The sequence below is a fragment of the Perissodus microlepis genome, chromosome 3 (genome assembly GCF_051167445.1).
Source record: "Perissodus microlepis isolate ML-2025 ecotype Zambia chromosome 3, ASM5116744v1, whole genome shotgun sequence".
Classification (NCBI taxonomy): Eukaryota; Metazoa; Chordata; class Actinopteri; order Cichliformes; family Cichlidae; genus Perissodus; species Perissodus microlepis.
Genome location: NC_140463.1, coordinates 20,452,372 through 20,696,898, shown reverse-complemented (window position 1 = coordinate 20,696,898; position 244,527 = coordinate 20,452,372). Strand labels below are relative to the sequence as shown.

At 41.2% G+C, this 244,527-nt stretch overlaps 2 protein-coding genes across 2 annotated transcripts; one reads left to right on the top strand and one right to left on the bottom strand.

Annotated features, from left to right (window-relative positions):
- Positions 1 to 1,294: 1,294 nt before the first annotated feature.
- trpc5a (transient receptor potential cation channel, subfamily C, member 5a) lies at positions 1,295 to 212,866 on the bottom strand. Its single transcript, XM_084923523.1, has 18 exons — positions 212,249 to 212,866; positions 112,771 to 112,812; positions 110,110 to 110,212; positions 108,201 to 108,451; positions 98,899 to 99,015; positions 98,699 to 98,761; positions 97,469 to 97,606; positions 96,695 to 96,901; positions 58,741 to 58,878; positions 55,885 to 56,083; positions 48,100 to 48,239; positions 40,572 to 40,772; positions 36,235 to 36,356; positions 20,372 to 20,567; positions 19,857 to 20,066; positions 12,303 to 12,344; positions 9,216 to 9,305; positions 1,295 to 6,415 (listed from the first exon to the last, which is right to left on the bottom strand). Exons 2-18 carry the CDS (start codon positions 112,801 to 112,803, stop codon positions 5,387 to 5,389), a joined length of 3,279 nt encoding a protein of 1,092 aa, XP_084779649.1. The 5' UTR covers positions 112,804 to 112,812; positions 212,249 to 212,866; the 3' UTR covers positions 1,295 to 5,386.
- LOC146390477 (uncharacterized) lies at positions 177,149 to 178,252 on the top strand. The gene has a single exon (XM_084923522.1). The coding sequence runs from the start codon at positions 177,268 to 177,270 to the stop codon at positions 177,874 to 177,876; it is 609 nt and encodes a 202-aa protein (XP_084779648.1). The 5' UTR covers positions 177,149 to 177,267; the 3' UTR covers positions 177,877 to 178,252.
- Positions 212,867 to 244,527: the final 31,661 nt, after the last annotated feature.

Genomic DNA, 244,527 nt, shown 5'->3' with positions numbered 1-244,527 from the left:
TCGGGTAAACAACAAATTCTAAATTAGAAGTTGTACTTATTTTATCAGTGGTGTTTCTACGATACTCCCCCTTTCAGTTCACATCACTGAGGGTCTTTTAAAGTAGTTTAATCCAGCCTCTCAAGTGACCACACAGTTAAATCAAGACATTTACTGGTGTATATTTTGCTCAGTCTCACCACCCTGGTGTTTGCTTTGGGCTTTGCTGGTCCCTTGTATATTTTTAACTGGCCTGAGACAAAGCTCAAAGCAGTCTACATCTGCACAAATAATTATGATTAGTAACTAAAGTTTAAAATTAAATTGTGTGGTAAAGTAGAGAAGGCTGCTGTCAGCTTGTAGCAAAGATGAAAGACTTAAAGATCGCTATATCCCTGTTTGTCTGCAGTGCTGGAATCAGTTTTACAAACCACTTTTGGAAGTGAGCAGGAAAAATGTTGCTCTTCTTCATGTTTAAGGTGTCATGTGGAAGGACTCCTTGAAAAGCTTCTGATTATGATTACATGATTACAGTAAGTATCACTGCTGTTGTCAGCCTTATAAAAGATAAAAAATGCTGTCGCTCCCCCTGGGTTCACGGTGTCTGTGCTGCCTCTCTGTTGCTTGCTTTGAGTTTATCAGAGAGGAGAGTTCTGCCATAAATTACAGCCCTGCGTGGCAACTTCACTGTTCTTCTTCACTGACATTCATCTTCACTTGCTGTGTTTACAAGCTTTTCATTGAGAAAAATAACGGCGATCTGGGCTGAATCCTAAAATACGAATCCACTAAGAATTATGTCTCTTTGATGGGCTTCATGCACTTTCTTTAATGTGCAGATTTAAAGCCTAACTGTTAGTGAGGTGAGGCTGGAACTGACGGGTGGAAACTCATTCACCTGCCCTACTACTGAATCAGCTTCCAAAACACTTCTATTTTTTTAAAGAGGCTTTGTGATATATGTATATATCACATATATACTGTAAAATAGTGTAAAAAACAGCATAGTTGGCAAACATAGGAACTACTACAACTCATAGTGGGGCTGCTAACTTGTGCTGCTTTCTGGTGAAGCAGCGGAAACACTGATGTTGGTGGCGATACTCAACATGAATATTACGTTAGTGTGATTAAAAACATGGATGCATCATTTCCATGTATATCACTAGTCTGCATTCAGCCCAGTGTGTGTGAATGTTAGATAGAAAGCACTTGCATAGAAAAACCATAAAAAAGCGCTTGTATGAATGGGTGAATGAAGCATGTTATGTAAAGCGCACTGAGTGCAATTACTAAAACTAAATTTCTGCCATGCTTTAAAGTGGCAACAGACAAATCCTCTTTTTTTATTTATTATTACAAGCTGACATTTTCATCTATAGGGCAGTAAAACATGACAGTGAAACACCATGGGTCCATTTTGCAACACTACAGTCTGAAGATTGGATTTCCATCTGCAGTCATTTGTATTTGTATTTGCTCTGTTCTCAGACCAGCACAGAACAGAGCAGGTATCAGTAACAAACAATATGACATTGATTACATCAGACACATCAATTTAAGGAGGGGTTATGAGTGGACAGGGTTGCAAAGCAGCTTGCAGATGTGCAGCAACTGTAGCCAAGCTAAAGCAGCTTAAATAGCACACACTATATAAGATCTGCCAATGGCATGCATAGCAAGGTATCAGCTGAACCACCAGCTGATGTGGCCGGACATTAAGACCAGCTGGTCTGCTGGGGTTGTGGTTGAGCCTGACTTCATGTTGTGCCTGAGTTTACTCTACTAAACAAAAAAATTAGTCTCCTTCAAAAACAACCGAAAAAGGGAAAGAGTGAGAGTGATTAAAAAACAAAACTGACAAAACTAAACAAACAAAAATATCCATCAAATAATGGATTTAGCATAATAGAAGGTGCTGCAGCAGTCTAAAAGACAAACAAAGGCAATGCAAAGCAGAGGAGGATTTAGACTTCTGCGGGGAATCTATGTAGGACCTACGATGTAACCATGGCTGACGTGCTTGTGTGCTGCTGCATTATGTGTTGATTACAGCGTGGCCGTGTCCAGATGTTTCAGTGCCAGCAGATAGAAAAAAGGAACATTTTCCCTCCTCGGTGTGCCCTCTTTGTCGCACTTTTTTTTTTATTCGTTCGGAGGGAAATCATTTTTGTCCCACTCCTTTGTACATTCCCTCACGTCTATTCTGATTGTTGAAACAATCTACCTCCAGGAATCTGCTGTCATTTGTGAATCCTTATATTGATGCTATGTTCATTATTCCTTATACTAAGAGGATGATTGCTATTCTCTCACTGACAAATTCAAAAACTGCCGTGAAAAAGTAGCCGGAAATGCACGGGAGGAATCGACGGTACTGAACAGGCCAATCACAATAGGAGCTTCAGAGGTTACTCCTAGCAGACCTTGAAGGGCTAAAGAGTTAATGTGAAACCAAAGACATATCCAAATCCCAAATTGTGAAATGTTTGCTAATTCAAATGAAAAATAAAACATCCTTGTACTTTTAAGATCTAAGTTTATGAACGACCAACTGTGTCTTAATTTCTCACAAGTACTAAAATCAAACAGTATTAAAGCAGTTGTCACGTCATCCTCTGTTACTGGAATGTAAAGTAAGAAGACATTGATTTTTAAATACTAAATTGATGGGCTGGCACTGCTAAGCACTTAACTGCGCACCTGCTGTCCGAGCTCTGGCCGTGACATTATGATTACAGGATGCACAGCGGTTGACGTCGTGACATTTTGGAATGCTGATTTATTGCTGCTCTGAGGCTTTCTACTGCCAGGACAGCTGCCTAACCAGAGGGCTTTTTTATGAAAAAAGAGGACAAGGACGGACAAAATGAATAAAACAGTCAAATAAGAAATAAGAGGAGGTGATGTCATCCTGCTGAGAGACCAACAAAAACAAGACCAATACTTTTAGCTGGCAGCTATTCATCACACAAGCTGAATTTTAAGTGCGTGAATGTGTGTGTGCTTGCATGTGTGTGTTGCAGGTAACGGTGTTTTTTCTTTTTTTCTTTTTTGATCAAACATGCATAATTTCTCTACTTCACCGCTGACAGTCGTATATTAACCAGAGTAAAATTCAACAGCCTCTGCTCATGCCAACCCTTTGAAGTCGCCTCACCAAGCGACTTCAAGAGAAAAAAAAATCATGATGAAATTCTGGTGAAATTTCCCTTTTAAATAGATTTCCCAGATAGATAGAAAGGGAAACTCATCCCCATTTTAGTCCATCTGTTCCTCATTCAAGCATATCTATGTGCCTTCTCTTATTTGCCTTATTTCCTCTCCCTCCATTCTCCAATCATTCCTCCTGCCTTTATTTCCCCTCACCTTGTTCTTCCTTCATTAAAACGTCCCGCGTTTCTTAAGCTCTCTCTCCCACCCCCCATTTATCCATCCCTCCTCCCTCTTCCACACAATAAATATCTTATTATTCACCAGGTTAAAGTGTACTTATTAAGGAAGAGCTGAACGAGAAGCCAGGATATCGTAGGCAACTCAAATAGAAGCAAAGACAGTGTATAGAAACCAGAATAGTCCTCATTATTATTAATAGAAGTCTCTTATTATTATTACCGTTATTATTATTACTAGTATAATTGTTATTAGGATAAAATAAAGTTCCTTGGCCCTTGTTGATGCAGAGAGAGAGGGTGCAGGCTATTGACAGCAGAGCAAAGGTTCCATGCTGCTTCTGTTCATCCCAGTGATTCGGTCAAATTTAAATCCATTGTTCCATGGTTAAAGGGGACGTTATTCCGTGTGCCATCTCCTTCCATTCAGCTGAATGTAAAAGCATAGTTCAATTCGAATTCCACTGGTTTTAAGATGATTTAATTCCATTTTTATTCCGATACAGATTCGAAGTTTGGTTAAAGGGAAAGAAACCATCATGTGAAACTTTCCAAACAGGGATATTTCCTTTTTGAAAAGTCACTTTGAATCCTTGTAATCCCATAATAACGATGTGTGTTTTAATCTTTCGGAAAAAAAAGTATGCTCCTTTTTAAATGAACTCCTTTGGTCTCATGGTGGCATTTGTGGAAAATGGCAGATGTATATAAAGACAGTTTGGCTTTGTGAAGGCTGTGAAGATCAGACAAAAAGACGGGGACTGCCATCGAGAGGGAGAAATAACTCCTAACAGACCTTCATCGCAAAACAAGAAATCAATGTAATTTGTCCAAGAGCTTACACTTAGTATTTTAGAAGCTCAGGTATACTTTGCTCCATTTGGCAAAGTACTTATTTGGGATGACTGTAACCATCATCTTCCCCGACCCCTTTAATGCGGACCCCAGCATGTCAAAGCACCACAAAATTTTCAATGCAAAACCTGCCTCAAACTTTTCCTGTAATTTACTTTGTCCTCATTTACATCCTCATATTTTTAATTAGATACTTTTACCCCAATATGAAATTCATATTTCCTTCTCTTGTGTTTTATTCACAATTATTCATGAATATATATATATATATATATTTTGCCAATTTTAAATATGACATTGTGATATAATTTGGAAACTGTAATAGCGACAGTAAGAAAATGCTATGATCTTACATAGTTTATATTTTGGCAGTTAAACATCTGCTGAATTGGATTCTAGCAATGAATGTTTCTTATGTATCCATGGATGAACGGACATGGATTTCTGTGACACTGAAGACAACTTGATGATAAATGACATTTATCTGTGTTTAGCTAGCTAGCTAGGCTCTCTTGGAAATTCACTCAATGGTGAACTTGCGTGTGTTGTGTTTCCATCTTAAAAAATCCCAGACAATGTCAAACTGGTGATACTTCAAATTACTGGAATGTTCTCCAAACAGGTTTTATTGAGTTCTCGCAAGCAAGGTAAGTCAGCTCAATTAATAGCGACTTAACTCCAAAACTTTTAAGCAATGAGGTTCATGCGATAGCGAAAGGTGTGTGTCTGAACCCTGAAAAATCCCAGACAACGTCAAACTTGAGATACTTTGATTGTCTGGAATAAGTTTTCCAAATAGATATTTATGGACTTTTAACTGAGTTCTAGCGATTTATCTCCAGAACCTTCCAACAATAAAGTTCACATAATAGTGAAAGTGTCTGTTTAAACCCTGAAATATACCAGACAAACTGTCTCTATGAACATCTGCCACTTTAGGATGCCCTCTGTGGTGTTACCATGACGATCAAGTCAATCCTTAGAACCTGCTCCATTCTCGGGTGTGCTGCATTCTAGAATTCCAGAATCCCAAATCCATCCAGGTAAGTTCTAGAACAGATTCCACCAAATTCTCCGCCCTCTCTCTCTGTCTCTCTCCATCTCTGTATATATTCAGCCATTTTGCAAACAAACAAAAACAGTTTGGTAGTCCCTTTCTCCTATAGCTGTGTAGTGACGGAGTCCTCTATGACCTCGCAGCTGTCCTCGATGACATCATCGCAAGGTCCCACCCAACCGCCCATCATCATCACCCCTCCTCCTCCCCCTCCTCCATCCACGCTGCCATCACCCGATCCTCCCATGCCTCCACCCTGGAAAACGTCCTCACTGGAGTCCAGGAGGCGCGAGCTGGACTCAGACATGTTGGAAGCACAGTGCAGGGATTGGCAGGGGCAGGGGGGCGGGAGGGGCAGTGTCAAAAGCGAGTCTCGCCCATTCGTTCTCCGAGGAGAGAACGACGGGTTACTGATGTCAACAGAATGGCCCATCTCGTTCAGGTGAGTCTCGCTTCTGGTCACGTTGCTGAGTCCGAAGTCGGAGTGGCTGTGGCTCCCCAAGGGGCGGAGCAACCCGTCAGAGATGGTGTAGGAGACTGGGGACTGAACAGGGACAGGCATGGGTGGGGCTTTGCGTTTGGAGCGGGAGAACAGGTAGGAGAGGCGTTTGAAAGAGTCCGTCTTTGCACTCGGACCTGATAGGCGCTGCAGACGGCTCCTTGTACGAGCGAGTGATGATGAGAGCGCTGAAGAGAATGATGAAGAAGACGACGGGACAACAGAGGTGGAGGATGGAGAGATGACGGTCGTCTTCAGCCCATTGCTCTTTGGTTTTCCCTCCTCTTCCTCCTCCTCTGTCCCCCATTCAATACCTTCCTCCAGCTCCTCCCCACCTACCCCCCTTTCTACTTGGGTCATTCCAGAAATAGAACGCACCAGTGCAGACACGCCGAGCGTTGGTGTCGGCTTTGTGTCGTCCTCTGCTGGAGTCATGAAGGTCACGCTCTTTGATCTCTGGACTCCCAAGCCTCCTCCGGTGCCTTCACCTGACTCGCTGTCGTCCTCAGATGCCATGGCACCATCATCTTTCGTTGTCTCACTGGAGGAGGAGTAGTTACGCCGAGGAGGACGCCGGTTCCCAAGGAGGTCTAGGACCTCGTAGCGGAAACTGGAGATGTCTTGCTTCAGCTCCTAAAGATAGACATGAATTCATAATGTAAATCCTAAGGATATAACATTTCTTGCTATGAGAAGCTAAAATTGAGGTTTTAAAAAAGTAGCACTTCTACTTTTCATTCGGAGGGATGTACTGTTAATTCTAAATCCCTATATCAAAAAATATCTAATATCCAAAGGAAAACCAAGAAGGAAAAACCACAGAAAGGGAAGGCGAGAGTGAGGAGGGTAAGTGGGAGAGATGAGGCTGATGACTGGCTGAGAGAGGGGAGGTGAACCATTAGTTTGTAGAAGCAGAGGGTGAAGAGGAGGGTGATGAAGAGAGGAAGAGCAAGGTCAAGAGACATGCAAAAAGAGAGGAAAACAGAGTGGATAAATCCTGAAAGTGAGTGTAAAGAGACTGGGGTCGGTGGAGGGGAAATGACGAGAAGCAAACATTTATTCTCAGTTTAGTTGGCATCAATGAAACTTGTAGGTTTCGTCTCAACTGCTTAACATAAAAGAACAGAAAATAAAGGTTTAACATGGACAAAATGAGTAAGTCTGTTAACCCAACAGTATTAAAATATCAGAAGCTTCAGGGTTTACTCAAAGTTTCTTAAACTGTATAGCCACACATCTGACACCAGATGTACTGTACTGTACTAATGATATAGCTTCCTCCTGCTGATGGAAAATTTGTTGGTAAAACTGATGGTAATCATAGCCGAGAAGTGACCAGCGTTCCAAACTCAACTTTTTTGACTGTTAATACATCATCTTGGGCAGTAAGATTGCAAGTCAGCAACAACATAGTACGACTCAACTTTGGGAGACACGAGTGGCAAGAAAGGGGTGAGATAAACTCACTGATGTCTCACACCCTGTACCCGGTATCACCTTTGCAAATATCCTATGACCAGAGGTGTGTTATATCTTGCAATACAACTGTAAAGAACAATTCCAGGTGGTAAGGTCCAAAGTGCCACTTAGCACTGAGTTGTATTTGATTTTGGGGAATGATACTAGAGCACTTTCTTGTGGTTTTTGTCTTTAATGTCTGTAATTGCCATTGTGTGGCATTGTCAGCAAAATATAACGCTAAATCAATGGAGCAGCTAACTTTCTCTGAGTAAAGAAAGAAAGAAGAAAGAAGTGGAAACGTTATTCTTCACGGTCTGTAATGGGTCAAACCCTTAAAACCCTGGTTCTTCCACTTCCTACAAGGTACTCAGTAACATGAGACCATGAAATCATGATTTATTCTCCACACTTCCAATTTCCAAAGGACCTTGAGAGCCCTAGGACATACCCTCGTGTTTATTTGAACTGTCATTTCTTTTAAAATTGGTTTACAGTACAATCTAAATCTGTATAGCGACCCAGACATTATGCGATATCTATATTTCTGTGTATTTTCATGGAACAGAGACAAATTAGATCAGTTTCTTCTGACTGAGAGTTCCCATTAGAGTTCCATCATGTTGTTTGTTTGTATTTTTTTGCTTCAGGCCATCTTTACTTTAAAACAACTGTTAACAGTTTCCATTTGTTTATACTCCAAATCTTTTGCTTATTTGTGTTACAAACAATCTGCATTCGAATTGCTTTGAATTTCTCTTCATCATCCGTATGATGTGGGTCTTCGTACCCAGTTTTCTTACATAATAGCTAGAGGCTGTGGATGGGCGGGGCCGAGCAATTATTTGTAGCTGTTTATTTAGTGTGTATATTATGTAATGTTGCTTTGTTCTTTTTAAATTGAGACCTTTAGGACATTTTTGGAAAATGGGATTCTACATCTCCAAAGATTAGCCTTTTAATCATTTCATCACAGATTAAATGAATTATATTCCTTAAATCAGTTGGTTTCTAGAAATGGATAAGCATTGAAGGGAAGGAATTTCCTCTCCCTTTCCCCCCCAAGAAGAAAGTAAAACAACTATTGGAAGATTTTCACTGTGTTGCTTAGCTCTGAAGCATCCACCAGGGAGGAGGGCTGATGTTTATTCCCATTCAGATCACGTGCATCGTGAATTTAGCCTGTAGCTTTAATACAGAAAATTACCATAAATGCCTGCATAAACATGCACTCTGTTTACTGTAACTCGCTGCTTGCTGCATTTTTCTCCTGCAAAACTGAGAGCAACGAGACCCAAATAACTCTGCTAAAAAAAAAATCCTTTTTGTCTGTCTCACCATATGGGATCCAAATGCTTCACTGGGGAGAGTAAAAACTGACTTCAGCATGCACCTGATCTGTTTTTAAGCACACAAACGCACACTTTCTGCACAATTACAACTCCCGTATTCTATATTAGTACACACAGAAGTACACGAGCACACTCGGGGTGTGAACACTGATTGAGTATGATGTGCACCTGATGTTGTTTTTGCATTGAAAAACCCAGAGGAACTTTCCACTTCAAAGCCCAGGCTGGGCTCCAAGGGCTTCATGAGAAACAGACTCGGGAGGTAAAAGCAGCTCAGAATAATTTATGGCCCAGAATATTTTGGAAAGGCAAAGAAGCTAATCAAGGGTTATTGACTTAATGGCTGGTATTGATGAGAGCTGTAGATTTGGGGCAGGAGGTGGTTATTAAAAATCTTTTGATAAATCTCAGTAGAGACGAAAAGCAGCTCTGCATCTGGTATCAGTGAAACCTGCACTATTATCACAGCACAAACATACATAAACAGTTGCTGTGCTGTGTTTCTGCAGACTGGCCTGTGAAGCTTTTAATTACAGATTTGCTGCAAACCTGAAGCAAGATGGATTTTACACTCATTACTTACAGCATGTGAGAGGTGTTCTGTCTTTATTATGATCACCCACCTTAAAGTTTTCCTCTGTCAGTCCCTCGTCTGTCTTGGCACTGCGTATCATTGCTGCCACGTACCTCTTCACCAGGTTCCGGATCACTTCCTGTTGGAGACAGTTGCCATAATTTCATTGCTAGCATGTGTCTGTGTTTTTGTGATGGACCTGTCCAGTCTATGCTAACACCTGCTGATAGTTTCACACTCCACCCTCTCTGTACTCTCAACTGCTCTTTCATTGGTTACAGCCAGTTCACAGGTCATTGTTGTTAATATCAAATCAACCAATCACATGAATTTAGGGCATGTAGAGATTGTCAAAAACCTGCTGAATTTCACATTAAACATCAGAATGAAGAAGAAAGGTGATTTAAGTTTTAAATATAAGTCACATTATTGTGGCATGGTTGCTGGTTCCAGATGGGCTCTATTTCAGAAACTGTTGCTCTACCAGGATTTCCCACACAACCATCTCTAGGGTTTACAAAGAGTGATCCATAAAAGAGGAACTATCCAATGAGCAGACTTTCTCTGGAATAAAATGCCTTTTTGATGTCTGAGGTTAATGGCCAGACTGCTTTGAGTTGATAAAAAGTCAAAATCATAGAAGAGCATCTCTGAAAGCACAACACATTGAACGTTGAATCAGCTACAGCAGCAAAAGACTACATTGAGTACCACTCCTGTGAGCTAAGAACAGAAAACCGAAGAAAAGAAAGAAAAGAAAAGCTCAGAAAAATTGTTGCCAGGTCTGATGACTCTCAATTTCTGCTGCAACATTCAGATGGTAGGGTCAGTATTTGGTATAAATAACATTAAAGCATCCAACCTTCCTTATACCAAAAGTTTTTAGCCTGCCTCAGACCCCTTTGAGCTTTGGTTAAACACCACCTGAGTATTGTTGCTTTATAACCACATTGTACCCACCCTATAAAACTGAAATCATCTCAAACTGGTTTCTTGATCATGGCGACGTGTTCATTGAACTCAAATGGCCTCCACAGTCACCAGTCACCTTTGGGGTGTGGTGGAATGGGAGATTCACTTTATGGATGGGAGCCAACAAATCTGCAGCAACTGTGTGATGCCATCATGTCAACGTGAACACAAATCTCTGAGGAATGTTTTGTTGAGAATAGATTCCTTAACATAGATCAGAGTTAAAGAGAATATAGTTTGTGATTGCTTGCAACATTATAATATTGCGGTTAATGAGTGTAAGAATACAAAATAGAAAATAGGCCTGGGATGGCAACAAAGAACTGGGGTGCAAGGCAGGAGGACAATCAACCCCCACCCCTGGGGGAGGAAGCAAGAGTTACTGAGAGTGAGGGGCAAACAAAGGGCAAACGCACACTACCTTCAAAGGAGGTGGGGGTCAGGGTGTCAGCACCCTTGGCCACTGTACTAGTGTATTTCCATTGTGGGGGTGTTTACTGTAGGGGGGAGGAGACCAGAGGTTATAACTGTAACTGTTGTGTGGAGTTCTTTAGATCAGCCTTTAGCATAGGACTGCATAGGATGCAGTGTGCTGATCTCCAGATGCATCTGTAAGAATAATGGGTAATAAAAGGATTGTGTAAAACATGGAAACATCTCAGCGTGATCTCTACCAGGACCAAAAGAATCGCAGAGACCGGCGTTGTCTCAACAGTTTCCAGCAGCTTGTTGAATCTGTGCCATGAAGAATTAAGTTAAAATGCTAAATTGGGGTTTTTAAAAAAGCCTTGAGAGTGTCTTGTAGTTCTTGGACGTTTAAGCTTGTATTTATCTTCTCTGAAGATCCCTCCAAACAAATCGCCTCCAAATCAAGGATGTGCTCCTACTGAAAAAATAATCCCTACAAAGAGAAACTTCACAAACTTACAAAGTACTTACTATACTGGCTAAATCCATCTCCACGATACACCGACTTTTACTGATTTCTAATGTACTGAATACCCACTGAATCTTTATTCATTCAGATATTATATCGTTGTGCTCTGTGTCTGTCTGAGCTGTGTGAACATTGCAATGCAGCACAATTCAACCCTGTGTAGGAATTTAAATGTTATTGTCTCATTAAATAATCAGCCAATGAGGCGGGTCACCCTCATTGATTTACAGACCAAAGACAAATTTCACAAGCATTTGGTGCTCAGTGGGTGGCAATTCAAACCCTGACACACTGCAACAGTGCGCACACACACTAACACACTGCATCCTCCCACAGTCAACACCTGTGCCTGCCAAACAGGACGGTCTGGCATGCTGTCACTCTCCGCCTCTGCCAAGACACACCACACACTCTTGTTAAAATGCAGGACAGATTCCTGCAGCAAACCTTAAAAAACATGGACAGATATCAAAGTAACAATCAGCACTGCCAAATACAAAGTACTGGCGTTCCTGCGTTTGTAGTCCCTGCCAGTGCTGAGGTGTCAAAATACAAGAGCTCAGTTTTGGTTGATTTGCTCTACTAATACTGAAAAAATCCCCTTAAAGCTGGACATCAAACGGAGGGTTACAGCTGCCAAAAACAATACACGGTTTCGTTTACTGAAAAAGGTGCTCGCTGTCTTTGTAACTCAAAGTAGAGCAAAACTCTCAAAACACAAATTCACTTGGATTCACAGTAATCAGATCTTTTGCTATTCACGGGGTGAAAAGCACACAAGCGTTTCTCTAGTGATTTTTAAGGCCAAGGGGGTTAAAAAATTCTCAGGTGATATCAGTTACCTGACGTACAAGAGAAACAGTGAAGATGTTTCACAGCATCTGGATTACATTGACCTTATCAGCAAGCCTTTACTGAACCCTACAGCACCCTTGAATCATACACTTTAGAATCACAGATTCACTGGTTTTCAATGTTGAAACCTCAACATTTGCATTATGGCAGCCAGATGGAACTACTGGCTTTTTGAAGCCACATGTGGCCATCTTTGGACAAGAGTCAAACAAATGGAAGCGAGACCGAGTAGTAATACAAAGTGGGGACTTTACATATAACTCAGTGACTATAAACCTGAAGATACTGAGTTTGCTGGCAAAGCAGTGTGGGGAAAAGTAGTAAGGACACTCCTACTGTATGTCAGTAAAGATGAAGACAGGAACTACACACCTGGTAGTGCTGATTCTGCCTCAGACTGTCGGCATGACGCTCCTGCAAAGAGAAGAAAAGTTGTGTTAATACATGGTTTTCCACATTTAGCAAAAAGTTCTTTTATCCTGTATCTCCAAAAATGTGCACTCCCTTACAACTAAACTGTACCCTCACTTATGACAGCAGGGAACGCCCTCTCTCTACCGAAGACCAACAAAGCCTACATAAGGAGGCAACAATGACACTTTCATCTGGTATATTTCGGGGTCAACTCCTCTATGGGACCATTTTTATTAAGGTTTGGCTCTTCTTCTTCTTGCTGCTGTACCCTTTTAAGGGTTACTGCAGCAGATCACCTGCCTTCATCTTACCCTATTCCCTAGCATCCTCTGTCACTTAACCCTTTGCATGTCCTCCTTCACTACACCCATGAATCTTCTCTGTGGTTTGATAGATTGTGTTAAACAGTCTGGTCTAAAAGTCCACTTCCCTCTCTAATTGACTCCATACCTCCACAGGATTGTCATGAAGCATAGAAAGTTGTACACAATGCTTTGAGTGCCCAGGTAGAGTAGAGAGGCACTATATAAGACCCAGTCCTTTTACCAACTACTCTTCAACCTCTTCAAAGCTGCCCTCACTTCCTCCTTACTAATCCTCTGCACCTTTTTATTCACCAACTTTCCTCTTTTCTCCCTCTCATTTTCTTATTTTTCATAAAAAAACACTTTGCAAGGTTTTGTTTAGAGTGTACCCTTTAACTAGATTATCCTTCTTAGAAGTTTCACATCCAATTTTTTGGGTTGTCAAAGCAGTTTGGGGAAGCTCTGGCTACAATATATCGACTTAGCTTCTGACGACAAAACCCAATTTGGAGCGGGTGGGCAAACGTTTCTGCCTGTCACTGTTACAAATACAGGTAAACTGAAAGAAAAAAAAACTTTGCTGAATCAAAGGATGACAGCTGGTGAACTGAGGCCGGAAATTTGTTAATATGTCCCCTCTTTGCTCTCCACATAGACTGTTTACCTTTGAGCTAGTCGAGCCTGTTCAAACGCGATTGTGCCACAGAAACGAGACTACAAACAGAAACCACAAATATGCATATTCATATCGGTTTATAGAGATCATCATCAGGATGATAAATCTGACATTTTTATAGAGAGTTTATCTGTCTTCTAGTGCCAAACTGAACCAAAAGCAGCCAGGTAACAAATTGATTTTGGGAATTTCATAAGAAAATTAAGCTTTTACAATCCTTCATACTAGAGAGGTGCCGAATAATGAATTTCACTTAATCATTTTTTTCCACTCAAAACGATTATATATGTAACAGTTTAAAGGGCCAAGTTATGCCCTTCATTCACATTTCAGTGCTGTCATCCAGAATCACAATCATTACAGTGGCAGAAACGAGCAGAAATGTGAATCTCTCCTCTATAAAAGGCTTTTCTCACCTTATCCAATGACAAATTAAATCGAGGTGAGCATGCTGGGAGCATGAAGGTTATTTTTATCGGGCTACAGCAAACCAAACCTAAGACACAGGACTTGTCACTATGCTGCAGACTTTGCTGAACTCAAGAGGACAAACAGACATGAATACGTGCAGATTTCGCAATACGATATCACATATAGAATAATAGATAAATCGAGGTGAAACCGTTAAAGGAGTTCAGAAAAAAGTAGAGAAAACATCTGTTTTCACATCAAACCCATACAAGTAACCACTGCGCTAAAGTGACAACAGGTTTAAAAAAAAGCTCAGAAAACAATAAAATATATGATTGAATTTTTCCTTTTTATTATGAGTCATTTTACTTCATGTGTATTCTGTGCTGATGTTCTTGTAGCTAAAGATTTTAAATGCAGGATCTAAACAGTTATCTGATCACAACAAATTAAATAATATTAATAAAAAACAATAAATCTGCAGTTAGCAAAACACCTCCCACCTCCACCACGACAGCTCCTCACTTTCCTGCTGTGTGACTTCATGTAATATCTACTGTCACATATGTCTGCGCTGCTGTTCTTCCTGCCTCTGGCTTTCCACGTTTGCCTGCTCGGTCTCACAGCAAAACATGAAATAGTCATAAAAAACAATCTGTGTTTGTGATTCAGATGACTTTGAAAAGAATGCATTTCAAATGGAAATATATTCGTTATCTGCAGCACGTGCACTCAGTGGCCCTTTTTTGGGTACAACTGTTCAATGCAAAACAGCATGGTCATCACATTGAGGAGGAAAGGTGATTAATTAATTAATTCTCTGCTTGGATTTTCCCACACAACCATCTTTAGAGTTTAATGAGAAACTATCCAGTGAGCAGCAGTTCTCTGGGAAAACAGAGCAGAACGGCCAGACTGCTTTGAGCTGATAAGAGGATAACAGAAACTCAAACAACCACTTGCTACAACCAAGGTATGTAGAAAAGCATCTCTGAATGCATAGCATGTCAGACCTTGAACCAGATGAGCTATAACAGCAGAAGACCGGACGCCACTCCTGTCAGCTAAAAACAGGAAACTTAGTCTATTACTGTTATTTGCACCACCTCAATGAAACTGGACAGAAGCCTGGATAATAGCTTCCTGTCTGGTGAGTCTTGATTTCTGCTGAAACGCTGAGATTGTAGCGTCAGAAGTTGGTTTAAACAACATGAAAGCAGTGGATCCATCATGGTTCAGGCGGCTAATACTGTGATAGCATTGGGAATATTTTCTTGGCACGCTTTAGGTCCGTTAGAGCTTTGTTTAACCAATTAAAACCGCTGTGAGCACAAACTACTGTGACTCCTGAACCAATTGAAAAATTTCAGCAGTTCCTGAAAGCAGCTAGTCTGTGCTTTTCAGTGATATGAGAGTCAGGTAAACCCATGCAAGGTGCCACCTTCCAAATCTCGGCAAATAACACAGGACACAGTAAAAATAATGGTACATAGAACCCAAACTCTGTCTCATCTGTCAACAAACCTTTGTCTTCTTGGGGCTGCTGTGACGCCATGACTGGGATTACTGTATTCACCCTAATATCATTGAAAAGTGCAGGGTTGCTGCTTTCAGGAAGCATTGGAATTATTTTAATTGTGCAAACGGTTCAGGAGTTCTGGGAGTTTCGGATGTTTAAAAAAATGTTGCAAAAACCTCTCTGACGCCAGCAACAGGTTAGCCTTTAGAGGGTTAAATGCCACAGTTTGCATGAGTATTGTTGCTGATCATTTCCATCCCTTTATGACCACAGTGTACCAGGCCTCTGATGGCAGTTACCAGCAGGATAAAATCAAATCCACAAATCTGGTTTCTTGAACATGACAATGAGTTCACTGAACTCAAATGGCCTCCACAGTCACCAGATCTCAATGTGATGCAGCACCAAACAGTTTAACCCAAACTACGACTTTCCAAAACATGTAGTTTTAATGCTTAAATCATTTTAAATAAAAAAAAAAAAAAGTAAAGTGTTTCACATCCAAATGTAGACTTTTTCTCCTTTTTAAAAGTGGAAAACACTGATTTCACGTAAATGCACACAAATCAGTATCTGACATACGAGACCGACACGACAAAAGCTGAAAAACTGTGTTCAGAAACATAACTCAACTGGTCATAGGTTGGGAGGATTTTGAACATGGAGGAGCTGTGGTGAGATCCACAAGTTCATTTTACATGGTAATGTAAAGGCTTTATGGGGCAAAGTATCATTTTTTTAACCTCACACATCAACTTTATCACAATTCTAGACACATGAGAAACAGAGAGCTCATTCAAACCAATTTGCTCCTTTTAAAATCTCAACAATATCAGTAAACAGACGAATATTTGGCCAGATATTTGTCAGCCGCAGATGCACGTCAGCTGTAACTCGATGTTTCAATGGCGTCGAGACGACTAAAGACTCGTCTTCATTTCTGCATCTGTCACACAAACATCCATCATCTCTCTCCTGTTTCGTATCTCGCATTTTTTCATTTTGTTTTCATCTCGACCCAATCACGGCCGTTTCACCTCTCCGTCTCCGCTTCATCTTCATCATGTTTTACACTCGTCTAACTCGACCCCCTTCGAAACTGTCTCCCTCTCTTTCTCTCACTGCTTGCTGCTAATGCAAAAAACCCCGACACACAAAAAACTTCACTCAACCCCGTCCCTTTCTTCAGAGCAATCATTATTTTTCATATCTCACGCTGTTTTTGTGTTTACTCTTAATACACACACACGCGTGCACACACACACACACACACACACACACACACACACACACAGGCTCTCTCCCTCGATCAGATCTCTGCAGTGCTGTGTGTGTCTCTGTGAACCTATGTGGGCTGGTTGGCTTATATAACTCAGCTGACTTCAGTTGGGGTGAACATGCCAGCTGCAGTGTGTGTGTGTGTGTGTGAGAATTATCGCTCTGCGCCGCGTGCTCGCCGGCTCTCTCCAGCTGACTGGGCTGTTAAATGTGTTTATCTGCCGATGTTCCTTCTGTGATTATAGAAACGCAGCTGATGTTCGTCCATGTGCGGTGCGATTGTATTTGTTAGGTTTTTTCTGTTCTGCTCTTTCTTTGCCTCTTTAATCCACTCTCACTGCGAGCAGACCGAGTCCTTCTGCTTTGATCAGGTGGGCGACTGCTCAGAGGTCATAAAAGCCACATTCACTGCAGATCATTTGGATCTGCATGATTTTATTAATCACAAAAAGAACATCAGCTGACAAGTCCTTCCTCCGCCTCCCCACTCACTTATTGTACTAACTCTGCTGCTTTATGCTGCTTCTATTTCAGTCGGTACTTCACAGCAAACCAAACCATCAACCCGAAATGTTCAGTAATAAGAAGAAAAAGCCTGGATTTCTGTCAGGTTTCACAAATCTCTGTTACTCTAGTGTATGTAGGCTGATCACAGTTTTCTGTGTAATAAACCCCCAAAATTCAGAGTCAGTAGAAGACAAATACAGTATGTCAAAGTTTAAAAAAGAAATACTGTTGTAAATATTGTGGCTTTTATATTGGGACTACTGTCAAATCAATTTTGGCTAAAAAAAAAAACCAAACCAAACCCAAATACATCATTTTAATGAGAGCTTTTTAAATACATGAGGCATAAACTCCTCACAAGCAGCTGTTCAGCTTTTCTCAGCTAATGGAAATGGACTGTTATTATCATTATTATTATTATTTAAATTAGTTTTGTTTCTTCTGTGATTCAGTCACACTTGAGCTGGGATGTCAAACTAATTTTACACCGTGGGCCGGACCAGTGAAGCTAATTAATCCCTGACATATCCTAATATAAGAAAAACAAGTGCAATCTCAAGAATAAGTCCCTGATTTCTAAATGGCAAATGTGCAAAATAAAAATTCCTGGTAGCTTACTGCCCAGACTGTCCTGTATTTATAGTGGAAAATTCCTATGTTTGACACCCCACTAGAGAACCTAAAAATAGGTTAGTGACCTGATCGCGACTAGGAAAAATTGGTTGTCACGCAATGATTGCACTGAATTTGCTTTTAGAGGCAGATTAGTTGACTAAGTAGTTGACTGATCAAGCATTTTCAATTATAAGGCGATTACACATGAAGACACGGCGCTGTCCGACTCGGGCTGACTGCATTTACTCTCAGACAGACTGGCAAAGTCAGTCTGGCGCAGACAGATTGTCAACACATAGCAATCAATGGGAGTCAGTCTGTGCAGGTTAGCAAAACGTACACACAGTGTGCCTTTTTGCAATAGTGAAGATGACTCAGCTGGTTTCAATCTGGTTATATTCCTATATAAATCAAGCACCAATTTCTGTCTCGGACGTAAGAGGCAGATGTAAGATGGCCTATGCATGCAGCTGGCGACAGATCTGCAAGTTCCCATTTCAACTCTAACAGACAGAGTTGAAATCAGTCTCATTTTGCTCCTGCACAAAAGTAATTTCAAAGGGAACAATCACAAGTTTATTGGACAAGGTTACAATAATTTCTCAAACCTCTGTCCCCTAAGGAGCCTTTCTGAAGATTTTAGTTGCATCAATGACCTTTGTAGTACAGTTTGGCTTTTAAGCTTTTCATTCTGATTTACAAGCTAAAGAAGATCCATCTTTTAATTTTCAGAGTCACGGGGGTGTATTCCACCCATCACAGGGCAAGAGATGAGGTCCACCAGTCATTCAGCCATCCACTCTCACATTCACACATATGGCCAATTTAGAGTCATCGGTCAACCTATCAGACATGTCTCTGGATGTCAGAAAGAAGGGAATACACACACGGACAGGTAGAACGTGCAAACTCCACACAGAAAAGCCCAAGATTCACTCCATAGCAGTCTGTTGACGTTTACCACAGTCATTCTTCAGGTCTTTGCCCCTGAAACCGTTGTTTCTCTTTTCTGAACTCAGTGGTTTCTGTCACATTTCAGAGCTGCTTACACAATAAATTACTAGGTTTGCAGCTAGTGAGAGTGGTCTCTGCCTCTACAGCTACCTGTAGAAAAACCCAGGAATGATTCCAATGGTCATCAAACCACGACTTTACTGACATACACTGAGGTGTCAAAACTTGTCATTAAGGGTACAGAGAAGATCATCGAATGTAGTCTTTATGAGGGAAGAGTTCAAACCTCCAAGTTTCCATTTATAGCCTGTAAATTCTTCAGTCTTCAGCCCAGGACAGTTTGTAGGCTTTGCGCACACATAGCATATTAGTTCACACATTAGCAGTGACTCCAGTTTATTCTCAACGTTGTGAACTTTAAAAGTTTCGTCTGCTGCTGTTCTGAGTGTCCCATAACTGCAGTGTTCAGAGTTTTGATCCTGGCAGCTGCATCTCGTTCTGTCACCATCAGTCAGTTTCAAAATTCATCTTCATCTTTCCAAATACAAACAGACTAAATCACATTCCTGTCTGGGACTGGAGTGCAGAAGGCAACAAGGATGACACAAAGAATGAAGGAAATAAAACAATACACACGCCTCAGTACAAATATCCCATCCTTCCCATCAAATACTTTGTACTTCACTTTTGCAAGAAAACAGGGAAATAGTTATAATTTCCATCTTCCCGTTCATATCCTCAACAAAACGTAATGCAGAGAGCGACGTGTCCAGGGTGGATGTCTCTCACCCAGTGTCAGAGTTATAATCTATAACTACCGCTTGTCCTCGACATCGTCAGCAAGATTATGAAACAACTTCCAGGTTGAATTTAATTAAACAATGTGTAATATTTCTATCTCTATATTTCTATAAATACATCACATTTTTGGTTTTGAAATTGTGTCTAGAGAGCAGATGTTGTAGGTTTTTTGGGCTCTTGTTTTATCTGTCTTTTATAGTGTCCTTTTCAATTTAAAATGGAAAGCTTGCACCACCACAAGGTTGTGAAACCCTGCCCGAGAGTTGAACTCAGAAGAAGCAAATTAGAAAGATGCTGTGCAAACATCTGAACAGACTGTTGATGCTTTCAGTGATAAAATAATAATTTAAGAGGGAACCATTATGGTTAAGCTCAACAAGAATGTTGCAAACAGAATCCAGATGTGTGTATACTGTGAGCCTCTATCTTGTTCTGCCTCCACTTACCGTGAACTCCCGCAGGTTTTCACATTTGTGCGTCTCCTCCCCGGGCGGCTGCCCTGTCCTGCACAGCTTGTTGTGGAGCCACATGAGCAGGTACCAGAAGGACTTGGGGCTTGGAATGATGTTGAACGGAGGCGGCAGCGTGCCGCCCTCGTCAAAGTAACTCATCCACAGCTTGGTGCGTGCAAACTTCCACTCAATGTCAGCATGGTCCTGCAGCAGGAGAAGGAGGCACCTGAATTTACAAGCTCAAGAGACAAGGACAGACATCTGAAATCTCTGAATTCCTCTTCATTAATGGTTGATAACGTCCACTGAACTTAAATATTTGACTTCAATATTTAACATATCAAATTCTCTTTGTGATGGTCACATCCTGATTAAAACAGAAAGCACACTAACCCTAAAAGAACAAACTTCTCACGGTATAGAAACTGAGAGTGTTCACTGGACAAATGACAACAAACAAGCTTCCCCTGACTCACTAATCCTTTCAGCACACTCATTCTTTCACTCACAGCAATGAGTTGGTAGGAGTTGTTCATCATAGCGATCAGCATGTTGAGCAGAACCACCAGTGAGATAACGTTGTACGTCCCGAACATGGTTGCCCCGACAAACTCCGTAAACTCGTGGCGAGCCTTCACGTTGGTGACGTACAGATTTAACAGCCCAAATATGGACCAGAAGAGAGACTGGAGAGTCTCAAATAACCTGAGGACAGAGTGAGAGGAAACTTCATAAGGTTCGTCAAAAGATCACAACAACAAACTGCTTTTAAACAAAAAGGATAATGCAACAAACCAGAGAGACAACGCATAAATAGCTTTTATCTATATAAACCTGTCTCTAACTCCAAGCTTTAATTTGCACATTATTTAGACACTTGCTCAGCTTAAACCACTCGTCTCCCAGTTTTGTGTGTTTTCAAATGCAGCCGACAAGCAAAACAAATTTAGACTGATTTGCAATTTAATAGAAATTCAAATCCAAACTGAACACTCAGCTAATGTTGTCAGCATGATTGATATGAGATTTAAACCACCCACAGGAAATGTCTTTTTGGGTAGAAGCAAATGTTATAAGCTGACAGATGTAAGTTCATTATGACTGGGCTAAGTAAAACTGCTCTCAGATGCTCCTGTTCACTCCCCACATCGCTAAAGCTGCAGTGAGTGGAGACTAAAACTTTACCTGCATATGAGTTTAACATTTAAATGCACAAATCTGCTCAAGAAGACGCGCTGCAATTGTTATCAGAAAATGGCCACAGATCAGAGTTAGTAATATCAGTGCTGAGTTAAACCGAGTCGGCATTTGTTGGCACAGAACCTGCATCCAGATGGCAACGCATTACATGCTGCAGCAGGAGAAAGATGAGCATCAAATACACAGTGATGCAGTTTTTTCCTGCACTGAGACAATACAGCGATGTGTCCTTCCTAAGGGTAGATTACTGACTCGCCGTCACTCCAATGACCCTGAAAATGATGTCTTCACACATTTCATTTTTGGGTAATTAGACATTTGTTCGAAATCTGTTTGCTTAATTACAAAATACACAACCACATTTCCATCTTGGCTCTGAATAAAAACATGAACAGAGAAAGATATCACTTCAGTCCTAGAGAACTGGTTCAACGAACATTTACAGGTCAATCCTTTTCTTGGATAATTGACTGACTTTGTACCAGACCCCTTCCTGATGCAACCTTCCCATTAATCTAGGCTTGTGACAGCCTGAGGCTTGTTCTGTTTACCCTAAAGCTACTACCTAAAATGTTTTAGCATCCACAGGCCAGACCAGAGCGAATTTCTAAAATGATGAAATTGCTGTGTAAAATCGAGGTTATCAGGTGCACAGCTGTTCCCTGCCTCGGGCTCCCTGGGAGGTTTGTCCAGCTACATCTCACCCATCTACACCTTCACAAAGCTGTGTTATGACGTGCCGGTGATGTGGTTAAGGCTTGGCTTTCAAAAATTATTCTCATTTTACAAAGTTCATTCACCTCAGGTTGCGTCCGTGCAGCTCACGCCCGCAAACTGAGCTCTTGCATTTGTCTTGTGACCTTTTAAGCACAAATGTCACTGTAGTAAAAAAGCTTGCAGTGGCGTGTGCGTTCAATAAATGCTCAGTTTGTCCATGATTAAAGCAGACCACCTGTGTTTCTGCTGAACACTCGTCATAAAGGCAGAAAGAGGCCTGCAAAAAATATGGTTCAAAAAACCAAAAAAAGCCTCTGTACTTCACCTCGCTTCTCTGCTTTCTCCTCAAATATGACCCACAACCAGTGTTGGTCAAGTTACTTGAAAAAAGTAATCAGTAACTAATTACTGATTACTTCCCCAAAAAAGTAATCCCGTTACTTTACTGATTACTTATTTTCAAAAGTAATTAATTACTTAGTTACTTTTCAAAAACACGATTTACAACCTGAATAGGTGATAAAGCGATAGATCTTTCAGGCCAATTCTACTTTTTCTACATAATCCATCATAAAATATGTAATCAAATGGAAAAGTATCTTTTTTTAACTTGTTTTATCAGTTTTAATCTTTTAACTTTATGCATCAAGCAAAAATTTAATTATATGCACCATTCTCTGACTTGAATACATTAGTTTAACATTTAAACCTATTTTCTGCACATTCCAGCACATAAAATAAAATATTTTTTGTGTTTACACTCAGTCTTTCAAATAGATGCAAGTAAAACACAGCAGAAAATAAATAAAGTCAAAGACTAGCGGTCCTGTTGCTCTATTTTCACCTGTAAAACAGGAGTGGGGTAGGCGGAGGTTTACCCTGGTGCAGGTGTGCCGCAGCGGTCAGTGGAAGAATCCGCGAGTTTCTCTGTGAATTTCCCATTATGTCATTGCGCACTCGGTGCTTGTTTAGGGGTTTTTTTTTCCGCTGTAAAAAGAAGTTTTCTTCCCACGCACAAGGGACACTAATGTTTTTGTCACTTTTTATGGAATCAAACTCAAAGTAAGGTCAGTACTTCCACGCTTTAAACGCTGCACGCTCATACTCTCTCCTGCAGTCGATATGTGATCCATTGTTGATCTGCACACAGCTGTTGTCACAAACGGTGCACTTGCTTACGTCACTGTCATGAGACATTCTTGCAAAAAAATCACCGTTTTAGTAACGCAGTAGCGTTCCTACGGGAAAGTAACGGTAATCTAATTACCGTTTTTGCAATAGTAATCCCTTACTTTACTCGTTACTTGAAAAAAGTAATCAGATTACAGTAACGCGTTACTTGCGTTACTGCCCATCTCTGCCCACAACTGTTAATCTTGAACCCGGAAGCAGCGCCTGGATGTAGGTGTGATGTGTGCATGTCACTGCAGATAAACAGCGAACCAAACCTGCTTCACTCGGGTTTGGTTCCAAACTTTGGGTTCAGACCTAAAAACAACTCCAGAAGTTTCACTTCTGTAATCTTCACTTATTACCACCCCAGGTTTCCTCTCCGTTTCCATCTGCATTGATTTTTTTCCCCACCCTCCCTCTTTTCTCCCCTCCTTCCACCAACTCTTATCATCTCCCTGTGTCACTTCATTCCTCTGTTTACCTCCTTATTTTATTTCCCTTCCCTGCTCGGTCTGTCTCGGTCGCTCAGTCTTTTTTTTCCCTCTGTTTGTGTGACAGTCCCAGTTACAGGGGAGGTTATTGAATTTTTGATGAAATTGGTAGCGGCCGACACTACATCATGAGAATGAAAGAGCGAAAAAGAGCGAGAGAGAGAGAGGTTTTGTCTGCGGGGTGTTATATTTGTGCTGCATAAAATATTTAAGACTCCAGCATTTATTCTCATCGCAGCAGGACTGTGTGTTGTCACCGGCGTGTGTGAGTGATCGCTGTATCAATCGGCGTACAGGCTGCGTGTGAGCGATGGTTTTAATGTTTGTGTGTGCGCTCGCTCGGCGCAGAGAGAGACAGAGAGGGCGAGAAACTTCGGAGATTGTGTAAATGAAGAGAGGCGGGGTGAGGGAGGTTGGAGGGTGGGATTGAATCCACGATGAATGAAGCAACCAAGCGTGATATTGCGCCGCAGTTATGAAACGAGGGGGGGGAGGAACGTGTTTCGGAGGGGAATGAACAATGAGCGGGAGGAGGGAGAAACGAGAGGCGGTGAACTTTCAACCGAAGTGAGGAGGGACAAACTTCCTCGTCTTCTCCCTCGAAATTCTCGCCAAGCAACATTTGATGCAATCTCTAGTATCCAGTAATTCATTAGTCCTCCCCTTCTCCACCTTTCTGCTGTTTCCTGTTATCCAAGCTTGGTTTTTCATGTCTCTGCTTTGGCTTCACCCACTTGTCCTCGTCCCCTTCGTTTTGCACGCTTGTACCTTTTATTTGATCTTCTCTCTTTCTTTTCTTTGCTTATTTCTTCTCCTCTCCTCGTTTGCATCCTCTCCCGTCTCATTGACTGTCCTCGTCTTTCACCTCACCTTATCTATTCTTTGCTCCTTGTTCTCGCTCATCTATTTTTGTTTCCTTCTCTCCGATATCCTCCTTTCTCCATTCCTCCTTTATTCTCATGTTCAGTTCTTGTTTTCTTCCCTCTTTACTTTAACTTTTCCATTTCCTTTGTTCACCTTTCCCATTCCCTGCTTTTTTCATTTCCTTCCCTAACTTTTCCTTTCCTATTACTCTGCCTCACTCTCACCATTTCCACTCCTATCCTCACTACCATCAGTCCTTGTTTATTCTCCCCATCTTGCCTCCTTTATGCTTCTGTTCTTTGACCCTTGTCTCCTTATTTGTCTCATTTCTTTTTCACTGTTTTCTACTCTCTCATCATTTCTTCTTCTTTCCACTTTTTGTTTCAACTCCTTGCTTTCTCTCTCTGTCCTCCTGCTCTCCTCACCTCACCTTCAGTCCTTTCCCCCTTCTCTTCTTTCCATTCTCGCTCCAAATCTCTCCTCTCCACACCATATTTCTTCCTCTTTCCACCTGCTCCTTCTCTCACCCATAACTTCAGCACTATCAGCCCACTGAATGCCCGTTATCAGTTGTTATCACTCCCATAGGTACCACCAGCAGGCGGCCTGCTCCGGCAGCTAAGTTAGTAAATAACAGTGACGAGGCCTTTGCCATTACAGCTCCAAATCTGTGGGACAGTCAGCCAACTGGGATCAGTGCTAACATCACCAGTGCCCTTTAAATCTTTTCTGTTATTCAAAGGATTTCATAAATGCTTTATTCTCTTCTTGTCTTTGGTATTTTTTAGCTTTAATCTATAATGTTTTGTTTTAATGATTTCCATTTTCAGTTTGTTTTTTTTATTGAATCTTTTAATCTTTTTCTAAAACACATTTTATGGAAAAAACATGTTATATAAATTTAGTTTATTTTCATTCTGTTGCTCAAAAACAATCTTATGTCTTTCTGCTGAAAGGGCATAAGAAAGGTGAGTGTTTCCTCCATGACAGATCAAAAGTAGTCACACGGACATTGAAAAGAATCCACTGCATAGAGTACTGTGCATAAATCTTGTGCCACTCCTTATTTCTCTATTGTTTGCTATCAAAACGGGAAATAGTTGGAGTTTATTCAAACATATGTAAACACAGAATTACAGTATATGAGGCAAAAACAGAGTTTATACAATTCTAATAATCTTAATAGTCAATATTTGGTGAGCCCACCTTTGTTCTTCAACACACGCTCTCTAGGGGTGCAACAATACTTTGGTGTCACGGTTCGATATTTTTTCGATACAAAAAAAAATGTTCATGCCTTTTTAATTTGTCATTTATTAAAATTATAAATATATATTTTAACTCAAAAGTACAGTTTTTAAATTTAATGTTGCTGAAACAACAAAGTAATAAAAATATATATATATATATCTGCAGGGCTCGCAAAATTTCAAAATCCCTGGTAGCCCTTCGGGCAGGGACTCTTCAGTTTTTGGTAGCCCAAAATAAATTTAAGTAGCCCGAATAAAAAAGAGAGCAATTTTATGATTGATGTTTTGTTTCCTGTTTTGTTTCCTTTACAATATTATACATTAAAGTATAATATTGTAATGGAAACAAAACATTAATCAAAAAATTGTTGAAAAACAAATTACAACATTGTATAAAAATTACAATCATCAACTCAAATACTAATTGAACAGAAATTTCTATGAACTTGTAAGAACTGTGTAGGACATGAATCAGTCTGTGTCAGATCCTGAATTTGAAATTTCCACTGAAGTCACGGGTAAGAGGCAAGTGGGACCAAGATCTAGGACATTTGCTTTTTGAAGTTTGCAAAGACTGCTAAATTTTGCCAATGGTAGTCCACTCTTTGCAACATAGTACGCTGTTTTAAACTGATTTTTCAGGTTTATTTTTAGTATGTTATTTGCAATTGGTGTTTGTTCTGGGAAATATTTGCAGACTGAGCAATAATGCATTTCTTGCATTTCTCATGGGTTCTAATGGGGGCCTTTCTTAAAATGACTGGTCCCAGTAACAAAGGCGCTTGTCGACTCAGAAATCGAGGGAAAACCAACAACACACCCGGCAGAACATTGTGTTATTTACACGGGTGGACACAAGTGGTCCGCATTCGCTGTCAAAATAAAAGACGCGCACCAGATAAGAAGTTGCAGCGCGCGTTTGCGTCCATATAAAAGGCACTGTTTTTGTCCGCTAGAGTGGGATTTTCACGGCACATTCTGCACCACATCTCTGTGCGTTCATCATTTGTTTGAAGCCAGCTCACCTCCTGCAACCACTTTTCTGAGAATACGCGCTTCTTTTGTGGTTCGGACTCCTTCTGACATTTCTTTGGAGGTGGAGGAAAACCAAAGTAACTGCTTAAAGGAGCTTCTTCGACATCTTTAAGAGTTCTAAACAAATGTCTGTCCTCCTCCAGAAAATCTTATGTACGCAAACACGCGTTGCAACTTCTTATCTTGTGCGCGTTTTTTATTTTGACAGCGAATGCGCACCTGCGGACCACTTATGTGCAGCCCTGGTTATTTAGCTCGTCATATTGCAGCCACAGAAATTCTTTTGTCCATGAAACCATAAAGCTGCACTTTCTTTTTGCCTTATAGTCTGATTTGTCATAACTTTTCCGTTTTGTGGTAAGCTTTTCTTTGGCTGTCACTTCTTCACCCTGACCTGTCTTATTTGGCTCAGCAGAACTAAAATATATATCCTGCTGCTTTTACATGCGCACTCACATAACGCTCAGCGATTCTCTGCGCGATCAACCTCTCACATGTTTAAGCTTGCTGCGGGAGATTTCATTTGTCATGTTTGCGTAGTAAGCTAACGATTGATAAGACGATGTCAGAGGAATTGGTGCGCAAATTATCATCACTCACCAATCAGTGCTGTCGCTCTCTATACACAGTTCGCACGATTGCAAAGTGAAAGCAAAAAACAAGCGCAAATTCAAACGCGATTTCAATGTGTCACATATTGACAGTGGCTCACCGATGCCAATGACATAATTACCCAGCTACATTTCCGAAAGAATGCAAAAGCATTGACATATATTTTTCCTTCCTACGATAGGCCGACGGGCAGGGCAGAGATAGATTTTGGTAGCCCGACTGGAAAAATCGCTAGCCCCGGGACGTTGGGCTAGCGATTTTGCGAGCCCTGTATCTGATTGAGAAATCACTCATCTTTGGAAAAGAGAGTTTATTACAGAGAAATGTCTCTTTCCAAAATAAAAGCTATACTATACGCTTCTTCTGGGCTATATTCTCAGCAGCATATTAAACATATCAGGTCCGCATAAGGAGAATCATGTGCTAACGGCTGTCTAAATGACTCGGGTAAAGTTTGTAGCATGCGTGCTTGTTGTTTTTGTCTGCTTCCACTTGTCTTTGCACTAGGATGATGTCGGAGTAAATGTGCAGTCATATTCATTGTGTTCCCACTAGTGCTGTCAGCTTTAATCTCGTTGAAATGACGTTAACGCCACAACACGGCAAATCTCCGTTAACGAGCCACCGCAGATCGCCCTGTGCGTGGGGCTGGACGGCCAACACGTTAACGAGCTAACTGCGCTAACGCACTAGTTCCCACCCATGTAATTGAGCATTGCGTGGCACATCCAACATACTGTTTCACTTTAGTCCATGACGCGCTTACCTTCAGAGTCATACGTCACATGAAAATCAAAATAGTTCCAAAGCCAAATCTGAATGAGGGTGGGGGAGGTTCGATTTGCCATGTTGCAAGGAGAGCTTAACTTCTGTCTGCTAGCTTGCCCTGCGCTCAGTGAATCTTCGACTACTCCGCCTAGGCTGCACTGTCGAGCGCAGATCCACTGAGCGCTCAACACAGACAGCATCGTCAGAAGGAAAGTTGATAAAATAAATTAAAAATTTTGTATTGTTCATACATATGCGTACCGAACCGAAAGCACTGTATCGAACGGTTCAATATCGATACGAGTATCGTTGCACCCCTAACGCTCTCTTAGGCAGCTTTCTTATCATTTCTTTAAGTAGTCTTCAGGAATAGTTCTCTAGGTTTCGTGAAGGACATTGAAAGCTGTCGAGATGATCCCCACACTGCTTCAATAATTTTGAGGTCCGGGCTCTGGGGAGGCCGACCCATGACTGAAAGTGTTCCACTGTGTGCCTTTCTATCCAGGTGTGCTTTTACTGAACTACCAGTGTTTGGCGTCATTGTCATGCTGAAAAGTGAAACTGTCCACCAATCAGATTCTTTCCAGACTGCACGGTGGATCAAAGTCTGATGGTACTTTTATGGCCTCACAATTTAATCAGTTTTAGGATCTCCAACGCACCTCCCTCCTGACCTCTTCAGTCGTCCTCGATCTACACAATTGTACAAGCAAACAACCGAGGACTCGCTTGATTTATGACCTCAGGAAACACTTTTCCACTTAATTTATGGCCTGAATTGCTGGTTTGATTCTTAATGTATACAAGAGGATGTTTATGGCGTTATTTTTGTGCCACTGTTCTGAGCGCACGGAAAAAAAATTTGAGCGCACGTGAAAAAAAATTGAAGGTGCAAGTGTTGCATTTTGAGGAGAAGTTGATTTTGAACGAAGAAAAACTAAATTTGAGTGAACAAAATTCATTGCTGCGTGCAAAAAATGTTTTTCAGTGTTTGCTATTATCCATACACACACAACAGCAGCCCCTCTCACTCAGTTTTTGCATTTGCGCTCGCTCGCAATGTGTTGCTCGCGCTCTCAACATTTCTGCCCGTGCGTGCTCAACTCTTTCTCTACACCCTTATATTTGTGCCACAAAACCAGCCAATCACAGACTTGGATGCAAAAAAATCTGATTGGCTGTTCTGGTGTCCAATCAGTTCGAAATGACGAAATGCAATATCCCAGAATGCATTTTGTCCAAAACTCAAACGAGGCAGTGGCGGAGGAACACAGAGTGGCAGAGTTTGAAATATTACTCTTTCTGGGTCACAAAATAAACTTTTAAGATATTTTCATGCGAGAATGGTGCTGTGTAAACTTCAAATATCTGCTCGATTTATCAAGACATCACATATAAGTGCTCTAACGTTTTCGGAGAGTTAGATGTTCAGTTTTGAAAAATTTGGTCAATCCAGAATAAAACAGGGTGGCAAATTGAGTATGTCTGCAGTTTTCACCCTTTTAAATCTGCCCTAGAAAAGAAAAAAAGAAAAGAAAACGAAGATCTGACTGCTACACCTGAAGATTAAAAGCAGTAATTCACAAAGTACTGTTGTCATATCATGGTGCTTACAGAGCCTAGAGTTAAATATACTCTGTACATCAAAACGATCACGTGTTGGAAAGCTCCATTTTCAGTGGGAGATTTTATTATTCAAGATAATCCTCGATAATCTGGCTGACTTTATGTTTATCAGTGATGACAATAAATGATAACACACCTTTTAGCTACAGGAGGGTGTCTGCATGTCAGATGTATGAGAGTGATACCAACTGATAACCACTATTTACTGGGCACGTGCGTCTGTCCCTCTCACATGCGTCTAATTTTGTATTTTGTATCCCAATATCATCTGCCTTTCTCCTCCCTGCTCTCCATCCTCTCTCATCTTTCTGTCCACTAAGCCGAGCAGTAAATTGCTACAGCTGAGTCTCGCAGCCACGCAGTCATTTGACTGTTATAGTTCTACAGCTGTGTGGGAGGCGAGCCGAGAAAGCGACTGCGTGCGAATGTGTTGTGCATTGTGACACAGAAACGCTGTATGAAGCGAATCTGTGAGAGAAAACAAAGTGTGTTTAGATTCAGCAGCCAGACAGTGTGCAATTAATCAGCGCAGCCTATAGCGCCGCTCTTTCTAGTAAATATGAACCATTTTTAGGGTGTGAGAAATCAAGCAGCCTGCTGGGATTATGAGCTGCCTGATGCTGTGGCACAGGTTATGCGTTCTTTGTTACATGTAGCGCTGTTAGACATGCACTCCTGTTCACTGATCTGATATGTTTGCACAATCAAGTTTGGTCAGCAGATTAGACCTGATCCTTCCATCTCTGCACAGTTGACAATGAGCCGGCTAAACAACTGCAGCTGGTTATAAGCCAACTTTATGCCCGCTAGTTTTAAGCGCGTCTTCTAAAAAAAAAAATCCCACTTTCCCTCTCATAAACAATTTGATTACAGAGTTTATTCGTTAAATATCCGATTCTAATAATGCTAGATCCATTCCATTTTCACTAATGCTACCTAACAACAGCTAACAGGAGGTAACTGGAGCTAAAAGCGCCTAACAGTAGCAGTGTTTAATGCCAGAAAAGTTCAGGACATCCTAAACAAATCAACTCAGCGTCGTTGTCATCACTGAGTCATCGACTTGTACCAGATTCCTTTCACAAAGTTTTACAGCCTCCTCCAGAGTAAACAGACGTGGACACGCATTGATTTCACACATTGTAACTTTAACTCTTCTCAAATTAAAGAAAAGTGACTGAAGTGAGATCAAAAGACACCGGTGACAGACTGTTACCTAGGCAACCGAAGCTGGAATATGGGCTAGTGACCAAAGGCCTACAAAGAAACCACTTCCTGTGCAGACACCACCTTAGGTCCACTAATTACAGTCAGCTAAACCATTCGCCACTCCCTCGTTCTCTCTCCCCTCACACAGACAGCGGTGCGTCTGAGGTCTGAAACAGTGAGAGCCTCACCTAAGCCTTCACCACATAGATGTCCTGACTTTGACAGTCACAGCATGTGGTATTGAACAGCGCTCTAATAAACCCTCAGCCTGCTGTGCCTAAGGACTTTTCTGCCGCAAATCCAGTTTCTCATTCTGTGCACTTGGAAGATAAAGGGTGGCGGCAGCGCTGATTTTTTAATACATTACCATAAAAGTGACTCTAAATTTAGGAAATTCACATGCTCAATGTGGCAATCTGAAGAAAAACTATTGTGTTTGTTTGGTTTGTCCTGGATAGAGCTCGGCACAAGTCACCGACTTTTGGTCTGACTGTGCTCGACCCAGAAACGCAGATATGGATATGGGCGATCGTGGCTCAAAGAGTTGGCAGTTTGTCTTGTAACCGGAAGGTTGCAGGTTCGAGCCCCGCCTCGGACAGTCTCGGTCGTTGTGTCCCTGGGCAAGACACTTCACCTACCGCCTACTGGTGTTGGACAGAGGGGCCGATGGCGCAATATGGCAGCCTCGCTTCTGTCAGTCTGCCCCAGGGCAGCTGTGGCTACAACTGTAGCTTACCTCCTCCAGTGTGTGAATGTGAGAGTGAATGAATAGTGGAATTGTACAGCGCTTTGAGGGCCCCGAAAAGCGCTATATAAATGCAATCCATTATTATATATTTTATATATCCTTTTACCTGTACACAAAGGCATTTTTTCACTCACACAAAACAGTCATTAGATCCTCCATAACCAGTTTTTTCCACTGATGGCACAACATCAGTTTGCAGAATCATGTTTTTAAAATCCAACATTTTTTAATCAATTACTGAACCAAGTGGAAAACAATCTAAAAGTACTCAGAGTTCCTCATTTGAATCAGGTGAATCAGAAACCCCGCAGCTTCCCATGCTGCTGCCGCTCCTGCTGTGGAAAAGAGAGAGACGCAAAGAAAGTGTGTAAATCCGAGAGAGCGCCAGAGTTGTGTGTGAAAGAAAATAGATGGGGGTGCGCAGACTGTGAAAGGAAATTAGGGATTATTTACAACATTTGTGTGAAGGCAAAGAAAAGAGAAGGAGAGGCAGAGACAAACACAGTGAGAGACGCACACACAGTGCACAGTGTAAATCACGCTGACACATTAAAGGTGATAAGTGTGTGTGAAGTACAGATGAGCGAGAACAGGAGGAGGGGGGGGGACACCTGAGCAGAAACAGGAAGTGATCGTGTGAAATAACTCAGAAATGCTGATAAGTGTGTGTGAATTACAGAGCAAGGGAGCAGAACACACACGCAGGAATGCACACAGACACACACACACACGCTCTTGAATGTTGATGCAGGCTGCGTTGCCCGCAGGGCTGCGATCGCATAATGCGTCACTCTCAGCCGTCATCGCTGTGATCTGCTCGCTAGTTTAGCTCCAGTGTGAGGCTGATTTCTTTCCCCCCAGACTCTGGATCCACCACGTCAGCGCTGATGTACAGATGAGAAGCTTTGATCAGCGTGACATGTTTGTCACTTTGACTCAAGGTTTGCTGAGCGCGTTTATTCTTTTTAGCGACACAGAGAAGAAGAGTTACCGGTAAAGAAACCCTCGTGACTTTTGCACTTTGACCATCAAATAGCCGCATTAAAAAAACGAGCCCCCCCCCAACTTTGCATACCGGTTTCAAATGTTTGCAAATCAATAAAATGATGTTCATTTATATGCACAAAGATAAAATAATATATATTTTTAAGCCATGTCTGAAAAAGGTGTAAAGATTGAGCCAAACACTGTAATTAATTATGACTTCAACTCCTACAGAAAGGTGTTTTGTGCTTTATTTTGCAGCAATTTTTAGGTGTTTATTGTTCCTGGACTATGATGGGATTTACTCCCCCAGAAGAAAATGCACTCCTAATGAGCAGGAAACATTTTCCAGTGATTCCAAAGCAGGGATAGACCAGTGAAAGTAATTCTGACGGCCTGCGATTCATAGACTGCATAGAAAAGATGGATGCAGCCACCATAACATCGTGCCACTGGCTGCTACATCCCCCCTTTGAAGCCACAAATTTGCCATTTGGGCTGACATCTTACGTTATTAAAACTACATGTGCGAGATGATGACGGGTGGCTTTAATCTGATGGAGAGACACTACACACTCTTATAATAGCGATTTGTCAAGCATAAGCTAGGCCTGCCCTAAAGCATACCCTGCTTTATCCTCGTTTTGGACTAATGAAAATCATAAAGTACATGTTGAACATCATGTTGTATCATGATAAAGTCTAAAACTTGTGACTGAGACCATCAACTCACCAGGAAAGTAATCACTGAGCTCATAAATCAAGTGAGACTTTATGCACCTGATATGATTTAAGAAAAGATTGTAGTTTAGGTTAAAAAACAAAACAAACACCTTTTATAATCATAAACCCATGACAGCAACCTCCTCACTGCTTTATCAAAGCTGCCTCCTTACTTGGGTGAATGATGAAAGAGGCCACACAAAGCACATCCAGTAGTAAGAAAGTGTCAGAGAGAAGCCCTGTTGTGTGCTACAGCAGAGAAAATAAAAAGTGACTCCTGACTTTCAAACATGTGAGCCTGCTCTGCTTGAGTGTCTATGAGTGTCCTGTGTTAAAGGTTTTGGTTAATAATTTGCTCTGCTGACAATTTAAACCAGATACAACCAGAAGAATTCTAAAAATCCCTGAAGATTATACTAGAAATGGCCACCTGCTGTGGTCTTCTGAATGCTCTTCTACAGTTCTTAGCTGTGAGGAGTTAATATTACAACCAAGGCTGAGTTGAGTACATCTTCAAATAAACACTGGTAAGTAAGAAGCCATCTATGTCAACTGTGAATGAACATCTTTGAACAGAGGCGGTGGTTTACAACACCAACTATCTGCCGTCTATTATCCAGTTTTGAGATACCCACTCACATCTTGGGCCATTTGACCTCAGGAAATCACATGATAGTGTGGGGCTTGGTCTTACAATGGGTTCACCAGAAACGTTGGCTGATTGTGACCCACACCCATTTTCACACCTTGGCTCATATGATTAGGTAGAGGATCCATAGTGGGTCCATGACCCTCTTGGGGGGACACTCCCATAGGGCTCAAAATCTCCATTAATTGCGCTTAGAACCGAAGAAGCTTCTCAGATGAGAGGTGAAACATCTTCAAGGAAACTAAAAGAAATGCAGATGTTTTTTTTCTCCAAGCTCCTTAGACTGGAAATGACATGTTCAGATTTATTTGACTTGAAAGTCTTGGTTAAAATGTAATCTGTAAAAAATGTTTTTGTTAATTCAGGAATTCTGAGCAACTCCAGTCAGTTTCATTTCAGGCCACTGCAGTATTTCTTTAAAAGACCCACTCTCTTTGCCCAACAAGACAGACACCCTAAAAACAAACTTAGCTAAGGTCACAGTTTGACTTTTCAGCAGAAATAAAATCATTAGCAGCGTCCTGGGTCAAACTTTACTTGCATCATAATCTGTGGTTGAATACATGGATATCAAACATACCTCTCTTTTTACCTTTAATAAAAGCAGACAAAGTTTAGAGTGGGAGCTGGTGTTTTAGCATGGTCCTCACGGCCCTATCATTGTACCGAGGACTTTACTGTAATGGAATTGATCGCGAATCAATACAGCTATTATCTAAAACAAACCACTGCCTTGATCAATATTCAGACCACTGACTCATCTTGGCTTTCACTCTGTCTCACTCAGCACTGAGACTCTGGATCTCTGCTGAGCCTTTGAAAAGCTGCTGTATGAACAGTAACTCAAACTTGGCCTCTCCGTGAGCGAAACCTTGACTTGTCTCCACATTTACCAACCTCACATGCAAAGAGAACACCGTATTAATATTCCCCAAGTTCACTGAACAAGCCTGAGCTTCTACTCGACACCAAAAAATCATTTCCATATCATTATCTGGTGCAACGATGCATAAGACGAAGGTCTGCGCGAATAAAACTTTGAATTGAGATCAATGTAGTACTTCTACACATTTGATGTGTGCAATAAAATATTCACACATACATCTAGTGCAACTTAAATGGATGTGTACATCACTGTAACCTGATAGTTTCACAGTTCATTTTTATCAAACACTGAAGAGCAGGTTTAAATAAAGGTTTGTTTACAGAAAAATGACTAAAGAAATATATCATTTATATTCAACTAAACACAGACAGGCAGGGCAATGGGTTTGTTTCTTTGCTTTAATTCGAAAAAAGAAAAGAAAAGTAAACCGGGTCTAGAAATGTACGACCATCGATGGAATTACAGAACACTACAAAATACAGTAGGTACTTATGTTTTAATCCAAATTTCAAATAAGTTTCATTTTATTTATAAAACAATGCATTTGTTTTCAATTCTAACAGAGAAAATATCAGCTGGAATCAGATTTTTAACTCCCTGGGGTCAATCACATGACCGATTTAAGACGACACAGCAACAAGATGCAGCGACCCATTTCAACTTGGGTCGAAAGTGCGGACTTCAAACTATATACCGGTTTTTAAATTGTGTTGATAGGCCACGTAAAAACAGAGTCATGATAAAAATACACGCAATGTTTTTTTCGGAATAAAACAGTGTTGTTTACAGCAGGAAGAAACGGTAAAAACAGTGCGGACTTCAAACTATATACCAGTTTAGGCCTGTGGTGTACTTTGTTGTTTGCAAAACTTGTGTATAATTTTTTAAAAATGTACCATTTCTATTTGCATTTCAAGTTATGAAGATGATTTGTTAAACATGTTGTTGTTTTTACAGTAAAAAAATAACTTTTTCTACTCAGATTTGATGTTTTTTGTATATCAAAGGGTTAAAACACTGGAAACTAGTCTTAAAAATCCCATACTGGTCAGACTCATCAGCTTTCTGACATGCCATGTTCACCATCTTAGTTTGCAGTGCAAGCATACTAACTTTGATAATTAGCATTAAAGACAATTACCAAATGACAAGTGTACCTAAGGGGGTATAAATAGATCACCAAATTTAATTCAGAACATCAAACTTTAAATTCCTGGTATTGTTAGCATGACTAAAACAATAAAATGTGACAAGAAAAGTATGGAAAGGCAGGAAAATTTAAAGCGCACTTAAAAGGAAAAAACAAAAAACAAAACAGTTTTGCAAAACCAAAAACCAGTATTTATGCCAAACTGGTGCAGTTTCAACCTTTTTCACTTCCTAACAGACTCTACACGTACTCAAGTACATGCAGATGTAGTTGGAAATGGTACTCACGTTGAGAAGGCGTTGTTCTGCCTCTCACAGCGGATGCCCTTGCAGTTGTTGGGTTCCTCTGATGCCTTTGTTTCATAGTAGAAATACAGCTGGTTCAAACCATTAGCAAATGCTAACAGGACCTACACATAATGAAAAACACAAGACAAAACACATCAGCGGTGCACTTAAACACCTGATCTAACACATACTCTTAGCAATCACAACACTCCACCCAATGATTTTGCGCCGTCACCTCGAGACTCCACACATTAACCACCAACATATAATGAAATATAATACTGATTTCTCAATATCTGAAAGAAAAAACCCTCAATACTTTTTCATTTTGAAGTGAAGCTCTGCACATATAACATTTCACTTTTATTACAGGGATTGACCTTTAGTGCCTCCAGGCCATTTTAAAACGCAGCTTTCATCTCAAACAGGAGAGAGCTAACATGAGTAGTGTTACATAAAGCTGCTACTGTGTGAACATGAAGTATTATGGCGTAGGTGCCTGGGGGTTGCTGGGATTGGTTTTAAGACTGTCAGGAGCAAAGCAATTCACATGTGGATTGTGTTGTAGGTTAGGAGTTCCTTTGGGGAGGAATTAATGAGTTTCAGATGTAATGAAATGGGCTTGTAATGTCCTTCTACCGCCAATCAAGGATGCAGCATGCTGAGAAATTTGCTTGCTTTCATCATCATCAAAGATGCAGACAGTACTGGATAAAATGGAAACTTCAAAGCTGCTTAACAAGAAACAAAAGAGGGGTGGCCTGAATTCAATTCCTACTGACAACCCAATTGTTGGATGTCTTCCTATCTTTAGGAACGTGTAATAGGCTTGACAATGTTCAAGGTAAACCTGGATGTTTAGCACATGTAAAAAGCGAGTAAGACATCATACTGCCTGTGTAGAAAGCCGGATTGACTGAAATGTTGCATGTCTGTTTCATCAGATGTGTGTGTGTCTGTGTAGACACAGAACCACTTAAACATTCAGACCACACACGAGAGTATCATATTTATATCACGGGAGAAAGGGGAGCAATACAAGCACCACACCAAGAGATCCACCAAGGTTATTTCCCCCCACCCGAGACTGAAGAGCATTGATCTTGGCAGGAAGCTACAGTAGTGAGGTCAGCAACACATAGTGATGTGGTGGTGCAGAGACTGTTCTGCTAATCAAGCTAACCGTGCCATAAAAGAAAAAGAAATTAAATCTGCTTTTGAGAGAAGAAGGCTGAAGGGTTCAAAATTCACTGATGAATTCAAAGAGCCTGGTTCAAGAATTTTCAGCTACCTGCTAGCTGCAGCTTTGTCCTTACTTCTACTCTGCATGGTAGTAAGGGTGGGAAGGTGTGCTGTAAAACTGACAGATGGGTTCAAGGTGGAGGTAAGATTATATCAGACATCAACTCTGAGCAATTCTTGTTTGCAGTGGTGATGGAGAGGCTGACAGATGAGGTCGGGAAAGAGATTCTGTGGACTCTGGTTTTTGCACACGGCACTCTGATCTGTAGTGAAAGTAGGGAGCAGATGGAAAAGAGGCTGGAGAGGTGGAGGTATGTGTTGGAGACACGAGGAATGAAAGGCAGTAAGCAAGACAGAAATCATGTGTGTGAATTAGAAGAAAACAGATGGAAAAGTTGACGTGTAGAGTGAGTGAAGGTAGAGGAGTTTAAATACCACTCAAAGCAGCAGCCTTTTAGATAAAATTGAAGTGAATGCTAATGTGGGTTCTTAACTTCAAAATGAACTCATTAATAAAATTAGAATTCAAAAGACAAAGGCTGTGCATCCATCTATCCATTTTCTGTTTATGCGGTTCAGGGTAACTGGGGGACTGGAGCCCATCTCAGAGGTCAGGACGGGGGTCCACCCTGCACAGAATGGTGGGTGATCGTGGCTCAAAGAGTTGGCAGTTTGACCTTCTTTCCTCCTTTCTTTATGTTGACTTACTTCTGATTGGCTGCCACTCATAAACCGAACATTTGAACAGAAGGTAGGTGGGGCTAATATGCTCACAGTCAGGGATGTGTGCCTGAGGGTGCATATTAGGGAGATCCCCTTTCAATACATAGCATTTACAGCAGCCTGAATCCTGACCTTTGGCTTACAAGGACTTTTGAATGCATTTAATATGAGCATCCACCACTCAAACAGTGCATGTAATAGAAACTCGGTACTGTTGCTGCTGCAGTAACTTTAATATTCAATATTTTTTCCTTCATTGTGTGGAGCTGGAAAAGAGAGCATGATGTGTCCTTGTAGCAGGGAGTGTCCTGCTACAGAGTGAGTCAGATGTTTTCTAAGTGAACATAATTACATTCTTCTCCTCTAGAAAATAGAAAAAAAATATTATATTGCTATGAATTACATAAGCTGCAACCAGTACTAAAATATAAGATGATTAAGTGATGGTACAGTTTATTAGATCACTGGCTCTCTCAGTCTGCATGTCACACTGTCCTTGGAAAAGATGCTCGAGCCCATGGTACTTGGAATGTATCAGCATGCAAATGTATGACATAGATAAAATGCTGTTTTGTTGTACTATAGGTTTCTGTGTGCTCACTAGAATCAACACTTCACTGCTCTCTGGTCAAGGCCCTGCTTATTTAAAATGATAAAAACCCCAAGCTTGAGCCTTCTTTTCTTAGCAGACACAGACCGAACTTGTCATTTATTGCTAAGATCTTAGCAAAGGCTGTGGATAAGGAGCTTATAGCGGTTTTAGATAAAAACTGTATTCTTGATAAATTTAAATCTGACTTTCGTAGCGCTCATTCTTCTGAAACAGCTCTTTATACAGTGTCCATGCACAGTGATGCAGGAGGATGTTCTGTTTTGCTGATGTTGGACTTTACCTCTGCTTTTGATACTGTTGAACATCACATTTTGTACAATAGGGTAACAATAATAGGGTAATAACCCACTGGGTGGGTGCATCGGGATCTGTGTTGAAGTGGTTTGCATCATAGCTGCCTGAACAACGCTTTTCTGTGGCAGTTTCTCATACATACTCCCTCTTCAGCACATTTTGAGCATCTTTAAATGCATTTGTTACCGCTGCTATGCAGATGACATTCAGTTATGTATCTCTTTTACGCCTCAAGATGTCTCTAAGCTGTAGATCCTGAATAGGATCTATTAAAAGTTAGGTGGCTGACAACTATCTCCAACCTAATGAAGGAAAAACTTATTTCTTTGTGTGTCCCTCATGTATTTGTGATTAAGATAACAGAAGCTCTTGGACCCCTCGTGACATTTGCTAAATCCTCTATGGGGATCCATGGTTCAACTTTATACTTGTTTTTAACACTTAAGTGTCACATTGTCCATTGTGTGGAGATTATTATACATTCATTTATTTGGTGTACTGTAATTCATTGTCTGCATGTCTAAGCAAAAACTAGTTGAAATCTCTGCAGGTTGACGTTGAACTTTCACCTCTATATGCCCCAAATAGGTCCCTGAGGTCATGTGATCAGGGCCTCGTATGAGTACATCATTTGAGGCTAAAAACTAAAGGAGAGAGCTTTTCTAAAAGTGGCCCCCAGACTCCGAAACTCTCCACCTCTGAGCTTGACATCTCTGGATTCAGATCAATTAAAAAACAAACAAAATAAAACCCTCATTTAAATTTGCATTTAATTAAGTTTTTTTGCATAACAAAAGTAATTTTGCATAAATGTGCTACAGAGGACAGTTATTATTGTCAGGTTTATATTGTTGATTGTCATTTATGCTTAGAAATATCTACTCATCATTTGTAGACTGAAAGAATGTCTCATCCTAGGAGGTCTGTAACAACTCTGTGTAGCATGAAGAAGGGGTGCGTTCACTCCTTTCCAGAGTGTTCTGGCATAGATCACACACCTCTTGGGATCATGAGCAAGGTTTTATCTTTTCTTGCTGATATATGGTATAGCAAACACACGTATATCTGTTTTACTCTAAGTGCCTTTTGTTTAGATGAACTGCTGGACTTCCAGACCAGCAGGTTTAGGGAAGTTGTTTATGGGGTCACATTCTGACCCCCCCCCACGCCCACACACACACACACTTACACAACGCACAGGCAAGGTACTCTTTGTGTGTATGTAGACGTCATATGTTAATGAGCCTATGTATATTCATGTAACCTCAATAAAAGATCAGTGTTACGGGGGAGCGACGAGAGCGACTGGGGTCAAGCGAAGGAACGACGTTTGTCCAGTTCTCTCCCGTGCACGAGAAACATAAAGAAGTTTGCCTACTCGTGTCTTGCTCTTGCTGTGTAGTAGAACTGTCTTGAACGTTCCAGCAAATAGGTTTAAGCTACAAACCCATCAATTATGTCTTACCAGACAGTAAATGAAGAGAAACTTGAGGATGTCCAGAAGCATCCTTCCTAAGGAGATCTGCAGTGGCCCGAGGTGGGAGTTGGCGGTGAAGAGGGAGATGAGTCTGAGAGAGCTGAAGATGTTGGCAATGGCAAACAGAGCCTCGGCTATCAGCGTCGGGTGCCACATCTCCCACTCCTCCCTAGGCCGAGAGGAGTTATACTGAAAGAATAAAAGATAGGAAGGAGAGTGAGGCAGGAGGTGAGAGGAACAGCAGAGGAAAAGATTAATAATAATATATATATATTTATATATATATATACAGGGCTCGCAAAATCGCTAGCCCGACGTCCCGGGGCTAGCGATTTTTCCAGTCGGGCTACCAAAATCTAACTCAGCCCTGCCCGTCGGGCTATCATAGGAAGGAAAATATATGTCTATGCTTTTGCATTCTTTCGCCAATGTAGTTGAGTAATTATGTCATTGGCATCGATGAGCCACTGTCAATATGTGACATATTGAAATCGCGTTTGAATTTGCGCTTGTTTTTTGCTTTCACTTTCATTTTGCAATTGCGCGAACGGTGTGCAGAGAGCAGCAGCACTGATTGGTGAGTGACGATTAATTGCGCACCAATTCCTCTGACATCGTCTTATCACTCATTAGCTTACTATTCAAACGCGACAAGTGAAATCTCTCGCAGCAAGCTTAAACATGTGAGAGGTTGAGTGCGCAAAGAATCGCTGAGCGTTATGTAAGTACGTGTGTAAAAGCAGCAGGATTTACGCTGGTATTTTAGTTCTGCTCAGCCAAATAAGACAGGTCAGGGTGAAGAAGGGGCAGCCAAAGAAAAGCCTACCACAAAACGGAAAAGTTATGACAAATCAGACTATGAGGCCAAAAGAAAGCGCAGCTTTTTTGGTTTCATGGACAAAAGAATTTCTGTGGCTGGAATATGACAAGCTAAATAACATGATGTTCTGCCAGGCGTGTTGTGAGTTTCATTTGATTTCTGAGTCGACAAGCGCCTTTGTTACTGGGACCAGTAATTTTAAGAAAGACCCCATCAGAACCCATGAGAAATGCAAGAAATGCATTATTGCCCAGTCTGCAGTATCTTTCCCAGAACAAACAGCAATTGCAAAAAAACATACTAAAAATAAATCAAGCACAACAAGAACTCCTGAAAAAGCTGTTTAGAACAGCGTGCTATATTGCAAAGAGTGAACTACCATTGGCAAAATTTAGCAGTCTTTGCAAACTTCAAAAAGCAAATGGCCTAGATCTTGGTTCCACTTGCCTCTTACCTGTGACTTCATTGGAAATTTCAGATTCAGGATCTGACACAGACTGATTCATGTTCTACACAGTTCTTACAAGAAATTCTTCATAGAAATTTCTGTTCAATTTGAACCAAGTATTTGAGTTGATGGTTGTAATTTTTATACAGTTGTTGTGATTTGCATTTTAACAATTTTTTTGATTAATTTTTGTTTCTGTTGCAATATTATACTTTAATGTATAATATTGTAACAGAAACAAAACATAAAAAAATTGATTTCTTTTTTATTCGGGCTACTTAAATTTATTTTGGGCTACCAAAAACTGAAGAATGCCTGCCCGAAGGGCTACCAGAGATTTTGAAATTTTGCGAGCCTTGATATATATATATATATATATATATATATATATATATATATAAATAAAACATTTTTTCCATAGTAGCTGGAAGAACATTAGATGGGAACAATGATGTAAGTTTTTTTCTATCCATCATCTACAAAAGTTAGGGCACGACAGGTTTAACCTCACTGAGCTGAATGCTTAAGAGGCTTTTCATTGGCCTCTACCCCACATCTCAACTAAGTTTTATCTAAAATGACTTTGTACTTTTGTGTGTGTGTGTGTGTCTAATCTCACAAACATCACAGAAAATGTACCTCCGCCTCCACTCTCCTTTTGGCAGAGGAATAAGACCTTTAATGGTGTCCAGTCTCTGTGCTATATTATGCTAAATATCTCCGGACTGAGTCAACCTTGTGTAAAATTGTTATTATTATTATTTTTTCTGCAAAACTGGAGCACAAACGCAGGACAGAAGAGGCAGGTAAACTGAACAAAAGACAAATGATTTTCTAGTTTGCAAAGATCCAATAAAACAAAGTTCTGCATCTTTTAAAGTGAGAAATTAAAAAGAGTAAAAACAACACAAGGAAGACGCAGGACTTTTTATACACACGGTGACCTAATAGGAAACTTTTCACAACTTCCAGGGAAGCAACTGAAGCGACAACCAATGACAGCACAGGATACCATCGATTGGCATAAGATGTGGTCGTAAGTAGCCTACATTACATGGTTACCTAGGTAACCAGAGCCTGTAATGTCTGCAAGCCTGACCTGCAGTCAGTTTCAAAGCGATGCTCGACAAGCAGATCACTGCCAGCGTGGACGCAGATTAAACAACATCAGGAGGGTGATCATGAAGCACAAAGCCTTCAGTGTTTCCCTACACACAGACCTGATATGATTTTCTTGTTTAATCTACCAAGAAAACATTCACATTCACAGCTGCTTCACTAGTGGAAAATCCACTTGCTCTTATTTTGAAAGTTAATTTGCTGCTAACTATTTATCGCCATATATTCCTGTGATTTTTATTTTTTATTTTTGGGAGCTGATGATTGTTTTTGGCTGTGAGAATATTTTATGTTTAATTGTTGTTTGTTGTTTATATGGTGAATGGAGTTTTCAGCTTTAAAAAAAAATTATTACTCATTTCCAGTTGGTCCTGTATATATTTAGTCCTTTAGATTTAGAAATGTAAAAACCTTGATTATTTTCTAACATTTCTTTTTCTACCCTTGTTAGTTAAGTCTGAGCTTTATTTGTATGTGCCACTGTATATGTTCAGTTATTGTTAGTTTTAGCTACTGGGGATGAACAGTAATTGTATGTCATTCTATCGTGTCACACTTCCTGTTTTATTTGGGTAACAGGTGTATTCCCTTGTTCCGTTTCCTGTGTTATCCTAGATTTTTGGACTAATCAGCATTAAACACTCATGTTAAGTTTGATGCCGGCCTTCTGTGGTTTACATCTATGTCCACAAAAAACTGCTCACACATCCGACACACGACTCAGGTGCTGTTGTTGATATCTTTCAGCCTCTTCCTGAAAGAATAAAGGTTGGGACTGTTGCGGACTACGATCCTTTTTTTTTTGGCTCTAACAAGTCTAACTACAGCTGGACGAGAGGTCAGTGTCCTGTGATGCGGTGCTCTTCGATATTATTCAGCTGTCTCTCCAGTGAGCTTCACGTTCAGTCATTTCATACCCCAACTCCACTTTCTCACTATGGCTGCACATTGGAAGAGTTGCTAACCTCACTGGTGTATCTATCTGGGTTTAATGAAGAACACTTTTTATAAGGTTCTACCAAGTAAAATATATTTGCATCTCCACTTCACTTGCGGTGGTCTCTCTTCCACAGCATGTCTTTTGTCCCAACTGGTCGCGGCAGATGGTTGCCCCTCCTTGAAACTGGTTCTGCTGGAGGTTTCTTCCTGCAAAAACGGAGTTTTTCCCTTCCCACTGTTACCAAGTGCTTGCTCAGGGGGTCAACTATTGATTCTTGGTGTTTTCTCAGTATTATTGTAGGGTCCTTACCTTATAATATAAAGTGCCTTGAGGTGTGATTTGGCACTATATAAATAAAACTGTATTGAATTGAATCTCCTCACTCTTATTTTGAAATGTCAGTCACTGCCAACCAGCTAGCCTACAGCTATTCCCTGTCTCATATTTCTCTACTGGTGGTTTGCTGGCCTGGGTTGATGATGTGCTGGTTCCAGTGATTTGCTGCACTTTGGGCTTCAATTTCATGGTCTTGCCAAGTCCTCCAAAGCAGAACAAGGAGTGCAGTTGCTAACCACTCTTCAAGAAGCTGGAATTGGAGAGACTCACAGGACAGGCCTCCACTGTCTATTTGTTACAAAGCGGACTTGCTGTATTTACAGAGGGGCACCTTTTCATGACAAAGTTTTTATCGATTTCTTCAGATTTTAAGTGCAACTCCTTTCACAAGAACACACTACTGCCACAAACAGAATCCAAGTGTCTGATAAACACCCCGTCTTTCAGAAGACAGTCCCATGAATCATTTTGTGAAGACCACACGCATGTTATACAGACAAAACAGACTAGAGTGACTCTGATATCACACAGCAGTGCAGGTATCCAAAATGTAGGAGCATTCCTTGAAAGATAAACACGCTTTAATCCCCAGGAGCTCCCTCAAGCTCTCAGCTGAGCCTTTAAATCTCAACACAGTTCACAGTCGAGGTCCTGTGTTTCTCTTTTTGCTGTTCCTAAGTCCACATTTTCCTCTGCCCCCAGCTTTCCGCTCAATCCTTCTTCGTGCCACGTGCTTGCACATCTTCCCCGTCTCCTGCCATTTCTCTTCTACTTTCACTGTTAATCCCTCTCTATCCTAAGCTCTCTCTTCAAGCCTTTATTCCCTAAAACCGTGATAAATAACCATTCATTACCCTCTTTCTCCCCCACTCCTCCATTCTCTGTTAGTGTTACCGTTTCTTGCTTCACTCATTTCTGTGACTGCTTCCATCCCATTTGCACAAACCTTCTGCACATCTCTCCCTCTCTCCCGGTTGTCTCATGCTTGGCTTCCACCTCATTATAAATTCAGCCATTAGAGTTCCACAGGACTTGTGTCTCGTTAACTCTGCCTCGATTAGCATTCACCGTCCTCTCAAACACACACACACACACACACACACACACACACACGTACATGAAAAACACGGGCCAACCAGAAACAGAAGCATGCACACAGTTGCACTCTCATTAATTTATGGACTCTCTCACACCATCTCTCAGATGTGCTTGCTCTGTGTGTGTGTGTGTGTGTGTGTGTGTGTGTGTGTGTGTCAAATCTTGTGACTCAGGAGGATTTTAAATGTTGATGAATATTTAAAGGAAAAATGAAAAAAAAAAAAAAGACAGAAAACTAAAATATAATGTGCCTGCAGCTGCCTCTCTCTTTGTGTGGGCATTCATTGTGTATGACAGTGTGGATGTTTATCCTTGCATGAATGCAAGGTTACATGCAGATGCAATGTGCACAACTGTATGTGCGTGTGTGTGTGTGTGTGTGTGTAGGACCTGTGTAGGAGGGCCACCCGCCGCCATCAGTGACTCACAGCTGCTGCAGATGGCCCAGCCGTCTGGCGTGTTTGTGCATGTGTGTGTGTGTGTGTGATTACACTATTTGCTCTTAATAAAAGCTAAATTGTATATGCATGCAGAGTGCGCAGCTAAACAAGGTATCATTAAAGCTAAAAGCTGAGCTGTGAAAGAAAATCACTGAGGCCATTAAAGTGAAACTGTGAAATATGTAATATGTGCGACCCTCGAAGATGAACAGCGACAAAGGCAGGATCATGTTTTTAGGTCAAAGGGGTTGCACTTCACAAAGGGCGTGGTTCAAATTCTTTTTATGGTGACGAATAAAAGGAAAAAAAAAAAAAAAACTGTGGCTGGCTGGATGCTACGTTTTGTCTCAATTTGACATCCGTGTCTATATATTGGTAATACTGTATATACATACATATCTATCTATCTATCTATTTATCTATATCTCATGTGCTCTCAGCAGTAAAATCAAAACATTTTTAAACAGCAGTTTTGCCGATACATTTTTCCAGAGAAGTTTTTTATTTTCATTTTTATATTTTATTATTTTCTCATGACACATTTGCACAGCAGATTTGTCTTTTAAATGACTCCGTTGGCACATTCATGCTTTCCTTGATAAGTTGCCTCAGCCAGCCGTTGGTGGAAGCATCAGCAGGACCCATGTACATGTTCACGAGACGCAAACATGTAACCCACTCTTGAAATCGCTCCCCTATAGTGCTGCTCCACCTCTAATTAATATGTTTGTCTTTAGAAGTTTAGAAGGTTTTTTTTTTCCATAAAGGAACAAAGTGTTTGCATTATTTTACTGTGTCCACCAAAATGTGACACAAACGGCATTGACTGCTAGGCTGAGCAAAAGGCCCCATATTTGTGTTGGGCTGTGCTCTCGGCATGGTCTCTCTTATGATCAGTTAATGTTAACATGTCCTATTGTGCATCTGCAAACTGTCATTTCTACTATTTGAGTGAATGTATGGGACACTGCAGCGGGAAATGGTTATTGCATGACCAAAGCCATAAAAAAGAAATGCTTTTATGCAAAGGGGTTTTAATAGAATAAATCTTATCCGTTTCTTTGTCTTCAAACTCTTCCTACAACATCAAGAGTTGAGCAACCAAGCTTTACAAACAGGTAGATTTTAAGCTCCTGAAACTTCTTTCCATTATCAGACATTATGATGTCATCATATAGCTTAGCCACATTTATGTACCTACACCGTTATATAAAAGCATTATTATAACATGACCGCAACTTCTACATTTTATCCACAAAACTTAAATTATGAATGATATACACCATCTAGCTGTCTGGCAAAGACTTTACGCACCTACAACACCCTCTGAAAGCATTCTACCATTTTAATTTCATGACAACGACATCTCATTTATTGAATTATACATGCTTAGTAACCACCTAGCAATGGGCGAAAAATTTTAGCATGTAAACAATATCTAAATAACGATGCAGCACTGCGTACCTCTCTGGCAACCAGCTTCCAGAAACCCTGAGCAACTACTTTTCAGATGGTTGGGGAATACGACTTTCACTAGCAACTAAAGGTTGCCAGAAGGCTCTAAGCATGCATGACTGAGGCTAGCTTGAATAGCCTCAGTCATGCCAGCCTCAGTAATGCTAGCTGAAAGCTATTCAAGCTAGCATGGATTTGCAGTGCAAATATGAGCAATTCTGACACCCCAAAAACAATATGGTTACACCTGGTAACACCTAGAAAGTAAAACAGAAGCTTTAAAACAGGTGACCAAAGGGTGATGTGAAGTTGGCCATTCTTGTCCATACACTCTTTAGTGTGAGGGTGGGGCCACATGGACCGGGCTTATTTTGGTGCAGCTCAGAAATTGTTGATGGGATTGGACTGTGGGGAGTTAGGAGGTTACGTTAAAGCCTTGGCGTCTTTTCTGCTGGTGGAGATCATGGCTAGCATTTCAATGCAAGGATTTCCCATCACCACATTACTTACTCTCGCCTTCTATGAGTGTATTTAATGCTATGGCTGAGCACTGTAGTGCTGTGACACTGCTAGCAGTAAAATCTCCACATTCGGATTGTTTAACAGTCATCTTCCTTCTTCCACACAATGCAAACAAAAGCTTTTAACAGACATTTGAGCTTTGCCTGTTTCCTGCTGTTCCATGAATGCATCATTACACAATCAGCATGTTACTCAGTATCATTTTAGTTTCATCTCCCAGCAAGAACATTAAGCACTGATTGCCTCATAAACTGACTGATGCTTTATATCTTTCACTGTGCCCATCATCCTCCTTCCTCTCATCCTCCCCTCTTTCTAATACACACATTCAACTTTACCTTCACATAGGCCACTATCTTCAGAGATATGGTGGCCAGATAGAGGGAGTTCATGGCGAAGTCCATCAGATTCCACCAGTCATGGATGTACTCTGTGAATCCCCCGTCCCACATCTCCTTAATCTCTGCCCAGATGAAGCCTAAAACACACATGCACAGTGTACACAGAGCTGGTTATTTACATGCACACACACAGTTGTGTCTATACAATCATTGAATGTCATCCATCAGCGGTTTTTGTTTGCCTCATTTCTGCAGTATGACAAAAGTTCTGCTGAATATTCCCCTTTGTCAGCGGCCTTGAAGCAGTAAGCAGAGAGCCAGCATATTTGTTCTGTATGACTGGCTTTAGATAAAGTAAATAATGCACAAGTCATTTTCTATTTAATACGCTCTCCCTGGAATATCTGGCTCTTGGTTAACCTGGATCCCAAGTTTTCACGTATCAGTTTGCCTCTGCGGCACGGTGGGTCAGTGGTTTGGTGTGTTCCAGGAAATATGACGCCAGAGGAGCTTCCAGTTGGTTCTTCCCAATTAGACTGGCCATTACTACCGCCTAGTAATGTTTAAAAGACAGAGCTGGCGTGTGGTTCATTATCACTGCGGCCGTTTAGAGAGATGCTGCAGAACTGCAAATGGAGAATGAAAACTAAGCAACGGTTATTTCCTCAGTCAATCTTCTGGGAGTTTTAGGGGTTTTTACAACATCTACGACTCTCTTCCTCTTTCATTGCTCACTGCGTTCTTCTTATCTGTGAACAAACTCTGTCCTAGCAACAAATCCAAACATAGTTATTATTCTCAGAAACAACAAACAATATTTCCAGAGTGGTCATAGTCATTTATTGGTGTGAAACAGATCCAAAACAATGGATTCTTGGCTCTTGGTTTTGTCATAAAGCAAAGTGAGGATGATGTTCAAGTATTATGTTATATGTCAAGTGTAGTGTAGAATGACCACCGATCCCATGATAAGATTTACATTTACTGGAGCAGAGCGAGTATCCTGATTACCAATATTCTGTTGCTATGAACTGCAATCAGGGTTTGTGAGTATTCTGTAAAATAAACAAATAAAACAAGCTGACTTTACAGTATTGTTGTATCTTAATCATCATTTAGTCACATCTGGACACTCCAAATGTCATTATTATACAAAATAAAGTGATGAGCATAAAAAGCAGAAGGGTTATATTTTTATGCAATTCAAATACAAGATGTTTACATTATTTTACATTTACATTATAAACAGGAAACATCTACAAAATTACTCTATTAAGCCCCAAATTAAGAACTGACATTCAATTCGTTTTTTAATCATTTCTAATGGAAGAAGTTTAATTATTCTGAAGATAATAAAAAATGTTTTATATAACCTCATAAATGTAGCCCTGTAACATATTTGGGGACAGGAGACAGAATCATTTTAATCACCCCCCCCCCCCGCCAATTTTCCTGTACACGTACAATGACAATAAAGGGCTATTCTATTCTATTCTGTTCTTACAGCATTAAATAGGAGAAATAAGTTAGAGCAAAATGAACAAATGGACCTGCTGTGAATACTGAAAGCTGATCAGTCATATTTTGGAGACTTTTCAAGCGTTCCCTCTTAAAAGTAAAATTTAAATATAAATCAACTCCAACACATTTTAATTTCTGAAATACTTCTACAGTTTTTTGCAATTCCATGCAAACAGTTTTAAAGAGAATGCAGTGATCGATTCAGAGATATCCAATAACACAAGAACTGTTATATAAATGTATACAGACCACCTTTAATATAGCTTTTGTCTCTCCCATAAATAACATTCTGGTAGAGCGTACCTTACCATACTTTGGTTTTTGACAGCAAGAAAATGTTATTGCTGCTTATATTTCATTTAATCTAAAGTTTATTCCAGACGAAGGAGTTTTTGAAAATAATTTTTGAGCAACCTGTTGCTCATCTTTCAGTCCCAAGTCTTCCAAATCGTTTTATTTAATTTTACTTAAAAAAAATATTATGTTACTTTAGCTTTATTTGTTTTTTAATTTAAAAATTAACATTGTAATGGAGCCATAATGTTCCAGAAAAACAAATATATTAGAAATCACCTAAAATAATGAAAATTAAAAACCATACAGATCACTGTGCTACAGAAAAACATGGAAGTAGTTTTGTGTTGTACCAAATCTGAACTTAAATAAATGCATACACATGTATTTTAACATTAGACAGATACATAGATGAGTATTGCCACAGACTGTAAGAATGACAGACATGCTGAACTTTATTTTGAACTCTGGCGAGAAAACATTTAAGCTCTTTTGCAACTATGCCACAGTGATTCTTTGGTATTTAGTGCAGCTCTCATCTGAAATAACTACAAAAGGAAGCAACAGAAGGAAATGTTCCAGTTTTTACCATCAACATGACAACCAGTTAATGGTAAATCATGTTTCTCTTTGTCAAACATGTTTTGTAGCCGAGACTTTAAAAACGAGAAGAAAACAAGCGGAAGAGACGATGGAAGAGAGCAGATGGTTTTGTATTTTTCCAAGTGATTATGGACTGCATTTGGAAATGATTGGTGTCAGCTCTGAGAGAGAAGATGGAGATGTAATCACTCATTTCACACCCACCCACCTACCCACTCTCTCTCTCTCACACACACACACACAGACACACACACACACAAAACCAACTCCTCCACAGGCTTGAAAGCAGCCGACCACGCACCCCCACATCCATGCACTTTTACAGACACACTCCGGGGCCTCTTGATGATTAGCAATCAAACAGAAAAAAATGAAGCAGATAAGTTTTTCTTTATTAATTTAAATCTGGTTGTTTTTTTACTGTCTGGAGGAGAAAGTCCGGCTTCTTGCCGGGCAGTGACTCATTTATGACTTTAAATGTGAAGTTCGTCGTTAGAGCTCGGCTTAGAATAGTTGATATGAGTCACTTATTAAAGACATATGAAGGAATAAAGTGTGACATATTTTGTTTGTCTGTGCAAAATGTTTGTAAGCGCTGTTTAAATTTAGAGAAAATATACTTTTAATAACAGGTGAAAAACGCTCACAAAACTAGTAGTTTCCTGTTGACGTCGGTTGTTTTGAACAGTCAAATGTTACTCCACTGACCCTCTCCATGCACCATTTCCTGAGCCAAGTCCCAAAGTCCCCTAACTGTCAGTCTGTAGTTGGCAACTTTTGAAATAGATTCCCCTAAATCTTCCTCCAGCCATGTTGTTCCCTCTATACTGATTTTTTAAAAGGTTACCCAGCCCATTTCTGTAACACCGTCAAACTCATGACAGCTGGAAAAAAACGATTCAAACTGAAGCAGCAGAGCCTGGAATCTTTTTTATATAACTTCCAGTTCAGCTTCATCAACTTTCCACATTACAGACAATAGCAGTGCAGGCATGAGCGTTTTTGGACATCGCCTAACAGAGTTGTTGAATCCGATGCAGTTGGACCGGACACTGAATGGTCTTTGATCTCAGCATCATAGCTGGCAGTTCCAACCCAATCATGCATTTCGGACAAGGTCAAAAAATGTTTAGTGTTTTATGCATGTTTGTTAGAATCATTATACTCTTTGTTTTGTGACTGTCAAGACTTGGGAGAGCAATTTTGTAAAAAACAAACAAACAAATAAACGCAGGGTTAATTTTAGGGTAAAGGTCAGTGAAATGAGACTCTTTGGAGGAGGTGGTCTTAGTACAGCTTCAAAGGAACTCCAGGGTGGTTTAATCAATGGTGTGAATGTAGACTTGTAGTCAAGACCGCCTAAACCAGGACCAAGACAATACCAAGACCAGAGGGTATCGAGACATCCAACTCTATATGAATGCGATCTGACCTTGATCCGAACCAGCTACTAGCAGTACGTTATAAGTTCCAGATAAACAAAAATTTCTCATAGCCATGTATGCTTAGTATTCTGGGGTGCGGCAAGATACTATAGATGTGCAAAGGTATGTACATGACTAGCAAATAGCTGTGAAATGAATGTAAATTCTCCAATAGTCCAGAACACAGCAATTTCTTCATGTTTTTACTTTTGATGGTCCCAGTAAGTAGACTGGACATTCTCACGTGGTTTGAAGTGACGCATTTTGTTTCACTTGGAGTTCACTTGGATTTTTCTCAATGTGGAAAGAACCCAAATCTAAGGAAGAACCTAAAAGTTTGAAAACTCATCAATTGATTTGGATCGTTGAACTGTAAGAGTGAAAACGGGCTTAGACCTCACTGGGTTTCTTTGCCAGATCCCTGGTAAAACGTGTGTCGACATGAGAGCATAATCTCTGAGGAATTCATAACAAGCAGGTATTTGCCCTGTGTCCTCCCCCCTGCATGCCTTGCCCAGTCAACACACTTGGCTAAACCCAGCTGAGCACTTCTAATAGTGTCAACACACCTATCATTGTGAGAAAGTCCAAGTGGAACTGAATTCATGTGTGAAAATGACTAATTTACCGTGACGCTTTTGCCTGAGATGCTGCTAGTTTTGCTGAGAGCAGAGCCTGCAGCAGTGGTGGAGGGGGCTCCACTGGTTGGGTGAGCCTGCGTCACAACACCACGCTGTCAAAGTGATTTCAAATTTCAAAACTGTCAGACACTTGAGGACATTTATCAGGTCTCTCATTTCCCTGTGGTGGCGCAAGTCTTTCTTCACAGTCTAATTCATAAATGGAATACATTCAATTTTCTACCTCTAGATTTTACAGATTTTATGAAAATTCTTGGAACTGTATTAAAAATAAAAACAAAAAACATGTACACATGTACACATGTATTCATAGCCTTTTTAGTATAATGATGCTACGGGGTTAACACCTATTTTCTGTTTCTCCCATAATTCTTTGCAGAACCTTTTACGCTCCATCAGGTTGATAGGGACGCATTGCCCAAGGAACAGACAAGTAACAAACAGGAAGCTAAAAAAAGTCTTTATGTAAATAACGCAGGGCTGGCCAATTCCAGGCCTTGATGGATGGTGTCCTGCAGGTTTTAGACGTGTCCTTGATCCAACACAGCTGAATCAAATGACTAAACGACCTCCTCAACACGTCCTGAAGTTCTCCAGATTCAGGTGTGTTGACCCAGGGGGATATCTAAAACCTGCAGGACACCGGCCCTCGAGGCCTGGAGTTGCCCACCCCTGAAATAAAGCTAAGCTGAGGTGAAAACATCACCATTTACCAGGATAAATGCAAAGTTGCTTTTTGAAGAAACCCCCCTTTACCGTGCTGAAACTGTAACCGTCAAACACGACTCTTAACTTTCATTGACTGTGTCACAAAGCCCATGTGCTTCAACTATTTTAATACATGAAAAACATGTCTTCAAAGTGTGATTTGAAGTGGCTGATGGCACACATTTCTCACAACACACAAAAAAAGCAGAATAAACAACCGGTATGACGAACGCGGCCGTGACTCTGGCAGACGAGCTGAACACTTTCTATGCTCGCTTCGAGGCTGCAGCTAAGGACTCCAACGATGCTAGTGCTAGCGGCGCTAACGCCTGCAGACAGGAAGATACTGCCAGCACCGGAAACGTGCTCGTCATCTCCGAGCATGAAGTAAGGAGAGCCTTCAAGAGAGTGAACACCAGGAAAGCAGCAGGACCAGACGGCATCCCAGGTCGTATCCTCAGAGACTGCACATACCAGCTAGCTCCTGTGTTCACTGAGATATTCAACATCTCTTTATCTCAGTCGGTGATCCCCACATGCTTCAAAGAGTCCATCATTGTTCCTGTCCCGAAGAAACCCCACCCTGCTTCTCTCAATGACTATCGCCCTGTAGCCCTCACCTCAGTAGTGATGAAGTGTTTTGAACGCCTGGTCAGAGACTTCATCATTTCTTCACTACCAGACACACTGGACCCACTACAGTTCGCTTACCGTCCAAATCGTTCCACAGACGATGCCATCTCTCATCTCCTCCACACATCACTTACTCACTTGGACACTAGAAGGGGGAATTATGTTAAAATGCTCTTCATAGACTACAGCTCTGCATTTAATAACATAATTCCCTCCACACTCACCACCAAGCTGGAGCATCTGGGACTCAGCTCATCTATGTGTCAGTGGATCTCCAACTTCCTAACTGGCAGACCACAGGCAGTAAGGATGGGCGGACATGTCTCAGCCTCCACCACTCTCAGCACTGGAGCCCCCCAGGGGTGTGTTCTGAGCCCCCTGCTGTACTCTCTGTACACATATGACTGTGTGGCCACTACCAGCTCCACCACCATCATCAAGTTTGCTGACGACACCGTCGTGGTGGGCCTGATCTCTGATAACAACGAGACGGCCTACCTGATGGAGATTAGGAATCTGGAGAACTGGTGCCAGAGGAACAACCTCCTTCTAAACGTCAGTAAGACAAAGGAGTTGATAGTGGACTTCAGCACTAAGCAGGAGAGGAACTACCAGACCCCTGTCATCAACGAGTGCCCAGTGGAGAGAGTGGACAGCTTCAAATACCTCGGAGTTCACATCACGCAGGACCTGTCATGGTCCTGTCACATCAACACCGTGGTGAAAAAGGCCCGTCAGCGTCTCTACCACCTCAGACGCTTGAGAGACTTCCAACTGCCCTCCAAGGTGCTCAGGAACTTTTACTCGTGCACCATAGAGAGCATCCTGACGGGAAACATCTTAACCTGGTTCGGGAACAGCACCATGCAGGACAGGCGAGCTCCACAGAGGGTTGTGCGGTCAGCTGAGCGCACCATCCGCTCTGAGCTCCCTGACCTGCACTCAATCTACAGCAGGCGGTGCTGGACCAAGGCCAGGAAGATCGTGAAGGACCTCAGCCATCCCAACAACGGACTGTTCTCTCTGTTGAGGTCAGGAAAGCGATTCTGCTCCCTGAAGACCAACACAGAGAGACTGAGGAGGAGCTTCTTCCCGCAGGCGATACGGTCTCTCAATCACACCACCACACAGTACTGACCCACACATATAGTTCTTACACACACACACTGGACATTTCACTTCATCACTTAAATCACTTTAAGCATATTTGCACTGCACAAGACAATGTGGATTGCACAACACTGGTCACTATATTCTTCATTTCCAGTTAATACTTGTACAGCTGCTGTTATTGTGTGTATATATATATTTATTTATTTATATTTCTTCATACATTCTTATATAGTTCTATACTGTGTATTGTGTATTTTGTTGTACAGTTATTTTATTTTCAACTTTAATTTTTTTTTTATTTTATTTTTTTTTTTTATATTTTATTCCTTCCTAGTTAAATTGACCCTTTTTAATTTTTCATATTTATTTCCTATCTTATTCATAGCCTTTTCCTTTTTTTTTTTTTCCTTTAGGTCACGAGCAGTTGTCTAAGCATTTCACTGCATATCGTACTGTGTATGACTGTGTACGTGACAAATAAAATTTGAATTTGAATTTGAACAAAAAAAGAGAGTTACTGTCCCCGTCTGTAAAGTCTTTAAGTCCAGTAGAGAAGAACAACAAAGGCTCTAAAAGCTGGATTTAAACTTTGTTCTTGCCTTCGGCAGAACTTGGTTTTGTAGGCAGACAGAAGACATCTGTCGGATCATGAAAATCTTTGTAAAGATGCAAACCCCTGTTGGATACCAGCCAGTGTAAGGGATGCTATGTGACTGAATTACAGAGAAACTTCCAACAGATCTGAGGTCAGAGCTGCAGAAAGGCCAGCCACAAACAGAGCAGATCATTTCAGCAGGTACAGAGTTTTTAAGCACAATCCTCCGAGGAATACTCTGAAAACTTACCCAGCACCCACGGCAGAATCATCCACTCCACAATGGTGGGTGGGGGTCCCTGCATGTGCAGGTTGGTGCGGGCGATGTGCTGTGAGGCCAGCAGCAGTAGGAAGAGAAAGGTCAGGTAGGATGCCGTGTGACAGATGAACTTGATGAAAGGCTTCTTAATGAAACTTCCCAGAGCACTCTTTGGAGCCAACAGGTAGATCTGAGGAGGATGAAGAGAGGGAGATGGACGGGGGGAGAATGGAAAAAGAAAGGATTTGAGTAAGAGCACAAAAGAAGAAGGAGAGGCAAGATAAGAGGGAGCCTGCTTTGTTATTAAATGATCTTTAATGACCAAAAAAATAAATTAAAATAAAATAAAATCAGCCGATGGAAGTGGCTTGAAGGCATAAAAACACAGGACTGAATGTCTGCAGAGACGTGACTCTCAAAGCAGAGCAACACAAACAAGAAATTTGACATTATGTAACGATTAATAAGTACAAAAAACATCATCTCAGATGCTTGTTGATGCCTTAAACTGATTTTATCCTCTCAAATATTGTTCTTGTCCCCCTCAATTTCAGCTCAACAGGGAAAAAAAAATAAAGAAGATGTATGTAAGTCAATAAATGTCCATGCTCAGCCACCGTCACCTCGTGTTTCATCTGTCAGCGCTGTTATTGTTATCGCCGGCGTTATTGCCGTTATGATGCTTGTTTACTTGCTCTGCTCGTCTACTTGCTGCTGGCAACCTCGGCACACTGAGTCACGCCAGTGATGCTTTTTAACTCGAACTGAGTCGCACATCGACAGACTCAGAAACAATAAGGCCGAAAGAGAGCGAAAGGGAGAGAGACATGTGCTTAAATACACAATTAAAACATTAATAACTAACCCCACTGCGGCACCACTCTGATTATTGATATGTAAGCACTTTATGTTAATTATCTCACTCACATCAGCAAAAACATGCAGTGTAAATAACCTCAATTAAGACCAAATTACATGTCGGAGTCTTTGAAGACACCACAAAGGTCACAGTAATAAACGAGAGGAAAGAGGTGCAAATATTTTCCCCTCTTCTAATTATTCTTCCTTCTTAAGCTTTATAGAAAGACAGAAAAGTAAACTAACATTAAAAATGAGCTAACAGCATTCATCTAAAAAGGAGGAACATTTTTAAGAAAACCTGTAATGGCTCCGAACTTCCAGACCAATTATTGGGTTTAACAGAGTTATGTTGAAAATGTATCCCTGAAATGTGCTGCAAACAAATGTTTTACTTTTCTTTGGCTTTATGTGGGGAATCAGGAAACAAGAGCCAGTATGTAAGTTGACTCGCTGTATTTTGGAAAACTGTGCCCTTTAACTGTCACGTGACTCTTCATTTTAGAACCGCCCATCATTCCTGCCAGGCTGTGAAAAGCAGCAGCACATGGCAGTGAAGGCAAGCACCAATTTTCTTTACAAAACTGTCTTTGGCTCGTCAAAGTACAAATATCTAAAGCAATTAATTCTCCTGAAGATATCAAGTTTGTTTTTCCCTCTTGACTGACTTGTGGTTTTGTCCCTTTGCCTCAGATCTCCTCCTTGTTTGCATATGTATTGAGTTTCCTGCTGCTTCTTGAATGTGTCAATAAATCATTTAAAGTATTCCTGGAGTTCAGAGCAGTAACCCGGACCACCAAAGAGATATAATCTCTCCAGCGTATCCTGGTTCTATCTAGGGGCCTCCCAGAACATCTTCCCCAGGAGGCTTCCTAAACAGATGCCTGAACCACCTCAACTGGCTCCCTTAACGTGGAGGAGTAGCAGCCCTACTCTGAGTTCTACCAAATAAAAATAAACTCTTCCCCCCTCCAGGAGGCATCAAAACCTGGAGAAATCTCATATCTGCTGCTGATCTTGTACTTCTTCCACCTTCGATTGCTGTATGGTTGACAAACCCCTGCTGCGGTCAGATAGACCCATGCAGCATGTTGGAGATTAGCCCACCTGGACCATACAGAGTCATCAGGTGCTCATCAATTAAAGGCTCGCCCAGACCTGGAGCCAACGTGAAACACCATGATCCATGACCCAGGAATGGAAATGAATGTGCAGTTTTGTACAGAATTTTGTTTATTTATTTTAAATGTTTCTCAATTTCTCTAAACTCAAAGGTTTTAAAGATGAACAAAAGCAGATCTTTATCTGCATCCCAGCATTAATGACTCAGCAAGTTAACACATTGGCTCATAAGTTGGCTGAAGTTCATCTGTGTGTATTTAGTTGGCTCATATTACTGCAGTACCAACAGCATAAATAGACATTTTTCTGAAACGAAATCCTTTAAAACATAAAATGACCAGATTAAATATATAACACAGTCCGTATGTCTGTGACATCTGTTAACTTCCAGGTCCTCTTCAAAACCTTATTTTTTATTTTCCATCGTCCTTCAGTCAGTAAACCGTAACTTTGGTCTAATTACTACCTGAAAACAGTCTGAAAAAGCAGCAGTTTGGTTGCATCAGCTCTTTGACTTTATTACCCTATATTTCTTCCTCTCCCCATGTCATTGATTTCTTGTCTTTCTCCTTTCTAGGGAAATGATCATTTTGTCAGTTCCTCTTCTCGTCTGTCTTTCCACTCCTCCTGCCATTTATCTCTCACCTTCTTCATTTATTTTCTCTAATTCCCTCTTCCTCCTTTGAACTTTCCTGAATCTCAATATTTCCATTTTTCTAAATTCCTTTCCAATCTAGATTTTCATCTTCTCTTCCTGCCTTGCTTCTTGAAATTTCGATTCCCCATCTATTGTCATCTTTTTATCCACCTTCTTCAAATCTATATTCTCCATCCTCCTGCATCCTCCCATTATTCCTTTTTCCTTACCAATGAGAAGACCGGGAACAAGAGTCCGATGATAAAGCAGGTGACCAGTTTAACCACCCAGTGTCGTCTCCTCCAACCTGGGAAGCCATCATACCACAGTGTGGCCAGCAGCTGCTGGCAGTTTGGCTGTGCCACAAACTGGAAAGAGAATAACAGGGAGAGGAAATGCAGTTTAGTATATGTGAAAAAGCCCTGAAAAGCCCTTTTAAACGTAGTTCATTAATCATACAGAGACACCGCTTCTGTATACACAGAGTTCACATTACTACTTCCCAAATCTCATCAGGTTACACTTTAAAAAAATGTGATCACCCTGACTGCTTAATAAGTTCATGGAAACATTTGCCTCTGACTGCTCAGTGGTGTTTATTTGATGCTGATGCCATTACCAAATATTATCTCCTCCTTCTTCACTTTATTCATTTTTTCTTAACTCCAGGAGGCTGCGGCCCTTTCATCTTTTCTCCCTCTTTTATCATTCCATCTATATGTAATTAAATCATTTTGTTATTCACAGTCACACATTCCCGATAGAGTAAAACATGAGTGGCTCTTCGCGTGTCCTTTATTAGTAGTAGTCAGATATCAGAGTGAACTGTCATCTTGTTAAAGTCCATTTCCATCTCGACTGTGACATTGACTCCTCTGACTGATTTCTACTGGGGTTGGGATTTGATTTCCCCTAACCAATCACAAAAGAACAAGGTATCCACCTGAAGCTAATGTGATTAAACTCGACACTGCTGCACAGCAATGCAAACATAGTGTGTTTTCCCCAGGGATTTAAAAGTAAAGAGCAAAGTACAGTAAAAAGAAAAATAGGTCTTCAAACAAGGTTGCTGGTAAACACGTAGGAGATAACCTTTGCAGATAATTTTCCAGGGTTTTTAGAATCCTTATCTTGTTGTATCCACTGGTGTATCAGCGGATTAAGCCAGGCACAGGAATTAATTAATAACTGAAACCTTTTAAGACTAAATACCGGACAGTTAAAGACACTCAAACAGACCAGACTCACGTCTTTGACAGCCAGAGAGCAGAAAAAAAAATCAGAACAACTGAGTCATTCAGCTACACAACATACATTCATACAGACGTGGCAGAAGCTCCAACTTAGGCATATAGACATAGCCAAGAAGTTTAAACTGAGAATCAGAACGAAGAAGAAAAGTCATTCTGAATACACAACATGCCAAACCTTGAGGCAAATGTACTGCAGCAGGAGAAGACCACACCGGGCGTCACAGCTAAAATAGGAAACGGAGGGTACAGTTCATCCAGGCTCAACAAAAATGGACAATAAGAGTTTGGAAAACGTTCCCTGGTCTGATGAGTCTCGATTTCTGCTGTGACATTCAAGTAGTAGGATCACAATTTTGTGTAAACAACATGATAGCATGGATCAATCCTGCTTTGTCTGAACACCATTATACCACCAGGGTACTGCAGGTGGTGTCGTTTTCTTGGCACAACTGGATTTTTTGTAACTACCACACCCTACCCCAGTTGTCGCTGCCCATGTCCATCCCTTTGCTACCACAGTGTATGCATCCACTGATGGTTTCTTCCAGCAGGATAGCACACCATGTCACCAAGCTCAAATAATCTCAAACCGGTTTCTTGGACATGACACAGAGCCTTGTAGAAGCCTTCTTCAAAAAAGTCCTGTTACATTCAAAAATAAAAGCCCCGGCTACTTTTTAAGGAATACACACACACACACACACACACACACACACACACACACACACACACACACACAAAGAAACTAGTCCTAATGGCTGTTTAGCAGCAGGAATCCCAGCAAGGATTGTTCTTTCCTGCCTAACTACTGTGCATCACAAGATCAGCACCATGGACAGCTCTTTCCACACTCTATACTAAACGATGCTGAAATGTTTGAAGAAAAGCTGGTAAAAATTCAGACAGTCTCATAAAAAGAGCCTATGTTTACTTATGGATAGTGCAGATAGAATGTGCCAGGATCAATTATCTCCAAGCCCACACTTACAGAAAAAAACACAAGCAAGTGAAGAAATCTGCAGTTATCACCAAATGTTCAGCCGTCAAAAGTTGCAGAGGATAATTTTTGACTGACAGTTTCAGGTGTCATCCTGTTTTTAGGTTGTTTTTTTTGGGGGGGGGGGGGGGGGTTTCCTCTTCAATCTATTAGCTAAATGTTTGGTTCATAACATTTTCCCGTCCTTGTGTGAAGGTGGATGTGCCAAATTGAGCTGGATGTTTATTTAGCTCATTTATCTAAAAGGATGTTTGTTTAAAGGAGAAACACATTATTAACATTCTCTTATACACATACAAAGACACACAGACACGACTCGGGTGATTGATAACCTTCAGTCTCTGAAGCCTTTTCAGTATGAGAGTAATTTACAGTCCTGGGATTTTTACCAAGATTAAAACTAATCACTGAAAAGCAGAAATGAGAAGGGAGGAAGTAAATAAATTGAAAGGTACTGAATGAAGAAAGGAAGAAAATGAAAGATGGGCCTGGCAAGAACAAGGAAGCAGAGGAAGGGAGAAGAAAAGAAAAAGGGGGACACAATGGGAGAAAGAAAATAAGAGGAAAAGTCAGACAGGAAGGAAAGAGGAATGGTTCTTGGTGACTCAGAGGGCACCTGAAGGTCTGATGGGGACAAACAGCCTTTGGCGTAATGCCAACAGTATTAGCGGTTGAACTGTAATGAGATGTAAATGGAAACAACAGAGGAGCTACAAACCTGTCAGGGCTGAAAGTAACCTTTGGTTTGTCATAAAAGCTCACAGAGGAAGACGAAGCCTCCCCAGATTTACCCGTATGATGCTTGCTGTGGAGCATTTATAAGTGTAAAGATTACACATGATTCCTTTGTCAGGACTCATGTCACCATTTTAATGGAAACAAAAAAGTTACATTGTTTGCAGGGTTAGTGTATGTCGACAAGCAGCAGCAATTCCTACATGTTTTTTACGTTGTTGAATTATTGTTTAAATCGCCAAGATAAATAATACATATTAATGCTATGGAGTACAACAGTGTGCAAAGTTCTGACTCTAACTGTATGGATTTCAGCTTATTGACTGTTGCTGTGATTTGGACCTATTTAGATAAAGCTTTAAATGTGATGTATAACACAAATAATAATAGGAAGATTTTCTGACTTTTCCTTTTTCCACCAACTTAGCATTTTTTGTTTTCTTCCACCCCTCAATTTCTTTCACCTCTTTGTTAAATCAGTTGTCTTTGCTACATCCCATTCTCAGTGTTTTTCTTTTTCTTCTTTGTTCTACATCACCGATCTTCTTTTCATTGTCATCTTGTGTATTTTCTTTTTCATTATATGACCCCCAATCCTCTTTACTTCTCCCCTTCTATACATTGGATCTCTTCTCAACTGATTCTCCACCTCCTCTGAGTTTGGTCTCCACTCCCGTCCTTCTCACTTTGTATTTGCTCGCTTGTCTTTCTTTTCTGCTCAGTCGCATTTCTTCTCCTCACCCCTTCTTCCTTACCCTTCTTTTCTTCCATCCATCTTCCTACCCTCCCCTCAGCTCCAGCATGGTGTCCTGTTTCCATGGCAGCAGTATGCTAATGGGGTAGTTGATCTTTTGGCTTCACTAAACTACAGCAGTCTGCTCCTTTCTCTCCTTTCCTGTTTTGCTGTTGATAAATATGCTTGTGATGGTTTACTGTTGACACAAAAACACTTGCTGACGTAACAGCACCATTTGAGACCAATCAGAAAGTCAGAGCAGATCAGGAAGGAGAAACCTAAGAAGCAAACAGATCTCAGACATAACTCTGTTTTTGGGATATATAGAACAACGTGAGACATCACTGAAATAACATAAACTCACAATGAATCAGAATAAATTACACAACACTCTGGAAAAGCTGGGGTGGTGGGTGGTATAATTTCATCATCAGCGGTCAGTCAGCCAGTAGCATGAAGATGATAGAAATACATTGTCTGGATCCAGGCAGTGAATGGTAAATGACTGTGGTGGGTGATGACTCGGGTCAGCTGAACTGGGGACACAAATGACATCATTTTCCTGTCTGAACCTACATTAGGTTAAGAGATCTACATTTTACTTGCATCAACATTGAGACATGGATGAGTGACAAATTCCAGACAGTCAAACTCCTACTGAAGTGGAACAAATGAGAGAAGTGGCAATTTATGCCCTGATGATCAGTTTAGCAATATTCCCACAGATATTATATTTTGATATATTATTCTTTTTTATCTTTAGAAAAACAAAGGTGGCTAGGTTGATTTAAAAAAATGCAGCACATGTAGCAGTAGCATCATTCATCATTTTCAATATATCTTTAACATGTCGTCATGATTGGAACATTTTTACTTCCTAATGATCTCTTTTGGCTTCAGCTCTAGTTCTAGTTCCAGCTCTAACAACAGGACATATATACCCATCTACCTAAAAATATTATTATTATTATAAATTACAAGAAAATGAAGAAGAAAATGGTTAAAATACATGGTTAAAATTGATTTTAATTTGGCCAAATTGCACTAGCAGAAGGGTGTTAATAAAGTAAGAATTAAATGGTCATGTTATATAACTTATAACATGTGGTGGTACCACTATAAAGCTTAGCTGTTGTGTGCTCTGGAATATATTGTTAGCTTAGTAACTTGTCAGACGCAGCAGCTGAGACTTCGACACCGGTTCTGTATTAATATCAGGCCTCCAGCTTGATACATTTGCTCGAAATACTGACAAGAAAGGAAGCAGGCACCATCAGACTGTTAATATGGCCCAAATGTAACTGCCAGCTCTGGGACCTGTTTTTTTATTCCACTGTACAAGTTAATAATTTTCTAAATTTAACTGATCCAGAATCCAATTTGCAAAATAAACTATCACATATAACAAAATAGGAGCAATGGACAACACAAACAGCTGATATATTCACCCGACTGCCAAACCCTATAGTATACATTTAAAATGAGCTCATGTTTAATGGCAAACAGCAACCACACGTGGATACTTATCAGGTTTTGCTGTCTTGTACTGAAATTCCTTTTGTCTCACACTCTCCGTCTCTCATGCTAGCACTGGAAAACTGTCACTGCGCCACCATGACGAATTTCCAGTCCAACTTAAATTGATTACCACGGTCTCTCTCCGGCAGCGCTTTGCCTCCTTCTCCCAGCAGGCTGGGTCAGTGGTGTGAAAACTGCAGAGGATAAAGTCTTAAACTTAATCTCAGTGTGCCTGCAGCAAAGAAACCACACTCTTTCATGCTAAACCAATAGCAGCTTTACATAACACACAGTACTTTTACTGGTCGGGGCAAGAGAGAGTTGTCTGAAAATGACTTTAAGGGATGTGAACATGGGGGGGTTTCCTGTAGAAAAAATTTAGCGACAAATCCAGGGGAAAAAAAAACCAACAAAAGAAAACAAAGCAAATCTAGCCAATGTAAAATTTCTAATTTTAAAACGCCACATCTTCAGTGTTTTGAGAAATATACAGATGTTTCCATGGTGAAATGTGGGGGGAAAAATTGGGAGGTGGGAAATTTTTGGACTTGGATATAGTGAAATCTAATGGGCAACAGGGGGCAGCATTTCTCGATTAAAAAAATAAGTCTAAATGTATGCCATGCCAAGCCGCTACCAATATGAGTGCGCAGCTGGGTGTCTGTAAAAATGTCAAATCTAATTGTGAAAAAACAACCACAACTTCCCCACTGTCTTCCTGACTACAGGCCAGATCTTTCTGGAAGATCATCATAAGATCAAGTTACATGGCTCAAAACATTTAAGAGAACTAAGGAGACCGTTGATCTCAGTATAACACAAAGTCAGTAAAACATCAGGTATATTATATCTTTCTATTTAGAAACCATAAATCATTGTGAATCCAGTTCAGCTGCTTTTGTGCAAATGAAAGTGGAAACAAGTGCACTGAAGAAGCAACACTAAAACACACACAAATCACAAATGGGATGATTTCTGGAGGTGGTGGCCATGGACCATGGCTCTCTCCTTATCCTTCCTGGATAATTTTTATTACATCCTAAATCTGATCAGTTTAGTCTTTGTGTCTAATGCGAAGAACAGAAGGTACTCCTGAGAATTCACAGGAGAGGAACGGACAACCTGACAAGACAATGGCTCAGGCCACAAAATAAGATATTAAAAATATATATTTTATGTGCTTCCTGTGGGCCCAGATCTGCAGCATTAACTAAGCAGTTTTTATTTTATTTCAGGGGGGCAGAAACCAAAGCTTCCAGGAAACTTTACTTAAGCACAAGAACAACGTGCAAACTCCAAACAGAAGGCGTCTCGTGCTAAGAGACAACACTCTCAGTACTGAATCACTGAGCTGCTTAACTAAACTATAAGAGTGTATTAAAAAAAGTTACACTGAAGGCTTATTTTACTTATTAGTATCATAAAATATCACTTTAAACCTCAAAGTTACTGCTGCAAAACAAAATGCTTCAAAGGCACTTTAATCTGTAAACTGAACGACTGTTTTCTTAGATCATTTCTTGTATAATGACCACACAATATCTTCTAATCTCTCAAAGCATCAACACAATGTAACAACAAAGATTCAAATTTCCCCCCAAAAAAGAAGTAAAGTCAGCGCTGATCAGGCCTTTTTGTCACTGGAAAATATGTATTTTATGCCAGGTTTATATCAGACCAGCTTGTTTATCAGGATTTCACTGCCTCTATTCTTTCATAAAACATTTAAAGACATGAACAGAGATTAAAAACAAAAAAAAACAACTCACGCCCACGCAGCAACACATGCACCCACAACTGCACACAATAACAACAGCAAGAAAAATATACCATGAAATCTGCACTGCTGGCAGCCCACTGAGTTTCAAATGACATTAGCAAAGTGAATGGAGAAAAATGCAGGAATGAATCACAGAGACGAGCATTAATAGTGAATTACAGGGAAGCGCAGTGGCCAGTTAAGACTCATGTTAGATAAGCATTCCTTATTAAAAGTCTTCATTCCTGTTAGTTGTGATGATAAGGACACAGACTATGAAAAGAAAAAAAAAGAAAAAAGTATTTTCATCACTAATAAATGCACCGAGTCATCCAGCAGATACTCCAGGGAGCTGGCACAGACAAGGAAATTAGCAGAGTGTGAAACCAGGCTCTCCAAAAAGGACCCAAACTCCTTTTTATTAAACTCCTCGCAGAGAGAGACTCAGTCGAGTTGTGATGACTCATGTTAACCTGCTGAAAGGAGCAGCAGCCTGGAGTGCTGCGAGATGAATAGGCTTTTACATTATTTGCATTTCCGCTTGTTCAGGAAGCCTGTGCGGGTTACGTGATGGGCACGGCAACCGTTATACAAGAATTCAAACTTGACTTCTGTGTCCTACTTTAGCCCACAGACGCAAGATCTGGCAAATGTGCCGAAGCATTATCTAGAAACGCTCTGAATCTTTTAGTCATGTACATTACTTGTCCTCGCTTTCCTTTAAAGCTCCTTTGATTGCTGGCAGCATGTTCTTCTACTTTGTTCATCTATTTTGTTCTTTCCCTGAGTGGGTCTGTGTTCATTGATTGGTTAATTTGTTGGCACACCTGCACTGATGCAAACAGGACCAGCTTGCAAGAGATCAGCACCTCTTATGTGACCTGAGGAAAGGAACACGAAGAAGTGGTTCTCAAACTTTTTCCTGACATGGATAACTTGTGACTTCAGCCTCAGTCACATAGACCTAGAGACCGATTAGAGACCCACTATAGGCCCATCAGTTACTAGGGAAAATTGTGTATTTCCAAATTGGTTGGTGTGTGATTAGGCACAAACTGGCTACCAAAGCTTTACATTAAATGTAATTCCACAAGCACTGTGTTAGTGAAATGCGGTGAACTGGTCACGCTCCAAAGACTCCTATGGGATCCTTTAAAATCCAAATGTAAGAAAAAAAGTCTCAGCCAATGCAAAAGAAGCTGAGCTAACCAGTTCATTGTTATCACACCCTCAACATGTTTGGGTTACTGCTTTTACACACGCTACCATCCAGCTAATACAATTTCAGTTGTCAGTTTAGTCACACAGGTCTACAGACTAGTCGGCAAAGCCATGGTAACCTCTTGTTGCTAAGGAAGAATGTGTTTTCATAACGTGTTGATGAGCGGTTCCCGGAAATTGCTGGGAGTTGCTAAGTGAAATTAGTCACAAAGAAGTATGTATGGAATATAACAACTTGTCTGCAAACACTCACCAACTACTTGCCAAGTGGTAGTAAAACTGAAAAGTGTGTTTCCAGACAAGTCTTTGTCTTCCATGTGAACCGCAGGCAGCCAATCCCTTTTTTTCTTTTCTAATATCAACCAAAGAAATCTTAAGATGTTTTTTTTCAGTGCAGCACTGCACTGAGAAAAAACATCTTTGCAACTAATTTCTCTTAGCAACTTCCAGCAACCAGTTGCCAAGGGACCAGGGTTGCACATTTAGTTTGAGTGGTCTGCTGAGCAGTCTGTAGGTCAGTGTGACTAAACTGAGAGGGCACAGAGACTAAGACTAAATATAAACCAGCCACAAAAAGTAAAAAAACACAGCTGAACTAAATAATGACAGTGGGAAATGACCCACTGGTAACCACATAACAAAGTAATCTGTGGAAAAATTATATATGTGTAGATACGGAACACAAACAAACGGAGGACTCACAGTGAGAGATAACTATTAAAGGGACAGAAGAAAAACTGAAAACATGGCAATGTTTACTTCTGATGTCATTATTTTTTGTTGTTTCTTTAGTTCTGTTACTTATTGCTGGAGTCCCACTAATGCTGATGCTGGGAAATAAGAACTCCTGGCTACTTGAATCACAGCTAAGTTATATAACCAGACAAAGCAAAATAGGCCTCCTAAAAAATTCAGCCCGCATTAAGGAAATGCAATGTATGACTGGCTGCTTGTGTTTTTTAGTGCAGGTTGCTGATGCTTGTGGAGATGTTTGGTAATAAACACAACTTGAAGAACATTTATAAATGATTCAGCAGTCATCTTCCTTTCAGTAACATACCTAGGAAAGTAATTTCCACTGAGAATCCTCTGCTCACTGCAGCTCAGACTCTTTCATACTGAATAAAGCAACGCCGTATTTATGACCAATGCAGGGAAGAATCACAGTCATTAATGAAGCAAGATGTTTCTTCTCATCTTTCCACAATTGTTTTTTTTTTCGCATTTCTAACCCATAGTTGATAAAAGAATGTAAATATGGGCTGATTATGCCCAATTTCATAGTGTTTAAGATCATTTAATCATTATTAGGAAATACAGATAATACACTCAAACTGCAGATATATTGAAGACATAATGCAGATTTTGTAGCTGTTAGACAACACCCATAAATAAATAAATCCATAACGTTAATAGTCGCTAAACAAAAACTATTCTCCTACACTGTAGTATCATGGCAAACTCTTGAGCTACTCTTCATTTCTTTATTTTTTGCTTCAAATAAGAAGCTATGAACATAGAAAAGCACAGTCATATTTTGATCCACTCTGCAATACCAACTATCTGACTGATAAGAGCTTCATTTAGCATCATGTCAAACATGTCCACCTGCATGTAGCCAGGCTGCCGTACACAAGCTACCAAATCTTTATATCAAACTTTGTTCTCCAAGCACTGCGACTACAGGGAAATGCAGTCAGTGGTCCGAAGAGTCCTGCCGTGTCGTCAATATCAAAGTGCGATAACGATTTTCAGCCAGTGCAAAAGATGCTGAGCTAACCCCCCCCCCACACACACACACGCACGCTTGGGTCACCGCACTTCCTCCTGCTTCTGACACTAAATGGCAATCTGCTACACAAACTACTTTCCAGCTAATACAATTTCTGGGCATTTTGCCTCAACCGCTAAACCACTAAGAAATATGCTAACCGCTGCTACACAGCAGCAGTTAATTCAATTTCTCTACAGCCTGATGTAATCTAAACAAAGCAATACACTAACTCAAAGCCATGCTAACACTAATTCATTTTGGCTGTCCACATGCTTGTGATCCATATGCAAATACCCTAAAGCCTTTGTGTGCGTCTGTGTGCTCCGTGAAGCTGATTCATGTATTCATATTTGATCTGACATGCTAGGCCTTTCTTCTGTTAATCCTCTCCGATTTCTTTTTTTATTTTGTCTTTTAGAAAAAGAAATCTCTCTCTGTCACACTTTCTTCCTTTCCATCGATCTCTCTGGCTCTCCTTTCTCTCCACCCACTCAAACTGCCCTCCTTTCTTACACTGCTTTCAAATTATTCTCTTCAGTTCAGCAATGGAGCATCGTGCAGTCATTTTTGGATCACAGAAACTCAGCTTTCTCAAAAAATTCAAGAAATGTATTAATTAATAACTACTACAGTTAAAATGTTTTTGTTTTATTTCTTATATTCTTTAGATTTATCTATAATAAATCTATCTATAATTAACTTTAATATCCAACAGGTTGTAGGCAAACAGCATGGGACAGGTTTAGGGTCAGATTGCACTTCAGTCAAATGTTAAACAAGCTCAGATTCATTCACCTCTCAGCTTCAACTTTTTTTATATAGCACATCTAGAACAACAATAGTTAACCAGGGTGCTTTACAGCTTTGGGTAGCAATAAAACAATGACAATAAAGATAAGAGAAAACACTAGAATAAGATAATATAAAATACAATAAAATAGGGATGCTCCGAGATGTCTCAACGCGAACTAAAAGCAAGAGAAAACGGTTTGAGTTTTGAGAAGGACTTGAAAGTCTCTAAATGACTGAACACATCTGATGTTCTGATGTAGGCTTTTCCATCGGACCGAGCCTACAGCCAAAAAGGTCCCATCCCCTCCATTTCTTTAGCCCGGGAACATTGAGTCATCCGATTATAGGACCTTAGTGGGGTCTTGTAGCTGGGGTGTGGATAATTAAAAGCTCAGATAAATAAGGAGGGGCGAGCCCATTCAAAGCCTTAAAAACAAGCCATACAATCTTAAAATTCATTCTAAAAAGGGGCAGGAAGCCAGCGAAGAGGGGATAAAACTGGAGTAACGTGCTCTCACTTTTGTCCTGGCAAGAAGCTGAGCAGTCGCATTTTGTACATATACAAAATTCACATGGTTACTGTAGTTTGACGTTAGCCAACTGCCGAGTTAATAAAAACCTGTTTGAGGACACAGCTAATCATTTGATCAAATTTAAAACCACTGTTAAAAATGAAACCAAAATGCCCTGTAAAATGTCAAAATCAAGTCCGAAGTTTCAAAGTTTCAAATAAAAGTTCTTGTACCGTAAGTGTTTTGGCCTCACAGGATGCTTCTTGTATTCAGGTATGCCAAATATGTTCACATCTGTTAGATTAGACGGATTTTCAACCAACTCTACCCTCAACAGGTGACTTGTTAAGACTATAAAAACTAACATGTGGGTAAAACGGGTTGTTTTAAGGATAATTCACATTATGATGGACAAATTTCATTCTTGTACATTTAATCTAACCTGGGCTGCTTTTATGGCTCAGTTAACGAGTGCCAAATGCTTTGTGAGCCAAAACCAGGTCAAAAGTCTCAAGTCGGATGAGATGATCAAAAAGTTTAGACCAGAAATTTGTAAAAAACAATTTCTTTTGTTTGTTTGAATCGATGGTAATGAGAAATGGGACCCGAGCAGTCTGGAGCAGTGCTGGCTAAAAAGTTTTCAAACCCAACGGCAGAGCGTCAGGAGTCTGTCCTGTTTTTGTTCTTCTAACTTTCATCAGGTGTCATCCCGAGGCATGTGAGGGGGAACAGTCACAGGAAATGATCCGAGCTGTGGTGTGTGCCAGCGTTCAGAGTCAACACAATCTTCGCTCACCACCTGGACCACTCACCAGATGTGCCTCTCTGCAACTTTGCTAACTTCCCAAAATTAAATCTAAGTTAAAGGATTATCATTATATGGCACTGAAAGAAACCCAGGGCTTGTTGCGTAGGCACAAGTGGAAAGAGAAATAATGGGTCTACTGAGAGATTGAAAACAAGAAAAAGTAGCTGCAGTTAAAAGTTTAGAAACTCATAAGAAGCTGATTGGGAAAATTAGATCGGCCAAATGTAAAAAAAGATGATGCTTTAGATTTTTGTGAACCTATCTTCTAAACTTTCTGATCACATCTTGTAGATTAGGGCCAGATTTGGTTAAAACTTGACTAGTAATTTGATATCTGGCCTATAAAAGGTGAAACTACGGCTGAGCTGAGTTGAGGCAGCCTGACTCGACACCATCAATCAAGGCCAAAAGCGAACAATAGAAAGTTTCCACTTTGTGGTCAAAAATATATTGATATTCAGGGAAGAGGTTGTCTTTGGTTCGTTTCCAGATGGCTCTCATTCCCAAACAGGGTTTATAGGGCTCTGTTCAGGCTTAAGATGGTTTTGAAGAATGTGGCAGGTGGCTTAATTCCCCAAATTGCACCAAAGTTGAACACAATGTTATGTTTTATCATTTAGAGTAAAAGATTCAATCCAAACCTTAAAAAAAAGAAACACAAATTGAGAAAAAAAGGTCATCAAAATCATGTGTTAGTTATCTTTGCTGCTGATGCTACACTGCATTTTTGCCCACTAAGCCCTGCTGAGGTGTCCTGCTGTGTTCTGTCGAGAGTTGTATGAAAAGGCTTTATGTGTGTGTGTGACAATAGTCTGGTCATAAACACAAATGATTTAGTACAAGGCAGGATGCTGCAGTTACAAAAGACTGCAGATGTTGTGTGCTTGTGTGTGTATGTTTGTAATTGAGGACGTGTTGATAGATTAATTAAAGCAATAATTAATTTGGATGTGGTGAATAAAAATGAATGAAGGTCAGCATATTATTCAGCTCCTGCAGCGGATTATTGAACCTCACACACAGATGAAAACAAATATAGTAACACAACTGAACAGACACACACTCACTCACTCACTCACACACACACACTCACACACACACACACACACACACACACACACAGGCACTCTCCATTTATTATTGAGACTGCAGTTAACGTATAATTTAAAAAGAGAACAGGTATCACAGGCTCAAAGAGAGAAAAAAGGATTTAAATGATTCAAATGCACACAAACAAAAATACACATACACACACACACACACACACACACACACACACACACACACACACACTTTATAAGCTTTACTGTGGGTTAAATGGGGTTAAATGGTCATGATTGAATCAACAGGTCGACACTGGAGAGCAAAAAGAAGAAGAAAACAGTAGAAGGGAGAATGCCAAAAATGGCAGCGTGATTTTCTTTCAGTTTGCATAAAATTTAATAGAATTTAATAGAAAAAGGAAACTGGGAAAAGTGTATGAAAGCACAAACCCTGCCACCCTCTCCTTCAGTGCTTCCATCATTTCTAATAAAAGGTATTGCCAGCCATTAAGGTTTAAATGACCATCTTCAGTGGAACATTTGTATATACCAGTACCAAGAACCACCAGAACCAGTAAAGCTTAATCTGTATGGCCGCTGTTGTGGATTTGTGTCCCAATAGACAGGCGATTAGACTATCCGTGAACGTGATGCAGCAGTTTTTACCATAAGTCTTCATATCTAACATTCACACTGTGATGGACCATCGGAGACCTACTTGTGGTTGTGCATCTTACTCTGGCACACACACCAGAGCAGCCAGGGATTGAACCACCAAACCTCTGATTAGTAGAGGGCCTACTCTACATGCTGAGCTACAGCCACGCTACATACAACCAGAATGTACTCAACTGGGGAATAACGTCATTCCTGAGATCCAGTATCCAACTTCCGATTTCCAATATCCAATTTCTGCAACATGGCTATTTTGAGTTTCCTATTTTTTGTTATGATATTAGGTTAGGTTCTGATTATTTTGGTATCCTGTGTTTTGGTTTCTGTTTGTATTTTGAGCCCCCTCTGGTCCCACATCGCTGTGTTCCCTCTGTTGTCTTGTCCACAATGTCATAGTTGGCTGCTCATGAGTCTGTGTCTGTAAAGTTCAGTGTACTTCCTGTTTTACTTTAGCAGTCTTCGGTCTGTGTGCGTAATGTTATGTTTGCTCTCCCCTGTCTCGTCTGTGCAATCAGTGTCAGCTGTTTCCCCTTGGTCCTGTTCACCTCTTGTATTTAGTGTCTGTGTCTTCCCCTGCTCGTTGTCATGTTGTCCATCATACTATGCTGTGTGTTCTGCCTGTTTGTGCTTCGTTTACATTTCCAGTTTAGCTAGTTTTCTGTTCTTTTGCCGTCCAGCAATAAAAGCTGAGTTTTGAGTTACTTTTGCCTCCTGTAGTCTGCATATAGGGTCCTACTTTCCTGCCTGCCGGACACAGTCCATGACAAAAACAAAGTAAGATGAAGAAGAGAGGTAACCCTCCCCCCAAAAAGTGCTGACAGGTGAAAGTTACAACTTCCTATCTTACATACTTCTGTCACTTCCCTCCCTCAATCCTTGCCTGCTGCTCCTCAAAATAACTCCTTCCATTCCCACTTTCGTAATTACTTTTGGTCTCCCTCATCATCCTGCCTCGATTGCTATCATTTATCAAAATGTCACACAATCTTTACCCCATTTGTCTTTTTTCCCCTCTGCTCTCTCCTTTTCCTCCTTCTGTTTTCCCCAACTCACCTTTTTCTTACTTTAAAACAAAAACATTTTCTTTCTTCATTTCTTTTCTTCCAAACTTCAAGCCCCAAAAGAAAAACAAGAAAGAGAAGATAAATATATGTTTTGACCGCCCTGCTGTAATGTGACTCACTCGCTGTTCTGCTGACTCTATTTCTGTGCCGGTTCCCTCTGTTCCACCTCACTCAGGTTTTGTTTCGTCTCTCGCTGTTCACGTCTTCCCTCCACCTTCCGTGTCAGCTCATAACCACCGCTCTGTCTATCACAGCATCCCTCCTTCATCATCACCCTCTGCTCTCTCTCCTACAGGCTCTCCACTTCCTGTTGCGACCCATCAAAACAAACCGTGTAAACACTGAATCTCACAAAGTCGTTTAGCTGTATTTCTGTCAGCTCAGCTGTTGTGAAGTAAAAGCACTTCCAGAATGTCTGAAACAAATACGCAGAGAAATGTGAATGTAGATCAGCTTCTTCATTTTCAGTTTAGGTTTGGCAACTGCTGCTCACATTTGACACTTTATAAGTTAAAAAATAAAAACAAAAAAATGGTACATTATCTGTCTATATCTATTTTGCTCTATATCTAACGTTCAAGAGAGTGTTAGAGATCTAAGCATCTTGAATAAAAGTTAAAAAAAGGTTTTAAATTTTTAAATCCCATACTTGTAATAAAACTATTTTCATTATTTAAGTGTAAAACTAATTTTAGATGTGAAACAGTGTTTCTTTCATTCAACATCTACTCATCAAACAGCAAAGGATCTCCAATGTAAAGGTCTGAGCATTCCTCCTTACACTATACCACATACACTACGTTGTTGAGAAGTTTTTAACTTAAGGTCACTCTTTTGAGGATGCCAATGTTCACATTTTGGTAAGAGAGGACAGATGGTTTGAAAGAGGAGTGAAAGAGGCCATCTATGTCCACTGTGAGCGACCATCTTTGATCAGAGGCGGTGGTTTACGACACCAACTGTCTGCCATCTATAATCCAGTTTTGAGATCCCTTCCCAGACGCCTTAACGCCCACTCACATCCTGGGCCATCTGACCTCAGGAAATCACATGATAGTGTGGGGCCAGGTTTCACAATGAGCTCACTTGGAACCCTGGCTGATTGTGACCCACACCAGTTTTCAAACCTTGACTCGTGTGATTAGGTAGAGGATCAATAGGGGGTCCATCATCCCCTGGGGAAACTTCCAGAGGGCTTAAAATCTGGGACTCGCCACCATTTGTTTATCTTCAAGGAACTTAAAGAAGTCCAGACGACAAGTCCTGAGTAGTTTACCATCTCTATCTCGTTATGGAAAATGCTTGCGTTCCCAGTAGTGTGACGTCAAACCATAAAGTAGAATTTGGTTGGAATGACAGATCAAAAGATCCTTGGCTACATCTTTTGTTTGTTTTCTTTATTTTGAGATCCAGGGATGCCAGATCTAACAATGTCTAGTCCAGAGGCTTCAACACACAATACATATGCATTTGAAAGGATTTCGATATCAATTCCAACAAAAACATGGGCAGTACCTGGAAAATGTTTTTTGCCACACATTGTTTTTGTTGCTTTTTTTGTCTCATTTTGTGAAGGAGGACATGAAGAGATTTGATGTGACAGAGAAGGATGCTAGAGGCAGGGTGAGATGGAGGCAGGCGATGCAATGTGGCAACCTCTAAAGAGGAAAGTCGTACGAAGTATTAGTGACTGATGAATAAAGTCAATTCAAAAGAAATTTGAAGACTTTTGTTCTTGTGAAATTCTTTTTGGCTGTGATATTGCTGCATACAGTTGCTGCTGCTTCTGCAAGCCACTCTGCAACCCATCTCCATTTCATGCCATTCCATACTCCGTGTGATCTCTGTTATGTCTCTTCTGTTCTGTGAGGCATCAGGGTGGTGTTCTGCCCTGTGTTCAGTAATTGTTTTGAACACTGACCTATGAATCATTCAAGCATAAAAAAGAGACCTAAACTCCAGGGATGAAGCAGTGTTGTGTCTAAACATAACAGACAACAGATTTTAAATGGTGTGATACTTTATTACTAGCAGCCTGTCACAAAAACACACCATTTGTTCAAACTGGTTTAGCTGAACCCATTCAAAAAGACAAAGACAACAAAATCTGACAGGATCACCATCAACACAATTCCCCAAAAGCCAGAAATGTGGCATATTTGAGCACAGTGTGGATAAACTAGAGGAGAAAAGACACACTGTCTACAGCAGATGAAAAATATCTCAGTGTTTTTGTGCTGCACATAACTGTCATTAGCAATGAAACTATTTTAAATTGTATCTTTAGGCACTTTGTTACCAGCAGCCCGGCACACAAACAGACAATTTGTTACTTTTTCTTTTGTTGAATGTACGGTTAATGGTAAAGATAACACTGTTTGACAGGCATGAAATTGTATTTTTGTACCAACAAAGTGATGCATGTTTACACAATTCAATAATTTGCTGCACCTATTTCCCATTTACCAAAGAAAATGTATTAAAATCAGGGGTAACTCATGACTTTTGCACAGTACTTTAGTGCTGTAATACTAATACGTTTTATCAGGTGCAAATAATCTCAAAAAGCTAAAAGAAATTAAAACTGAAACAACAGGTCTCAGGGGTCTCGACACAGTTGAACTTTCAGTTGTTCAAATATTAATTCACTGGGTAAATATTCTTTTTTTGAATGAAATGTCAACTTGACTTCCTTAGTTCGAATCACTGTTGAGAACTGTGTGTGCCGTCAACTGAAGCTTCAAACTATTTACTAATGACTCCCACAAAAATTATTACCCCTCAACAAAAACAGTTCTCAACAACGAACCGTCAGTCTGATGATAACGACTATATTTTCTAAAAAACTTTCCATCTGCATTTAGCCACACTGCGTCTTTACTGCCCAGTTATTTATGCTCGAACACAATGCTTAAAGTTACTGCAGCGTTGCAGATGTTTTCGTCGGCTGCATCTTGTTTTGTGCTTCTCTACACTAATGATAGCTCCATCACCATCCCGCTCTCCTCCCGTTCTCTCTCGCTCTCATTTCTCTGCAGCAGCAAAAGAAGAAAGTGAATAATTTGGGCTGTTTTGGAAAGCCTCCGAGCTTTCCCTCTCTCCCTCACTGTGTCAGCAGTGTTGGATGGATTAAAGCACACACGCACACACAGAAAGATGCCAAGAACCACGGTGAAGAAAAACTGATGTAAGGTGCATCATTCACAGCAGCCACTTCACTTCTTCCTCTGGCTCCATCCCATCTTCCCATCATCTCCATCAATCTTTTCTTTTCTTCTCTTTTGTTTTTGTTCTTCCTGTAATTGATCTTTCCTCTCCAGGTTATGCCTTTCTGCCATTCCTCTGCTCTTGTAACTGCAAACTATACAAGCAATTATCAAAGCTTTGTAACATATAAACAAATAAGTGAAGTTCATCTGATGAACGAACCAAAGAGCTATCAATTACAGGTATAATTATTCGACACCAGCAGCAGCAGCAGCAGCAATTTGTCTCAATTTAAACTACTGCGACAGGTTTTGATTTATCATAATTCTTAGATTATTCTCATTATTCATTCTCAATCACAGCTGATTAAATTTTTCTGCTTATTAAATTAGCACAAACGCTCAGCAGCAATGTTCACTACCTCTAAACAAATTACATAAAAGTTCACAAAAACAAAGTTTAGTTTATCCAGTTGAAGTTGAACACGGCTGAAAATGTATCCCCATAAAATCACCATTAATTCATAATTCATCAATAATGCCAGTAACTCAGATCACTCACGTGTTGGTCGTGTGGCAAAGGGGAGGGAGGGTTAACCAAGATGGGTTTGTGGTCAAACTTCGCCTCAGGGTGACCCTCACTCCTGACCTAAGCAATGTAAGGTCTCTCCCTCCTTATGGGGACGACGCTACCGTTAAAATGTCTGGGTTTGGTGTTTCCAGCGTGATATTAGAGGACATCCAGTATTACTTGAAGCAATTTTTACAGTATTTTTTATTGTGGTAAGTAAACAATTTGCATTTCAATAGAAAAAAAAGGCTTCTTCAATGTAGCTAAACAGCTATTTATTCTCAGGGATATGGTCTTAATATTCATCAATAAATCAACAATTAATAGTTGCTATATATTAACAATAATGTTACAAAGACAATACTGAACGTGAGCCAAGACTGGGACCTTCTCAGATTAGGATCAAACAACAATGGGATAAAAATCAGGTTAGTATCTGACAGGAAGTGGAAGGTACTACACCATCAGAGCCTGCAGTATGTATGTGTTTGTGTGTAGACTTAAAAGGAGGGCAGTGGTTTAACCAGGGAGGTCCAATCAATACAAGCACGTTTCTTTATGTGCGTTTCTATACGTGGTTGTGTGTAAACATGCGTCTGTTGGTCTTGTCCCTACTGCCAGCGATCCATGTACACAGACTTCCCCTTTAAATGGCAGCCTTAATTATTAAAGGTGTTTGAAGTGGATGCTTTTAAAGGTTCAGTACGTATAATCTCAGCATGAATAATACAGCGTGGCGTAAACACAGAGATGTGCTCAAATTTTCACTGACTTTCACCATATTTTTTTTGTTTGTTATAAAAACAGACAAAAACAAAGTCTGCACAAACCTGGATGAGACTCTACTGGATTAAAAACAATGACAACTGAAATCATTAACTTAAGTATAAACAAACTAATATTTACCCAGTCATTACACAACACACAATTGAAATATCTACTCTCCCCATTACATTAAATATATGTCCAGCAAAACCTGGTTAGTGACAGTTTATGAACTCACTGTAATGTAAACAGGGAGTCTTTTTTACGTGAATAACGCTGCGTATTTCTCATGGAGTTGTATCGTGAAAATGTGTTGTGAATCAGTGGCTCTCACCCACCATCAAGGGAGATCGTAGCCACCATCATAGTGTGAGTAAGGTCAGGTTAGCCAAGCAGCTTCTAGGCATTCAGGCACAAACTGTACAAAGATCTGAAAGAGGAGGCCTGAAGAGTAAAGCCAGCATAGAAGTGGATTCCAGCTATTAACCCTTAGCTATTGCTGATATAGACTCTTTTTGGACCAGGAGTCTATGTGAAGATGGCAAAAGGTAGAATAAACACTTTCCTGCTGAGTTTATGGTCATAAACACTCATTTGGGTTGTACCTGATAAAACATTGTAAACTATTTATTGCACTTTTTGGTCATTCTAAGCACCAGCCTTTGAATGTTCTCAACAATCCTCCTTCCTAAAGACACCTGATTGACAAGTCATTGGCCAATTAGCTTCACAGTCAGAGCCACCTCTCGATGTCACATTCAAAACACTAATCTGGAGACTTCAAAGTGGGAATTCAGAAATCAGTGGGTGATGTCATGGTAGTTATATCCTTGTATATTATGGCATCAGTCAATTTGTAAGCTAAGATTAGTTAACCCGCGGAGTTAAAAGTAGCTGGCAGGTAATAGTGACTTTTTTCTGGCTAATCACACTAGTTTCTTTGGCTTACTTAATTTTTTTTCAACCAAGTTATCACACTACACTGTATTCGAAACAAGACACTCAAATATGGGTGATATATTATTTTAAATACATTGCATTGGCCCTATCTTTGGAGTTAGGCCTAACAAATGGGATCAATACATTTGTTCTGGCCTAACAAATGGGCCAGAACATCTGTGCTTTTCTAACAAGTATAAATGGTTAGTTCTCACTGACTTGATCATTTTTTTTATCCGTCTTCTTTTTGAGTCTTCACCTTTTACAAGCCTATTCTTATGATTGTTTTGTGATTTTCTGATTTCTTTATTTTGAGCTGGGGGATAAAATAAAAACCTATTTTCCAAACTGCACACCTATTGCTGTTTGTTCTTTCACTGCTGGCTCCCTCAATAACGAAACAATCGTACAAGGAGCTTGGCAACAACCAACACTATCATCTGTTAATAAAACGAATTTGCTGTTGTGGTCAATTTTGTATTTTCCTTATTTTATTATTGGACATGTAGTACTCAAAGCTTCTTCTGCAAGTAAACTGTTTTCTCTCTTTAAATCCCAGCGACTGGGACTATCACCACTATAGCCGGTACCACACATGCACTGCAGACTGGAACTTTTGTAGACATTATTCGATGGAGGTGCATGTGACAAAGCACATTTCTGATGCATTCTAGGCAAATATTAGCCGTTATTAAGTTCCTGTGTCCCCAGTACAAAGTCCGCTTGATGTCCGATTGAGCAGATTTGCACAGATTTGAGAACACCAGTAACAGTAATAGATGAATTTAAACTCCTTATGTGTTCTGCCTCCCACACAGCCTCTTGATCTGCATTTCCTAAATATCGGAGGGAGGGGGGTGGGGCGCACACCCCCAGAATCCCACCTGTAATCTACGCCTATGCCCATCTGCCTTTCTAGTTTGTTAAACTTTTAATCCTACTTTTTTTTCCCTCTCTTTGCACGTCTACATTCATTCCATCTCCTCACACCCTCTTTACTCGACCCTCCTCTGTTTTGCCTCTCTTCTTCCAGCCGTTCACACTTTTTTTTCCCTCATTTATCAGCAGCTACCCGCCATGCTTTGCAAAGGTGTTGTGAAGGGTATCCGCCACTTTCCTACACCTCTCTGCCAGCCAGCTGGACACAGTTCATTAAGTCCCATGTGTCAAACAGCCAATCTGAGAATTTATTTGCCGTTTAAATGCCCTCAGCATGAGGTAGCCTGTGGCAAGCCTGTGTGTGTGTCTGTGCGTGCGTGTGTGCACAATTTACTCATTAAGTTGGAACCAGTGAGTTGAAACCCAGAGTTACATTGCTGTTACGCAACTCCTCACACTTCAAAACTTAATGCACTCCTGTCTCCCCCACCCACCCCCATCTCCTTGTCTCCTTCTGTTCGCTTTATCAGAAGAAAGGTTGGAAGTTCGATCAATAACCACGACCACGTCTACAGGGAGAAGACAGGACAGAAGACAAAGGAGGAGGAAAAGGCATGATACGCAGAGGACAAGGAATAGAGAGGTGTGGAAAGCGGCGATGAGTACAGGAGCTGAGAGATAGGCAAGAGAGAAGCAAAGATGATAAAGAGAATGAAAGGAAATGAGAGAAAAATGATAGATAACAAGAAAAGAGGAGAAAGTGGAGAAAAATTCAAGGGTAGGACAGAAACAAGACAAAAAAGAAAAAGGAGAAAAAGTAAAGAAAGGAGGAGAAGCAGGAAAAGCAGGAGAGACAAGAACAATAAACCGGAAAGGAGATAAAAGGAGGCAAAGAAGAAGGGGTGAAAATGAGAGCGGAAACAAACAGAAGAGAAGAGAGCATAAGGAAAAGAAATGAGGAGTAAACCAAAAGAGAGGTGATGAGAGAGGTGGGAGAAGTGGAAAATGGAAGAAAATGGTGCAGAAACAAAGATGAGAAGAAAGAGAAAGGGGAAAAACAAAGGGAAAAGGGAGAAGGAAACGAGATGGGGAAACGATAAGTAAATAAGAGAGAAGTCAAAAGGAAGGGGAAAAATGTGAAGGAAGAGGGGGAGAAAATGAGAGAAGAAACAAAGAAGTGGAGACAGAGCAGAGGGAAAGACAGAGTTGATAAAGTCAAGAGAAGACAAAATAGCAAAACAATGAACATAAAGAAAGCAAAAAAAGAAGAAGAGGAGATATGTGCAAGGCACAGAAAATGGAGGGAAAGAAGGGCACAAACAGAAGGAGGAAGAGGAGTGATGAAGAGATTGGGGAGTGCAAGGAATGGAGGGAAAGTTGAATTTAGAGATGCAAGGTTAAAAAAGGCAAACGGAGAGAGACGCAAAGAATGAGGAGTGGAATGCTGAGGAGTGTGTGTGTGTGTGCGCGTGAGTGCGTGTAGGTGTGTGTGTGTGTGTGTGTGTGTGTGTGAGAGAGGGAGTGTGTATTGATCCCAGAGAAACATGGGGAGTATATTGGAGATGTAATTTGCATTGATCTCGCTGGAGAATGCTGACGAGGGTGTGCTCGTGCTCTCACGCTCTCGGACAAACGTGCACACACTTGCCGTACACCTCAACCCTGTTACACAGACAGGCTGTCGTGGTCGCTAGACTGCTGTCAGGTGTTAAAGCCCCCTCCCACCAAACAACACTGCAGCTGATTGTTATTTCAGAGCGTGCATCGTGAAGCTCGGTTTAGACTCAACAGGTTAATGAGAGGTTGTGCTTTATGCACAGTGGAGCGGTGGATTCGACGCTGCCTCTGCGATGTTCTACACGAGCTGTTTGTGATTAGGCTGTGTTTGTGCTTCCATTGTCTTTGTGGTGCAGACGCGTTTATGCGATTGGAGATGTGACCCTTCTAACCGAACCGGCAAGCACATTACCCAATCGGGAGAGCCGATGAATGCCCGCAGTTAATGTACACAACATGTAATGATGCTTCCCTTTCATTTACACAGAGGCGTTAAAGTAACTGCCTAAACACATCACCATGATGGCTGGTGAATAGACAGACCTGCTTCTAGAAAGACTTTAGTTTAGCTGCCTGAGAAGAGCAGACTGTTAGCTGTGCTATTTGCACATCAACACAATCCAACATCACCCTCACTTTGTGCTGAGAGTTTAAGCAGGAGGCGGGTTAAAGAGCATCGAGTGTCCTGGCGTTCGCGTTCGTTCACCTCTGTCAGTAAGTCCTAGAACAGACCAGGGCTGCAGTGCATGTCTGAAAGCGGCTATATATTAACAGCACTTGAGCAATGTCTATGGTAGCTGCCATCTTCATACTGCTGCTGAATAAGAGATGACCACTGTGCAGTCACTGTGTGCAAAACACAACCACACTGTCTTTGAAATCCTTGTACTGAAGCTTCCTTATTTAAACACTTTGTCATGTTTTGACAAATGTGAATGACTTTTTGGCTGTTTTTGGATTACACACTGAGTGACCTCTGAAGTACTTCTAGCCTGCATTAAGGTGGCCCTAATTTGCTACCCCCAAATATCTCATAACTATACTAAAGTAGATTTGCATGATTCACAACCAATTTGAAATGTGAGGAAGACCATAAACTTTGGACTTTTAACTATTTTCTAGCTTTGCTAGATTCATACCACACCAAAATAACTGAGTAATAGAAAAACAACAAAATGACAGAAAAGTTCAGTTTTGACACTTTTTTTTTATCAGTAAGAAACTAAAATGGTTGTGAATGAATAAAATCTTCCGTTTCATTATTATAAGACAGTTTGTGCACTGAGCTGCCAGGACCTTTTCTTTTCTTTCTTATAACATAAGTCCAAAGAGTCGTGCTGACAGATTTCCAACATTTACCACAGCAGCATTTCTTCATTGTGTAGAAAAACCGAGACATGCACTTCTCTTTCTTATATTACCATTTCTCAGAGATTAAATGTGAAGTCAAACTTCTTTACACTGACAGAAAGGTGGATTTCACTTTTCACACCTTGAGGCGACAGCTGTAATTTGGAGCTTCATAAATTAAATTGAACAGACTTGGTCCAACCCACTTAAGATCAGAGCTGGCTATATGTGGCCAACACTGTAAAAGGAGACTGACATCCCTGCTTTAAGGCCTTTAAGGTGATATTGCTCCTTGCAAATAAGAAGTATTTAACAGCAGGGTTGTGATATCTATTTTTAGTGACATCATTGAGATCCAAAAGTAGAAAAAAAAAGACTGTCCAAAGTGGTGTTGAGAGTCATCTACAACCTGAACTTTTGGCTCACAGCAATTATCTGTACATATGTTGAGCAGGTTTAGTAAGAGTATCCACCACTGTAAAGGTTTAAATTTGCCAGTAAATAACAGATTATGTCCACATTAAAGTGTTTTTTTTTTTATTTTTATCTCTCTGATGTCACACATTTGGTTCCACCTCCATTGTGAACCACGACACTATAGCTTAATTTCAAAACCTTACTACAGATGTACATGTGATTCACATTTATTTTTCCAATTAAAATGAATTTTTCCAACATCAAATGCAGCTTCATTCTTAATAAGCTTTCTTAAAACACATTCCTACAGACCTAATTTGTGATCGATGTCATGACCACTTTATTATTTCTACAGTCATTTTGCAATTTTTTGTCTTTTTTCTCATTATTGCACTGATCTCTCAACTTTACCTTCATTGTATCTCCTTTCTCTGCCTTACTGGGCGTTCCATATGTTCTCCTACTTTATCTATCAAACAATTTCATAAATACTGTTTTAAAAACTGCTGTATAAACAATATGATTACTTAATGAATACAAACATGAGTATGAGCTTGCAGATGTGTGTGAGTCTTTGCAAACACAGTATAATACAGGGACAATAAAAGGGTGTGCAGGGCTACGTTTTGTATCACAAACACGCACAGAGTCACAGCATTATATAATTTGCTCTAAAAGCCTGGTGTTGGTGGAACAGTGTGGCAGCACTTAGTGTGCGACACCGCGACCTCTGTCATGCAGAACGCACACACCGACACATGCATAAGCAACATAAACACACACACAAACCATAGATGGTGAATACAGGAAGAAGGCTTGGAGCTAAGAGGAGGTTAGCCACAGACAGAAACAGACTAAGAGAAAGAGATGAAAAGAATAAAACACAATGAGAGAGCGAGCGACTGAGGGAGGTCTGGGGCAAACCGATGTGGCAAGAATAAAAGTGATGAAAGGAAAGATGCAAGAGATGAAAGTAAAGGAAGATGAAGATTGTAAGATCAGGTAAGACAGAAAGAAAGAGGATGTCACCTCCTTTACTCTTGCTGTCAGAGAGAGGGGAGGAGAGCGAGAAGGCGGGAATGAGGTTGCAGTATGTGGCAAGCTTATGTAAGTGTACTGACGGCGTTCATCACCCGTCTCCTGAGAGTGCCACAGATGCATGTGTGCACGAAAGAAGAGAGAGGAAAAAAACCAAACCCACACCCGTGCGCTCGCGTGCACTCAAATAAACACCTGCGCGCTCTCGCTCGCCAGCGCACCCACAGGCAAGCGCACACATGCACAAAGGGCGCCTGGAGAGGCTAATGTGGCATCTGTTTGTTTGTCAACATCTGTTGTTGTCATGGTGTCCAGGGGCCACTGTTCCTGTCTGCAGCCTTTCTAACCACATGTCCCTGCCGTCTTTCATAACGTGCTCAAAGCTAGGGGCAAATTTAAATTGATAAACTTTTCAAGATTCTTAAGAAAAAAAAGCACTAAAAAACTTTTGTGTTATAAAGCTGGAAATGACCCAAATTCAGACATTAGGTGGTTTTCCCCTGAAGGACTTCCTTCATAGCTGTTCTGATGGAGAAAGCAGTATCTGCTCTGGGTTTCGTACTTCTAAGCACACCAGCATTGACACACTTACATTTACAGGTGATGATAACAAGAAGCACCATTTTTAAATAACTCGGCCGCTTACAGCAGGAGCCAGATGAAGAACAGCATGACAAAAGTGAAAGTCACCAATGGATAAATGAGGCGCTGCCAGAGATTTTATATCAGAAAAAGATGGAGAACGAGGGAGAGTAGAAGGTGGAAGACGAATGAAGAGAGCGGGAGTAGTGGGAGATGAAACAAGGGAGTAAATTAGATAAATGAAGCAGTGTAAACAGGTGTTGCTTGTGACTCAGTCTGCTGTAATGCATGTTTGTCATGGCTGCCACACACTCAGATAGAAAGAAGGGATGGAGACAGCTTAGAGGTAACCTGGTGAGTACTCGTCTGCAAAGGCCCGCATGTAAAAACATCATGACTTAGCTTAACTTTTGAAGGCTTCCATCACGTTGTCTGAAGGAATCCATTAGCGCCATGAAAAAATGTCCAATTATGAAAAAACAGCTGTTAGCACAGTTAATAACACTGACTATGATTTAAATCACATCCATCCAGTTTTTCAAGTCGCATCATCCAGGATTCTATGGTCGCCCCAATTATTTTTACTGCTTACAGGCAGTGTTGGTCAAGTTACTTGAAAAAAGTAATCAGTAACTAATTACTGATTACTTATTTTCAAAAGTAATTAATTACTTAGTTACTGAATTACTTTTTAAAAACACGATTTACAACCTGAATAGGTAATAAAGCGATAGATCTTTCAGCCCAATTCTACTTTTTCTGCATAATCCATCATACAAAATGTAATCAAATGGAAAAGTATCTTTTTTTAACTTGTTTTATCAGTTTTAATCTTTTAAGTTTATGCATCAAGCAAAAATAAAATTATATGCACCATTCTCTGACTTGAATAAATTAGTTTAACATTTAAACCTATTTTCTGCACATTCCAGCACATAAAATAAAATATTTTTTGTGTTTACACTCAGTCTTTCAAATAGATGCAAGTAAAACACCGCAGAAAATAAATAAAGTCAAAGACTAGCGGTCCTTTTGCTCTATTTTCACCTGTAAAGCAGGAGTAGGGTAGGCGGAGGTTTACCCTGGTGCAGGTGTGCCGCAGCGGTCAGTGGAAGAATCCGCGAGTTTCTCTGTGAATTTCCCATTACGTCGTAGCGCACTCGGTGCTTGTTTAGGGGGTTTTTTTCGCTGTAAAAAGAAGTTTTCTTCCCACGCACAACGGATGCTAATGTTTTTGTCACTTTTTATGGAATCAAACTCAAAGTAAGGTCAGTACTTCCACGCTTTAAACGCTGCACACTCATACTCTCTCCGCACTCGATATATTATCCATTGTTGATCTGCACACAGCTGTTGTCACAAACAGCGCACTCGCTTACGTCACTGTCATGAGACATTCTCGCAAAAAAAATCACGGTTTTAGTAACGCAGTAACGCAGCGTTCCTACGGGAAAGTAACGGTAATCTAATTACCGTTTTTGCAATAGTAATCCCTTACTTTACTCGTTACTTGAAAAAAGTAATCAGATTACAGTAACGCGTTACAAGTAACGCGTTACTGCCCATCTCTGCTTACAGGTTAGGTGAAATGATTGAAAACATCCATCCTCTTCCACTTATCCAATTTAGGGTTGCAGAGGGACAAGTTCACTGTACTTAAATGGTCCATTAGAGCACCTTTGGGATGTGGTGGGACAGCAGAGTCATATCAGCCAACAAATCTGCAACAACTGTGTGATGCTTTTGGGTGAATATGGACCAAAATCTCTGAGGAGTGTTTCCAGCACCTTGTTGAATTTCTGCCATGAAGAATTAAGGCAGTTCTGAAGGCAAAAAGTAGGTCAAACCTGCCACTAGCAAAGTAACTAATGAAATGGCTGGTGAGTATACTTATGAAGTATTATGGAAACAATCAACACTGACACTAACTATGTATTTACTAATATAGAAACCATACTCTTTCTTCCCATTTCATTTAGTCTTGCCTTAAGTCCTCATTTTATTAACCAATCACGACATTCTGCCCTGGCTTTCAGACCTAGACATTTCCCCACTTTCTTAACATCTCTCAGACAAAAATTCAAAAACACATTTTTGTTAATATCGTTTTCTGTTTCTCCTAAATTCTGTTAACTTCCTCACTCCATTTTTCTCTTTCCTTCGCTTCCAATTTTCCTCCCGCCTTCTTCTGTCTCTCACTTTACACCAAATTCGAGAAAAGCCTGATCTTTGCTAACAACTGTCTCTTCTCACTTGCGTGCCGTCCTCCTCCTCCTCCGTCCATCTTCCACTTTCTTTCTTCTTCTATCTTTTTTCTGTCAGATCACTCACTTTTATTGGTACGAACACTTATGTGTGACAATACTGACGGGATTCCCATTTGTCAGGGCATCTGTAGTCTGCAGACTTTCAGAGTTTTTCATACTGCCACATTCTTGTTGTGTCAACATACACAAACACAAAAACACACGTGCTTGGATTTCGGTGAGTTGAAGAAAGAAAAAAAAAGAGTGCCTATGACTACACTACAAGAGGAACTCCAAGAACTTTAGTATAATATAAACAGTAAAAGGGAAACATTTTGTATGTGGTTTAAATTTCTTACAGCTGATCTGTAGCTAGCAGATCACGTGAAAATTTAAGTTCTTATCAGTCCTAAATCTGCCCTATAACAGACTCAATACACTGTCCTAATTAATAAAGGTCTAAAAGCCAAATGCTATGCTCAGTGATGGACGGCAAACTGTCCAGGCTGTACCCTGTCTCCCACCCTAAGACAGCTCGGTCAGTTTCCAGCTCTACTTTGCTCCAAATCAAATATTAGACATGCCAGGATTCCTAGTAAAGCCAGAACCTGCTAACGCTTGCTTTTAATGGACACAGACTGCTAAAACATTGCCATTCACACCAGTTACTATGGTGTGCCCCCAATGGCTTCAGATGACCGCTCGTGTTCAGCTTGTTGCTGCTACTGTGACTTGTGCTAAAAGCTTTAACACCCCAGTACACCAGACATGTTTTCATACATTAGCTAAGAAACTAAAAGTGTTTCAAGAGTATACATGTACAGAGTAGTTGAGCACTAATGATGTAATTCCCTATATTTAAGACTGTCCACTTGTGATCTGATCAACCATACGTCAACGCAATAAATGGACTCAAATCCATCAAAGTTTCAGCCTTACTGTAGAGAAACTTGGAAGCAGCCTACTTTTCCACCAATACCAATACAACAGCAGCAGCTGCAGGAATGGAAGCAAACTGTTGTAGTGTCTGACTCCAAACATTTCCAATTCAAACTCCCTCCAGAGATGGAAGTCTTTCTATCCTGTTCTTCATTCTCTAACTGAAAGCGCACGAGCTGGGTCTTCAGCTGAGCATTAGACTTAGTGCAGACTCCAGGGAGAGAGGATCAACCTGGGGCTGTGTTACTGGATTTTCTTCCTGTACAGCACTGTACACGCCAAGAGTAGATAACAGGTGGTTGTTGTTCTCCACCACCAGAGAAACAGAGTGACCCCGATTTTGGCACAGCTGTCACACCACCAGCTGTCAGATACAGAGATTTTAACATGAAACGTGTGATGTTAAGGAAACAGTAGTTCGTTGCAATATAGTCATTGCTTATTTTAAACAGGTACTGCTTGATTTGAATAATTCAGTCAGTATTATATTACGTGATATCTATGCTATGTTTGTGTTTACCAAAAGACATAAATAAGACAAGATAATGTAATTTACTGTAGTAAGATCAAAATCAAAAGAGTTGTGTTTAACCCTTACATCCATTCATCATGCAGCATTCATATCGTGGTAATTTTGGACTTTCAATTTCTTTGAACCGTTTTTGGATTTTCTCTAATCCGTGCATGGTCAGAAGTATTGGTTAAATGTTTGCTTGCACCTTGAGCCTGATGCTACCACCACGTTGCTTAACAATTAGTGCAGGGGTTTACGATGGAAAGGTTCACCTTTACTTCTCCAAATATACCTCCCCTTGCTGAAGGCAGATAGCTCAATCTTTGGCTGTGTCTCAAATCAGGGGCTGCATCCTTCGGAGGCCGCATTTGAAGGAGGATTACGTCACAGGCTGTCCCAATTCGAAGGCTGCTCCAAATGCGGCCAAAAAATGAGTTTTTCATTTCCCCGGATTTAAAGGATGGGTCAGGTGTATCCTTTGTGGTCCAACCTATCCCAGAATTCATACCGCGGCCCAGCCAATTCCAGTTTCCAACAATGGCGACAGCTACTTAGTTTTAATATCACAAAATAAACTTTTAACATATTTTCAGGCGAGAAAGTAGGTGTGTAAATTTCAAATATCTGCTCGGTTCATCAAGATATCACATATTTGCAAAAGTGCTCCGATGTTTTCGGAGACGCGTGTTACCCACCAGCTTGATAGCTAGCTGGGGTTCAAGGCTCACTAGAGCCGGCGAGAACAGCGAACTCCCAGCACATAGTTTTCAGACCCCTGCGGTCTTTCGCTACTCAGGTTAAACATAATATATAAGTCACTTAGATAACTTAAAAATGTTACTGTTTGGCTTTTTTCAGTGTTTTATTTGTTTGTGAGTAAATCGGTTTGACTTGGATTAAAGCTATAGTTTTCACACAGCTGAATAAACGTCAAACAGAAAACTGATTAAACAGAAGTGTGAGATGTTAGAGAATTTACTCCACTGTCCTGTTATATATTAGATAGCAAGGAGCAGACGGCTGAGTTTATTAAGCTCCACCGAGACAGCGGTGAGGCAAATCTGAAGGCTAGACCGTCCCATTTCACAGCCGCTCACTTCCGGCCTTCTCTGTCTTCAGAGGACCCGGTCCACGTAGACCGAGTAGGCTGGGTCCTCCAAAGGATGCAGCCCCTGAATTGAGACACAGCCTTTGTCTGACCATAAAACATCTGTGAGAAGGGATTTTGCTTGGCCATACGGTCAGCTGAAAATTCAGTCAAGTGTGAAGGTGTCAGTTTTGGGGCTTGTTTCTTGGTCGGTACCCTCGTAGTTCAAAGAAATGTAAAACTGGACAGTGACACTGGTGTTGATTGGCTTGAGTTTTGGTGGTTCCACGATTGTTTCTGAACATCCTAACCTCTCATCTTAGGGCGAAACCTTGGGTGTGGTGACACATCAAGATAACTTGTACTTATGCACAGTTGTCTGAACGTTTGTTTGATAAACTTGGAATCTGTGGTTGTTTAAAAATGGACTTTAATTTCAGAGTTACAGAAGCTTAACCCTACAATGTGTACAAGTACAATCATAACATCCTGGAAAAAGAACGACTCAAAGAAATCATTAAAGGCCCAAAGCTACCATGACAGTCATGCCCATGATGAGAAAGTGTAAACTTTTGACCACAAGTGTATTATTCCCCACTTAAAGGACATGCATATCTTAGCTGGCATCACTTTTGACCCACCCATGAACTGTCTGCCTCAGTCGCAGCTTTTTGAAGACATGCATATTTTCTGCAGCAGCTCCACTTCATCTTTCTTTTCTCAGCGAACCCTTCTCGTCCTGTTCATCTCCTTTTGCTTCTCATCCATTTCAGAATGTCTTATTAAGCACTGACAATTCTCTCTCTTCCTCCTTCCCTCTCAGTTGCTTTACTTCTTACATCTTCTCACTCGCACTCTTCCATTCCTCCCTCTCTCCCCTCAGTCTACATCTGAAGATGTCTTATTTTAAGAGCTAAGAGTCACTCGCGCAGTCTCCAGAATGCCATGGGATGTTTTGAAAAATACGACTTTCTGCTTTCTGTAAGAGTCTCGCTCAAAGGACTACTCTGCCAGCGCTGCAGCCAATTATACCTCCCGGCAAGGTGTAGTAGGTGTCAGCCCACTCCAGCACCAGCAAACAGCAGGAAGGCAGACTGTTAGTCAGTTTCCTCTGATTTAATGTGAGTTGCACTGCATGGAAGCATGACAGATTTTTTTTTAAATTAGTGTATTATTGTCACAAGTGGAAACTGATGAACAGTGAACATGTTTCAATTGTGCAAACTGCCCATAAAGCTAGCTCCCATAATGTATTTACTTAGCTAAATCCCCACTGTGTATCCAAAGCTGTATTAAGTAGCGACATTTCTATTTCTTCTTAATGAGGCTTCCACTGCCTCATTAAACAAAAACAGTCATTTTGGGTTTTCCTTGATTCATCGACAAAGTATAAAATTTAAAATAGTTATGATGCTTTTTTTCTCCACGTGTCCATTTTGAATTAAATGTTTTGTTTTTTTTCAGTTTAATTTCAATTGGTTTCCTGAGTGAGCTTTTAGGTTTTATTATTTAAACTCTTGAAATTGCTGTCATTTAGTATTTAAACTAGTACAATTACTATATAGCTCGACTATGGCTACAAGAAATATTAAAAGCCTACACCAGGCTTTACTTGTACTAAGTGAGTGTGATAATGTTATAAAGCTAGATGCAAATGATTCACATGCTTGTCTGATTTGTTTGATAAGTATTCAGTCCCATTGATCCAGCTATGTTTGTTTGCAACAAACAGACTCAGACAGTTCCTCCCAACAGCCATCAAATACATTTATGTCCCCTGTCAGACAAACAGAAAAGCCCTTAGAAGTTACCGCCATGATCACAGCACTTATTGTCTGCATTTGAAAAGATGTTAAAAACAAATTTAAGACACATTCAGTATTGGCTGATAGAGTCATACCAAAACGAAAGTAGTCACAGAGCTCTATGCAGAGTCGAAGCATAGACTCTGCTGTTTGTCTGAGGTGACTGAATTGATATACTGCGTTTGATTTTCACTGAACAGGGTGCTCTACATCATGGCTTTTGTCTCATCTGTCCACAGGACACTACTCCAGTCATCAACTTTAACGCCCTGACTTTGGGGTAAACTTGCTGGGACGTCCACTCTTAATCCTGTGAAACCCTAACCCTTTTTTTTACATGACTACATACTGATCTATTTAAAAAAAAACTAAAAGAACTGGATATGTGTGGATAAAAGGCCAACAGATGTGAATTAAAATGTTCTTAAACCAATTCAAAAATTGTTTTCACCAGCTGTGAGCAGTAATACAAAGTCATGGTCAATATGAAGTTGATGTTTTAGCAGCACAATGGATTCTCTAAAGCTTTTTTTTTATGGCTCCATCAATTTATATGATAATTTCTTAGCAGGCTTGCATTATATTATCTCCTCTGTCACTAATACACAAGGACAACTAAGCTGTTTTCATCTCTTCCCTATGTCCCATTCACATCAGTGTTTTTCCACTATAACTACTCAGGAAAGACACCCTCCATAACTCCAACTACCCTTCACGTTCTCTCTTTACTTCACTTCTTCCCGCCATACCACAGACATAAAGTGCCCTCCTAAATCTCCATGTCACCACGCCTGCCAAGGCAAAATAGCTCCTGCCTCCATCCTCTTAAATCCTTTGCCCTGGAAAAGCACTTGAAGCCCCCCACTCATCTTCTCTCTTTTAATATCCCCCATTCCCGTTAATCTTTTGCAGCACCAACACACCTTCAAAGGTGAAAAAGTCATTCACTTTTCCTGCTCTCCATGTCTATTTATACCTCCAACTACTACTACAACACTTGAAAAGCCTACACACATCTGTCATCCAAAAGTGGGCACACCAACTTTGTTTTCTGTCTGGGGATTGAACCCCAGTCTTTTTGTCTTTTTTGGTGTGGTTTTGAGTGGTACCAAGTACCAAAAGCAGCATAAATAAACATATAGTGCTCAAACACTTCCTCAACACCTTTCTTTACAGATTTGAATCACAAGTTTGCCTGTTTCAGCAAGTTTGTTTGTAGTGGGTTATCATTAGCATAGTCAGCATAATGACTGATACAAAGGTAGCATTCAAATTTTAAATACAGGGAGTGCAGAATTATTAGGCAAATGAGTATTTTGTCCACATCATCCTCTTCATGCATGTTGTCTTACTCCAAGCTGTATAGGCTCGAAAGCCTACTACCAATTAAGCATATTAGGTGATGTGCATCTCTGTAATGAGAAGGGGTGTGGTCTAATGACATCAACACCCTATATCAGGTGTGCATAATTATTAGGCAACGTCCTTTCCTTTGGCAAAATGGGTCAAAAGAAGGACTTGACAGGCTCAGAAAAGTCAAAAATAGTGAGATATCTTGCAGAGGGATGCAGCAGTCTCAAAATTGCAAAGCTTCTGAAGCGTGATCATCGAACAATCAAGCGCTTCATTCAAAATAGTCAACAGGGTCGCAAGAAGCGTGTGGAAAAACCAAGGCGCAAAATAACTGCCCATGAACTGAGAAAAGTCAAGCGTGCAGCTGCCAAGATGCCACTTGCCACCAGTTTGGCCATATTTCAGAGCTGCAACATCACTGGAGTGCCCAAAAGCACAAGGTGTGCAATACTCAGAGACATGGCCAAGGTAAGAAAGGCTGAAAGACGACCACCACTGAACAAGACACACAAGCTGAAACGTCAAGACTGGGCCAAGAAATATCTCAAGACTGATTTTTCTAAGGTTTTATGGACTGATGACATGAGAGTGAGTCTTGATGGGCCAGATGGATGGGCCCGTGGCTGGATTGGTAAAGGGCAGAGAGCTCCAGTCCGACTCAGACGCCAGCAAGGTGGAGGTGGAGTACTGGTTTGGGCTGGTATCATCAAAGATGAGCTTGTGGGGCCTTTTTGGGTTGAGGATGGAGTCAAGCTAGTCAAGCAACTCCCAGTCCTACTGCCAGTTTCTGGAAGACACCTTCTTCAAGCAGTGGTACAGGAAGAAGTCTGCATCCTTCAAGAAAAACATGATTTTCATGCAGGACAATGCTCCATCACACGCGTCCAAGTACTCCACAGCGTGGCTGGCAAGAAAGGGTATAAAAGAAGAAAAACTAATGACATGGCCTCCTTGTTCACCTGATCTGAACCCCATTGAGAACCTGTGGTCCATCATCAAATGTGAGATTTACAAGGAGGGAAAACAGTACACCTCTCTGAACAGTGTCTGGGAGGCTGTGGTTGCTGCTGCACGCAATGTTGATGGTGAACAGATCAAAACACTGACAGAATCCATGGATGGCAGGCTTTTGAGTGTCCTTGCAAAGAAAGGTGGCTATATTGGTCGCTGATTTGTTTTTGTTTTGTTTTTGAATGTCAGAAATGTATATTTGTGAATGTGGAGATGTTATATTGGTTTTACTGGTAAAAATAAATAATTGAAATGGGTATATATTTGTTTTTTGTTGAGTTGCCTAATAATTATGCACAGTAATAGTCACCTGCACACACAGATATCCCCCTAAAATAGCTAAAACTAAAAACAAACTAAAAACTACTTCCAAAAACATTCAGAGTTTTTTGGGTTCATTGAGAACATGGTTGTTGTTCAATAATAAAATTATTCCTCAAAAATACAACTTGCCTAATAATTCTGCACTCCCTGTATGCATATAACAAGTACAAGATCATTAGTAAGCAATCACAAAGTTTAAAAAAAATCTTATTCAGCTAATGTTTAATGTATTATTCAGCATGCTTTATTAGCATGTCAGCTGCAGGGTAGCATACACCATTGTTAGGCATGTTAGCCTATTAGCATGTCATATAATGCATATTAAAAGTTTCACTTACAAGTTAGCATGTAAAAAGGATTCTGACATGATATCACATAAAACTATTAAACAGTATAATGGTTACCATGTTTAGCATGAAAACTGTCACTTTATTGTGGATATTGCAAACTTCACTAGATGTTCAGATATTCAGCTCTGCTTGCAGGAATGTCTATAACCTTTAACTTTAAGACAGTTGTGAACATTTTGAAGATTACTTTAGGGTATGATTTTTTTCTGTGCTTTTAAATTTTCTCTACATTAAACAACACAAAAACGTTTAATGTTTAATTAGTAGGGCTTGTGCTAAATATTAAAGCAGAAAATTCTGATTTGGTGCATACTCCTTAAAGCTTCTCACCTTAACCTGTTTGATCTTCCGTCCCCAGGGAGGGAGAAATGCCAGCCCTCTGTCTGGCACTCAGCGTGTCTATAGCCTCTCTTCAGATCTTTACCTTTGTCACCTCTTGCACTCAAGAGAGATAAAGCATTTCATTTTCCTGCTCTTACGTCTCCCCCAGTCCATCTACGTATCTTCCCTGACACCCCTCCTCTCCTCCCCTTGCTCTGTCCTTTCACTTCTGCTTTCATCTGTCTGGCAGTATCCCTCTGTTCCAGAAAGTTAGAAAGTGTAGGAAACAGACATGTGGATGGACGGGAAGGGACACAGACTGCCTTGGGGTTTTCCAAAACTCTGTTTTGTTCTCTAACTCTATCCCATCAAATCTCCATCTCTTTCTCGCTCATGCACTCGTTTGATCCCTCTAGCTCTCCATTTTTTCCCCTCACTTTCTGTCCCATTAAATCTCTCATTCTTTTGCTGGCTTTGTATCTGCTCACTCTTGTTCCAGCTCATTATCTCACTTTCCCTCCCTGTCCCTTTCATCCTCCCTCTTTTATTTAACCCTGCACCTCAACTGCTCACCAGCCTTCACCCTCCTTTCCTCCCTAGATTTTTGCTTCTACCGTGTACATCGGCTAGCATCCTCATCTCCTTTGACAAACCCCAATATAGTGAACTATTAGGTCCATCAATTCCTCAACAACATTACAGGAGGTGTTCTATTTTGTTTGTTTTTTAAAAAACAGAGCAGGAGTCGCAAGTTTGATTCCCACTCGGTATCCAGTAATGGTCCTGGCTAGACCCCCTGCCCCATGCTAAAACTAACCCCTGGAATGGCGCAGCTACATCTGCAGCCTGTCTGCAGCTTGGACACAAACATTTCACTACATGTTGTACTGTGTATGTGACAAACAAAATTTTAATTTAATATATTTATATAAAACCTACTGATCTCATTAAATACATTAGAATGGGCACCATATGCATAGAAATACACTAATAGTTTAACCTAGAAACCTTCAATTATGAATGTACCATGTTGGCATATTACCAAGATTGGAGAGTTTTCATCTGGCAAAGACCGATATAAATGTAGCATGTTTTGTTCTGGTGTGGGTTTATAAAGCATAGTGTATGTGGTCAAACCCCGCTGCATGTTAAAGGTGCTACAATCATTGAGAATAACTGAATATGACACTAGACCACCAGCATCTTAGACCAAAACAAGCTGATTGGACACAGCTCCCAGCCAACAACAACAAAAGGAACTCATGAACAACCACTGAACCGCTCCAGGTCTGTAAAATGACTATGCAGTATATGCAGGCAGTTTTTCCCCCCGTCAGCTTCTCTTCTTTGCTTTTAATGGAGACAGATTTTTTTGCCAGGCCTTCTGACATCTAAGATAGATTAAAGTTATCTTAATCCCTCTCTCCTCTGATCTGCTTTCTTATTGTCACTTGCCTTACTCCACTCATATACACACACAAAGTGAAATAGAAAGCAGAGCAAAGACTGCACTGTTTGTAATCACTCTTTTTTGTCTCCCTGTAAAAGCCGACAGCTTCCAAGGCAGGAACTCACATACATCAACATGAATGTGTGGCCGGACAGGGTAAACTTGGACTTCATTTGTGGCTCCGGACACCTTTACTTCATTATTCACAAAGCAAATCTTTGACTGCAGTTAAGTTAGTATTCACCGTGAATATGATGAATTTGAAGATGAACTTTACCGTTGGGTTGTAATGTTATGTTTAACCGTAGGACCAAAGTGCTTATTCAGCCAACTGATGGTCACTCTGCTCACAGTGGGTAAAAGTATAGCAAATATGCAAAAGACATGCTACCTTGACCGTGATGGGTCATATATAAAGCATCTTGGACATTCACACAGACTGATTATTATTCTGTGGAAATTTTCAGCAGCACATTCAGACAAACCCAAAACAATCAGGTGAACCAGTTTTATCCATAAGAAACAGAGTGATTTGATGAGGAGTGGTCTGAAAGATTCTTTAATAGGAGTTCCTATCCAAGCCGAGTCCCTACCTCTTTTTGGTGGTACTTGATGGCGAGTTTGAGCTTGGCCAGATCATGGCACTGTCTAGGGTCTAGTTCCTCACTCTGGTCGTTGTCTCTGTGGTTCAGGATGGTCTCAAGTTCTCTAGAACTCCTGGCCTGATCCAGGAGGTCCTTAGCGAAACGCTTGCACTGCTGAGACAGTTCCTCATACTCCTGACGAAACTCATTCTCCACCTGAAATAAGGGTGGAGTGAGATTAACGCTGTAAGATTAATGGGAAACATATGATGGCTCTTTGATTTCCTCAGTTTTAGATTTCCATCTGCTGCTGGAATAGCTTAACGGCATCACAATCTCCTTGTGGACCCCAAAAATGAAAGTATTATTTGACATAAACCATTCTGAAGTCTGCATCATAGAGACTCAGTATTGGAGAAGAAGTGTGTCTGTTCTTGTTACCCGAGAAAAGACTGCAGGGATTATAGTAAGGTATGGTGTGAGTCTTTTTGCTGTTACTTTTGAGACGATAAATACCAGAAAAAATGTGAGGCAGGGGGAGACAGTCACTCTTGACAGCATAAGTGAAAGAAATACAAATGAGTAACAGGAAGATGATGCTGAATGCTACTCCTTCCACAGTTAATTTAACATCCCATCAAGTTTTAGGAGGTTGCTTTCCTCCAGTACATCTGTACCTTGGCTGTTTAGAAAAGTAATGGACTATGTATGAAGAGAAGGAGTTTTGTTAAGTTTCTTCTTTTGGTCAACAAACATGACATCATCAGGCATCAACATCCATACCTTGCTGAGTTCTTTGAGTTCCCAGCCCAGTCTGAAGGCAGTGAGGATGGGATCTTCACTGGACAACGCAATGAGAGATGGCGAGGCTAAAGCCTTGTAGATGTTGAGTCTAGACCGTGAATGTCGAAGGCTGTCGACCTACAAAGAATCAGGAAAGGTTTTTACCCTTCCTTTAAGATTTACATTAACTACGAGACTTGCAGAAGGTACTGTTAACATCGAGAAACAGTTTCAATCGGTATAACAAAAACTAACACACTGGCTATCTTTCACATGTAACATAACTGTTCCCAGAGTGGATGTTCAACATGCACTGTTCAAGTGTTGCAGGCCAACTATGTCATAGAGTAGCATCTATCCCAGACAAAACAAGATGGTGAACTTTAGTTTTTCAGTTTTGTCTTCAGATTTTGCACCAGCAGTGTGATAACACTCGTTTAACCAGTTTGTATGAGTGACTATGGTGTGGTATGTCTAGACTATGAACAGTCTGTTAACGTTTAGTGTTCATTGTAAATATAGATTAATAGAGAAATATTTCCTAATGCTTTAATGACTTATTGTCTGTTTGAACAAAATTATTTTCATTTCACTGCCTGGGCAAGACTAAAAAAAAAAAAAAGAAGAGCAGCAAAGCAGCTTAACTGACATTATTTTTATCATTATCATCATCATCATCATTATGGTGGAGCTGGGGTAAATTCGGTTTAAAGTTGCAGACTGCACCTTTTCAATTTATATAACAAAGCTGAGATCTACAGTATTCCTGTGTAAAAGAGTTGGTGGTGCCTTGTATGGAAAGCATAAATAGAAAACTATTTTTACATTGGATCTGAGGGAAATGTACTAAAGCTATGTGCTGTTCTCAGGCCTGAAATGATTAAACAAGATTTCAAGAATTTACTGTAAAGCAGTTTTGTAGTTTCAAATAAAAAAAAATATTCACTCCAAACCATGACCTTCATAAAAATGTTTAAGTCTTCAAATGTAAGGCTCAGAGCCTGGTTATATCAATAAAGCATGCTCATTCATCTTTCATATTGTTGTAAAGTATAAGAACATTAAATGTAGGCGAGTTCAAAAAGTTGAAATGATGTTGGAAATTTCTGATGTCTAATCTAGAGTCCATGCTGGAAGTTAAAGCAATATATTCAAATATAAATGTTCAGCAAACCAAACACAATGCAAGCAATGCAAAAGATGCAGCACTAAAGAAAGAACATCCCTTACCTCTGAGCTGGATACACACTCAACACAGTCGCATCGTATCTGATGTGGTCTGGGTATGGTGACCTACACAGAGCAAAAACATCGAACAACAAATCACTGATAAAATAAAGATCTCGCTTTATTCCTTGACCATCAAGACAGACAAAAAAAAAAACTTACTACTCATTATGTTGATAACTTATGCGTAAAACAACCATTACCTTCCGCTGGACAAGCAGCTTGATAATCTCATAGTTGTTTGTATGAGCAGCAAGCATGATGGGAGTTATATCTGGGGTGAACTCTGAAAACTGGCTGTCCATCATCAGAGAAGGAACCTGTAGGAGAACAAAGTACACACCTCTTAAACTGGCTGTTATCTACCTTTTAATATTTGGGTAAAAAGCCGGCTGTCAACCGCCAGTTAAACAGGAAAAAATGACTAAGAAACACTTTTATTGTCCAATTAAAAAGCTTTGATTCAGCTCCACATGTGACACTGTTACATAGGGGGAAAACTGAAAGTGAAAGACAAATTAAGCAAATGATGAATCCAATCAAACACTCTTGAATCAGATTAAAACAAATTAAATTAGATCAATGTATTCGATAAAAAGAAATTTCCTGCTTGACAACTCTGCAGAGGTAGATTATTTAAAGCCACATCCTCTCCAAAACTCATTTTATCCCGCACAGATGCAGCTCTGAACACCAGCTGTACCTGGGAGAGAAGAGGGGAGTGGAAGATTGTTTGTTTGCCAAGTGAATACCAGGAGGTCTGTCATTACAGGAAGACAAAGGAGAGATGGAGAGAGAAAAACCAAGAATGTAATAGCTGCATATAAATAAAGAAAAAGAAATGCAGACGTATGTTAACAAGACGGCTGAACCAAGAGGATACAGTTTTCTAGACTAATGCCACGTCTTGAGTCTATGATGCTATCGATCACTAGGTTAGTCCAGCCCATAACGGACACGTTACATCTGCATCATATAATCTGTACAAAATGTAAACACGACCACTTGTAGCTTTACAGTCAGTTATATCAGGGGGCTGTGTGCCAGACTGTTTCTTGGCCCAGAGCAGGAACTTTCTGGAATCTCTGCCTGGCAACCTCACAAAGACAACAACAAGAGTGCCAGCCATATGTAGCAGAGCTTGGAAGATTGTTTTTGAGGCGGACATCACATCGTCTTCAAACAAAATGCTGGGATCTTCAAAACACCCAAAACAGCTGGGAGTGCACCGCCATCAAATTTGTAATCTACAGCTTTAAACGTCAATATGGAGTTGAGTGGTCACAAATCATTTGTAAGACGCAACACAAATGTGCAGTATTTGCCATCAATTGCAGTTCCCAAAGTAATTTGATGTTATATTTATTACTGTGTGTTTTATTAATTGTTCTGCACTAGCCTCTGTAGAAAGATAACTGCTATAACAATAAACTTAAAAAATATATATCAATAGAAACGTGGATGGTAGATTTTCTTGAGCATAATATTTTAATAGACTCTCTTCAAAAATAACAATTCTTTAAAATCTCTTCAAAGTTTTGTTGAAGCATGCTAGAAATTAAAACTTTTTTGAGAAACTACCACAACACAAAGATGTCATACAGGAGTGTGTAAAACTCCATTTACAGTACAACACAAACCACATCTGACCAATGTAGAAAGACAAGGTACAGGCCCTGCTGCTGAGTGAAGAAGAGGGTTAGTACATCAGAGTGTCTGGTTTGAGAAACAGAGACCTCTCAGGTATCTGTGTACTGATATATTATTGGGTCCTTGTCATCCAGGTCATAGTTGACCTGAGTTAAATGCAACTCAAACTCACACAGAAGGCTTCTTCATTTTCCTTCAGATCAGGAGTCCCAGGTATTTTACCACAAGTGCAGTTTCCATAGGCTGGTGGTTGTTTGTAAAGGGAGTAAAGTGTAGTTTAAGGTCCCAAGTATGTGCACACTTGAGCCAGTTGAGGGGTGTTTACCCACTGCAGTCGTGCTCTAGTCCAGACCTCCAAAATCCCAACTGTGTGTCTCTGGAAGTGGATGGCATCTGCCAAGTGCAATATTCCGGGAACAGGAGAGGTTTGAAAAAAAGAAAACCCTTCAAAGATCAAGGCCACATTCTTTGTACACCGTCTCCATCAACAACAGAGCTCTCTGCACATAGATGGCATGCAGTGCTACCCCAGTCTAGCAGGGGAAGCACTGCAAACAAGCTACCTCTGCTGGACTGAATCATGCGCACTGTTGTGTGGACTCTTTAGTCTTTTAGTAATTTCCAATAGTAAATGGCACATGGCATTAATGGTTTAGAAAACAAATACTGCTCCAGACACTCAACTAGCCAAATGTCAACAACCTTGAGCTTTGCTGAAACGACCAGCAGAACATGGAACATAAGAGCGATCAATGTTGAAAATGAGTGTAGAGATCTCATTAAAAATAAAAGCTAAAAATTATTTAAAAGGGTCTCTTAATCCACTACTAACAGTGAAGGAGATATTCGTGATCAATTGATGGTATATTATATAAAGTTGAAGGCTGTCTTATGCTGAAACCAGGACCCTAAAGTAAAAGTTAAGAATGAGGCTGACAGGGTGCTGGTATGTCAAAGAAAAGCACACACACATGTACTTCCAGACATCTGAAGAAGAGAGAGGAGGGGCTGAGGAAGGAGGGTACATGTGTGGACCCTTTCATGTCTCCGAGGGAGAATGATGGAGAGTGCTTCTCCTCACCCTTCCCATCTTTCTGTCTCCATCTTTTCTGCTGCCTCATCTTCTCCTCGTCTCCCCTTTCCACATTCTTCTATCCCCCCCCTTCCATCTTCTTGCATCTCTCTCATTTCCTTGTTTTCCCTTCATCTAACCACCTCCTTTCCATCAGCTTACTCTCCTCATCTCTCTCTACCTTTGTCTCTTCCTCCTCTCACCTGCCACAACCCTATTTTCTTCATCCGATCTCTCTCTCTTTTTCTAATCCCTCTTTTTTTCCTGCCGTGATAAGGAGTGTGAGAACAGCTGCCACGGGCTGGGCCCCAAATAAAAATTAAAGAGACAGACCGAGAATACACAAACAAGTAAATATAATCAAGCACACATGCAAATACAGAAACGGCAAATAACAGAATGAACATAACTTGAGTACAATTGATTTTTCACGCACTGAAATTGGCTGCACCATCTGCAGCTGCGAACGAGCACCACTTAGGAAACTCCAGCCTTATATAACTCGGGATTTAAACTTTTTCAATTAGGTGAAACTACACCGATGGCATATTTAGGCTCCAGATGTACACTGTCGGTTCCCCCAAAATGGAGCAACACAGTGAGATAGCAGGAGGTGTGATTGTCATGGGCTTGTTCCTCTTACATGTTTCTGAAGATGGGTCAGATCGCTGAGAGTTAAAGCGACATGATGAAATATGAGAGAAAGGTTTAGTTAAACTCGATCTACATTTTTCCCCGATTTATTGCTGGCTGGATTATGTTCAGAGGAAATGTTTATCTTTATCTGCTACAACGGTGCAAAGGCTGGGTTTCATAGCTTGAGTCCCATCTAAACTTGACTGCCACTATATTAATCACCTGGCAGCACTTCAGTGCACTGGGTATCGGTCAAAATGACGTACTGAGAATTAGAATGAAAAAGAAAGGTGATTTAAGTGATTCTGAATATGGCCGGTTGTCTGAGACAGGCTGATCTGAGTATTTCAGAAAGTGCTGGGATTTTCCCACACAACCGTCTGTAGGGTTTAGGAAGCCAAAGAAAATCTGCAGCAACTGTGTGATGCTATCATGTCAATATGGACCAAAATCTGTGAGGAATGTTTCCAGCACTTTGTTGATATCACAAAGAATTAAGGCAGTTCTGAAGTCTAAAATGAGGTCCAACCCAGTACTGGGTGTACGTAATAAAGTGCGCGGTGAATGAACGTTTAGATTTAGCCAAGAAAAGCACTTTAAACTTTTGAGAAAACCTATGGTTTCAGTTATAAGTTGGTTATCAGGTTCATTCACTCATTTGTCTTGAGTATTGAGCCAGTTTTTGCACAGAACTGCAAGTGCATAAAGTTTTAAAATACTGGAGTCACTAGAACAGGTATTCTGATACAAGATTTTTGAGTCATTAAAAAATACTTTAAGGGATACTTAAATTACTGGAAAGAAATGATAAGTTACCATTGTGTGTGTCTCATAACTCAATTTTGGATGGACCAAAAGACAAGTTTAATTCAAAGCACTGAAAGTCCCTGAGAAGGCAACTCCAGGACAATAACCCAAAGAGTAAAGGTAACTTTGAAAATAATTAAGGGCAAATAAACTCACAACAGACGCAGGACAGATGAACAGGAGAAGATCTGATAAAAGCTTCAGGGTGGGTAGGACTATTTATACACAAGTAACTGAAGGGAACTGAAGGGAAACAGGTGAAAACAATCTAGACTTGGAGAATACAGACAGGAAGCAAACCTGAGGCAGGAAACAAAGTAAAACCGGAAACAACCGAAGGAAAGAAAACAAGAAAACACAAAGGGGCTGAGGCATGACCAAAGAATTGGGCGGGACACTGAGGGAATTAAAAACAAATTCAAATTAAAATGGGAACCCACACCATCAGTACACATGTACCAAAACTCCACAGAACTCAGATAATATGACGGAAACTGATAAAGATCAAAGCAGAAGTGAGAAACTCAAATATCAAAAGCCTCAAAGACCAAGAACACAAACTACTGAACCAACACAAGACAGAATAATCAGGACACCATGTAGCATGTGATCCCACTGCGACAACACCAGTAATCCTGGGACGGCATTTGTCTCCACAGTCTGTCTTTAATTAAGTGTTGTCTGCAACCCTAAAGTCTCTTGACTGTGTCATGCTGGACTGTGACGATAGTCTTGACAAAATCCACAGACAGACACATAAACACAAGCCAAAGTACTCAAAACTACCTGGTAGTGGTAGTAACAAGTGTCTCCAGGACCATATGTTGCCATGATAACACCACACACACACACACACACACACACACACACACACACACACACACACAAGGTGAAAACAATTTCAGCCACGACAGAGTGGCACCTGTTAGAGCAGGTGTCTCTCAGACCACATTTTGCCATGATTACACACAAACACGCACCCACACAGACTTACACAGTGGAAAGAAAACCAGCTATGTCATTAGGAGGCACTAATACATTAAAAATGGCAATAAACAAAAGGGCTTTTAGTAAAACAAAGCCAATGTATTTAATGGCAGGCTGATAACCAAGCAGTCTGATATTTAGAACATTTTATTAATCCCAGGGGGAAAGCTGAAGCTAACAAAACAGTTTTGTGTTTTGTCTCACTCCCAGGACTTCATCAGCACTGAATATCAAATATTAGTATCAAGACAAGACCTATATCAGTCTGCTCTATCCTTTTGCTCCTGATACCTGGTGACCTTATTCAGTAATCTGAGGTCACACCACATAAAACTTTATACCCCAAACCTTCATATTAAATTCAACAACTCAAAATGTCTAGCGCTGATAGAAACTGAAGTAAAAATAAAAAAACAAAAAAACCCAAACTTCCTTAAAATCTGTCCACAAACATATTAACACCTCTCAAAGCAGTACAGCACCTTTAGTAGTAGCTCCACGTCCTATAAGCATCTCCAGGACCATGTGTTGCCATGATAACCACACTCAGATGCACATTCACAATCCAAAACATTTTTCAGCCACAACAGTGTTGCTGTCAGTCAAAAAATCCAACATATCTAGGGCACGACTGCTGTTGACCCCTTGAAAGGAGAACGATTGAAAGCAAAATTTATATAAAAGGTCATTTTTGACTCCAAACTGTGTCAGAATTTGGACCCCTTTTTATTCCGGACTCCATTTATTCGTGGCTATTATCTGAAGCACATTATGATTTGGCTCTCAAATTACCCATTCATACACTGATGGCTGCAAGCTCTCGTGAAAGTCACTGCATGAAATGCTCGGAACAGTGTGGCAGTACTTTGGGATGGGGGCACACAGAGCCAACCATCGAACTGGAAATTTTCAAAAGAGCAGTCAAATGGTTTCTGTAGTTTATCACAGTGGGTCACACTTGCTTTGTTACACTGTAATGTGAAGAAGAAAAAAGTCCACAAAGGAGCTGCTGGTTTACTGAAAGTGGATCTCAGCTAGAGTCCTGTGAAGTTATAACAAGAAATTAGGAGTGAAATTGCAGAAAGTTTGTGCAAGAAATCCTGTTTTTCTGGCTAAATCATAAAAAGATGTTTTGTGTTATGGATTTACTTTAAATTAGATTTCACTTTAAAAACAAAACCAGACAATGCATGATAATAAAAAAATCCACTGTATTGTCTCCTCGCATCCATCAGTGCAGACACACGTGCATCCAATCCAGATGAATACGCTCAGATCAAAACCCAAATTAACACTGACTCCAGTTACACACATGCAATTCTAATTGTTTGCTTCACACATCAAAGGACACACAAAACCTTCCTTCATCTGCATCTCTCTCTGCAACTATTTCTCACTTTGTCTCCCTCCTAATGTGTCTTGTTTCCTATGTTTTTCCTCTATGCCCATCTGATTTCCTACATGCTGCATTTGCTGTTTTTCTTCTTTATTTGACTCCAGTCCATCTCTGTTTGCGCTCTTCAGGGCAAAGAGCTCCAGATCTAATCCTTTTGTCCATGTTTAAAAAAAAAAAAATCATTCTCTTCTTCCTCCTTCCCTCCCTTTTGTTCTTTGGGCTGTTGCCTCAGTCCTCCTATTTCGAGTATGCTGGTAATGAAGAGTGAGGAGTGGATGTGAACAGGGGAGTGAGGGAGGATGGACGCAGAGATATAGAGAGGTAATCAAAGAAAGAGGGGGAGTCAGACTGAGTCAGATAGAGAGGGATGGCAGAAAGATCAACTGTTTAGCTTTGCAGGAGCAGATAAAAGGCCCTGATTCTACCTGTCAGTAGAAAAGTGCAGTTTAGAAACATACGTAAACTCACAAAGCACACATCCAGCTCTTAATATAAGTATGGAGCACTGATGTGTGAGTGTACATATGTTTGTGTGTGCAAAACTCAATACTGTGCCCTGAATATTGGTGAAATAGATACTTTCAGGGGCGTAATTTCCAGGGGGGTTAGGGGGGTTATGACCCCCCCAAATAATCAGACCAAACCAAAATAACCCACCCAATAAAATTATGAATTATCTTGCATAAATAGGCTGTTGCTTTTCTTTACTCCTTATCAGCAAAATTGTTGCATGTTTAATCATCTGGGAATTTACCCAGATGTATTTATTTATTTAGACAGAGATCTTGACCCCCCCAATGTTCAGCACAAAGTTGCGCCGATGGATAGTTTAAATATAAAACTTGAGATCACTCTTTCCACAAACAGGCCCTTTTTCGTTTTCCCCACACATGCAGAGGTAACGAGGTAACGCCTTTGTGAAGCATTCCTCTCCGAGTTTCTCTCTTTTTTTCTCTCATCAAACTTGATTCTTTCCAATGCCTTTTGCTGGAAGTATGCTTCTCTCAGCTGAACCCAAGTAAACTAACAAAAGTGAACTGACACATTTCTGTGCATCTTTTATTGCTAATATAACCTGTTTCACATTCTCTCTGTTTGCCACACTGCTACTCGTCTCTTCCTGTGCGTATCCATCTTTAGACTTCGGTAACTGTGCAGCAGCAGAAAAAAAAATGTTAATAGTGTAGTAGAAAAGCGTTTGGGTTTTTAAAGCCACCCCCAATGATAACTGTGCAGGGGTTGAATTTTTTTCTATAACTCTAGTTGGGGTTCATTTCTTCCTACAGAAACTCCCACAAGCACATTTTTAAGCCTGTTATTCACTTAGCAAACTTGGTATTCATGTAATTTCACCCTGAATTACACCCCTCACTAACCAAGCTAGCCAGCACCAGCAGCTACACCCTCCAAATTCAATCCTGATGCTGTAGCCTACACACACATATTGTTTTAGCACGCTACAAGACTGAGATCTTATTGAACGTATTGGACAATTGAAATAAACTGTATATAAAAGATAGACAAAAAAAAAATAACATTAATATGGGAGTAAGTTCAATTTGAATTCTTTCTAACGGTCAGCAGGGGGACATGTAATTGCAAAAGTCTTTGGGAAAAGACAATTCCCATACTCCACGACATCAGTACTAACTTTTCTGAGGATTTTATGGTAACAAATGTTAGTTTCAAGTCTTACTGGTTAAAGTATGATGTTTGTTTTAGTCAAAAAGGATAAAGTAACATTTTCTTGGGCAGGTCTAACTCCATACAGTGTGATTAACAACTACATTATGAGCATCCGGTGACCCTCGGAATCGTGGTCACATCCATCTCGCTTATGATGTCCTTGACAAAGCTAATATGACAATGACCAAAATACTCAATGCTTCAACAAACCAACATCATGGTGGTTATGTGCATCTTTCATATACAGTCTGTGCAATTCTGAAGCGACAACACGGTGCCGCATGTCTCTTGCTTTCTAAATCTCACACATAGGCCAATATTTTATACAAGACAGTAAAACAGATTAACATGTATGCGTTGCTGCCCACTGCTTTATTATCATTATTACAGAAATCTGCGCTGCGCTGACATCACTGTGTATTACGCATGTGTGATGTGTAAGGTAACTGAAGAGAGACAAAAAGTATGAGAAGACAAACAGAAACACTGGAAGAACAGATTTGTTCTCATCCACATCCAACTGAGAGGCAACCAAAACCTTCCCACAATCCTCTGCTTCGGCCAAGGGTTGGTTGCCATGGTGACATCGAACCTCACAGCCTCAACAGTCCAGGAATATTTTTCAAGAAGACGTCTTTGCTTCACTTATTTATTTTTTACATTTTGCAATTTACTTCCCGTCCGTTCCGTCTTCACATTTACTCCCCTGTTAGTTTGAATCGCTGTGAATCAGTTTTTTAACTACCCGTCTCTGAATCTCTCCATCTTAACCCCCCCAACACCTACTCTTTAAACTAAACTGTAGTGTGTTTTTCCTTCCTCTGCTCCTCTTTCTCTCTCTGACACACAAACAGAAATGCAGCAGGCAGACAAACATGCTGTCTGTCTCCAAATCCTATTTCACAGTTTGTCTATGAAACGGGCTGTTTAATTTCCCTCCTCTCAGCAGAATGTGGCATGGAGCATTACAATGAATGGATGTGCTGCTCATTATCTCACACACACACACATTAAAATGGAAAAATACTCACACAGGCGCACATTCACAGATGAGTAAATGCAAACACGTACATGCATGGATGCGTCTGGATGCAACACGCTAACATATACCCACAAAGGGCTCGCTCTCCCTCTCTGTTTGGTCTGAACCAGTGGTGCCGCCAGAAACATTTCCAGAGTCCAGATGGGGCCACTGAAAATGTGAAGTCAGTTCACCACAAACCAAAAGACATAAACTTTAGGCGTAGTTAAAAAGAAACATCCACACGCACCTGTTTCTCTCCACTGGGCCTTTTGTGTGACAGCAGCAGTTCCACGGCACCCACCACCTCCTTCCTGATGGCGTACAGCAGGGCGTCGCCCGTGTGGATGCCGTGGTCGAGCAGGAGCTCCATGATCTCCAGGTTCTCGTTCTCGATGGCGATGAGGAGAGCACTGCGGCCCAGCGGGTCCAGACAGTTCACATCCATGTTGTAGTACACCTCTGCTTCGCGAAGGGCATGTTTCACTCCCGCATAGTCACCTACAAGAAGAGGATAGTTGAAGTGTGCAGGTGGCTAAACATGCTTCATCAAAAATTTCACTTTCTCACCCAAATTACTGTTTATGTGTCTACTGATGTGAAAGTCTGTAAAATACAAATCTGTCAGGGAGCTAATGCCAATACAGACATGTGTATGATATATATGCTTATTCATTTATACTTTTTCAGGATTTATTCTCACCTCCTGCACACAAGAATCAAATCATTATCAATCAAAATTAAGTCTTTCAAAGTCTAAAAAAAAGACATTAAACACTCATTTGCATATATGAGTTTTAACATGTATGGTGTTTGCTACATCGAGTCCTATTGCTTAAAAAGTATTGTTTGGGGGGAGGGTCACGCTGATTATCTAAAGCACTCAAAAACTCACAAAAACTTCACATTACAGGGTTAGCTTTTTATCACAAGACCTTTTAACAGTAATCAGAGAAAATCCATGGAAACACGGGGAGAACACACAAACTCCTCACAGAAGGGCCCACCCAGGTTTGTGATGCCATCAAACAACATTTAAAATGTGGAGATGAATAAAATATGTATAACAAAATAATTTTTAAAAAAGCAGGGTAAGGTATCCTGAGAAAGGGCTAGTTACTGTGCAACTTACTATTGTTGTTTGTTGAAAAGCACTGTACATGTGTGTATGACTAGTATCTAATGTATACTGATCTTTTTAAAAGCAGGGGTGTCAAACATAAGGCCTGGGAGCCAGAATTGGCCTTGCAAAGACACTTTGGAAAATGTGAAGGAGTGTAAAGATTTTGAACTTTTAACTGTGTTTTCAGGAGTTGAAGAACAAAACAAAAACAAAAATCATTATAAATACAGAATAGTCTGGATGATGGAGCTACATGAACTACTGTAATATTACACATTTATTATGTATCCTGTACTTCTTTTTCTTACATTAAGAGGATTAAATATTTAGCTAAATATCTTTACGCTAGAAAGTGGAGTTTCATTTGGCCCACCATGTAAACTTATGGTCGTCTTCATTTTTGTGCTTGAAATATGTTGATGAACTTGATTTAAACTTAATGCTACATTGCTGTATAAGCTGCATGCAGGACTCTTGTGAAAACCTTTCCTGTGTTTCTTACAACTGGTTGCAGGAAAGTGACATATTTAGAAAGCATAGTCAGGTCGGCAAGTGTTTGGAAAATGACACTTTTTGCTCTGCATGAGCATCACCCAGTGCTGTGTTTACTTCCTTAAGGTGCTCTGCTAGGCCTCTACTCCATCTGCTTTCAGTTGGTACTTTTCTGTGGGTCTCTCTGCCGTCAGGTTTGACTTTAGAGTAAAATGCTCTGTAAGGTTGTGATCAGGTGACTGAACTTGTTTTTTTGCTTTGAGAAACTCTTGGGTTGCTTTTGCAGTAGACTTCACGTTATGAAGCTGTGTCCGATTAGTCAATGAATTTCTGGTTGCAGCATCTTGTTGAAGGACGTTTGCTGCAGCACATGTTGCAGAGACACCTGTGTACTGACACACTCTGACTGACCAGCTGCTCAGCTATCAGAAAGTATAAACTCAGCATCATTTAACGGGTGAGTGGATCAGTAGAATGCATTTGTGGAGGCAACTATGCGGCTTAAAATAACCAGATGGCTGCGCAAGGCTGTGTGTGCGTTTACCTTTCTCTACAGCTGTGAGGTAGGCCCGCTCCTCAGCAGACAGCTCCACCTCAGCACGGACAATCTGAAGTGGGATGCGGTCGCGGTACGGCGAATATGTCGCCTAAACCACAAAAACAGAGGACGACAACCACATGAGGCAAACTGCATGTAAGTAGAGACATGAACAAAAAAAAAACAAAAAAACATATGAGCCAGTTGTGTTATTGAACTAATGCACATGCAAAATAAATGTTCACCAAAGTTTCACCCGTGTAGTGGTGGGTACACAGTTGTTTTGCCAAAATACACCCATCATGGGCATAAATTTAGGTTTTTAATAATTTATTTAAAACTGTTCTTTTTCCCAGAGTGGTCTAACTGTACAGCTTTAATGACTTTAAACAAAAACAAGACCTGGGTGTACAACTTATAACTTATTTTGAATTTAGAGTCAACAGTATACATACAGGCTCAAATATATACATACCATTATATACCGTTTATATCTGGCATAACTTGCATAATTTTGGCTGGATATTTGACAGCTCTCAGTGGTCAAATGTAAGACTTGGTGGAGTTTGAAGCATAGTTAATTCGTTTTTAACAGGGTTGAAATCGAACCTTAATATTAGCCTGCTTTATCCACTCTAAAACCACTTCAGGTGTGTGAGGTGAACTTGAAGAATTAGGAGATAGCACTCCTCCTCCATCATTTTATCCACTTTACTACCAGTGGCAAAAAACAGCCCCAGAGCATGACGCTACAATCACCATGCTCGCCAGCTGATGTAGTGGTCTTAGGTCTGAAAGCCTAATTATTACTTCTCCAAACAAACCTCTTGTCTTTGTTGCCAAATAGCTCAATCAGCTGACCATAAAACTTTCCTGCAGATGGCATTTGGCTTGACTATGTGGGCAGCTGCAAATTTCAGTCGAGCCTTGAGCAAAGGATTTAAAGCTGGCTTCACTGTGGACAGTGACCCTGGTGTTCCAGCAGTTTCCAGTTCATGCCAGGCTTAAGCTCTGGTATTTCCTGGGTTGTTTCTTAGCATCCTAGCCAATTTGCTCTCAACTGAGAGTGACAGTTTGGGTCTAAGCAAAGTGGTGAAACATCCAAATTGCTTGTTTCATGCAACTGTTTGAACTGATGATCTTGGAATCAGCAGTCGTTTTAAGCTCTTGGTTTTTTGGACATTCCCAGTGTTCTGATGTTTACTCAATCCAATGACCACTGTCAAACAAACATTTTATATGTGTAACGAGAAACTACCAGCTGTAGTCAAATGTATACTTTCCACCCTCTGTTGACAAAAAACAGCATTCATAAAAATTTCAAATGTGTGTAAAAATTTCTGTTTTTTTAAAGTCATTAAAGATGTTTGCTGTACAATTATTATTATTATTATTATTATTATTATTATTAAGAATAGTTCACAGAAATCAGTAAAGGCATCAAACTAATATGAAATTCATTCTTACGATGAGCAGATTTAAAATGACAACAACTTTAACTTTATTGTTAATTAATTGATTTTTTGTTTATGTTATTCGGAAACTATACGAAAAACATTAACATTGAAATTTGTGTTGATAATGTATATCTAGAAAGGGTTAATACCATGAAATTTCTTGGTGTGATCATTGATCATAAGGCCTGTTGGAAATCACACATCACTTATGTGAGGGGAAAGTTAGCTCGGGGCATTGCTGTCTTGGGGAAAGCAAAACAATTTCTGGATAGGAAAACATTGTATGTGTTATATTGTGCTTTACTATTACCATACGTGAGTTATTGTGTAGAGGTTTGGAGAAATACATATAAAAGTAATATTCAGACTATAATCATAATGCAGAAAAGGGCTATTAGACTAATAAATCAGGAGGGGTATAGGGCTCACACAAACACACTTTTTATTAAGACGGTGAAGTTTAAAACAGTGCAAATAATATAAAAGGCAAGGAAAGGGATGTTACAAATCCAAATAAGTAAATGGTTCTTAGAAAGAGAAGGGAGGTATAATTGTAGAGGGAAGTGGAAATTAAAATTGCAAAGAGTAAGAACAACATTGAAAAGGATGTCTATTTCAATAGCGGGAGTTAAATTCTGGAATGAGTTAAAAGAAGAAATAAAGGTCAGTAGTGATACTAACCAGTTTAAAATAAAACTCAAAAAATAAATTTTAAGAATGAAGTATAAGAATGAAGAAAAGGCAATTAATGAAATGAAAGCAATATTAGGAAATCTTCTGTCTCTCTTGGCCACTTAAAGGGATCAGAAGCAGTTCTCAGGATGACTGGAAAATGAAACTACTACCATTGGATAGTTTTTTTTGTTTTAATACTTCAGTGTATTTTAATGTGTTTTTCTTAGGGCAATATGCTAAAAATTATTTCTGTCTTTAAGATACAGTTCATTTACCATCATCAATCAACAAGATGCAAGCACACTGAAACTCTCCAAGTGAAGCCTTTTCACTCAGGTATCTTCTCCACACCCCACTGTAAACCCAGCAGAGTGATGGAGAGGCTGAAACACCAACGTGTCTGCTTTGTGCAATTCAGAACTTCTAACTTTGTGGAGATGAACAAGTTCCAATTACGAGAATGAGGTTAACTTTACAAATCAGCACATCTTGTAACTTGGTTTCAGGATCAAGAACGAGACTGTGTTTGACTCACCTTTTTGTAGTACAACTGCGTCATGGGATTCATCTGGCCAGTCTGGAAAAAGGAAAAGAGAGAGCTGTGTTACTACCACGAGTGGAGCAAAAATAGTGTGAGGTGAAAGAGACAGGCGTGTGGACAGCTGCACAGGTTTGGTCCAGTGATCATTATGGTCAACAGCTGAAGCCACAAGAGTGGTTGCGAAAGAAAGCTCACAGAGGTTAATCGAATAACGTGCAACCCCGAGCTCAGGATTGCGGACACCTGAAGTCTGCATTGCTTAAAACCAGACTCGTCAGTTCATGGACATTTTCCACTTGAGGACTTTTGCTTCTGGCCACGGAGAGAGCTTAAGCATTATCGAGGAAGAGCTTTAACTACTGCTGCGATCGTAGCGCACAATGCTCCATGAGTCATATTGTTCACACTGACACAGCACATATGCTTTTTATGAGGATCATTTTATTTCTGTGCCATTTTCACTCAGTGGTGTTATCATTAAACGAGAACCATCAGCTCAAAACTTCAGGTTTTATGTAAAAATATTCAGGCTTTATATTTTCTGCAGGGAAGTAATCTAGTGAACAGCTGTTTCTAAATCTCAGGTACAATCCACACCAGAAACGCTAAAAGATAATTCTGCCACTCCACCAACAAAAAACTGAAAAAGGATTTACTCCATGCTCATTTACTCAATACACGTTTCATGTCAAACAAATTTAGCATAAGGCAAAGAGAAAAAAACAGCATTTTTTAAATGCCCCCGCCATTTCAGACTGGGAAAAGTTTGCGAACAGTTGCCGTCTAATTTCTAAATAAAGAATGTCAAAATGCTGCAATCAATAAGTAAGTCTGCACCAATGAGTGCAACTCACCTCTGACACGACTCTTTGCAATAAGGGACTCGACCCAATCAACTGCCGACTAGTTACATTTTTATATAAAAAGCAAGCATGCCAAATGCCGATGTAAGTTTATTATTATTTGTATGGGAATTTTTTGAATTTCTCTTTTAAATCTACAGGGAGTGCAGAATTATTAGGCAAGTTGTATTTTTCAGGAATAATTTTATTATTGAACAACAACCATGTTCTCAATGAACCCAAAAAACTCATTAATATCAAAGCTGAATGTTTTTGGAAGTAGTTTTTAGTTTGTTTTTAGTTTTAGCTATTTTAGGGGGATATCTGTGTGTGCAGGTGACTATTACTGTGCATAATTATTAGGCAACTCAACAAAAAACAAATATATACCCATGTCAATTATTTATTTTTACCAGTGAAACCAATATAACATCTCCACATTCACAAATATACATTTCTGACATTCAAAAACAAAACAAAAACAAATCAGCGACCAATATAGCCACCTTTCTTTGCAAGGACACTCAAAAGCCTGCCATCCATGGATTCTGTCGGTGTTTTGATCTGTTCACCATCAACATTGCGTGCAGCAGCAACCACAGACTCCCAGACACTGTTCAGAGAGGTGTACTGTTTTCCCTCCTTGTAAATCTCACATTTGATGATGGACCACAGGTTCTCAATGGGGTTCAGATCAGGTGAACAAGGAGGCCATGTCATTAGTTTTTCTTCTTTTATACCCTTTCTTGCCAGCCACGCTGTGGAGTACTTGGACGCGTGTGATGGAGCATTGTCCTGCATGAAAATCATGTTTTTCTTGAAGGATGCAGACTTCTTCCTGTACCACTGCTTGAAGAAGGTGTCTTCCAGAAACTGGCAGTAGGACTGGGAGTTGAGCTTGACTCCATCCTCAACCCGAAAAGGCCCCACAAGCTCATCTTTGATGATACCAGCCCAAACCAGTACTCCACCTCCACCTTGCTGGCGTCTGAGTCGGACTGGAGCTCTCTGCCCTTTACCAATCCAGCCACGGGCCCATCCATCTGGCCCATCAAGACTCACTCTCATTTCATCAGTCCATAAAACCTTAGAAAAATCAGTCTTGAGATATTTCTTGGCCCAGTCTTGACGTTTCAGCTTGTGTGTCTTGTTCAGTGGTGGTCGTCTTTCAGCCTTTCTTACCTTGGCCATGTCTCTGAGTATTGCACACCTTGTGCTTTTGGGCACTCCAGTGATGTTGCAGCTCTGAAATATGGCCAAACTGGTGGCAAGTGGCATCTTGGCAGCTGCACACTTGACTTTTCTCAGTTCATGGGCAGTTATTTTGCGCCTTGGTTTTTCCACACGCTTCTTGCGACCCTGTTGACTATTTTGAATGAAACGCTTGATTGTTCGATGATCACGCTTCAGAAGCTTTGCAATTTTGAGACTGCTGCATCCCTCTGCAAGATATCTCACTATTTTTGACTTTTCTGAGCCTGTCAAGTCCTTCTTTTGACCCATTTTGCCAAAGGAAAGGAAGTTGCCTAATAATTATGCACACCTGATATAGGGTGTTGATGTCATTAGACCACACCCCTTCTCATTACAGAGATGCACATCACCTAATATGCTTAATTGGTAGTAGGCTTTCGAGCCTATACAGCTTGGAGTAAGACAACATGCATGAAGAGGATGATGTGGACAAAATACTCATTTGCCTAATAATTCTGCACTCCCTGTATGAGGTTTGCAGCACTACACTGAATTTGCACTTCTGTGTATTTAGATGGACAGACAGCGAATTTTGTCTATTTATAACCGTTGACTGCTTTATTCTCACAGACTTAATATAATTGCCAGCTTGACCCCATTCAAATCGTAACATAACAGCATGCTGACTAGTCTCTCTTTACCACTATCTTGTTACGCTAAAGCTACTTTGAAGAAGGCAAAAGTGTAACTGGTTGCAGACCTGCTTCCAGTCTTAGAAGGAGCCACTTCAAAAGGAAATGAGATCAAAAATTCATTGCACACAGTTACAGCAATAACTGTGCTCTTTCTGTGGTCTCCAACCACAAAATGCTATAATTGTAGCATTGAGCAGGTTCACTCCCAGTGACATCATGTGGAGCAAAGAGTAGAAAAAAAGAGCCTGAGAGCTTTTCGCTCATAGGGACTCCTTCCATATACAAATACAATATGAAGATTCATTGTAGTAACAACACATGTATGACAGAAAATAAGGAAAAACATAACAGGTAACCAACACTGATGTCTTTACAGAAACCAGTAAGTAATTCTACTGGATTTACAGTCACTGTGGAAGACTTTAAAAGCAGCAATGAAGACCTAATATCTTCAAATCTACTTGTGGCTTCAGCTAATTCTACCTGATACTTAAAGAGAAGCTGACACAATGAGCGACTGATGGACGAGTGGACAGCTGGAGCAGTGCAGAGTAGCGAATCCACATACATTCAGCACAATACACAGCATGCAGGATAAGCCTCCAGTATTAGTGTCTCCAGACTCATTAATACATGTAATCCCCATGAACCACTGACTCCTAGAGAATGTTTAGAAGCTCTTCATGTTTGCACATCTGTGCGTGTGATTGTGTATGTTACAAATCACATACTGCACAGTAATTACCCCACAGTTGTTTACTTTAACAGTAAGCATTGAGGACGTTTTCCTACACTGTGTGGTATTAATATTCCAGCAGTAGGAAGCCATCAGAATGAGAGGGGAAAAAATGCAGATAACAATCTTCACATGTCTTTGAGTAAGAAAGAGCAAATTAATGAAGCTGCTGGTTTGAATACTGATGTAAGCAACGTAGTTAAGATCTTTCTCGCTAATTACTGCTGTGGTGCTCCTGTGTGAAAGAAAAAAACACAACTCTTTAGTCAAAAAAGAGCAGTTCTGTAAGTCAGGAGAGACAACAGAATGAAAATGGTGGAAATCAGCACTGTGTTACATCTGAATATCATTAGTCACACAAGTTAAACACAGAGGCCAGGGGCAAACTGCAGTCAGCACAGGTGCTCATTTCCAGCTGTTCTCTCAACGGTATAAACACCCGAGGAGGTAAATTAAAGCACAGACTGCAGAGTTATGCAGAGCTGACTGCAGTAAACAGGGAAGGCTTTTGAGAGCTGGTTCTTAAAGCTCTGATGCCAACAAACTTAATAAGGAACCTTTAATCACCCTTTGCTCGCCCTCGTTTTTAACTGACGGTTGCTCTTTAGAAAAGCTGCTATTGTAAGTGGTGGATTAGATCAGCTGTGGCAAACCCAGATCACATTAGTTCAACACCTTAATCTGTTGATGTTCAGTTAGACATGTTTGTGTCGGGCTGGAACTTATCCCAACAGTTAGTCCAACCAGGACAAGTAAACAAATGGTCACATCCATGCCTACACCTAATATAGAATCGACAATTAACCTAACAGACAATCAACATTTAAAATGGCCTGCATCATGTAAGACTAATGTTACGTGTCTGCTTAGGATAATTCGAAGCTTATTAAGTTACTGATGGCCTAGAGACCAATTAGCAACCCCTTGAAACATTTGGTCACTAAGGCACAACTAGTCCTAAGTGGTTGGCGAGTGCAGTCAGGTTGCTGCCAAGTGAAAACCGGTTCACAAAGAACTGCAGCAAAAAAACATTTGTGATTACTTTGGTTGTTACCACAATCCCCTGCTTACCCATAGTTTGCATGGAAGATACCAACTTGTCTCCAATCACTTGCCAACCAACCATTAAGAAGTCCTAAAAATTGGAAAAATCTAAACCAGAAACGGGAAATCTTTGCCTTCAAAGTAAAAGTTGTGGCACATCATGAAACCACCATTTTTCAAAGGGTGCGACTCTTACTTTTAAGGCAAATGGTTATACTTTCTGGTTTGTGTCACACTTTTCACAATTTCTCTTCCATAGCAACTTCCACAAGACTTCTATACAAAATATATGCGACTTCAATTTTTTTTCTTCCCACTCTCACCAAGTGCTTGGTCATTTAGGAATTTGCATAGTTTATTTTTTCTGAATTGCTGAAGGGTTTTTAACTTGTAATATTTTATACATTTTATATTGTAACTGGCTTAGACATAATTGTTGATGACGGCATTGTTATGATTTAACCAAAACAGAATGAAACACCACATTTCTTTTTGAGTTTTGTCTTTAAAAACAACTAAAAATAAAAAATGCTGATGATGAGCTTAATTGTCACATTAAGATAAGAAAAACACTAGTAAGCAACGGAGTTCTTCAAGCTCTAAAGGCTTTAAATGTAGACTCCAGTGATGCTCCAGTCTGTGACCAGCAGACAGACTTATGGACATAATCTTGCAGATGATGACAGATATGCTAATGTCACAGATGTGGGTTAGGACTCAGTCTGACACTGTAAAATGAGCCTATTATTGCTGCACCGATATAGATCTGCATTTCAACAAGGCTGTAATTGGTTTGGCGACGCAGCAGAGAGGGAAGAAGATGCTGATGGAGCACAGAGAGATATTTTTAGAGGCTCTGCCATTTGAACACGAAGAATGGAAAAAAAAAAACACTGGGCTTTGGTTGGTGAGGGGTATGAGCAGACCTGATTTTATAACAGTGACTGAGGAGAAAAAAGTGCCTGCTGGTCACAAATAATGATATCGTTTTTGTACTTTGTTCAGGTGTAGCTAATTTCACAGTTCATTATCTTCGGTGTGTAAACATTAAATGGCACATCTCAGAAGAGAATAAAGAGTCAGAACTTGATTGCTGGAGAAAACGGCAACAACAACTCAGTCTGCCATCAGTCTGAGACTGAATGGGGTCAAGTTGGCAATGTGTTTGTGATAATTCAGTGATTAACTGTGATAAATCAGCAATAATCACCAATCTGTTGCCATCTGCTGTGATCTACGTACACATAAATTTACATTATCTACTTAAATTCAGAGTCCAGCCAGAACGTCACAGATTTGAAAGAGAAACTCTTTCAATTCTTCCATAAACAGTGATGTAGTTGCTGCAGGACAGAAATTTAATCATAATTTAACATTCGGTTTGGCTGTGAAAAAAAAAAAATCAGTCTGTGCAGAATGAAGTTTCCGTTCAGGACAAACATGCAACATGATCTAGAAACAAACTAGAGATAGAAATTACAGAACTGATTGAACTACAGTAAACTGAACTTAAACCACCATCTCACACATGCACCTCGATAAACACACTACAACACTTTTTTCATATTTGAATCAGTAGTAGAGTACCTTCTAGGTAAAAGTACCGACAGAAACAGTTCCAACACAGAAGAAGTGGTTGAAAGCTGAACAATACAAAATAAAGCCCAATAAATATAGGACTTTAAGACCAATACTGATATTTGGTGATTTACGATAGGCATCCCAGTGTAGCTCACCAGTTGAGCCACATGGCTGAAATGCATCAACCTGGGTTTGAGTCTGGCTCTTTTTTACTTGCTACATGTGGTCCCTCTCTCCTCACTTCCTGTCAAATCAAATCTACCATGTAATGAAGGTAAAAATGCACAGTGCCCTCTGGTGGACAGTAGACACATAACATGCTTGAAGGGTGTTTCTCCCATCCCGTTTTTACTTAAATTCTCATTTATTGGTCACCGATATGTAAAAAAAAAAAAAAGCTAATATTGGCTAACAATATTGGTTTGGCTGATAATAAACTCCAACAAATATAACATGTTAAAAAAAGGATGACTTTACAAAAACAAATGAATAAAGTTTATAAGTTCTCTGGGTCAAACTCAGACAGCTGCTTAATAAAAACAAGACCAAAAGGTATGCTTGTGTGAATATAGCCATTTATTAAAATTTATCTGAAATGGATAAAAAGCAGCCTAAAGAACAATTGAAACACAGGAACACTGTGTCAGTGATGGATGCATCACACAGGGATAGCAGAGTTTCTTGTTTCCGTCTCATCCTTAAAGACCTTTAATGGAGCTTAAAAGAAGTCTTCAGTCTGCCCTCATCAGGACACCAAAGATTTAAAATACTCAAAGTCCACACACACACACACACACACAGAGCTCATCCTGTCAAGTACAAGCACAGTTTGCTTCTTTGGAGAAGAGCGACAAATCACTGGCACAAAGCTACAAGTCCTGAATTCTAAATGTGACCACAGAGTCCACTGTGAATGACCAGCTGTCAGGTTATCTGCGCGCGCGGATAGTCGTGGTTACAAATCAGAGATTTCTTCACCTGAGAGTGACGCAACCGGCTTTCTCTGCTGACACTGTTGCACTTTCACAGTATTAAGTTTGTCATGGGGAAAAAGAAGAAGAAGAAGACGTCACCGCTGTCAGTGGCCCCTTTATCAACAGTTGACAGACAAATTAATACCTCCAGTTACCACCATTGTCAAGTCAACTGAAAATGACAGAGTTGCTGACTGGCAGAGGCCGTTTCCATGGTGCTTTGAAGCACAAGCGCTACCGAGGGTTTTTACACTGAGTGCAAGGTCGACCGTCATCCCCAAATCCTGAAAGCACTTTGGTCGTTGCACCTCAGATAATTTATTTCTGCGTTAATGAGATTGATTAGGCTCTATTAGCCACACAGGAAGGAGGGAAGAGGAAAACGCCGTGACCTCGGCGTCATGTATGTGTCTGCCCTTTGTGTAATGAGCTCTAGTTTGCCGTTTTGATGCAGCCGATTTATTATGCAATGAATTCATTCACTGCCAGGGTGACCTTCACACCAGTAGAGGACTGGACTGGATCAGGATGTAGAGCGGTGAACCAGTCTGAGCTGAGCTGGACTGCAGCAGACAAAGCTGGACTGTAATGCAACAGAGTGAAAGTGACTTGACTTGCATTAAGTGCAGTTTCATTTACTGTGAGTGGGCACTGCCAGGACAGTTTCAGCATGAAGGGTGGGTGAGAAGATGAACAGAGTGTGGTGTCCAGCCAGCAGCTCTTTTTAAACTATTGATTTTGTTTGGGACACCTAATACACATCAGCAAGTTGCTCCTCAAGGGAAAGGGAGCTAAAAAGTGCTGCCCCAAGGCCTTTTATTCAAAACTGAAAAGCTATTGTAGTAAAGTAGCTCATGTCTTTCATCCTGTCTCTTCATGTCTTTATCCTGTTTTCCTTCTCTCACCCCAACCGGTCGCAGCAGATGGCCCCGCCCCTCCCTGAGCCTGGTTCTGCCGGAGGTTTCTTCCTGTTAAAAGGGAGTTTTTCCTTCCCACTGTCGCCAAAGTGCTTGCTCATAGGGGGTCATATGATTGTTGGGTTTTTCTCTGTATGTATTATTGCAGGGCCTACCTTACAACATAAAGCCCCTTGAGGCGACAGTTGTTGTGATTTGGCACTGTATAAATAACATTTAATTGAAAAGTCCAGGAACACAAGTGTGGAAGTGGAAGTGGGCATAATAGAAAGAGATAAGAGGCAGCTGAGCTCCTAACAAAGCTAAAGAGTAAACAGGGATGGAAACATTAGTGGCTTTACCCAGGCACAATTTCTGTTTCTCATGCAAGTTAGCAACAGACTCTCGGAGTAAAGCAAGTAGGCAAAACATTTTTAAAAAAGGCAGCAGCATTTGTTAACCAGCCTAGAAGTCTGCAGTGTTGATGTCTGTGAATGTGCTGAGGGTGTTAAAGTCTGTAGTGGTACTGATGGGTGAATGCAGAGCTAAACTTTAACTCAGTGCGGATTATGGAGAACCAGGAGAAGGAAAAACATCATAGTTCGTCTCCCTTTTATGTAAATACCTCATCAATAATGTAGCTTTCATCATTACCGTCTCTAAAAAAACTCAAAAAACAAAACATGTCTGCTGCCGTGCTTTTCTTTGGTTTGCAGCAAGGTTACTAAATCTTAACTAAAGACTAAAAAGTAAGTGTGGAAAAAAAGTTTAAATATTCATAAAATAAGGAAACATACAAACAATATTACCAAAAGTATTACACTTAGAAAAAAAATAGAGGTGTGTGAGAGGTAACAAGTAAATGAAACTAAAGTGAATGGAGACTAAAAATAAAATAAAAATAATTAATCACAATGGCTCTGGACTGAACATCCAATGTGTGGGCAATGATGCAGAACTTTATTTAGTCACTCAAAGGTTTATTAAAGACCGACAGTCAGTGAGTTGGTTGTAATGGAGCTACAACAGGACAAACACTGCAGGATCCTCCCCACTGGGGAGTTTGCTGTTAAATGGACTAAATCCAGGTTGTTTGTGGTTTAACACTTATCCTACGACTGAAACAATGACATTGCCGTCTTGCCCAAAAGTGGTCCCAAACCAAAACAACAAAAACAGAACCAGGGATGGAAAAACAATGATGTTGATTCCACGTTTACTAGCAGGTCAGTCGGACTCAGAACAAAAGAAATACTGTTCATATGGCTGCATTAGAGATCGTTCCATTAAAGATTTTAATACATTAATGGTTTTGGCTGCCATCAGGCTGTGACTGAATCAATCAATAAATAAATATATACAAAAATTAATTAATAAAAAAATAAATCAGGAATCATGTCTTGTCAATTAATTTCTCTTTGCTGGAAGTCCAGGCAGGACTCCCAGATGGCGACATCACAGATTTAATGTAGGCACGGCTATTTTAGGGGACCGGTTTAATTTAATGTAGAAACCCTTTATGGGCACACACACACACACACACACACACACACACACACACACACACACACAGCATGTTATCGATAACCCGCTCACATATTAAAGGATGGATCGGTGCAGGCTCACTCCATCTACTGAGGGACCGTCACCAATTAAATAAGATTATAACATAAAATGAACCTAAAAGAAGATTTATATCTAATTAAGTTACACTCTCTCACCAACCGATGGGAAAAACGTGTATATTTTAGCTCCACGTTTCACAGGCATTCATTTTCTCATGCCATATATATCACACTGTACACGACTGGGAACATTTTTTATCCGTACGCCTCATTTTTCTTGTTTTTCTTGCGGGCTGTTTTGGGGAATAATCTGTTATATCCTCCTTCACGGTTGTTTTGACAGCCAAGCGGTGCAACAAATTATGCTTTCCATGCATCCCAGTATAGATGTTTTCCTCTGGCAGGTCGCTGTGTGACAGAGAGAAGCCAGAAGCTTTTAAATCTCACCAAAAAAAACAACAAAAATACCCACAGCAATTTCACCATTCCCTGCCTCGGACTACTGAGCGAAGCCTTATGTTTACTGCTGCAGAGCTCTTGCTGCCCCTTTGCTAATTAACTTGTCCCCCCCCCCAGTAAGAACACAGGCAGAAACAAACACACAGACATGCTGACTCTGCTGCAGAGAAACAGCAGTTTGCTGATTTAGCTCATTTCTGCAGTTGCGTCTGACTTTTTGGCTCATTGCTTACATTTTAGGACCCTTCTTAACCTTTAGGGGGAAGTTCTGAAAAAAATAAAAATTCAAACTAAAAATTCACTAGAGATTCAGTAATTTAACTTTTATGAAAACAGGAGTTACACAAATCACGTCTTACTCATGCTTAGCCGAGTGGCTAAACAAGAATATTGTGCATTCACAGAAGTGGAAGTGATGGGATCTGCTCGTGCCTGCAGGTTATTGTTGATGGCTGAATTATGTGGCTGGGTTTAACTCTGCAGTGGTGGGCGGGCAGTTGCTGGAATGCAGATGCGTTTAAGATCTGCATAGCGAGGAGGAATTTATGCTGACGGCTTTACAACGCTCTACTGACTTGTGGTACAGCACTGCAGATAAACCCTCTAACTCACCTCCTATCTTGCTCCTTCGCTCCCTCTTTCTCTCCTCTTGTATTTTATTTTTTACAAAAGTTTTTCACCACCCACAGCACACATCCATCTATCATTAACTCCCTGCCCGTGCCGCTTTCCTCTCTACCCTGAGCTGTGTTCCCTCTTCCGATCTACCCTCATCTCTTCTCTCCTGCCAGCTTTCCCACCTGCGTTTTGTACGTGCAGCTATTTGTAACCACTCTTTATTTCCTCTCTTTCTTATCTGCCTCCCTCAGACATCTCTTCAGCCTGAACATCCTCATTTTTCACTTCCTGCATCTTCAAATTTTCTTGTTCCTTCATTTATTTTTTCCTTCTTTCTTTGGCTCTTGTTTCCATCTCAAACGCACTTCTCCTTACACTTCTAATCTTTCCTCTCTTTCCATCTCATTGCTTTTGGGTTGCTGTTCCCATCTCGCTCTTCTCTTGGCTACAGCAGAAACAATCCTCCACAGCTCTGCACGCTTGGCCCACTCTCTTCTTCTCTTGCATTTCTTAAATCGTTGTGCGTGTTTACAGTGATACCACACCATCATCCCAAGCTCTTGTACAATTTACTTTATTAAGACGAAATAAACAACAAATGAATTGATGCAGGAAGTTGCAACAGTCATACTGGGTGTGTGTTAAAACAGCCTGTTTTGTTTACCATTAGATCCTCATCGTGCACACTAAGTGGACTACAGACAGGGGCGGAGAGCTCGGGTCTGCTGATAACAATATGTCACCAGTTACTGCTGCTCTGAAGCGCTGATGGGAGTTGGTCCTGGCAAGCACCTGATGCAGCACAGCCCCAATCTGCAGAGATGCTGCTCACTGCCAGCAGCACGTCACATGAACAATAGTGGCACTGCAGGCTGCCTCTCACTGTAAACGGAGCCTTCAAACAGCAGCATGACCTCAAGCCCCGAGCTGCAACCACAGAGGCTGAGAAGAGGCCGGCGTGGTGTAAAATGTCCTCTGATGCAGACGTCCTGTCGTGTTTGTTTGATTCCCCAATAAGCCGAAGCTTTGCGGCTTTTTGAGGAGTCAAACAAACACAACAGGGAGAACAAAAAATAATTCAACTGTACACAGAACACTAAGACTGTATGGGGAACAATGAAGGAGTATTAAGGCCACATTAAGAAAAAAATATTGATAATTTTGAGAATAAAGTTGAAATATGGAGATTAGAGTTCTTGTTTAAAGGGAAAATGGCACAGCTGCTATACTCTCTACAAAAGTTCTTATGCAAGGTTATCCATGGTTACAGCCTCGTACAATAAAGAGGATATATGATGTATCACACACGATAAGGCGCCTGATCTACAGGGCATTTTGTAGAGGGTACAGCAGCAGTTTGTCTTAAAACAACTGTAATCATAGTTTATGTTGCTTTATAAATCTTTGCACACAGCGTTGTGCTTTTGCTCTCGCTTAATAGCCCAAACTTCACTCACTAATTATTTCAGCTGCAGGCAAGATGATGTGAGGCTTTGGTCAACAAGGTCTATCCAGAGGAGTGCAGGATGAACTTTTAACAAGGTTCCTGTCTGTGCTCATGCAAAATCCCTCCACTGTCGCTTATGTGCAGGTCTCAGGAGGCGTACCATTCTGCTGTTCACAGACCTCCCGTGGTGGCGGCTGCAGCTAGCTTGGAGCAACGGTTCCTCTTGTGAGAAAGGCATCATGGGTAAAAAGACCCCCAGTATTTTGCCTGGTCCAAGCACTAGACCCCCAGCACATCAACCCAAACCCATTTCCCCACCACTGATTTATTTTGCTCTCAGTTTAGTCATGTTTAAAGTGACGAGGAAATCACTGGTTTCGCACCAAATCACTGAAAGCACAGCTAAGTGCTTACTATTCGTATGGTTTGTAGTCTCAAGGGAGGGAGTACGCACTCCATCTGTTTGTCTGTTCGCTTGAAGTCTAGCATCCACAGTTTTCAAGATATCATTCTGAAATTTTGTGTGATGGTAGAAACCAACAGCTGATTTAATTTAGGTGAAAACTGGGTCACACAATGTGAAAAATCTGTAAAACTTTTATATTACCAGCAATTTTTAGACTTAACAATATACTAGGCCTTGAGTGACACAAGTACCTAGGTTGGCTAAGCATTTTACCTTTATTGTTAGGAAGCAAGGTCAAAGGTCATCTTTAAAACAAATTTCAAGAAACCCAACTGAGTCATATGGAAGTAATGGAGAGAGCGTTACAAAACTATTTATTTTTTCAGTATAAAGTCCAGCGACTTCATAATGATGCCATGATGTTTCACAAAAACAAATAACGAATAAATGAATAAAATGTACATTTTCAAGTTTTTACAGCTTGTAGAAGCAAAAGATTTCAGATTTCTTCTCCAACTATATGGGCAAAGATAATAAAATACACTCTTTTAGTACATAATGTTTCAAGATCAGGGGTCAAAGGCCAGCATGTTGCTACAAAAGCAGGCTGATGTTTTAATTAAAAACATCAGAACATCAACATTTTATTACAGCCTTTGCCCTTCAGAGGGAGTTGCACTCTCTCACTGCTCCTGTTTAGTTTAGTTAGTTATTTTTAATTGTATGAAGGGAATTTTGATCATCTGTTTCCAAAGTCACACAGCCTTAGTTTACGTACACTGTGAGCTACACTGCTGGAAATCAAAACAGAAGACTGAACCTGCCGAGACATGTTCAGCTAATCAGATCTAAAATCCTGCCTTTTACACAGATCTTCTACTTTTCTTTGATGTTAAAATAACAGGGGTTGTATCAGTCAGTTCACCCCTCTCACACATTAAGGTATATGGGTTATGCAAATATGTCTTAGCAATAAATGAATTTCAAACATCCAATCTTCAAGTCCATATGCAATATAAATGAGCGAGAAGGTTTTAAAATAGCGGCTCAACGACTTGAGTCCATTAAATTGCTGCAAAGCTGTCAAACTGTATATTTATTAAAGCGAGTCAATTAGAAAAGCTAAATTAAACATTTGGACTGGTGCAAATCAGGCCCAGAGCAGCCAGAGCCTGCAGGTAGAGAAAACAAATGGTTCCTGTTTTAAAGTCGCTGCACTGGTTGGCAGTAAATCACCAAAGACGTTTTATGATACTTGTAGCAGCTGCTAAAGACTTTTGATGGACTCGGCCCTGAGTGTATTAATGACCTGCCCGATGCTCTGACTTCCTGCCAAGCTCCCCTCACATTCTCAGGCTCTGTTCTTTCCAAAGTCCAACCCAAAACCAAGACATCAGGCCCTCACTGCACATCAGTCAGCAGCAGAAAACTCATCTTTATTAGCCTCAGCTTACTTTAAAAGATCACTGTTAGAATAGTGTTACCCAGAGACACCTGCACCTGAACAAACGGAAATAAAGGCTTTAATCTCTGACAGTCGTAACTGACACTTTTTTGCATCGCCCTCCTCCCTTTACTGATATTTTTGTGATTTTGAGTTTAAGTGATAATTAAAAAGGAAAAATAATCCCACTATGTTAAAGTCTTCTAAAACTTAATGTTCAGCACTTTGACCATCTTGGACTTTTGCACATACAGTCCCGATCAGAGGTTTTTTGCATGGTTGGATCTTAACAAGGTTCCCAGTAGAGCTTCAATATGCCATGTCAAGAAGAAATGGGAGTGAGAACCTACTGAAAACAAAGCTTAAATTGAAACAGGCTTCTACAGCTGATCTAAAGTTTAGCACCACATGCCTTTAAAAGGCCACATCTGTGCAAAAATGTTGATTCATTGTGATTTTCTGTCAGGTGCTCACACTGTCATGACATTCTGATGGCAAAGGTAAACAAAGTTTCCCTTTTTGGACGTGGTTGGGTTGTTGAACTGCATAAACAGGGTCTCTCGCACTGCGTCATCAATGCTGCGGTGGGACACAGTAAAACACTCATTTGGAATTTCTTAAATGATACTGAGGGTTATGGAACAAAAAAATCAAGGGGAAAACCCCAGAAAATGTCTCCAGCATCAAGCCAGAGGACCCAATTGGCTGACACTGGACAATCGTCAACCCAAATTAATGCTGCTACTGGTGCCGACTGCAGCCCCATAACCATCAGACGGCATCTGAGACTGAAGGGCTTCAAAAACAAAAAACGTCTCCTTGAACGCCACAGAACTGACCGTTCTGAGCACCAAACATGGGACATTGAAAGGTGGAAGAAAGTTTTATTCTCTGATGAGAAAAACTTAACCTTGACCTGTTTCAGCCATTTTTCAAGCAGTCAACCTTTTGATCGGGACTGTACAAGTAACCATGTTTGGATGAAAGGGTGGAGTGCTCAGTCATGCATTCAAAGACTGCATGGATGCAATGTACAAATACAGCTTACTGAAAGCATACTAAATAAATAAAAAAATAGTAGCATTAATTAATATTGTGGCGAGCTCAGACAAGGAGGAGACGGAGGTATCGTTTGGTCTTTCTTCCCGTGAGCTAGCCAGGGAGCACAGCCGTTTATTCACATTTGCAGAAGAACACTGCCGCTAGCTAACTGCTCAGCGCGGCAACAACAACAACACAGGGCGCCCTCTGACCCCGGAAGGACACACCGTCGCAGCGAGAGGGCGTCACCTGTCACTATGGCAACATAAACAAAACATAACTGTACAAACAGAACCCCGAACAGCCCTGACCCACTACATAGCCCCCGCCTAAGGGGTCAGTCGTCCCCGACGACCCCATTACCCCACACAAAGTCCTGCAAATGTCCAGGTGCCTTCTTTTGGCGCACCGGCCGGTCACGACCGGCGGGGGAAAAGTCACTTGGGTCAGAACATGGGGTGCCACCATCATCCCCTGCTCCGGCGTCTGCTGGAGCGAGCGGTCAGTACGGTGAGAGCCTGTCCCGGTGCAACACCACGTCTGTTAGCCGCTCCACGACCTCTGCCGGCCCTTGCCAGTGACTGCAGAGTTTGGGGGACACTCCTCTCTTGCGAACCGGGCAGTACACCCAAACCTTGTCGCCAGGCATGAAAACCCCCCCTCGGCACTTGGTGTCGTAGGCTCTTTTCTGTCGTACTCCGGCGCTGGCCTGGGCCTGGCGGGTGTAGACATGAACCACCTGCAGCCGCTCCCTGAGCCTCCTGTAGTAGTCCATCTCTGGCCCACCATCAATCTCCGGCTCGGGGGGGGGACCCGAACACCAGATCCACAGGCGTCCGGAGCTCCCGTCCAAACATCAGAGCGGCAGGTGTGCACTGGCTGGACTCCTGCACCGCAGTCCGATACGACCAAAGGACCAGGGGCAGATGTCGGTCCCAATCTCGCTGGTGGCGGCTGGTGAGAATGGCGAGCTGGGTGGCCAGCGTGCGGTTGAAGCGCTCAACCAAGCCATCGCTTTGTGGGTGGAGCGGTGTGGTTCTCGTCTTCTCCACCCCCAGTCGCCGGCAGATCTCCCCGAAGACCTTCGATTCAAAGTTACGCCCCTGGTCACTGTGGAGCTCAGCCGGGACCCCAAAACGGGTGAACATCTCCTCTACCAGCTTCTCGGCCGTCGTCGTTGCGCTCTGGTCCGGCACCGCGTAGGCCTCTGGCCACTTCGTGAAATAGTCCATAGCCACCAACACATACCGGTTCCCTGACTCTGTGACGGGGAAAGGCCCTAGGACGTCCACTCCCACTCTTTCCATTGGGGCCCCCACCAGGTACTGCTGAAGGGGGGCAGTGGAGCGTTGAGTTGGGCCCTTCTGTGCCGTGCAGGTGTCACAGCAGTGCACATGGAGTTCCACATCCCGTCGACAGCCAGGCCAGTCGAACCGTCCCCTGAGGCGGCGGAGAGTTTTGGCGTTCCCATAGTGTCCTGCCCCCACCGAGCCATGGACCAGCTCAAGCACCTGCGACCGCAGCGACCGAGGCACCAACAGCTCCAGGAGATCTCTGCCCTGACCGGGGGCCCGCCATCTCCGGTACAGGAGGCCGTCGTGGGTCTCCAGATTGTTGTGCTGGGAGTAGTAGGCCTTCACCTCGGGCTCCTGTCCTGACACCCCCGTCCAGGCGGGGCGTTGCGCCGCCTCCAGCCAGGCCCCCACCTGAACCAACGTCGCGTCGGCCTCCTGCTCCCGCTTCAGCTGTGGCCTGAGCAGTAGCCACCCCCAGCACCTCCTGGGCCCGCTCTTCCTGTCGCAGGCAGTAGCGGCACTCGACGGCTACGCAGGGCCGTCTGGAGAGGGCATCAGCGTTGCCATGCTGTCGACCTGGCCGATGCTGGATCTCGAAGTCATAGCCCTGAAGGACCTTGAGCCAGGGGGCCACCTGCCCCTCTGGGTGTTTGAAGTTCAGGAGCCAAGTCAGAGATGCATGGTCAGTGCGCAGGAGGAACCGGCAGCCGTGCAGATATGGCTGGAAGTGCCGCACCGCTAGCACTACGGCCAGCAGCTCCCGCCGGGTCACGCAGTAGTTCCTCTCGGCTCGCCCCAAGGCACGACTGAAGTATGCCACCAACCGTTCTCCAGCCTCATCCTGCTGGGAAAGGACCGCCCCGACCCCTACATTGCTAGCATCAGTGTCCACAATGAAAGGTTGCCGGGCGTCGGGGTAGGCCAGGACTGGGGCTCTGGTGAGGGCCTCCTTCAGCTGTTCAAAAGCCGCAGCACAGGCATCCCCCCAGCCAAACAGCTGTCCCTTGTCAGTCAGGCGGTGGAGGGGGCTGGCCATTGTCGCGAACCCTTTGATGAACCGACGGTAGTAGGAGGCTAGGCCCAGGAAGCTCCGCAGTTCTTGGACGTTCGAGGGAGTCGGCCAGTCCCGGACCGCAGCCACTTTTGCGGGGTCAGTGGCGACACCTCGAGTGCTGATCACATGGCCCAAGAACGTGGTCTCTCTCACCAACAGGCGGCATTTCGCGGGGTTGAGCCGCAGCCCAGCTCGTCGGATGGCACTCAAGACCTCGCTCAGGTGAGACAGTGCACTGTCGAAGTCGCCACCGTGCACCAACAGGTCATCCAGGTACACAACGAAGCGGCTACGAGGGATATCCACGAGCACCCTCTCCATCAGCCTCTCAAACGTCGCTGGCGCATTGCAGAGCCCAAATGGCATGACCCTGAACTGCCACAGCCCCTGTCCAATGGTGAATGCAGTCTTAGGCCTTGCGTCGGGGGCTAGCTCCACCTGCCAGTAACCGCTGCGTAGGTCGAGGGAGCTGAACCAACTGGAGCCGGTAACGTAATCTAGGGCCTCGTCGATCCGCGGCAGCGGGTACGAGTCCTTCTTGGTGACTGCATTGAGACGGCGAAAGTCCACGCAGAACCTCGGGCTGCCATCCTTCTTCCCCACCAGAACCACGGGTGCCGCCCATGGGCTATTGGACGGCTCGATCACCCCAGCCGCAGCCATCTCACGGATCTTCTCTTCCGCTACCTGCCGTTTCGAGAGGGGCAGCCGGTGTGGGCGCAGACGGATGGGCTGAGCAGAGCCGGTGTCGATGGTGTGCTGGACCAGACTCGTCCGCCTGCAGTCTTTGTCACTGGCGGCAAAGATGTCCACATTTTCGTCCAGGAGGCACCTCAACCACTGGCGCTGGTCGACGTTGAGGCCTACGCTGCTGCGCTGCCAAAGGTCATCAACAGCCTCGATGGTCTCGGTCGAAGGAGGTTTGTCAGGCTGAGAGGCTGAGGCTGAGGCGAGTGGAGATGACCCGGAGCCACCGGCATCCGAAATCTGCTGAGCGGCAGCTGCCCGACGCCTGTCTCGTCTGGTCCCCGCTCCCTGCTTTTGGCCGCGCTGGAGAGCAAAAGTCTCTGCGCCAAGAGTGATAGCCAGCTTTGCGGTGTCGACGCAGGCCCCCCAGCGGCTCAGCAGATCCAGGCCAATGATGCACTGGTCTTGAATGTCGGCGAGCCAGAAGTCGTGCACCAGCTCTAGATCCTTCACTCGGATCCGCAACGGTTTCTTCCCCCGCATAACAGTTTTCTCCCCCGTCACTGTCATCAGCTGAGTGTCTGTGGGCAACCAACCCTTCACCAGTGGCCCGGATGTTTCAGGGAGCACGCCAGGTCGTATCAGGGAAATGGTAGACCCCGTGTCCACCAGGGCCTGGCATGGCTGGTCCTCAACACAGCAGCTCAGGTGGAGTCCCTTGAGGTGCCCAACTCGGCCCACCACTGTGCATCGTCCTTGGAGGGGGGCAGGAAGCTGGGGCGGTGGTCCCCTCGCTACACCGCTCCCTCCTCGTTTCCCTGAGGCTGCGTAGTTCCGGTCTTCGGGGCTGGTGCTGGGCAGTCACGCGCCACGTGGCCAGGCTCATCGCACCAGTAGCAGTGGTCGGTTGGTCGATGAGGACGCCTCCGGGGCACCGAGGGTTGCAGCTGGGACATCTCGGCGACCTCCCCCTCCCCGTCGCAGTCTGCGGCTCTGATTTGGGGGTAGTTTGGGGGGGGCACCTGCTGGTTAGGTCGCGAGGTGAGCACCGGCTTGGCCCTTTCAGCCTCAAGGAGCGCCTCACGGAGGGTCTGAGGCATGGCCAGGCGGACGTGTTGGCGTAGTCGCTCTGGGAAAAGTCCTTGCAGAAAAGCATGCAGGCTAAGCTCCTCACGGGCCGCTGCTGGAAACTCCGGGTAGCCACGACGAGCATACAGCAACACGTCTGCTGCAAAGGTGCCCAGGCTCTCCCCTGGTCGACGGCTCTGGTTGGTTAGCTGCTCTCTGCTCTGATCAGTGGAGTGCCGCTGCCCGAATCGCCTCTCGAGTGCCGCGGTGAGGGCCTGGAGCTCATGCTGCTCTGCCGGGGCTAGGTCAAGGAGTATCTGCAGTGCATCTCCCTCTAATGCTAGTGCTAGGTGTGTAGCAGTCTCCTCTTCGCTCCAGCCACTATGTCTGGCGACTAGCCGCACTTGTGAGAGGTAGGGCTCTAACGGGGTTAGCCCGTTGTATTTCGGTACCTTAACTGGCGTGGTAGGCATAACTGCTCGCGGTTGGGGGCTCGGCGTGTGGGTCGACAGAGGTAGCCCATGAAGCATTGCCCTAGCGTCTGTCGTGACGGGCCGCCGCCGCGGTGCGCTCGCACCATCGGGACCCGTCGGGGGACTTACATGGCCGCTCACATCCTCTCTCTTCCATCGCCAGTTTCCCAAGCGGGGAATGTTCTCCTCGACGGCTTGCTCCAGCCTCTGAATGTCTCTCTCCATTACGACGAGGGTGAGCTATCCCACTTCTGACACCAATGTGGCGAGCTCAGACAAGGAGGAGACGGAGGTATCGTTTGGTCTTGCTTCCCGTGAGCTAGCCAGGGAGCACAGCCGTTTATTCACATTTGCAGAAGAACACTGCCGCTAGCTAACTGCTCAGCGCGGCAACAACAACAACACAGGGCGCCCTCTGACCCCGGAAGGACACACCGTCGCAGCGAGAGGGCGTCACCTGTCACTATGGCAACATAAACAAAACATAACTGTACAAACAGAACCCCGAACAGCCCTGACCCACTACAATATTTTTTGATAACTGCATTAAATTGTGTTACCAAAGGGACAAAAAAACCCCACAAATATGTTAAGATGTCCTACTGAATGACTTGAATTGACTGAGGCAGTGATGAACTGACAGCTACTCTCCTAATCAGCCCCTTTACCTGTTGCTCCCACACCAATAATGCAGAACACATTTTGTTTGCAGGCTGTAAAAACATGTTTATAGCCTCTTTAAAACTGGCCATTTTAACACAGACTCTATGGTGAACGACCTGCTTTCGGAGCCAGCCTCTAGTGGTCTTTAGAGGAAGTGCAGTTTTGCACATTTCTGCATTGGCTTTGTTTTTCAGGACCAGGAGAAGCTGTTTGGTAATCATCACATAATCAGTACCAACACTGAATTTTATATGTATATATTAATATGTACCTTAAAGGAGAAAATCTACAATTCCCATTGAATGCCTGATTTTTTAATTAAGCACATGTATCAGCAGCAGAGATTATATTAAAATTTAAAGGGCAGACAACAGCAGAATAAGCAGCGAGTGTCCTGTTGTCTTCAGCCACTCAGCAATAAAGGCTGCAGTCTAATGAGAAAGTGCAGTGAGGAGAACTTGAGAGCCAAGCGCTCACTGCTTTTTATTGTATGTGGGTGGTTCTCTGTTGGTTCTCTCTCATCACTCATCCTTTACCATTTTTTCTTCCTCCTCTCCACTCGCCCTCCCCATCTCTTCAGCTAAGTATGACCGCTCTATGTTTTCCTAATGCTTCTCTCCAGCCTCAGCACTCTCCCTCCTTCACACGCCTCCTCCACACTGTCACTCCCATCTCTGTCTTCTCTTCACTGTCTACTCTCCCCTTTCACTCATTTTTCAACTCATGTGAAGACTTCCTCTTTTACTTCCCTTTTGATTTTCTCTCTGCAATTCGTTACTCATCATTTAACTGATATATCCTGTTTAAGATTGTTAGATTATCTCGCCACAGTATAGCTCCTGCTGTCTGTAACCATTTCTAATGGTAATATGTCCTTGTATTTCTTATGTACAGGAAACGACAAGTTCTCAAAATTAAACAGCAGATTATTTTTTTTTATTCTTTTCCATAACTGGGCATAAAAGTGTTTTCTTATCTGATGTTCAGATTTTATATTTCTATCACTCTTGTAACAGTTTTCTGTGGTACTCCACCAGACTTCTGTTTGCTCATTTCTCATCAGCGTTCAACACTCTGCTGCCTCATATCCTGGCCACTAAACTTTCCTACCGATTTCACCTGGATGATCAGCTAATCCTGTGGATATTGGACTTTTTGACCAACAGGACTCAGAAAGTTCGGATCAACAACTCTCTTTCCAGTCTCTGTTCCACCTCCACTGGCTCCCCCCAGGGCTGTGTGCTCTCCCCCCTGCTCTTCATCCTCTACACTGATAACTGCAGATCCACACATCCCAACTGTCACCTGGTGAAATATGCTGATGACACAGTTCTCCTGTCACTGCTGTCAGGCCCCTCACAACACCACAGGCCTACTCTGCAGGAGTTTGTAGAGTGGTGTGACAGCTCCAAACTTGAATTGAACGTGAGCAAAACCAAAGAGATGGCGATGACCTTCTCCAGTAGGCAGAGGGATCTGGCTGCTTCAGTCACCACCACCATCCACGGGAAGCCAGTGGAGGTAGTTGAGTACAAATACCTGGGAAACATCTTTGACAACCTCCTGAAATTCTCTGCCAACACAGAGGAGATTCTCAGGAGGTGCCACCAACGACTATACCTCTTTAGGAAACTCAACTCCTTTGGAGTCAGCACACCTATCATGATGACTTTTTACTGCCTTCCTGGAAAGCATCATGACCTTCTCTGGCACAGGTTTTCAGCCAACAGGCCCTTAGACAGGCAGCCAAAATCATCAATGACCCCTCTCACATTCTTCACCCTGCATTTCAATAGCTCCCCTCTGGGCGATGCCACCGCTGCATTTCCTGCAGGATTGAGAGGAGGAGAGCCACCTTTGTCCCCAAAGCCACCCTGCTTTTTAACTCCAGCCGATAAGAACATTTCCCACACCAAAAACATAAACTACTCTATAATCTTTTTATACTGCCGACACTTTACTCACTTTGACTCACTTACAGTTATTTATTCACCTATTCAGTCACTTTAATTTTAAAACTGTTTATATACTGTATATTCTGTGTATTTATTATCTCACTCTTATTGCCTGTTTATGCCCTGTCCTTATCTTCAACGTCATGCTGCTCTGTTTTATCTTAAATGCCCCTTGGGGATAAATAAAGTCTCTTTGATTCTGATTACAGCCTTAGTTGATGTTTGGCTACAAAAACTACATTATTTGATTTTTGATATTTATGATTTGTTCCTAGCTTTGGTTAAATGAAATATTTATTTCACCAGAAAGTTTCAGCAGTCCTCAGCTAAAGGTTGCAATGTGCTCTGGATCTTGGCAGATATCCAGGGAGTCTGAGCAGCTGCAGTGCTTGAAATATATCTGGAGGTGCAGGAGAAGGTGATCTTGAAGGAAAGATGGGTCTGTTATTGCAAAATGGGCCATCAATAAAAATGTGTGCTACATGGTATAAATATAAATATCCAATGTAGCACCGGTCCAAGCTCTAACTACTATAAAATCAATGCTGTAAAAAGTAAATAAATAAATAAATCAAAGTTCAGCAAATAGCTGCAATATTCTATGAGCTGGGATGCCAAAAAATAAATAAAACAAAACAAAACAAAAAACAAACCCTACGAGTATTTTGTGAGTTATGTTACATATGAGGTATTTGAATGTGTCTAAATAATGAAATTACATACAAATACAGCCACTGACGTAATACAAATAAGCAGCCTTAAAATTACAGAAGAGAACTGTCACAGTCTGGTTATGGTTATACTGGTTATATAATGTACTGTGTTAAAAAAAAGTGAAGATGTAATTCACAGTTAATGTAATAAAACGATATATAAAAAAACAACTCAAAATACTACAACTATTAAGTGGGTTTATAATTCTAACAATGTACTGCAAGTTATTGATTATATCAACTGTAACATGGGTTTTATGTGTAACTTTACAAAATACTATTAGATGTTTCATAGATCTGGAAAATGTCAATATATAATTATAGTGGATTTAGTCAATTTAAAAGACGTCTAGAAATTTTTCTTGCAATAAAAATGTGTCCTGCTAATTAAACAGATATTTGTTCTTCCTCTTCTTTGTGTCTCTCTTCCACTACCTCCTCTTCTCATGCTGCACATTTTATAATCCCTTTAAATGTTCCAGCATGACTTTAGACATTTATCTCACTCTCACTACCTCCACTTCATCACTCACTGTGCCCTCGGGTAGCTTTTCCTCCGGGTGTCTTAGTCCATCTTTTCTGTACTTAATCAAACTCCCTCTGTCTGTCTTTTACTCCCACTTTCTGTCTCGGTCTTGTCCTCTCGCTTACTACAGTCTAATATGATCTCATCTTAGACGCTGATGTTTTTGCTACTGAAAATCCATTTCTTTTTAGAAAACCATTCTCTCTTTTTTTCCCTATTCACCTCTCTGTGTCATTATCCACTGTACCCCCATATATTTTACCCCAAAACTCGGTCTCTCTGCTACCACTTATCTTTTGCTTTGTCCTTTTCCATTTCAGCCGCTTGCTCTTGAGTTTTCCTCACATCCTTAACCACCATCTTTGCTGTTTCTGCTCCCTGGGATACCATATCTTCCTTCTCCCCCTTTCCCTCCATCAGGGCCTTTTCCTTTAAAAGTGTTTGCACTGCTTGACATGACATAACATGACTTTTTTCATTTTTTTACATGAATTTTGAGATGCATTTGGTTGATTTACTCTTTAGACAAAGCTACATTTTAGGACACCATGCATATAATCCATACAAATCTCCCAAATATGGGTACACCAAAGAGGTTTAAAGAGAGAAAACCCCCTCTAATCTCTGTGTCCGCAGGACAGCACAAACACAACATAATCAGTCTAAAAGGAAGAAAATGCTAATGTTCACGACCGTGTGCCAAACTGCAATCAGATAAACATTACCTGAAATTTTAGAGCCTGCTGGGAGATCAAAGTGCAAAAACACTGAAATTAGCAGCTTTGTGAATTAGGGGTTTTTCACAAAAACAGATGCCCTGCAGCAAGAAATACAACCCTCCTTAATCGTGTTAGTGTTGGCACAGCAAGAGGTCTTGTCACAGAGGGCCAGAGCAATAAGCAAAATGGAACAAAAACAAGAAAACTTCTGATTCGAGTTCCTGTTTACACCCTGTGAAAATTATTACTCTTTACTAAGTAAAACAGAAACGGATGCATCAATATTGTACACAAATGTGGGCAGTACAGTCAGTACTTATTACTCAGTCAGTACAAACTGAAATCATTCTGACTGAAGAGTCTGGGTTGACTGTTTACACCGGATGAATTTTACATATAATTTACTGTACTGTGAAAAACTGTTCAGCAACTGCTTTTATAAAGTGCTCTTGAAGAATAGTTCTCCAGCCTCCATGGAGACCTTTCTCTGGACATTGGATGCTTTTTCACTCATTGCCAGCAAAGTTATACCAGGTTATATTTACAGAGAACAAATTGAACCATTGAATACCCAACTATGAATCATTCAAGCATAAAAAAAGGCATCTGACTCAAGGGATGAAACTGTTTTTGGTACACAACAGTCAACTTAAAAGTAACACAAATAAACAAAGAGTATCTTTTAATACTTGCTGTTGCTAGCAGCCTGTCACATTTCTTTAGCTGAACCCATGAAAGATGAGACATGCCAATATTACTACAGTTTGACAGATATAAAATAGCACTTCTGCTTTTAGCTGAAAACTTGGCATATTTCAGCATGATGTGCAGTGTTTCCTCCTTAATTTTGAAGAGGACAAAAGAAGAAATGGCAGGGATAAAAAAAATATCTTCAGCAGATGAATACTATCCTTTTGTAACATTGGTGTAAAAGCCCAAGTATCCACAAGTGTTGGAAATTAGTAATAGCCACAAACTCTAAATATTACTAATAATCTCTAATATTACTGATATTAAAAGTTCAAAGTACATGGTTCTGATAATATGGTATTTCTGAGATTAACTCTGAAGTATAACTTGCTACAGTTATCCCACCCCAACCAAAACTGTGACCGGCACTGATACCACTGCCTGTAGTGGTAGAATGACTTTTCTTATTAGACTGAATGTGTAATTGGTGTGGACGGATGCTCAGAGCTGAGCCCCATGTATCCATAGTCCCCAAAATGCTGTTAATGAGGAGTTAATGCACTGCAATGAGTGTTGGATGAAGGAAAAGAATCATTCATCCGAGAATACATTTCTGCATTCAGACTACGCTCCACAGCCGCACACTACCTGCTCATCTCAGTACAAAAGCTGCTCTGTTGATATTTTAAGCTTTTTTTGGTTTCATCTTCTTTACTTGTAGCAGCACCTCAACACACTAATATTTATATGCACTACTTTTAACTAAAGTCGCTCATTGATGACAAATTCAGCCATGAGGTGAAATGCCTTTCCTTTTTTAATGAGAGCAGTTTAAAAAGGAGGATCATACATTATTGGATGGCAGACTAAAGGAGAGGAAGCACCAAAAAGATGGTTGGAAGAGCCATTTATTCTATTTTGAAAAAACACATTCATGTTTTTCTGCGCGCACACACATTCCTAAATATTTAGTGTGGCCATGCGAAGTGAACTAAAATAGTATAAAGCAAGCCAGAGGAAAAATATGGGAGCTGATGGATAGAGGACGAGCAGGGAGGAGAATCAGAAGAAGAAATCCACGGCAACAGAAGATAAAAAAGGAAAACATGACAAAATGGGGTAAACTAGAGGCCAGAAAGGGGTATTGCGTGGAGAAGGAAGAAGGACTAACACAGGAGGAAGAAAAGATGTGAATTTCAATGAGTGCCCTCACGTCATGTTCAGAAGAGATAACCAGAAAAAAAACCCACATCAAGCTCTGTTGTGTTTTGTTTAAGGACTACAGTGCTGCCTCTTTGATGAAAAAGGGCAAGAGGGGTGAAATACAGGGTAAAAGGGGATCCCCCCGCCCATCCAACAACGACCCCAAAATTCAACCTAGAGGAGCCTTCATCTGCTGTGAGCGAGGTTTAGGAGGATTTAAACCAAGACCTGCAGGGTTTTCCTCCTGCTGTTGGAAGGGTTTAAGGTGTCGGGCCCTGCCAGAAAAAGGGTTTGCCATCAACAGGGACTGGATTCAACTGGCAAGCTGCAAAACAGATTGTTAACAGTCCACTGAGAGCATATGCCCAATGCGTAGATCAAATTCATACGCTCAGCCAAGCGTGTTAGAGCCAGAAGAGACCCAAAGTTTTGCATCGCAATGATCATCGTGTTAGGAGATTTAAAACTTTGTTTGGTATATCAGAGACGACATTTCATTTTCACGTTTACTCTTCTGCAAAGAGAATCTCATTCAAACTGACTTGCTGTGCAATCGCACTCACGCACAAGCATCTTTGATTCAAATCTTACTCACTTAACAGACTTTATTGCATTTTAGTGAGAACCACTACAGTCAAAAGGAGAATATTTCCGGCTGCAGTAATTTCTTTTTGACTGTGTAGCTCTGTCCTCCTCGGACCTCCTCACCCCTGAGCTACAGGGGTGGCTGTAGCTCAGGCATTAGAGCAGGTCATCTACTGATTGGAAGGTTGGTGGTTCAATTCCTGGCTTCCCCTAGTCTGCATGCCAAATATCCTTGGGCAAGATACTAACCCCAGAGATGCATTGCTCTCCAATGTATCCATCGGAGTATGAATGTGTGTGTACATGTTAGTTAGAAAGCACTAATAAAATGTGCGAATGGGCGTGAATAGGTGAATACACAAGTTGTGTAAAGCACTTTGAGTGCTCAGAAGAGTAGAAAAGCACTATATAAGAACCAGTCCATTTGCCATTTACCTTTTTACAGTGGACTGCTGTGGCTCAAGTGGTAGAGCGGACTGTGTATTAGTTGAAAAGTCACCAACACCTCCAGTCTGCTCCCTGAAGTGTCTTTGGGCAAACTACAGAACTTTGTGTTGCATCCATTGGAGTGTGCATGTTAGAAAGTGCTTCAGCATCATATGACTATCTGATTGCTTTGCAAGTTTCATTCACCCAAAGTGCTTTGAGTGCTCAAGTAGAAAGGCTCTATAAGGACCAGTTTATTTATGCAACAGCAGTGGCAAAACCCCCAATCACGAATGGCCACTGATACGACTTTAAGACAGTCCAAAGACATGCAGCTGGTGGGGTTAGGTTAATTAGTGATTCTAAATTGCCCATAGGTGTGAATGTGAGTGTAAATGTGTGTGTCTTTCTCTGTGTTAGCCCTGCAACAGATCAGTGGCCTGTCCAGGTTCTACTCTGCTGTTCGCCCTATGGTAGCTGGGATTGGCTCCAACCCTAACCACAATCCTGCAGTGGTAAAGTGGAAGAGAATTGATCGATGGATGACAATCTGACAAACACAGAATGATGTGAGGAGCTTGTCCAGAGGTGGGTTGCAAAGGTGCTTGCAGATATGCTGCAGCAATGGGCACCAAAAACACTTCCAGAAATTTTACTCTCAAGTGGAAGGTGGGGGTTTAATTTCAGCAGTCCACCGCATGTCAACAGTCACATCAGACAGAAGTATTAGTGAAAAATGATACATGTTACAAAGGAAATCATTGGATATTTTTATGTTTAGCGCATCAACGGCACCAAATTTCACCTGGAATTTCTTCTATTGCAGGCTATTGTGCATCACACAATTCTCCCAAAGATCTCTCTATTAATATCTCAGATACCTAAAATTAGATTTCAGTACATGTGATAGTAGTGGACCAGCTGAAACACTGGCTGACGTGAGCTGGCACTGAGTTTGCTGTATTAATGCCACAGCTAAACCCGAGCTGAATATGAGCTTTTGTCCCAAATGCAGTTTCATTTGTGCAGCCCAGTACAAAAATTTGGTGAACTGGGGATTTGTAAGACAAAGCTAAACATGATTTCAGTGTAAATTTGTAGGTTACGTAAAACTGTGTGGAAGATGAATCCCTGCTCTGTGGGTCTCCTCCACCTGTTTTCTCCATCCACACCCAGATGGCTTTTTTTTTAAAGGCAGTTTTACTTCAAACTGTGGCTGTGCAAAGTGTTGAGCACCATGTGGCAAATTTGATTTCAGGCTATTTAAATAAAACTAACTCAGTTTGACTTTAGAACCTGAAGCAGCTTGGGCAGGTTGGATAAAATCCCCGGTAGGCTACTTACGGCACAAAATAACAAATCAAATTGACGGGAGAACAAAAACAACACAATGAGAAAACTCCTCAAAAAGCTTCAGAGAACTTGTAAACAGCTTTTCTGCTTCTTATTTGACCTCGGTTTAACATAGAGATGTTAATTACAAACAAACCTCAACCTCAACCTCAGTCTGGCGCAAGGCAGAAGGAGCCACTGAAGAAGAAAAAAAAAAAAAGACAACAGAGAAAATTCTGGCAAACAAAACTCTGTTGGCAGATGATGCAATCCTTTGTTGTATAACACTCTAAATATAGACCCAAAAGGCATTCTGCATTTGGGAAGATGAGACCGCAAGCTGAACTGAATATATCCCAACCCCAGTGCGACCTAAAATCCTGGGGGAGCCGCTGCTTCTGTATCCCTCCACCTCTAATCCCTCTATTTCCCTTCTTTCCTTCTTCATCCGTCCCTCAGTTTTATTTGGCCGTGACTAATTTCACCCTCCTTCAGCCTTTTCTCTTCTAATCCCACTTCTCCTTTTTCGACAATTCTCTTCCCTTCCTCCCTTGTGCCATTTTCCTAAACTCGCACCTCTTTCTGAGGCTCTTCATTGCTCCTCCAGGTTCATTCATCCTTCCTCCATCCAATAATCCTCTATTACCAATCCTACCTTGATTTTTGCCCTTTTTGATTCACTTGTCTCTCTTTTCTCCATCCATCATTTCCTGTCATCCTTCACCTCTCCCTCCTTCGTCCATCGTGCCATCTGCTAGCATTCCTCACCTCTTTGTCGTTTTGACTGTCACCTCTTCCCTCCATCTTTGATCCCACCTCCCTACCCGCCTTGCTGTGCCCTTTCTTTTCCTCTTCTCCCGTTCATTAATCCATCATTTTATTCCTCTTTCTCCTCCCATTTCTGTCACGTTCGATATTTCTCCTCATTTTTCATCTGTCTTTTCTACTTTCCCTTTCAGCTGAGTTTGATTTAATTAACATTGTCGTCCTCTCCCCCCCATCTCTGTTCTCCAACCTCCTTTTTCCTTTTTCTGTTTTCCTGCTTTGATGCTTGTGGCCGACTCTTGCCCAGAGGTCATGGCACCTAAACGAGACACAGCTTGTGGCGATGTCAGTGTGTTTTTATAAAGCACCTAAACAACAAACAGCCATGAACAACAAAAAGCTTTCCTCTGACAAAACACCGATTAGAGCAACAGCTGCGCTAATCATGAAATCTCTCTGCTCTCAATTAAATTAGGTTGCACTTGAAGAAACTTTGAGCGAAATTCAATTAAAACTCCACTCATGCATTCATTCAGCACTTTACCCCTCGTTCCTGATGTGACTTATTTGGTTGATATGGCAGAAAGAGCAAAATAATAAATAACTTGGCAGTTGGTTTTATTTGAGTTGGCATGAGAGCAAAAAAAAAAAAAGAAGTGTGTGTGTACACGTGCGAGAGAGTGTGTAATGTGTGTCGTTGTCATGAAATATACTGCCAGAGGCAGACAGAGATGGATCTGGGAGAACCGGGCCATTCGCAGCCCACCAAGAGTACAGAAGACCTAAGGCCACACATCTCGGTGATATCTGTGCACCCGTCACAGGAGGAGTAGCAGGGAGCACCTATATGGGGCGCCCACGACCAGGATGTGGGAGTCCCAGTGGACCAGAGGTGATGGGCCAAGGAGACCCCGGTGAGAGCTGAGATCAGGGTCTCAGAGCTCCCAGCGCTCAAGGAACACCCAGCACCCACCAAACGCTAAAGGGGGTCTGAGCCACCATGGACTATACCCACTGAGGGAATGGGTCAACTAATGTTGGGTGGGTGTGTTGTGGTGTGTTTGAGTGTGATCGTATAAAGGATGAGTAATACTGTATGAAAACTAGAGTGCTGCTAAAATTGGGGGAGGGAGGGGGCATAGCTTTTAGGGGCACTTATGCATTTTAAGCTGACAGGAAGCAGCAGACACTTTGGTGAGAAAAAAAATGCTGCCAAGAGTGTCCAGCCTCTAATTAACTTTTAGATCAACTTCTTCATCCCTGGATGTTCTTACAAGCTACATTTACATGAACAGATCAGTTTAACTTAAGTCAAGAAGTGGAGCGATGTCAAGTCAGTTTATCACGAGACACCTGCAGCACCTTTTGCTCTAGCAGGTAGTGTATGGGACAGTTTATCTAAAGAACTTCTTTTTTTCCATTTTTTAAGACGTTACAATCTAAGCAACAAAGCAGATTTTCAACCTGCTGTACTGCATCATCTGTGTTACGACTGCTTTACTTTAAAGCTGTGAAACTGTGCAGTGAAATCAGTGCGTTTTGGTGCAATTTCTGCCATTAATTGGATTCACTTGCGAGCCTGATGCAAGTCAGAGCAACTCTTTCAGTAACAAGTTAAACTTTGAGGAGCTTTGGCACACAAATAACCTATCAGTCTTAGCTACCTTCCTGATAAAACTTAACCAAGAGCAGAATTAAACCCCCACACCCTATGACCATGTTGGATGATCATCAATTTTCTATTATTTTTGAATAAAATCAACACCTAATAAGACTTCAGGAACAAAAACTAGGGTATGTGTCAACTGAAAAGGGTGCCTCTGCCTTAGGCCTCAGGGCACAAGTTCCTAGACTGACTAAGCATTTTACCTTGACCTTCAGTTTTATAATGTAAGGTCAAAGTTGTTCTTGGGGGAAAAAAAACCCCAAATAAACAACAAGTCATCTCAAACACTCCTGTTAGCGTTCATCTACAGTTCTGATCAATGATGGAGATACTGAGGTGAATTGGGACATGGCTGTAGCTCAGGAGGTAGAGGGAATCATTGAAACTGAATTGAAACGTTGATGCTTTTTGTTTGTGTTCCATGGCTGCTCCAGTCAGCATGCCAAAGTGTCCGTGGGCAAGATCCTGAACTCCATGTTGGTCTCCAGTGTGTTCATCTGAGTGTCACTGCTAGTGATAAAGCACTTGGATCTAGATAAAAGTACTTGTACGAATGGGTGCGAATTGGTGAATGAGGCATGTTACATAAAGCGCTTTGAGTCCACCAGAAGAGTAAAAAAAGTGTTATATAAGAAACATTTCATTTGTCCAGGATATCCTGAATTTTTCTGTCACAAGCGTTGCTTTTTTGTCAGTGTTAGCTGCTGTTCGCCCCTTTTAGGTGTTGTTAGCTGCTGTTATTGAAAGCGTCTTTGAAGTGGGTCTGATGTTTTCACACTCTGACCTTCAGTGAATGAACTCTAATTACATTCTCATATCATATCAAAGTGTTTATCAGAAGGAAAGTGAGATTTTTACGACACACACTAACATTAGCTGGCACACCATCAGCTTATAACCAGCCATCTGGAGACGGGATGTTCCCATGTCTAATCAGGTGACAAAAAACGAACTGTGACAATATCAGCTTTATTGACCAGGTATGTTTACACAATTGTACTCTGGCACTCAATTCATGTATCAGAACTGCCGACAGACAGTAGTGAAACGCAGCACATATAGCATATTTATATCATGAATAAATAACCATGTTTATGCATGTATTCTCATGTTAGAGTCCTGACTTCAGCTCAGCAGATGAGGCTTCAGCTGAAGAGTGAGTGAATGAGGTGGAAATGAGGCAGAAGAGAGCAGTGGAGGGGGAAGCAGACGCACAAAAGGAAGAGAAAGAGATAATGAAAAAAACCATTAAGTATTAAACATATTAAATGACCATACATAGTTCAAACAAGTTTTTTGTGATCTTTAAATTCAAACAAACTTATGACTGACACTTCACAGCAGTTATTTTCACTTCTCAGGAATCTTCAGCACCAAAAAGTCTCCTGGGGTACAAAGGTTTACTCCTTTCAATTCCATAACAAACATAAAAAGATGGCTTTTAGATGTATATGAGATTGAAGTTGAATACATGTTTTAAAAGTAGTGAAAACTTTTGACTGGATTATTCTAGATGTCAACATGTTGGTGTTCCAACCCACCAGTACTCAGGACTCATTACTGCATTATGGGTCAGCACATACCCATCTTCAAATTTCGACTACAGTGTAGGCTGTATAGCTACAGCACGCCCTCATGCTGACAGTCAAGTGATGACCATGCTCCTGCCCCAAGCCCCTGATTGACACTTGGACACTGTGCACTTCTACTGAAAACTGATGGCTCGGTTTGACACTGAAGTTGTATTTTTCACTGTGCAAGACTGCCTTCCAATCTCAGATCGCCAATGCCCTCCTGCAAGTGACCAGAATAAGATGTCAAGGAAGAAATCCAAAAATAGCAGGAGCTCCGAAAGCAGTGCAGCATTTCACAAGGAGGCAAGCTCGAAGGAGATAGTGGCCAAACTTAAATCTCTTCTGGTTTCTGCTTTTTATATTCTGCAGTTGTACAAACTCCTGATCCAACTGTAATACCAAGCTAGGTAAAAGGGGGACAATACAGTATACCAAAAAAAAAAATCCAAAAGCAAAATATGGCATGTGTACAAATTTTCTAGATTTAAAGAAAAAAAACTTGCTTGTTACCTTCTCTGCCTCCTTTCTGCCTTTAATTTAGTCATACGTAATTACACAATGAGCTATAATTGAATTTGTTGCGCTACATCAGTCTTCTTAATTGGGCTAATCTGCATGTGTATGTATATGTGCGTGTGTGTGTGTGTGTGTGTGGGGGGGGGGGCATCCATGTGGCTCTGCATGCAAATATTATGGTGATGGAGTACTGTGCAAGTATTTTCAAATCTGTGTATATGTGTTAGACTTTCACTGTTAATCAGTAAAATCATCGTCCTGATATGCATCGTTGGACCCCATATTAAAGGAGTGAGGTATCCAAACATACACACGCACACGCACACACACACACACACACACACACACACACACACACAGAATTTTCTAAAACGGTGATAAACTGAGGTATTATCTTATCTATGTGCAGCCACAGTGTGCTCTTTTTATATTTGTTTAAGTTTGTGTTAGAACTGTTTAAGAGCGAAATAACACATTAAGAATCTCACCACATTTAAGTGTGTGTTTGTGTGCGTGAGTACGATGCAAAAACAAAAACAAAAAATAAAAATGATGCCACAGTGCATATACAAATTCTGTTTTTCCTGGCATTCACAAGCTTGCTCTCTCTCTCTCTCAAACACACACATGCACACACGTCTCTTGTGGTGCTTAGTCATGACAGCAGAAGGGAAAAGGATCGCCATGGAAACAATACTTGGAGTCGACCAGTCAGAAAGCAGCTCTTATTTCTCACAACATCAGGTTAGAGGTTAAAGCAGCAGGTTTGTTCGTGTGTCTGAGTGCCGTCCTCACTATCTCATCTGAGATTAATATTAAAGACTTCCGGCAGACTCCTGTCCCTTTCCAAAAAACCGACACCATCTGTCATTTTTAAAGCAGCTTAAAAAGAAATTCCACGGGCAATTTAAGAAGTCTAGATCTTTATCAGGGAGAACGCTGATAGTTCCAAATTTACTCAGCAACAAGGCAACCAGCCCAATCGTAGGGTCAGTTGGGAATAATGGGACAAGACATCAGAGCTGTGGCAGTTCTGCAAGATTCCAGAAAAGGATGAAAAAGAACTAGATCTGTTAACCAGATTCACTTTATAAAGTATAAAGCGTTGACAAGTGAAAACTATTCACATTATTTTAGTAAACACTTTCTGCAATATCTTTAGTGCAAAGTAGAAAAGTATGAAGTTTCAGCTAAAGGACTTCAGTTCAGCACCACGGACAGCTCAGTGACAGATGGGCATACACTGTGCAATCTTGGGCCATCCCAGAGGAAAGATGACCAGTGTGAATTATAGCGTCAGCTTTGACCACAACATTGAAACTGTGCTTCCGCATCACACAGTGAGGGTGGTTCAAAGTTGATTGTAGTAACCACAGTAACCAAAGGTAACCCAAATCTACTAATCTACAAATCTAACCAGCCAGTAGGAATCCAGAACAAAATGATGCCTTGATCATACTTACAGAGGTGCTTATGGTTGGGATTCCAACAAACGTTCAGCAGGTATCATCATAGTCTAAATCCATTAAACTTGATGCTGTACCAATAACTATAAGAGCCACGTGTTACACTGTAGCAGTCCAGCTTTGTCAGACAGACCCTTCTAAAGGCACTAAAAGCAGGGATCTTAAGTGTGGTGTAACAGCAATGCTTGGTAACAACTTGTTTGTCCCAGAAAGGCAACAAAGAAAGAATTTCCCACTTTTAACTGTACATTCCACTCATAGTATGACATAATAGAGCAGAGCAACACCAGCATTTCTCCACTAAATGTTCGACAGAGTTCATTGAAGTACGGTGGCCTGTTGGAAAATATGATTTTAATGTTTGCAGCCAAGTGACAGACAGACACACAGATATTGCCCACACACAAATGACCGTTCCTGCTGTAAACTGGAGCCCTGAGCAGGGAAACAAACAGTGAAGATGTTCGATGTCTGCATTTGTACTTGCATTTGCTCTCAATCTTATACTGGCTGTGCAGCTGGTGGCACCGCACTAAGACACATACAACCGCTAATACAGATAATGAAATTAGTGAGCTAGACTGGAGGCACAAGTTCACTTTGTGCTAAACAAAGCCTGAACATTTGCCCAATGCTGTACTTTTAGCTGAAGCAGTGATCCAAAACAACATACAAGAGTTGGGTGATTGGACAAATATGGCAGCTGTTGGTGACTGGAGTCCATTGCTAGTGATTCCAGGAGCAATGCTTTTAACATTGCCTTGGACTTTCAGCAGCTCCATAAAGACAACTGCAAAACCATCTTGCTGCCATTTTGAAAATATAGCAGAAATTAAAGGATGTCCATGTAAAGCAGTTCCACAGAAACTTTTAGATAAATTAAACTGTTGTATCTCTTCCAATATTATATTCCATTATATATTATGCCATTTTATAGAAATACCATGACCCACAGCTAGCAGATGTATCTATGCTATAAATGTGAAAATACTAGAGTTTTTATTTTTTTTAAATGAAAGTTGACCTCTGATCTTCAGGTCAAAGTTGCTGGGATTCAAACTCGTCTGAGATTTTTAGTAGATGCAATTATGGTTTTAATTTGAAAATCCTACATATCTTCATTCTCGATTTCTCACATTCACACACTCAGGTGTCCATGCTGCCCACCTGATGACAATACCCCATCAGCCTTTCACCTCCAAGGAATGAAAACGCTAAATATTTAAGCGATCATCACTTGTTGCTTGAGTGATCATGTGTTGTGTTGTCCTCTAGTATATTATTTACTGGACTACCAAACAAACAAACAGGGGATTTGATTTTGAAACAGCATTTTTGGTGACTGGTGACCTGTCCAGGGTGTACCCTGCCTCTCGCCTAGTGGTTCAATGGATCACGGTTCACCCGTAATTCGAACCGATCCCACTCCACGGTTCGGCACGCACGTGATCCGAAGATTCGAAAAAGAAAAAAAGTATGTGTATGGTGCTTGTGGTCAGTCTGTCAAGCGATAGTTATGGCCAGCGCTAGCGGTGCAAGTGGAGGAGCAGAGGAGTTTGCGGCATTTAAGCAGCCCTTTGCTGCCCAATCCGACCAAGCTGAAGCTATTACAAAAGCTACTGGGGTGTTTAGCTGCAGACGGGAGGCCGTATTCCCTTGTGCAAAACAAGGGGTTTAAACTGTGATGAACGTGCTTGAGCCACGCTATGACATCCCGTTGCACGTCCACTTCAGTGACAAGATCGTACCCAGGCATGTATGAGCAGGAAAAGTTTAAAGTTATGGTTGAGCTGTCCCAGGCATCTTCTGTTGCCCAACTACAAATGGGTGGACCTCCAGGTCAACAGAAAGCTTCGTGACCGTGACCGCTCATTATATCACAGCGGAGTGGTAGATACAAAGCCCTGTATTGCCCTATATTGAACCTAAATTTGTTTTTATATAATTGCGTGGAATGAGTCTTGAGTTGAATGTTTTTAATAGGCAAAATATACTTAAAAAGTTAATAAGTAAATGTTAAAATTTTGTCCTTTTTGCTGATCCGAAAATTGATCCAATCCGTGACTTAAAACCGTGATCCGATCCGAACCGTGAGATTTTCGATCCGTTGCACCACTACTCTCGCCCTAAGACAGCTTGGACTCCAGAAAGGATAAGCAGAAGCGAATGGATGGATGGACAGTGTTTTTGGTCATGTCTGAGATCTCTCCTTTGTTCACTCAGTCAGTGTTCCTTACATAATGGACATAATGGTGAAAAGTTGCCTGTGATTTTGGTTTTAATCATTAACGTTTTTGCTTCATCACTGACAAATGGCAAAGGTCACTCTGGCTTCTTCATCTATACACTGAGAACACTTTGGGCTCTAAGAACAGCCTTAGAACACTTCCAGTGGATCCTGCTTACCTTTAACAATTAACATGTTCCTTTAACCTCCTAAGACCCGAACTCTTCCACGGCATGCATTTTTAATTTCTCTTTATATTTGGGCATATTGGGGCCCGATGAATGTAAAAACAAAGAATTACCAGATTTTTTTTTTACCTTTATTTTTGTTTTTATGAAAAATAAGAGCCACATATGAGGATATTCGTTTCAAATTTTGATAGAACAGTAGCAGTATAATGTCCTCGTAAGTGGATATCAGGCCCATGTAGAGCAAAATTGAGTATTTTAGTCTAAATAACCCAAAATGTGATGTCCACATATGCGGACGCCAGGTCCTAGGAGGTTAAAGTGCTTTAATATGGACACGTCCGTCACCTTGTTCACATGCTTCAAGTTATGATGACTTCTACAAAAGTCACACACGTAAGTGAGCATGCCAGTCCGTATTAAAAAAAATAAAAAACAGGCCACAAGCTAATTAGCTTCCTCTGTATGTAATCTCCGTGTTAGTCTGTGTATGTGTATGTGTGTGTGTGTGTCTGTGCACGCATGAGTCTGTGCGTGTGTGTTGGGTTAATTAGCCAAGAAGACGACAGGCAGACGTTAGATGGCTTCCTTTGATCTGACGCTGCTAAGTACTTCCTGGAGACACACACAAACACACACACACCTTCGCAACAGAGATGACAATAGCAGGCTTTGCCGTGACATCTGCACTTTTTCTAATTATAGATCATTGAGCTACACTGCTGAGGGTTACACTAACACCGTGTCCAGAGTTACCTAACCTGTGAGTGAGGGCGTGTGTTGATAGAAAGTTGGACAACAGGAGGTCAAAGTGAAGGGCACTAAAGCACTTTGCACTTAAGAGTTAAAGCAAGATAAATGAGAGGAGAAGGGCTGAGAAATTGTGCTCAGAGAGGGAGCAGTAAGGGAGGAGGAGGATAAGAGGACAAGGGAATAAGAGATTTTTGAAAACAGCAGAACAACGTCAGGAGAGATGGCGGCTACGTTTACACAGCGCTCAATATTTCTGTTCTAATTGGTCTAAAAACCCAGACAGAATAAAAATACTCTTTATCAACACTGCAGTGAGAATACAACAAGCCCAGTCTAAAAACTGTACCGTAGAAAACAATTTAACATGATTATTTTCAGGCAGTTTACTTCCCTCGCTCCATTTTAATTATGCTCCTCATCCCAAAATAGCATCAACAGAGCCAAATTAGCCTTCTGTGAAGACTTTGCTCAAACTCTTAAAGAAATAAGAGCAACACAGTAACTACAAATCCCCCAACAGAGGAAGGACATCCATCATCAGGGAGCTGAAACACGTGCCAGAGGAGACAGTCAATGAGGAAGATGAATACAAGACTTTCATCACCTTTGTCACACTTCCCTGATTTACTATGACATGTAAACAGCTTGGGATTGAGGACACACAGCGATAAAGTAAACATTTTAATTGTACTTAATTATTTTAATACAGAGTGCATTTGATTGCAGACTGCTGTCGTCGCCTATAGTTTGCATGGAAGACACTGATTTCTCTGCAAACACTCTCCACCAACTTGCCAAGCAACTTGGAAGCTCAATAGTGTCATGCAAACTGGAAATGAAGACTACCGACCTTTACAATAAAGTGCTGCCTTTAAAAACATGTTCGTTTCAAAAGTAGGAAACACCTTTTCTGTTGCACTTTTCACAATTTCCCCTACGACTGCTTGTGCGAGTGTTTTTTATGAAAACTAAAGTGAACTGCAGCAATCTCGTAGTGACCAAAAAAACCACAAGGTCGTCTTTGTTGTAACAACTACTTTGCCACCAATTTCACCCAGCTACAGTGAGGAATGAGGAATGCATCATTTGCCAATTAAAGGTATGATATGTCAACTCTTAGCCTTCCTAATTCAATTGCAAACTCCTAGGTACGGTGGGCACTGTAGGACAAACATGTTAGTCAAACAAAAACAAAAACACTCAACACCATAACAGGCTGCAGCCGGTTGCTCTGCTTTTCCCCATAATATGCCAGCTAGCATTTTTCTTTTACTGTTTGTGTATCAAAACATTCTTATATGGATTATATTTGAAAGTATTTGTATAATACACGTACTTTTTAATAGGAATGAGAATAAAAAATTGTTATAAAATGGATTCGTGTCAATTCTATGACATAAATATTTTGCTATAGTTTTTTGTTTTTACCCTCAAGTCACCTCAAAACTCTGTTCGCTGTTCATCTGTAGTGAGCCTAGGCTTGTAATTGACTGTTGATGTCGGCTGTTAATGTGCCAGGTGTCTACGTCCATTTACTCTGGAGGAGGCTGTAAAACTTTGTAAAAGGAGTCTGATACGGGTCGAAGAGTCGGTGATCCTCACTTCTGTCCAATGACAGCAATATTGAGGTGAGTTGTTCAGGATATCCTGAATTTTTTCGTCAGTAAGACCTGCTGTGTGTTTGAGGCTATTAGCTGCTGTTAGCCTGTGTTACCGGAACTTTCTTTGAAGTGGATCTAGCATTGTGGCTCCAAGACACAGAAATATGTATAAACAAGTCTGACTTTGGTTCAGGAGATGACGCTTGAGGTGAGGGGGGAGAGGATGGCATTTTATCTTTTGCGGTTTTTGTTTCTCTGGTGAACAGGACCCGTTCTCAGTTGTTTAAACACTGAAAGATATGAAGGATCATACCTTTCAGTCTGAAGGTACAGACACAAATTAAAAATCACCTCCACGGCACACAAACGCCTACAAGTTTTCCTCTCCTCCACCTTTGGCATACTGCGTATGGGGCTCTGTCTCGAGCCTCATGCATAAAATATGATTAGGCAGAGAGGCGATGTTCATCTCAGTCACTGTATTCAAGAAGGCAACATGGCGGCTCCCATTAAACTGTGCTGGTGCCTATGTAATTATATGTAATTTTAAAGAATTAATTCCAAGTTTATGAGAACACATCAATTTGTTGGAAGACATTTTTATGAGCAATGTAATATTTATGAGCACATTCTTTTCTTTTAGATATTAAATAACCTCAAAACCTTGACTGACTATACCTTCAGAGAAGCTGTTGTTGGAGATTACAGCTGTAAAACTGCAGGTTAATGCTGGCAGGTGTAGCAGCTAGTACTGAGGACATTTTCTGTAGTGTAGAGGCAGCTGATGGCAGGTAGAGAGCTGAAATCACTGAGCTCATATGAATATTTATCTCCATACATCGTCAGCTTGAATGTGTCATGCCAGTGTGAACAGTCTGTTCCTTGTTACAGCAGACAGGATACATAATGGATTTTCTAGACCGTGTCAGTAGTTGTTTTTTTTCCTCTCTCCGCACTATGATCCATATCAGCTTAAGTAACTTTTAATGAATTGAGCAAGTTTGAAATTAAATCCCATCTCCTCCTCTTTTCTTCCCTCTCTCTCTCTGTCTGTCCTATAAAATATTAAAGTGATGTGGTCTTTCCTCCCATTAAATAGCTATTAGCCGTTACAGACCAGGCTGGCAGAGAAATGAGAAAAACATAAAATTCTGATCATTAAAAACAAACCAAAAAAAAAAAAAGTGAGTGAGAGCGGGGCAGAAAGAGTTATCAAGGAAAAAGAGGGACACAAGACAGAAGCACTGAGTCAGCTGCTCTTGTACAGTCTGTGAGATCGTGTCAGCTAGAAGTTGTCATAATGTCAAAATAAAATTGCAATGTCAAGGCAGAAAAAAAGCTGATCGGGAAATGAAGAATATCAAAGTGGAAGAATAATGATTGGCAGCTGGAAATACCAGGACAGAAAAAAAAACACAGTTGAAAGATGAGATTTATTTCATCAAAAAGTGAGTTAAATTAAGACTTTTGAAGCTTCTATGCTGCAAATTATACCAAAAAATAAATAAACGATAAATGATGCATGGCTCCTAAATGGGGCGGCGGTTTGCCAATGAGCTTTTCTGCTGCAAAGAAAAACAAGCAGACCGAGGAAAAAGTGGAAGAGAGATGAAAATACAGAAGGAAAATAAAAGACGCAGAAAGAAAAGTAGACAGATGGAGGAGAATCACTTCCTCCTTCAATGTGAAAACAGTACTTAATAAGAGCTATTCCACGATAAAACTGTGAATATATCAACATGTCTTTGCTTCAGTGACATGAAGGGGAGGGGTCTAAATATTCATCGGTGAGGAAGAAACTGCCAGATAACTGTCTGACTGCCACCAGAAGAAGAGACACTGAGTCAGTAAGTCATCTAACTGTTCACTCGCTGAATTAATTTTCTTCTTAGTAATGGACATTTACACAGACAGACACAATGGGAGAGCAGCCACGGCTTGTGTGCGAGTGCAATCAAAGCTTTGAAGCAGCAGAGTGAAGTGAGGGACAAACACAGAGGCAAAGGCAAAAGAAAATAAGTGAAATTGAGGAGAAAAAGGGGCGAGAGCAGTCTTGATTAAAGCTGTTGTATTATGCATATACATACTTTACAATGGTGTAAGATCATACTGAACACGGTCAAAGATTTACACAACAGAGGTCACACAGTCTGTGCAAATGATCCCCGTGGGACAAACACTCAGACTGGTCTTTTTTCCTACTCTTGTGTCTGAATGATGTCAGTAAGAGCTGAGATGCCATAGATGGTCATATGAGCTGACTGTGAGGACGAAGAGAGGGTGCCCTTAAACAGAATGCAGTTAAAGCAGCTCATTTCAGACAGCGAGTGAAGTACTGGTCTGCACAAAGACCCCACATAAGATGAATAAAGATAATTTTATACTATGAGTGAGTAGAGTTTTAAGAGAGTGAAATAGACTCTTACTTTTCTATTCTAACTGATCACTCAGAGCAATTTTTACTTGAGCGAATCCACACTCATCATTTCTTTCGGCTGCTCCATTTTAGCTCATTCTTATATAGCATTTTTTTACTCGGAGTGCTTTATACAGGGAGTGCAGAATTATTAGGCAAATGAGTATTTTGTCCACATCATCCTCTTCATGCATGTTGTCTTACTCCAAGCTGTATAGGCTCGAAAGCCTACTACCAATTAAGCATATTAGGTGATGTGCATCTCTGTAATGAGAAGGGGTGTGGTCTAATGACATCAACACCCTATATCAGGTGTGCATAATTATTAGGCAACGTCCTTTCCTTTGGCAAAATGGGTCAAAAGAAGGACTTGACAGGCTCAGAAAAGTCAAAAATAGTGAGATATCTTGCAGAGGGATGCAGCAGTCTCAAAATTGCAAAGCTTCTGAAGCGTGATCATCAAACAATCAAGCGTTTCATTCAAAATAGTCAACAGGGTCGCAAGAAGCGTGTGGAAAAACCAAGGCGCAAAATAACTGCCCATGAACTGAGAAAAGTCAAGCGTGCAGCTGCCAAGATGCCACTTGCCACCAGTTTGGCCATATTTCAGAGCTGCAACATCACTGGAGTGCCCAAAAGCACAAGGTGTGCAATACTCAGAGACATGGCCAAGGTAAGAAAGGCTGAAAGACGACCACCACTGAACAAGACACACAAGCTGAAACGTCAAGACTGGGCCAAGAAATATCTCAAGACTGATTTTTCTAAGGTTTTATGGACTGATGACATGAGAGTGAGTCTTGATGGGCCAGATGGATGGGCCCGTGGCTGGATTGGTAAAGGGCAGAGAGCTCCAGTCCGACTCAGACGCCAGCAAGGTGGAGGTGGAGTACTGGTTTGGGCTGGTATCATCAAAGATGAGCTTGTGGGGCCTATTCGGGTTGAGGATGGAGTCAAGCTCAACTCCCAGTCCTACTGCCAGTTTCTGGAAGACACCTTCTTCAAGCAGTGGTACAGGAAGAAGTCTGCATCCTTCAAGAAAAACGTGATTTTCATGCAGGACAATGCTCCATCACACGCGTCCAAGTACTCCACAGCGTGGCTGGCAAGAAAGGGTATAAAAGAAGAAAAACTAATGACATGGCCTCCTTGTTCACCTGATCTGAACCCCATTGAGAACCTGTGGTCCATCATCAAATGTGAGATTTACAAGGAGGGAAAACAGTACACCTCTCTGAACAGTGTCTGGGAGGCTGTGGTTGCTGCTGCACGCAATGTTGATGGTGAACAGATCAAAACACTGACAGAATCCATGGATGGCAGGCTTTTGAGTGTCCTTGCAAAGAAAGGTGGCTATATTGGTCGCTGATTTGTTTTTGTTTTGTTTTTGAATGTCAGAAATGTATATTTGTGAATGTGGAGATGTTATATTGGTTTCACTGGTAAAAATAAATAATTGACATGGGTATATATTTGTTTTTTGTTAAGTTGCCTAATAATTATGCACAGTAATAGTCACCTGCACACACAGATATCCCCCTAAAATAGCTAAAACTAAAAACAAACTAAAAACTACTTCCAAAAACATTCAGCTTTGATATTAATGAGTGTTTTGGGTTCATTGAGAACATGGTTGTTGTTCAATAATAAAATTATTCCTCAAAAATACAACTTGCCTAATAATTCTGCACTCCCTGTACAACATGTCATTTACCCAATCATACAAGCACTTTTTCCCATAGCAGCTTTCATCCAACATTCACACACATTCATACGTCGATGAACGCATCAGAGGTGTCTTATATCTTTAGTATCTTACCCAATGACACTCTAGAGAGCAGACTCGGATCTAACCACCAACCTTCTGATTAGTAGATGACCTGCTCAAACTCCTGAACTACACCCACCCAGTTAAGGTGGGAGTTGTCAAAGCAGATAATCTGCCCCCTGTCACCTGTTCTCCAACAGCCTCCTCTGTCACACCAACCTTCTGCTTGTCCTCCATCTTCAGTATCCTTTGTCCAATATATCCACTATCCCTCCTCTGCACATGTCCAAACCTTCTCAACTGTGTCTCTCTGATATACTCACATCTAATCCAATCCATCCTAGTCACTCCCAATGAAAATCTTAACATTCCAACCCAGTCTCCAAACCAGAAATCAGTGCAGTTCTCACTAGTAATCCTTTATGCTTTCATACAGTGCTTTCTAACAGTGCTACTCCATAGATATTCTCATGCTGATAGTTTCATTAAAAAACAAAGCTGTGAAAAGGAAAAGATGCACAAAAACTGGGCAAGTTTTTTTTTTTTTTTTTTTAAATGGTACAGAAATCTTGTGGGACCATAATTTCCTCACGCAGAATTTTTTTTCCCCCCTTCTTTTGCTCCACGGAAATGCAGAGTTACAATTGATATATTTATGATGGAAACACTTGAAGTAGCCATCCACTTTATGTCCTCACAGGGAATGTACAAGTCAGCAGTTTATGTTTCCCCTTACTTCTGTACGAGGTACAAAGTCCCTGAGATCCAAACCATAGCCTTTCAAGTGGTGGCCCGACATCCACTGCATCTTCCTTTGTATGCAAATGTTTTATAGGCTGTGCTGCAAACAGAGGCCTGAGATGGTACAGGACTGTAGGTCCTTGTCAGACTGATTAAGTTACTCTGAAGTTTGATAGCATGCTTCCTACCCCTTCTTTAACCCACATAAATATGTGTAGATAAAGCTGTTGGAGCGGTTCTATGTATTTCATCCATCCATCCATTTTCTTCAGCTGGTCCAATTTGTGGGGCTTTAGGGTCTGTCCCAGCTGCCTGAAGCAAAAGGTGGGATACAGCCACCAGGCTGTTGCACAGCTCTATATATTCCAATATAAAAGAGAAAATTATAACTATTCCAGGTAAATAGAAACAGAATCTCAGAAACTTTAGAGCAAAGTATCTACATTTGTGAGGAAAAAAAAAGGATGAAGCGAATCAGACAGCTCCCTGATTTAAGGGACTGTGGAAATGAGTTTGGCCAACTTGAGAGCAGTGAGGCAAAGCTCAGCTAACTGCAGAGGTGCTTTTAATATTTAGAGTACCCCCATCAATGCATAAATAAGAGAAACAGCTCTCAGTATAGCACTGTGCAGTTTAATAGCGTCATACACTGCAGCCTCCAAAGGTTTCAGAGAAACCCAAGCTCATGAGCCCACCGATGGCAGAGATTGTTCTCATTATGTGGACACCATCAGGTGTGAAATGGGTACATTCATCATTGCATCATGAGTAGAGATTTATACAAAGTCATTACCTCGGCTGTTCCTAAGCTTATTTATTCTGACTGTATTGAAAACGCGTAAACTCAGAACCTGTAAATAAGATCTTTTCTATACCAGGGAGTGTGAGTAACAAGTGAGTGGAAAGAAAAGAAATCTGTGAATGAAAACGAAGGTGCAAAACACAAAGGTAACAAAACAGGACAAACTGTGGTCTCCTGGCTTAAAAAACTGTGATTGCCTCCATCCAAACTCTAAATGTAGACCATGCACCGTGCTGAGAGGGCTGCTTTCTCTGTGTATTTTATTTCTACAGCCAGTGAATCAAGGCACTAACACCAAATGACAAAGTATCAAAATATTACTGGTGTTGTGTCCCAAGGACTCCAAAGTGCTCAGCTACATTCAGATCTCAATGTTAAGCACCAATCAGTCCTTTACAAGCATTAGCAGGCAATTAGCTGGTACTGAGGACAGCCTCCATAGGGTTTAACATCAAAGGACACATTTTTTGCATTTATGAGACACAGGACATCAGTCTTTTAGGCCAAGGGAATGAGAACAACCTAGCTTCTTTGATAAACATACTAATGAAAAATAGGAGATCTAGTAAGCGCCCTGTACCAGTTGTCTATAGCTGGTGCATGAAAAACATTTTGGAAAGTGTTGAGGTTTGAAACCTCTGTCCGAGTGCTTCTTGTTAAAATCTGCTACATATATACTGCTGCACACGTTGGCACATGATCCATGCTGAGCTGCAGCTTTCTTTGTAATTTCACCATCATGCATGGTTTTAGGAATAAAACTTGACTACCACCATGGCGGCAACAGATTATCTGTCTCTTTTCTTATACAATGTTCCAAGAAACAGGAGTCGCTGCAAACTTCCTCTGACCCATTTGGTGCCAGTGGAGCCATACAGATGAAACCACCATGGTGCTTTAAACCGGACCTCAGCGCTGGTGTAAAATGTGAACAGCTGACCTGTTCTAAACCGACAACAAGACCAGAGGAAATAATGTGAAGTAATAAGAGGGCGAAAGAATTCTAGATTCAGCAAGAGGAAGACGTGAAATGTAGCAGCGTTTCCTGTCCCGACGGTCATCAGTTGTTGCAGAGGCTCCCTAACGACCACGGCTGTCATGGTTACCAGCATGGCTGTCCTAACAACAAGCGTGGCATGTCATACAGCGCAGCGCCGTCTGGGAACAATCTGTCTGGATGTGACACATCTCACACACACACACACACACACACTGACATATATGCCAGGACAGACACACAAGCCCACATTTGTACTCGCTGCACACTGAAATATACCAAGAGACAAAATGTACACACAGAAATGAACACTAAACACATACTTGACGATTAAAATGCTTAAATATAACAGGATTTATTCACTCTGTGGATCAGGCTTTAAATCTACCCTCTATCAGAAGTGGAACCGTTAAATAGAGACCCTTAAGTATACAAATACCAACACACCATTTCATGAAAACACATAGCTTACCCTCATGATTTGCAGCCAGCAGGGCATCAGGGAAAAAGATCTGCACGCTCTCACTCATACACTATGTATGCATACACACTTTTGTTTATCCATTGAGCTGCATGCCAAATATGTGCACAGAAACACAAACACACACACACTGCTGTGCAGGTCCAGCACTGACAAATGTCACTTCCTCTGTGTGTTTCTCTTTGATCTCTCTCTCTCTCACACACACACACACAGCTGCAGTGGTGCATGGCTACTCTGCAGTACTTGAGCGTGTCTGCATTCAGATATAAATACACAAAAGCATGAATATTAAAACGCGCAGTAGGAATGACAAATTCTGGCTCTCTCGTGAAGGGCACTCTTGCACCATCTCCCCTTTTCTCAGGTCATGTGATCTCCTTATCAAAGCTAATGTGTTGCTCTAAGTGTCTTCAGAGGGCCATCCATCAATCAGACAGACCCCCTACAGAGAACACAGATTCCTCCCAGGGTGGGTTCGGTGGGATTAACAAGCACACTCAAGACTGCAGAAAGAAATGTTTCAACATTTTGCAACAAAAAAAGAAAAGAAAAAAAAGGCACATCTAAAAAACTAAATATTGCACAGCCGTACATGTACTCGCACTCCTATTTCGCTACGCTGCAGGGGGAGAAGTGAAGGAACCTGTGCAAGGATTATTGATCCAGTGTCTGCTCTTAACACCTTTATTTTTGTTTCTCCTGCAAAGCTGCAGAATTTACATTTCACATGTTGTGTTTAGGGTCTCGCCCTCACTGTTGGATATACAGCCGCTTAAAGGATCAACCATGCGACATTTAAATCTTCACAGATGCAAATAGTTGTAGCAAAAAGTTTACAGTCAGTGGTACAGTCAACTCCTGTGAGACTGAGAGACTCAAATCCTCTGTACACAGTCTTCGTGTTTTTATTATCTGAACATTTTAGGTTATCAGTAAACTTTTTCTTTATTATTGTTTTAATACTGGCCTGGGAAACAAATTTGGTTCTTTCATCATTTTAATGATGTTTGGTTGTTCCTAATTTTCACTGCATCGTTTCCCAGGGGTTAAGGAAACCTGAAAGCTGTGGGAGTAGTTTGCATAGAGGATGAGAGTGTAACCCTACTTATTTATCTAAAGCTACAGTTTACACATGTAAATGCCAAACACCTGCTACTGACAGCGTCTACTGAAAATACACGTGTGTAATATGATTTAATGATGTTACCTAAATGCCTGATGTGCAGTAGTTTGCTAGACAGTATAGCAAACTGGCCAAAATTATGGGTACAGCTCATTCAAATATCTTCAAAATAGACACTGCACTTTCTTAAATGTGCCAAATACGAAAGACCATTGAATATCATTTCTTTATAAATAAATACAACTGAAAATACTGAAAATGAGTTGAGTAAACACTACGTCTGTCTTCTATGTTTCATAGTAATGTCCACATCTTCTAACTTGTGGCTACTTTTCTTTCAATCAGCTGATAACAGAAAAAAACCCCACTGAACATTGTCTACTTGAAAAGAATAATATATAAAAATAACTGAATGCTTGATCCCTTTCTCGACCTGAACATTGCCCTGTAGTAAATATGATCCAGCGCAGATAGAAAATTTATCTCCCCCTTTTGACTCGCGCACAGCCTCCAGCCAAAAGGCCATGTGCTGTCGTTTACAAAGAGACATGGGAGCTGAAATTTAATTTTACCACTGTGATATCAGCTGAGGTTAAGGAAAAGGAAAGCTCACCATAACATGGAACAGATATTGCTTAATGCCGAGTTAGAGACAGAATCAGTTCTCTTCGAGTAGCTTTGGAGAACTAGCTCACGTTTGGGTAGCTTTGAGGAGAGAATATTAATTAGTGTCATTAGAAGCTGAGCGAATTTAGATGGGACAGAATCTGAAGGTCAGATCTGCCAATGATTGTTGGAGCCCCAAAGCATCTAACAGAGGTTTAGTTGGGCCTCTCTAATCTTAACAATTCTCCAGTCAAGCCTCATTTCACGTTCTCACGTTTTCCTCCTTGCAATTCTTAAAGTAGTCTTGACCAATAGTTATCCATGCTTTCTGAACTTTTAAAAGTTCTTAATTGAACATTGGCTGCTTTTCCACTCATTTTCAGTCCAATCCTTGAATCTGACCATTTTCAGATAAATTAGTTTATTTAGCCACATAAGATAAGACTTATAAGACACATAAGACTGCCCTATGAATCATTCAAGGCACTGAACTCAGGAGATGAGCAAGTGTTCAGTCTACACATAGCAGACAAATTGGCCAAGAACCAATTTTGTATTGTATCTTTAGGCAGTTTGTTCCTAGAAGCACATTTAGTTATTACAATTTCTCCAGCTTCATTTTAGAAAAATTCTAAAGAGAACACAGTTTGACAGGCATAAAGAGTACTTGCACCAATGAGATGCTTCTCAAAGTGCTCTTACCCAAAAACTTGGCAGGCCTCGAGACCACCTAAAAAAGCATCGGAAAACAAAGTTCTTAAAAAAAAAAAAGTAAAGATCCAGGAAAGACCTGACAAGACTCAAGAGATGCATCCGGGCCTTTAGAAGATCCATCTACTGTTCACTGAAGCCTCATCCAAAATGGTCTCAGGGAAAGTGTGTCTGTCAATCTTACAGAAGGGAAACAGGAGAAAAGGGTGCGGTATCCCAAACTACACAAGAATGAAAGCTTTGGTTCAAACTTTCGTCAATATAAACGGAAGTGGTCAGAGAAGAGGTACAAGAGAGAGTGGCTACAGCCAAATGAATGAAACTCATGGTTTGGTGCTGCCAGTATTATTGGAGATCAGAGAAGCATGATGAGATTGCGATTCAACATGCTAATCAGGCCCATCTGGAAAGGCAACAGCTTCATAGCAGCATGACAATGACACCAAACACAATGTAAGTTCAGTAAAAGCAAATCTAGATTGAAAAGCACACAATGCAACACTATCAGTCATGGTCTTGATGCATTCTCAATCATCCAGGAAAGTAAGTCTCCAAAAAGTTGATTCTGTTCATCTGGACGTGGCGTTTTGTGGGAGAAACGTTTCGTCACTCATCCAAGTGACTTCTTCAGTCACTTGGATGAGTGACGAAACGTTTCTCCCACAAAACGCCACGTCCAGATGAGCAGAATCAACTTTTTGGAGACTATCAGTCATGGTTTGGCCTCCCCACAGCCCAGATCTGAACAATACTGAAGCAGTGTAGGATCATGTTGACAGAGAACAGAACAAAAGGAAGCTAACATACAAAGAAGAGCTTTGGATGTCCTTCAAGAAGTCTGAAGAACTATTCCTGAAGAACACTCAAACCAACAGTTTAGATCTTCTAACTACAGGTAGCAGAGAATCAGAAAAAGTTGCTTTAAAAAGAGGTGGAGGGGAGCTAAAAACTCCCTGTCAATTCACAATTCAACTTTTAGTATACTGAAAGAGATGTATTTATGTTCACAGTAAGACCCATTGCTTCTACACAGACACGAAACCCAAACTTTTACACACCCCTGGTTTGAATTATACATTAGATGTTGGTGAAGATCAGATCAGATTTGTCTTGGTTGGATTTGTTGAAGCTTAAAGCTCACAAGAACATCCAGGGTAACGGTGCAAAGCAGATCAGGGACAGAGGACACATGAAGACATGACAATGGCAGAAAAAAAAAAAGAAAAAAAGATCAGAACCAGAATCAGTGAAATCTAGAAGGGAGTTGTTCTGGTTTGCTGCGTTAGGAAGACTGTCTCCTTCTGCTTTTTTTCCCGTATGTATGTGTGTGGTCTTGAACCCAGATCAATGTATCGATTGTTTCTCAGCATTTAGCTGAACCTCTACATCAGTTTGGAGCTGTTTCCACTAACGGCACCAGCTGACCAGCAATAAACCAACACGGGGACATGTTTACGGGCTAAGAAGAGTAGTGATGTAAGAGGTGAAATATCAATACAGTGCCATCACAGAGGGAAATGAGCAGCAGACTCCAGATAGGAGCTGCAATATTATTATATTTCACTGCAGGTGGTGAGAATCTCTGCCTGACCAGCTCTGTAGCAGGAGGAAATGAAGCTTAGAAAATGTTTTTGTTTTGCTCTGAAATATGAAAATGGTGCAAAAAGATGATTTCAAGAGGCAAACCACCAAATAGTGGGCACATTTAATGGTTTTGTTTTAAATACCGGATTGAGTTGCATTGCAAAAACAAAGCTTTCTTATTGAAATAAATAATTCAATTACAGAATTAGAACTTTTCTAAACAGACTAACATTCAAAGTGCACACTGTAAGAAGTCCATGAGAAGCCCATTTGTGCCTGCATTAGTGACCTAGGTAAACATTTCATTACTTCATACTTGGAGTGTTCCTCATCATAGCACGATGTGTTCATGTTATAACTTTTGTTGTAATTTTAAGTAAAAATAGACAATGTTTTTTGTTGTTGTTATGGTATATAACCAACAGGCACAGTTTATTCCAGAATTGGCAGCCTAATTAGAGTCACTGTAAATGTCAATTTTAGATGCACCTTGTTAATCAAGGTAGCAACACTGGTGCTATGGCTGATTATTTTGCCATGCTACAATTATGGATTCCCGAGTGAAATTTATACCTTGCATTTTATATGTAGTTCCAACGTCCAAACATAATGTCCACTTCTTTAAAGCTGGCTGAATTTAAACAGGAAAAACTTAATTATTCTTTTGTTAATTATCGTGCTAAGTGAATGTTTGTTCAGTCTATCAGATTTAATTCAGACAGCTAAAGAAAAGATACGTTTGATGTCATATTAACACTGAGCGTTAACTGCTAGACTGTAACTGTAACTTGTTTTTTTTTTTGAAAGATGATGCAGTTACTTAATTCGGATTTTAATTAAAGGTCGCCTTTTTGTATCCTAACAAATGGCGTCCTTGGAAATTGAAAACCTTGTGATTGAGAGCGTGCTCAACACTCAGAGGGCTCATTAAGCAGAGTATCTCATCCATGGCTTTTTAATCACAGCATTGATGCGAACATTTTATCATCGAAAGGTTTCATATTGCAGCTTTTTTATTCTTGACAAATGATGGAACAAGACTTCATATTATTGATGACAATCACTGAAGGAGTTAAGACACTGGTCTAAGGACAGTTTGTCACTGACAGCATTTATTGTCAGGCTAGATTTTGCAGTGACAGTGTACACGACTCCCTTATTTACACAGCCTGGCTATACCATTGAAACTGTTGTTTCAAACTTGGCTATTCTTGTTAATCATCTACATGAGAAAAAATGTCTTACTTTTGAAAATAACCCATTTTCTGACGGGATTACATGAAAAAGCTGATTTTTTAAAAAATTAAGAAAAGAAAAAGATTTCCTGGATCTGTTCAAAAGGCAGCAAAATATTCTATCATCTTCTCAAAAAGCTCACTCATTAACTCTGATTTAATCAGATTAGAGAAAATATTTTATTTTGAAAGGAAAAGGTTTTAACTGGAAAATACAGGAAATACTGATCTTTGCGATCAGTTACAATCAGCCAATAATATCCGTCAGGCTGTACTTGACACATTTGCATTGGTGTGTGTTTCCTTTAGGCAGGGTCTGGTTATCCATTTCCATTTGTTTCCTGCCTTCATGCTAGGCTACGTCACTGTAGCTTCATGTGTCACAGGTACTGTACGATTAACACGTCTTTCCCACATGGTTAAATTGCACAGCCCCAAAGGAGAAGTCTGTCTTGTTTTAGAATATCTCTTCACATAACGACAATTTGTATTGTCTCACAGTAAATTCAAATCATTTTGGCTTGCTGTGGTATTGGGAGACAAAGAGTTTTTATCATGGGGTTGAAAACATTCAATTGTCAAGGAGTTGAAGAGGTCTTTTATGTGCTATTGATTTTCCTGACTGTTAAATCAAATGTCAAAGCACTCTGTAGCTTGCAATGATAGACTGCAATAAGCAGCTGCGTGCTAAAGCAGCCCTTAAAGACTGAGATGTCATAAAATTTAAACTGAGTGTGTGATCAAAACTGTTTGCAGCTTCAAAGACACTGGGTGTGTTTGGTTTCCACATTAGCACACCGTTTCCCCCTTGATGTCGTCCATTAAGTGATGAAAACTGTTTCAAGTGCACACAAGTGTTAGCCTCACTACAATTCAGAATGAGAACAAGCAAAACTAATCAACTTAAGTTCAAAGTCCCATGGCCCTTGAAACCAATAAAACCAAACTGCATTAGATCCTAAAAAAGAAATAAACACAAAGTGCTTTGAAAGGGACCGAAAGTAGAGCAGTGCCAAATACAAATTATAACAAAATTCATGCCCAACATTTCTGCAAGCTATTGTTTTTCCATAGAGCACTCGTTTATTTTACGATAAGACAGAGCATTTAAAGGGTTTATTAAGCTCATTTCCACATTTAGCTACCCATCCTCCAAGCCAGCTTTACTTTGGTTGGCTTCCCCTCTTAAACAGAAGGTTTGAACCCCAGACAGCAAATATGCACATACATAGCCATATCACCCATTCATTTCTGCCTTGTGTGACTTGTGACTGTTTGTCTGCCACCATGTTTTTATTTTTTCATTACCTTGAATCATATGAAGCTCATATGGTTGAAAGAGTAGAGGACTAAGCCCTCAGATAGTACTAGCATGGTTATCAAACTGTACCCATATGTTTTATGGCTCTGACCCTCAGGCACATATATGAAATAATTATTGCCAAGCAACAGATTCATAAAAAACAAGAATGTAAACAACAAACAAAAAAGCTAAAACATCTTGAATAAACTGTACCACATAACAAGCCATATTTTTATTTAGATAATATATTAAAATGCTTCAAAATATTAAAAACTGCACAGTCTGTGGCAGTGTTTCCCAACCACTGTGCCGTGGAACATAGGTGTGCTGTCAGAAATGATCAGGTGTACCGTGGAAGATTATCTGGTTCCACCTGACTTTAAGCGATCAGTGTGAGTAACGGGCAGAACAATTACATTTCCTTGCACTAGAGGGCAGTACATATACCAACTCTAATTAAATGGGTTGCCAACTACCAGTACAACAGAAGAAGACAAAGAAGAAATTACATAACAGTCATGCTGTGAGACGACGCAGCACAAATAGCAATAGATGAATATTTGAAAAGAAGTAGCAGTCAGTCTGACCTGAGCCCTGGAGAAAATTCCAACCCAGATGAAGGGCTTAGCGTGAGTAGTGGTCAGGAGAAAGCAGAAAATGTATACTGGGAACAAACAGAGCCATTTCCGCTATACCTGGTGCGTTGGGAAACATCAATATGCTTTTTGTGACATTTTTGTTTGGTGGTGTGCTGTGTGATTTTTCTAATGTGAAATATGTGCTCCAAAAGGTTGGGAAACTCTGGTCTATGGGAACTGACTCGATTTTGAGACACCCCCAAGTGGCACTTAGAGGAACTGCTTTGCTGTTTTTGTTACTTCCACACTGGCTTCATTTTTCAGATCCTGAGGTTACTCCGTGGTTTGAACAGCAGGTGGTTTGGGTACCTGTGCTCACAGCAGAGCAGTGTGGCTCAAATGACCCTATTTAGATGACCTCACACTGACATCATAAAGGTTTTTGCTCAGAGAAATTACTTGCACACATGTTGACTTCATTCAACACGTTGCAGTCAAAAACTTTACCGTTTTTGACTGCAACCTTTCCACAGTCATACTTTAAAATTTACTGCAGTTCACTTGGGAGTCAGATATGACATGTGTAATCTTGCTGGTAACAAAGGTAAAAACAAGGTGTTATTACAGCTTCTATACATATACACTCAAACTAAAGTTCACTTTCTCTGGCAGCCTATTTCATCATTTTGGGGATTTCTTCCTTGATTTAAGGCAGCACGACATCTTAATAAAAATAAATAAATAAATAACTTGAAACAAAAGCTCCCACCATCTTGTCTCCTGCTGAAGTGGTTAAATGAGACATTTCTGTAGCTGAAGAACCTCTTTTCTTTTCAAAAACCAGACTGTCAAGTAACTGCCAAGCGTCCTTGAATAACAACCTGTGCCTCCGTCTGCTTATTCACTGTGAAGCACACTGGATAAGAGCATCAGCTCAACACAATGAGACACATCAGTGTATCTCAAAAGCACACGCATCAGGAATTTGACACCAATTCTCAGGTTAAGCTGTAAATATCCCTTTGAGCTGGTAAACTATTTCTAGTTTTTGTGCTGAAACCTTGAAAGACTGTACGCTGACATGGATATTATAAAAAAACAAAACAAAAACAAAACATTAACCTTGAGCCATCTATAAAAAGGACGTACACACAACATAAATCAGTATTAGGTCCTTATTAGCACAGGGAAAATGACCAATGGATGACAAAATTAAACAAAAGTACAGAAATTCTTTATGCCAATTTTGTTTATGACTGAAAACTACTTAATTAACCAAAGTAATAAAAACACACAAAATGAAGGATTAAAAAACCTGAATAAAGAATACATTACGTTTTGTTTTCAGTTTTTCTGGCTGTCGATGGATTTGCATCAGTTGCTAAGTAGCGCAAACTGTGAGCTTCCAGTTATGCAACAGTCCTGTCAAAAGCTCATCGGTTAAAGGGTCCTCAAGTAGGAAGAAAACAGCTGAAGACAAAACCTACAGCATGACATATTGTCTTATCTGGGCAGTTTTAAAGAACTGAAATTGGTGGATTTGATCTTTTTCTAAATGATTCCAAAAGGCTGCGAGCGCTTCACATTTCATCATCTTATTGCACCACGTTTTTGCTGAAGTGCGCCGATCTTGAAAAATCGAACTGTACTCAGAAAAAATAGAATAAAAAATAAAGGGGTTAGGGTTAGGGTTTTTTAACCCTAATAAAAAATAAAATAAAATACGCCGCCCTCAAGGAGCTGCTTCTTCGGCGCTATGCCCTCTCCGACGCTGAACGAGCCGAAAAGCTCCTCAACCTGTCAGGCTTGGGTGGCGGTACCGCGCTCGAGCTCATGGAGAACATGCTATCGTTGCTCGGGCCGGATGACGGTGGTTTCCTCTTCGCCCACCTCTTCCTCCGCCAACTACCGGCCGCCGTGAGAGCTGTCCTCGCAAACTCCCCGCTTCTGCCTGCGAAGGATTATCGCTCCCTGGCTGAAGAAGCGGATCGCATTCTCCTGGCTAGCCGCACTTTCGACGTTCATGCCCTGGCTACGGACTCACCGGCGGCACCTTCCACGCCTCCACCTGCCTCCCCCGGAGCATCCGCCCCCTTGCTGACGGCAGGGATTGCTACACGCCGGCACCGCGGAAAGAGCATCTGTTTCTACCATCAGCGTTTTGGCGACAGAGCGCGTCGCTGCCTGCCGCCTTGCGCTTTCACGGCCCAGGGAAACGGACCCGCCAGCGCGCCGTAGCAGCCGCGACCGCTGCCAATACAGGAAGGCTGCTCTTCATAGAGGACTCGCGCTCCGGGAGACGTTTTCTCGTGGACTCCGGCTCCCAGAAGAGCCTCCTTCCCCCTACCGCTGCCGACGGACTAGCAGCGAACTGTGGGCCGCAGCTCATTGCAGCTAATGGCTCTCCCATCAAAACGTTTGGGGAAAGGTTGGTGACTGTTTGTTGTCATGGCCGGGATTTCCAGTGGAACTTTGTCGTTGCCGCTAGCTCTGTACCTATTTTAGGTGCTGATTTCCTGTGTGCTCATGGACTGCTTGTTGATGTTGCTAACAGACGTTTAATCGATGCTCTCTCGTTTTCTTCGCTACCCTTTTTTTACTCGGGCCGCCGAGCCCCTGATTCGGGCTAATGTAGTGACCTCCGGGGATGCTTTTCAGCGTTTGCTTTTAGAGTTTCCATCGCTGTCTGTCCCTAATTTCTCTAGCACGGTAACGAAGCATGGGGTTGAGCATTATATTCCCACGGTTGGGCCACCGGTGTTCGCGCGCGCCGCCTCGACCCCGCGAAACTGTCCGTCGCTCGGGAAGAGTTTGCAGCCGTGGAGCGCCTTGGCATTGTACAGCGTTCGAACAGTGCATGGGCCTCTCCGCTTCACATGGTGCCCAAATCGGACGGTCGGTGGCGGCCATGCGGAGATTTCCGCCGTTTAAATAATGCCACGGAGAATGACCGTTACCCCATCCCCCACATTCAGGATTTTTCTGCCAATCTGGCCGGACCGTCGATTTTTTCTAAAGTTGACTTGGTGCGGGGGTATCACCAAGTTCCCGTGCGCGCCGAAGACGTTCCTAAAACCGCTGTCATTACCCCCTTCGGCTTGTTCTAGTTTTTGCGCATGCCGTTTGGCCTGAAAGGTGCCGCCCAGACCTTTCAGCAGCTGATGGACTCCATTTTGCGTGGGCTGCCGTTCGTTTTTGTTTATCTGGACGATATATTGGTGGCCAGCTGCTCAGCGAGCCAGCACGAGTCTCATCTGCGCCAGGTTTTCCAGCGTCTGGCAGCGCACGGCCTGATCATCAACCCTTCCAAGTGCCAGTTTGGGTTGCCTGTTCTGGATTTCCTCGGGCACCGCATTTCCGCTGAAGGTGTGGTTCCGTTGCCCGACAGAGTCCAGGCCGTTTCGGCTTGTCCCACGTCGGTTAAAGCGTTGCAGGAGTTCTTGGGGATGATAAATTTTTACAACCGCTTTCTCCCCAGAGCTGCCCACCTGCTACAGCCACTCTATGCTGCCTTAAAAGGTAAAACAGCCAAAGATCCGGTTGACTGGCTGCCGGAACGCGTCCATGCGTTTTCTGCAGCCAAGTCTGCGCTGCCTGACGCCGCCCTGCTGGCCCACCCGCTTCCGTCGGCAGAGATCGTGTTGACCACCGACGCGTCCGACGTGGCAGTGGGTGGGGTGTTGGAACAGCGGGTTTCAGGTCTCTGGCAACCGCTCGCCTTTTTCAGTCGTACGCTCCGGGATGCTGAACGCAAGTACAGTGTTTTTGACAGGGAGTTGCTGGCCCTGCACCTCGCGACACGACATTTTCGTTTTTTCCTCGAGGGTCGCAACTTTACTGCGTACGTTGACCACAAACCTTTGACGTTTGCGATGTCCAAGGTCTCTGACCCATGGAGCACACGCCAGCAGCGCCAGTTGGCGGCCGTTTCAGAGTTTACCACAGACATTCAGCATGTGGCTGGTAAGTCCAATCACGTCGCTGACTGTCTCTCACGTGTGTTGGTTTCTCCGGTGTATGTCGGCGTCGACTACGCTGCCATGGCCGCCGAGCAACGTGCTGACCCGGATGTCCTTGCCCTTCGGTCAACAAAAACGGGCCTCGTGCTGGAGGACACCCGGTGTGGGACGGCGGTCCGCACCTTCTTTGCGATGTTTCTACCGGCCGCCCCCGCCCGGTGGTTCCCCTTTTGTGCCGTCGTCGTGTTTTTGACTCGGTGCATGCCCTCTCTCATCCCGGCGTCCAGGCCTCGGTCAAGCTGGTCAGCGCCAGGTTTGTTTGGCCGGGCATTCGCAGGGCGGTGAAAGAATGGGCGGCGGTTTGTATCCCATGCCAACGCTCGAAAATCCACCGGCACACACAGGCACCCCTTGAACCTTTCCGTGTCCCGGGTAGGCGTTTCGATCACGTTCATGTGGACCTGGTTGGTCCCTTGCCGCAGTCACAGGGTTTCACGCACCTTTTGACTGTGGTGGACCGCACGACCAGGTGGCCGGAGGCGGTACCCCTGGCATCCACGACAGCGGTGACGGTGGCCAGGGCATTTTTGTCAACGTGGGTTTCACGTTTCGGTCCCCCTGCTGACATTACCTCGGACAGGGGCCCCCAGTTTGTTTCTGAGCTTTGGTCTGCTATGGCTGACGGCCTGGGGGTCAAGGTCCACCGCACCACAGCATACCACCTGCAAGCTAATGGGATGTGCGAACGGTTTCACCGGTCACTTAAGGCCGCGCTCCGGGCTTCCTTAACAAGTGGCGACTGGGTCGACCGTCTTCCGTGGGTTTTGCTGGGATTGCGTAGCGCGGTTAAAGTAGACCTCGGGGTTTCCCCGGCTGAACTGGTCCTCGGCCAGCCTCTCCGGGTCCCCGGGGAATTCTTACCTGAGAGCCCTCCCCCATGTTTCGATACCTCTTTGTTGCCTTTTCGCCCCCCAAGAGACTCCTTTCCTGTTCCTGGTCCTGTGCACCACTGCCTGCCTGACACTTTTGTTCCGAGTTCGTTGGACTCTGCTCGTTTGTTTTCGTCAGGCACGAGCCCATAGGACTCCGCTGCGTCCACCATATGACGGGCCATACAGGGTTCTTAAACCAGGCGACAAACATTTCATTTTGGACTTTGGCGGTCGGCAGGAGGTTGTCTCTGTTGACAGACTTAAGCCTGCACATGTTATGCAGGAGGATCAGGTGGTCCCGGCCCAGTCCCCTCGCCGCGGCCGCCCACCTGCCACCGGGCTGATGGATTCTGTTTTTTCCCCCAGGAGCGACCCAAAATCAACGGAGTCCGAGTCGTCTGCAGCTTTTTCTGACCGCCAGTGCCAGCCTCGCTCCCGGGCTGGGTTGCCCTCTGTCAGTTCCCCACCCCCCCGGTTCAGCCGTTCCGGCCGTTTGCTTAAGCCCCGGGTCCTGGACTAGTTCTGCTGGGTGTTCGGGGGGGGGGGGGGGCATGTGTGGTGGACCACTAGAGGGCTCCACTCACACCCAGTGTATAGGAAGTGTGTTCCTGTGTTTTGTGGCGCGATATGCTCAGTTGATGTTGGAGACGAATAAAGGAGTGAGAACTGAGAGCTCTGTGTCGTTGATGCTTACCTCCACACTTTGTCTTTTAAACTGCAAACATTCCTATGATTGACATCAGGAATGGGTCTTTTCAGACAGCAGGAGGAAATGGTAAATAGACAGCATTGCTCTGCTCTTACTGAACACTCAAAGGGCTTTTCATATAATTTGTAGTTTGTAGTTGTTGGCTGTGCTAAGATGAGCTTAACTTGTTGCACATAAGAGTTTTTGAAACAGAACAGTATGTTACAATAGATTGACAGTCAAAGTTTCATATCTGAGAGTCATAACTGTTACAGAGTGACAGTGTGGAAGGGAAAATGTGCCAGATGTCTGTGCATTCATGAACCTGAAGAACTCAGGTAGGTTTATTTATGTAGAAAATATACTTTCTTGACACCAAAGAGCTGTGTCACATTAAGATTATTATTATATCCACATTCAATATGCAATTTTGAACCTTTTTAGATAAACATCTGGTGTTCTCCTCAGCTGCTGAGTGGTGAAACTTGGCGTCCTAAACAGAGCAGCATCTCTTCTAATTAGATCACATGGAACCTTATTGATCCCTGAAGAATAAGTGGGTAGTTGTGGGAGCAACAGTAATAGGGTTCAGGAAAAGGGAGTAGAGTACAAAGTACTCAAATAAAATACAAAACAATCAATAAAGAGGAGAGTCATTTCAGCACAAGCTAGGGCCAAAAACTAGAAGTTTGGCAATTACTGAATTAACATTTAAAATGTTTTAAGTCTACATGAGTGGCTGAAAGTGGCAATGTTCTTTAGAAAGACAAAATAAGATTTCACCACAAGATGATCGGTAGAGTGTATGCCACATGTGTCAAAGTCAAGGCCACATCCGGCCCGGCGTACATTTATAGCCGGCCCGTGAGATCATTTTATATAGATGTTATTATTATTGTTATGCATGGACCGGCGATATGAGGCGCTAATAATATACAAACTACAGATCCCATAATGCAGCACTGCAGCCTCCTTGCTGAACGCTAGGCTAACTGGGAACATTCCCGCGTCAATCAAGTTAAACTTCTGTTATTGCAAAGCTAGCCGCTCACAATGGTGGAGAGAAAAGTTGATTCTGAAAGCAGAGCCTTTCAGCGCCAGTGGGTGACTGAATATATGTTTACAGACATTGCTGGTAAGCTGAAAAACCTAAATGCAGAGAAGAAACTAAAGAAAATAGAAGAGCTAAAGAAGAATCTGACATTTCAGCAGACATTTTTCACCAGAGCAAAATCACAAAGTGAAGCTGTTGTGAAAGCAAGTTTTATTGTAGCTGAGGAGACAGCCAAATCAGCCCTGCACTCTGAAGAGCTGCATGATGAAGCTGTGCGACGTCTTGTGTCCAGACAAAACGCAGATTTTGGCAAATGTGAGCCTGAGCAGAAATACGATTGCTGATCGGGTTTGTGAGATGGCCACTGATTTAAGAACACAGTTGTGTGAAAGAAGCAAAAACTTTATCGCATACTCTCTTGCTGTGGATGAAAGTACAGACATAATGGACATTGCACAGCTGGCCATCTTCATCCGTGGAGTGTAAATATTGAACATTAAATCGATGCACGGGACAACGACAGGAAAAGACATTTTTTAAAACGTATGTCAAAGTGTAATTGACATGAAACTGCCCTGGGACAAACTTGTTGGACTTACAACAGATGGAGCGCCGGTGTTGTGCGGTGAAAAAAGCGGACTAGTCAGCAGGATGCGAATAAAGATGCAGGAGGAGAAATGTACCAGTGAGTTAACAGCATATCACTGCATCACACACCAGGAAACGCTGTGTGGTAAAGTCCTAAAAATGGAGCATGTAATGATCACCGTAACGCAAACCTCCAACAGCAGAAACCTTGCATGTAAAACAGCTTCTATGGTCCAACGTTTTGTCAAATTTAATCTACTGATCCATGTCCTGTAAGTACTCATTCCTTATAATAAAAAGCTGTTTATGAAAGGTGGTCTTCAGGCCATGAAGTTCATTTTAATAAAAACCAAAATTGCTGGTGAATGTCCTTAATCAGGTCTCGCTCACTGTATGTCTGTGGAAATTAGTCTGTTAGCTAAATGACTCAAATGTAAAGCGGAGGCTCTCTGTTACAGCAGCTGTGTTATCACCCCGTTTGCCTGCCAGGATCCCTGCTGTGCTGATGTTCCCTCTGAAGCTGTGGAAAAACCCTCAGACAGCAAGAATCTGGTCCTCTTTCACACTCTATCTAGCCAACAGGGCCTGATGCTAAGCACTTCAATCACAAATTCTTTTGTCTGAGTGAGACATCTAAGGGGATGGCTGGTGAACGCAGCAAGGTGAAAGTGAGGTTGTTGCCTGTCAGAGACCATAAAGATATAGGATGTAGGTGGAGCAGAGAAAGAATAAAGTTGACTGACAGCTACACAACTAAAGTCACCTCCGGTTCGTGGCAACCATGGCTAAACAGCCAGCGTGTAGCTGTGCGGCCAGGATTTCTTTCTTTCACTGGTGGATGTGATTAAATATGTAACACATCGTTTCATTCCGTTATGAATGTATACAATTTTAGAACACAGGCTAGTTTTATGTAGCTCTGTATTCAACTGATAGCACACACAAAGTTATAGCTTCAAAAAATTCTGCAGCCGCTGTGCATGTTATATGATGAACTTAACAGAAATAGTAAAACCTCTAAAATCTGTTTAATAATAACATTTATTAATTATTGAACAAATATATTATTTAGGTGTCCTATTATGATCACAAATTATATCAAAACATATATTACCCTTTTAGGACTTTTTGCCATTTCATTTTTCCGGTCTTTTGTTTCTTGATTTCATAAAGTTTTTGCATTACCAAAAAATACAGAAAATTGTGCCATGTATATATGCACACACATGTGAGTCAAATGAACATGTAAGTCAAGTGAATTTATAATGCTCTACAACTAACAGGAACAACAAATCAAGAAACAAAACAAAGTGTCAACAACAATTAAATGCAAAGGAGTAAAAGATGTGTTGGCAAGGTCCTAAATATAAGTCTATCGAGAAGGTACATATAAAATATGGATGTATTCACCTTCATGTTGACCAATGCTTAAGCTAGTTACGTTTTTGGTGCATTGAGCTGAGGCTTGTTGTTGCCATGTTTCAAAACTGGAATTAATACATGCGGTGACAACTCCCCCAGACAAGAAACTTGTCAGTCACATATATTTTCCACATTTTTTGATTTTAACAAGATCATAGTTAAAAAAAATAATCATGATGCAGAATTTGACACTTAAAAATAGACTTCTATACAACAAATGTCTCTTAAACTCCCTGCTGGCTATTATAAAGAATGCAGACTTAAGGCACTTTTCTTTCTTTTTTTTTATTACTGGCTTAACTCCAACAAATGATTACTCCTCATTATGATATAGCTACAGTACTACTGACAGTACTGCATATGCTGCCCTCACAACACGTGACCATGTGAAGCTAGACAGCTAGTGAACAAAATAGAGGAGATCTTCCACACAAGGCTTGCTTTTATTGCTTTTAATGAAGATCCTTTGAAGCCTTATCCTCTCTCAAGGCTTCTCCTTGCTATTTCTTATTTGTAACTGAAATATACAGAAAATGAAAATAAATTGCTAGCTAATACACATCTTAATGACAAACTTAGCCTAGCTTAACACGTGCGTTACATTAGCATCGCAGTTCACTCCAGGTAAACACATATAAAAGTTATCTCTGAACATATTAATACTCACAAAGACGAACGTTTCCCAAGGTACAAGCGTGTAGGGCACTCTTAGCGTGTACATGAACTCGTTCACTCTTTTAATACTGCCGAAGCACTTTTCACGGCATTAACGGAGAAAACACGTCAAAGATATGCGAATGATCAGAGCGCTCCCTCGCTCCCGTTTCCGCACATACAATACAAAGATCACTTGTGACAACGATGATTCACTCTGAGCAAATTTCGAACCCAGACATTTTAACTGTTTTTAGCATGAATCACTTATAATATTTCTTAACTTTGAACTTATTTATCACTTTGCTTATGTAACTTAATCAGACTATGCATTAACTATTGACTTCTGACCAAAAGGCATAACACTCCCCGCTTGATATACACGCATTATATCACAATAAACATCAATACAACATATTCAAACATCATTTAGCATTGAAGAATATTCATTCAGTATCTGCAAGCAAAACAACAATCTCTGAAACTGGTCTGAGAAACACCTTAACAGTCCCATCTTTTACTGTCCGCACTTCCACTTTTCGGACCTTCTTGTCGCTGCTGGGGAATGTTTTTACTATTAGTCCCATGGGCCATTCATTCCTGCTGGCTTGGGAGTCCTTTAGCTGGACCACATCTCCTTCTTTGATGTTTTCAAGCGTCCCTTTGTAAGCTTCTTGTTGGACAGCTTGATTGATAACTACTTTGGCTCGGGTGAGTTCTTGGACGTTCGGTGTCTCACTGAAACTTTTCCATCCCCTTCGTTCACTTGTCTTTTGTGCAAAGGATGTAACTACATGAATGAGTCTGGCTATGACTCTGCAAAGTGTGATCCAGTTTGAGTACTTTTTGAAACGGTCAGAACCTAACTGTGGCTCTGCTACAGTAGTTTTCATTACTTTTATGTCCGGACGTATCTCTCTGTATTTTTCAGGTTCGATGAGCGTGAAAGGACCAGTGTGTGGTTCTGTATGTGTGTCAGAGTACAGAAAGGGTGGACCTGAGAACCAGGTACTGTTCTGCAGGTCTGCTGCTGGAATGAACCAAGTGGCTTGGTCAGCATGATTATTATCCAACGTTTTCTGCATGGATTGGATGTAGTGATCTTTCATTTCTGGTCTCTTTTCCAAAGTCTTTCGGAGAGAGCAGAGGCGTTTTAGGGCTTGTTCTCCGTTGTCTGGGAGCCTTCTTCTCGGTGAGTGAAAGGGTAAAGGTGCAACCCAACGGTTCTCTTGGTTTTGATAAACTTCATTGTCCATTATTGTCAGGAATGCTTGGTCGTCGATAGACATGGCTTGTTTGTTATCACCCTCAGATCTAACAAACACAGAGTGTCCCAAATCGTCTGTGACGCAGGCAGCATTCATAGTGACCCCATAATTCTCTTTAACGTGAATTGTGTTTGGGCAAGGCTCAAAATAGGATGCACGTCCAATATCTAAGGTGTGTGTTTTGTAGACATTGACCTCTGACTGACTGTGTGCTTTTCCTAGACACACCTCCCCCACAATAACCCAACCCAGGTCTAGCCTTTGGGCGTATGGTGCATCATTGGGTCCGTTGATTTGCTCACGTACCTTATGGACCCTGATGACATCCCTTCTGACTTCTACTTGGCTCTCAGCGAAGGCGGTCGCACTTTCTCCTCTCCTCCTCACTCTTATCTTTCCTGCTTAGCTTCTGTGTCCTTGTCTTGTCTCGTGTGCATTACTTTCCCTGGAATAGCCTCTCACTGTCGTTCTCTAAAACCTAAAAGAGAATTATGGATTTGATCAACTGGTCTCTGAATGCTATTGACACCCTTTTCTCAACGAGAAGTCTGGGCTCGGGAGAGCCTGAGTGCCCTGGAGGGACTTTCCCTGCCGGATACACGATGGACGGGTGGCAGAACTGGAGGGTCATGTGCCTGGCGGGACTGTCGATCGAGGACGCTGAAGATATCTATCTATTCGGAACCGTGATAACAGGGTTCTTGCTGATCGGAGTTGGCTTAGCCCTGGTTTATCGGAGAAATAAGAGAGCGGAACCGGCTGTTCAAACCCCCCCAAGGCTGCCCGCTGGATTCGAAGCGATGGGACGAGGCGCGACCTCTCACACCGAACGTAATATGGTCAACACCTTGGAGACGCTTGCATCGGCTGTGAAGGCTCAAAGCAACAACATTGAGCGTATGGGGGGATACATCAGAGAGAGGCCTGCTCAAAATGAGACCCTTGAGCGACAGTTGGAAGTCATCGCGGAACGGATCACTGCAGTTGTGAGGTCTCAGAATCAAAAGAATGACAACACCATGGAACAGAAGTTTGATACCATCATGGGGAGGCTCGCGACTCTCCAACGGGAGATCGAGAGACCAGTGTCGGAGTGTTAGGGCAGCCTGAAAATTCTCCTGGGCTGCTCGCATGGAAATTTACAAAATCAACATCAACATTGCGGACCCCCATCACGGCGCCAGCTGCAGGCCCAAGGCTGGAGCCGAACAATCACTCCCTGATAACGACTGTGTTACGGCTATTCTTCCCGTCCCATGCAAGGTCACCTGGATTGGCTGGAGGACTGTTTTCTTAGCCTGATAGGCCGAAGGACACTGTCTCAGCTGAACTATGGACACGCACACACATACACTTACACTGATAAGCACTCACTCATCCCCCCCTCCCTTTCCAACGCCTTCGATGCTTGTTGCCCCCTGGGAACACGAGGCGGGTCCGGGCCCGTGCTGTCGAAGAGATGACGGCGCCGTCGCAGGATGGCTGCTGTGTTGCCTGGGGTTACTCCTCATCCCCTACCCATCCCTGTGGCTTGTCATGTCTTCCATAATGTTGTGCTGTGGACATTTATGTGCTTTTTTGTGCAGAGGAGTTTTTTTGTTTCCTGTTCTCGTGCTGTCCTACCATGGAAGCACAGCATGAGTGGAGGTCTCTTTTTTTCCTCTTGTACCTTCCCGATGTTGTGTACATTTTTTATTATTAATCCTTTATTTATCCAGGTAAAAAATCTCATTGAGATTAAAAATCTCATTTCCAAGAGAGACCTGGCATCATGGCAACAAAAGTCACATACCACATAGGTATATAACATTTAAAACAAATACAATTTCAGTGTTTTTCTTGTAACGCTACCGATCTCCGACTTGTAATCCCATGTGATGTCTGTGTTATGTGTGTAAGGTCGGGGGGGGGTTACCATCTCGCTGCAGGGCAACCTGCTTGCGACAAATAAAGCTGTCATTCATTCATTCCTAGGAGCAAAAGGATTGGGGCGTGGTGATCGACAGGTGGGATGTTATCTGCGACTAGAAGAAGATGTGAGTGATGTTGGGCAATCTCTGGAGAGGGTATTTCAGATCTATTGTCTGGAACAGAGTCACATTCAATTAAAGGGGGTAGCTGGATGTTGACTTCTCCATCCAAGGACTCGAGGAAGAAGTTTACAGCTCTCCTACCTGAGGTTTGTTCTCTGCCAGAGCAAGTCTTTAAGGTGTATGGAGTGGGTTTGGCATTGATTTTGAAAAGGCTGAAAAACTCTGACTTAACCAGTGACCTGTTGGACTGATCATCTATTACTGCATACATTTTTATAGCTCTCTCTTTTCGGCCTGCGGGATACACTTTGACTAAACTGATCTTAGAACATGAACGTGGGCTATCACCTTGGCCACATACCTCTATGCACTTCGACTTGACTGAAGGTGAGCTCTCAGTTTGCTCTTCATTGTCGTTGTTTCCTGGTGTAGTACTCTTACGGGCAGGAGTAGGACCATGATGCATTGCAGATAAGTGTTTAAGGCTGTCACACTCAATACACTTTACCACTGCTTTACAGTTTTTTGCAATGTGTTGGACAGACCCACAGCATCTGTAGCAGATGTGATGCTCTTTGAGATAAGCTTGTCTTTCTTCAATAGTTTTGTCTCTAAAAATCTTACACTTTTTGAGTGGGTGAGGTTTTTTGTGGATTGGGCACTGGCGATCCGGTTCCTCCATTTTCTTTGGACTGAGATTATTCTGGTCCGGCTCTGCCGTAATGTCCATTTTGTGTGCTGACACAGTAGGTTTGCGACTATATGACCTCAGTTTTTCTGTGGGAGAAGGGACATGGGTGTTGGCCTTGGACATAGCAAAGCTTGGGTCATTCCTCATTTTCGCTTGCCGCTGGACAAATTGTGTGAAAACTGAGAAAGGAGGAAATGACACACTATGAGTCTCCTTGTACTGTGTTCCTACAGTTGTCCACTTTTCCTGTAGGTTGAAGGGAAGTTTTTCCACTATTTGCCTGACTCCTCTAGCTGTGTCCAGGTAAGCAAGTCCTGGGAGTGCACCATCTTGTTTAGCACACTGTAGCTCCAATAAGATGTCACTAAGTTCCTGCAGCTTAACGTTGTCTTTATTTGTTAGTTTAGGAAAGTCCTCTACCTTTTTCAAGAGTGCGTCCTCAATAGCCTCAGGTGAGCCGTAGCACTCTTCAAGGCGTTACCAGACCATCTTCGCACCTGCAGCAGGATTGAGGGTGTGTACAGCACGAATGCGCTTAGCCTGTTCGGATGATGTTGGACCCAACCATTTTGTTAGCAAGTCTAATTCCTCTCTTAGAGACAAATTTAGGTCTTTGGTTGCGCTGATGAATGAGGTTTTCCATGCCCAATAGTTTTCAGGTTTGTCATCAAATTGCAAAAGACCTGTGCTAACTAGTTCTTTGCGAATTAGGTATTTTGCAAACCGTTGCATTTCACTTGATTCAGGTATGCAGTTGTTAAGGTTGGGGGTGTGCTTTGTGGAGTTGGACCAGTACGTGTCGACTACACATGTGTTCACTGTTTGCTCCTGTTTCCTTTCTCTATTTACAGGTGGTGGTTTCGTCTGAGTGTTGGTTATAAAAGGATTAGTTATTTGTGTACTGTCTTGTACATCTACTTCATTGCAATTTCCTTTCGGAGGCTGTGCTGGGTCGTGTGGAGTGTCTGGGAAGAGTAACTCACATTGTTGTTGAACATATTCGTTAGTGCGGTGCACTGTACTGATGGGCTCAGCTTCCTCACAAAGTTCTCCGTAGAGCTCCCCGCTCTGAATCTCTGCTTCTTCATAGGCTGAGGCCTCTGCTTCAGCTGCGGCTATTGCTTTTTGGCACTGGAGGACATGTAGATGAGCATCCAGTTCAGCTCTCTGTTTCATTGCATTAGCTTCCTTTTCAGCGAAGGCCAGTTGAGCTCGTGCTGCTTGAGCTTTGGCGTAGGTCCTTGCAGCTGCAGAAGCTGTTGATGAGGATGTCCGTTGAGACCGCCTTGTCGATGTTCTGGATTTCTGCGACTTGGTGTCGAATGGCTGAGACTGTTGCTGCATTGTAGCTGGTTGAGTGGCGACGTCTGGTTGCTGTTCACCACCGGCTGCTTCGTCTAGCTCTTCAGCAGCGTAGTCTTTTAGGTAATTTCTTCCTGAGCGTAGACTCATGTTGCTAAAAGTAGCTCTGTATGCTTGAACCCGTTGAGTAGGCATCTTTTTACTATGCTGCCCTCACGACACGTGACCATGTGAAGCTAGACAGCTAGCGAACAAAATAGAGGAGATCTTCCACACAAGGCTTGCTTTTATTGCTTTTAATGAAGATCCTTTGAAGCCTTATCCTCTCTCAAGGCTTCTCCTTGCTATTTCTTATTTGTAACTGAAATATACAGAAAATGAAAATAAATTGCTAGCTAATACACATCTTAATGACAAACTTAGCCTAGCTTAACACGTGCGTTACATTAGCATCGCAGTTCACTCCAGGTAAACACATATAAAAGTTATCTCTGAACATATTAATACTCACAAAGACGAACGTTTCCCAAGGTACAAGCGTGTAGGGCACTCTTAGCGTGTACATGAACTCGTTCACTCTTTTAATACTGCCGAAGCACTTTTCACGGCATTAACGGAGAAAACACGTCAAAGATATGCGAATGATCAGAGCGCTCCCTCGCTCCCGTTTCCGCACATACAATACAAAGATCACTTGTGACAACGATGATTCACTCTGAGCAAATTTCGAACCCAGACATTTTAACTGTTTTTAGCATGAATCACTTATAATATTTCTTAACTTTGAACTTATTTATCACTTTGCTTATGTAACTTAATCAGACTATGCATTAACTATTGACTTCTGACCAAAAGGCATAACACTGCACTAAACGAGTTTTAGCAGATGTTTCTTCAGATAGTGTTCAGGAACTTCACTAATGAATTCTGTTTACAACCACTGCAGCAAAAACGTCGTTTTAAAAGTGCCTCACATATCCTGCGAAAGCCGATACAGGGAAATGGTTTCCACCTGGTTTCTGACAATACACCATCCAATCAGTTGAATCCTCTAACCAGTATAATTACATCTATTTCCCCTGATCAGTTTACAGATAATCTTATTACTGCTTATAGTCGAGCTTTCAAGCTATTTCTCAGGCTTGCCTTGTTTTCCTAGTTTCCAGAAAAAAAAAGATTTCTAAAATCTAAAATTTCTAAAAAAGTAAAGAATTAAGAGAGCTTGACGCATCAATCGCCTTAATTGAAAGCAAGGAGGATAGTTGTAAGGGAGAAAATGGATCACTTTTACATGCAAAACAAATCACAACCACCCCCAAGTGCAAAGATACACCGGTTAAAGTAAAGAGAAAAACTGACTCTTGACATTATTGCAAAAGCCAATGGCTTTTACAGCTTCCGCTGGACCAGGGATGTCAACAGCCCTCAGCCCGAGAGAGCTGTATGTCAGGAGAAGCTGGCTAATGCTAGCATGGTGTCAAGCAAGCTAAAGAGGCACCTTGAAACCAAACATCCCTTTAGAAAGAGAAACTACTACTTAGAAAAGCATTGGATTTGAACCAAGACTATTTTACTGTGAAAAGGCGTCTGATCAAGGCAACGGAGCTGTTTGGAGCTGTATGCTAGCAAAGCGACGGAACACTAGGTCCAAATGGCATAAACGTGCCATCAACAATGCCTTTGTCTGACAATGCAATCAAAAGAATTGATGAGATGTCAGATTACACAGACAGATAGATGCTATTTGCTCTGGTTTAATGGTTTACTGTTATGTAACATCACAAATCGTCCCAATAGAAAAATAAGGAACTAATTGACTAGTTAGTTTAAAATGGCTAGAACAACAAATCAGTTATCAAGAGAGCTGATAAATTATCCATTTCTGCCGCTCAATAATGCATTAAATGTCTCATGTCAGCTTCAGAGTGCAAAGAAAATGTGTAAAAATATATTTAAATAGGTCACTGAGAAGAAGACAGAAATATTAAGAGCTTGAAACTCTGCTCTTTAAACATGAGTGACCTATCAGTGTTTACACATTTATTAGAAGTGACATTTCCACAGTGGAAAGTCACAAAATCTCCAGAGATGCCAAAATTGCTGGATGCGAGTTCGTGAACCAACGAGGAGGCGTGTTCATAATGGGAGGTGAAATAAACAGCAAAAAGGAAAAGGTGAACATGCAGTGCCACCAAAATGAGGTGGCAAATACTGCAAACCATAAATGTGGTGTATGACAATGATTTCAGTAACCCATCCCTTAGCTGCTCTCCCATTTTCATTCTCGGTTTCAAACACACATATGTACACACACCGAGGGTGTTAATTTTTAATCCTATCTGCAGCCTGTGGATGGCCGGGATAAGAGCGAGTGAGTGAGCGAGCAGAGAAGGCAGCAGGAGGAGGAAAGGAGGGGGATGACAGATATATACAGCCAGAGAGATGGGAAATGATGAGACAGGCCATGTTGGCACAAACACACACACACACACACACACACACACACACACACACACAGCAGAGGTGAGAAGATGGGCGAGAAGTAGAAGAGACAATGTGACAGCCAAGCGGATAAAAGTGGTGAGACAGAGTGGCACGGAGACCCTCTGCACTAAAGACGGCTTTCGCTGCTGCAGCTGTAGACTCCCAATGTTTCAGTAACCCTGCACCCACAAGCTAGTGCACACGTTTCTCTGTAGCTTCATACTGTGCATCTTCCCCAGTAACATATTCACACTTATTCTCCTTAAGGTGATCTTTAAGATGCACTTCTCCCCTAGGCTGACTGCACTTTTGGAAGGTGGTTGGATGGGTGGTTTGGGGTTTTCAGAAATGGGAAACTATGAGAGAAACAGTGTAACACAAACCAAGTAAAAAAAAAATTAAAAAAATAACAACATAACAAACAAACAAAAAACATTATTTTTCTCTCCTCTGTCTTCTTTAGATCTAGGCTATGCAAGTCATTTCCTGGAAATGTGTATATTGCAGTCAATAGCATATTGATTGCAATATACACACAGGATATGTATGCATGAGGAAATTTGTTTTACACCTTCTTGCTTAAGGACACTTCAGCATGCGGAGGAGCCAGAAATTGAACCACCAGCCTTGTGATCAGCAGACGACCCACTCCGCTTCCTGAGCCACAGGTGCACCTGTGAGCTGAAATCATTAGTCAATCTACAGAAAACAAATTATCACAATTATAATAATTGATTGATAGCTGCAGTCATTTATCAAGCTGTAATGCTGAAACACACCAGCTCCATCCTCCTTAAAACGGGATGACTTGCTGCTGTTTTTCAGCCCAGTATACACACAATACTTTTAACTGCATGAGGGGGACAAAAAAAAAGAAAAAAAAAAAAAAAGCAGATTCTTTCAACCGATCGATTTCAATCTTGAAAACGAATCGATAGATGATTTGATCATCATGATGTGGGAATAATGCAGCTTCTTCTTCATACTTCATCATAGGCTGAATCTGTGTGTGTTGAGTTTACACTCAAATTAAAACATGCCTAATTTGCATAAATTCAAATAATTAAAAATAAAAACTCTGAAACGTAAAAGTTTTCTGGACCCAACAGGGGTTCTCGGGTGTTGGGGAAGATCAGGCAATTAAAACTTTGACAAAATTTCTATATGAAAATTGTATTATTTCCTCTTACAACAAAATATTAAGGATCCCCCCCCAAAATAGACTTTTTGTTTTGGTTTTAAAATTCATTCATTCATTACTTCATTCATTTAGATGTAAAAATATCAAATATCCTCACATTTCTACAAATCAAACACAAGGATTTGACACCTTTTTAAAATCATGATATTACTGTTGCTGTTCTTAAGACAAAAACAAGCAACTGGAAGGCAGCGAGTCTGGAGATGTTATAAAAAACTGTTAAGTTTCATATTTTACAGACAAGCATGACTAACAAAGTAAGTGCAGAAAATGATGGGAAGACTTGAGTTTCCCCTGAGAACCCCTGGAGCTGTAAATTGTCTATAAACAAAATAAATGTCTGTAGAGTAGAAAACAAAAGTACATCATCATGGTGACGATGTAATCTAAATCAGTGTAATTTCTAGACATTGATTTGATAATGGCATTATTAGATTTACATAATTTATAAAAGCAAAATAAATTTTGAGGGAAATCTAATTGCAAGTATTTGCAGCAACTACAGCATGATCTACATTTTTAAGGGGTGTACATGTTAGATCAGGGGTGGGGAACTCCAAGCCTCGAGAGCCGGTGTCCTGCAGGTTTTATATGTGTCCTTGATCCAACACGGCTGATTTAAATGGCTAAATTACTTCCTCAGCATGTATTGCAGTTCTCCAGAGGCCTGCTAATGAACTAATGTGTGTTGACCCAGGGTGAGACCCAATGTTCCCTCTAAGCTGCGCACGTGCGCAATTGCGCACTGCTGGCACAGTCTCTACGCACAAAAAAAAAAAAAAAAAAACTAACCTGAATTGAAATTAAAATTAATACTTCAAAAATCATGTTTTGCAGTGTTAGTCAGTAAGTGACTGGCTGCTCCCATATGGGATTAGAACGATGCCACCTTATCCCATAGTTCAGCCGATGCGTATATACGCAGCCAATCAACGTCATTGACAGGCTATGACAGCGTCCTTATGTGCAGACACCGGTGTTTTAGCTAGCAAAGCGGCGTGGCTGATGTGGAGTGAAGCCACATTAATGACAACGTGTACAACCATTGGAGATGTGAGCAGGACAGACGGGACAATTGACGGAAAAAGTGTGGACTTTATACCAGTTTTTAAATTGTGTTGATAGACCACGTAAAACCAGAGTTGTGATAAAAATATGCAATGTCTGGTTTTCTTCCTGAATACTATCGTTGTTTATATTTACTGCGGGAAGAAACGTTAAAAACGGCGTTTTATAAGGAAAAAGGCTCGAAAGCCTGTGAGCAAAAACAAACCCCACCCCCCCACCTTTCCTATTGGGCCAAAAAAGTACCATGTCGACCAATCAAAAAATGATATGGCAACGTGGCATCTTGTTGTTAAGAAACGGGGGGAAGTTTTAGGAGTGACGGCGGTGTTTTGAGATGTGAGAGATTTGCGATGTTTAGTGCAAATCTTGTGTAGTTAGTGTGTAGTGTAGTCAATAGTTTTGTTGTGTGTGTCAGAACAATGAGGCGACTGCTGAATGTTACAGGAGTGATACATCTCCTGTTGTCAGGCCTGCAGGTATCAGGCTGTTGTTCTCCTTTATCTCATAGTAGACAAATTATTTTTTGGAGTGGCACAAATAATTTGTGTGGCATCAGATTTGATGCAGAACAGCTGATTGTTCTGTAAATAGTTTGAAATGTTTATTTAAAAACGCCTTGGCTGCGTTTAAAAAAAAAAAATAGCTGCAAAACACTTTGATGTTTCCAAAACTCAGTAACTTTTTTGAAGAACTATATAATTAATTTCCCAACATTGGTCATTATATACTGTATTTTGCAGACAGAGTTACAGGACTCTCTCCCAGACCACAGACTCATACTCATTATACAAGTCAGAGCTTTATAAAAAAAAATAATAATAAAGAAAGAAAGTTGTGTTTTCGAAATTGGAGTTCAAGTTATTTTTACTTCCAATAGTGTTAACATACTGCACAGGTCATGAACAAGATTTATTTATTAATTTTCATTGTAAGTGGGCTAAAGCACTTAATTAAAAGTAGTCAAACATAAATGTAAACGCTGTAATTTGATTCTTTTAATAAACCATGTAACTTGGATGGATAAGATGCCGGCGTGACCACAGTGCACACGTCTGATGTCGCTCACAGTGGTCAAAGGGATCGCTCAGGGAGTTTGTGTGTTCGCTCAGACACGTGAAAAATTAGAGGGAACATTGGTGAGACCTAAAACCTGCAGGACACGACCCTTGAGGCCTGGACTTCCCCCACTCCTGCTTTCTTTATGACCTTAAAGATTGTGGTCTGGTTTAAAAAGGAAGAGTCTTTGGACCTTAGAGATAGCAGAAAAAAAATCTTTGAGATGATGTTTATTTACATATTACTTGTAGCCCAAACCTATAATCTTGCATGTGACTGTAGACCTTGGTTTTTGGTGGAAAACTGTATATTTTCAAACAGCTCACAAATATCTCTCTTCATTCATTTGTAACAGTCTGAATGTAGTGTAGTCAGGGTTTATGCTGCACCAAGAAAACAAATTTGCTGTATAAAAATCCAATTTCCAGGAGACACTGTTGGATAATTAACAACGGAAGAGAACTGATGAACCAATATAATAAAGAGTACAAGTAATCAAATAACAATTTTATATACTTTAATGGCACAGTGACAAATAACTGGATGACATTACCAAATCATGTCCAGAGGCCTGCAGTTACCGCCATTAAAAATTCAGTACAGTCATCAGTGAAATGGCAGAGCTGCACATCAGTGCTGCCGGTGACAGATTGGTCGATGTGGCACCAATCTGTCACTTTTCTGGGGACAATTTCCTGTAAAAGCACTGAATATCAGTGTATCGGGGCATGGGGAATTTGGTGTTAAAGGAACATTCATTGTAGGCTGTAAAAACCTGTTTGTCAGTTTGAATCCCAAGTAAGACGAGGACACCAGAGGAGAACATTGAGGGAACACCTGTCAAGTCGCTCCCTGGTTCTGGAATATGAAGCGGAGCAGAGGCCGAGCTCACGGGAGAAGCTCTGAATTGGACAAATAAAGATTTAAGATAAGTGCGTACTCCTCGAGGGCTGTTGTGTGGTAGCACTGCTTTCTTTAAATCTCCGGCCCCGTTGAGAACCCGCCTCTGTTGATTGATTTTCATCATAAGCCTCAGCGGAAGACGTTGGTCCACGAGCACAGAGATTTAGATCGTTTCTGTGATAAATCCCTCCACAGAGCTGAAGACCAAGGTTAATTTGACACAGTTTTCCACTCACTCTGGGTTACTGATCTGCAGCAAAGCCTTTTAACAAAGCTACTACATCTTGAATATTGCAATTAGATACTACTGCCATACCATAATGAGTGTCATCAGTCATTTCAATTTCTGAATCTTCATTCAGAAGATATGGGATGAGAAGGGCATTACTTTAGCAGCTTTTTCCATGAACTCTTGCCGGTATGTGCATTTGCTTTGACACTCTCAAATTTACATTCCCTCAAACCCACTGTCCTTTTGCATTTCTGCCACAATTCAGTAAACAGCACCATACCAACCAAAAATAAATTGAGATGTGTGCATGAACTTGAACATGAACAGAGGAAAATAGATGGACGGTGTCCTTTATAGCTGGATAAAAGACATTTTTGCTACCGACCCCTTCAACAGCAGTGCATTGTTTAGCATGGGTACTGGTACCTTTGTTTGTTTCTCTAAACAGGTAGTGTGCCAACTGCATCTCCTGTGGAAATACTCTAAGCATAGATTAAAAAACGGTCAGACCAGTCAGAAAATCATAAAACAGTCTTCAATGAAACAAAGGTTTTCTTAACTGAGAGGAAACAAATGTAACCAACCATGATCCATCCTATAGTTAATTGTGATGCACTACCTTTCAGTTAAACATATTTGTACTGTATATATTGCTAACAAATATGTATTACATTAAACACATGGTTAAAGTGTGAAGAAAAACATTAAAAATACAGCAAGAAGTTTAGAGGGGGATAAAAACTCATATAACTCCTGGTTAAAAAGAAAAATGAAACAGAAATACCATTGGACTCATTTTGATTCTCTTCCTTTAGCCGACTTTATGAATCCATCTGTTTTTCTTAGGTTCAAGTATATTACAGATATAAAGATAACAATGAAAGCATTTTATGTAGTCCTGAAGAAATCAATGGAAAACTAATCGTTCCAGTTCTCTACTCCTATTGTAGCAACACAGTATCATGTATATTAATGTATTTAGACTTGACTACTTGATTCATGATTATAAACGATAATTGTCAATTTTATAATCAAAACAGTTGTTAAGGTTATTTTATAAATAAAATACTACATTTAAAGCAAGTACAGTGTTAAAAGGCTCAATTTTTCCATGTAAAAGTGACGTTAAGCAGGTGACACTACCACACATCAAACATTTGAGCCTCATCAGTGAGACATCGGTAGCAACCATTTATCCATTCATTTCAGCAGAGAGCTCTCCCTGTAAGACTTTGAACAATATTATCTAGGAGCATTCAAGAGGTTCACTCATAGGCAGTTTGACAGCAATAGAACAGTATCCTTCTGCTTCTATAAAAATATTATCCACCAACAGGATGAATGAGGTATTCTGGATGCTGTAGCTGGAGGTTAAACACTTCACTTAAAGGGGCCTGGGTCAAAGAGGGTAGTGCTGCTCTCGCACATCACATTTGGCCTGATTTGTATTTCTGACCTGTTCTCACTGCCTCTCACGGCCTAAATCCCCTCTAGCTGTATCCTTTCTTTTTAATTTTCAACCTGCCTACATTTTGATATGGCCCTGCTCAGAGCAGTGCTCTCTCTCCCCCTCTTAACGCCATAGGCAAAGTGACTCGCTTTGTTTAAAGTTTGATCAGATCAAACACATCTCTATCCATTTGGCTTGGCCACTCACATACAAAAGGTGAATATTTCACTAACAGAAACAGCAACAAAAAAGGCATGAAGAGCAAAGGGTTTCTGGCCTGTTACAGTGTCAAATATTTCAGGGTCTGTGATTATTCTAGACTTAATGTCAGTGCTCTCTGTACTACGTGTTAAAATCCACATACCTCACTGAGTGGAATTCATTGAGTTTTAAAGAAATGTAACAGATTAAATCTAACACACTTAGATCTTGCTTGTGGCAGGGAAGATATAAACACACGCATGCAAGTACACACATGCGTGACCAAACAGAAGTTATTTTATTTGCCAAACACTAAATGTGCTGCTCTCCAGTCAGTCTATCATCCAACTCCACCATCTTGGACTGCATCTGCTTCATGTGAGCTCTGCGGAGCAGCACATGAAGCAGTTCTCAACATGCTGCAGGTTTTGGCTGCAGCAGATTGGAAAGATATCTGAACAAGAAAAATCATTATTGTTAGAGGCTGCAGTCTAACACAGGGTGATGGGTGAAAACATCTGGATAGAATCCAGCAATTGGAAGGTCAGTGGCTTGATCACCAGCTCCTCCATTCTGTGTGTCAAAGTATCCATAATAAAAGCAGGAGGAACCACTGTGACTGCCCAACTCGAGTAGAAAGGCACTTTACAATTACCAGTCCACCAGACTTTTAAACTAAGAGCGAATTAAAGCTAGTAAAGCAACTGTGGATGACGTTATTTAGCATAAAAATATCCTTAAATGACTAAATGCATTTACATCTGGGTGCTGCGTCCAATCAAAGCATACATGTAGGAAACACATGATTACTGACAATTAAGTTGGATGAACAGTCATGACAGAACAAATGTAACTGATGTTGGCTCTGGCCGTTTTCACTGCAAGCATTTTAGTTGAAGTATTTTGATGCTTCCTCAGTACAATGTTCCAAATATAAGTGTCAACATAACCTCAAATGTACTCAACTATCTTTAATGAAGGTCCCTCCGTTTATCCTTCCCATCGTCTTAAATTTCTCTCTTTACTATAATTCTCTGTACATTAAAATGAGAGGATCACAATTTTTATGCTATTTGACTTAAGACCAAACCAGCCCTTCACACACACAGGCAGATGTTTCTGTTATCCCCGATTTAGGAACTTTAGGAACCTTTTCAAACTTTAAGTATTCCAAATTACTTTTTCTACCATTAGTCCTTTTTCCACAACTAACATAGGTTTGATCTAATTTAGAATCAAATCAGTAACTCAGATCAAATAAAGGTTTCACGCATCACGTAGAAACATGATGCCTAAAAGCTTTTCAGTTGTGGATTATTAATCACCATGCAATATAACAAAAAAAACTACATTCAAGTGGTTTGAATTTTGAATTAAAAAATTAAAAGTAAAAAAATATATATTCATGAAACAAGTCTGAATGGACAAAACAGACAACTGTAGCTAGCTCAGTGCAGTTCCAGTTAATGCTGTTTATTTGTAAAAACAAAAAAGAAATCCACTCCATGCTTTGTTAATCCTCCATCCACTCCACATTCATTGAACACAAAAGACTCTACTTCAGGTGCGTCAATCACGAAGTAAAATAAAGAAAAATCACAAAACAAAACCAAGGCCAGCAGTCTACCAGATCGGCTGACTGAAAGGCCTTAGGGCAACGAAGTAAGGTCGGTAGTTCATGGCCCAGCTCGTTCCCAGACGTACATCTGGCCGGAAGATTCGCTTCCCTGGCTGAAGGGTCTGATTATTACTGATCGAGAAAGAAATTTTGCCCGAGAGGCTTTTCCCACACTGACCACTAGACTGCCGAAAAAAGGGAAAATAGCCTGAAGATCTCCAGCACGCCAAATCAGACTGATCTAACGAGTTGACAGCCAGGAGGGTGTGGACTTAAGTTCAAAGGTAACCGTCGAGCAATCGCCACACAGTTACGCAATAGATAGATGTTTTTACTTTCAATTGTTCTGCTGATATGCATCAATTTATGTTCAGCAGTTACAGGAGACTAAATAATTTATTGACGTATGTAAACAACGTTAACCATGAGTTGGTACGATCCTGCTCCTCATGCTGAAAGTTGGAAACGATCTCCCTGGTGGCTCTGTCTCCTGTTACTGTCCTTCTACTGATACTGTTACTTTAAAAGATCTGTGCTGTGTCCCCAATGTACCTAAAAACATGGCTGATGAGTACGTCAAGACCTAAATGCATTGCTGTCACGTCCAATACACATCGTTGTCTTCCCTGAAAAGAATCTTGTATAATTACAAGCGTGCTGTGTGTGTTCAGGCACCATTTTTCCTCCCCTCCTCCCACTACCATGAGGCCTGAGGACTCTTGTGGCGGGAACCCTGATCGTCCCAAAGCAGAAAGTCCAACAGATACTGATCTACACGTGTACACATGTAGAGAAAGAAAAAAAAAAAAAAAGCCGGAGCTGCTCTCCGACACACGGAAAACACAAAATTCAGCCCATTATCTAAAAGTAATTGCTGTGTTTTGGTAATGGCTCTCTGCTCATTATTCGTCAAATTATGGATGACTGCTTTTCCCGCACATTAAAGGCCCAAATAAATTGCTTCATTTCAACAATGAGACACTCATTGTGCTGCTGCTGGTTTTTCTTTGTCAGCTAATGGATTGGAGTTGTGTATTTAAACATGTCAAGCTGGATTCATATGAGGTCACTCTCTGCAATTTAGAGGATCATATGGGGCAATATGGTGACTATTATATTACTTCACTAAGTGCACGCCGTTTCTGGGGCTGATAATACAAAAAGCTCACTTTTTTCCTCCTCAGTTGAGAAAAAAGGTCTTATCTGTTCATGTGGGGACAGAAAATGACACCACCCATCTTCTGGTTACCTACAGCTCCTTGCAGAGACCCTGAGAGGATACAATTCTCATTACAAAACCATAAATCAATAACATGCCATAAAACTACATAAATATGTGAGGATGGCACAAAAGTGCTGCATGGTAAAAATTTTAGGACCTTTCAGAATAAGGTCTGCATCACTTAACCTTTATGAATCAAAGCTGTGAGCCACCAGTCTCACATCCACCGTTGCAGTTTTAGCATTATGCTAAGATTTGTATGTTTTTTGGTTAGGATAAGTGCTGTTTCAGTCTTTTGGGGACAAGATCAATTAGGCAACTCGAACAAGCTGCTTTATCTCACACACAGTATCCAATAGCAACAACACTTCTCAGCAACATTGGCCTAGTGAAATACAAGAAGAAATACCAAGGCCTTCAAAAAGTCGGGGGAAGCATCTGAGAGACGCACTAAAATATACCTGGTGCATCGAGGCTCTACCCACAAACCATATAAGCCAAAGGGTCCAGACTCCAGAGGTCACTTGTCAATACGCTAAAAGGTCAGAACCGTTTAAACTAATATATTCGATGTGGTTTTACTGTGTGGCTGCTTGGTGTATAACTAGCTCAACATACACACAGATGCATGAATGTTTACAGTCCTGTGAACAAACACACAGGCTGCATTAAACATACAAACTGATGCAGAGAACAGACACAGGTGCTCACATACTTACAGCAGAAAGCCACCATGCTAAGAAGACATGAGGAGAATGACTATTGGCAGGGGCAAAGGTCAGCAGAGGACGAGGTCTGCAGAAGTCTGCATGTCAGCTGGTGTTAAGGTTTCGACAGTGTCACCTGCCCTTTGAACCACATGACTGTGAAATCAATGCCTTTAGATATGGAAGCAGGCTGCGTGTGTTTATGTTTGTGTGGTTTACTGTGCAACTTTATCAAAGAAAGATCTCAGGTCCAGTTCTTTTCCCCCTTTTCCTTGTATGGTCCAGTACTTGGGATTTCTGCTTCTCTTGCATTTATTCCAAAACTGAAGTGATCAATGTAATTTTACTTAAGTCAAATAAAAGCTGTGTGAATTTGGCTGAAGGTATTCTGTGAGAAACTTAACACAGAAACAAACCTTTAGGCTTAAAAAGGAAATATTAAACTTGAGGCTCAACTAATACGTAGTCTTGTCTTTGTTTGATATGCTAGTTTTGCATTTTGGATTGTTAACACAACATTTATACATGGAAGACAAACGACGCTCAAACCTTTCCTGTATTATTTATATAAGTTATATAATCCTTTGTCATTTTGTAATCAAGTCTGAATAAAGAAGTATGAGGCTGAAATCAAATTCATCCACCAAACTGTGGTTTTTATTGTTAGAACAGGACTTCATGAAGACACCAACACCAACATATACCTCTGAAAACACGTGGCTTCTTTTTTTTTTTTTACTGAGTAACTGAAATTGCTTAACTCCAGGGATAATTGGACAAAATGAAAATCTTAAAATCTAACTAACGCCAAACATGATGCAAAGAATAAATATTTACAAATATACACATGTCAAGAAAAAAATATATCAAAAAACAGACTAGAAATACCTTGACTAAACTCCCCTAACCGTTTCCCCATGTGCCCTTAAGCACAGAGGCTACAAACAAAGTTAAACACAGTAACCCTTCTTTGCCTGGGCTGGGCCAATCCCACTCCAAAACATCAGTTGCAGATAATAGATATCATGATGCTCGTTTCATGGCCGTTTCCTCCTGTATGCGACTTCTTCACTAGATGATCCCTACGAGTGCCACACATTCCAATTCCTGGAGTACCGATTACTATGGTGATTAAAAATGTATAAAGAACATTAAAAAAAAAATAATAATAATAGTAACATGCAACATTGTTGCAAATAAGTCAAAAAATCTTTAATCTTGAGATTTAGTCCCCTGAAATCTCCATTACACTTTTATGTACCTGGAAAATATCAATCAATCCAGAATTATTTTGTTTTTGATGCATTTAATGGTATATTCACTTTATTATTTTCCCACTTATTTTAGCAGTTTGAAGCCTGCATGCTGAGGAGACTAAAAATCTAAAATTTTACCTATAGCATGCGTCATTACTCCCCTGGCTTCAGTTTCTCATCATTTTAAAGAAAAACACCTCATGCTTAGTTTTCCCTTTGTGAATAATTTAATGTTAAATCGTGGAGATCTGCAGACTGTCACAGGAGAGATGCAGTGACCTGCTGAAGGGGACACAATAACTCTCTCACTGACCTCAGAGTCTCTCTGAACAGCTAGACTCTTCCAGCTTACACTACTTCCATTACATTAAGTCTAATCTGGATCAATGCTTTTAATACCACAGACCTCTTTTGTACTTGGTTATATAACCAAAGTGGGGAGAAGAACTTAAATTTACTCAGAATGTCACAAACAACTTTGTCTGTTTTCCTCTCTTTCTTTGCAGCCATTTTCTGTTTGATTGAATTTTAATGGCTTGTATTCGTCGTTTTTAGATTCTGCTTCCTCTTTTTCCCCAAATAATGATAGCGTATGTCACAGGGGGTGGGCTGTGGTGATGGAAAAATAAAATTCTGGCCATTTTAATTAATACCCAACATCTACTTGAATATTTCACACTATGATTTGCCTCGATTTGGCAAATGAACAGTAATATTACAGTGTCTGTAAAGCCCTGTGCGCTGTATCTGATGCATCTTACTCATAAATCTGTCTTTTTGACTTTGACTCTCTCCTCAGTCTCACTCACACAGAAACACCTTCCTCTGAAGCCTACATGACTAAGCTGTGGAGGTCAAAGGCTGCACATCAAGATGTCTAGACAGCATTTTCCAGACAATTTGACATTACACCCCTTCATGACGTCACTACAGGGGTGCGTTTCTGTTTGTTTGCGCGAATGTGTGTGCGTCATTGTGGTGAGAGGTGAGGACAATGTGTGTTATGACTGAGGGTCCGACTTACAGAGTGTCTGTGACACCGTGTCTCAAACAAGCCACCCCACCCCCCGAAAAAAATATTAAAAATTCTCTAAAAATCCTTCTGGAAGTGTTTAACAAGCACACAGACTTATTTCATCTTCCCCCCTCTTTTGTTACTCGATGTCACTTCCCGATCTGCTCTGCCCCATCAAAAATAGATCTCACTATTTTGAGCAACAGAAAGTGTGGAGCTACTTCTGGGATGCTTCCACAACTGATGGAACTGCAGTTGGAGCACAAACAATGCAGCCCCACTCGGCGTATTTCCAAAATTACTCACAATATGTCACCCACAATTGTCAGAAATGATACGTCCATGGAGTTTCTTCTTTCACTTCACCCTCATTTATGGCAAGTCACAGAACAAAGAAGTCAAATCAGTAGAGGATTATGTTCAGTACAATCTGAGAATACAATGAATGTATCAATACCATTTTATCCACATGAGATGCAATTATTGTTTTTGACCTCGTATATGTACGAACTGCAGGGGAAGGGCGAGATCCTCCTTTAACAGAAGATGCCATGCTATATTTTTCTGGTTAAAAAAAGAAATTTACCAAGACTTATGAATGTTGTAGGTCACTGATCAACCACAGCATTGCCATTTATTTTAGCATTAGCAGAAGAAATGGTAACTACATGCCAGAAACAATTCTTGCATGTTCAGTTTAATACATATGACTATGACACTGACAGCTGTGTTTTAAAGCCTGAATTATTTGTTCCCATTTTTAAGTGTTGTTAAGTGTTAAATCTAGATCAGTGTCTTAACACTAAGCAATTTACTTTACAACCTCTTTTTTTTTTCTCGTCTGGGAATGAGTGTGTACTTACCTAATGAATAAGATTCATTTGATTCGTCAGTTTGTGCTCCACATCCAACAATCCATCTTGCTTTAGCTTTGTTTAATCTCTAAATATTTACAGAAGAGTAAAACTAGTATGCGGTAACACAAACAACGTCTGGCCGCTTAAACTAGAGTGAGAGGTTTGCCAAGCTCCTCCTGCATGGAGTCCAGGTTGAGACACTGAAAAGCATTTTTTTGTCTCTGATGGTTACATCACCAATAAATAGACAGAAGCACTGACTAATCAATGCAGTCCATTAACTCCATTTACAGAAATGAAATTGTCTCTGGTATCCACAAAACCATAAAGAACTTCTACAAAACCATCCATAAAAACATAATTGTTCCTAATCAGTATTAGCCAAAATTCAACTTATTGTGTTAGATTATGCTGAAATATTACCCCATTAATTATCTGCACAGGAAGTACTTGGATCATTGTCATGCTGTAGTGCTTTCCTGAATAATGAACGCAGTTGGCTGCTGGACGCTGTAGTTTGATTTAAGTCTTTATTGACAGCCGTTCGAGACAAAGAACTGCAGGAGTGGAGGGAGCACTTTGTGCATGTCAAATTAACATTTAATTTCAGGAACAGAACAAAAGAAAACAGAAAGAAGTCAGAAGAATCATGACAGGCGTATTGCAATAATGGAGAAGTCTGTCTGCAATATAAGAGGTACAACGTCTAGCTCAGAAAAACAATATCACATCCAATGAAATTATATTTTACATCATGCTTTAATTTTCTGTAAACCTTTGCTTTTATGGTGACTTCTTATTTCTTGCCTTGCTAACTGGATATAGATCCTTGGAACAGCATAAAGTGGTCCCTCGCTATAACGCGGTTCATCTTTTGCGGCCTTGCTGTTTTAGCGCATGGTGTTCTCCGTCCTGATTGGCTGTAGACCATTGTACAGAATGCATTCAGCTTGTCAAATTTACATAAATCTTTGATGGCTAGCAGTGTGACTCTGAAGTGCTGTACTGTGTGTTTGCAAGTTTTCTCCCCGACAAACACAACAATGTCGACAAAACGTTTTGCACCGTCAAAGGCAACCGCAGTTCATTCTATAATATCATCATATCATAATATCATCATTCTATAATACCGACTTATTTTTCTTGCGGGTTTTTGGAACGTAACTCCTGCGATAAACAAGGGACCACTGTACACCAAAATCCAGAATGGATTGGTTACTACACTACGTGGCAAAATGCCGGTGTTTTACATATGTACAAAATAGTCTGTGTCACTTTGTTTTTTTAAAAGCTGGAAAACAAAAGTGATCTGACTTGACATTTAGTGAAGGTTTGCCTATTTTATATCTTTATATATATATATATATATATATATATATATATATATTTTATTTCTCCTCCTATAATACTAATTATTTTACTATTTTAAGTATTTCTGGAATTTTCCCATTTTTTGAGCTGATCAAACGAATTATTTTTGACTATAGTGAATTACTGTGAATTTTAAGTAGTCCCTACCTAAAAGTATGAAACCACATGAACACTGGAGCAGCTACAGTGAACAAGTTGAGGATTTTTGCTCGGGAAAATTATGAATAGAACCTAAACAAAATCACACTTTCAGTTCAGTTTTCCAGGTTAAATTTTAATTACTTTTATGTTAGCATAGAAAACCTGTAACACAACAATTAAAGTCGGTATCTGAACTATGAACTATTACTGATGTAAGCGGACGCTGTGTTTAATGTGAAGGAAAGGAGTCTTTTCAAAATAGATTTACTAGTCCCTAAGGACCCCAAAGCGCTTTACACAACCAGTCATCCACCCATTCACACAGACATTGTAGCCACAGCCACCCTGGGGCGCACTGACAGAGGCGAGGCTGCCGGACACTGGCGCCACCGGGCCCTCTGACCACCACCAGTAGGCAACGGTTGAAGTGTCTTGCCCAAGAACACAACGACTGAGACTGTCCAAGCCGGGGCTCGAACCGGCAACCTTCCGATTACAGGGCGAACTCCCAACTCTTGAGCCACGATCGCAATACCTGTATAGTTGCAATACCTGAATTGAAATGAAATGATAAAACAAATTCATGTGAACATAACATATTCAAATTGATTTTAAAAGAACCTTTTATTTTACCATAATTAACTTGTACACAAATCATAAAATCAATATACTCTGTAAAGAACTCTGACTTTAAATTTTAGTGTAAAAACTAATCATGGGTGCTTGTAGCCGATGCCTGGTGAGACTCTGCAACCGCCGGCAAACACTTGTGAATTGATCAGGGAATCTGAAGTGACCAGAGGATGCCCAGTGGTTGCCAACTGGTCTCTTAACCAGTTGGCAGAACTGAAAACAGTTCTGCCAATTATGGAGAGGTTCACTGTCCAGATCTTTAGGGTTATGGATAAATGATGTACAGTTAATTCACAGTCAGAAGGACTCTCATGTATTAAAAAAAGATAACTCCTCCTCGCAAACTACTAAAGAATCTGTACATAAGTGGCACCCTGAGGCAGGTGTAGGCGATAATTATACTGTACATTAGCTGTGTTTGAACAGCTAATCTGATAATAGTGTGTATAACGGGGGAAAAAAAAGAAAAAGAAGAGGTGACCATGTTTTCCAAACTCCATGGAAATGTCCGGTGTATTCCTATAAACAGTCTAACACAAAAAGATATTTGGAAAAAACAAAGATACTTCTAACAAAATACAATAAAGAGAATCAAATTAAGTCCTCACCTTCCAGGACACAGACAAACAATTTTGTGGTATTGTAGTTAAAAATGACACACATTTTAAACTAGGGTTGTCAAAAAATGAAAATAAACTAGAAAAAGTTGCATTTCCTGCAAAAATGCTGTGTGAATGCCGTGTAGTGGAATCTGCTGAAAACAGCTGAATAAGGAAAACTATGTGCTGAAAGAAGGTGAAGAAAATGAAAATTATGCTGAAAACAGAGGAAGAAGCAGAAATTTTTGCTGAAAAGGGGTGAAGAAACTGAAAATTCTGCTGAAAAGTAGTGAAGAATCTGAAATTTCTGTTGAAAAATTGTTAAAAAAGTTTAACTGTTAACTGAAAAAAATGTTGCCATAAGTGGGATTCGAAGCTGGGCCTCCTGCTGTGAGAACGGCTGCTCATCTCACTGAGCTAAAACACAGCTCACCCTGGCAAGCAAAATCAGTGACCACACTGATAATGTGGTCCATTTATTTTAATGGGACAAAAAGATAATAATAATTTTAATATGTCAAAAAGTATTGAAGTTACAAGCACCGGAAAGAGCAGAATTAGCAGAATATTGTAAAATTTGAACGGTGAAAATAGCACAAAAACTGAGGAAGTAGTTAAGCGCCAAAAAATGTACGGAAGCAACTAGAATAATATAGTGGAATAAAGTATAAAGAGAAACAGGATCTCGGATTGGGCACTCATTTGCATGAGTTTCAATAGCAATAGTGCCGTCTTTGTCTATTCCAGTTGACAAATAACCGCAGACAGTCGGGCACACAGCTCCTCCTTCACTAACAGCTGAAGTGTTTCACATTGACAACACTAAACAACGCTTCAGGAGGAATTTTGAGAGGTCAGCCTAACCCCCAAGAATATTCAAGTACTAAACAATTGTCATGAATGTTAACCTGACAGAGCACATGTTAACGTTAGCTGCTTAACTATTAGCAATTACCCTTTAGTGACAAATCCAGCCTCAGGGGGTCACAAGCTAATGCACTCCCAATAACTGGCACTAGGATAATTAGAATGGGTGCATCGGAACGCAGAACTGGAATAAAATCTGTAAAAGAAAAAAAAAAGAAAAAGAAAAAAAGCAGATTCATCTGCACCCAAACATACCTTTATCCAATGGCACCATTATCCATCTTTAACTTTAAAAACATATTTATAACTCTGTTACCTTTATTAGACTGCCAAGTTACCATTAAGGTGACAGCTAGCCACTTTGGTTAATAACAAAATGGTAACATTAATGTGGGAGTTAAGCAGTAAATGTTATCGGTCCTGCTCATCTCTACCATTACATTTATATTATGTAATTTTACAGGATGACACAATAATTTGTCTGTAGAAACTACGGTTTCTCTTAGCCTTCAATCACCCAAGTATCATACATTCTGCCCCTACCTTAAGTGTTTTATCTGATGTAGGTTACTACAATGTTGTAATTTACACATCCACAAGTATGTGAGGGTCCACATAAATTCAACTGAGGGTGAATGCAAGGACGTCCCCATATCTCTAATTTGTTGTAACCGGGCTCAAATACAAATGCACGTCTCCTCCAAGTGAAGTACAAAGTCATGTAGTAAGCACCACTGCTTTGTGTAGTGTCAGCCTTGGAAATCTCAGCTTTAATCCGTCTGATCTCTCAAACCTGATAACAAAGTTCAGTTTAAAATCAAGATACTTAGACGAGAATTAAGCCATTCAGTTGATAAATCGTCCAATAAAAATTTCTGTCAGAAAGCCTGTAATGATTGGGTCACTGTGTTTGACGGCCTGCGTGCGTGCGTGCGTGCGTGCCCATCCATCCTTTGGCTCATTAGCTCAAGGTCCCGAGGGATTGTTTTGAGGCTGCTGTTTTGAAGGACTGGCGATGATGTTCCACTCACTGACAATATGACTCTACTACCAGCTGTATGTGTGACGTGTGTGTTCTCAGCTAATAAAGCATATATGACACTGATTAGTGTGCAGCTACAGTTGTGTAAATGTAAGTGTGTGTTTCCATGCGTTTGTGTACAGAGTGATAAGTGATCACTCTGCTGATTAACAGCACCACCACTTCCTGTCCCATCAAAACAACTGCATTAAACGTGTGTGTGTGTCTGTGTGTGTGTAATGTGACTGGATCAGCCACTTCTGGTGCTATCACACTGAATGAATAGCTGTGATCAGTGGTTATCGCTGATAACACGTTATATAAGAGATATAACCTGTAGGTGCAATGACATCCACCATCATTATCATCCATTGTAATCTGTGATAAACAGAAAGCTACCCACATTATGTAATAACTGTCTAGCAGTCGCATAAAATACATGTAAAAATCTCTGTTTAAAACGTGAGCTTTTTTACTGGTTGATAACAACGTGAGAGCTTTTTTTAAAACCTAACCTAACCAGCCTCGCAAACTCACCTCCAGTTGTTTAAGATGCAAAAATATATTTATTTGCAACACTTAGCATTACGCCTGCACCAGGCAAGTGTTTGATCACAAAAAAGCCATTTTATTTAAGAAGTGACTGAAAAACTGAAAACAGCCAGCGTGTATCAATGACTGCAGTTATAATTTTTTTCCATACGAATTAAGATCTGAAAGAATGATTAGATTAAGGTAGAGACGTAGAGTACCTGTGTTACATTAAGGACCAATGGTCTGCAACATCATCACAGTCCCTTTTATATATGCTTGCTCTTAAGGCAAAAAAAACAAAACACAAAACAGAAGGTTCAATGACTTATTTACACTAAGGTTGGGCAATAAAATCTTTCCAACTGACAATCGTTAGTCCAATAACCGACCATAGGGGATATACTCGAGTATGTAATCATGCACAGACTGATTTGCATGTTTACAATTTCTAAGTTTTGTTAGGAGGGAATATTTGACCTTTACTTGTTTGTTTCAGTATTAATGAAGCTACTTTTTGGATTATTCATTTATTTATTTATTTGAGATGGAACAAATCGCACAAAAGACTTAACTTTACATAAAAGATTTTTTTTAATGTTTGCTGGAAGAGAGATTTAGATTTTTGACTTACAAAATTAAACAAAAAGTATTTGTTGTTTGGTTGAGTGTATGAGACAGATAAATGCTGGAACAGCCTGTAAACACGGTTATCCAGTCTTTAAGCCTGACATAATTAGCCGTGCCTGGGTCCAAACTCTGCTGCAGATCCCCAAGTCACACGATCACTGCAGCATCACAGAGTTAAAAACTGTCCAAATCCTTTCATCTTTAATAAAGTGATCAGTGTTGCTGATCTAAAAGGTGTAACAATTAAGTTTAACAACCAGGCATCCATGAAAACCGAATTTGTGAAATTTAATGGAGTTAGAAGTTAGCAGGAAGTTAGCTTGCTAGTTTCCATCTAAATATCATATACCATGTTCTGACTGAGGGATTTATGAAACAAATTAAGACGTACAGCTATGCTATCATTTCTGACATAAATGAAGACAAGAAAGTAAACAGCAGTGACTTTTATAGGGTTACTGAAGTTTGGCTAGCTGGTATACAATGATGTGCTATGTGATCGCTAGCGACACAGCTATGTTAGCATAATATAAACAGTGAAGCTGGAGGATGAACGGCAACTTTTTTCCCCACTCGATAAAAGTTAATGTGAGGGTTCCCGAAGGTTCGGGACAAATGCAATCGAATGGCAGGATGCTGTAAACACACCAAGCTTCAGTCAGGAGAACAACTGAGATAATCCATCCACAATACGAGGTTAGTCATTAATATACTGCTGCATAGACTGGGCTGTAGTTACATAAGGTTTTAAAAACTGAGCTTTAAAATGATTAGCGGTAATAAAAACGAAGAGAGGCCGACAGCGATCACTGGCTGTTTTTAGGGGCTTGTTGAGATTAAATAGAACAAGATACAAAAGAATTAAAACATGTTAAAAAAAAAACCAAAAAAAAACCCCACAAAAGCCTTATTGAATGCGGAGCAGTTTGGGATTACTCGTTACTGAAAAAAGTAACGCCGTTAGTAATGCCGTTATTCCCATCACTGGTTTCAACCAACATTAGCAGCAAACTTACTCATGGACAAATAAATAAATTCGCGCTTGCAAAAATGCTAAGCAAAAGGCTCAGCCTACCGTTGATAGTCGATAAATTTGTCCAATTTCCCAACCTTAATTTAACTTGACAGATCTTCTGACAAGTTAAATTACAACATTGTCCTTGATGCACATGGTACATGAAGTGGTTCTTATACAGCTTTTCTACTCAGAGCACTCAAAACGCTTTATACAACTAATTCATTCACCCATTCACACAAGCACTTTTTTTCTAAGCTGTTAGTGCCTATCTAACATTCACACACATTCACACTCCTGGATGCATCAGAGAGCAACACGGGGTTAGTATCGTGCCCGAGGATATTTGGCATGCAGATCGAACCACCAGCCTTCCGGTTAGTAGCTGACCTGCTCTACCACCTGAGCTACAGCCACCACATCAAAGCTGTAATGTACCACAGATTGTGTTGTCTGAATTTCCGCACACTCCTGCAAATTAAAGGGCTACTGTGGCTTTATAAGACAGGATAAAACAAAAGCATCACCGTAAAACAGGAAGTGCAGTAGTTAATTTGTACTTAATTATCTTTGTCTTAAAATCGCTGGGAGCCAAAATCGCAACTGAAAATATATTTTTATGTACTGCACAGCCCCGATGCAGATCATAAATATCAAATAATGCAATTAAAAGAAAGCAATTACATTTTCCACCCCAACTCTGAAGGCAATTTAATAATACATGATGATGATGAAATTTCTAGGACGCTGTGCTGCTGTATGTGTGAGTATGCACTGCAACACGTGCAGGTCCTGTCATGTATCAATGCATGCTCAGTCGAGTGTATAGGCATCTCAAGTGTGCTCACATGCATCACAGTGTGCGTGTGTGTGTGTGATGAGGTATCATGGCAATCATTTGCCTTCCGAGTGTCTCCTGAAAGGTCATTGTGACTGTTATTACAGAGAAAAGAAGAAGAGTGGACATGAGGAGGAAGACGTATTGGTTTCACAATACTGGCGCTAAAATTGTGACATTTTGACCCACTGTTTTGTAATTACCGTCACATGACTCTGTTTTTGCAGAGAGAAAGGCCTCAAAAGAGTGTGCATTAGGAGGCAGGAGTCACAGTGCTGTGGGAGACCAGGAAACAAGATCACATGAACATCAATCACATGAAGTACCTTGATTTCTTTTTCCCCCTGGACTTTTCACACTTCATTTCATTTTCAGTCGCTGTGAAGTCCATACTCCACAACCATGTTCACCCAGCCATTACTGTAAAAACAACAATCTACACTGTGGACCAATGTACCGTTACACACTTTGTTGGGAGAATAAAGTGGAGGGGATAGAGGAAGACAAGAATGGGGAGAATGGTGAAAGGGGTGAGGTAAGAAGAGAGGAAAAAAGGAAGGGGACTAAACAAAGACTGAGCTATCATTTTAAAGAAGAAGAAGAAGAAGAAGAAGAAGAAGAAGAAGAAGAAGAAGAAGAAGAAGAAGAAGAAGTAGTAGTAGTACTGCAAGATGAGAGAGAGAGAGAGAGAGAGAGAGAGAAGCAAGGAAAGAAAAAGAGGTTGCGTGAGATAGACAAGACACTCGACGTCACAGCTTTGCCTTTGAGTGAAGTGATGAGAGGAGAACGGGGAGCGGGGGGAGAAGAAAGGAAGATGAAGGGGGAGAAAAATAAGACAGGAGGGCGACAAGTGGAGCGAAAGAGAATAACAAAATGAAGGCAAATAATCTAAGTGAAGGAGGCGGAGTTAGAGAAGGAAGGAGAAGTGATGGAGGAAGATCAAAGAGGGAGCAGCATGGACAAGGGCTCATCAGTGAGTGATGAGAAGGAGAAGGGGGGAGTGAAGAGTCCAGGAAGGATGAAGTGCACTGCCTGTGTTTCACTCTGCTGCACAAAACAATCACAAGCCAAGCACCTCTCTCTCTCTCAAAAATAAAAGAGTGGAGGAGGAACAAAAAAGTGATGGAAAGAAAGAGAGAGAGGACTGTGGTAGTTTAAAAAAAAACAAAAAGTCCTCACCCACACAGGTCAGAGCTGAGCAAAAAAACCCAAAACGCTTCCTGTCAGCTGAAACCCAGCTTCATATCACACATGTGAAAACTCAAAGAGCTCCAAACACCATCGCAACACCAGCAACAGCTGCACATTTACTTATTGCTCGTTTAATGACATCACAAGCCTACAAAATGGAAACAAAATGAAAGAAAATAAAAATATTCATTCTCAAGCTTTAGGCCAACAGTCTCTACGAACTCACAGTGAAAAGCCAAATCTGCAGTAATGTCAGCAGGCAGAAAGGAGCAAATCCTCATTCGCAGAGGATGAATATTTTCTTAATAAATGCCCAAACCTCTTTCTGCAATAGCAAATTCTGTAAACCTGATTTTATCCACTATTTAATACTTTTTCAATATATTTTCTGTTAGTCGTCCTACATTATCCCTTTAAAAGTCAGGGGCAGTGATATACTAGTGAGAAGCTTAGGGTAACATTCACATTGAAACCTGTATGTGATCAAGTTCCCCTTTTGTTAAAAAAATGTTTTTAATTATTTTAGCCACTTTTTCCTCCTTTACAAAGGAGTCCCACAGAGTAGGACTTAGCAAAAATGATTCTGCACTGTGCATGATACTGCTACTCCCAGCTCATCATTTTTCAAAATGCACAGTGACTGTCGAGATGATGCATACTTTAGTCCAAACCGGGATCAACCTTTTCTTCTTTCAGCTGCTCCCTTCAGAAGTTGTAGTCGATCATTTTCATGATCACCTCCATCTCACCCTACCCTACCATCCTCCTCTGTCACACCAGCCTTATGCACGTCCTCTTTCACCACATCCATTAATCTTCTCTGTGGTCTTCCCGTTTTCCACTTACTTGGCAGCTTCATCTTCAGCATTCTCCATCACATTCACTATCCCTCAGTTTTACATTTCCAAACCATCTCAGCCTTGCCTCTCTAACCTCATCTCCAAACTGCTAAACCACACCTGTCTCTGTGATGCACTCATTTCCAATCTTCTCCCTTCTGGTCAAGCCAATGAGAACATCTTCAGCTCAGCCTCCTGTCTTTTTGTCAGAGCCACCGACTCCAAACAATAAGTCACAGCAGGTTATACCACCATCTTCTAAACCTTCTTCTTCATCCTTCTGGCACAAACTACCCCAACACTCATCTCCTCCCACTCCAACCTGTCTGCACTCTCTTTGTCACCTCTCTTGGGCACTGTCTGCTTTGAATGGTTGATCCCAGGTATTTGAACTTCCATCCCTCTTCTCTCCAGCGCTTACCTCCACCTCTCCAGGATCTCTTCCACCTGCTCCCTAGTTTCACTACAGGTGTCTGAACCTAACAAGCACCTGAAAATCAAACACATCTGGAATTGGAAAACAAACAAAGGAGGAAGAAAGAACCCAAAACACAAAGGTCTAATTAGGACGTGAAGCACAGCCTTCTGTCTCCTGAGGTTAATGTGGTTACTGCTGGTTAACTGCAGTTGTTGTGCCTGAAACTGCATGTTTCAGGCACAACAACAGTAACAGAGTAAAAAAAACATTTTAAGGACAAAAACCTTTCCTGGGAATTTCCCTGTAAAACACATGATATGTGAGCAGCGAAAGTAGGAAAGGAGAAAATAGGTGTAAAGTGCTGACAACAGCTTACACAAGGTGAGAAGCAAATACAACACACTGAATTCGCACATGATGTTATCCAGTGACTTGTTACCCCCCCCTTCCTGTCTTCCTCACGAGTTGCAGACACACACAAGCCAAATCTGTGTGACTTTTGTCAATTACAGCTCAGCTGGAACATAAACATGTTTAAAGCAGTCACGCTACTCCCGACTAAGCCCATGTTTTGTGGGCCTACAGACAAGGCCAATCAAACAGTTAAGACCAAATGTGACCCATAAAAGAGCTAATAAAGGAATGCTCATTGCTATCTGGATACAGCCATAAATACAACCTAATTCACTGTAAAACCTTTCTTCTCCACAAAATAAGGCAATGTGGGGTGAATCTGCATGTGTTCACAAATCTAAATATAGCCAAGCCTCTTCAAACTAAAAAACTAAAAAAAAAAAAAAAAAACACGCAATTCAGTCAATAACGGTGGAGCATCATGTTAACAAACCTGGTGGATGATCATAAACCTTCAGCTGCTCCTTTTTCACATGTTCAGATTTTAGATTAACAGAGAAGCTGCAGCCACCTGATGATAATGTTCAACAATGCAAACACCAACTCCACTGGTTCTCTTATGCATGTTAAAGCCCTCTCAAAGCACTTTTACTCCCATGCTTTGAGTTCTCCACTTTTATCTCGTTTTTTCATCTCTCACCTCTTTATCCCAGCACCCTCGTTGACGCTTGTGCTTAAGAAATGCTAGATGCTGGTTAAAAGTCACATGTCAACTTTCCATCGTGTATAGTGCAATTTAAGAGAAAGAAAGCACACAAATCTGACTCCAGTATAAGTCTTTAGAGCTCTATCTGCACACCTTAAATGCATCCCTCTCTGCAGCTGCTGAGGTAACATTTGGACGAAGCACAAAAAAAGATGGGGAGGGGGGCTCACTGAAGTGTGAAGTGTTGCATAATCAACACCATCGGAACAAACAGCGGAAAAACATGAAAAATACTGACATTTTGTGTCTTGGGAGACGTTCTGTGTCAGAATACAGATTGACAGACCACGTGACTTTTGCGCATTGCTTTGTGGGTACCCGTGGCAACAAAATCAAAACACTGCATCGAGCGCTAGCATTTCCAGCACCGGTAATCATTAATTCTGCGGTTTTAATCCCTACTTGCATTTTATTTGGCCCCAAAAACAGTTCTGTACAAAACGACGGAGAACACAGCAGGTCCGTACAAAGACAGACTTGACGAAAAGGCAAAAAAAAGGATGAGGAAAAAAAATCAAAGGAGTGAAAGGGTCAGACCCATACGAGCATACAGAGTGGAGTAAGGACGTTAGCGTGCTGCCCAACTTTCATCACGCACATATTTATTATTATATGGTCCTAAGTGTGAGTGCATACACTCACAAAATGTTTAGTAACTTCAGATCCCTGCAACAAGCCCAGGTCCAGTTTCCTTTGGTGATTTGGACTATTCCATTTCACAGCTGTTGTTATTTTTTTTTTCCCCTTTATCTCCTGTACAGACAAACACAATCATTTCAGGTTGTAGTATTACACAACATTTTCAGATCTAATAGAAATAAAATGAGTGTTTCGTAATTCATTCAATTTATTGTCTTTATTTGTAACTGGCATTATTGTTTCATTCTATTATAGAATCTTACTGGAAAGAGGCAAAATTGTAAAAATCCATTGTGCTTTATTAGCTGCTTCGGTGAAAAACAAATCAACAATGCAAAAAAAACCCCAAACATTGCAAAACAACATAGTGGAAAACAGTTATTCATCACTTGATTGCTTCAATACAACCCTTGGGCACATATATGCGGGACTTTTCGTGGCTGTTTTGAGCTCTCTCTCTCTTAACTGATCAAATCTCGCTGTGGTAGCAGCTTTAAACTCGGTATGACCAGGTTGATAGAGGGTGCCCAGTCTGGATCGCATTCCAGCATTTTGTAGGCTGGTTTTCCTACAAAACACAACAAACATTAGCCCACAAAGCCACAGTGAACAAAGCAGCATAGCACAACGATTTCAATTCAAATCAATATAAGACTTATTTGTAACCTACATCAACAATTATGTTATGATAAATTACGTAATAACTACAACAGAAGACGTACCTTTGTGGAAATGCTTGGAGCAGACTAACATGTGAGCTGGAGTGTTCTGGGACGTTATATTTGGTCTTCGAATGGCTGCAATCCAGGCCATCCGTAGGCTCTTTGTTACTTCGGAAACATGGCTTAAACAATTTCTCTTCCACGACGTAATCCGATAACAACCGATCTCTTTACCCGTCGGCTTCCCGTGGCTGACATGCGACCGGCTATTGCAGTTAATAATACAACAGCTTCTTGCTATTTTTTGTGTTTCTTTTTATCTCCGTGTGACTGTTTTCATGTGAATGCCTGCGTGCGCTAGTACCACTTGCCACTCGTTCCCAGAATCCTTTTTACCCCCGAATGACGTCACATTTTCAATCTCTATATATAAAGGTGGATGAGACTGACTTCCCATTTGCTTCGATCAGAGCCAAACTGGATGTTGTGATATTAGTCAGTGCTTTAGCTGAATCTTCCTTAGACATTTAATGTGTTATGTTGATTTCATTTGATAGATTTTTTTCCCCCCTAAATACTTACTCACTGTTAATTATTAGATTTGCCAGGGTGATAGATCACCCAGTATTAGCTATTTGCTATATTATCTGATATATTCACATTTAAAATGATGAATGAAAATGTAAAAGGTAATAAAGAGACAGGGGACTTTGCAACGTCTCTGTCGGAAACACCACAAACACAATCAGTGTCTGATCCAAGCAGAGCCATAGAGAGCTTAAAGGGGTAATCCATCACTCGTTCTCACATTGACACTACATAACTATTGGCCGATATATCAGAAGATCTCATTGTTTGAATCTAGCTAAACAGTAGTTTGTTTAATTTGACATTTAACTTACATGAAAAAATATACAGTGACTGGATACATCCACCAAGCACCTCGATCCTGAAGGATACCTGCAGTCCATTCTCATTCCCGAGGCACAATATACTGACGATTTGTCAAGTCCCGCGGTGTTCCTGAGGAATGCGAAAGGTGACCTTCCGCATTCTTATGCTACGCGCCGGGTTATGGATAAAATCCAGTACAATAACGCTCCCGAGGTAGTACTCATTCCAGCCATGTATTCCAGTCCTAACGCTAACCAGAACCTTATCCCAAACCTTAACCAGCACTTTAATCATTTTAGATAGTGTTTTCCAAAACGATTTAAGTAAAATGAAAGTACATATGTAGATTCATTCCAAATGGTTCTCATATTTCCTTTCTTTTGTTTTTTTTTGTTTTTTTATCTTGCCTGGAAGTGTAATATATCGATGATTTGTCACCTAGCATATGCTTTGGGAGTAAGAACGTGTTAATACCTGCACACAGATCTGCTTCTGATATTTTGATGTGAATACCAACAAGAAGTCTACTAAAATTCCTTATTTCAGTTTCATATGTTTGTGAAACATATTACCCCAAATGGTAGAGAATTTTCAAAAAAAATAAAATAAAATCGGGATCTAGATCAACTCCAGGGGTTAATCACTTCTGCAGAAAGGTTTTAGTCACCATAGACTGTAAGATGTTGCAAAGACTGGCGATCTTGCAGAGGCACAATTTCAGAAACTATAGTTAGATTAACACTAAGACTTTTCCCATCATGCTCCAGATGAAAATTTACCACAAAAAACGTTGATCAATGGATCACATACAGAAGCAGGTTTTTGTGTTTCTACTGAAAAAAAAAAAAAAAAAACAATACAAAAGTGCTGATTTAACTCGAGCATCAAGACCCTAACCCAAGACAGTATGAGCATTTATGTACATTAAAAATATAACTGTGACACTGAAAGTGTTGGAAAACTACTTCAGAATAAGGTTGACATAAGATATCCATAACTAATGATCTATTATACAGTCAAACAAACAAAAACTGAACGCATAAACTGAACCAACCACAAAGCTCTTTGTCAGAGGTAATTAACAGAGACACAAAACAGACAAACAAATGACTAAGACAACGGATTAATCATCAAAACTGATTTGTGTCAAATGACTAATCACTTTAATTGTTAAAAAGGAAAAAAGGTCTCCTCGAATCTGCTCCGGCAACAAATATTCAGCTGCTGCTGCTGTTGTAATTACTCGTGATAATTAGGAGGATCTAAATTATTTTGTTGTCCTTTTGTCCCGACTCACACAAACATGTCGGCTTTCCCTCACAGAGGCGTGGAGCTCGGGCTGAAATGAACGTTTCACAATTGCTGACAAGCTGATGTTTCGCAATTAATTAAAATCTCAAGCTACAACTGGGCGCAATAATTGTTCCTTTGCTGCTGGATGTTCGTGTTGTGGAGCCACTGCTGTGTGTGTGTGTGTGTGTGTGTGTGTGTGTGTGTGTGTGTGTGTGTAAACTTAATGTTTAGTCTGACATTTCAAACAAAGCTTCCCGTCAGGAGGAAAGGGGAAACGCTTAAATAAAAGTGTGTGTTGGGGGGGGCGCAGCTTAATATGCAGGAAAAGCCGTTGGGTCCGCGGTGGCGTGCTAACGTGTGTGCGCACTCATAAAAACAACACACGCGCACGTTCTGCAGCTCCATCCGTCTCTTCTCACTTTTTTAATTTGTTTTTTTATTTCTTCTGTTATGTGCTCTCATATACACGCGCGCACGTGTCTGCATGAACACAGAAAAGCACAGTCTAGCCACACGTGCACGCCCGCCCCCCAAAACCCCCGCCCCCAAAAAACACTGCACAACATCCATCTCGCACAGGCAAAACGCACGAACGCGCAAGAACCGAGCCTTCGGAGACCAACACAAACTCTGCAGCCCTCCTCTCTCTCCTTCTCTCTCACACACACGCGCGCGCGCGCGCGCACTCCCTCTACACCCCCTCTCTTTCCAGCATTAGTCAATAGAGTCAGGATACATAAACCACCCACCAGTCACCCAAAGCATCTCCCAGCCAAACCCTACCTCTCTCTCTCTCCCTGCAACAACACACATACAACCCGCAACAGCCTGAGCAAGAACAGGACAAGAACAGCAAGAACATTCAAATTCTTAAATTAAATCAGACCAAGTGCCCAGAATTCATAAACACGCCACAGCACGAATTCAGGTAAGCAGCACACCCAGGTTGGTTTATCAGCACGTATAAAAGCAGCTCCAGCTCAAGTGTGAAGGTGTAATACAGTCAGAACATGTGGGAGGGATGGACGAGAACTGTGGCACAAATTCAGTCTTTCTTTGGGTTTAAAGCACATCTGACACACTCCAGTCTTTTTTTTTTTTTTTTTTTAACTTGTTGTTGTTGTTGTTAAGACCAGGCGTGTGGAGGAAGATCTTAGTTGAGGACAAGCCGTATATAAAAGCTGTAAAAGTACCAGCTTTATTGGCCCTTCATTGCTGCTCTTGCTTATGTTAAAACTGACGCTCCAACACCATGGCCGACGTTTAATTTTGGGGAAACATGATAACAGGTACAGCCGAGCGCTGGCGCCGTTTCCAGGCAGCCTTCAGGCAGTTATCGTGTTTATTTTTTTAAAACCGGCCACAGCTTCAGTCAATTAATCAATTACGGACGCTTACAGGTGTTAATTCGCGCTGTTTGCCGGTTTAAGCCGGATTTAGAAGAAGAAAACAGTCAATGTTTGGTGGCTCTTACCTTTTTGTCCGGAGACCTTGTTTCTCCGTTGGTGTGGGGAAAAATAATAAATAATAAAAAAAACGGCCGCTGCGCTCCTCCAAAATGAACGTTAACTCCCTTCTCCCTGGAGGTCTCGCGCACTTCACGTGCGGAGCTTTCTCACTCTCTGCGTTCTCTGCGCTTGTCTGTCCGTCTTTCTGTCTTTTCTTTTCTCGCGGGATTTCCTCCTCCACCTTCCAACCGTCTTCTTGTGCTTCTCCTCCTCCTCTTCTCTGCTTCTTCTTCTTCCACCACTTTCTTCTTCAGCTCGTCCTCCTCGCGCCATCCGGACGAAGACGGAGCGGCTCGCGACGCTTGTGCTCGTGCTGTTGATGCTGCGCCTCCATCCTGACGCCGGCGGCTGCTTCAGCGGGAGATAGCAGAGATGCTCTCTCTCTCTGTGTGTGTCTGAAATCTAAATCCTGTAGCTACAGGTGATTTTTTTTTTTTTTTTTTTTTTTTTTTAAATCCGAGATAGTCTTAGTGCAGCCCACGCGGTTGCTTGCAGGGTGTCTTGTTTCCACAGAGAGGCGTCGGTAACCGCAGCGTTTGACACTGACGAGATACCACTTCACGTCCTCTCGCTCTCTCTCGCTGTTGACCCCCATCAAATGAAATGGTATAGATCCACTCCACTGCATTTGGAATAGGAACGCTCCTCTGTTTCTTTTTGATTTATATGGTTGTATTTTTCTTTTTTGTGACAGGCATGTTTAATAAAGACTTTGCACGTTGATGTTTTCTACTCAGCTCAAATATTTGATAAGGCATCCAGCACTTTAATCGTTATATTATGGAGTTGTTAAAACAGTGGTGCTTCAGCATTTCATTACACAGTTAAGGATCTTTATGCTTCTTTCGTTGCAAGGAATACTGAATTATCTTTACCCTGCATTTATTTGTGACGTTTCTGACAAATAAATGCAAACTAAAGGATGGATAGATCAATAGACGGTTGCCATAATTTTTACGCATGATAACTTCATAAAAGCACAACCCAAGGGGAAAGCATGACAGTTAAGTAAATCTGTCAAAAACCAAAAAGAACATTCCAGAAAATAGCAAACAAAACACGTTTCATACAAAAACAAACTATTCAGAAAAGCAATGAAAGCAAAAACACCCAATTGCATCTATTTTTTTTTTTTTATAACTCGTTCACGACACCAAAATAAGCCAACCGTTTAGTTTGTCTTATTTTCAATAAAACCTGTTTAAATTGACTCTTAAACCACTTTTCACCCCTAGAACTGTCAGGTTAAGGCTGTGTGCAGGCAGGAGTGGAAGTAGAAGGACCCAAAGTGCAGACACTCGGAGGCGGAAAGTAACTCAAAACTCAGCTTTTATTGCTGGATGGCAAAACGTAACAAAAATCCAAAAATAACTTCCATGACCAGGCAGACAGAACACACAGCATAAATGAGAGTAGATCACGACACAGACACAAATAAACACAGGGCTTAAATACACAGAGGGAGCAATCAGGGAATGGGTAACAGGAGGGAAACACAGCTGGGGCAAATCAGGCCTAACGAGACAAGGGGGAAGCAAAACCAGACACATTAACATCAGACATGGACTTTCAAAGTAAAACAGGAAACAACACAGACTCACAGGCAGGCACTATAACAAAGGGAACAGAGACGTGGGACCAGGGCAGACACAGACACTGACTGGACGTGGGGATACAGCAGACAGGGGAGACAGCAACTATGGAACACAGAAAACCAGAACACTAAAACTAACCAAACCCCACCCAGAGAACCTAACCTAAGAATAATCCTAAAACCCATAAAGCAAAGCTAGAATATAATGAAACAACAAAATCAAAGAACCAAAAACACAAAACAACCCAACCAGGGTGGGCGGTGGGGGAAACAGGATGGAGGGCAAGAAACAAATGAAACACAAGGAGCCAGAAACCAAAACACAGGGAACAAAGTACAAAACAACAGCACTGAGGCCCAGGAACAGTCCAAACGCAAACAAACAAAAGAGCCCATGAAAGGCGCAGAGGCCCAGGCAACAGTCTCGAAAAGGTTCAGGGGGGTGGCCCGGAGGCTGACGGCCATAGAGCCCAGAACAGTTCAGGGGGCCGGGCGGGCGGGAGGCACCGGCAGCGACCGAGCAGGTCAGGAGGCCGGCCGGCACCGGCGGCGACGTAGTTCAGGGGGCCGTCCATGATGGCAACGACGTCCAGTCATCGGCCTGGAAAGCGGTCGAACAGGACGTGCAGGCCGGACAGGACCAGACGGCATGGGGACCTCAGGCGCAGACGAAGCGAGGCAGGACCAGGTGACGCTGAAGGTGAAGACACGGAGGCTGGGCCAGACGAGGGTGGTGGCGCTGCAGGCGACGGGCCCCTCGGACCCTCCAGCGGAGGCAGGTTGCTGGACGGGCCCCTCGGACCCTCCAGCGGAGGCAGGTTGCTGGACGGATGACCGAGGAGAGGAGTGACGGTGGCGTCGCTTCCTTCTAGACGAGGGAACAGGAACCGGTGGAGAAATGGAGACCTCCTCCTCATCCTCCGACCACATAGCCGCCAGGAAAAAGGCAGGCGAATGGACAGGCGAACAAGGTCCCGGCTGGTGTGAGGAAGGAGAGGAAGTCTGTGGTAGCGATGAGGCAGGTGGTGAGTTTGTGTTGTCCTGGGGCGGCGGTAAAGAAGTGGAGGTGGAGGTAGAGAGAGCATGCTCGCCAGCCCTGACTTGCTCCCTCCAGGCAGCTATGGAGCTGCCCAGCACAGTGTCCGTAGAAAGCCGAGTAAGCCGAGGGTTGCTCCGAATGATGGCATCTACAGCGCTTAGCCCAACTGCCATGGTCCTCAAATTGTTGGCCTGAGCAATACGGTCAAGGAGCTTAATCATCCGCTCCATCTCAGCGTTGAATTCAAAAGTTGAAGAGTCTGCGGGGTCCATGTTCTGGTCGTGATCTTCTGTCAGGTTAAGGCTGTGTGCAGGCAGGAGTGGAAGTAGAAGGACCCAAAGTGCAGACACTCGGAGGCGGAAAGTAACTCAAAACTCAGCTTTTATTGCTGGATGGCAAAAAGTGGCAAAAGGTAACAAAAATCCAAAAATCCAAAAATCCAAAAATCCAAAAATCCAAAAATCCAAAAATCCAAAAATCCAAAAATCCAAAAATCCAAAAATCCAAAAATCACTTCCATGACCAGGCAGACAGAACACACAGCATAAATGAGAGTAGATCACGACACAGACACAAAGAAACACAGGGCTTAAATACACAGAGGGAGCAATCAGGGAATGGGTAACAGGAGGGAAACACAGCTGGGGCAAATCAGGCCTAACGAGACAAGGGGAAGCAAAACCAGACACATTAACATCAGACATGGACTTTCAAAGTAAAACAGGAAACATAACACAGACTCACAGGCAGGCACTATAACAAAGGGAACAGAGACGTGGGACCAGGGCAGACACAGACACTGACTGGACGTGGGGATACAGCAGACAGGGGAGACAGCAACTATGGAACACAGAAAACCAGAACACTAAAACTCTAACCAAACCCCACCCAGAGAACCTAACCTAAGAATAATCCTAAAACCCATAAAGCAAAGCTAGAATATAATGAAACAACAAAATCAAAGAACCAAAAACACAAAACACTGGGTCAACGACCCAGGGACCCTAACAAGCACAGCCTGTAGACTGAGTATGTGAAATTCATTTTACATTGTGGGCCACATACAGCTCACTTAGATCTTAAGTGTGCCAATGAAATCCCTCTTTCTGCTTCTGGGAAAAGTGCATTTTCAACAGTATGTCTCAGTTTTTTCACATGATAAAGAAACATTGCTGAAGTAAATGAAAGAAATCTGTCAGCATGGCTGTTTGGGGTTAAATTGTAAGCAATAAATGTGTAAAACTACAGAAAAAGTTCTGGTAGCTCGATGACTTGATTGTGTGGAATCTCTATAAAAAACACACATTTGGAGAGTCAACGGTGACAAAAAACAAATGAGTAGACTTCAGTTATTTGGGTTTTTTTTCGTCTGTGTAGTATGAAGGACTAGTATTAAAACACATTTTTAAAGTCCAAAATTTATGGCTTCGTTAGCATTTTCCAAAGCCCCCCAGTGGGCTGTAGTCTTCTAGTCCCCCGGCACTTATGTTTGACATCTTTGCTGTAGACTGATAAAAATCTGTGATGGTCTAAAATGTTACACAGAGGTGAAATTGAAATATGAGTATTACAGTCTTAATCCATGACATGTAATCTGCTACCCTGCACCATCTCTGTCAACAGGATGGATTTAATGTCCTGGATTTGTTTAGCAGTTGCACAGTTTAATCAGCTGCATTACTTTTGCTGTTCCTCCCCCTATAGTTTAAACATTAGTAGGCAACTCTAGGTGCCTGGAATCGGATCATTACTGACCCTTTTGAAGGTTGTTTTTAAATTTCTCTTCCATTAGTATTACATCCTTAGGACTAGCTGAAGTTTTCTATCTGATGCTGGACAGTGTTTAGAGACTTTCGTCCATGCTCTTCTTGCTAATTAGAGCTGTCAGTCATTGCAAGGGGGCGGGTCTCAAGTGCAGAGGCCAGCTGGAAATTTGAGGGTGCAGCTTGAATGCTAAGGAGGCTTTGAAGCAAAGGTCCAGTTAGACGTGCACTGAAATTAAACGGTGACCTCTTGTAGTTAATTAAGGGCACAGCAGCAGTCCCCTTTATGAACTACAGAAAATAGAGACTGATAAGTTTGAGGAGATAACTATTTTCATTTTATTTTATTTGAAACAAAACTGGTGCCTTGTTGATTTTCTGATGCCTAATGATCAACAGGTAAAGATTTACTGTGACGGACTGGCGACTTGTCCAGGATGTACCCCACCTCTTACCCTATGGCACCAGCTGATGGGTGGTAAAGATTCACAACAAGAGGTCACAGGTGTGTGTAAAGTGTTATACTGCAGCTGGTTGTAATTTTCATGGTGACTGCTGTCCTGTCAGAGGTACACTAATGCCATAAAGCGGCTTGTTGTGCAAGAAGTTGTTAATACTTAAAGAGAATATCTATTTTCTAATTACAAACCATTGAAACTGTAAAAAAAAATCCAGGAATATCTTTAAAAAAAAAAACATGTAAAGCACTAGTTAAAGACTTCAGGCTGAACCAAATCTGGTTCACTGGAGTTAGACAGGCCTCAGACACCTCAGACAGGTGTACATACAGATTGCAGTTACACAAGACTGAAACAATCGTATGTTCTCCCACCTTGATGTAAAATTGAAGCTAGCCTTTATTGATTCCCTTAAAGGGACCCATTGTATTTAATAATATTTAATTTTAATTATTAGGAGCATTGAGCAAGCATTGTGCAGTTACCTTAGGATGTTTGGATGACTGTAAAGGTCAAATCTCAGACAGAAAACCAAAACAAGAACAGGAAGAACATGCAGACTTGGTATACACTTGCTGCGAGGTGATATTGTTTGCCACCTGGCCATGAGTTCTTATTGTTTTCAACAAGACTTGGTGTCCCATCAAGACTTAATATATTGATTAAAAACAACCCCAATTAACCAAAAAAGTTTGGATATTGTATGAAATATACATTAAAAATGCAAGAAGACGTTCTCTCTCTTTTCTCTTTTAAAATCTTTAAATACAGCAGCACAGACCAGACTGATGTGAGACTACGTTCTGTGGTGATCTTGCAGAAGCACCTTGTTTGGCCTTGGGATTTACCCAGAGTAAAGCTGACCTTACTTACTCTAGCAGGTCTTAGCCTCCACATTCTCTTTTGTCTCTACCATGAGGGGGGACAGAGAGACGAGAACCATAAAGTTAGAAATGCAACATGATTTCAGTGTCTTTTTATTCTGGGGAAACATTAGTCCTGTGCACACGCAAAATGTGGACTCGAACTCTAAAAAGAAAACTGCTTCTTTAGAATTGACGTCATTGCCTTTGAAGACCAAAATGTAACAGTTCAGCTACTCCAAATACACTGATGTCGTACCAAATTCACTCCCTGTGCTCATCTCATCTGATGCTAAATGTTCCAAAAGGAAAGAATGAATACATTTGTGTGTGTGTGTGTGTGTGTGTGTGTGTGTGTGTGTGTGCGTGCATGGTAGCAAGTATAATCCATCATAACGCAGACACCTGGTGCCTCTGCCATTGCCCCTGCTTTTCCTGGACAGTGCGTGTGTGTGTGTGTGTGTGTGTGTTTGTTCTGCCCAGTGTGTGGGAGTCGGTATCCATGGGACGCCTGATTCAATTACTGGATCATCATGAAGAGATGAATGGAAAGATAGAGAGGGAAGGAAAGAGAGACAGGGAGGGAACAATTGTAGGAGGATAAGATGAAAAGAAGAAGAAGAGTTAGAAATAAGGCCTAGAAAGGAGAAAGGGGACAAAAAGGAGATGAGTGGAATTGAGTCTATCTGTGTGTGTGTGTGTGTGTGTTTGGGGGGGGGGGGGCGTCACAGAGTGCGAGAAAATAGCTAGATGAAGGAATTGAAAATACATTAAAAGATGACGAAAGAACAAATTGAAGGGAAAGGACTGGAAGGAGGCCTAGACTAGTAGCAGAAAAGCTGGATGTATAACAGAGCCAGGTTGGGGGTTGGGGGGGGGGGTTAAAAGTGAGAGATGGATAAAACAGTGGAAAGATATAAGAGCGGAGGGAGGCGAGAGACGGTTGTTCATCTCTACAAGTGTGTGACATTTTCCAGAATAGCGGCTCGTTTAAACCAAAGCGTTGCGACGAACAAGCATGTGTGTTAGTAGAATCTGGCTCCGATAGATTACTCTGAGCTTAACCAGCACACACACACACACACACACACACACACACACACACACACACACACACACACACACACACTTTTAGGTATGCTACCATAAAAGCAGAAGGGCAGAAGGCAACCTGCATCTTTATAATAAATAGAGTAAGAAATATGTGTGTTTATAATTTTTCACTAATCCAGCTCGGCTGTATTAGACTCTTACTTTTTCTCAAACATGAAAAGACCAGCTTGCTGTTCAGAGGCCATATGGGGCAAACAATCTTATCACAAAAACAATTTGTTTCCAAGAGACCCGGTTAACCTCGCTGTAATGGATAATCATTGGTGAACAAACTTACAGTATACACAGAAATTAACAGCTGATTCATCCGATAGTGATTCAGTCACCACATCTTTCCAGTCAGAGTGGTTTAAAGCCCATTACGATCACATGTTTTCCTGGACACTATGATATCATATTATCATCATGATATCCAAACATATTTCCTGGGGTTGTTCAAGGAACGCATGTCATTGCTCCTGAAGTGTGTTACACAACGTAAAATCTGGGTAACAATTTGTGATCAAATTGAGTAGCTGAGGCTATGGGGCACACCACAGAACATCTGGAAAACCTTGCCTGATCTGATAAGGGTGATTTTTGCTGCAAAATTTGGATGCGAGAGTCAGAATTTGACATAAACGTGAAAACTCTGATCCATCCCCCCTTTACTTGTGGGTCAAGACAATCCAGGCTGCGTGATAAAATTATCTGGGGGATATTTTATTGGCACACTTTGCTTCTGTGACCATGTGGTCACAAGCTTTAGGTGGTGACTGAAGAACGCAATCTTTCTCCAGACGGTGGCTGGCCTTCCCCTCAGAGATCAGGTGATGAGTTCGGCCATCTGGGAGGGACTTAAAGTAGAGCCACTACTCTCTACACTGAAAGGAACCAGTTGAGGTTGTTTGGGCATCTGACAAGGATGCTTGGCGCCTCCTGGTTGACATGTTTCAGGTATGTCCCACCAGAAGAAGGCCACGGGGCAGACCCAGGACATGCTAGAGAGATTATATCTCTCAGCTGGCCTGAGGACACCCTTTACAGTAGCCTAAGCTAAGATCATCTGATGAAAATGGACGGACGGATGGATTCTTTGGTCGCCCTTATCACCTTTTAAATGCCACAGCTTTCTGGGTACTGTGTACATTATTGTGTCCATCCCTTACAAACCACAGTTTGCCATCTTCTGATGGCTGCTTGCAGCATGATGACACACTATTAAGTTCAGATCATCTCAAACGGGTGTCTTGAATGGACTCTAAAGTCACCCGAGTTTAATTCAATATGTGGTGGATCAGGACATTCACATCATGGATTTGCAGCTGACAAATTTACAACAACTGTGTGATGCTGTCATGTTGAAATGGACTGCACCATGAAGAATTAACCTCCTAGGACCTGGCGTCCACATATGGGGACATCAGATTTTGGGTTGTCTAGACCACAATACTAAATTTTGCTCTTTCAAACGAGCCCTGTTGCTCAAAGGGGCAATTTGTTGTTTCTCATTTTGTTTTTGTACTCGGGGAAAAATGCTGCTGTGTTCAGACACCAAATAAAGAGTTTTGCACATCATTACTGAATTGTGGCTTTATAGTTTTCTATTGAACACTATATAAAATCCCTAAAATATCCCTAAAATGGGGCAGCTGGAGAATACACTCAGTCATTTCCTGTCTCTCTGTATGTCATGTGATCTCTTGGGCAAACTGTGCGGGGTTGTTCAACAATTACCGGGGGTTGCTGACATACTGGCGTCCTCTCCAGTCTCGGTGGCTCCAACTTCTCAACTTTGCCAACTATTGTAGTTCCTTCTCTACTCATCTCCCCCCCCCCCGGTTTGTCAAGGACAACGCCGCCAACTCACTGTCATCAGACTGGGCCACCGCTGCCTGCAGCTTCCACTCTCAGCTCCCCCCGTTCCTTCTGTCTGACTCTCACCCTAAGACTAAACAGCTCTCCTCTAACTGCCTCCCAACCGTGGCTCCAGTGTTCCAGCTTTCACTGTGATCCATCTCTCTTCTCTTCCGTTCCTTCTCTGGCTCATCTCTCTTAAAGGGCTGCACTGACTTGGGGCAGCTCATTAAATTTAAAGTGAATTAACTACAATAACAAAAAAAGAGGAAATTTCACAATAAAAGCATAAAAACAATTCCAATCCATTTACTAAAAGCACAGTAAATGAAATCACACAAAGCCATAAAAAACAACTTCATTTTGTGGAATGTGAATCATTGTATGCATAAAAAAAAAGCACACAAAGAAATGCTGCTGTTTTGGCTGTTATATAATCTCAGTTTATTATACTTGATAAATAAATAAATAACAGACACTTCAAAGGGCTGTCAGTGTTGAGGCAGTTGAGTTGATCTCGAGGCAAGAATGAAGTATTTTGCTTGCATTAGTGCATCTTGGATAATTGGTTCCCCACATTGTTTTGATGTCCCAACTTCCCCTTGTTCATACACGCAGGTGTCAAACTGAATGTAACATCAGCTCAGAGAAACTTCTGCCTTCAGCAGATAAAGGAGAAAACAACCTTTTAGTGTCAAATCACGTTGTTACACTCAACTATCTTTGCTTTTTTCCCCCCAAACTTTACTTGGAGAAGATTCTTTCCTTATCTCATTTGTAAAGCAGAGCCATAAGGGTGGATGCTGCACGGTATATATTTGCAAGCACACTGCACAATAACTGCAATATTAGTCCCTCTGTTTTCCCTTTAACCATCACTTTTTCTGACCCAATACAATTCAAAGACTAGAAAAATATCGGAGAAGAAACTCTTTCTTTTGCCCAAGTTGAGCCTGCACATTTGATGGGGATCATTAAAAAAGTATATCAATCTTTTTTCATCATAAAATCGGTTTTATCATTCTTTGAAGCTTCTACTTTGCAAACGTAGTGTCCGGTTACACGTAAAAGTAATTAAAATTATGATTAACAGCTGATCTGGAGCATTGAATTACTGTTAAATCTCCTTCAGTTCTCACTGAATTTAAAAGATTCACGTGCAAAGAGTCAAGCACTCGATGCTTGGTAGATATAACGTTCAAGGTGTTCTTTAATCTTTCAAGGACTTGGTCCTGGGAACCCAGAGCCCAAAACATCCTTAATATAAGATAATTAATTTAATTAATTAAGTTAATTAGTTCCTGTCAAAATTACTTTACAGGGTGAAAGGAGGAAGATTGCCTAAACTGAAACCTTTGCTCTCTTTCTAGTTGAGTTACCTTTAGCTTCACCTGCTGGTGAATCTCTTTATTGCACTACAGAAACAAAAGTACCAGTTAAACAGAACCTTGTTTTTGTTTTATATCTTCCTTTTCTCCTTTTTTTTTGCATTAATTTCAGTATTCACCTTAGATACATTTAGATTTTACTCGACACCCAGAAAACAAATGTGTCATCACATTCTGAGGGAAATGAATTTAAAGGGATCTGTTTAGTGAAACTTCTGAAATTTGATTAAATAAAATAATTTATCTCACTTCAAAAAATGTCACGCAGGAAGATAAATCTAGAAGGACATCCTCCTTCACGCCTTTCTTAATCCCATTAATTTATAGCTCTTCTGTCTTTCCTACATCTCCTTGTCTCTTCCTTGTCCTCGTTTCGCTCTTTGTTTCATATTTCATTTCCTCTCTCCTCAATAACATCTCCTCCTCCTGCCATCTCTTTCTTATTTTTCTCCATTGGTGGGAGAGTGAGGGTGGGGGGGCGTCAACCGTGACATTCTGGTTAAACTGGGAGATTTACCTCACTGTTGCTTTGCTCTAACAAGCAGCTAATTAGGCCTGCAAGTGCACGTGGCATGTACATGCACAAGTGTTTTGTTTATTCATTTGTGTGTGTGTGTGTGTGTGTGTCAAAAGGGTAGCTTTTATTGCTCTTGTCATGAAAACACCCAATTAAAGAGTGAAGATTTAGTACTGGAGAAACAAAGCCAAAAGCTTTAAAGGTGAAGAGACAGATGGATAGGAAATTAAATGTAGTGCTAAGGAATAATAATAATAATCATGATAGTAATAATAAATGAATGACACAGAGAGCTACGTTAAGCGCACACATCATTTCACCGACAATGAAAATGATTTTGGCATGGACAGACTGGAACATGGACCCGATTAAATCTCCACTGCAGCGATTATGCCATCATCATCATCACAGATCAGTCTAAAAGCAACAACAGCAATCTTAATCTGGGTGCACTTTTATACTGTAACACGACTCAGAGAGGACACGCTACCCATTTCATGCTCCTGTCAGTTTCTCTAAAATATAAATGATCTTTCCATTTCTGCATCTGCCCTGATTTTCTGAGCCCGTTTCAATTGTTTTATCTATAATCTGCAATTGATTACAAATCACTGCAGCTTCTTTTTGATCAAACGTTGAAGTAATTTTTCAGAAAAACTCTGAAACTGTCACCAAACTTTAGCTGAAGTTCAACAACAGAAGCACAGAACATTTCTGCACTGGCAAAGTCAGATTCCAAGTTTATTTAATCAGAAACCAGAAGTCGGAGATATTGAGAAGGGGATTTTATTTATTTATTTTATTTTCGTATAGTTTAGCATCACTTCAAAAAGTGCCAGTGTCAGTCAGTGAAAATGCGCATAAATAAATGTTTGTTTTCCATCATATTTCATATACACACTTTTTTGAAAAATGTATACCCTAATATGGCCTCAGTCTAAGCCCTTAAAGTGAAATGTGCTTAAAAAGAAAGTCACAGAAGTAAAAAAAAGAAAATATCATTTAATATCCTCCAATTACACTCTAGGTATGAAAGTTTAAATTTACATGAAGTTTAATAGGTTCTTTAACTAGTGCTGATGTTACATTACCCACAGTTACCAGAGTTATTCTGCTTATTGTAGAATAAGTTGCACATTTTAGCTGTCGTTCCAGTTCAAGCCTCTCTGATGCTCTCTGTATCAGTGTATACACGTAATCTCCTTACTGAGTGGCCTCTGGGGTATGTTCAAATAGTTGCAAGCTTGATATCTTCGGTAGAGGGCAGAGGTTAGAAGAAATGGCTCTTAACTCCATGAGGTCTTTACATAACACCATAAAGCTGGTCTCATGTGAATAGAAGACTTTGCAGGGAAAATTCAGCCGGCTGGAGGATTAGAAACACTTTTCTTTCTCTGTCTCTCGCTCTTCTCTTCCATCTTTTCTGTGTCACTTCTTCCCCTTTTTCAAAACTGCACTTCCTGTTCTGTCGTTTATCCTCCCACTCTTCCATCCTTTGTTCGGTCTCTGTCTCCCGGCGGAGTTGCTCTCAATGAAAAAGAAAAAAAAAAAATCTAATTAGTGGATTACAACAAAGTCACCTTGCTATCATATTTCAGAGAGACACACACAGGCTTATGTCTATCTATGCACTTTGTCTCACAACTACATTTCAGCATCTTAAACAAAATACTTGTGGACTGTGTGAGCTCAGACGTACGCTGATGGATGGAAAAGAAACAACAAAAAAAAAGAAAAGTTCAAATGAAGATTTAAGCCTATGCATATATCTCCTGGGTGTGCCTAATTCTTTCCAAGGATGTGTGAGAAAAGCATTTTAAATCAGGGTGAGGAAAGCATCACAGTTTAAACACATTAAGAAGAGCACAGTTCAGCTCGATCCAAAGGGCCAATTATTGGTTGCGCTGGTTGCAGCATTCTCCTGAATGATAGGTGTCATCACTCAGACAAGCACTGATAAATGAGGAGAAGAAGTTAAAACCCAAATCAAGAAAGTTTTCCCCCAAATTTCTCCAACTGTTTCATTATTTCCCTCTATATATTTTATCATTTATTCATTTATTATTTATCTGTGAACTTCTGTACTGACACGTCATTCAAATGGCAGTAATAATCAGCGTGATTGTATTCTTGTGTCCTTGATCTGATTGCAAGGTTACAAAATGTGAGAGGTGCCCAAGTGGCTGAAACAACGCCAAAGCGCCAGCTTGTGCCAGCAGATGTGACGTCATTTGTGTCGTACAGCGCTGTTTGTCAAGAGAACAGCAGCGTAAACAGACCATTAAAGTACTGCAAGCTCGCTTTCTGTGCGCACTTCTTCAAATGATCACTAGAGAATGCTTTACTTTGAAACTGAGGGGCAGATAGTAGCAGCTTTCACATGTTACTTCCTGGAGAACATTCTCATGTCAGGGGAGTGTACTGTCCTTAATGATGTTGTGGGTCCTCCTGATGTTCCTGGTGGTGTAAATATCCTGATGCTCAGGATGCTCCTGAGATGAACTGTGCGGGCCATGCTTCCTTGTCACACTGTAACTGAAATAATGATCCTTAAAACTGCACTTCTCTAGAAGTTGTTGATGATATCAATTGAGACCAGATGGTACCTTCACTGATGTGTGTAGGAAGGAAGTGTATTTTGGAGTGTGTTGTATATTCCTCTTCCTTGATCTTTTCTGCATTTAGGGAGTTTACTTTCCTCACTCTTCTTCACTTTATTGCCACTTCCTTTCCATTAGTGATCAACCCGATAATCAGAACCACTCATTGGTTTTGGTCCATTGACCTCTGGGTTATGAGCATGCTTCCTCTGCAGAATTAGCTAATAACTCTCTTCTACATATGTTCATTTTAGAGTCTAAGAAACTATGAGGGCTAAAGCCATAAAACTAAAGCTGAGATGAAGATTTGGTGAAGATGTGTAATCTGCAGATAGTGGTCACATATGTGAATTACTAGGCCCCACTACCAGACGTTATCACCCATAAAAATAAAATACATTTGAACAGTTTGTCAAATAGAGGATTATCATAAACATCAAGCGACCAAAAGCCAGGATGCGAGATTAGCAAAGATGTGATCAATATTTGCAAACAGTAAAATATGTTACCAAGTGTCAGTTATGGTAATTTTCATAGTTTTCAGGCTGTTCCCTCAGACACTTACCTCTGAAGCATGCTGACCCGTTAGTGGTAAAAGATGAGCAAGGTTTTCCAGGATGATGTTTGGCTGTGATTCAGGTATTGAGGGGAGTGTTGCTTCTAATAATATTTCAATTTAACTGAGTTAAGTGTTGGGTAAATACCAAGATAGGCAGCACTTATCAGGAGCAAGTGAAACTGCTGAGCATCGATATCAGGCGGCGAGAGGGTGAAAAAAAGATAAAGGCAGACAAACCAAATTCTGTTATGTTGTATTATATTCTGGCTTCCACACAAGGTTATCAGCCGTCCTCCTTTCACCTGAGCTGGGAAACAGATTAACGTCCCATCGTGAGAACACAGCAGCGCCAATCCCATCAACCCCCGACTTTCTGTGCCCATTATGCTTGATAACAGGAGAGGGAGGAGCGGAAGAGGATTTTTTTCATCTGATGAATGCCAGCTCAATTATACATTTGCAAAATGAGAGCAGACAGATATGGTGGCAAGATGTAAATGCATGCTTGCTTAAGAGAGAACAAAGTAAGGAAGAGTCCAGGATAACTAACCAACGTGGAAAAAAAGAGGCAGTTTCAGTTCCACTACATTTTTTTGGCAGAAATAATCACATTTGCTGAGTAACCCAAGTGGCTGCTGTAGCCGCTGGGAGCTGAAGAGCAATTTTAGGCTGGCAGCTGCAGTGATTAATGTGGGAAGTGACATTAAAGAGATTTTTGAAGAATTATATAAACACACTTATAGTAACATCCAGGCAGGGAGAGAAAAATCATCCCTGGCGTTGGGCTACAGCACATTGCTGTTCAGCAAGAGACTCAGATGGAAGATTTTTTTGGGGTTTAAAAAAAACAACCAACACTCTATGTCAGTGTTGTACTACAGCATCAAATAACATCTTTATGTGGAATATATTTCGTTATAGATAAATAAGGCTCACAGATTTTGTTAACGAGCCATGATTACAAGTTTTTGTATATTAACCTGTTATTTGAGAGCTAATATGAGCTGACATCAACATACTGTCAAAGCTCGACAGTTTCTATTTAAGATGTGCACTAGCCGGGTATGGACTCCTATATTTCAGTATGGGTAAGAGAACAATTCAGTTCATCCATCCATTCTCTTCCCCTTATTTTTATCATGATCACAGGGTGCTGTGAGGCAACAGTGCTAATCTGTTCAGTTCAATCCAATTCTTTTTTATATAGCGCCAACAAAGGTGAACAATTGCAGGTATACAATGAGAAGACTGATGATAATTAAAAACATGCGGCAGACTTAACACAGGGCATAGTAGTGAGGGGAGTGCAAAAGATCATTAAGCAAAGTACACAAAGACAGACAATAAAACTCTGGCATACACAAAGACCTGTAATGACAGGAACATCTTACACTAGTGACATCTGTGAAAGGTGGCACAATAAATAAATCGGGTGCCTTGTCAAAAAAAGTAAAAGTATCACAGTAGTTTTAAAAATGGGAAATTAATGCTCCACTATTGCATCTATTGGCACAATTACTGCAGACAACCGTCTGACAGAAGAATGCCAAGAGTAGTTTGACATTTCTTGCTATATTATATGTATGTATGGATGCAATAAAAATAATCCAATAAAAATGAATCCCATAAACATTTACTCTCAATCTCCGTTAAAGCCTATAAAGACGTAAGCTGTAGTTGATCTGCTACATGTGGGAACCTCCTGACTGTCCATGATGGCTGGTGCTGAATCATACAGCGGACAGCAGATGGCAACAAAAGACTACAATCTGAGAAGCCATTGTATCATTGTATGTGTTCAGTTGAGTAACACATCGGTATAATGTATAGATGGTGATACGTATGTAATTTTAATGTTCACAAGATCATTTGGTCTCATGTACATCGAAAACATCAGATCTATCAGTAACTGTTATAAAAAGGTACTCAAAAAAGTCTTCTTGTCAGTCTTGATGTATTTACAGTAACATTTAATAATGAAATTCTACAATAATAATAACACCTAAAGTCATTGCTGTTTAGATATGAGCATTAATGCATCTTAAAAGGCACCACAAAGCACAGCACTCCTTAGTTTTAAACTTTAACCCAGACGTTAAGTAGCTGCTCTAGAGCTTGGTGAAATACTCTGGACAGCTTTTAAATGTTCAGGGGAAATATTGCAGTGTTATTAAACTGAAATCGGAGGCTTTACAACCTGATCGTGCCAGAAGTGTTTAAGAAATAGATTAACAATAGAATAACAGAAAAGTTCCTGTTTTTCACTACCATAGAAATTTTGGTAAAAAAGTAAAATAAAATCATCAATTAACTAAAACTTTGATTTGAAATATGGGACAGTTTGGAATGCAGTCTAACTTCTTTATCTTATATCAAGATATCTTTGGGATTAAATGTGTAGTTAAGCATCTTTACACTGACACAAAGTGGAGTTTCTGTCATCCAGCCCACTTAAGATCAATGTGGGTTTTATCCTTGATTTAAAATTAGTTTTGACATTCCTGCTCTATATATAGGTAGAAGATCATTAGACATTAATTTCATAAATCCCAAAGTTTGATCTTGCATTTTTTAATAGTGTGCTGACAGCAATCCATCTATTCTCTTAGCCCTGAAATGGATAAGCAGTTCAGATGGTTATGAGGATACCCCATTGGGGTTCAGATAGAAGAAAGTATCTGGAGACAACAAATGGAGGCAAAGGGAGAACGTTCAAACTCCACACAGATACCAACAACCTTCTTACTGTGGGCAACATTGGTAACCACTGTGTAATGAGGGAAAAGGGAGAGGGAAGTCCCCTTTCCATCAGGTGGAGACCATTGAAAAACATTTTTTTTAAATAAAGAGGTCATAGTAGCCAAACAGTACAAAACTCAAGGACCAAATACAATTTATTTAGGATAAAAATGAGAAAGAATGAGAAAAAAGTCTAAGGAGCTTGGGAAAAAAAGTGTCTGGACTTCTTTAAGTTGCTTGGAGACGTTTCACCTCTCGTCCGAGAGGCTTCTTCAGTTCTAAGGGTCAAATGGTGGAGAGTCCCAGATTTGAGAAATGAGAATGAGAAAAAAGCTAACAAAAACCCAGCTAAGAGTCGTACACACACATATAATACATATGCACAAATGGTAAATAGTAAATGGCCTGTATTTGTATAGCGCTTTACTAGTCCCTAAGGACCCCAAAGCGCTTTACACATCCAGTCATCCACACATTCACACACACATTCACACACTGGTACAACAAGTACAACAGTCTTGAAATGGATGCTTTAGCACCAACATCACAGAAATCACTTGCTTCCACTGGTTGTGTCTTGCTGTGAAAGGCCTTCTTACTGCATACAACTCCTCCACTGTATCTGGCACCAGTTCCACAGACAGGGCCAGTCTCCTTGGCATCTTCCTTCCTGTTTCTCTCCATCTTTATAAACAGTACATTTGCATAATGACCAAAACTAGCACCACTGAATAACAATGGGCTGTGCGGTCAGTTTCATGATCGTTAACATAAACATTGTGATGACCATATATCATTGACATTAGTACCACACACAGTGAGTTAAGGAATGACTGTAATCACAGCATTGTACTGTGAGACAGTGAAATATGATGAGGCCCTCTCTTCTCAGTGGCTACGCTTTCAGTGATGAGGATGTCCATGTTCTTGACAGAGAGCCACGCTGGTTTGAGCGGGGAGTTAGGGAGGCCATTTACATGAAAAGTGAGTGACCATCTCTGAATTGATGAGTGGGCCTAAGCACAGGTACACACTGGACAGGCTGCCAATCTGTCACAGGGCTAACAAAGAGAGACTGACAACGATTCACACCTATGCGCAATTAGAATCACTAACCCACTAACTGCATGTCTTTGAACTGTGGGAGAAAGCCAGGTGCCTGGAGGGAACCCATGCAGACATGGGGAGAACATAGGGAGAACATGCACTCCACACAGGAAAGCCCCTGTCAGATGATGGATTTGAACCTTCTTGCTGTGATACAACAGTGCTAAGCACCATAGCACAGTGCCACCCTGCTACCCTCATTTATCACATTGGATGTGTCTGTCATCTAGTGTTTTTTTTATATATATATGCAAATAATGCATGCAGAAATAGAGGGGGCTGCAATATTCGTTCAACACAATACAGACACCACAAAGGCAAGATACAGGACAAAGAAGTTCAGACAAAAACACAGATAAGGTTTGTGTGTTATTAGTTTTACATTTTATTTTATTTTTTGCATTTTGCATTTTTAAAATTGTCTTTTAATATCACAGAACATGAAAGTTGCTACATAGTGTGTAGATAGAGTGGAAACACTGATCATTAAACACTTGACACAGTGGGGTTTGCATATTTTCTTTGTTATATGGACATTATCTAATCAGGTGAATTCTGACTGATACAGTTAAAAAACTGTTCTTTACTTGACTGGTGGGAGTTTTTAAACTTAAAGCTGCATGTAATCATATTATTTACCCATGTAGACAACCGAAAAGATCTCAAATCTTTGACACAGTCTCACTGCAGTTTGTGTACCATAGATATTTAATCTATTATCTATTATTTATTTTCTATTATCTTGATAACAAAAAATCCTGTTTTTACACGTTTGTGTAAATCAATTTCTCCTCCTGATTTACATTTCCCTGAATGCAATGCAAATACTAGTTTCCCAGTCTGATCTCATGCAAAATATGAAATCGTCAAATACAGTAAATGCAATTGCTGGACAACAAGTCACTTACACTGGAGATGAGAAAACTACTTTGGTTTTCTTTTTGTTATAATTTTTTATAGTATTTTGTTATTTCTAACATACCAAAATAAACTGCTCATTGATTTAGAATAAAAAAAAATATTTAGGATTAAAATACAAAGGTTGCCACTTTTTTTTTTTTTTTTACCACACGGTTTTCTTTTTTTGACCACTTAATTACTAGAACTTCATTACTGTAATGGTCTTTCTATTTCTGTTCTTTGTTCAGTCTATTATGTTAGGCCCATACATATTAAGTACTGTGTGTCAGTAGCAATATTAATCTTGTATACAGAGTCTTATTTTTGGAAAGGGCTCTGTGTCATTTCCAAAAATCTATTTGTGCCAGAAAACATTAGAATGCATTCAAATATTAAAAACTGAACTTCCCTTCACTTGAGAAAAACAAATTAAAAAAAGCTATTAACTATTAACTTATTAAAAATTTCCCTTGGACAACACAAAAAAAGATTAATACCATTAAACACACTTTTACCCCAGTTTTTGTACGTGAGGTGATATCACTTTTCAAGAAAAATGTAAAGTTTTAATCTATACATCTGATCTGCTTGTGTGTCAAGTTGCACTTTCTCTTCCAGACATGCCAGCCAGCTCCTCATCCTCCAACAACTCTCTCTCTCAGCCACCCCCTTCCCTGGTGATGTCTAACCATCTATTATACATCAACTGCTTCACCACCAGACCCGGTTCTTTCATCTTAATGGCATATCTTTGCTTCAACATCCTCCTCTTTCCTCTTTGCATCCTCATCCTCTATCATGGTCTTCAGCAATGTGGAGAAAGCGCAGCACCTCCTCAGCAGTTGTAATAAGTCACTCTGACAGCTTCACCTATCATGTGGTTGTCATGGAGCTGATTTGTAACTTGGGATGTATCTTCACCATTTATGGTATCAATTCATATGATTCCAGCATAGAAGACATAGAGGGACATAGAAGAATTGGTTAGTGCTAAGAAATACAGTTTTTCTCAAATGTTAAAACACAAAAGCCAATCCTGTAACCCAAATGACCAGTAGTCTAAACACATTTACTAAATGTAGCCACCATATTCCAGTACCATAAACACATGTCACATGAAGACACAATTCACAAAACACAACCCTCTGTACTCATAAATCTAAACACATTTGTCCTTGCTAAAACACATGTTGCAAAACAACTCTGCTCATATTCTCAAATGAAAGCCCATGTGATGCAAAATGCTTGCCACAGTCACCAATCTTTGAACACAGGGAACACACCTGGCGTCAGTCACTACACACAACGACTCAAAATTGAAGACACCTGTTGCTAATGATGTGACCCCACCTATAAAAGCATAGTTTGGTGGAGATGCCAAACAATCACAATGGATGAAGGCATTCAAGCGTGCGGAAGGAGAAGAGCTGCAGGCCAAAGAGGAAGAGGGGTTGAGATCAGAGGAGGAAGAGGGGTTGAGATCAGAGGAGGAAGAGGGGTTGAGATCAGAGGAGGAAGAGGGGTTGAGATCAGAGGAGGAAGAGGGGTTGAGATCAGAGGAGGAAGAGGTGAAGGCCTAAGAAGAAGAGGAGTTCGGAGTAGAGGAGGAAGAGAAGGAGGCCAACAAGAGAGAGGAGAAGGTCCAGGTGGGAGAAGAAGACAACCTCGCACCATCATAACAGATGATATGCGAGCAACAGTAATTGATCATGTCATTGGCCATGGCATGACAATGGCTGAAGCGGGACGAAGAGTACATCCAAACCTGAGTAGGTTCACCGTGGCCACCATTATCAAGGCATTTAGACAACACAACAGGTATAGTACGCTATTGCTTTCTTTGTCACACTACAGTTTTACAGGCCTGTGAAAGTGGTCTGTTACTTTACATGTAGTTTTACATATAAATCAGTCAATTGACAACACATGTTTCTTTCTTTAGAGCTGAAAGGATGCCACATAGAGGTGGGAGGGTTGCCATATTCACAGCGGCACAAGAAACCCTCATTGCAGATATGGTCCGTGAGAACAACTGCATTAGACTCCGAGAGATCAGAGACAAAGTCATTGCAGATAATGTAAACTTTGAGAACATTGATGCTGTCAGCGTGTCCACAATAGACCGAGTTCTCCGGCGCCAACAGATGAGGATGAAACAGGTCTACAGGGTTCCCTTTGAGCGCGACACATAGAACAACGTTATGAGTATGTGCAAGTACGTATACATCCATGTCCACAGTACAGTTAGTGGACATACTGTGTTGCTTAGTGGCCTACATTACTTCTGGACAATACTGTGCTACCTGATTGACCGTTCTGAACACCTGTACGCTTTTCCATGTTCAGAGGATAATGCAGTTGGACGCGATGGCCAGACCCCATGAGTACCTCTTCCTGGATGAGGCTGGCTTCAACCTCCAGAAACGAAGGCGAAGAGGCCGTAACATCATTGGCCAAAGAGGGGGGGGGGGGGGGGGGGTTACTCTTTGTGCAGCTATGGGTACGGAGGGGCTTGTCCACCGGCATGCTGTCCTTGGGTTTTACAACACCCAACGTCTCCTCACCTTCCTAGAGGAGCTAAAAGACATCCTCCTGGACCGTCAACAACACCATCCTAGGCTAGCACATCACATGTATGTGATCATTTGGGACAACGTCCGCTTCCACAAAACACACCAAATCAGAGTGGTTCACCACCAACAGTGACCACTTTTTAAACGTCTGTCTGCCACCCTACTCCCCTTTCCTGAACCCTATAGAGGAGTTCTTCTCATCATGGAGATGGAAGGTGTATGACAGACAGCCATACACAAGAGAGAACCTCGTACGGGCAATGGAGCTGGCCTGTGCTGACATCCCAGTGGAGGCCTTCCAGGGATGGATTCGCCATTCCAGGGCGTTTTTCCCGCGGTGCCTAGCAAGGGACAATATAGCCTGTGATGTGGATGAGGTGATGTGGCCCAATGCAGCTCGGCGACATGATGCCGCACAGTGACTGTGTGTAATACTGTAAAAAGACCATGTAGACAATAAAAAAAGACTTCACACCCTGATCATGTTTCCGAGAGTACTGTTGTGTGCGATAGATTCTGTTTTTGCATTGAGTTGTGTTACAGTAGTGTACGTACATGCAGGATGTTTTTATAGATTTATAGTCTTCATGTGAAACTCACAAATCTAAATGCCTAATCCTCTGCAGGGTTCTATGACGATCCGTTACTGTACAGTTTATAAAAATATGCATTGGCAGTTATGAACCAAAGAACCTTCTCACAAATTGAGCATTGTGTTTTCAATTGTTTTGCTGTAGTGTGTAATGCTGTGTATAGTGTTTACAGTTTTGACAGCTTCGAGCTGCTCTCTTGGTGTGGGAGTTTGAGTTTTGCAGTGGGAAGGTGTGGTTGTGTTTATGTAGCTTTAGAGAAGGGTGTTGTGTTTGGACATTGGGGGACCTGGTGGTAACGTTTGTGACATGTGTTTTAGCATTTGAGAAAAACTGTAACAATATTTTCAATTAGAAAACATCCTTTTATTGAGCCAAGCACATGGTTGGTATTTGCCAGCTCAAGATAGCATTGATATACTAAAGAGTTTCTGATTCTGTGTCCCTGAAATGTTTCATCACCAAAAATCCAAGTGAAAGAGAATTCTCAGCTGATCGCAGGTTTCCCCAAATTTAGAAATAGTTAAGTTATATAATGAATTAAACTCGCTGTTTGGCCATAAGCACAGCTTCATTAACATTTAGGGACATTAATAAATGGTTATTGATTAGTTGCCATGAATACAGAAAGTTAGGGAATAACTGCCATCATAGCAATATAAAATGGTGAAAGACGTATTCTTAAGCCTTTATTCAGTGGTGATCATTTGCTTTTTACACAGTTACTGAGTTCAAGGATCAAACGGACATTCCACCCTGTTAAGGATGCATTCATCCTCAACACTGAAAGGGTGGCCACTGGCCTGTGGAGCCCCTTTTCCATTAGTAAATAGTCAGATTGACTCAGCATGGTTCTGAATGGTTTTCAGGGTTTTCCATTAGGTCAAACTAAGTACCTGCTTGCATAGGGTTCCAAGTGATCCAAGCAGGTACTAAAATGTGACATCGTCAGACTGCATGCCACTGCTTGGCTGGTCAGTAGCGTAACTCAGTGAGTTATGAGAGCATCTCATTCACGAAAATTAAAACCGCCTGCTGTGATCCCTGTGTTTGGCGAAAAGTTACAGACCGAGAAGCAGGCATATTCTTGCCTCGACATCTGCCTTTTTTGTAGCATTTGTATCACATATTTATTATGTCGTGGGATGCTTAGATGCGTTGCTCTGATGACAACCATGCATGTTAGGTAGTACTGGATTGTAATGGAAAAACCAGTTGATCCAAGTCGAGTCATGGTAATCTGAGAAGGTACTAATGGAAAAGGGGCTTAGGTGTAGCTAGACTGGAGAGTACATATTTCTGATACACTTCACACAATGAACACATGTCTACAGTATTTGAGTTGATCTGTGTTTATCAATGGTTACCATGAATGATAATTGTCGAGATTAGACATGAACTAGGAAAAAGACCAGGGAAGGCAGTAAATGGCCTCTGCATGAGACTTACAGCATTTACATGAGTCGCCTGCTCTACCCAGTAAATTAAACAGGTGCCACCAGCATATATTTATTGGATGGTACTACATGGCATTTTTAATGTATTTGTGAGATCTGTCTTAATAAATTTAAATTTTAAAATCGTTTATAGATTTATCTGAACACTATTTTATTAATAAAGTTATTCATAAAATAAAAAATAAAGAATGAAAAGTAAGTCTGTGAAGGTTCTCAGTCATCCAGGTCATCGTAGTCAAAGGAGCTTGCAAAGAAAAGCGTCTGGACTTCTTTAAGTTGCTTGAAGACGTTTCACCTCTCATCCGAGAAACTTCTTCAGTTCTGAACTGAAGCTCCTTTGACAATGAAAATTAAGATTCAGTAGAATGATAATATTCAGATTTGTTGCCTTTAACCTTAATGCCAGGTTTTGAAATGGTTCCTGTTTTTTTGTTTTGTTGAATAATGTTATTTTTTGTTTAACATTTATACCTTTGATACCAGGTTCCTATAAAGGAAAGTTATAGATCATTATCTTACTTCTCTTACAGTATATACTCATGATTACACAACAAAGAAACATGGTTTCCATAAATGTACATGCTTTTTAACATTTTTGAACATGTTAACTTAAAAAAATTAAATAAAAATACCATCAATAAAATGTGATTCTTATTGTGATGTATCACCGCAGGTATGTTTAAAATAAAGTCCACATCCACAGACACACCCACACAGCACACCGTGAATACTTTAGTTCATACTTGATTACACATCATTCTGCTTATTTCTGTCCTGTTAGAATAAAAACAAATAAAAAGACCAACATGTGGAGTGAAGTATGCATTCGAATGAAATAATGAAATACTTTACTGACACTAATAAATGTTAGATGAGTATAATGCGCACACTTTGTACTTTTTCTCTCTTTGTATAAGGTTCTGTAAATATCCATTAAGATAAATCTGCTTTACTTTATTTGTATTTTACATAATAGATTTGTCTCTTGTCACTGATGTACATTAGACTCACTACTTGGATACGACAAAGGAGAGACACAAATGGAAGAAGCCCAGAGGACAAAAAACACTGGCAAGGTTGATATTGTTAGTGCTTTAGTATCAGCATCATCTGACGTACATGCCAATGTGAATGAATTTTTTGAATGAATAAATTTGAATATCTGAACTACATTCAGTAGTGTTTATATTGTAAAAGTTTTCGAAATGAGCTCTTATGAAAAAAATTAAAAGGGCATCATGATTAAATACACATAGAGATCAGTTTACTAGTTATGTAGCAGCAAGTGAAGACAATTGATGAAGAGAAGTTGGAGGATTGGAAAACATGGTATAAACTGTGGGCAGGATATGTTGTGTAGGTGATGCTTAAGTTCCATTAACTAGCAGCATTTCAACATGCCTTTTCTCATGTGTGTGGGAGAGGACTCAAGTGCAGGACTGAAGGTTATCGTGGTTTGTGACTTCACTGTAAATAAACATATATAGCACTGAGTGCTGAGATGCAGGTGGGGAATGGCTCTCAGGGATCAAGAGGGATAGGGAGCAGACATCCCGGCTGAACAGTCACTCAGGCTACATCCAAAAATGGATATTTTTGTAAACTGAGATTTTCTGTTTTCATTAAAAAAAAAAAAAAAAAAAAATCCCGTCTACATGTGCAGTTTTGAAAAAAATATCGTCATCCAAGTCAAACGCTGTCAAGAACATGTCAAAGCAACAGGTGGTGTCTGGATTTGGGTTGTGAGAGTGTCTGTGTCGAATGTAGAAGCCACGTCTGAAATTCACTCTGATGCCTCTTTGGAAATGGAGGGACAGTAACTGCGTGTTTATATGCAAGCGTGTAAAAAATGCAGGTAGCAAGATTAACAGTGACAGTATTTTGTCTGTACCTGCCATTGTAGAAATCCATCTCTTGTAAACAATAACATGGTGCACAGCGTGATGTCAAAAAAGGCACACACTTTGATGTTTTTCCATCAGGTGGAAAACGAGGCTTTCCCGAGCCGCCAAAACCCCCCCAAACATAAATAGAAAGATAAAAAAAAAGTATTAGCCAATGAGTACAAAACTCAAGGAGCAAATATCACTTATTTAGAATGAAATGAGAATAAAAAACCTAACTAACTAAAACCAAGCTAAAAGTACCAGTTCAAAACAGGTCCACAAAAGTCCACAAAAAGCACTGGAGCACATGAAATAGTCCAAAACAGAATGTTCACAAAAAGGCACTGAAGCTCCACATCACACACAGTTCAGGCGGCTGGCCCGGAGGTTGATGGCACATGAGTGCAAAACCGAACAGTTCAGGGGGCCGACCTGGAGGTTTATGGCACAACAGTTCATATTAGTGTAATTCAGGGGGGCAACCCAGCAAGTTCGGAGGCCAGCCACATGTAAGACGGCGGCAACACAGTTCAGGAGGCCATCTGTACTGGTAAAGATGCCCAGCTGATGGCCTGGAAAGTGGCCAGCGACGGTGAGGTGCTGGACATTCACGTGCAGGCTGAGAAAGACTGTACAAGGCAGGACCAGGTAGCATGGCAGCCATAGATGGTTGAGCTGGTGCTGATGGCCACGCTGATGGCTGTATGGACTCTCCTAAGCCTCTGGCAGGAACAGAAGATGGCTGGAATGGCTCCTCGGACCCTCCAGCGGAGATAGATGGCTGGAGCGACTCCTCGCAGTCCCCAACAGGAAAGCCGGCTGGCGTGGCTCACCAGAGCCCTGAGCAGGAACAGACACAGGGCCAACAGGTGTAAAATCCCCTGGCTGAACAGGTGCCTGAGCTGATGACTGAGCAGGTGGCTGAGCTAGTAACTGAGCTAATGCCTGAGCTATGGACAGAAGTAGAGGTTGTAGTGGTTGCTGTAATGATGGTTGTAGTGGTGGATTAGCAGGTGGCTGACCTAGTTCTCCCGAGCCTCCAGAACACGAGGGAACCTGCTGGATGGGCTCACCTGAGCCTCTACCAGAGACGGGGATGGGTGCAGGCACCTGCCAGACACTAGCCGCTCCAGCGCGAGTAGTAGGTACGGAGGTGGGCTGTGTCCGTGCTGGCCTCACCCTGGGGACTGGCATGGGTGCTGGATCAGACTGGACACCAGTGACTCCCACCCAAGGAGGAGGTATGGTTGCTGAAGTGAACTGGTTCATGGCTGCTGTCACCCTGGGAGCCATTTCATTGGCCATCTTTTGTTGATGAGGATTTACGTGAAAAGTGAATGACCATCTCTGAACTAAGGAGGAGGCCTAAGCACAGGTACACCCTGGACAGGCTGCCAATCTGTCACAGGGCTAACAAAGAGAGCTAGACAACCATGCCTATGGGAAATTAGAATCACTAACGCACTAACTGCATGTCTTTGGACTGTGGGAGAAAGCCAGGTGCCTGGAGGGAACCCACGCAGACATAGGGAGAACATGCACTCCACACAGGAAAACCCCTGTCAGATGATGGATTTGAACCTTCTTGTTGTGATACAACAGTGCTAAGCACCATAGCACAGTGCCACCCTGCTGCCCTCAATTATCACATTGGATGTGTCTGTCATCTAGTGTTTTTTTATATATATGCAAATAATACAAGCAGAGACAGAAAGAGATAAAGGGGGACTGCAATATTTGGCCAATACATCACAGACACCATAGAGGCAAGATACAGGACAAGAAAGGTCAGACAAAAACACAGATAAGGTTTGTGTGTTATTAGTTTTACATTTTATTTTATTTTTTGCATTTTGCATTTTTAAAATTGTCTTTTAATATCACAGAACATGAAAATTGCTACATAATGTGTAGATAGAGTGGAAACACTGATCATTAAACACTTGACATAGTGAGGTTTTCATATTTTCTTTGTTATATGTGCATTATCTAATCAGGTGAATTCTGACTGATACAGTTAAAAAAATTCTTTACTTGACTGGTGGGAGGTTTTAAACTTAAAGCTGCATGTAATCATATTATTTACCCATGTAGACAACAGAAAAGATCTCAAATCTTCAACACAGTTTTACTGCAGTCTGTGTACCATAGATATTTAGTCTATTATTTGTGTTTCTTGATAACAAAAAGTCCTGTTCTTACACGTTTGTGTAAATTAATTTCTCCTCCTGATTTACATTTCCCTGAATGCAATGCAAATCATTGTTCCCCAGTCTGATCTCATGCAAAATATGAAATTGTTGAGAACAGTAAATGCATTTGCTGGACAACAAGTCACTTACACTGGAGACAACAGTTTCACCAGTCGCTCATGGGACAGTTTTTTTTACATTTAATTTGCATCATCGGCTGTTATGAAAAACTACTTTGTATTTTTTTTTATTCCAAGTAAACTTCGCCAAAGAAAAAATAATCAAACCAAAATAAATTGCTTATTTATTTAAACAAAAAGAAATGACAACATAGGAATAAAATACAAAGGAACCACTTCCTTGGATACTCTTACTTTTTGCCAGGGTGACATACTCCCTACATTTTCTGATCACTTAATTACTATAATATATAATACTATAATTATCTTAATAGTCTTTCTATCTCTGTTCTTTGTTAGGTTTGTTATTTAAGCCCCCTATATTTTGTACGGTGTGTCAGTAGAAATATTAATCTTTCATAAATAGTCTTATTTTTGAAAAGCGCACTGTGTCATTCCCAAAAATCTATTTTTGCCAGAAAACATTACAATGCATTCAAATATATAACACCCAGGGCCGTGCAGAGGTGTTTGAAGGGGCAGGTGCTCAAAGTTAAGAAAGGGGCACATAGAACCAGGCTGAAAAACAGTAACTCACATTTATCAAGGATCTAATATGGAATTGCATCACACTATATCACGTTCATCAGGTAGTTGTGTTGTATTATTGTAGGGTCTACCTTAAAATATAAAGTGCCTTGAGGCGACTGTTGTTGTAATTTAGCGTGATTTATGTTTCACCTGATAGGGTAAAATGTTGCTATTGAGGGTTTGCTGCTGCTCCTGCTGCTGAAGTGCTGGAGGGCAGGGCTGTGTTGATCAGAGTATGTAGACTGTAAAAACTCCATAGGAAAGATGGTAGCTGATTTAAAAAGTGTTATGTGTTATAAGAAAATGTAAAGATTGGTAACAGCGCTTGGAGCAATAAGGCAACAGGTTAGAAAAACTATGGGAAATAAACTAAACCTGGAATATTAGTAGGGCAAAAGAAAGGTGCGGTCATTGAAGGCTAAGAATGTAACAAAACGTCTGTGAAGGTTATCAGTCATCCAGGCCATCGTATTCTAAGGAGCTTGGAAAGAAAAGCATCTGGACTTCTTTAAGTTGCTTGAAGACATTTCACCTCTCATCCGAGAAGCTTCTTCAGTTCTAGGGTCAAATCGTGGAGAGTCCTAGATTTGACTGGAGAAACTTCTCGGAAACTACTACCTGTAGCCGGCACAGAGGGGAAGGACCCAGAAGCAGATATAGTGGGCTCAGAATTAAACCAAGTGATTTATTCAGAGACAAGAAACATGATGTGCAACTCAGTGAGAAAAAAACTCTAAACTAGTGCAATGACTCCTATTCACAAGGCTATATACAAGAGGGGAAATGTGCAGAGCAACGAGGGGTTTCAGGGGAAGCCACTGGGAATGAGGGGGAATACAGGAGACAGGATTTATCCAGGGCAGGGTAGGCACAGAGTCTTTAGGGCACAGAGAGTGTTCAGTTGGGTGAGCCAAGGCAGATTGACAGATGAGAATGATGAATGAGGTAGCAGCTTACTTGTAGCGGAAGAGCAGTTGACTATGGGGAAGCTGAGAATCCGAGTGACTGGAAAAGCGACTGGGAAAGGGGTCCGACCTGGAAGTTCCGTAAAGTGAAGCAGGCGGAGAGCAGGGGGCAGGCTGTGGGAGTGACAGCGATCCAAGCTTCTTAACTGAGTGAGGGTTGCAGAGGTGAAGTGAGGATTGCCGGGTTGAGATGCCAACAGAGCGATGGTGAAGTAAACTGAAGTAAACTGTTAGCACAGGGAGAAGTACGGAAGAGGATTAGGGCCACTGGAAAAAAAAAAAAGTGGGCACGTCTTTTTTTTTCTTCTTTTCCAGAATTCGGAGAAAAAAGTCAGAATTCTGAGATTAAAGTCAGAATTCTGACTTTAATCTCAGAATTCTGACTTTTTTCTCCGAATTCTGACTTTTCTGACTTTTTTTTCTCAGGATTCAGGAAAAGAAGAAAAAAAAGATGTGCCCACTTTTGTTTTTCCAGTGGCCCTAACCCTATTCCGTACAGAAGACTGGTTAGGTGAATTATCTATTTGAAAGGAACACTGACAGACTGGCAAAGGAGAGTTGACCAAAGCAGGTTTAAGTACAGCCTCCTGATTGCGACTGATTAAACCCAGTTGAGCGAGATCACCTGCCTCAACCTCTAGGAAAATGCTGCCAGCCTTCAGAACAACCACCACAAAAAGAAAAACCAAAAAAACACAAATAAGATTTATTCCACGAAACAAAGCATTATGCCAGTTATTGTACCAGTGGGGATATCAATTTTCAAGAAAAATAAAAAAGTTTTAATCTACAGGGTGTGCCATTTATATGGATACACCGTAATAACATGGGAATGGTTGGTGATATTAAAGTCCTGTTTGTGGCACATTAGTATATGTGAGGGGGCAAACTCCTCAAGATGGGTGGTGACCATGGTGACCATTTAGAAGTTGGCCATCTTGGATACAACTTTTGTTTTTTCAATAGGAAGAGGGCCATGTGACACATCAAACTTATTGGTAATGTCACAAGAAAAACAATGGTGTGCTTGGTTTCAATGTAACTTTATTCTTTCATGAGTTATTTACAAGTTTCTGACCACTTATAAAATGTGTTCAATGTGCTGCCCATTGTGTTGGATTGTCAATGCAATCCTCTTCTCCCACTCTTCACACACTGATAGCAACACCACAGGAGAAATGCCAGCACAGGCATCCAGTATCTGTAGTTTCAGGTGCTGCACATCTTGTATCTTCACACCATAGACAATTGCCTTCAGATGACCCCAAAGATAAAAGTCTAAGGGGGTCAGATCGGGAGACCTTGGGGGCCATTCAACTGGCCCACGATGACCAATGCACTTTCCAGGAAACTGTTCATCTAGGAATGCTCAGACCTGGCACCCATAATGTGGTGGTACACCATCTTGCTGGAAAACTCAGGGAACGTGCCAGCTTCAGTGCACAAAGAGGGAAACATCATGTAGCAATTTCAAATATCCAGTGGCCTTGAGGTTTCCATTGATGAAGAATGGACCCACTATCGTTGTACCCCATATATCACACGAAACCATCACTTTTGTTGTTACAACAGTCTTGGAGGGATCCATCCAATGTGGGTTAGTGTCCAACCAATAGTGGTGGTTTTGTTTGTTAATTTCACCATTCACATAAAAGTTTTCCTCATCACTGAACAAAATCTTCTGCGTGAACTGAGGGTCCTGTTCCAATTTTTGTTTTGCCCATTCTGCAAATTCTGTGCACCGATCTGGGTCATCCTCATTGAGATGCTGCAGTAGCTGGAGCTTGTAAGGGTGCCATTTGTGAGTAGCTAATATCCGCCGAAGGGATGTTCGACTAATGCCACCCTCCAGTGACATGTAGCATGGGAGATGGATGGTCTCATAGGGTGTCTTGCATTGAAATCTGCTGCAATGACCCAGTTACTGCGTTCACCAGATATCAACACAATTTCCACCCGCTCCTCACGTGTTAACCTCTTCGACATGTCAATGGCTTTGAACAAAGAGAAACTTGTAAATAACTCATGAAAGAATAAAGTTACGTTGAAACCAAGCACACCATTCTTTTTCTTGTGACATTACCAATAAGTTTGATGTGTCACATGGCCCTCTTCCTATTGAAAAAACAAAAGTTGTATCCAAGATGGCTGACTTCTAAATGGCCACCATGGTCACCACCCATCTTGAGGAGTTTGCCCCTCACATATACTAATGTGCCACAAACAGGACTTTAATTACAGTGTATCCATATAAATGGCCCACCCTGTATACATCTGCTCCACTTGTGTGTTATGTTGCTTCTCTTTCTTTTTCAGACATGCCAACCAAACTCTCATCCTCGAACAGCTCTCTTTTTCAGCCAAACCATTCCCTGGTGATGTCTAACCATCTTATAGAAATCAACTGCTTCACCACCAGACCCGATTCTTTCATCTTAATGGCATATCTCATCTTTAACGTCCTCCTCTTTCCTCTTTGCATCCTCATCCTCTATCATGGTCTTCAGCAGTGGTGGAGAAAGCGCTACACCTCCTCAGCAGTCACAATGAGTCACTCTGACAGCTTCACCTATCACATGGCTGTCATGGAACTGATTTGTAACTTGGGATGTATCATTACCATTTATGGTATCAATTCCTATGATTCCAGCATAATATTTATGGGGTTCAGTCTTATTATTTTTACCTGGTTAGGCGAGACATTCTTCCATATCCTGACATCTGTGGAGCGCTATCTGGCTGTGCTTTATCCCATCACCTACGTTAGTCTGAAATATGAAAGAGGGGTCAGAATCAGAAATATCTGCATTGTCTGCATTTGGCTGCTTTGCTGTGTGGGGACAGCTCTGGTAGTGAATATGTATGTTTTTCTAAATGTGATATTGTGCCTTGTTATGTTATGTTTCATCATCAACTCCTTCTGCAGCCTCTCTGTTCTCTACGTTTTGATATGTCCAGGCCCAGGAGAGCAGAGTTCAAACAGGGAGAGGTCAATCAAACTCAGGGCATTCTACACTATTCTGGCCATACTGGGAGTACAGGTGGTGAGGTTTGTGGGGGGTCTAGCTTGGGGTGTGGCCAACATGTCAGGAGGAGCAAATGAATGTATTGTAAATACATCCAATATGTGGTTTAATGTTCCCAGCAGTCTGGTCTTACCGTTTCTTTACAGAGAAGGCAAGTCTTTGTGCTGTAAGAACAACAGTCAGTGACTCAGAAAATCACTTAAGATAATAAGAAAATAAAGATGTAATAACAATGATAATATTAATTATAATATAATAATATTTACCAAAATAACTAAAAGGTAATAAACGCATGCAAACCCAAAATGATAGCATGTTCTTGTTTTAGCTGTACATATTTTGTTTGGGAATGTATAATAAAAAGGGATGT

Coding starts and splice junctions, on each gene's coding strand:
- trpc5a (XM_084923523.1), bottom strand. CDS start 112,803: ATGAATCCCATGACGCAGTTGTACTACAAAAAG. Junction 48,240..55,884: donor GATTCTGCCGTGGGTGCTGG/GTAAGTTTTCAG, acceptor TGTGTGTTTTAG/GCTTCATCTGGGCAGAGATT. Junction 9,306..12,302: donor GGCAGAATCAGCACTACCAG/GTGTGTAGTTCC, acceptor TGTCTCCAACAG/GAAGTGATCCGGAACCTGGT.
- LOC146390477 (XM_084923522.1), top strand. CDS start 177,268: ATGGATTTGATCAACTGGTCTCTGAATGCTATTGACACCCTTTTCTCA.